At 43.2% G+C, this 242,597-nt stretch overlaps 2 protein-coding genes across 2 annotated transcripts; one reads left to right on the forward strand and one right to left on the reverse strand.

The window, feature by feature from the left end:
* Positions 1–5,815: 5,815 nt before the first annotated feature.
* On the reverse strand, positions 5,816–58,548 carry MCOLN3 (mucolipin 3). The gene is made up of 13 exons (XM_030206327.1): positions 58,318–58,548; positions 53,194–53,361; positions 38,762–38,915; positions 34,735–34,819; positions 34,557–34,653; positions 32,205–32,304; positions 27,355–27,467; positions 27,097–27,246; positions 21,219–21,320; positions 21,016–21,138; positions 15,006–15,212; positions 9,483–9,613; positions 5,816–6,389 (listed from the first exon to the last, which is right to left on the reverse strand). The coding sequence occupies exons 1-13, from the start codon at positions 58,546–58,548 to the stop codon at positions 6,383–6,385; spliced, it is 1,668 nt and encodes a 555-aa protein (XP_030062187.1). The 3' UTR covers positions 5,816–6,382.
* A 2,271-nt stretch (positions 58,549–60,819) lies between these two features.
* WDR63 (WD repeat domain 63) lies at positions 60,820–213,959 on the forward strand. Its single transcript, XM_030206324.1, has 23 exons — positions 60,820–60,922; positions 92,742–92,866; positions 94,432–94,473; positions 108,205–108,389; positions 112,298–112,402; positions 121,109–121,255; positions 126,646–126,845; positions 143,855–143,971; positions 147,504–147,694; positions 153,732–153,856; positions 160,270–160,359; positions 162,248–162,328; positions 166,634–166,756; positions 175,739–175,812; positions 179,219–179,372; positions 180,619–180,706; positions 182,815–182,945; positions 192,465–192,528; positions 193,844–193,974; positions 196,685–196,889; positions 206,522–206,613; positions 210,418–210,540; positions 213,718–213,959. Exons 2-23 carry the CDS (start codon positions 92,758–92,760, stop codon positions 213,862–213,864), a joined length of 2,724 nt encoding a protein of 907 aa, XP_030062184.1. The 5' UTR covers positions 60,820–60,922; positions 92,742–92,757; the 3' UTR covers positions 213,865–213,959.
* The last annotated feature ends 28,638 nt before the right edge of the window (positions 213,960–242,597 follow it).

The raw sequence follows: 242,597 nt of genomic DNA on the forward strand, positions 1-242,597 counted from the left end.
TCTCATTTTTGTTTTCCATTCCTTTCCTAACAATACCTAACATTGTATTTGCTTTCTTAGCCTCCACACACTGAGCTGAGGGTTTCAATGTGTCATCAATGATGGGATCTAGATCCTTTTTCTGGGCGGTGATTCCTAATCTGGAACCTTGCATCACATAAACTATAGTTTGGGTTCCTGTTTCCCACATGCATCACTTTGCACTCGCTCACATTAAACTAGGGTTACCATATGGCTCCAGAAAAAGGAGGACGGATTGAGCCAGCCGGGTTTTACTTCCATTGCTTTCAATGGAAGTAATTGAGCCAGCCGGGTTTTACTTCCATTGCTTTTAACGGAAAGCAATGGAAGTAAAACCCGGCTGGCTCAATCCGTCCTCCTTTTTCTGGAGCCATATGGTAACCCTACATTAAACGTCATCTGCTAGAATGCCCAGTCTCCAAGTCTTGTAATTTTTCACAATCCTCTTGTGATTTAACAACTTTGAATAACTTTATGTCGTCAGCAAATTTAATTACCTTACTAATTACTTCCATCTCTAGATCATATATAAAAAAGCAGTGGTCCCAGCACAGACACCTGCGGAACCCCACTGTTTACCCTTCTCCATTGAGAATACTGACTATTTAACCCTACTCTCTGTTTTCTTTTAACCAGTTTTTAATCCACAATAGAACACTACGTCCTATCCCATGACTCTCTCATTTCCTCTGGAGTCTTTCATTAGGTACTTTGTCACAGCCTGCATGATCCTCTGAAAGAGGAAGCTTTTAACATTTGATTTTTATGAACATAGATTCTGAGATTCAAAAAAACAATTTTTTTTGAAGGCTTGGCACCTAACATCTTTTAAATATACACAAAAAAATTATTGTACTGCTGGTATTTAGGCCAAGCCCATGAGGTGGATAAACTCAAGGGGAGAATACTAAAAACTTGGTCTCAGTTGCTACAAATGCAGTATGAAAAATGTACAAATTATGGAACACCGTATATATTAGGATGGTGAGAGGTGAAACCTGTTTTGATGTTAATAATACAGGCAGATGTATTTATTGGAATCTACTTCAAGATTGTGTTACCTCATCAAAGAGCTTATACGTATGAATGTGTATGTTAAGGAAATGCTATGGGGACCTGTGTATGGATGGGTGTGGAAAGGTGCTTCTGAAGTGTTTTTACGCGGAGGGAGTATGCTTCTGGGCACTGCCACAAAGAAGTTCGTTTTTCCCTTTGTGGGTGCCAAATTGTCTGGCTCTGGACTCTGCCTGTGTGATGGGGAAATACAGTACAAACTGGTGCTTATATTTAATGTTACTTAGCCAACCCAGTGACCATATTGTATAAACACCTATTTTGATGTTGACTCTGCTGAAACTTTGGTTGAAGTTGCAATTTAGCCGAGCACTGTTGCTACAATGACTGGACTAAAGAACATCTATAAGGGAGATAAAACGGAAGAAAAGAAACTCTACAGAAGAAAAACAAAATCTCTGGGTAATTGCAAATAAAAGACTCATGTCAGGTCTGAGCTCTGGTTCAAAATGAGCTGGAATATGAGGAAACAGGCTGCACAAATTGGAGTAGAGGAGTGGCTTAGTGGTTAGAGCACTGGTCTTGCAATCCTGAGGTGACCAGTTCAAATCCCACTGCTGCTCCTTGTGACCTTGGGCAAGTCACTTAACCCTCCATTGCCTCAGGTACAAACTTAGATTGTGAGCCCTCCTGGGACAGAGAATTATGCAGAGTACCTGAATGTAACTTACCTTGAGCTACTACTGAAAAAGGTGTGAGCAAACCTAAATACATCTTCACCTAACCCCCTTCTCTTAATGATTTTGTTTGTTCTAAGTAATGAATGAACTCTCCAAATCTGTTTCTGGTATTTCTGCTACCAATTTATTCTAATAGTGCTGCCAAGTTTCCCAGCGGCAGGAGGAAGACCTTTTGGCCAGTTCTGGTTTTGAACTGACATCCTAAAGCAGTGTGGTATTTATAATCCCTGATTCTACCCATTAAAATCAATGCTGCAGGCCCCATGTTGCACCACAATGGGGCTATCAGAAGTTTAGGTCTGGCTTAAAATGGCCCTACTGAAACTGGGTAACTTGACAGCTCTGTTCAACTAAGTGTTATGCTTTAGTCACTGCCTTCTCAAAGTGGAGGAACACTCAGTCCCTATGAATGTCAACAAAAGTAGGGTAGGCTGGCTCTTCCAGAAAACAGCAAGGGAGACGCTTGTTCAAAAATACGATCGTTATTAAAAGTCACCAAATGACTCGACACAGCTGCCGTGTTTCGGCGCAGAAGCGCCTGCTTCAGGAGTGTATCAGCCAGCTAGAGCTTTGCAATCTGTTACATTGATGTGCCTTCGTTTCGGGTGGTGAGTTTACAGCAATATAGAGGCTCAATTTTTAAAAAATATATATTATTAGGACCTATTTGTGGAATAAGTTATCCCCAACAATGAGCATGCTTAAATCTTTGAATCAGTTTAAGAAATGCTAAAGAAGCATCTTTTTCAGTGTGCCTTCACAGATTATTTAAATATTTAATGAGAATGAAGAATGTGTCAACTTGTTTAAGCCAGGTTGGTTGTGCGATATTCAGAACTCCAACAGAGGGAGCAGGTATTTGTTTTATGTGTTTAAAAAAAATGTAATTAATGATTTTGCATGCTTTATTGTACAATGCCAAGAATGGTACATTGTGTGGTATAGAAATTTATAAAATAAATAGATACATTCATAGGCCCAACTGCTTATATATTTATCTATTCTATAAAGTGGCATGCAAGAATAGTCAGAACACTCCTGATGTGCCCGTGCCCCTCCCATATTAACACTCCATTTGTGCACGAGAGAAGTTAGGTGCACTATATTTAGAATAGGGGCATAAGCCTATCATGTGCACAATTGTACATTAGTGCCAATTAATGCTTGTTAATTCCAATTATTGGTATTTATTGCCAATTAGTTAATTATGTTATATGCGCAATTGGCCCTATTCTGTAACTGGGCGCCCAATTCCATGCCTAGCTTTGGGCGCCATGTTTTCTTGAGGACGCTCAAGATGTTATAACTTCTTGTTCCACTTTATTAATCACTTTAGGGGAAAAGGGGATAAATTGTTGATTATGAAATACTATTTTCAGAAGAAAAATTTCTGTGGTACAAAAATTTCAGTTTTTCCAGATGTTGCCAGGGCTATGCAGCTCAGATGAAAAGCTTCTTTAGCTTTGAAATATAGAGTTTTAGGCTGGGGGCAACTTTATTCTCAAGAATTCACATAAGTGTTTAAAATTCTTTCAGGGTAAAGAATACATCTTTTTAGGATTTGTTACTTTTGGAATAATTTCTTTAAAGTTATGAGAAGTAACTTTCTTTATGATTTAGAACTAGGGTCCTTTTACAAAGGGTCGGTAAACCTAACACTAGCTTACTGAACGCTACAATGGAACAACCACCAGCCGAACGTGGCTGCTGGTGGTAGTTCCGGATCGAGCATGTGCCATTTCCGGTGCACCAGAAAAAAAAAAGGTTTTCTAGCGCAGCACTAACCTGGTGGTAATCGGGCATCGCCAAGCGCTGCTGTTATCGCAGGAGCCCTTACTGACACCTCAATGGGTGGTGGTAAGTGCTCCCCACCACATGGCCATACAGTAAGAGTTATCTTGCCGCATGGCCATATTTTTGTGGGGCTTATTTATTTATTTGCAGCATTTGTATCCCACATTTTCCCACCTATTTGCAGGCTCAGTGTGGCTTACATTATGCCGTAACGGCGATCGCCATTCCGGAATGAGAAATACAAAATATTATTACATTTAAAGTACAGAAAATATAAAATAAGTTATAAGAAGTAGATATACAGTTCAGTTCAGGCATTAAAGATCAAGGGTAAATGTAAAACATTCAACAGTAATAATGTGAATAAAGTAAACAACTAAAAAGAGTTCAATGTTAACTTATTTTGGTAAAGTTTTGATGTCTGGTCATTTCTTAAGGATCCTTTAGGTAAGTCTCTGAGCAAGTTAGTCTTTAGTAATTTAGGGAAGTCTGTCAATACGTGCATGCATTCCACAGTTGCGTGCTGATGGAGGAGAAGCTAGATGCATAAATTGATTTATATTTAAGTCCTTTGCAACTGGGGTAATGGAGGTTCAAGAAAGTGCGTGATGACCTTTTATACCCGCTGTGGTAAAAAGGGCCCTGGCACAAAGGTAAAATGGCCCGTGCCACTACAACAGGGCCTTTTTTCCCCCGCAGATAAGTAAAAGGACCCCTATTTGTTAAATACCTTATAAGATTGAGGCAGACAGTCTTAATTGTTTCTTCTATCTGATTTCTTTATTATGTGTAATGCTGGTCTCCCTTATCGCGGGCTAGTTGGTTACATTTGGGAATGTATCAACATTTTTATTTGTAGTAATTTCATTTCTGTATCCTTTTCTGAGATTTGGATTTGTTTGAAAACCAAATTTAAAAAAAAAACACATATAAAAAAAAACTTTGAGCAGCATTTATAGACTTTAGGGTTTAGGACTAGATTCTATATATCACACCTAAAAAATTGTTGCAGAAATGAAATTCACCAAGGTGTATTCTATAAAGTGCGCTTAAATTTAGGCGTACTTTATAGAATAAGCCTAAATTTCCTTGTAGTTATAGAACACACGGAGCGCCCATCCGCATCCCTAAATTTACTTGCGGGCAGTTACGTCAAGTAAACGCTGACACCTAAATTACGTGCGGACCAAGTGTATTCTTTAACACTGCACATAGATTTTAGAAACGCCCACAACCCACCCATTCCATGCCTATGACCATACCCCCTTTTCAACTATGTGATTTAGAATTTATGCGCATCACGTGATAGAATACACTTAGTTCTGCGCATAAATTCTAATTAATGCCAATTAGTGTCAATAATTGCTTGTTAAGTGGCAATTATCGGTGCAGATCAGCTTGTTAACACATAAATCCAGAATATGGATGGATTTCTGCGCACATTTTAAGTCACGCTATATAGAATCTGGGAGCTAGTGCTTAAGGTGGTTTAGTAAAAAGGCCCCTATGTTTTATGCTGTACCTCGCCTTAAAGGTTTTTTTTGTTTTGTTTCTGGACAGGAATACATTTTAATAAATAAAGAAGAATAAATTCAATGACTGATGCAACCTGTTTTTCACTTTCTCCCCTGCATTTAATTGTACATCCAGTGATAATGGCAAAACAGTATGAAATAACAGTCAGAAACTGAGAAAAATCCAACCTGCGAAACGGTGACTCTGCTCTGGTCAGAGCTTCTTTTTACACACTGAACCACTACGGAATAGCTCATTTCTCATAAAATATAAAATAACTATATATATATATATCTATCAAATAATTAAGACATTAAGGACTCAATTCTGTAAATAGAAAAATGTGCACTAAGCACTATTCTATATTCTATAAATGATGCCCATCTATAAATGATGGGCGCCATTTATAGAACAGCACTTAGTACTGGGATCCACGGTCAATTTTAGACGCAAGGATTTACACCAACTGAATCCTGGTATACATCCCTGTGCCTAAATTGGGTGTGGATCCACCAAATTCTATAACACTGTGTGCAAATCCTACAAATGCCCCTGACATGCCCAGGCTCCTCCCATGGTAATGCCCCCTTTTCAGATCCACACAGAAAAATTTACATGCGCATCTTTATAGAATAGTGACTATAAAGATGTATGTGTAAATTCCAATTATTGCTAATTACCGCCAATAATTGATTAGCACCCAGTTATCGGTGCTAATTGGCTTGTTAAGCAATTATGTGCACAATTTGGGCATGTGCCCAAATTCGCAGGTGCAATTTTGAGCGCTATATATAGAATTAGGAGATAAGGGGGGAAGTTGATAACTTTCCTCTTAAGTGGGGAAGCTATCAACGTGGGCTACCATTAAGACGGGTATTTTACTATTAATCCCAGTTCATAGTAACTAGGCCTCATCACATAAATTGGGACCTGTGCTAAAATGGCGCAAGTTAGTGGTAAAATAGCATGTTTCAATGGTAGACTAAGTTGATAACTTCCCCCCTAAGGGGATTTTCCCCCATTTTGAGGATCACTTACTAACAGATCACCAACACTGTTAACATGCGTTATTTACCGCAGGATCCAATAAATAAATTAATGTGCATTAATGCTATTAGCTCTTGGTAAACAACTCCCCCTTGTGTCTAGGAGGGAAACTGCTTACTATATAAGGTCCTAAATAATAAATACATCCTTAAAATACAGTGTCCAATCTACTGCTCTCCATCTCTTGAGGCTTAAGAGTTCAGGTATGTGATCTTCGAGGTGTCCTCATGCAGTCTTGCAAGTCTTCCTTCTTATAACCTTAAAGTAAAAAGGATAATTCACTTGCAGCAGAAACAAGCATTTTAGCAGGATGAAACAAATACTAGGTCTACTGATTCAAGATTCATAAACTTTCAGAAACCCCATGCACGTGAAGAACAGCTAACACGCTATAACACTCAAAGTAACAAGATTCACTACTGAAAGCCACAAAAGGAACTGACTGGCATTCCTCATCCCACTGTATAAAAGCAATGCAGAGAACAAATCTAGGAATATTTATGAGACAAATCTTCTAAAGCTAGTATTTAGCGCCTGATTTATTAAAATGTTCCTCCTATGCTGTGTGGGAGGAAAGGTCTTCATGAATCAGGGAGAAGTGTGAAATTCAGTGCAATAGCAGAGGTGTCAGATTTCACTCTGCAATCCCTCTGCAGACTGTAGCACATCCAAGTTAAGGAATATCACACATTGAAAGACAAATTGCAATAAAATTACAATTCACATTAGTTGCACATTTTTATAGGCAGCTTAAAATGATGTGAATATCCACACTTCCTGACTAGAGGTCACAGGCCCAAGTTAAAACCTTAAAATGCCATCTCCATATACCAGCACTTAGGTTGAGTTGGTTCCTCAATCAATTATCATTCTATAAATAAGAAGTGAGCATAATACAATAAAGCTAGCACCCCTTCTGTGTTCGTTGACTGTGTTGGTTTCATATATTTTGTAGAAAGGATTTTTGCTTCAAACCTTTGTATTGACATTTGATTGGGGAATCATTCATCACTTGTGTTGGTTTGACCCCCTTCCATATTGGCATATAATCAGCCTTTTCACAGTTTTCATTTCCACACATGCAGTGCCGTAGCGAGGGCAGCTGACACCCAGGGCGGGTCGCTGCTGCGCACACCCCCCCGGGTGCAGCATGGCACACCCTCCCTCCCCCCTCTGGAGCGCACCCTCCCCCCTCCGGAGCGCACCCCCCCTGGAGTGCGTACTTACATGGGAAAGCGGCGAGGGACGGATAGGAGGGCCGAACCGCCCCGAGTGCATGTCGCTGGGAGCTGCGTCAGCTCCGCTGGTTCCCTGCTCTCTCTGCCCCGGAACATACACCCCCCCAGTGGCATGCACCCGGGGCGGACCGCCCCACTGCTCCCACCTTCCTATGCCACTGCACACATGCAAGAGTTATCATTAGAAGGCATTGAACTCTGGCTACTGACCTCCCTGCACGAAGGGAAAAGTCCATATGATATTTCCTCCACCTCTGTTCTTCAATAATTCTATACTGCATAGACTGGCACAGCTGGACTCCCAGCTGCAGCTACAATGCATCCTTTACATTACAAAAATAAAATTTAGAAACCTCCCCACACCCCTCTGAGTGGGAGTCCTGCAACTGCACTGCTGCCAGTGGGGGGGGGGGGGGGGGGTAGTACTATAATACTGTATTTTCAATCACTAGGGACAGGCAAGTTCCCTGAAGTCCTGCAGAGTAGAGAATGACATGGGGACAAAGTTTGTCCCCATCCCCATGGGTTCTGTTTCCATCCTCACCCCGTCCCCGCAGGCCCTGTCTCCATCCCTGCAGGTTCTGTCTCTGTCCCCATGGGCTCTGTCCTCATCTGCAGAAGCCTCAAACAATTATGATTTTATATTTAAATCTTCTTATTAAAGTATAAAAAGGAACAATATACTGTGTAACTATTGTGTATAAATTATAAATAGAAAACAATAATACCAGCGAGCAGCTATAATAACCCTCCTCACCACCACCCTCTACCCTTCCAACCCCAACAATAGCTGACTTCTACTCCAAGAAATCCTAATCAATCCACCTTGTTAAAATGTCCAGGGGTACAAAATACAACCAGTTCTGTGTGCCCTAGAGGGGAGAAATATGCCTATGAAGCACTGTTATGATTTTTTTAAATCTATGATTTAAGTCATCAACAGTCTCAGGATTCAATCTAGCTCTCCTGTCTTCCGCAGTCCTTCCTGCATAGAAGATGTCTTCTTAGAAGATGTGCTGGTTGCAGGATTTATAGTATCCCCATGCAAATTTTGCTAGTTGTGGCCAGCATGTTTGCTTGTTTTTCCAAAAAAATCAAAATATCGCTGTCTGCATCACTCAAATATAAATAAGAGTCCAGTTCATTAACAGGCTTCAAAGTAGAAAATGACACAGGGACAAAGTTTGTCCCCATCCTTGTGAGCTCTGTCCCCATCCCTGCCCTGTCCCCGTGGGATCTGTGCCCATCCCTGCCCCGTCCCACAAGCTCTGAGGGAACAGTGCCCCATGCCCCAACATTGAGCTATAATGGTCAGCACTTTTAAAGTCACTGCCAGCCACAGCTGAATTAGACATAGATATTTTATGGCAGGGCCTAATCTGAGAACCTGCCTTAAATATCTGGGTGGGTCATGTGTGGCTGCCAACAGTTATCTAAGTGCGGCTCATAGACAGACTGGTGCCTGAATAACTAGGCTGATAAAGTTATGTCAGCCTTTCTGCAGTCCTAACTTTATCCGACCATCTATCTGGTTAGCAGACTGAAAATCACAGATAACCAGGTAAATCCTTGCTCCACCCTGATTCTGGTCTCAGGCTGCCCTGGAACTAAACAGATAGTGTATTGGCAGGTACACCAGATATTTACTTAACTGTCTGGTTAATTAAGCTGAATATTGGTGATAGAACCAGCCAATGCCTTTCCTACCTGGTCAAATCATTTTGAATTATTATTGAAAATACCCAGTTGCTGTATGGGGTGGGTCGGAGGGAGGATTGGGAGGGGACTAAAGAGAGTTGGGAGTGAATCTATTTGTTCACTGGACTTCATGCTTTGCTCACTCAAGGTGGGGAAGTAAGACACCCTATCCCCTCCTCTGAACTTTCCTCACTTCTGACCTATTACTTAATGAAAATGGATAATGAAATAGGTTCCATTGCCAAAGACTGTTTATTTTTAGTTGGTATGTAGTGTTTTAGGACTAATGTTTTATGCAATTGTTTTTCTTTCTAATCCAATAAAAATACTTTTTAAGAAAAATCATTTTGAACATCTACCCTCTCTTGACTAGTACAAACACACAATTTCTACAGTGTAAATTCAGAATACATACTGTTTGCAACAGCAGAAAACTGAAATGGGATCCTCCTCCTCCAGTCGGTACCTGCCAGAGTTTGGGAGGTCCTTGCACTGTGATACAAAGGCATGAAGTTCCGACTCTGGGAAACCATCTTGTTGGTAGTGCTGAAGATTCAGAAATGAATTACAATGCGTATGCTGCACTACTGAGGCTCTGTTTTCATGCATGCCAAATCTGCAAGGTCAGTAGTTGCCAAGAGCTTTTCATTGTTCCCTTCATTTTTTCATTTTAGCCCCAGATTGGGCTTTGGCAAAATACTATGATTCTAAAGCCAGGGTGGGAAACTCAGGGGCCCTTTTACTAAGCTGTGGTAAAAGGGGGCTTGTGCTAGCATCTGCGCATGTTTTAGATGCGCGCTGAGATCCCCTTTTACTGCAGCGTGTAAAAGGCTGTCTTTTTTTTTTCCAAAAGAAATGACCGCGCGGTAAGTGAACCACTTATCGCACAGCCATTTCAGGGGCAAAGCCGTTACTGCCACTCATTGAGATGGCAGTAGGGGCTCCCACGCTAACCCTGCGGTAACTGTGTGATGCCTGATTACTGCCGGTCAGGGCCGCCAAGGGAGGGGCAGGGGGGACAAAATTCCATGGGCCCAGGCCTCTAAGGGGGGGCCCGGCGCCGGGGTCAGGCCACTGGCACTGCAGTCCCTGGTCTCACCTACCTGCCTCCTCAGCTCCAGGCCCCCTGCATTCGAAGCGGCAGTCACAGATCGTCTCCCTTCGGGCCTTCCCTCCCTGTATCCCGCCCTTGTGGAAACCGAAAGTTACATCAGGTGAGGGCGGGACACAGGGACGGAAGGCCAGAAGAGAGGCGATCTGCGACTGCCGCTTCGAATGCAGGGGGCCTGGAGCCGTGGAGGCAGGCAGGTGAGACCGGGGACTGCAGCGACAGGGGGAGCGATGGGGGCGGCAGAGGCGGGGCGGCTTTGCCCCGGGCCCGGCCTAGTCTCTCAGCGGCCCTGCTGCTGGTAAGCCCCAGCGCTACAAAAATAGAAGATATTTTTGTAGCACTGAAATTTCACGCCCTGGGGGTGGGAACTACCGCCGGGCTCCTGCGGTAGTTCCAGATTGGCGCACGGCAAGCCGGTTGCCACGTACCGACCCTTTAGTAAAAGGGCCCCTCATTTCTCAAGAACCTCTAAGAGGTCTGGTTTTTCAGCCAAACAGCCATCAGGTAGCTGTGAACACAATTAATTAGCAAATGCTGAGAATCTTGAAAAGCAGACTTTATGTGACTGTCAAGAACTAGAGTTTTCCACACTTGTTAAACATCTTCTGTGTTCAAATATTTTATTGGTTTTGTTATAAAGAGAGAATAACAACATGTGACAACGAGAAACAATGTTAAACAATGCAAACTATAGCAAACTGCAAATCTTCAGGTACATTAACAGGGGCACATAGAAGAAAAAGGAAGAAGAAAGGGAGGGAAGGAAGGAAAAAAAAAGAAGGCTTTATTAAACATTAGAAAGATGCAGAGGACAGCTGGAGTCAACTAGACTAAGTCCAGGAAATAAAAGGTGAACACCTAACTTGAAAGCTTGCTACAGTATGACCTCCCCCCACCCCCACTCCTTTTTGCCAGTGGACTTAAACCTAATAAGGAAAGGCATTACATTGCAAGAGACAATTATCCACTAATGCAATGCAATGTTTTAATGCCACAGACATTTTTTATTAGATAATGCAATCAGTCACCTAAATGATGATTTTGAAATTGACAGAAATTAAACTTCTCTTCCTGTAGTCCTCAAATAGCAAACAGAGGACTGGACTTCTGATGTACTAACCACATCTATAGTTGCTTTCACAACTGATATGTTTATGTTTATTAAAAATATTTGATATACTGCTGTTTCCATACGAGGATCACAGCAGTTTACAATTAATAAAATAACAATCAACAAAGATAAAAAGAACGCCATTAAATTGCTAGGAAAAAAACATAAAACCAAAACAAGAGGCACAAATAGCTGGAGTTTTCAGCGATCTCAGGCTAACAGCCTGCTTGCAGGGAGACCAAAAGCAATATCTTGATATGAGCAGTTCCATTTAGCTGCAGAGAAGCCAAATGGCTGCAAACTTTAAAACAGCAGTACTAGCAATAAAAATAATAATTAGGGCTTCTGATAATAGGTTCTAACTGATATAACTCTTCCTCTCTACGATTCCCTAATGTGTCTGTACACACAAACCTTATTCTACCTCAACATTACTGTATTTGTTCATATCGGAATTGGCGAACGCCTTTACGGTACTTTGTAAGCCACATTGAGCCTGCAAATAGGTGGGAAAATGTGGGATACAAATAAATAAATAGAACCCAGTAAAACACCCTGATGCAAAAAAATACCTAAATAAAATAGGTTTTTATTGGATAAACACTGGAAAAAAATTAACTTCCCCGGCACTCTCTTGCCTCTCCACTTTATGAAACAAACGTATCGTAAACATTAACACCTGCTCAGGAGCTGGTGTACATGTCTGTGCCTTCATTTCAACCATGATTTATTCAGCTTTTCTGGGACAGTTTTATAAAGACACTAGTAAAAGAGGCCCGTTTCAGAGGAAATGAAACGGGCGCTAGCAAGGTTTTCGTCGCCAACACCCCCCCCCCCTCCCTCCCTCCCTCCCTGGCCAACCCCTTCATTGTTCTGCCATTGCTCCGCCCCCAACGTCATGATGTTTGACGCTAGGGCGGGGCCGGGGCGATTTCCCACCCCACCCCGCCTCTCTGCCACCCTCCCTGCCAACCCCTTCGTTGTTCTGCTATTGCTCCGCCCTCGAGGGCGGGGCCCGGAGCGATTTTGGTGGCTTCCTTTTTGAAGGAAGTCGGGGCTTGGCTTCACTGACGTCAGTGTCCTCAGAACGTTGAGGGTGAGTTTTATTATAGTAGATAATGGTGCCTTTGTGGCTCATTTCAAAGCACTTAGACTTACAAAGTTCCATAGGTTAAATGCACCTCTATGTGTCTTTTATAAAATAAATTACAAATAGGTGCCTACTTGACCTGTTAAAAAGTTATCCTCTTTGTGATGCAAAGAACTTATTCAATGAATATTTTCAACACAATAGAGAAAGCTTTTCAGCACCTTTTTTCATTTTTGATGTTCACCAAAGCAGGGGTGTAGCCAGACCTTGCGGTGGAAGGGGGCCAGAGCCCAAAGTGTGTGTGTGGGGGACATTTTGGTCCGCTGCCCCCCCCCCCCCCCCCCCCGCTGCCTTGATGCCCCCTGCTGCCTTGACGCCCTCTGCTGCCTCAATGCCCCCCCCCCCCGGCCGCTCCCCACCCAATGCCGCAGGAAATACGTTGGCTGGCGGGGGTCCCCAACCTGATCCTCCGCCTGCTGAAGCATTGTCCAGCACCGGTCTCCGGTGCCACCACGTTGCCTGCCCTGCTCTGTCTTCCCCTCATGCCCTGCACACTCCTTTTATTGAAATTGAGCATGCTCAGTTTCACTAAAAGGAGCGTGCTGGATGTGAGAGGAAGACAGAGCAGGGCAGGCATCGTGGCAGCAACAGAGACTGGCGCTGGACAACACTTCAGCTGGCGGGGATTGGGGACCCCCGCCAGCAACACCAGGGACCCAGAAGAAATTTTTTTTGGGGGAACGGCCCATTTGGCTCCACCTAGCTACGCCACCACACCAAAGAGATATAAAATTATATCTATCCCTATATCTCTCTCTCTATATATAATGTCCCCGGGGTCCCAATATGATGAAGAAGGTGAACACATTGCTCCAAAACCACAGGGGCCCAAGTCAGAACAGTGGCAACACAAAGAAGAAAGGAAAATAAAAACTGTTACCTGATGGAATGGCAGCAAGACCCATGGGTAGATGCTGAACAGAGAAACAGCTATGTGCCTCGGGGAAGAGGTAGAAACTCCAACAGAGGCTAGCAGCTCAGCCAGCCTGGGAGGACCTTAAGGATAATGAGAAGAATCCTGGCCCATCCCTCAATAGAAGCACCAGATGAAGTTGACCTACAGTATCAGAGAGGGCATGACCCAGGAGTAGGGCTGTAGAAACTTGTGATCCAGGGTTGGAGTACAAAAGATGCTTCCCCACTGCAGGGAGGAGGATGAGGATGCAGAAGCTCCCAGAGAAACTGAAGTACTTTCAGACCCTGAAGATATGGAGGTAACTTTTGAATTTCTAGAGCCTGAATCAATTGAAGGAATGGAATAAGTGAGCCCTATATAAGCTATCTTCACAGTTTTGTGTTTGTTAGAAGTTTGTTAGAAAGATCATTGGGAGGAACCTGCCAAGCATGACAAGAGGGCAGGACCTTTCTTCTGTCTTATCTAAACCCTAGAAAGGCAAAGGAATATAAGGCAATTTGGAGGATAATTACAAGCGGATTGTATTCTACAGTGTATTTTGTTTGGTGGAACAAAACTGTGGATTATAGAGGGAGAAAAAACTATATGAGATTTTATGACAGTCCTGGTTGGGGGCTGGATATGCTGCAGGCTGGAACTGATTAGCTCAGCAGTGAACTCTAGCAGGTAAAGCTGCAGAAGGGAAATTGTGCTTTTGTTTTCCTTTTTGGTACTTCTCCTGAGTGAGTCAGGGTCCTGGAGGAGGGGGAGGTCAGTTTGGGATGGGATGGGACAGGACAGGCCCCATATATGGAAAGGGAGGGGCTTGGAGGATTCCTAACATTTTACCTCTGCATCAAGGCTGGGAGATGGCATCATGCCTTGGGGGGGGGGAGGGGAATCTAAAGAAGCATCTGAGTTAGGCTGGTGGGCATTAATGCTGTTGTCATGTGAAAGCACCATTCTTATAACCAGAATGAGATGGGATGGCCCCATTTATGGAAGAGGCAGGAATTAGGGGGTTCATAATATTTCTCCCCCTGCACTGGGTCTTGGTTGGGGGGGGGGATAGGCCTGGTGTTAGACTTTCAGGGTCCAGGACAGAAATGAGGGGGCCCCAAAGCCTGATAGCAGGTTATTCTTTCTTCAGCTTGTCAGGCCTAGGGACCTCTGTGGCCAGTGCCCTATTTGCCATCCCCTAATGCGTGCCCTGTGTGTGTGTTGGGGGGGCAATTTTAACACATTCTGGCCTTAATAGCATGTTAAACACCCCAGAGGCGTAGCCAGACAGCAGATTTTGGGTGGGCCTAGTCAAGAAGTGGGTGGGCACCAAGTGTTCTCCTCCCCCTCCCAATGCGATGAGGCCAGTATCAGCAGCTTAGGAAGCTTAGACTGCTGAAATGGAGAGCAGTGTTTGCAGCACCATCAGGGGGAGGTCTTCAGCTGGCGAACTTGGGATCCCCACTAGCTAGCACTAAATATGTGCTGCTGTTGGGTGGGCCTGAGCTCTAAGTGGATGGGCCCCGGCTCACCTAGGCCCACCTGTGGCTACGCCACTGAAACACCCACCTCTAGTTTTCACACATGAATGTCTGGAGAAAATGCTTAGTACAAAAGGCCCTTAAATACTGACACAACAAAGGATTAACCGAATAAGAAATGCACACTTACCTTGATTGTTTCATATGTGTCAGTGATAAGGGCAATGAAAAGACTTAGCACCATGTAGATAAAAAGGCTGATGAAAGAGTAGAGGTAAATCCGACTGAATAACCAGACCAGGTAACTTTTCTGCTGCATCACCGCAAATGTGGCAAACATGTCATCTCCATTTATCAAGGAGAAAAGGCACTCCGAAACCATGTTCAAGGACCGGAACTGTGGAGGAAGAGAACAAGAACTCCAGCACTAAGAAATGTAGACTTATCAGAGTCCATCTTTGGAGATAGTCAGAAATGCAGTGGATATAATAAGGGCCATTACTTAATGCTTAAATATGGGTTTGGAAAGGTTATTTTGTTACCTGCATTGTACAATGGAGTAAGCTTTCCCTAATTCTATCGTGTTTCAGGCTTAGATATAGAGACTGTTATGTATATAAGGGCTCTTATTGACCTATAAGTGCATTCACTCTGCAGCTCCTCAGTACCTCTTCACTCTCATCTCTCCCTACATTCCTCCCCGGGAACTCCGTTCACTGGGGAAATCTCTCTTATCTGCACCCTTTTCCTTCACTGCTAACTCCAGACTCCGTTCCTTTTATCTTGCTGAGCCAGTATGTCAAGCTCCATCTCTGGCCGTCTTCAAATCTAAGCTAAAAACCCACCTTTTTGATGCTGCTTTTAACTCCTAACCCTTATTCACTTGTTCAGAACCCTTATTTTATCATCCTCACTTTAATATTGGGAGCAGGAGGGCGAGGCAAGCATGGCGCGGCAGGGCGCTCCCCAGAGGACGGCGCCCCCCTGCCATGCTTACCTCGCTTACCGCGTTGGCATGGCCCTGCCTCCCTCTCCCTCTCAACATTCCTGGTGACCAGGGCTTTTTTTGAGGGGGTACGTGGGGGTACTGAGTACCGGCACCTTTTCCATTGTCCACTAAAACTGACCCATGGTCCCCAAATTATAATGAAAGAGCTCAGGCTCTACACACCAATTCTGCCTTGTCATGGATTCTGTGACTGGTTGCAGGAGGCCTGGCTATTGAGGGGTGGGTCCCTCAGTGATCACCCCACCCCTGAAGGGTAGCCTGGCATTTGAGTACCGGCACCTTTTTTGCTAGAAAAAATGCACTGCTGGTGACTCATGTCACATGTGGGCCATGGAACACTCACTCATCACCCCACCTACGTAAATAAAGAAAGCAGGAGTGATGCCCCCTCACTCTTGCCTGTGATGTCTCCATCTTGGAAAAATGGTGATGCCTGACCAGTGCAGTATGTTGGAATGTAGCGCTAGGGGTTGGTCTCTCAAAAAAGCATTTCAAAATGGTGGTGGAAGAAGAGGATACAGTGGGACACTTTCCCAGGGCCAAGTGAGTATTATTAGTCAACAGGGGTGCTGCAGCTTTGGGGGCTCTCTGGTTGAGGACATCCTTGTGTTGGAAAGCCCAGTTCAAATCCCACTGTGGCTCCTTGTGATCTTGGGTTAGTCACCCAATGCTTTATTGCCTCAGTTACAAAATTAGATTGTAAGGTCTCTAAGGAAAGAAAATTCCTAATAAACCTGAGTGTTACTCGCCTTAAACTGCTGAGAAAGGTTTGCACTTTATCCAAAATCCCTTTATCTTTTACCTCCTTTCACATCAGTGACTGAGGGCCAGATGCACTAAACTTAACGAGCCAGCAACGTGGTTTTTAAACTGGTTCTAGCCAGTTTAGCGCGCAAGTAGTAAACTGGGACATGCACAAAAGGGTTCTCCAAGCCATTTTCCTGTCACGGTAGCAGCTAATGAAAACGGAATGCAAATGAGCTAATTACTATTATAATGTGAATGCGATGCGATGCGATGCGATGCACTACCGTTTCCGACTCCATGCACAAAAGCAGTCCCTACCTTTACCGTGGAAATTTTAATGGGAGGTGTGGACCTGCCGGTTCTTCATTATTGCAAGTAGGAGAAGGGGAGAAACAAGGCAGGGAAGATGGAGCACAAAAAATGTATACCAGCTTACACGCAGCTTATTTGCGTGCCGTGCCATATGTTTCTTTTTCAAATGACATTTTACTGGCAAGAAATTGGGGGGGGGGGGGGGGGACAGTACTGAAATGTAACGCATAAAAGTAATGGTGACTTACCAAAAATGCAAGGAAGACAAGGGTCCATCAAAGAAACAGTGTCTGTGGGAAAAGGGCTTGGTTCCACCCCCAGCTGTTCCTGCTGCTTCCTTCTATTGGCTGGCTGACATCCTAGAATGCCCATCTTCCTGAAGATAGACTCCCATGGGCTGGCTGCTGTCTCAACTCCTCCTCCCTTCAGGGCTTTCCTGATGACATCACTTTAGAGCTGTGAACTGATCGGATCTGAACTTCCTGGTGTCCCCCTCCACAGAGAGGGGCTAAACCAATTGGACAGCGTCAGCCTGGGATGTCCCGTCCACTCATTATCCAATCAGTTCATAGCTGTAAAGTGATGTCATCAGGGAAGTCCTGCAGGGAGGAGGAGTTGGGACAGCAGCCAGCCAATGAGAGTTCACCTTCAGGGAGATGGGCGTTCTAGGATGTCAGCCAGCCAATAGAAGGAAGCAGCAGGAGCAGCTGGGGGTGGAACCAAGCCCTGATGCTGCTGATTCCTCATAGAAGAGCAGAGAGCAGCAGAGGGGTTTTTCTCACTTTTTCCCAGCAGCGGGAGGCAGGGAGCTGCAATACAGGTATGCCCATCCAAAAAAAAGCGCTTTTGTGTTTGCAAAAAAAAAAAAAAAAAAAGGTAAGTCTACTGCTATCATACACACAGCTTGTATGCGTGTATGAGAACCATCTGTAGTATGCGCAGATCAGCTACGCATAGCAATTGACTGTTCTGCGCATGCTCAGCTCACCCACTTGCTTCCCCATTATCGCATACAAATGAGCTGGGTTGCAAAAGCAACAAGCAGCTCATTTGCATGCAATTTTCTTTGTGAATCCCTCTGTGTTTCTATATCGGTAAATGTTTACCAATTTGGAAACACAGACGGATCCTTAATGGGACCTTTGTGCATCTGGCTCTGAGTCAATCCCTGTTCATGCGCTGATGGCAGAGGAGAAAGAAAAAATAGATTTCTGCCCAACACAGTAAAATCTGGCATTTTATTAGCAAAGTAGTGTATGCTGTTTTTTCTTTCCGTGCACATTTAATGCCAAAGGAGTCTGCATGCCATTAGTTCATTACCTTGTGAGTAAAACATTCATAGCATGTGTTTTAGAAAACTGTTTGCTGAAGCTCAGTATACAGTTCCAACACACAGCTTGCTACATCAAGCCCATAGCAGGAAAAGGTAATTCATCTTCTTGTTTCCTGGATCAGTGTCCAGTTCTTTTACATCTTTCGATATTTGTTATTGATTTTTTGTTTTCTAAACCGCTTTGATAGATTTTCTCTTAGGCGGTATATCAAGACTGATAATAAAGCTTAAGTGATGAAGCTGGCTAAAGAATATCTGGAAAGAAACAAACAAACGAGAGACAGCCCCCACAACAAAATCACCATAGAATAAAAGAAGAGCAGGGGGGTACAAAAAAAAAGTCAACGGTCGATATTTAAACAATGTGGGGTCAATATTCAAAGGGGTTTAACTGGGCAAGAGAGGCTCCTGCCCAGTCAAACCCTGCTTAGGTTGCTGGCCATCAATATTTAGCAGCTCTTAACTGGGTAGTGCCGCTAACTATCACCATTAACCGGCCATTCTCTAACCAGCGGTAAGCCAAAAAATGACCTGTGCTGGTGTAGACGCGTGCATTCGGCACTCGCAGGACCATTTTTCAGCGCACCTGCAAAAAGGGCCCTTTTTTGGGGGGTGAAAATGGACGTGCGGCAAAATTGGCGCACATCCATTTTGGGCCTGAGACCTTACCGCCACCCACTGACTTAGTGGTAAGGTCTCATGTGTTAACTGGACGGTAATTGTCAGCGTGCGTACAATGCTGATTACAGCCCGGTTAGTGCCGAGCTCAGGAAAATTTCCAGCATGCCTACTGAATGAGTGTACAAAATGAAATTACCACCAGGGTCATGCGGTAGCCGGGTGGTAATTCCAAACTGGCATGCGTTGGGTGCACGTAGGTGCCTATGCGGCTTAGTAAAAGAGCCCCTCGGTTAGGGGCAGTTTGGGGGTGGATGTAGGGTGGCAGAGCAACAACTTAGCTAGATAGTAGTGATATTCAGTCTGCTGGCCAGTTAAGTAAGCTCATAAAATTAGGACAACAAAACAGCTGTCCTAGCTTTCCCTCCATTTACTAAGCCCCACTAGCGGCTGCCGTGCGGCAATACCGAAACAGCCCATTCCAAGTGAATGGGCTGTGTTGGCATTAGCGTACGGCAGCTGCTAGTGCAGCTTAGTAAACAGGGGGGGGGGGTTATGAGTGAACCAGGCACCTGTCTGAACATTGGCCGGTGTCCAGTTAACTTCCGGGTCAGCAGTCATATCTGGATATTCAATGCTGGGAGCCTCGCATGCCTCAGTACTGAATATCTAGGGTTAGATTATAAGCCACTTACCAGGATGGGCTGAATATTATCCCCTCTGATTGCATTTTTTTTAAACAGCAGCTGTGGCACTTACATTGGGATTGTATATTCCGTGCTGAGGCTGGATATACATGAAGGGTGGTGAGCAGTTGCACTACCTGCATGCCAGTCCCCTGCCCCCCCCCCCCCCCCCCCCGACATCAACTTTCAGTTCCAGGGCAGGGGACCAGAAAAGCCGACAGACGCATGCCTATAGAATGCAAATCCTTGACTGCTTGATGCACCCCTATACTGCTTGGAAGCGGAGGGGGGAGTAAAGGCAGAGAATGAGATGCAAACCTCTTCCCTGAAGAAGGACCACGAAACCTGGCCATGTTGGCAGGGGTTTGACTCTTGAAAATCGCTGCCAAAGCTAAGTATTATGCAATACCATGCGGGATTAAATTGCATCTCAAATTGTACCTTAAAGATTATGAAGATATGTTATTTTAAGGATTGATATATATAAAAAGGTTTTGAAAAAGATAAAATCTGGTTGAGCTATGAAGATTTATACAGCGGCACAATACATGGGACACTGTTCCCAGATGGGATTTGCTGTTATTTATTCTGATGATCCCCGTCAATGTACATAAAAATACATATATATAAAAAAGAAAAAAATGAAAAAAGATGTTGCAGTTGTCAGCCTGGACTGTGTGAGATATATAATATGTGAGTGTTTGAGATTATACAGATGATTTGTCAGGATTCTAATAAAGCACATGTGAACAGCAAAAAGGAAGACAGCCACTTAAGGGTGCTTCAAGAAAGTGTGCCAAAAATTAGAAACAAAAAATGTAAGTGCTAAGCATCAATTCTATATGGCAACTGCACGTGAAATTGCTGCTATAGAGTATAAGTCGGCATTTCAAAGGCAGGTATAAATGGTTGCACCTGAAACTGGCAGTTGTGCATGTAAGTCATAGTATTCTATAACTTGCTTGTGCAACTAAAAGACACGCCCCTGACCCTCCCATGTACATACCCCCTTTGTAGTTGTGCACTATAGAATTTAGGTGCTAAATTTATAGAATAGTGCCTACGTGCAGTTATGCATGAAACTATAAATTATAGTACCAATTAACACTACTTAAGGGCTATTATTAGTATTTAAGGCCAACTGGCACTTTATGTAACAATTAAATTAGGTGCATAACTGCTCTCCAGATAACTATCAGGATAACTTTAGGGCTGCAAAGAGGCTGTGCTCAATTTATCCGGACAGCTACCCAGATAGCAGTCTCAGTATCGCTGCTGTTTGGATATTGACAGTGCTCGCTGCTATATCCGGATATTCAGCAATCCAGATAGTGGCACTGAATATCCAAATTATCTTTAAAGGCCACAGCTGGAATTTAGAAAAATCACCAAACGCAGTGTCTAAAAATCGACCCAATAATTTCTAGATCAGGGAGACTCAGAAATAAGCATTTGCAACACCAGTGTACACAGTCCATATGGGCGTTCGAAGTACCTTAATGTGGTAAGGTCCTAACACAATCCAGCCACAGAAGCAGTAGCCCAGATAGATCATAGCAGCACAACAGCAAAAACGGATCACGTTGGGCAATGCTGCCCTCAGCGTCAGGATAAGAAGCTGCAAAGATCAGTGTTAACAATTAGACTTCGACATTACAAAGACAACTCAATAAATAGTAGAACTCAGGAATTCCTTACATTGTACTTCTGAAAGAAGCCAAGGTATCGAATGACACCAAGCCATACAAGCATGGTTGAGGATCCCAGAAGGATGCTGCAGACATCGTAACTTGTGAGGCTCTGTTTAAACAGAAGTTATGGATGCATTATACACACGGATTTAATAACGGATTACAAAATGGCCATAATGTGTCCTGTACAAAGACATCACAGAAATCCCTCACTTCAGGAGAAAGAATGTCAGTTTAGAGCTGGTGCTTTCCTGTTTCCCACACTGTACAGATTTCTCAACTGCAGATTCTCTAGTGAAGGCACAGTTTGGGTCTTTTTCATCAGATTTTGCCTATGCACACAAAACTGGAGAAAGACTATTTATGAATCAGATTGCACCCCCTTCTGATCTGTGCCTGGGGCAGGTGCTCTGCTAAGTCCCACTTGAAATTCTCATTATATATTTCTCTGTCATCAACATATACTACCTTAGCTTTTGAAAGTATTTTGGGAATTTTGACAATAAAAATAGCCAGCAGTCCTTCCCCAGGCCTTTGTACCTTCACCACTGACTCAAATTTATTCCCCAAATGCACCATAAGAAAAACTTGCTCATTGGCCTTCACTCTCACTCTTTGGGATGGGACACCATATGCATCTCTATGTGCCTGTCTACCTTCTTTCAGCATTGCTTCCCTTTGTGTCTCTCCCCCCCACCCCCCACTTTCAGCATTGCCTCCTTCTGTGTCCCTATCCCCCCTTTCAGCATTGCCCTCCCTCTATGTCCCTATGCCCCCCCTTTCTGCATTGCCCTCCCTCTGTGTCCTGTTTCCCCCCATACTTTCAGCATTGCTCTCTGTATGTCGCTATTCTCCCACACTTTCAGCATTGCCCTTCCTATCTCCCTATTCCCCCTCCTACTTTTAGCATTGCCCTTCCTCTGTATTCCATATCTCCCCACATTCAGCATTGCTCTCCCTCTGTGTCCCTATTCCTCCTCTCCCCACTTTAAGCCCTCTGCCCTCCTTCTGTATCCCTATCTCCCCCCCCCCCCACTTTCAGTTTTGCCCTCCTTCTTGTCCTTAACTCCTCCCCTTTCAGCATTGCCTCCCTCGGTGTCCCTATCTCGCCCTGTTCAGCATTGCCTTCCTCGATATCTCTATCTCCCCTCCCCCTTTTCAGCTTTGCCCCCTCCTGTGTCCCTGTCTACACTCCCTTTTTCAGCACTGCCCTCTCCCATGTCCTTATCTACTCTCCCCTTTTTCTGCATCATTCCCTTCTGTGTCCCTATCTACCCCCTTTCAGTATCACCCCCTTCTGTGTCCCTAACTACCTCCCTTTCAGTATCATCCTCTTCTGTGTCCCTATTTCCCCTGACCCCTTCAGCATTACCTGCTCTGCATCCCTATCCTTGTAGTTCCTGCCTGCTTCTTCTCTGTGTCCCTGTTTAACCCTATGTTCAGCTTATCCCCTCTCTTGTTCATGCACCCTGTAGCCAGCATCTTTTCACCCCCCACCCCCCCCCCCCCCCCCGGTATGGCATCTTTCCAACCCACCCCCCCCCCCCCCCCCCCCCCCCCCTTTACTGGCTTCCCTGGGTCTCAGCTCACTATTTTAACCTGGATGAACTTGTCTATCCTGAAAGAAGCTTGGTAAAGTGGAATACAATCTAAGGGCTAAATAATAAGCCAGCATCAAAGAAGCCATAGCTCAGAGCGCATCTCCTGGATTTCCCAAGATTCTTTCCAAGAATCCAGGTATGCAATATAATTAGTGACAATTTGCTTTGTGAGAGGAAACATACCCTATGAACTAGAATGTTATTTCATCAGCAGGAGAAAAAAATTCCTTTAACAAATCTGATCATCTCTGGAAATTTAATTTGATATTCACTAATTTCCTAGGAAAAATAAATGTTTTTTAAAATTATTATTTTTGTTTTTGTTTGCTTGGAAAACAAGGTTTTAGATTTTTTTCACCAGTTGGGGAAACCAAATACACTCAAAATTGTTTCATACCTCTGTTTCCTAATATTATCTATAGATAGACAGCTTGGCACTTTTTTCCTGATCATTTGGTTTTCAGCTCAATCGGAATCTGTCCCAGCTAGGTCTACAGCACTGTAAGTTTTTGTTCACAGTTACCTGCTGGTAGACAGGAGAAAGAGGGAGGGAAAAGGCCAGACCTTCATTTTTAATATGTTTTCTAGCAGAGGCCACAGATCCCTCTCCCCTCCTCCTGACCCTCCTTCAATGCAGCCCTCCATATTTTCATCAGGTCTCTGAGATGCCTATTATATCTATCTCTTCATTTAGTACTATATACTCTAACTCTCCCATCTTATTTTTTAGGCTTCTAATGTTTATATACAGACACTTAAAATTGTGCTTTTTCCCCTGCATCTACAAGCTGTTTAGAATTTGACGGGGATAATGTGCATCCTTTACAGTGCTCTCCCCTTAAACATCCCCGGCTTTCTTTCACCATTGTTGAAACCTCTCTATTGGGATTCCCTAAATGTTCTGTTTCAATAGTGTCCTTCAAGGATACTCCACACTGAACCATGAGCCCCTGGGCGTCTTTCAGCTTTCTCCCCCATTTCAGTTTAAAAGCTACTCTATCTCCTTTTTAAATGTTAGTGCCAGCAGCCTGTTTCCATCATGGTTAAGGTGGAGTCCATCCTTTCGGAATAGGCTTCCCCTTTCCCAGAATGTTGTCCTGTTCCTAACAAATCTAAATCCCTCATCCTTGCACCATTGTCTCAACCACGCATTGAGACTTCGGAGCTCTGCCTTCCTCTTGGGTCCTGCACACGGAACAGGAAGTATTTCCGAAAATGCTATCCTGGACAATCTGGATTTCAGCTTTCTACCTATGAGCCTAAATTTGGTTTCCAGAACCTTCCTCCCACATTTTTCTACATCATTGCTACCCACATGTACCAAGACAGCTGGCTTCTCCCTCTAAAATCCTATCTAGGTGATGAGTGAGGTCTGCCACTTTCATACCAGGCAGGCAAGTGACCAGGCAATCCTCACATCCACCAGCCACTCAGCTATCTATATGCCTAATGATCAAATCACCAACTAAAACAGCTGTCCGAACCCTTCCAACCTGGGCAGAAGTTCCTGGAGACACATCCTCAGTACAAGAGGATATTGCATCCCCTGATGTGCAGGTCCTGATTACAGGATTACTTTCTACTCTATTTTAGGAGGCCTCCCTCCTCCAAGGTAGCACAGAGGCTGCCAGACTGGAGGTGGGACTTCTCTCCAATTCTCTGCAGGTCTCCTCTATGTACTTCTCTATCTCCCTCAGCATCTCCAAGTGTGCTACTCTAGCCTCAAGAGAACGAACTGAACTAGGCCCTGCTGTGCCTTCCAGAGGCTATTTGTTAGTGCTGTAGGCTGTGGCAAAAAGTTTAAATTTAAAACTGCGGGGAAAAGGGTTTTATACTACTGAAAATAGCTAATAAAGCTTGCTTTTAAAATTCAAACTGTCTTTATCAATAAAACTACAATTCTTCTTGTATCCCCAATCTTTAAATCACCAAAGCACAGAGTAAAATAATGTTCACTTACCCAGTGAAATGTCCTCTTCTCTCAGAACTTCTAAAAGACCTTTCCTCTTTATATAATTTTGATCTAAGGGGACTGCTTCAAACAGACCCTTTGAAAGTTAACACAGGAATCAGATTGCCCTAGTGATCTTTGCATACAGTACCTTAATTAGCACCTAATTCAGGTCAGTAGCACTGCTACCTCTGTTCCGTGCAAAGAACAGAAAATAATTTTTCTTTTAAGACAAAGTTTGGGCCCTGCTCTGCTACTATCCTTTTTGATGCTCTAGGTTGTTACAGTTAAGTTTTTACCTCTGGCAGAAAGTTTCTGTTCAAAACTATCAGAAAAAGGATTGTACTCTATAGAAACTAGTTAATAAAGTTTGCTTCTTTTTTTTTTTTCAATGAAGACTGAACTAGGCCCTGCTGTGCCTTCTAGAAGCTATCTGTTAATGCTGTAGGCTGTGACAAATATCCTCTTTTCTCAGAACTTCTCCAGGTTTTTTAATTTTTAGAAAGATATTCTCCTTCTTTTACATGCCTATGACTAATACACCTACCCACATGATGAGAGAAACCATCTCTGGCCTTTAAATCAGTCTGGACACATGAGGGGTGCTGATCTCCTCTCTGTTTCCCTTCTGGTTGAATCTGTCAATGGAAGTTTGTTTGTGCAGCATGACTTTAAGCATATGTCATGCAAAGACTTTTGCACGTATCTCAGAAACTAGCCAAAGTTGTTGAGGGATATCTGTTCTTCTGATAAGTATACCTGGGCTCAGACTCAGTCAAACTCAAATCTGGAAGTTTTTGAAAAATAGATTATTGACTACTGCTGTACTGTAAGTCAGTTACTGTTTGATGTGTGTTCATTAACTAAAAGCCATTTACATATTTGCTATGATTAAATATTTCTTTAGCAACCATTTTTATTTTTTCTGTCCTCTTTTTTGTCTCCACAAATATGGTTTATGGTTTATTGTGCTTATTATACCTCTGACAAGCAGGTCTAAGCGATTTACAATAAAATAGAATAGACTACAATTACAGAAAGGAACTCCATGGTCAGGATAGGAAAGAACCTATACAATCAAGAGCAGACACACTCAAAAACATATCCTTCAGTAGATGGTCAAACATTCAGGCTGAGTGCTGTGTCCCAAAGGCCTGTTGGAAAAAGTGAGTCTAAAGAAGGACTTTCAACTTTTGGAACAATTGTTCTGCTCGCAAAATTAGAGGAAGGTTTTTCCAAAGCCTATGGGCCACAAAATAAAAAGCAGAATGCCTGGTAGACTCAAACCAGGCCTGCTTAGGGCCTGAGAGAACCAGACAACGGGAATCGATGGATCTCAGGGTCCTAACAGAACTGAATAGGAATGCAAGAAGGGACATCTAGGTAGTAGGCTTTATGTTTAAGGCAGAGCAGTTTGAAGAAAATCTGATATAGGATAAGAAGCCAATACAACTGAATAAAAAGTGAGGTAACGTGATCAAATTTAGTGCAGCTGCAATGAAGCCTTGCTGCTGTATTGTGAAGTGTCTGAAGATGTTGAAGAAGGAATCTAGCAATACCTGCATAGACCATGTTGCAATAATCAAGACGAGATGTTAAAAGAGCTTGAATCAGTATCTGGAATTTAGATTTTTCAAGGAAACTACACAGAAAGAGTAGGTTACGGAGGATGGCAAAACCCAGCTTTTATTACCGTTGAAACCTGAGACTGAAAAGATAGAGAGGAATCAAAAAGCACCCAGGAAGAGATAACAAGTGAGACGGGAATATTAAACAAAGTAAGTACCGGTGTAGGCTGGGGCAGGGAACCAGTAAATCCAGCAGGCTATGGTTTTCTGAGGATTAAGTACTAGTTTATGTTGGCAGAGCCAAGCGTCCAGGGCGGATAGGCAGTTTTTTAAATCAATAGACAATGGGATGACGGGGAGAAGGGATAGATAAGGAGGATATCATCTGCATAGAAGTAGAAGCTTATATTGTAGGATTGGAGGAGGGTAGCCAGTAGGCTTAAGAAAATATTAAAAAGCAAAGGAGACATGACAGAACCAGGAGCATATGTTAACCCTATCATTGCATAAAATAGGACCTGTGGTAAAATAGCACAAGTTAGTGGTAAATAACATGTGTTAACAGTAGTCCATGTTGATAACTATACCACTAAGTCGTATTCTTTTCAGTATAGCTTAACTGAAAGGCCTCCCGTGCTTTGAGAGTGATGAAAACCCTGTGACCTATTTCTCTTAGGGTGCCAGACAAGAAATCGCCCAGAAAGAAACAGCTGTAACTAGAGGACAACTTTGGATAAAAGCAGAGCGTCAAATTTTTTCTCTCACCTTGGCTTGTATTTCCATTTTGAGAATCGATCCAATTATAGAAAAGACATCACTAACAATAATCAATATGTACCATCCATTGACAAATTCCATCTGATCATTCCAGCACACAGTTTTCTTGAAATGTTGCTGAAAAAAGTTCACAACTTCCTAACCAAAAGGAAAAAAACAAAAAAGATACAGGTGAACTAATTTAAACATTTAAATTAAAAAAAAAAACTTTGAGCAAAGAAATGTGCAAGTAAGAGGTATACCCACTCTCTGAAGCTTTATTCCTTTAACCACGGATCGTGTGCAGAGCATTAATGAAGACAAGCAAGTCAAGATGACAAATGCATCAAAGATCATCATGTAATGAGTATTCTTCTGTACTAAAAGAAAGGAAATTGTTTATTGCCAGTATTTCAAGTTAAAAACAACCACCTTAGATAACTTTGAGGCTTTTCTGCTAAAAGCCCCAATGTGACATTTTACAAAGCACTTCTTAAATTCCAGGCTATTACTTCAGCCACTTAAAAAGCACTTTCGGACTGAGGATATAATTTATCCCCATGATATTGAGCCTGCGATGGTCAGCCACTTTAAAGCTGCTGAAATGCAACATCTCAAAATCCTATCACTTATAGTTACAGAAAATCAGACTCATAACTTACAAAGAAACAGAACAACAATTCAATCCAAAAACAAAACCCTATTGATATTTTGTAGTTCCTTTCTTACTCTATTGAATTATAAAACTGCCCAGACGGCTTGCCCTATGGTGGTATATGAAATATATATTCCTTAGCGTCTCCCTGGACTGGCCCAGAATGACTGGTGGGTTGTGTATGCCTTCCAGCAGGTGGAGACTGAGAAAATTGATTCTTGGGAAAGCCAATAAAAGCCCAGCTCAGCCCTTGCAAGCCTTGGTATTCTCAGTCTCCAGCAGGTGAAAGACATGGTGAGCCTTTTCGTCTCATACTTTGCCTATCTTTCTTATTAGAAAAAAAAACAAGTTTATAGTTGAGTAGCTTAGTGGTTTGGGTGGTGGACTTTGGTCCTGGGGAACTGAGGAACTGAGTTTGATTCCCACTTCAGGCACAGGCAGCTCCTTGTGACTCTGGGCAAGTCACTTAACCCTCCATTGCCCCAGATACAAATAAGTACCTGTATATGTAAGCCGCATTGAGCCTGCCATGAGTGCGAAAGCGCAGGGTACAAATGTAACAAAAATAAAATAGATACTATTGGAGATTCTACATGGAATGTTGCTACTATTGGAGATTCTACATGGAATGTTGCTAGTGTCCAACATTCCATGTAGAAGACTGCGCAGGCTTCTGTTTCTGTGAGTCTGACGTCCTGCACATACGTGCAGGACGTCAGACTCACAGAAGCAGAAGCCTGCATGGCCACATTGGTGATCTGCAAGGGCCGACTTCTACATGGAATGTTGCTAGTGGAATAGCAACATTCCATGTAGAATCTCAAATCGTAGCAACAGTGGAGGAGTGGCCTAGTGGTTAGGGTGGTGGACTTTGGTCCTGAGGAACTGAGTTTGATTCCCAGTTCAGGCACAGGCAGCTCCTTGTGACTCTGGGCAAGTCACTTAACCCTCCATTGTCCCAGGTACAAATAAGTACTTGTATACAATATGTAAGCCGCATTGAGCCTGCCATGAGTGGGAAAGTGTGGGGTACAAATGTAACAAAAATAAAATAAATCAATAAAAATCTGTTCTCTGCTAGGTTGTTATATGTTGGCAGAGGCTGAGACCCACAGGGGGTTTTCTGGCGCTTCAGGGGTGCACATGCTTGCCCTAGGGTGGTATATGAAACATATAATAAACTTGAACCTTGAATGCCGGCCATATTCAGTTCTTGAACTAGGCATAGACAGGACTGCTTTTTTGTGGTCTAATCTGTCCAATTAGGTATGCGGGCACCAGTACTGCATAACTGCTGGCTCTAACAAGTTTAGCACTAACAGTCAATAGGAGGTAGTAAAAATCAAGAAAGGTACATTCTTTCTGCGTGTTTTTATCTTGGATAAAAAGTTAATGAAAGAAAAAATAAGCCCCCTAAATCAGTCTATTAGCAAACTTACTGCATCACTTCCCAATGAATGTTTACAAGTTAACACCCATAAATGCACATTTATGCGCACTGATGTGATTTAACACAAGTTAAATAAAACGAGCCCTGTTATTCTCAGTGGGGCTTATTTGCTAACTGTGCACTTAACTCAAATTAGAGCACGCTAATGTGCCATATCACATATTAACTGCTTAATGCACATTAGCAAATGAGGCCCTTTGTTTTATGTTTTTCCAAATCTAAACCAGAACAAAAACACTTTAACCTAAAAGTTACTGTCTGAACTTTCAGGTGAATCGATGTAATAAAAATGCACTTAATGCTGTAGAATTTGCTGCCTATGTTTATTTCAGTTTTTATTCACTGGATCACTTACTACTCCTGTCAGGTTGCAACAGTTAAACATGAGAAATACAAACAAAAAATAAGTAAATTTAAAAGTGTGTGTGAGGGACCTTGATCAGAGGGATGGTCTTGATGGGGGAGGTGGATTATCCCCTGGGCCATAGCCAGGCTACTTGAGTGATGGTACGATAGCTACCCTTAACACCAACTCCTTTCTTATATAGTAATATGTTAATTTAGAACAAACCTCTTCCTCTGTTCATAACTGTATCTTTTGTAACATAATGTAAGCCACATTGAGCCTGCAAATAGGTGGGAAAATGTGGGGTACAAATGTAGCAAATAAATAAACTCCTATCTGCATTAATCACCAGTTTTGACAGCTGCCATTTAGCAATGTCCTGTGTGCCAGCTGTCCCTGCCTGCCACACCTTATCTCCACCCATCCCCCACCATGCTAAGCAGATAGGGGGTAATTCTAAAAGAAGTCACCTAATTTTAGGCCACAAGATCACACGTAAATGCATATGTGTGTAAATGACTATTTTCTGGCTAAGCGGTATTCTCAAAGTACAGGCCATGATGCAACGGCATGTACTTTGTGGGTGGGCAATCGTTTGGGTGGAGTTTGGAAGTAGTGTGGGTAGGGTACTAAAATCATACGTGTAGATTATAAAATCTTACAATCTAGGCACACATATGTACACCAGGAACTGCACCTGGCAGGTTAAATGGTACTTAACCAGCTATCCACCGATATTCAGCAAGAAACAGCCGGCAGTCTCCCGCTGAATATTCCCAGTTAGTACTTAGCGGATAGCCAGTTATATCACGCAATATAACCGGCTACCTGCCAATTTTCAGTGCATTACCAGCTAAGTTTGGCAGCCAAATCTGACCACGTCAATAGCAGGTGTATCTTTGGCCACTATGAACTTGTCTGGCCAGTACTGATTATTACCTTGGCCAGCTATGTTCTTAGCGGCCAAAAATAAACCGGATATTCAATGCCGGTCACTGGAAATGACCTGTAACTGAATATCCGGGTTCAGCGCTGATCACAGGAATATCAGGCCCTCAGAATTTAGTGCGTGCTAATGTCCGTAAGTGGGCAGTAAGCTTTAGTAAAAGGGCCCCTAAATTAGCAAATACTGAAGATCCAATCTTATGATCTATATTATACATATTATATTATTTCATATTTATAGAATCTTATTGTTCGGCAAGTCTCTATCCCTCCGTTGCCTCGGGTACAAAGTTAGATTGGAGCCCTCCATGGACAGGGAAATACCCACCTCCTGATGTCAAAAACCATTTAACCTGCCAGGAACAGCTCCTCGCCGGTTAAAGGGCACTTAACCAGCTATTTGGCGATATTCAGCAAGGGATAGCTGGTTATCACCCACTGAATATTTCCAGTTAGTGCCTAGGAGGTACATTGGGCCGCTTAAATAGCTGGAATATCTTAGCCAGTTTAAAGTTAACCAGCAATCTCGGAATATCGACTTAGCCGGTTAACCTGAAACCGGCTAAAAATAAACTTGATATTCAATGCCGGTCAGCGAAAACGGCACATCTTTGAATATCCTGGCTGACTGCAGGAGTTAGCTGGGCTCCCTCCCACAGTCTGAATATCGCCCCCCCCCCCCCACCCCAGTGCTCCTGAATGTAACTGTGCTTCTACTGACAAAGGAGTGAGCTAAATTCAAATTAAGAATAATACCTTAATAGTAATAATAATAATAATAGTTGCTTGTTTGTCTATCAGATGCACTAATCATAAGCTAGGTTTTATTTCAAAACATATGAGAGCACTCCAAGAGTAAGAGTTACAGCCAGCATCCCTCACACATCAGAGATGAACCAACAGAATAGAAAACTGAAGAAGACCTGACCCAGCAAAAAATAATGGATGCTCAGGCTCCCTCACAAACAAGGAAGCGCAACGCTGGATACCGCGCCACGTGTGCACTTAGCAGCATCTTAAGCACGCTGCAGTGCACTCTGCTCCTGGTAATAGCCTCAAACCATGACGTAAGTTGAAATTCCAGGGCCCCAAAGAAAATTATGCTGAGAGTCCCTAGAGGAGGTGGTAAAACTAGCAGTGGTAGATAAAGCTTTAATTGTCTTGTGAGACTGGTGGGGGGAGGTGAGTGTGGCAAGCAGTGGATTTACCTCCAGCTGTGCTGAGGGTGCCACTGAAGATCACCTTCTTCAAATACCTGATGTGGCTCTGCAGCAGAAGCACGTATGTGCATTTTCAATTGCCGCCACGGTGCCTGGTCTCGTGGTAACAGTCCCAAAAATTATGTGTCTCGGACCACGAGGTAACGCCCAGTGGCAGCAGCAGATGTGCTTAACTGCATCTCCTGCTGCAGCCCCACATCAGGTAATTCATGGAGGTCAGGAGGTGGCAAGGCAATATTGGTAGAAAGATGTACAGTGTGTGCCATGTTCCACCTCTGCTTTGCTTCGCTCCCTCCTCTGCTTTGTGGATCACTGGGCCCTCTGCACCTTGGAAACTGCTGGGGCAGGATTTACACCACTGGCCTCAAATGTCCGCAGCATACAATCACAGAAGTAATTCTGAGGCTTACATATGAATAATAGGTACACATGCAGGCAGGCCTAGGGGGTGTGAGGCTGAGGTAAGTGTGTCAGAACAGGGGGTTCTCTTACAGTACTTACTGGATCCAGACACGTGCCAGTCTCGGCACTCTCTTATGGCAATATCATTGTCTAAGCTTATTTTAATTCTTCCACTGTGTGCTTTGTTGTCAAATGTGATCTGCAAGATTAAAGAGATATATGAGTTGTACTAACTAAAGGGAAGACATGGCTACCAAATGGTGATGACAAGACTGAATAACTGACAGGCTGATGCTCAAAGGTTCACTGTTGAATCAAATTCTACCGCAGACCTAGCACAGCAAAATTGCTGCAGCATGCTCAGAATAATTAGCATGCAAATTAATGGCACATAAAAAATGCAGTATTAATTAGCTGCTCATTATTCTGCCTAATTTTCCTCTCAGTGCTTGAGTGCTGATTGGCTCAGGAACTGACAGGAACGTTCACTTTCTTTAAAAAAAAAATGATGCAGTGTCCCTTACCCTAACCCAGGGGTAGGCAACTCCGGTCCTCGAGAGCCGCAGGCAGGTCAGGTTTCAGGATATCCACAATGAATATGCAGGAGATAGATTTGCAAGCACTGCCTCCATGGTATGCAAATCTATCTCATGCATATTCATTGTGGATATCCTGAAAACCTGATCTGCCTGTGGCTCTCGAGGACTGGAATTGCCTACCCCTGCCCTAACCTCTTCTCTATTAATACATTTTTTTTAAAACCTGACCAGGCCCAGCCTGTGCCATGACCCCCCCCCCCCCCATTGCATTCTTGCCTGCCGTGTGCACGCCGCTGGAGGGGGGTGTCGATTCCGCTGGTTCCCTGCTCCCTCTGCCCTGGAACAGGAACCTGTTCCAGGGCAAAGGGAGCAGGGAACCAGCAGAGCTGACACTTCCCCAGCGGTGTGCACCCGAGGCGGACCGCCCCCACCGCCCCGCCCTTGCTACGCCACTGCATATGCCTTCTTAATAGAATTAGACAGTGTGGAGTTGAAAGGGGGATTATAGGAGCTCCACAGGGGAAAACCTACAGTCTTAAAAAAAAAAAAAAAAACCCCAAGTGGTTCATGAAAGCAGAGAACTGTACAACAACAGTGTGGTGCAAAAATTATTCACTTTCCAGCTCTGAACCACAGTGTTGCCACACACAGTCCCCCAGATTTTATATAGCGCGCCCAGAGATCAGTGCCAAAATCCAAGCATATTTTATAAGTTAGGCGCCGGGATGATCTGTGCTAAGCACGTATTCTGTAAAAGGCGCTCTGCATGGAGCATCCTTTACTGAATACTAGCTTAGGGTTCCTTTTACTAAGCCATGTGTCTACTCGCGCCCAAAGTGTGAAAAAATGGAGTTACCGCCCAGTTACTGCGTGCCTGTTCTGGTAATTTCATTTTTGGCTCGCGTCCGATACGCGCATCTGAAAACACGCATATTGGGCGTGCACCAACTGGCATTTGACACTCGTAGGTCATTACCACCTGGTTACAGCATGTGTCTTTACCGCTAGGTCAATGGCTGGTGGTAAGGACTAAGACCCAAAATGGACGCGTGGCAATTTTCATTTTGCCGCACGTCCATTTTTGGCAAAAATTTTTAAAAGGCAGTTTTCGCAGGTGCGCTGAAAAATGATTCTGCGCGCACCCAGAACATGTGTCTACACTACTGCAGGCTGTTTTTCAGCGCACCTTAGTAAAATGACCCTTTAATGCGTATTTCACGCCTGCTAGTGGTTAGGCACACAAATGCAGGTATCCTATAACATCACACCTAATTTCTGGGAACGCCCCTGACCCACCCATGGCCCTGCCATGGTCACGCCCCCTTTGGAATTGTGTGCTATGAAATTTAGGCTCAAATGTTATAGAATAAGGAACTAGGGCAGATCTGCGTGTAATTCCTAATTACAGCCAATTAAGTGCTTGTTAATCCAATAATTGATTGTTAGTGCCTAAATGATTTACTAGTTTACACACGGATCTGGGATCCACGGCCATATTTGCGTGACCTACACAGAATCCAGGCATAAATGCATAAGTCTGCTGCTATTAAGATAGTGACAGTGAAAATTACTAGCTGTTTTGGCCATAGGGCTGGCGTTAGGAGGGAGTTGCAAACAGGGCAATTGCTCTGAGTCCCCATACTACAGGGGGCCCCTAAGCCTGCTTAAAGCTGAAGAAGATGCAGCCTGCTGGTGTGTCCCAGAATGTTTAACACAGGCCCTGTGGCTAGCCTACCTACATGCATTGTTTTAAATACCACCGGCAGTCTTTAAAAAATTAAATTAAAAATGCAGTCACCATTGGGTCTCAATATTGACCTGCCTGTTTGTTCAGTCACTAGTTGGATGAACCAAAAGAACTAAGAGCAATACAGCTGACATTCAGGTAACTGAGAACTGAACTCATCCTTACCATCACAGTGAAATCGTAACAGTCTGGGAGCTCATGGTGACGCACCGTCTGAAGATTGATGGCCTTCAGCTTGAACACTATCTGCACTATTATGAGTCTAGAAAGGAAATAGGATTAGCTATCTTTACGGTTAAAATTTTGTTTATATACACCCCAAAAAGATATAAATTCATCTCACCTATAAAAGTCGAAAGTTAAGTTTAACTTGTTTTCACCAAAAGTTGGGTTGTCCAAGGGCACAGGTGGTTCAATGTAGAGGCAATCTGATGTATGACGACACAGGTAAAGACATCAAGTTTACTGAACAAATTCCATGTTTCACAAAGCACTTAATAGTCTGAGCAAGTACAAAATAAAATACGATTTAGGAAACAAATGAGATGATTTCTTCTTCTGCAATATTGACGTCGCTTTTAGATTAAAAAGCTCAACAGAAGCCTGCATCCAAGAGGGAGTGATGACTTCTTATGGCCTCTTCATCTGAGAGGGCACCTGCTAGGAAGCGCATCTACATTTTATAATTGATGGAAAAACTAAAATGGCAATTCTATAAGTGGACGTGTCTTTGTAGGCACCCTGATGTTGCGGGAAGAGCACCTACGCTATAACGGCATCTGGATGCCCACATTTTCATTATAGAATACCAGCATAACTGGCATTGGTGTGTCTTATATTTAGGGATGCATAGTTATATCAGCCTTGGAGCTGGCGTAATTAAGCACACCTAAATGCGGCAAGGGACCGTATAACTTATAACATTCTATAAGTTGCATGCATAGCTGGGGGACACACCCACAGAACCCGCCTATGCTCCACCCACATGCACATGCCCTTGCATTTGCACTCTATAGCACTGACACACACCTTTATAGAATGACACTCAGGGCACTTACACACTTAAGTGCTATATTTTGGCACATATACACGTGCAAATGGGCACCTACCGTCAAGCGCATAGTTAGAGAATTGCCCTTTTACAGTTTGCATGATGAAAACCTCAGTTTACAACTTTTCAAAAAACTGCACAGCAACAAATTTCATCCCAAATTGGGTAATATTTTCTTAAAATATAGTAATTACTTATTAATGAAAACTATCTACAATATGGTGCTGTCCCATAATTTTAAAATAAAACCATGCTGAAAGGTGCATTTAAAGAATTATTGTTATTACTATTATGCATGCAATGAGAGAAGTGGCTTTAATATACTGCTCTTCAAGCCAGTAACAGCTGTAAGGGGAATATTTTAACATGATACAAAAACTTGTTGAAAAATGCACCTATTTGAGGTGCATACCCAGAAGTCCATTTTGTGGGGACCCAAAGGTGGACTGAGGGGGGGCAGGTATTCTTTCCACCTCTCCTCCCCCATCGCCCCTGTCAACACCCCTGCCATATTAAAGTATACCTTTGCTGGCGGGGATGCCAAGCCCTGCCCAGCCAAAAGAGGTCTCCCGCGTGAGTCCCACTTGTACTGCTAAAGCAGCGCTCAAGTCGGCGGGACTCTTCGTCTGCCATTGGCATTCCCGCACATGCTCAGTTCAGTCGCACAGGAGACCCCTTTGGCTGGTGGGGCTTGGTATCCCCACCAGCCATTAAAGCAGAGGGGGCCCAAGCCAAAGGTGAGTGGGCCCAGGCCCCCGAGGCCCCCAATGGAAATGCCACTGGTTTATGTTTACTTTATAAAGGCCACACATCAGGAAAAAGGATTTCAATACATCTATAATTTTTGTGTAGTGGCCTTCAGACAGGAGGAATATCTAAATATTCTACAATCCTTCTATGTAATTATAATCATCGGTTCTTATAAACACTTCCTGTTATATGAAGATCTACTAAATATAAAAATATATCATTTTGATATATTATTGTAAAAATAATTGCTTGGCTGGTAACTGTGTTTTTGTAAATCTGCCCAGACCATTCTGGAAGGATTCTGAGTTGTTATTTAGTTTATAAAGGCAACAGAAAGCACCCATTTGCCTTTCTAAAATAAGCAGACAGAACAGATGCAAAAGCTCTGAAGCAGGCATAAATGTGTAACCCTTATGTGCTGAAAATGTATGTAAATGATTAGAATAATGGCCTAGACGTGTGTATGTGAGCACATACATAAATAAATACTAAAATTCCGCCTAAGCACTATTCTGTCAATAGATGTATATCGTACACAGCATTTATTTCATAGGGTGGGCCTCAAATTAGCGCACGTAACTTATAGATTTTATATGTTATGAACATATCTCTGGCACTTACACCAGAGCTAAGGCTGGCAATGTACTTGTACCAGTGGCGTACCAAGGGGGGCGGTGGGGGCGGTCCGCCCCGGGTGCACGCCGCTGGGGGGTGCCGCGGCACGCGCCTGCTCCGAGTTCGCTAAACTTCGTCGCTCATTCGCTGCAGCTCCCTCTGCCCCGGAACAGGTTACTTCCTGTTCCGGGGCAGAGTGAGCTGCAGTGAAGCGAAGTTTAGCGAACTCGGAGCAGGTGCGTGCCGCGGCACCCCCCAGCGGCGTGCACCCGGCGGGATGCACCCGAGGGGGGGGTCATTTCACCAGAGGGGGGGCAAAGGTGTCATTTAGCAGGGAGGGGGGGGCGCGCTGCACCTGGGAGGGGGGGTGCATCAGGTGCCATCCAGGCCAGAAACGCCACTGACTTGTACCTATAATATATGCAAATATATACCTGGTTATGCTAGTATTCTATAAGGGAAAGTAGGTGCCTACTTTCCTTTACAGAACAGACACTCTGTAGACACCTAAATATAGGTGCACTGTTACAGAATTGCCCTCTATGTCTGCACGTGTGTATTTTTTAAAGTGTATGCATATACTGCAAAACTGCCCTAAATCCACCTACATGTATCATGCATACATGAGTGTTCTTATTATCAATGTGTGTTCTTATAGACACATATATACAGCCATGCAATTTCAGATAAGTCCCTTTACCATATATATGTTTAAATATTTTTTTATTGAAGTTTGCAAACCTACCAACGTATACATTCAGTGCAAGGAATTTCAACAGTTGAAGCATAAATACAGTAACTGACCCCCCTCCCTTAGGAACCTTCCCCCACCCCTCACAATATCCTTCTTCCCTATCCCCACCCTCCGTAAGTAACCTCTAATTCAATGATACAAAATCCACAACAGGCCTTGACTCTTACAGCCTCCAGAGACATTATCCCACCCTTTACCATATGTAAAAGAAGCTTTATACAGGGAAAAACACTTTCTAAATGCCCTCCTTTTTGTTCCAGCAAGCAGCCACATGCACTGCTTTCCACTGATATTGCTGCAGACTACTGCTTGAGGTCACTGGCATCTTTTTGGATGATGGTGGCAACCCGGGCGCAGCAAAGGGTGATTGCTGCTGCCTGGGATCCCATTACAACCAATGCTGACCCACAGGTAAGTCCCAGGGAGGATCAGGGGATGGAAGGAGGCTTGGGCTCAGGGGGACGGGGACGGGGGGGGGGGGGGGGGGGGGGCAAGGTTTTTGCAAGGACTTGGTGATCCTATTGGGGAATGCAAGGGAACATGGTAATCCACTTGGGTGGTGTGAGGTCATGTTGGGTGGGATCGGGGGAATAAGCCACTGCACCACCACTCACAGCACACTGTACTACCAGACTACACTTACCAACTCTTCTTGAGGTGGTGGTATGTTTGGCTATGCTATCGGCAGTCGAGACAGCTAGTGTATGACAAAGACCTGTGTGTACCTGTCACAACCGGCCACATCTCTGTCCGCCTCTACAACACTCAGACCCAAAACATTCCCATGTTAGGCAATGAATACCGGGTTTTTAAAGCAAAGGCGCTCAGTTTAGCACAGTAGACAGTAGTGTAGGCCTGCGCTTCTGTCTACCATGCTAAAACCCCACGTTAGCTGCTTAAAGCAGCTTACTAGAAGGGCCCCTAAATTCCAGTGCATTAACTCAATATCTAAATAAACTACAGTCTGTGTTTTCTTGCTAAGGGCTGTTGCCTTTATGAACCAGATGGAAGGCAGTTGAGGCTTAATAATATGGGAAAAAGCAGAAAGAATGATTTGTGGTGCCAAAGCTCGCTAGAGATTGGTTCCAACTGAGACAGAAACTCATGGAACCCGCTAGACAATCAGAAAAAATGGGTTAGGCTGAGGAGAATTTCACCACCACCCCCCCCCCCCCCCCCCCCCCAAAAAAAAAGAGTTACCAGTTTCAATTTCTGGGTCGATATCAAAAGTATCATTGCCAGGGAAGATGCTTCCTTGCTTGTAGAACTGCTGGCACACTTTCATAGCAGTCTGCTCAGCTCCTTTTGTTTCATAAGCATGGTTCCCGACAGATATGTTACGCAGCTGCAGGTACTGAAAAACAAAGTAAGAGCTCAGCCGTTGCACAAGATGCACCCACCCAACGGTGCCAATGTCTGGGATCCAGCATGTATATTAGGAAGAGGTTTACCCATGCTGTAGTCATGCCAAGTATCCTTCAATGCTTTCTTTATTTCCAGTCACATTACTGAATTATGAAACACTTGACTGGATTCAGCCATTTAAAACAGGAAAATCATGAAATATGCAGACTGTTTAGGAGGCATTCATGGTTTGCTGTAATTAGCCTTCTCTGTCTCTTAGAAGCTGCAGAAAGCCACAAATTTTCGATCAAGACCATTCAAAGGGGCCCTTTACCCAACTGCAGTAAAAAGTGGCCTTCACATGTGCTTACATGGGTCACTTGTACACTAAAGCCATTTTCCGCAGGGATATAATGACTGAAATTCCAATTTTTTCTATTAATTTTTCCATTAGCATGTGAGCCCCTACCATCAGTGGTGTAGCCAGATCCTGTATTTTGGATGGGCCCAGAGCTAACTTAGATGGGCCCTTCCACTGCACGGCACTCCACAGCCCTCCCCCCCCCCCCCCCCCCCCCCCAGGAGATATAAATAAAAATTATAGATTTTTTTCACCTACCGCACTGGCCCACCCATTCTTGGCTCAGGCCCACCCAGTGGCAGTACCCCACATCAACAATTCTCCTCCGACGAGGTGTCCCAGCATCTGCCCACCCGTCGCTGAACCTCGTCCCTCCCTCATGTACCTTACAGGTGTCCCTGGCACCTGCACTGATTCAATTATTGCTGCCTGCGCCAGCCCTGCAGGCTTCCATTGGCCAGGTCCCGCCAGAAAAGAAATGATGAAAGCGAGGTTGGGACCTGGCCAATGGAAGCCTGTAGGGGTTCAGCGACAGGCGGACAGATGCCAGGACACTGCGGAGGAAGAGAGTCGTTGATGTGGGGTGCTGCCACTGGGTGGGCCTGTGCCCAACCAGGCCCACCCATAGCTATGCCACTGCCTACTACTACCTATTTTGTAGGCAGTAAGGGCTACACTTGCTAACCACGCACTAATTGGTTAGCATGCGCAATGTAGCTGCAGTAACTGACAATCACAGAACACGCCTACTCTCTCTAGTTTTTAGTACATGGGTAGCAAGCGCCAATGCCAAAATTACCATGGGATGTCTGAGCGCACCCAGAGGTAAGCATTTTAAGCTGTGGTAAGCATCTATTAGTGCTTACCACAGCTTAGTAAAAGGACCCCACAGGAAGTTGCTTCAGTCAAACCCTTCACTGCATGACTGGTCAGTTTCCTCCACTGTTCCCTGTAAGGTGAGCGGGAGTCCAGTGGGAGGTGCTGCTTCACTATCACATTTTTAATAGTGAGGGACAGGCAAGCTCTGCAAGATTCCCAGAAGCCCGCCTGTCTCTAGCCATTGAAAACACAATATTGAGGCACCGCCTTCCCCCCCCCCCCCCCCCCCCCCCCACCCCCCCCCCCCCCCCCCCCCCACCGGCGGCAATGCAGTCGGAGGACTCCTGCTCAGCTTAGAGGGAACAGTGATTTCAGCATTTACAACCACCATAACCCATCACTTCCTTGCTAGAGATATGCACAAACCAAATATATTTGGTCATTTTTAGTTCATTTGGCTTTTTTCCCTCCATTTTTGGGTGTTACATCACTTCATTTCATACCAGGGGCTATCTGTAATGGGCCACGGGGCCAAGGCCCCCATAGATTTGGCCCTGGAGCACCCCTACTGCGGCCCTCACCCCCCCTCCCGCCGCCAACCTGCCGTCACCTACCTGTGCTGGCGGGGGACCCCAACCCCGCCAGCCAAAGCCGTCATCCTTCGTTCGTTTGTTTTCTTCTTTCTGAGTCTGACTCGTCTCTGATGTTCTGCATGTACACAACGTGCAGGACGTGTGCAGGATGTCAGAGTCAGACTCAGAAAGAAGAAACAAATGAACGAAGGACGACGACTTTCGACTGATGGGGGTTGGGGTCCCCCGCCAGCACAGGTAAGTGACAGCAGGCGGGGGGTCGAGAGGGACGTCGGGCGGGGCGACAGTTGGAGGTGGTTCTGTTCTGGCAGCGGCGGCGGGGGGAGGGGTGGCGGTGCGGGGGTGGGGGCTAAATGTGCCCCTTCCACCTCGGCTCTGGACCCCCCTACCAGCGAAGTCCAGATACGCACCCTGTTTCATACATTCTTAATTTGTTTAAACTCATTATTTAGCTTAATGGGCAGCACACAGATCATGTAAAAAAAAAAAAGCAATATAAATAAAAGAAAAAACTCCTTGACATGCAAGTTAGGCTAAGCTTTTAATAACCATTTTGTTCATAGGGACTTTCAATATTTACCCAACCTATTATGAACATCAGTTTTCCCCCTGATGTGTGCAAGACAGAAGCGATCCTGCCACCTTTGAGAGCCAATAGTTAGGGACAGGGATGGTTTCCAAAAAGTGGCAGTAGTCACATGGACTAGATGACCTGTCATTCCTGGTCCTTCCATGGAGATCTACATCCCTCCAAAACCCAACAGACAGAACAACAGGGATGGAATTTTTGTTTATGTATGCTATAGCTGCTAGTGTGTTTTAATTGACCTAGGGGTCTTTTTACTAAGCTGTGTTAGGTGCTAACACGTGTCTAATGCAGCAAAAAAAATGGCCAATGTGGTACACACTAAAGTGGTATCAATTTATTATTTTAATTGATATTTTGCTGGCTTTTATATTTGGCTAATGGTAATTCCAATGTTCCTCCTCTATATTTCTAAATTATATTAGTTTCTTTTTCTATTGTTTGTCTAGGTTTATCATTACAAGTTATATTATTCTGCACCTATATTTTGTGATTTCCAACTGTAAGGTTAGTTCTTTTACAATATTCTCATTTCATTTAATTGATCATTTTTCAATGTCTTAACATTTTTAATTGCATATTGTTTTGATACTTTTTCTTTTTTATGCTTATTTTGATTGTTTGTTTCCCATTCAAGTCCTTCTGCTCATTTTTATTTGTTTTTGGATGTTGTTCATGTATTTGATCTTAATGTTTATATATTTTTATATATTTTTTAAATATTTGGTGTCTGACCCCTGAAGCAAACGGTTGTTCCATCAAAACACGGCCCCGTGTCGGGTCACATACACATGTGGTGCTAAATAAATGTTATTTCTTGGTCCACCCCTACTTCTTGGACTTCATATAACCACTAAAGTGTCACAGATTAGTTTTTTGCATTGGCATACAGTGTAGTAATTTATTTTTGGGAGGGGAGGGGGGGAATGAAGAGCACTTTTCCAAAACTCAGTCCATTTTTTGTCAGTTTTGAGCTATGTGATTAATTTTGTTCATCAAGGCAAGATTCATTTACTGTAGCTTATTCCTGTGCCAAACTCATGGTCTTAGTGAGTTTTGGCACAGGAATAAGATACAGTAAATGAATCTTGTCTTGATGAACAAAATTAATCACATAGCTCAAAAACTGACAAAAAATGGACTGAGTTTTGGAAAAGTGCTCTTCAATTATATTTTGAGGGGGTGTATTAGGGGAGGAGAGGGGGCATTCCTGTGTTCTATCAGCGCATCTACGACCCCTTTTACCCAAGCCAAGGCAAAAGGGGGCATGAACGGGCATCAGGCCAAGGCCCCTGTTACCGCCAGCGGATAAAAGCTAGGTCTTTTTTTTTTTCAGGAAATGGCCTTGTGGCAGGGAAGCACTTGTAACATGATTATTTTTTTAGGAGGGGGAGCCCTTACCACAACCCACTGAGGTGGCAGTAAGGGCTCCGGGTACACACCGGCGCTACAAAATAAAAATATTTTTCTAGTGCCAAATATGACACACGCTGGGAGTGGGAATTATCACCGGGCTGCTGCAGTAGCCCGGTGGTACTTCCTTTTTAATTTATTTATTTTATTTATTTTATTGCATTTGTATCCCACATTTTCCCACCTATTTGCAGGCTCAATGTGGCTTACAGAGTTTGGTTATGACATAGTCATTCCATGATGTCAGATACAATTAGTAATGATCAAAGATTAGGTAAGGGAAGAGAGAAGGAAGGTATTAAGCAGGATAGAGGTGGACTGTAATGATTGTGTGGATTGGTGAGGTAGTTTTGTAGGCTATGAGTTCTCTTTTAACAAGTGGTAAGTCCGCATTGACCTTACCAGTGCTTTGTAAAGGGGCCCTACATGTGGGTCGACGTCCACTCAGCCCGGGAATCGGCAATTTTACAAGAAAAAAATTTTAAAAGTTTGCCAGAACCTTCTGGCGCGTGAACCATGCGCACCGCACATGCGCGGATGACTTCCCCCCGTCACGCAAGCGTTCTCACTCAGTTTAATCAAAAAGCAAATGATAAACAAACAACAACTCCAAAGGGGAAGTGGGCGGGTTTGTGAGAACAATCAGCCTGCTGTCCTCGGAGAATACCTGCTACAGGTATGTATCTTCGCCTTCTCTGAGGACAAGCAGGCTGCTTGTTCTCACATGAGGGGTATCCCTAGCAACCAGGCTCACTCAAAACAATGAACATTGGTCAATTGGGCCTTGCAATGGTGAGGACATAGAGATTGACCTGAAACCATAAACAACTAACTGAAAGTGCAGCCTGGAACAGAACAAAAATGGGTCTGGGGGGGTGGAGTTGGATTCGAAACCCCGAACACATTCTGCAGCACCGACTGCCCAAACCGACTGTCGCGTCGGGTATCCTGCTGGAGGCAGTAGTGAGACGTGAATGTGTGGACTGATGACCAGCTTGGTAAAAGGACCCTTTAGTGAGGTAATTCTATAAAAAGGGGCCTATTTGACCCTATTCTATAAAAGACAGTAGCACAGAGCTGGTGTAAACGCTCACTGCTATAAAGCGCATGTAAAGCTAAGGGGTCTTTTATAAAGGCACGGTAGTGTTATTAGTGCAAGCTAAACATGTCATGTCCCCTGCCTCAACGCAAGTGGCGTCCTCGGGCTTCGTGGGGCCCCGTCGACATGCACACTTGACTGGCACTGCCTGAGCTATGTGTGTGTAGTCCTCTCTGGGTTTGTTCAGAGAGCGGTGGTTGCAGGCTCTTTAATTGCTTTGCTTTCATGCACCTCTTTCTGATGCCTTCTCTGTCTGGCTTCCCCGCCATTGCCGACTTTGCCCCCCTCCCACTGCCAACCTGGTAATATGTAACCTGTCGTTAAAATCATCCATAGTATCTGAAGATCGGAGCATGGCCAATGTGACACTGATTTTTAAAAAGGGTTCCAGAGGTGATCCGGGAAATTACCGACCGGTAAGCCCGACGTCAGTGTTGGGCAAAATAGTGGAAACTATTATAAAGAGTAGAAGTAAATAGATTTTTTTCACTTATTCCAAAAGTACAAAGAATAAGGGACACTCAAGGAAGTTACATGGAAATACTTTTAAAACAAATAGGAGGAAATATTTTTTCACTCAATGATTAGTTAAGCTCTGGAACTCTTTGCCGGAGGATGTATTTATTTATTTATTGCATTTGTATCCCACATTATCCCACCTTTTTGCGGGCTCAATGTGGCTTACAATTCATTGTGGATATGGGAAATAGAGGGGAACATACATTTATTATAACAGATAGTTTTGGATTAAATGATAGTAATAAAGCAAAAGATAGTATAAAACCTTTCTGGATAAGTCAGAGGCTGTATAGTTACATGTGTTGCTCTTTGTTGTATATCTTGTTGAAGAGATAGGTTTTCAATTGTTTGCGGAAGTTTGTCAGTTCATAGACAGTTCTCAAGTTGCGTGGCAATGCGTTCCAGAGCTGCGTGCTCATATAGGAGAAGGTAGATGCGTGCATTAATTTGTATTTCAGGCCTTTGCAATTTGGTGGGTGAAGGTTGAGGAAAGTGCGAGAAGATTTTTTTGCATTCCTGGGTGGAAGTTCTATTAGGTCTGACATAGGCTGGGGCGTCACCATGGATGATTTTATGGACTAAAGTACAGAGTTTTAAACGTGATGCGTTCTTTGAGTGGGAGCCAGTGTAGTTTTTCTCGTAAGGGTTTTGCACTTTCGTATTTTGATTTGCCGAATATTAGTCTGGCTGCCGTGTTTTGAGCTGTCTGGAGTTTTTTGAGTATTTGCTCTTTACAGCTGGCGTAGAGTGAATTACAGTAGTCCAAGTGACTGAGTACCAATGATTGTACCAGGTTGCGGAAGATGTTCCTTGGAAAAAATGGTCTTATTCTTTTTAGTTTCCACATTGAATGGAACATCTTTTTGGTTATGTTGTTCGCATGATTCTCAAGTGTTAGGTGTCGGTCAATGGTAACTCCAAGAATTTTTAGGGTATCCGAAACTGGTAGACTTAGTTTGGGTGTGTTGATGGTGGTAAATTTATTCTTATTGTATTGCGAGGTGAGTATTAGGCATTGGGTTTTTTCTGCATTTAGTTTCAGCTGGAATGCATCTGCCCATGAATTCATGATATGTAGGCTTTGGTTGATTTCATTAGAGATTTCCCTTAGGTTTTGTTTGAATGGAATAAAGATCGTTACATCATCAGCGTATATGTAAGGGTTTAGATTCTGATTCGATAGTAGTTTGGCCAATGGTGTCATCATTAGGTTGAATATGGTCGGTGAGAGGGGGGATCCCTGTGGGACTCCGCATTCAGGTGTCCATGTGGCTGATGTAGTCGAATTTGATGTCACTTGATATGAGCGTTTAGTTAGGAACCCCCTAAACCATTTGAGAACGTTGCCTCCGATTCCAAAGTATTCGAGGATGTGTAATAGAATTTCATGGTCAACCATGTCAAATGCGCTTGACATGTCGAATTGTAGCAGTAGTATATTGTTGCCGTTTGCTATCAGTTGTTTGAATCTGGTCATGTGCGTAACTAGTACGGTTTCTGTACTGTGATTAGAACGGAATCCTGACTGGGAATCATGTAATATTGAGAATTTGTTTAGATACTCCGTGAGTTGTTTGGTCACCATTCCTTCTGTTATTTTGGTGATCAAGGGAATGGATGCTACTGGTCTGTAATTCGTTAGTTCGCTAGCATTTTTCCTCATATCCTTGGGTATGGGGGTGAGTAAAATGTTACCCTTTTCCCTAGGGAAGAGTCCATTTTGTAGCATGAAGTTCACGTGGTTTGTTAAGTCTGTTATGAATTGTTTGGGGGCCGACTTCATGAGGTTGTTTGAGCATATATCTAGTTTGCAGTGAGATTTGGCGAATCTTTTAAGTGTTTGTGAAATAAGATCTTCCGGTAGTATTGCGAATTCAGTCCAGATCCTATCTGCTGGGTAGACTCCAGGGTCCGGGTCTAGGCACTCCAGGAGTGTAGTGTAATCGGTTGGACTGACAGGTATTTTGAGTCGCAGTTGTATGATTTTCTCCTTGAAGTATTTCGCCAAATCATCGGCTCCTGGTGTGTCTGTGCTGTTATTGGTGACTGGGGTTGTGTCTAATAGTTTATTCACGAGTTGGAAGAGTTTGTGTGTGTCCTTGTAATTTGGTCCGATTTCAGTTTTGTAGTATTGTCTTTTGGTTTGTTTTATGGTATATTTATACTTCCTTCGGAGTTGTTTCCAGGCGTTGAGATTGGTATCGTCTTTCTTTTTGTTCCACGCACGTTCTAGTTTCCTAACTTGTGTTTTGAGTGTTTTCAGTTCTTCGTTGAACCATGGTGTTGAGTTCTTTCTGTGCGAGGTTCTGGTTTGGATCGGGGCGATGGTATCTAGTATTGATTTGCATCTATTGTCCCATATTGAGAGGAATTGGATTGTGTCTGTTTTAGTTGTCCATTCGTCAGTGTAAATCTGTTGCCAGAATTCAACCGGATCTATTTTTCCTCTTGTGGTGTAAGTTTTTCGTGCTTGTTTGTTTGGTGAGTCTTTTATTCTCCATTTGAGGGTGATGTGTGCTTTGTAATGGTCTGACCACAATGTAGGTGACCATTTAGTGTTCATTGGTATAAAGTTTGCAACGTGGTCAAATTTGTGTGTTATGATGTCCAGTAACAGCAGTTAGCGTATCTGGTTTTAAAAAAGGTTTGGCCAAGTTCCTGGAGGAAAAGTCCATAGTCTGCTATTGAGAACAGACATGGAAGAAACTGCTTACCCTGGGATTGGTAGCATGGAATGTTGCCATGATTTGGGTTTTCTGCCAGGTACTTGTGACTTGGCTTGGCTACTGTTGGAAATAGGATACTAGGCTAGATGGACCATTGGTCTGACCCAGTATGTCTACTCTTTTGGAGTGGAGTGAGGCATGGCATGGAGTGGAGGAGTAGCCCAGTGGTTAGTGGCAGCAGACTTTGATCCTGGGGAGTTGGGTTTGATTCCCACTGCAGCTCCTTGTGACTCTGGGCAAGTCACCTAACCCTCCATTGCCCAGGTACAAATAAGTATCTGTATATAGTATGTAAACCACTTGAATGTAGTTGCAAAAAAAACACAGAAACGCAGTATATCAAGTCCCGTTCCCCTTCCCTTATGTACTATCATGATACTACTGCCAAATGTCCTTACAGACCACATTGGCACCAGGCAGTGTGGGCAGAGCAGCAAATTATCTGGACTACAGCAATATTGGGACTGCTATCCAGATAAAGTTAGGATTCACACTGACCAACTGTTTTTTTCCAGTTTCTGAATTTGCCGCAACAATTTGCCACTCGGGTTGAGCTAAAACCGAAACTGATCCCGCCCTCACAGCACAGCAGCGTACTCCCTCTCCCTCCTCCTCCTCACCCCCTGAACAAAGGTAGCCCCCCCCCCCTCCGTTGCCTGAACAAATAAGATACATTATATAGTACAATACTATCGATTACAAAAATGTTTTAGCTTCCTCCTTATATAGCTTCTTCATATTATAAATTGTTTGAAATGGAAATTTTGTAAATATTCCATATGTACACAAAAAGTACGGGAAAAAGAATTAATATAGCTTTAATAGAAAAACTGGGAGAACCTCTAGCTATATCTCTCAATCTTCCACACTCTGTCTCTGTTACCAGTGATATTTTTTATACCATTGAGCATTATGAATGTCTATTAAATCTCATAAATGTGGTTTCTTAGCTGATAACCTTGTTGGTCTTGTCAAAAAAAAACTCCTAATGTTAAAAAAAAACCCTCAAAAATTGTTGATATTTTACACATACAGGAAAATCTATCAGCTACCCATATAATTTGGAAATCACTTGCATTATCCTCAAACTTTTGTGATATAAACTTTTATTTGACTTCCTAAACTCTATAGCCCTGAAACTAATCTATTACCGACTGGAAAGATACAGTAGAGCACCAATAGTACTTGGGAGTCAAACACCTTGGAACCGTGTACTATCAGTGCACATTTAAGTGAATCTGCCTCCGGAGTTGTCTTACCAAATGTCGCTAAAGAAGCCTCGCACAACCAGGTTTTTCGACTGCCTCCTTCCTGCCTCCAGAGTTCTCTTGCACAAGTCTCCAAAAGGCTCTCACAAACCAGGTTTTTTGGCTGCTTCCAGTGTTCTCTTACAAAAGTTGGCAAAAAATCATTCACTAGCATCAAGGACCTACTGTGTTGTACAAACGAGCTCCCACGTTCGAAGTTTGCATCATTGGGAAGCATGATGTCGCGCATAATCCAGACCCGCACGTTAATGGTGTGCATACAGGTGGTGTTTCACTGTAATTCTAATTTAAATATTATTATTTTGTAGAAATATGAATGGATTCTGGAACACAATTATTCTATACATAGCCGTTTTGTTGAGGGCTGGAGAACACTAGATGGCTAGTTGACTGGATGGTGCCATGTCTTGCAGATGATTCTGCTGATTTGTTGCTATGGGGCTCATTTTCAAAGCATTTAGAATTGGAAACAAAACGTGAGCTGGGCAGACTTCTACGGTCTACGCCCTGATCGTGACTAAATAGATAGGGATGGGCTGGAGTGTAAATTTTAAGAAGCTTCAATGTTAGCTTCAGAACTTAGTACACTTTGCATTTCTTCGCATTAAAATTCAATGCGAAGAAATGCAAAGTGATGCACTTAGGGAATAGAAATCCACGGGAGACGTATGTGTTAGGCGGGGAGAGTCTGATAGTTACGGACGGAGAGAGGGATCTTGGGGTGATAGTATCTGAGGATTTGAAGGCGACAAAACAGTGTGACAAGGCGGTGGCCGTAGCTAGAAGGTTGTTAGGCTGTATAGAGAGAGGTGTGACCAGCAGAAGAAAGGGGGTGCTGATGCCCCTGTGTAAGTCGTTGGTGAGGCCCCACCTGGAGTATTGTGTTCAGTTTTGGAGGCTGTATCTTGTAAAGGATGTAAAAAGAATTGAAGAGGTGCAAAGAAAAGCTACGAGAATGGTATGGGATTTGCGTTACAAGACGTATGAGGAGAGACTTGCTGAAACTAAACATGTATACTGTGGAGAAAGGAGAAACAGGGGTGATATGATACAGACGTTCAAATATTTGAAAAGGTATTAATCCTCAAACGAACCTTTTCTGGAGATGGGAAGGTGGTAGAATAGGAGGACATGAAATGAGATTGAGGGGGGGCAGACTCAAGAAAAATGTTAGGAAGTATTTTTTTCACGGAGAGAGTAGTGGATGCTTGGAATGCTCTCCGCCGCGGGAGGTGGTGGAAATGAAAACGGGTAACGGAATTCAAATGTGCGTGGGATAAGCATAAAGGAATCCTGTGCAGAAGGAATGGATCCTCAGGAGCTTAGTCAAGATCGGGAGGCAGGGCTGGTGGTTGGGAGGCAGGGATAGTGCTGGGCAGACTTATACGGTCTGTGCCAGAGCCGGTGGTGGGGAGCAGGACTGGTGGGTGGGAGGCAGGGATAGTGCTGGGCAGACTTATACGGTCTGTGCCAGAGCCGGTGGAGGGAGGCAGGGATAGTGCTGGGCAGACTTATACGGTCTGTGCCAGAGCCGGTGGTGGGAGGCGGGGCTGGTGTTGGGAGGCGGGGATAGTGCTGGGCAGACTTATACGGTCTGTGCCAGAGCCGGTGGTTGGGAGGCGGGGCTGGTGGTTGGGAGGCGGCGATAGTGCTGGGCAGACTTATACGGTCTGTGCCCTGAAGAGCACAAGTACAAATCAAAGTAGGGTATACACAAAAAGTAGCACATATGAGTTATCTTGTTGGGCAGACTGGATGAATCGTGCAGGTCTTTTTCTGCCATCATCTACTATGTTACTATGTTACTATGTTACTAAGAACAGTACTGGGCAGACTTCTACGGTCTGTACCCTGAGAAAGGCAAGGACAAATCAAACTCGGGTATACATATAAAGCTCTGCCCCCACAAACCCACCATCAGCCACCATCAACCCTCTCCCTCCTTCTCCTCTGAACAGAGGAAGCCCTCTGGGCCTACCTGAGATTCACAACAGCCATTTTGATTTTGAAAATGGCATGGGCAGGAATGATTGGGGATTGCTCTTGTCAGAAGAGGAAGTCAAGCACGCTCAGAGGACAGGGAGTGGAGGAATGAAGGAGCAAGATTAGCCCACTGTTGTGTGTGGAGCAGGATGGGGGGAGAGAAAGGGAGGGAAGGAGTGAGAGAACGAGGAAAGGAAGGAGCTGAGTCCACTCCTGTTAAAGAGGAGGGGAGAGCATGCACTGTGGGTAAAGAGTAAGTTTCTGTTTCAGTCGTAAAATACCACAAAACCAAAACAAGACCAAATAAAATTTTCAGGCCCATTTTGCGCCATAGCCAAACCAAAACCAGAATTCAGGTGGCCTGTAGTTAGGATACAAAAAGAGCTATTCATACCTTTATCTGGATAGCAGTCTCAATATCACTTTATGTGGATAGCTCTGGAGTAACTCACCCGACCTAGCTATTCAGCAGCCCTCAATATTCAGACAGCAGTATCTAATATCAGTGTTTTATTCAACCACCACAGCCAGTCATACACAGAATGCTGACCATGCCGGCTGAATATTACCTGGAAGGTCTTAATTTTCACTGGCTTTAAACACCAAATAAACACGGAATCTTATTGAAATTTCCTCCACGTCACATTAAAGGCATTACTATTATCAGACAGTCTACAGCTCTCAACACTCATTTCATTACCTTTTAATTCAATACACTCACTAATATTTTTCTTGATGTTAATATGTTTTGGTTCTATTTAATAGAAAGGATCTATCAGCCATAATTGTTTTGCTGTCGTGTGGTAATGCTTCAATGCGGTTGTGGTGTCTGAGCAATTTAAAGATCATCTCTATGTCAAAGCTCAGGGACCTCTTTCAAAGCTATTCTTCAAAATGATTTGTCTTTCATTCCATGGTACCTTTGAAGTAATTAAATATGACTTTCAGTTTGAAAAGCTACCATTTTTCTTCTGTGCTGGAGGAATGCCAAACGTCAGCTCTGCTCGAAGGAGGAAGTGTACTGTAAGACTCTTCTCATTGAGAGCCATGCTGGTTTTCTTATGGAGAAATTTTCCACAAAAAGTTACAAATCAAGTATGCAGAATTTTAATATATTGGAGAGATGTAGCGATGGTGGTGGTGGTGGTGGTGGGGGCCTTGGTGGCCTGGGCCTTCCCCTTTCAACAGTTGTAAAAAATGTAATACTGTACACAAATTCTGGGCAAAGTATAAACCTGTAAAAGAATAAATATTATTCACTTTTAAACAGTGACCTCTGCTGGACGATTAAATAAATGGTTCAACCAGGGTCCTGAAAGAGCTCAAATGTGAAATTGGTAACTTGTTACTAGTAATCTATAACTTATGACTCAAAGGGGCCATGACATTTGAAGATTACAGGGGAGCTGATGTAATGCCAGTTTTTAAAAATATGCTCCTGGGGTAATCTGGGAAACTATAGACCTGTGAGCCTGATGTTGGTATTGGGCAAAATGGTTGAGGCTCTACTAAACAAAATTCCAGACCATATAAATACAGCATAATGGAAACAAGTCAGCACAGGTTCAGCAAAGTCTTACCTTACCAATTTATTAGCTGGCCATTTACAAGGGATATCCGGCGACACTGTCCGGTAAAGTGCTGATGAATATCCACAGCTAGCCCCAGACAAGCGATTTAAACGGTCAGGAGCCTTTCCTGGCCATTTAAATCACTTTGAATATCAGGCCCTAATTTTTTTGGTTTGGAAGGCATAAACAAACATGTGGAAACTGGTGAGTCGGTTGATGTGGAGGTAGATTTTAGAATGTACAAATCGGAATTGAGACATCTGGGTTGGGTGTACTAAAATTCCGGTAGTATTTTAGAAAAGGATCTGTCTTTTCTAAATACATGCTGGAATGAATATGTATATGTTGTCTACATGTAGCAATAACAGCCATTTTACAACTGTCAATGATATAATTCATCAACAGAAGCAACATGGCAACATACATGTCTATGTGTGTGAGGTATTCTGAATCCTAGATGTGTACTGTAAGGGCCTACATGTCTATATTCTCCCAATTAGGTACAGAACCTGCAATCATTTGGCACTATCAAGTTTTCATTTTGGGGGGGCCACTGGGGGTTTCAGGGAGCAGCCTCTTGGCAATATATGAAGCTGAACTAAAAAGCACAAAACCAAAACAATTTTTAAGAAAAAATGTGGTCTGACCCCTGTTTTGTACATATTTTCCCTCCCCTGCGGCTCCCTCTCTTTTTGAGTAGCTTACAGTGGAGGATGGAACCACTAAGCTGGTTGTATCAGAGCCAAATTACAATAACAGTGCTACTGGTCCATGAACCAAAGTCCTGTATGTGGCTGGCCACCTCTTTCTATACTAAGAAACTTACAGCTAAAGTTACTAACATGTGCTGCCCTTTTAGAGAAGTGGTAGGGCAGTTGTGGGAAGGGGTGGGGCAGTTGCAGGGGGTCAGTTTGGGGGGATACAGGAGTAGTTGAAGGGGGTGGTATTTTGGGAGGGAGTGGGGAGAACAGAGAACAGGAGTGAACCAGTTTGAAAGGAAGAATTCACTAGCTGCTATGTTTCACTGTATGTAAATTTCTATGCTGCAAAAGCTGGAACTATTTCCCCACAGATATGTACTGGGTCCCTTTTGGGGGGGGAGGGGGGGTTATATCTCTGCAACCCCCACCCTGGTCTGGCCCATTTTTGAACTTGTATCTTTTTACCAGTTTTACCCTGTGCAAAGTTTCATTCTATTCTGCTAAATTTTCAGTTATTTTGCTGCTAGACAGACAACCCGTTTTGTATAATTCTTTCCTACTTCCACTGGGTTGGAAAGAATAAAAAGTCTCTAAATTGACACAAGTGTGCCTGTAAAACTCACTTGCATTTGAAAAGCATTCTCGTTACCTGGTTTACTGCAAATGAGAGATGGTCGTAGACTTCTGTTTGTCTGTAGACTGCGTATGTCTCATGCTTTTTGTCCATATATCCCTTCAGAAAGAGGTGCTTAAAGGCCACAGTGTTCTCCTCCTTAAAAGCAACCACCATCTGATTGCTTAGTCCAAATAGAACCAACTAAACAAAAACAAAGCAGATTTTCAATATTTAATTCTTTTCCAAGATTATGAGAGCGCTCAGAAAACAATCTATAGAAACATGCTTTGAGAAGGTAAGAGGAAAAACATCATGAGATGTTTCCTGGCAGTCTGTATGCTCCTTTACCCATAATGAATCAGAAAAATAGGCATGTCAACCTAGATCAACAAATTGGCAAAGGAATTCCAAACACCATTTCATCATATTCAAGGAGATTTAAGTGGGCAGGAGAGAATCCTACCCGCTTAAATCACACTCTGTGGGCTGGCCACCAATATTCAGTAACACTTAACCAGGCACTGAATATCGGCCGACATCTGCATAGCTTCCAGGTGGCAACTGACCTTGTTGGATGTGCATCACCTCTTTCCCGCTCCCCCCCCCCCCCCCCCCCCGGCGATTAGACTCCCCTCTTGAACCCTGACCTAATCGGAAGCCTACACAGAAAGAGACGCTGACCTCCATATATCGAAGTCTGACCTCTAGCAACAGTGCTGAGAGATGACTGCTAAAGCTTGCAAGAGCCATTTTAAGTAAGAGTAGCCATACTGGGTCAGACCAATGGTCCATCCAGCCCAGTATCTTGCTTTCCAAGCAGTGACCAAACCAGGTCACAAGTACCTGGCAGAAACCCAAATCGTGGCAACACTCCATACTACAAATCCCAGGGCAAGCAGTTGATTCCCATGACTGTCTCAATAGCAGACTATGGATTTTTTTTCCTCCAGGAATTTGTCCAAACCTTTTTTGAACCCAGATACGCTAACCACTGTTACCACCTCCTCCGGCAAAGAGTTTCAGAGCGTAACTATTCGTTTAGTGAAAGTACTTGAAGCTGCTAGGAGGAACAGCAAGTGGGGATAACTGCTGCCTGGATATCCCCACTGAACCACTAGGGATGTAGGTAGTCCCCTGGGAAGGGATCTGAATCCGTGTTGGGGGGGGGGGGGGGTATGAGGAGTCTGATTTGGTGGGAAGGATTGTTCTGAGGGATCTGAATTGGCAGGGGAGAGCAGGAGATAAAGAAACTGATGGAAGCCCTTATGTGGGTCCCAGCCAATATTCAGCCAGACTCGCATAAGTGAGAGTAACCAGCAGCAGTCTGGTCAGACCCAGATATTCAATACCTGTTCCCAGACATGCCTGGCATTGAATATCCAGGTCTAACTTAGCCAGTGATGGTCAGCATTTAAAAACATGCTGACCACCGCTGGCTGAATGTTCACTAGACAATGCTCAACTGCACCAAGATGCCACACAGAAGGAAAGAGTGGAGCCTCCGAATCAGTGCACACTCACAGGCCTCTATCTGTCACACAGTTTTTTGATCTCATAGGAAGCACATGCAGGAGAGGGTGGGGTGTGTGAATGTGTGCTGGCTCAAGGCTCCACACTGATTATAGCTAGTTATGCAGGTGGGATAAGATGCCTTGTCCTGCTTTTTGAAACCTAATCCACTGAGATACTGACCCCTTTTGGGACTATAACCTGCAGTTTCAGAACACATATAGACACTGGATGTAAAATAATAATGGGGCAATTTTTATTCTTGAGCTAGGACCTGCAAGCACCTTTCTAATGGAAAACCTCACAATGGGGGGGGGGGGGGGGGGGGGGGGGGGGGGGGGGGGAGTAGAAAAGTGGACAGCATGTCCAATGCCAAATTATATGAATAATAGCTAAAGTGGCCACCACTTATATGTATATTCAGCAGTTCTCCTTAAACGGTGCTCAGAAATGAGTGCCGGAAAAGATTAGCATGAAGTATGTTTCTATAAAGGGTGAGCACTCTTTACAGAATCATGCTTACTGCCTATTTCCACGCTCTAACTCTGGGCGCCAGACTTTCGCCTGCTGAAACCTGGTATAAATGCTGGCGCCCAAGTTGGGTGCCCTGACCCCTTATTCAATAACAACACATGCAACTTTTCAGAATGCCCTGACGCACCCATGCCTCTCCCATGGTAAAACTACCTTTTAAGTTGTACACTATGGAATTTGGGCACCCGGCATTATAGAATAGTGCGCAGCCAAATGCATACGGAAATCCCAATTGGTGTCAATTAATGTTAATTGGTTGTTAGCATCCAATTATTGCTCGTTAATGGCTCGTTAACCAATTAAGAGGTGTGTGCATCTCGGCAGCATGGGAGTACTCCTGTTTAGCGAGTAGCGAGTAGCATGCCCAAATTTGGGCACTCAAATCTGAGCATCATATATAGAATCTAGGAGATAGTGTCACTGGTTCCCTCTAAGCTGAGCAGGAGTCCTCCACCTACAGTCCTACCAGTGGGGGGTGCTGTTTCATTATCATATTTTCAATAGAGAGGGACAGGCAAGCTCTGCAGGACTCCTGGGAACCTGCCTGTCCCTAGTGACTGAAATCACAATATTGAAGCACCAGCCCCTCCACTGGCAGCAATGCAGTTGGAGGACTCTCGCTCAGCTTAAAGGGAACAGTGCAATATGTATACAGTTAAGCACTGGGGCTGGCACTTAACTTTACACAGTGGCCTCATAAGTTGAAAAGCTGGTCCTAGAATTCTACACTCTACTGTCCCTTGTTCTTATTATATGAAGAATTTAAAAAGTGTTGTTTGGTTTTACCATTTCTTCTAATTTGTGCTTAAAGATGTGATAGAGTCGGCTGTTCCAAACCTGTTGTGGTCATTCCACATCCAATTAGATTTTAGGATACTCACAAGGAACATGTGCAACCAGGGCTTTTTTTGAGGGGGTACTTGGGGGTACTGAGTACCGGCACCTTTTTCATTGTCTGCTAAAATTGACCCATGGATTGCAAGTTTTAATGAAAGAGCTCAGGCTCTATACACCAATTTTTCCTTCTCATAGATTCTGTGACTAGTTGCAGGGGCCCTGGCTATTGTGGGGTGAGTCCTTCAGTGATCACCCCACCCCTGAAGGGTGGCCTAGCATTTGAGTACCGGCATCTTTTTTGCTATATAAAATGCACTGTGTGTAACACCCACAGATTTACTTAAAGAAATTAATGCCTTTACAGTACATTGCCAGTGTTCTCCCCAGAAACTTTTGCCAGACGAGTGGCATGAAGGAGTAGCTGGGTGGGGGCAGAGGAGTACTGTGCAGTATTCTAAGATTTTCTGTTAAGTTAGCCGGGTAGTCAGTAAAATTAGATGGATACCATGCGCAATCAAAAGGACTTAGGGAGAGCCCTGGTTCCGCTCCCCTCATGGGTGATATTCTATATCTATTCAGAAGAAAAACGGCTGATTTTAGCTGGCTCTTCTACCTGTGAGAGAAGAATGAAGAGTTACATATCTACCCAGCATGTCATCACGTGGAAGGTTCTGTAAGGGTTTTTAGTATGTAACTCCATAACTTCGTAAATAGATTCCACATACAGAATGCTGTATGTGACCCACCTGTAACCAGATTGACAGAGGAAGAAACTGAAAAACCTCATACTCGAAATGCTCTAGCCAAGGAGTGAAAGAGTGCTAGACATGGCTGGGCATGGTGAGCAACTATTTCATTCCACAAGGGGGAATGTCCTTATGGATTGGGGGAAAAATTGAAACAGGGCTAGATTCAGTAATTGGTGTTCAAAAATCAGCATTCAGTGCTATTCTATAATGGACATCCAAAGATGAGCACCCATTATAGAATTGCATTGAGTGCAGTGCCCAAATTTGGGCGCCAGGACTTACACATGCTGAAACCAGGCGTAATTCCAAGCGCCCAATTTGGGTGCACATCCCTGGTATTCTATAACCCTGTGCACAAATCTTAGGAACACCCCTGACCCGTCCACGTGCCTCCTATGGCCACACCCTCTTTTGGGTTGCACACTATGGGATTTGGGCACACATTGTTATAGAATAGCATGTAGCAAGATATCTGCACAAATTCATATTGGTGCCAATTAGCACTCAATTATTGCCACTACTTGGCTCACTAGCCAATTTAATTCAGTGCGCATCTTGGATCGGTACCCAGTTTTGGGTGCCACATATAGAATCTGAGGGTATAGACCTATAAGACAATGGGCCCCTTTTACAAAGCAGTGGTAAGCCCAATGCAAGCTTACTACTCGCTAAACAGGAGTACTCCCAGGCTACCGCAGAAGCCCGGCAGTACTTCCCACCCCCAGCATGTCATCATATCCAGCGCTAGAAAAATATATTTTTGTAGTGCTGGGGTGTACCCGGCTGTAATCGGGCAGTGTGGTAAGGGCTCCCCTCTGAAATAGACCAACACGTCCACGCTACCAACAGTCTTTTTGAAGACTATTGTGCAACTTTGAAGATTTCTCTTCATCATTTTTCAGAAACATCCTGCGTAAGAGACTCCTGATGCAGGCCTAACGGCCGAAACACAACGTTGTGTCGAGTCTTCATACTTCAAATAAACTTTCTTATTAATGTACATCTTCCTGTCTTTGGCTTCCTTGGTCGCTCTCCCACTTTTTTTGTTGTACTGTTTATGAAAGCATCATTTTGCGTTACAATGTGTTTGGCTCAGAACCTGATAAAACACACCAGTTACATATAGAAGAGATTATTTTGCATAAACAATATACTGGTTCTCCGGTGTATGCAAATTAATGTCCTATATATTCAATGAGGATACCATGGTTATGGGGTCATCAGCTCAGGTTTGGGAAGATCTAGGATAGAGTATGCACCATATAAAAAAAAGTAAAAAAAAAAATAAATTCAAAGAGAACAGAAATTCAGAGAGTGCTTTACTTAACTAATCCTGTGCAAGTCCCTTATCTCACTGCAAAAGTAAAGATATCAAACAAAGACAAATGATGCAAAAGAATCCTGCTGCAGTTTTCTCCAGATGCTTGTTGCTTATAATTTAAGTAGGAAGAACTTCAGAAAAACAAGATAAGTGCAAAAGATCACAATTAAAAACAAAACCGGAGTTTATTTAGAAAAACCTACTGACCTGAATAGTAACCATTGCTATTTTTAGAATCTGCAAAATAAGTTTCCAGGGTTTTCGGCCCCGAGCCCGGAATTTCTCACAGGGGTTCATGAAAAAAAATTTAAGTTTTCTTCTAAGATGATCTTCCATGAGCAGCTGATGAGTCATGGTGGAGCAGCCCTTGTAAGAATATGGATTTTCATTATCATTCTGAGAACTGCAGCTGTTTATAAGCACTTCAGGAGTTTCCATGTCTATGGTGAGGAGGGAGAAGAGAGAAACATGATGTTGCAAGGATTTGCCAACCACAGCAATGTTTCTTAAACAAGCAACTGAATCTTTTGCTACATAACAATTCCTTTTGCAAATGCCGTCATGCTCAAGCACAAGGAGGTGACCTACAGTTAAATATAGGACTTCTATTCTTAGGTGTTTATAAATTATAAATTTAGGTTTTTATTTTCCAGCTAATTAGGGATTCAAGGGTACAAACAATTGGTGCTTAATGGTGTTTTCACGCCACAGGTACTATTCTGCGTACCTTTACTGGTGAAATCAAATATGTACGTTTGTGTCATTTAGGAATTAGTGCAGAAAAGGTACAACAACTAAGTGGAAGATGGAAGGGGTGAAAGAGTAGCAGAGAAAATGGTGTTTTCCCACTGTGTATCCAGTAAACACCTATTTATGGGTTTTTGCATGCGGGAATTTTATTGTTGTTTATTGGTTAAAAGCAAAAATCAGAAGCCCTAGTTATAAGCCACATGACTAAATTGAGTCAACCAAGAGTAGGACAAATCAGTTAGGAATATTTTTCCTCTCCCTATATATGTGATATTTTTAATGCCTCTTCACATAAATTAAACAGTATTATCTGCTCTATAACTTTTTGTTTTCCAACATTTAAATGTACAGCCATCTACTCAGACTACCAATTTAGTGATGTACAAAATGTAGTAGATATCCAAAAATCCAGTAAAGCATTAGCAATTGTCACCCCCCTATTGATTCTCTCCCAAAGTTTCCATCCAGTTTATTATTAAACATGCTGAGACACATATCCATGTGAAAAGTGAATCAACTTCCTCACCTTGTCATGTAGTATAATACTGCATCAGAGAGATTGCCTTCATTGCATCTGTGTGACTAGTTCAATAGGGATTCTGAACAATCTATTACACAAAATCCTGACTGGTACGAAAACTGCTATTCTTATGTCAAGACGTTCAGATATTATCTACCCCTACAAGGATGGCAAAGAAGATTATTGATCTCATGGGGGAATGAGGGCTTATTTTGGGACTGTTATGAAGGACAGTGAAATTTCACTGAACACGATTTATTTTCTAAGAGAAATTATAGATAGATAGATAGATAGATAGATACTTGAAAGACTGGACATTCCCCACCCGAGCATTTCACTATTGCTCTGTACTGAGAAGAAGGTATTTGATGAAACTAGATACGACTCTTGTCGGCCTGACGTTGCTTCTGTAAGGACAGAAATAAAAGATGCATCCTCCTGCAGTGTCTATTCTCCCTCTCCCTTGTCTGCGACACGCTGCAGCAGAAAAAATCTACCTTCAAAGAGGAGAGGGGAAAAGTAATTTAATTTGTCACGCTCGTTCGGCATTTTAGTGCATCGCTGCTTCGCCTGATCCTGACAATCCGATAGCAACCGATGCATCTCGTCCACTACAAACACACCTGCAGCAGCCTCAGCTGCGTCTCGCAGTTGCACAGGAATCTGGAGCTGTCAATTTTCGTCACTATTTCACATCTGCGTCTTCAGCCCAGACAATAAACATTCTCATTCCCTCGCCGAGATAGCCGAGGTTGCACCGACATCAAGAAGACAGCTACAGTCAGCCGTCAGCATATAAGCACCCGGCCGGCAGGAGCACGTGATGCAAGGGACCAGCTTGGACCAGAGGCAGCGGCAGGCTGCAGGCTGCAGAGAGGATCTAAAAGTCCCGCCTCCCCCTCTGTGATTGGCTCCTGATTTTCCACCTGAGATGCTCGAGAGTCTTTAGCGCTGCTTATAGAGCTACCAAGGTTGACAGTCTGGTGGCACCTTAGGTCCTCGAAAGCTCATACCTCAATATATTGGTAGGTAGATATATTAACCAATACATTGAGGCATGAGCTTTCGAGGACCAAAGTTCACTTCTTCAGATGCATTTGAGTCTGAAGAACGGGACGCTAGTCCTCCAAAGCTCATGCCTCAGTATAAGTAGCCACCTGCCGCTGTCAATGTTGCTGCACCAGACTAACGCAGCTACCCTTGTAAAATTTTTGTTCATGCTAATGTAACCCGTATTGGATACACTGACGTAGAAAAAAACAAGAACATGAGGGAAACCAAACCCCGCCCGCATCTCTTGCTACGTCTTTGACAAGGCGGGGACGGTTGTAAGCTAAGAGCAGATTGGCCAGGCCACTTGCGCTTCCACTCTTACCCCGCGAACGTTTCCGTAGCAACCGTTGAAGCCCAACAAGCTTTTGCAGGATCTGCAGCTGAAGGTCGGCCTGGAGCTTGCAAAGTTTTTTTTAGTTTAAAGCATTACGGCACGTAGACGAAAAGCAGAAATACACACTCCGACAGAGCACAAACAACGTTGAAAAGGTGAGGGGACGGTTGGATATTTTCTGTGTCCTTTAAGAACTTGACTGACCATGGTGGTGTGAATGTTGATTGATGCAGATGACGAGTTTTCTTTGCAGAATAGACTTTCAGCAGCAGCAGCAGCTTTTCTGCAAGCTTTACTGTAGATATTTGCCTCCTTAGCTCTGCAGAACTGGAACGGAACAGTCTCTTTTCTCTCAACCTAATGGTGCTGGGCCAATGTCAGACTCTAAATATCGCCCATCATCTCCTTGCTCCTTGACCAACCAAATTTCGGTTTTGGTTTTGGCGCTGAAACCGTCCTGAAATCCAGATTCGGCCAAGCTTCGGTTTTGGAAACCGAAATTCCCCACCCTCGCCCCTACAACAACTCTGTGCTACCCTCTCACCACTTGTAGGCCCTCTTAGGGCCAACTTTCGAAGCCCTGGTGGTCTAGTCTAGTGGCAGGAGCAATCCCTGGTCGCTCCTGTCCTAGGAGGTTAGATTGAGAACAGGATACAGACGAGGCTATCTAGCCCATTATATGGGCTGAAGTTCACCCAAAACAATAGCAAATACTATTGAAAGCAATAGTAAAAGATTACGCAGTGCCTTAAAAGGTGGAGGACAAAAGATTATTTTTTAAATTGTATGTACTTATTTCACAGCTTTTTAATTTAAGTACATATATAAGTACATAAGTATTGCCATACTGAGAAAGACCAAAGGTCCATCAAGCCCAGCATCCTGTTTCCAACAGTGGCCAATCCAGGTTACAAATACCTGGCAAGATCCCAAAAAAGTACAAAACATTTTATACTGCTTATCCCAGAAATAGTGGATTTTCCCCAAGTCCATTTAATAATGGTCTATGGACTTTTCCTTTAGGAAGCTGCCCAAACCTTTTTAAACTCTGCTAAGCTAACCGCCTTTACCACATTCTCTGGCAACGAATTCCAGAGTGTAATTACACGTTGAGTGAAGAAAAATTTTCTCCGATTCGTTTTAAATTTACTACATTGTAGCTTCATCGCATGCCCCCTAGTCCTAGTATTTTTGGAAAGTGTAAACAGACACTTCACATCTACCCGTACAACTCCATTCATTATTTTATAGACCTCTATCATATTTCCCCTCAGCCGCCTTTTCTCCAAGCTGAAGATCCCTAGCCGCTTTAGCCTTTCCTCATAGGGAAGTTGTCCCATCCCTTTTATCATTTTCGTCGCCCTTCTCTGCACCTTTTCTAATTCCACTATATCTTTTTTGAGATGCGGCGACCAGAATTTAATATTTCAGGTGCGGTCACACCATGGAGCGATACAAAGGCATATTAAAACAGCCTCATTTTTGTTTTCCATTCCTTTCCTAATAATACCTAACATTCTATTTGCTTTATTAGCCGTAGCAGCACACTGAGCAGAAGGTTTCAACGTATCATCATATATAGAATCTGGCCCTATGTGCAATTCTGTAAAGGATGTGCGCCCTATACATAATCACGCTTAGCACCAATTCCCATGCCCAGACTTTAAGAGCCATACTTACGCCTGCTAAAACCTGGTGTAAATGCCAGCACCCAAGTTAGATTCACTGAAGCAGTATTCTGTAACAATGCATGTAAGTTTGTTTATTTATTTATTGGGATTTATTAGCCACCTTTATGAAGAGATTCACCCAAGGCGGTGTATAGCAAGTACAGTTTAACATAAAACTTACAATTTTGTTAATAGCATAACAATAGTAAAATAACCAAGAATAAACATCAATACAACAAATGAGGTAAACTTGAAAACAGTACATTGAAACCTAATAATAGAACTACAATGAAACAGTATTAAAAAATGTACACATTTAACAGAACTGGAATTCAAATACCAGAGATATAATACAATGTTAGCATAACACTAACATAGGTATGATACTAAAGATTTTCTACAATATGGCTTACTCTCTGTACTAGGTCAGAATATATATCTGGGTCAGAACCACCCCAGTTATCCCCAGCATGTTTACCCCAACCATGTCTTGGGACAAACACCAACAACCAGTTCAGTCTGAGTCACAAAAGAAAAGTATAAACAAGAGAATCTTCTCACATTAGTAAAGTTTTATCCTTACACAAAATTAGGAAAAATAAGATTTTTTTGTAGCAGATAAAAGCAGGGGTGGGAAATACAATCAGGGAAAAATAGCCAGCACTCAGAGAGGCATATTTAATCATTAGCTTCCTAGTAATCAGAGGTGTAAGCCGTAAGTTATTGGAATGCCCCGATATGCCCCCTTTTGGGTTACACAATATGGGCATTAGGCATGTTGGCTTATAGAATAGCATTCTACCAGATTCACATACAAATTCTAGTGGGTGCCAATTAACATCAAGTAATTGGTAGTTGGCACCCAATTATTGATGGTTATGAGCTCATTATTCAATTAATTTCTATGCCTATCTTGGAGTGCGCCTAAATTTGGGTGAGCAAATCTGGGCACCATATTTACAATCCAGGGGCTGATGGGTAGGAGCATAGGGATGGAGTATTGTCTGTTAAATACTGAGATTCAGTTGCATCCAATGGCATCAGTTTGATCTGGACCCTCTTGTTCAATAGGTAGCCAGTGCAGCTAGTTCAGTAGTTCAGTCACAGGCTCAGTTTTTTTCTACAATAAAACCAATTTTGCCACCATATTCTACACTAACTGCAGTCATTTGAGGTTGATGCCCATCAAGTTCTAATAGAATACATTTATTAATTGATACCAGTGAGGACCAGCAAATAAGAGCCCCAAAGGAGGATTTTGTAACATAACCAATCTGCTGGTCCATTGTTAATTGATCGCCCAAACCTACTCCCAATGATGTCATAAGAAGGCACTTATGTCTACTGAGTCACAACTGCTTCCTTTTATCTAGATTAAACCTAAGCTTTAGGCCCCCGTTTACAAAGCCAAATGGCAATGCCAACACGGCCCATTCAAAGTGAATGGACTGTGTCGGCATTACCGCACTGATAGCCGCTAGTGTGGCTTTCTAAAAGAGGGGTTAGTTCTTTCAGCTCCAAAGCAAAACAACTCATACAGTAGTTAAGATTCTGGTTAATTAATAGCCAGCTGGTTATTGGAGTATGTCCAAGAATTTAAAAATGTGGGGAACCATTTACTGGAAATCAGGGCAACTTCAGCAAAACAGGATTTCTTTGATCAATTTTACAGATTAATTGACTTTAGTCTAAAAGGCTTTCTTGACTTTAGCACCATAAAGTCCACTAGAATCACAAATTGCTAGGCGGCACAAAATGACAACTGGTTCATTAAACTTTTAGAAAAACAGTGTGACTAATTTGCAGCCAAACTGAACCATATGAGCTGTGTTTTTGCATTATTCAGTTGACTATGATTTATTGTAACTTGGAAAGTCTGAATCAGACTTCTGAAAAACACAGAGTTGTCAGATGATCAAAAATGCATTAATTCTTGTATTGCTGGCAATTTAAAACATTTCCCTGGATAGATCCCACTTACTGGATCATCATCATCATCACCTCAGCACTCTGAGTAATTCTGTAACAGTTTGCTTAGGCGAAATTTGATATTTACATTCAGATGTGCAAACATGGACACATATAGGCCATTATTCTAAACATTTTTGCATAAATGATAGCACCCACTTTATAGAATTATTTTCTATCTAGGTAGTGCCAAGGCAATCAATGATCAAAGCTAAGGCAGAGCCAGAAGCTGTGTGGTACTGCTGATATTCAGATCTGGTACCTGAACATAAGAAGAGCCATACTGGGTCAGACCAATGGTCCATCTAGCCCTGTATCCTGCTTCAAGCAGTGGCCAATTCAGGTCACAAGTACCTGACAGATTCACCAATAATAGCAAAGTTCATGCTACTGATCTGAGGGACAAGCAAACTATGGCCTTTTCCTCCAGGAACTTGTCCAGACCATTTTTAAACCCAGATACACTACCGCTGATACCAAATCCTCTGGCAATCAGTTCCAGAGCTTAACTAATAGTTGAGTGAAAAAATACTTCCTCCTGCTTGCTTCTCCCCTCTGAGCTCCCCCTCTCCCATCTGAGCCCCCCCCCAATGAGAGCCGACAGAGCCCTCCTCCTGCCACCACCCTGCCTTTTAAAAAAAAATCCACACAGCGATGCAGGCAGCGCCTCGCGTCCAGTGTTGCCAGGTGGAAAATTTTTTCCCACCCAATCCAGCACAAAAACCGCCCAAAACCCGCCCAAACTCAAACCCCGCCCCTGACACCCCCCCCCCCCCGCGTCATCACCCCCGCCCCCGCCGTCATCAACCCCGCCCCCGCCGTCACCGGCCCCGCCTCCCCCATCACCGGCCCCACCTTCCCCGTCATCGGCCCCGCCTCCTACGTCACTAACCCCGCCCAAAAACATCACTAACCCCGCCCCCCGTGGCCGAAAAAGCCGCCCAAAAAACCGCCCTGAAGCCCAAAAAGCAGCCCAAAAAACCGCAACCCGCCGAGGGCAAAAATTTCCCGCGGCGGGTCGCGGAAAACCGCCCAATTGGGCGGTAAAACCGCCCACCTGGCAACACTGCTCGCGTCTGCCCTGCGTGTGCTGTGAAAGGGAAAATTGCCTCGCTGGCGTCGGGCCTTCCCTCGCTGTGTCCCGCCCTCTTCTGAGGTAACTTCCTATTTCCTCAAGGGCGGGACTCAGCAAGGGAAGGCCCAACACCAGCGAGGCGATTTTCCCTTTCACAGCACATGCAGGGCAGACGCGAGGTGCTGCCTGCGTCACTGCATGGATTTTTTTTTTAAAAGGCAGGGTGGTGGCAGAAGACGAGAGCTGTTGGCTCTCGACGGAGCACCCCCACCCGCTGGCACCCGGGGCGGACCGCCCCCACTACCCCGCCCTTGCTACGCCACTGCAAAATGAAGAATGTTAACCTCTTAAGCCTTTCCTCATTTGAGAGGAGTTCCATCCCCTTAATAATTTTGGTTGCCCTTCTATGAAACTTTTCTAATTCTGCTATATCTTTTTAAGATACGGTGACCAGAATTGATCGCAATACACAAAGTGAGGTAGTACCATGGAGCAATACAGAGGCATTATATTATTCTTGGTCTTATTTTCTATCCCTTTCCTAATAATTCCTAGCTTTCCGTTGGCTTTTTTGGCTACCACAACACAATTGGTAGAAGAATTCAGCATGTTGACTACATTTTTACCTGAACCTTTTTCTTGGGTGCTGACTACAAAGGTGGACCTTAGCATCTGCATAGCTGTTTGAGTAAGTTAGGTCAGCTTCCGGCAGCCACGGAATACCCAGATAGTGCTGGTACCCGGGCACGGCCTGGCGCTGAGTATCTGGGTGTAGACAAAATAGTGGTGGCAAGCATCTTAAAAAACACTGATCGCTGTGGGCTTAATATTACCCCCTCAGTTTATAATCTGTATGACAGGGCTTGCCAAACCGTTCTGGGGACCCCCACAGTCAGCTGGATTTTCAAGACATCTACAATAAATATGCAAGAGATAAATTTGTATATAATGGAGCCAATGCATGCAGATCTATCTCATGCATATTCATGACTAGCTATGGGGTACTATGGGGTACTCAGGGCAGATTCAGGAAGACCTGCTTCATGATATCATGAACTCCTTCTGTGATCATTCCCAATGGAGACAGCCTGCTACCAAACTCACTCCCACTTACACTGCAGTGCAAATGCTATGGCACTTTGTACCCCTGCATCACAATAATGCATAGCAGACTATCAGCAATGAAATCAGCACGTGGCACCTGTATCAGTCACCGGGGCATTTTATGACAAGCATCACAATCTCTTGCAGATCCATGGAAACATTATCCATTCAGGAATTATGATTTCCTATTGTGGTATCGTTGATCATGTCCCTCTTTTATCTTTTCATTTTTTTGTATAAAATATTTAAGGAGTGATATCTGACAAGCAGTCATATGTTATAGCTGGCAGGAGGGTTATCACTTTGGCAGCATAGACAGAAATAACTGAGCAGATTGGATAGGTGATTGCTGTTTTTGAGTTGTCATCTACAATGTTACTATCAGGCTCATTTTCGAAAGAGAAGGACGACCATCTTTCGACACAAATCGGAAGATGGGCGTCCTTCTCCCAAGGTCACCCAAATCGGTATAATCAAAAGCTGATTTTGGACGTCCCCAACTGCTTTCCATCGTGGGGACGACCAAAGTTCACGGGGGCGTGTCGGAGGCGTAGTGAAGGCGGGTCTTGGGCGTGCCTAACACATGGGCGTCCTTGACCCATAATGGAAAAAAGGGCATCCTTGACAAGCACTTGGACGACTTTACCTGGTCCTGTTTTTCGTATGACCAAAGCACAAAAAGGTCCCCAAACTGATCAGATGACCACCGGAGAGAATTGTGGATCACCTCCCCTTACTCCCCCAGTGGTCACTAACCCCCTCCTACCCTAAAAAAAATCTGTAAAAATATTTTGTGCCAGCCTCTATGCCAGCCTCAAATGTCATACTCAGGTCCATCACAGCAGTATGCAGGTCCCTTGAGCAGTTTTAGTGGGTGCAGTGCACTTCAGGCAGGCGGACCCAGGCCCACCCCCCCACCTGTTACACTTGTGGTGGTAAATGTAAGCCCTCCAAAACCCACCAGAAACCCACTGTGCCCACATCTAGGTGCCCCCCTTCACCCATAAGGGCTATGGTAGTGGTGTTCAGTTGTGGGTAGTGGGTTTTGGGGGGCTCAGCACACAAGGTAAGGGAGCTATGTACCTGGGAGCAATTTGTGAAGTCCACTGTAGTGCCCCCTAGGGTGCCCGGTTGGTGTCCTGGCATGTCAGGGGGACCAGTGCACTATGAATGCTGGCTCCTTCCATGACCAAAGGGCTTGCATTTGGTTGTTTCTGAGATGGGCGTCCTTGGTTTCCATTATTGCCGAAAATCAGAAACGACCAAGTCTAGGGACAACCATCTCTAAAGATGACCTAAATGTCAAGATTTGGGCGTCCCTGACCGTATTATCAAAATGAAAGATGGACGTCCATCTTGTTTCGGTAATACAGGTTTCCCCGCCCCTCCACCGGGACGTTTTGCAAGGACGTCCTCAGCAAAACTTGGGTGTACCTTTCGATTATGCCCCTCCACGTATAACAAAGATTTAATTCAGTATATTATTATCAGCATAGTACAATATTATCTTGGACCTTAGAGCATGAGTGCTCAGGAAGTGGTTTCCCTAGAAATAATATCCATATGACCAGTTTCACACATGTCAGCATATTCATGTGACCCTTATAAGGTCTATAATGATTCAGAAAGTTGAAGTGATTACAAACATTAATGCTGAACCTATTTTTGTGGCTAGGAAAAAAGTCAGCAATGATTTTTCTTTACGTTTTAAGATCTCAGTAGCTCTGTATACTGTGTGAGTCCAGTCTTGCAGACCCAGGAACCAGTGGGATGGTAACTTCCTATTGCATTTTTCAAGCAACACAGTGAAAGTTGTACCAGAAAAGGACACTTAATTCTTCCTCCTCAACTACCTAAGACACTCTGTTACTCTTGAACTTCAACGCAACTACCACTATGTATTTCTTACACCGGAATTGGCACTCGCCATCACGTTACTATGTAAGCCACATTGAGCCTGCAAATAGGTGGGAAAATGTGGGATACAAATGCAACAAATAAATAAATAAATTGGGAATGTTGTTTGCAGTGGACATGGGTACTTTGCCCATGTGCATGTGTAATTAATTTTCAAAAAGAACTCACCCTCATTAGGGCCCTGTTTACTAAGCTGTGCTATAGGCGCGCTAGCGTTTTTAGCGCACACTAAAAATTAGCACAAGCTAATGCTAGAGACACCCATAGGAATATATGCTAGCACACCTTAGTAAACAGAGCCCTTAGTGGTCACATTACAGAGATGCTAAGTTTCACTCATTAGAAATGTGTCACACTCATTTGAAGGTTCTCTCACTCTCACAGTCTTTGAGCCCTTTCTCTCACTCATTCAACAGAAGCCAGAGGATCTCAGCGAAACCAAGAATTCTTTTGGTTAAAAATCCAAACAATGTTATTAATTAATTTGATATACAACCCAACATAGTCATGTTTTTAATATCTTCATCCGGTGGCGTAGCCACAGGTGGGCTTGGGTGGGCCCTGCTCAGGTCCACTTAACAGTAGCACATGTTTAGTGGTAACTGGTGGGAATCCCAAGCTCTGCCAGCTGAAGATGTCCCCCTGATGGTAATGAACATGCTACTCTCCACAACACCGGCACCTGTGCATGCTCAGTTTTCAGTGCATGCTTGCTGCCAAGATGGAAAGAAGCGTTTTCCCACCAGCTGAGATAATTATTATTTTTTTTTTGGGGGGGGGGGGGGGGGGGGGGGAAGAACAGTTGGTGGCCACCCAATTCTTGCCCAGGTCCACCCAAAATCTGTTGTCTGGCTACGCCTCTGTCTTCATCAGGGATTTTACAAACTTCTAAGGACGTACCCCAGATTCTGTATAGTTCACCCAAAGTTGGGTGCATAAATTTGGGCACAGATCCCAGATTTGCATGTAGAATAATTAGTTAATGAGCCGTTAATAATTGATGTTAGTTGGCAGTCATTTGGGTTAATGCGTGGATCTGCCCCGTGCCCCATTCTATAAAATATGTGCTTAAATTTTAAAGTGTGTAAGTCAGAAGGGAGTGTAACCATGGGAGGGGAATAAACAGGTCAGGGGCATTTCCAGAAATTAGGTACGATGTTATAGAATAGGATCATTTAGGTGCCCAACTTTCATTAGTTGTGAGCCAGCATTTACAGCAATTTTCAGCAGGAGTATATGCCACGCCCAAAGTTAGGCACGAGATCCGCGCTAAGCTACTATTCTGTAAAGGGTGCTTCATGCAGAGTGTCCTTTACAGAATACTAGTTTAGCATGGATCTTCCTAGCACCTAACTTTGGGTGCCATTTATAGAATCCCCCCCTCAATATGCTTAACAAACACACAAACTAAAAAAAAAAAAAAAAAAAACCTTTTATGACTTCAGATCAAAGTAAGAACCCATGGTTAATGATAGCACAGGTTAAAAAAAAAAAAAAAAAGCATCTCCACCACTCCTTTTACCTGACCTCACTGCCAGTACAGTGATCTTGATCACTGTTTTCATGAGAGGCAAGCCCAATAGAAAGAAAGCTAAGTTGCCTTGTCAGCAGGAAGAAATCTGAGCACACCTTCCTCTGTATTTTGCCTCCCTTTGCCTGATCCCTTATCTGTACACCTACCAGTACACATGACATACGGAAAAACCTGTTACATAGCTTTAGCTACTGAGTGAAAGGCAATTTTCAGCTCAGAGAATTTTCCCAGGTAACTACTTAGTTACCTCAACAAATTTTGTTGAAAATTCTCTTGTACTGCCCAACAATCAAATGTCCCAAAACATTTCATGGAAATCCTTCTTAGACAATACCTTCATGAGGTTATACTCAGGCCATTCTGTTCCAGGCTAGGTCTCTCCCCACAGTTTCCATCAGGCTAGGCTTAGTCACATTCCTAACTTCTTGCCTTCCTTTTAGGGAATACTTGACTCTAGTCCAGATTGTACTTTGTGAGCCTAGGTAGCTGGCTTACTCACTTGCTGGCCAGCTCTTAGTGAGTTCCCTCTTTCCTCTGATCCCGTTTGTCTGCAAAATCCTTTTGTTGAGCTGAGGGCTACCAGGTGCTTCTAGAACCCCACCCTTCTCCTGTCTCAGGGAGATGATATCATCAGGCCTCTTACTTTCTAAGGGGCATAGGTCTAGACTACAGTTCCCAGAAGACCTAGCCTTGCTCCCTGGGCTCTAGCTACTGTGGAAGAAGCCTGTTCGCCCCTCTCCAGTTGATCATAGACATACAGCTTTCTCCTATTGCTTGAACATTCCCTAGCTGCTGTCTCAGGCAGGACTCCTCGTACCTAGGCTATAGCCAGGCTGACCCCACTCTCCTTTCACCTCATGTCCAGTCCGGTGACCCATTATGTGTCACAGCATGGGGTGCAGTGGCAGAGAGGTGCCACATCATCAGCATACAGGATCCAGTACTTCCTGCAAGGAGAAGGGAGATGATCATGCTGGGCAGGGAGTGGGAGCAGGAACAAGCATCTTATTATGTTCTTGTAAAAAAACTGTCTAAAATCCATTTAAAAGCCATTAAGGATCATTAATGTAATGTCTAATGTAGAAAGATGTCAGAGAATTTGTAACTCTTTCAAATTTGTGTCCATTTGCAGTATGGAAGAAAACAGATAATCAAAGTGTCCTAATAGAAAGATATTAATTATTTTACTATTAGTGGTACAGTCGAAGCTAGGTGAAGGGCAACTACTGTTATTTTCCTCAGTATAAAAGGAAAAAAAGAACCACTTGTATACATTGGGTTTTGTGTCAGAGCAGCAGGAAGAAATCATTTTAATATCTTATTTCAAATGTTTTACAGATCTAAATAGTTCTTTAATACTGAAGTTCTAAAAATTGTCTATTTTAAAGTTTCATCCTTGAATAGTATTTTTACGTGTGTTTCTCATCTTAATGACTTCCAACTATACAAACAGTAATGTACATAAAAAATACTCAGCAAATCACAAAACAAAGGCTGCCCATGTCAAAGAGGGTGAGAACAGAGACAGAAAATAGATGAACAAATCTCGGTAGCCATTTACAAATAGAAGAATGAGTGGAGGTGGCCAAAGTGGAGACACAAAAGAAACCTTTTATCAGGGATACCAATTTTATTGTTCACAATCTCAAAATCAGTCATGGAACTTCCACCAGAAGACCCAACATAGCCATGTTTCAGCAATGTGCCTTCATCAGGGATCCAAGGAAACCAACAGTTTTAGGGCTGGATAAATTTTACACAGAGTCCAGTAATGCAAAAAACATATGTTACCTGATATTCAAAGTGATTTACCTGGATAGAAGAACCTACATAAGTGTCTTATGCAGCTCCCAGCTGGATATCAGCTGGGATTTATATAAGCCCTGGTTGTTTCCTTATCCTGAATTAGCCCTGGATATGCAGTGCCAATGCTCAGGACTAATTCTGTCCATGGCAGTCAATGTTTAAAAAAATGCTGATGGCCACTTGTTGAATAGCTCTTTAATGTAGATGTTATACACAGTTTGACATGCCGTGAACAATAAAATTGGTTTCCCTGATGGATATCTAAAAGGTGTTTTTCTTGGATCCTCCCCTTCGGCCATCTCTGCGCACTCGTCTATTTATAAAGAGGGCAAGAACAGCAGTGAAGAAACTGTGACTGGCCTCTGGTCAGAATGCCTGTTTAAGGTGCCATGTTTGATTATTTTTCCTTGTGCAAAAAAGAAAAAGAGAAAAATTCATGAAGGCCTTTCACAGTATAGCTTTAAGAGAAGCCCTTCATTTCTGTATACGCACATTCAAAATTGTTCACCAGGTGAAGATAGCATTTTAAATCTGATCATCATAATTAAGTCATGTAGTCCCCCTCTTAGGTGGTAGGTAGGCAGGCACACTGAGATCGAAGTGTCCTTTTTGGAAAGGGATTCTCCACTTCAAGGCCCAAGGTGGACTACGAGTCCAGTCTACAAAATAACATTATTTTACCAAGTAAATATTTTTCTATCATAAACAATAAGTGGCAGTAATTTCAGACAGGTACACAACACTTTCAATACATAATTCCGAACAAGGGGTTAGATTCCTCTTTCCACACACTTTAGGGCATAGATGGCAAATATTTGGGCTGAAGGGCTACAATTAAGAGCCTTGACTGGGAATGGAAGATGATGAGATCAGAGAAGAAGGGATGGGGAGGAGGTCAGTTACAGCTATATTTGCTAAAACTTTTTTTTTTTTTTATTTGCTAAAACTTGTTGACGTTTTAATGTGCATTAACATACATTAACATGTATTTGTAAGCCTAGTCCTTAGTGTTGATGGGCCAGTTTTGGTGATGAGGGGCGAACTAGTAAACATGGAGTAGGTCAGTTTTGGCCAACAGACAGTAATTTGCCCATCCCTTTTTTATCAGAACTGGCAAGTTACCCAGTTCCAGGAAGGAGATTTTAAGTCAGTCCTGGATTTCTGACAACCATATTCTGGTGCATTAAGAGACCCATAGTACCTATTTCAGTGGGTAGACTCAGGGACTATAAATACCACGATGCTTTGGGATACAACTTTACAATCAGGACTGTCCAAAAAGTCTCCCTCTTGGAGCTGGGTAACATGGCAGTTCTGCTTACAGGATTCTCTCCTTCCCTTATTTTGGACTTCGGCTCCCCCTAGGATCCCTGCCTCCAAGGACCTAATTGGTACCTTACACTTCAAGTATTTCATCTCTCCCCTGAAGACTTCTGTGGAATTCACTGGACTAATAGATTAAGGGGGTCTTTTATTAAAGATTAGCTCGCGTTATCTGCAGCAAGGCCATTGGAATAAAATGGGCCCTGCTGCAGATAACACTGCTTTGGGTGCTCCTTAATTGCTGGTTCTGGAGCTTGCTAAAGCCACAACATCATTTATTCATTTTATTACAATAGAAAACAGCCCCCAAATAGTTCACTAATATTTTGCCCTGGCTGAACTGACAAAAGTTGATTAGACAGAAGAAAGATAATGATCTAGCATATTGGACTGGAATCACAATATACTGAGGATGTATTTTCAGAAACTTCTTTGTTCTAGAAGAAAGAATTTAGCTAATAGTGCCAGTATCATTCATTTTTTTTCTTTTAATCTTCTATGGATTTGTAATTAGTCTTTGAAGTTTTAGATTAAAAATATCAGGGACTGGGTTTTAGACATTACTGAAGCACCAACCCTTTCAGTATGTTGCACAATTGACAATACTAGGCTGTGTTTGAAGGAACTTATTTAAGAGAATGTTAGGAATAATTTAATTCAACTATCTTAGAATTAGGGGATAAAATGAAGGCGTACTAGTAATTTTGTAAATTAAAGACTACTAGGCTACTTTGAAATAGTCTGGATTATTAAGGAAGGCTGACCAACATTTCCAGTTAAAAAAAAAAAAAGATTTCAAAGAGACTTTATTTCTGGGAATTAAGTCTGCATCATATTAATTTTGCCTTTATTTTTAGACTGTTGCAAAGTTATTATGTGTTTACATAGATCAGAAATGTAGGGTCTTTTCTAGTTTTTGGTACTTTTTATTGTTGGTCTAGGGTAAATTTTATGAATTTTCAGTTTTGGTCTGGAAGTAGCTTGATGAAACAATTCAGTAGAGAAGACAAGAATGTGGCATTCATTGAAAACATTACCTGCTGAGCAAAAAAGTGCCAAAAGTGGAGTTACAAATAACAGAGATAAAGACTATAAAAGTTTGGAGGGACAACTTTCATTTTTCAAAGTTTTGGCACTCATTTTCAAAAGAGAAAAACATCTCAAAAAGATGGACATTTTTCTCACAAAAACATCTAAGTTGCGATTTTCAAAACTAAGAATTGTGACGTTTTGCTCCACAGTTCGTCTACATCACAAGCGGGTGTATTGGAGGCAGGGCCGATGAGGAGGGAGGGCAAGATTCCCCTGGGCCCGGCACCAGAAGGTTCTGTTCCCTCAGTCTGTCTCTTTCCTACTCCTGTGTGTTGGGACCCAGGTGATTTTGTTACGTGATGACCCGAGTCCCGGCACACAGGAGCAGGAGAGTGACAGACCAAAGGAGGAGCAGATGCAGGAAGGTAAGGGGGCGGGTGGCAGCGGCCTGAATGGGGGTGTGTAGTGATGGTTGCCCGAGTGGGCAGAGGTGTGCCTTGGGTGGGACTTGCATGGGCTTAAAATCTGGAAAATTTTCAGCAATAATAGAAAAATTGTCCTAGTCAAAAAAGCCCAAAGAGGGTACTGCACAGACTGGAATGCTGCATCTTTCTGGTTGTCTAGGCCTTCTGTGTTAGGTTTATTCATTTACAAGCTAAACCAAAGGGCAAAGTAAAATGCAGATCAAAGGAGATTTGCGAAGAGATTTTCTTTTAGAGTCCAATGGCAAAGGGGTCCATAAGCACATAAGTATTGCCATACTGGGACGGACCGAAGGTCCATCAAACCCAGCATCCTGTTTCAACAGTGGCCAATCCAGGTCACAAGTACCTGGCAAGATCCCAAAATAGTTCAATACATTTTATACTGCTTATTTTTTTTTTGTTACATTTGTACCCCGCGCTTTCCCACTCATGGCAGGCTCAATGCGGCTTACATGGGGCAATGGAGGGTTAAGTGATTTGCCCAGAGTCACAAGGAGCTGCCTGTGCCTGAAGTGGGAATTGAACTCAGTTCCTCAGGACCAAAGTCCACCACCCTAACCACTAGGCCACTCCTAAGCAGTGGACTTTCCCCAAGTGCATTTTAATAATGGTCTATGGACTTTTCCTTTAGGAATCCATCCAACATTATCTGGCAACAAATTCCAGAGAATAATTACACATTGAATGAAGAAATATTTTCTCTGATTCATTTAAAATTTACTACTTTGTAGCTTCATTGCTTGCCCTCTAGTCCTAGCATTTTTGGAAAGAGTAAACAAGCAATGCATGTCTACCTGTTCCACTCCACTCATTATTTTAGAGACCTCTATCATATCTCCCCTCAGCCTTCCTTTCTCCAAGCTGAAGAGCCCTAGCCATTTCAGCCTTTCCTGGTAGGGAAGTCATCCCATCCCCTTTATCTTTTTCGTTGCCCTTCTCTGTACATTTTCTAATTCCACTATATCTTTTTTGAGATGCGCTGACCAGAATTGAACACAATATTCGAGGTGTAGTCGCACCATGGAGCGATACAAAGGCATTATAATGTCCCTTCTTTTTGTTTTCCATTCCTTTCCTAATAATACCTAACATTCTATTTGCTTTCTTAGCCGCCGCCACACACTGAGTAGTAGAGGGTTTCAACATATCATCAATGATGACGCCTAGATCCCTTTCCTGGTCAGTGACTCCTAATGTGGAACCTTGCATTACATGACTATAATTTGGGTTTCTCCTTCCCATATGCATCACTTTGCACTTGCTCACATTAAATGTCATCTGCCATTTAGACGCCCAGTCTTTCAGTCTCGTAAGGTCCTCTTGTAATTTTTCACAGTCCTCTTGAGATTTAACAATGTTGAATAACTTTGTGTCATCAGCAAATTTAATTACCTCACCAGCTACTCCCATCTCTAGATCATTTAAAAATATGTTAAAAAGCAGTGGTCCCAGCACAGACCCCTGGGGAACCCCACTATCTACCCTTCTCCATTGAGAATACTGACCATTTAACCCTACTCTCTATCTTTTAACCAGTTTGTAATCCACAATAGGACACTACCTCCCATCCCATGACTCATAAGGTACTTTGTCAAATTCCTTTTGAAAATCCAGATACACAATATTGACTGGCTCACCTTTATCCACGTTTGTTCACCCCTTCAAAGAAATGTAATAGATTAGTGAGGCAATATTTCCCTTCACAAAATCCATGTTGGCTTAATCTCATTAATCCATGCTTTTGAATATGTTCAGTAATTTTGTTCTTTATAATAGTGTCAACCATTTTGCCTGGCACCAATGTCAGGCTCACTGGTCTATAATTTCCCAGATCTCCTCTGGAACCTTTTTAAAAAATTGATGTGACATTGGCCACCCTCCAATCTTCTGGAACCATGCTTGATTTTAAAGATAAATTACATATTACTAACAATAGTTCTGCAAGTTCATTTTTCAATTCTATTAGTACTCAGGGATGAATACCATCCGGTCTAGGAGATTTGCTACTCTTCAGTTTGTCAAATTGCGCCATTACATCCTCCAGGTTTATAGAGATTTCATTCAGTTTCTCTGACTCTTCAGTTTTGAATACCATTTCTGGCACCGGTATCTCTCCCAAATCTTCCTTGCTGAAGACCAAAGCAAAGAATTCATTTAATCTCTCCGCTATGGCTTTGTCTTCCGAGTGCCCCTTTTACCCCTCTGTCATCTAGCAGTCCAACTGATTCTTTTGTCAGCTATTTGCTTTTAATACACCATCTTTTGACATAAATCAGAACATGGACATCCATCTCCCAGAGGCGTCCAAATCGGTATAATCGAAACCCGATTTAGGACATCTCCAACTGCAGTCTGTTGCAAGGATGTCCAAATTTCAAGGGGGCATGTTGGAGACTTACTGAAGGCGGGACTTGGGCGTCCCTAACACTTGGACGTCTTTGACCCATAATCGAAAAAAGCAAGGATGTCCATGACGAATACTTGGACGTTTTCACCCGGACATGTTTTTTTTATGAATAAGGTACAAAAAGGTGCCCAAAATGACCAGATGACCACCGGAGGGACTCAGGGATGACCTCCTGTTACTCCCCTAGTGGTCAGTAACCCCCTCCCACCCTCAAAAAACAAGTTTAAAAATATTTCGTGCCAGCCTCTATGCCAGCCTCAGATGTCATTCTCAGGTCCATGACAGCGCATGAAGGTCCCAGGAGCAGTTTTACTGGGTACTGCAGTGCACTTCAGACAGGCGGACCCAGGCCCATACCCCCCCCCCCCCCCACCTGTTACATTTGAGGAGGAAATAGTGAGCTCTCCAAAACCACCACAAACCCACTGTACCCACATATAGGTGGGTCAGCTTTTTGAAATGTGCATCTGTGATATTTTGCATGTAAATTTCAATTTTTCTGGTATTGCTGCATGCTGAGTCTGACTTCTTGAGTTAACTTTCCAGTTCAGTATTTTGCCTTCATACTTTTTTATTTCTAGTTCCTTGTGTCATGTCTGTTGTGTCATGTGTTTTTCATGTGTGATTAAGGTGCAGTATTCTGCTAGCGTGTAGTATTTGCAGCCCTTTTTGTTTTGCTTTTTTTCACGAGGTAGTGTATTGGTGTTTTAGAGCCTGGTGTAATTACAGTTCTGCCTTTTCACGCATAAGGTTGTAGCTTGTCCTGTCCTTGGAATTAGTGCTGTTATGGTTTAGTAAGGATATGACTGTGTTTTTGCACAAGTTTGTGTATAGCGTTTTGCAGTAGAGAGATTGTGTGTTGGCCTTACTAAGGTGGCACCAAAACATCAGAAAGGGTGTAGAGCCTAAATCATGACACACTACCTCTTCAAGGATCTACATATAGAGCCTATGCATTTCTAAGGTCAACACTGGTATGGTATGGTATGGGAAAGGAGTTGGGGAAATACTACTGGAGATGAAGAGGGATTGCTGGGTAAGGAGGAAAGAAGGAAGGAAGGGAGAAAGAGCTGGCTTGATATCTCATACATATTCATTATAGTTATTCCCCAAAAAAGCCAGCTCTTTTTTCCTTCCTTCCTCCATATTAGCATATTCATTTGCATATATATATATATGCAAGTGAATATGCTAATATGCTCCACCCCATCCTTTGCCCCCCCAAATGAAACAGTCAAACTACGCCCATGGTATTCATTATGAGCGGGGTCACCACATATGGCTCCACCTCTATGATAGCCACACCCACATTAGCCACACCCCTTATACTAGCTATGGCGCATATAAACAGACATCATTGAAAATATTATACTAGTATAGGAGAAAAAAATAACGTGATTTTTTTCCATCAGAAATAATTTCTGTAAGCTGTTACAGCTCCAGTATACCCAGTGCAAAATAAGACAGCAGATGTAAATTTTCAAATTGGACATATTTCAAACACTAAAATGAAAATAAAATGATTTTTTCTACCTTTGTTGTCTGGTGACTTAGTTTTTCTATCCATATTGGTCCCAGTCTATGATTCTGCTGCTCTCTATCTGTTCCCTTAACTCCGTTTCTGGAGCTTCCTTTCCATTTATTTCTTTACTTTCCTCCTTTCTTCTTCATTTCTTGCCATACATCCATAAGTAAAAGCTGGGTTGTCCTCCATGGAATTGACTGGAGGAGGTATAACGTGGATCCACATTTTCCCTATTTTCTCCATCCATGTGCAGTTTTTCTCCTTTCTTCTCTTTCCCTCATCTCCAACCATGTGCCTTCCTTTTTCTTTCCATCCCTCCATCCATGTCCAGCACTTCTCCTCCCTCATACCCTCCATCCATGTCCAGCATTTCTCCTCTCTTCCCTCCCCTGTATCCATATAAAGCAATAATTCTCTCTCCCTACAGCCCCTATGTTTAACAGGTCTGGGCTTTTGACAGTGTGTCAAAACAAGTGCAGGATTGTGCCTGAGCAATCCTTCCACACTTTTACCCTTATGATCCGAACTAATAGCGTGCCTAAATTTGAATGCTATTAGCTCTGATCATAAGGGCGTTATAACCCCACACTGTTTCAGTGCTATTTTTGGAACAGTGCTTCCCCAGTTAAAATGAGGTTCTGGCCTTGCACAAGAGGTTAGATGAAGAGGGAGAAAGGTCACAAAACTGCAACGTACTGAAAATTAAGACACAAGCTGAGGACAGATTAAGGGCACTGTTTACAACAGCACAATAGCTTTTCAGCACACACTAACCATGTAGATACCCATAGTATTCTTATGGGCATCTACATGGTTAGCACGTGTTAATTTTTAGCATGCACTAAAAACACTAGCGTGCCTTTGTAAACAAGGTCCTAAGAAAACACATCCCCTGAGCTCCACAGAAGTCTCTGACCTGATCCCGCACAACAGAAGCAGGAAGGCACCTGCAAGCAATGACCAGTTAGACTCCACTGGATAGCATCACCCATAAGTCAAAATTACTGCACCTGCCTCTTTTTGAAAGACCCTAGCGTCCCTAAAATAGTAGCAAGAACCTCTACCTCTACCTCACTATCATATAGTGGTTATGTATGTATGATTCATTAGACAACAGCAAAGCAAAGCACAAAAAGTCCACCTTAAAAAAAAGCAGGCAATAAAATGAACTACACATGACACGGTGACAGTAAGGCACACAGGAAGAGATGGGAGAGGAAAGTAGATAGGCATAAATAAAAAGGGCAAAGAAGTCAGATATAAGATGCTACTGGCCCATTTTAATACACAAGCTACATATAAGACTGTGGATAGCAGCTTAAACATTTAGGATAGTACGGCCAAACTCTTCACAAAGGATGCTATACAGATTACAGAAAATAAAGTAAACCCCAGTGAAGACTCCACACGATTCCCCGTCTCCAGCTTCTTTATTAATCAGCACACCACAGATGATCCCACTCTTCGATTACAAAACAAAACATTATCTCCTCGCCACCCCATGCGTTCTTCCCTCGGGCACTCACGTATCAAGCCGAATCTTCTTGAGTGCCACCACCTCCCCAGTGACTATTTTTAGCTTTATACACCACCCCCTAGGTGCCCTCGCCAATTTTCTCCACCTTCTGGAAGTTCTCCATGGCAGAGAGGCACAATCCTGGGGGGGGGGGGGGGGGCAGGGTGCACGCGCGCTTTCACCATTGGTCCGTTCGCTTTTCCCGCCTTATGGCGCAAGCTCCCACTCCACACTCTGCTATTGGATGACCCAAACCTCCTTGGGTTGACCCAAGCTCCGCGCGATCTGTTCATTCTCGCGCTTCGCCTTGCTTACGTCATCCATCGAGGACTGAGCTCTGAGAGGAAGTGCAGGACTCACTGGGGGGTTGCTGGGGGGCAACAAAAAGGTGCCAGTACGCCGTACTGTTGCGTACCAGCACAAAAAAAGCACTGGGTAAAAGTCAAAATACTTTTATTTATGTACATATAAGGAGAATAATCAGCCCTGTTTCCTCACAGTGACTTCATAGTAAGAATCCTGAAAGGTAACTTTAAAACAATACAGGAATGTAAGATCTTTGAAGTCAGAATGATTGAATATTTTGACACCCAACAGACAGGACTTAACAACGATCTGGGTTTTCTAGCCCATTATAAACCATAAAGTTGTATTGCTATGTTTATCACCCTCCTCTCACCTATCCACCCCCATCCTTTTAGACTATCTCTGAAATGCTTTGATGTTCCCATGCATACCTCCTACCCATCCCCACCCTGTTAGACTGTCAATAAAATGCTTGGATGTTTTACTTATATATACTGTTATCTACCACATTTGCTTATTTCTGATCTGACAAAGAAGGGCAACCTTCGAAAGCTAATCAAGAAATATATTAAGTTATGTCCAATAAAAAAGGTATCATCTTATTTTCTTTTCCATGTTTTATTTTGTTCGATTTCTATTGATTACCTTTAAAAGTGGACTAACACGGCTACCACACCACTCTACTCACAGGATTGGTACTTCCAATTCAAGTCTCTCAAATACAGTCCTAATTCCAGTAGCCTGCCCCTGGCTTTGCTACATTCTTCAAATATGCAATAACTTCCTTTATCATAACCACAGTTCTAGTAGCCAAGGGATAATTAGCCTATCTTGGCAGTCTTCACACAAACCTGGAATCCCTGGAGGCATAGATTAAGACTTCTTATCACACAGAAATGCAAAGATCTGAGCTAGGGCTACTCCTCTTTCCTAGAGCTCCCCTCAGGTACTGCAGCCAAGCTAGAATTCTTTGGAAGGATCCTTGCTCAGTGCTCCTCCTGGAGACCTCCTCCCTCAGGGCCTCTCTGATCCACTCTGTTCCAGGGCATTTAACCCCTTGTGGCCTGGGCCCCACCCCCCTGCTGTAAGGTGGCTAAACTGCAACCTCAGTGAGAGGTGAAATTCTTAGATGTACTAAATGACTGGTTCTTGGAGCAACTGGTCCAAGAATCGACAAGAGGGGGGAGTTATTTTAGATCGAGTCCTTAGTGGAATGCAGGGCATGGTACAAGAGGTAATGGTGTTGAATTCGCTAGGAAACAGTGATCATAACATGATCAAATTTAAGCTGATATCTGGAGTGAAGTCACTAAAGAAATCTACTGTAACAGCATTTAACTTTCGAAAGGGTGACTATAACAAAATGAGGAAAATAGTTAAAAAGAAGCTGAAAGGATTGGCCGCAAAGGTTAGGACTTTAAATCAGGCACGGACATTGTTTAAAAATATCATCGTGGAAGCCCAGACCAGATGTATTCCACATATTAACAAAGGTAGAAAGAAGAGCAAATGACAACTAGCATGGTTAATAGGTGAAATGAAAGAGGCTATTAGAGCCAAAGGAGCATTCTTCAAAGAATGGAAAAAGGATCTGAATGAAGAAAATAAGAAGCAACACAAGCAGTTTCCAGCTAGATGCAAGAGATTGATGAAGAAGGCTAAAAGAGAATATGAAGAGAAACTGGCCTTGGAGACTAAAACTTATAGTGACACCTTTTTCAGGTAAATAAGAAGCAGAAAGCCTGTGAGGAAATCTGTGGGACTATTAGATCATGAAGGAGCATAAGGGGCACTCAGGCAGAATGAGGCCATAGCGGAGAGATTGAATGGATTCTTTTCTTCAATCTTTATGGAAAAAGATGTAAGAGATCTACCTGTACCGGAAATGGTTTTCAAGGGTGACAATGCAAATGAACTGAAAGAAATCTTGGTGAACCTGGAAGACTTACTGAGCCAAATTGACAAATTAGAGTGTGATAAATCACCTGGACCAGATGTCATACACCCAAGGGTACTGAAAAAACTCAAACAACAAATTGCTGATATGTTGTTAGTGATCTGTACACAAGCAGAAAAAAAGAGGGAACCAAGTACACCAAAAAGACAAAATAGAACAAAAAACACAAGTGGACCTCCAGAAACAGGACAATGGGAGATTCTTTGTTGAAAAGACCGACACAGGCCATGTTTTGGCATCCAAGCACCTGCATCAGGTGTCACAACAAACTGCAGAATTCCTTATAGGGGAGAACACACAAATCCACCTCAAAATAGCACAAAAACAGTGCAATCTCGCTTCTTGTCGGGAAGTTGAACACTCGTGTGAACAATGTGGATCCCTCTTATTCTGTAATTACACAAACCGCTGTGAGAAAAGACCGCCTAGGATGGGGGTCATCCAGGTCTGGGGGGGGGGGGGGTTCTTCTGGGGTCTGGGAGGGTCTTCAAGCAGGAACGATGTTCAGTCGCTCCTGCCCTGTCCAGTGCCGCCTCTCACAATGGTGTCCCTAGCTATAGTATCTCGCTACTACCACTAGGGGTCATATTTCATATAAGGAAATTAGCGAGATACCTCTAGGGTGCCATTCTGAGAGGTGGTGCTGGACAGGGCAGGAGCAAGTGGGCATCACTCCTGCCCGAAGACCCCGAACCCCGGATGACTATCAGATGAGGGGCTTTGACCTGGGGGGGCCTTGGAGTGTGGAGGATTGGAGTGGGAAGAGGACCCTCAGCTAGTGGCCCAGGAGTATTGGGCCACTGTTTTACAGGCCCAATGCTCCTGGGCTGCTGGAATAATGCTGCTTGTGATGTGGCTTGCAAGCAGTGTAGTTCCATTGCCCAGGATTCAGCAACCTGTGGGGAAGGGATCCTGCAGGATGCTGACTCCCTTAACAAACTATTGGCTACATTTACTAAAAGGTCATATCATATTACTGGGTACTAACATGCATTAATACAGATAATTGACTACAGGTCTCTTTTTATGCAATGGGATCATTTATTGATAATATATGCCATACTTTAGTACATCTAGCTATATATTTGTTAAACAGGTAAAGAAAGAAAAACAACTCTAGAGAAGAACTGTTCTGCATTTTATCAAATATAGGCTTGTTAGTTGTGTTCTGTGCAGTTTCCAAATCCTAGTTTAATTCTATTTATCCTCTCAAAATGAATTGCTTCTTGGCCTTTTGACTTAAGATTATGTGTGAGATCGTGTATATAGTAAAATGGAAGGAAGCAGCTATTAGATGTAATATTTCATGCTTTCCACAAGATGGTGCTTGTGAAACAGATTTGCCTTCTCTTTCTTCATAAGCCTGTCTTACTGAAAGAAGAGGGAAAAGTCAAATCAGTCTGTTTTATCCTTATAACTCAAACATAAAGTGTGGGGGGGAGGGGGAGGGAAAATTTTCTCCATGTGTTAAACAAGTTTTATTAATGAAAAGACCTTTTATAAAATTGTGCAGCTGTATACACAAGCAAAAAGTACAAACACCAAAAGATTTTGTGTATTTATACAGACTGCATGAAGGTGTTTCCAGGGCCAGGGTTGTGGTTTGGATATAGAGGTAGTGGAGATGCGATATAAGGGTGTATTTTATAAAATATGCATATACATACATAAAGATCATGCACATAAATTTGTGCTTGTGATTGGGACTGGCTGTGAGGGCCTACTGTTTAAAGGTTTTCTTTGTAAAATAAACTTAAAAAGGTGGGGTTTTTTTGGACTTTTGAACTATGCACCCTGTTATAAAATTAGCCCTGTTTTGTTTCTCTCTCTCTCTCTCTCTAAATATGTATATATATAGATAGGCATACAGATAGGCATTTTTATGTACTGTCCACCCGATATTCAAAGGAATTTAGGCAGGCAGGAGAAGCTCCTGCCTGCTTAAATCATTTGGGGCCACCCATCCGCTGATATTCAGCAGCACTTAACCAAGCAGGGCCACTGAATATCAACTCTGATGTGCGATCTTTTGAAGTGGGAAGCTCAGGGGCGTTACCATATGGCTTTCAATGGAAGCAAAACCCGGACTGGATCAATGTGTCCTTCTTTTTCTGGAGCCATATGGTAACCACCGGGGCAGAGTTGGATAGGAACCAACAGTTATGTGGGTGCTGGCAATATTCAGTGCCAGCACCTGCATAGCTAATCAAGCAAATTTAAGACACCCAGTATGAGTGTCACGCCCCTCACCTGTTTCCAGACATCCTCAATGGTCCAGCAGCATCATGTTGCCAGATGGAAAATACGCCCAAAGCCAGCCCAAAACCGCACAAAGTCAATTTGCATGTGAATGACATCATTAATAAATATTAATGAGGTCATTTGCATACAAATGACATCATTAAGCCCGTTTCCATGGGGCTTCTACTGGCCGCAGGAAAACCAGCCAACCCACGGCTGGTAGCAAGGGGAAAAAACCCGCGGTGGGCAAAAAAAAACGCCGGCGGGCCATAAAAAAGCCGCCCAAAATCTCGCAACCTGCATGCGGCGTGAAAAAGCTGCAACAGCTCACGGAAAGGAGTCCAATTGGGCGAGAAACCCACAACCCTGGCAAAACACCATGCCTGAGGAATTTTTTCCTGCTTCCTGAAACTCTGCAGTTCCATTTTATAGCCCTGCAAGTTAGTACTGCACTAACTGATTACATCACATCCTGCTTGGATATTTAAGGAAGTTCTTTACTCTCAACCAAGGAGGTTTGATTGAGAACAGGAGCCGGCATGTCATCAAAAAGTTGAAGCCACTTAGTCTGTGTTTCCCCTTCCCCACGCAGCCGTCGTTCTGTGTCCACTCAAAACAAAACAAACAAACCTATGAGCTGCTGCTGCACCCACATTGTTGCTCTTTATTGCTGGCCTCCCACTTAGTCACCTCTCCCCTCTCCAGTCGGTTCAAAACTCTGCTGCCCGTCTCATCTTCCGCCAGGGTCGCTTTACTCATACTACCCCTCTCCTCAAGACCCTTCACTGGCTCCCTATCCGTTTTCGCATCCTGTTCAAACTTCTTCTACTAACCTATAAATGTACTCACTCTGCTGCTCCCCAGTATCTCTCCACACTCGTCCTTCCCTACACCCCTTCCCGTGCACTCCGCTCCATGGATAAATCCTTCTTATCTGTTCCCTTCTCCACTACTGCCAACTCCAGACTTCGCGCCTTCTGTCTCGCTGCACCCTACGCTTGGAATAAACTTCCTGAGCCCCTACGTCTTGCCCCATCCTTGGCCACCTTTAAATCTAGACTGAAAGCCCACCTCTTTAACATTGCTTTTGACTCGTAACCACTTGTAACCACTCGCCTCCACCTACCCTCCTCTCTTCCTTCCCGTTCACATTAATTGATTTGATTTGCTTACTTTATTTATTTTTTGTCTATTAGATTGTAAGCTCTTTGAGCAGGGACTGTCTTTCTTCTATGTTTGTGCAGCGCTGAGTATGCCTTGTAGCGCTATAGAAATGCTAAATAGTAGTAGTAGTAGTAGTAGCATTTTTATTTAATTTCACTTATATTTTCAAATAATGCCAACTTGTGCAGCTTACGGATGGACACAGAAAAGTATAATAACAAAGTATCTTTTCATTGGTAGAGTAGTAATTTGTTATAAATCGTAATCAGTGTATCATTTGGAGGGGCTGGTTATAGGGACACCCTAGCATGTGTTATACTTGTTCAGAGATTTTTTTTTCTCATGGTAAAGGGCCACTAAAACAGATATCATGTTAACCAGGTGCTCAACATTCAGAGTTTCTATCTAGTTATTTATTTATGGCAGTTATATCCCACATTAAACATGAATTAGGTTGAAACCTGGGAGCATTTAAAATCTTTTTTTTCCCCTGTGCCTAGATCAAAAGAGAAAGACAATTTGTGGGAACTTGTTCCTTTTGTCTTGTGGAATGCAGTGGTATATTACAAAAATGCACTTAATAGTGTTTATTGCTACAATTTAAAAGAAAGATATTAAATAATGAGGGCAGAGCTACCTTCTTACAGAAGTCCAGAGTCAGTCTAAATGTGCCAACATTTTTCAGTTCTGTGATATATATTTATTTCTTCTTCAAGTCAATTTTCGACAGCATTTTCTCAGTTATTACACAAATGCGAACACAGTTATAATGTTAATTATTAAGTTTTGGATGTTACTGAATTCTATTATTCTGTCTCATTGTATTTCCAGTTTTGGCACAGTAGAAGTCATCACAAGGACAAAATATAAGAAAACCAATGGACTGCATTAGGGGCTTATAGCCCATTTAGTTAAATGAGAGATCTGCATGAAAGAAAGTATTTATTTGTATTATTTTGACTAATGAAAACCACTTGCCCCTGAAACATGCTCAAAATAGAATAATCCATTTGTACAAAAGAGATGAGGTGAAGATGTGATTCCATGTACCCCAATGAAAGGAGAGTTTAATTTTACATCCAATCTTTATAAAACTAGGCTTGCAGATTACAACAGTTAAGATGAACCAATCAGTAAACAGGAAATCCTCACTGAAATTTGGCCATATATTACTGTACTCTACTGTATAGTAAAAGACTATTAGAAATAATAGATTGTCTATGCGTGGTCTATCTGTAAAAAGTCAAAAGCTGTTCTAGTTGGATAGGCAGTGCCTTAAAAGGCGGAGGACAATTTTTTTTTATTTTTACTTATTTGACAGCTTTTTAATTTATTTGAAAGCATCCCATATGCAGATATAAATATCATGAAATCAAAACTGAATATTACTAAAACAGCTTCAAAAATAATTGTAGCTGGTGGAAATGAAGAGAGGCTGAGAAGGCTAGGGCTTTTCAGCTTGGAGAAGAGACGGCTGAGGGGAGATATGATAGAAGTGTATAAAATAATGAGTGGAATGGATCGGGTGGATGTGAAGCGACTGTTCACGCTATCCAAAAATACTAGGACTAGAGGGCATGAGTTGAAGCTACAGTGTGGTAAATTTAAAACGAATCGGAGAAAATTTTTCTTCACCCAACGTGTAATTAGACTCTGGAATTCGTTGCCGGAGAACGTGGTACGGGCGGTTAGCTTGACGGAGTTTAAAAAGGGGTTAGATAGATTCCTAAAGGACAAGTCCATAGACCGCTATTAAATGGACTTGGAAAAATTCCGCATTTTTAGGTATAACTTGTCTGGAATGTTTTTACATTTGGGGAGCGTGCCAGAGGCCCTTGACCTGGATTGGCCACTGTCGGTGACAGGATGCTGGGCTAGATGGACCTTTGGTCTTTCCCAGTATGGCACTACTTATGTACTTATGTAAAGGGCGTATTTTGTGCTCATTGTTCTACACTGTTCTATACAAAAGCTGTGAAAACAATCTATGATTACTTGAACTTCAGGAAATCACTAAAAACCAACCTCTTCAAAAAGGCCTACCCCAACGACCCCATCTAACCCTCTTCACCTACCAACACAGCATGAGTGGTGGGGAGGCGGGGAATAGTGCTGGGCAGACTTATACGGTCTGTGCCAGAGCCGGTGGTGGGAGGTGGGGCTGGTGGTTGGGAGGCGGGGATAGTGCTGGGCAGACTTATACGGTCTGTGCCCTGAAAAAGACAGGTACAAATCAAGGTAAGGTATACACATATGAGTTTATCTTGTTGGGCAGACTGGATGGACCGTGCAGGTCTTTTTCTGCCGTCATCTACTATGTATGTTACTATGACTATGACCGAACAGGACAACACGCAACCTTCATCTATTCTGGCCCTCCACTTATACCTCATATGATCACTATACAGCTTTGTATTTGTTAACCACTGACTGGGCATACGCCTTTGACGGTACTATGTAAGCCACATTGAGCCTGCAAATAGGTGGGAAAATGTGGGGTACAAATGCGACAAATAAATAAAAATATAGTAATACATGAACAGTGTTTTGATTTTATGATATTTATATCTACATATGGGATGCTTTCAAAAAAATTTAAAAAGTTGTCAAATATGTAAAAATTAAAAAAAATCTTTTGTCCTCCACCTTTTAAGGCACTGCCTATCCAACTGGAACAGCTTTTGACTTTTTACAGGTGGACCATACAAGGTAGACCATTATTTCTAATAACCTTTTACTATTGCTTTCAATAGTGTTTGCTATTGTTTTGGGGTGTACTTGTGACTCTGCCTACTGCCAGCAAGCTACGCCTACTGACTTCAATCCATATAATGGGCTAGATAGCCTTGTACCATCTCCTGTTCTCAATCTAACCTCCTTGCTCTCAACCAGTGCCTTGACAACAGGCTTCCTGGTGTCCTGCTGACTTCAGTGTTTCTGCTTGCCTAGTCCTGCCCTGCCTTGTTCCAGTGTTCCTGCCAGCCAGTTCCTGCCTTGCCTTGCTCCAGTGCTCCTGTCCTGCCTTGTTCCAGCACTCCTGCCTGTCTGTTTCTGACTTTGCTTTGAGCCTGCTGATCTCTGCCCTTTTCCAGACCTTGTTCCCCAGCTGTTGGGTTTGACCTTTGTCACTACTAGCTTGGTTCCACTACTGTGTCCTAGACTTTGTCAAGCGTCTGCATCAGCAGCCGTCACCAAGGACCTGTGATGTGCTTGTGTCACACAGGTGGAGCCAATCTTGCCACGACCCAAGGGCTCACTTTCCTCATACCATGACAGTGAGTAGATAACATGAACAGTTACCTATAAAAATTAGAAGTTTGTGCTAGGCAATTAAGCTTTAATGCAGAGAAATGCAGAGTGATGCATTTTGAGTACAGAAATCCAAAGGAGGAGAAGAGAAGAGAGGCTGATGTGCATGGACCAGGATGGGGACTTAGAGTGATAATGTCTGAGGATCTCAGGTAATGAAAGAATGTAACAAGATAGTGGCCAAAACCTGAAGAATGCTAGGCTGCATAGAGAGGGGCATAGCCAGCAGAAGAATTAATGCCCCTGTAGAAATCGTCAGTGAGGCCCCACTTGGAATATTTTGTTCAGTTTGGGAGACTTTATCTTGCTAAGGATATAAAAAGACTTTAAGAAGTTCAAAGGAAGGCAACCAAAATGATATTGGGTCTGTGCCAGAAGATGTATGAGGAGAGACTTCAAGACCTGAATATGTATACCCTAGAGGAGAGGAGATATGATACAGACATGTAAGTGCTCAAAAGGTATGATGTGGAAGTTGCAGAACTAGAAGACTTGAAATGAAGCTACAAAGAGAAAAACTTAAAAGCAACATCAGGAAATACTTTTTCATGGAAAAAGTAGTGGATGCCTGGAATGCTGTCCCGGTGGAGGTGGTGGGGGCAAAATCAATGATAGAATTCAAAAAGACATGGGATAAATACAGAGGACCCCTATGTAGCAAGACGATGGAATTAAGGCAAACAAATTACTTTAACACTTTTAAAATGCATACAGGGATGTAAGTTGCATGGAGTGTCACGTACAACCTAAACAAAGCACAGAGAAGGTAATCTGCATGTTCTACATGGAGCTGCAGATACAGTTCTAGTCACCTTACTGGGCAGACTACATGCTTACCAACCCAGCAATATTTAAGGAGATGTATATTTTGAGAGGGTCCTTAGGTATTGTTCTGTCTCTAAGGGCATTCATTAAATTTGTAGTTTGCTCTGCATTTTTTAAAAATACACATGTTATGTAACTTATGATATTTTTTTGTGGAATGAAGGTTTTATGTGCAGATTATGTTCCATGGTCCTAGCAGGTTTAGATTATGACTATGGGTAGACGATTAAAAAATAATCATGGTATTTTAAATTTTAATTACACCTCTGGGCTGGATGGCGTGGTACTAGTAAATTTCCACTGCACAGACTGTATGGAAATGTTTTAAAACTGCTGGATATAATGAAATATTGAATACAAATACTTCCTTCCTACAGCACATTGCCCCCCTCCCCTCATACCTACCTTCCTCCTCTCCTGCTACAACCTTCCCCATATATACACCCAAGTGCCTCCCCTTCTGCTGCTAAACCTGTTACCCTGACACACAGGCACCCATTTCTCTCCTGCTGCTGCTGCTGCCTCGCAGCACACAGGTCCAGCATCTCTCCCCCCCCCCCCTCGCATTTATCTTAATATTTATCTGGCTTTTCATAGGGTCTCTTGCAGTGATTCCCAAATGCTACTTGCAACTGACGTTGATGCCTTCCCTCTGCTATGTTATGCCAAAGTGAAATAGGATAAGCAAGGGAGAGAATATAATGCTGGACAACAGAGGAGAGTTAAAATTATGAGGATTAAAAATGTAATCCTAGTTAAAAAAATTAATTGAATTAATAGTGAACTAAGTGCTCACCATAAGTACATAAGTATTGCCATACTGAGAAAGACCAAAGGTCCATCAAGTCCAACATCCTGTTTCCAACAGTGGCCAATCCAGGTCACAAATACCTGGCAAGATCCCCAAAAAGTACAAAACATTTTATACTGCTTATCCCAGAAATAGTGGATTTTCCCCAAGTCCATTTAATAATGGTCTATGGACTTTTCCTTTAGGAAGCCGTCCAAACCCTTTTAAAACTCCGCTAAGCTAACTGCCTTCACCACATTCTCTGGCAACGAATTCCAGAGTTTAATTACATGTTGAGTAAAGAAATATTTTCTCAGATCCATTCTAAACCTACTATATTGCAGCTTCATTGCATGCCCCCTAATCCTAGTATTTTTGGAAAGCGTAAACAGACGCTTCACATCTACCTGTTCAACTCCACTCATTATTTTATAGACCTGTATCATATCTCCCCTCAACCACCTTTTCTCCAAGCTGAAGAGCCCTAGCTGCTTTAGCCTTTCCTCATAGGGAAGTCATCCCATCCCATTTATTATTTCCATCGCCCTTCTCTGCACCTTTTCTAATTCCACTATATCTTTTTTGAGATGCGGTGACCAGAATTGAACACAATATTCGAGGTGCGATCGCACCATGGAGCGATACAAAGGCATTATAACATCCTCATTTTTGTTTTCCATTCCTTTCCTAATAATGCCTAACATTCTATTTGCTTTCTTAGCCGCAGCAGCACACTGAGCAGAAGGTTTCAACGTATCATCAACGACGACACCTAGATCCCTTTCTTGGTCCGTGACTCCTAACGTGGAACCTTGCATGACGTAGCTATAATTCGGGTTCCTCTTTCCCACATGCATCACTTTTGCACTTGCTCACATTAAACATCATCTGCCATTTAGACACCCAGACTCCCAGTCTCGTAAGTTCCTCTTGTAATTTTTCACAATCCTCCCGCGATTTAATGACTTTGAATAACTTTGTGTCATCAGCAAATTTAATTACCTCACTAGTTACTCCCATCTCTAGGTCATTTATAAATATGTTAAAAAGCAGCGGTCCCAGCCCAGACCCCTGGGGAACCCCACTAACTACCCTTCTCCATTGAGAATACTGACCATTTAACCCTACTCTCTGTTTTCTATCTTTTAACCAGTTTTTAATCCACAATAGAAAACTACCTCCTATCCCATGACTCTCCAATTACCTCTGGAGACTTTCATGAGGTAGTTTGTCAAATGCCTTCTGAAAATCCAGATACACAATATCAACCGGCTCACCTTTATCCACATGTTTGTTCACCCCTTCAATTATGACTGCTCAATTCTTTTAAGACCGCCTTATTCATCAGGTAAAATCCTATGCCTGGCAGAGAATGCTGCAGCCATTGTAATTAGGGATTGCTGGTACTACGAAGGATATACACCACACCTGAAGACTGTGCGCACTGGCTTCCTTTAGTTAGTTGGGTAAAGTTCAAGGTGCTGGCTTTGATTTGTAAAGTGATATGTGGTTGATGCCTGTTTAATTAAAGGACTTTGTATACTCTAGGTAGTTCCCTGTGATCTGAGGCTAGACTGACTTTCTAGTACAAAATCTTGGCCATTTTCAGATGTTGGCTTGCATGTTTATTGTCCATGTTACCATTTTTGTTTTATTTGTTAACTGCTGATGTTCCAAATTTAATATTACAGTCAACCAAAAGAAGTGGTTTTCCCCTGGATTGTCAGACTCAAATTTTCTGTAAATGAACTCATTTAGATATGCTGATTGATTAATCCTTGATACGGGGACCTGGCTTTCAAAAGGATTTCTCTCATTCTAGATCTATGTAAAACTTGTTATATTACATTGATCTATATAAACTCTGTAGATTATATTACAACCTACAGATTTTATAGATCAATGAGATTTAAAAGAACTGAGGCTATTTGCCTTGAATCTTTTGTATATTGGTACAGAACCTGGAAACAGTGTAACAGTTTGACAACGCTCTGTAAATCCTTTAAATCTTTTCTTGCAGGTTGAAATTTGAAGAAATGTCTAGTGGTCGAGGGTCTTCTAGGTCCCGCTCTCCAGGATCTAAGGGGTCAGCAAAGAAACCAAAGGGTAAACGCTCGAAAAGCCCAGGAAGCGGCAAGAAAAAGGGTCAGTATAATATTGGGCATGTCAGTAGAATGTGAAATGGTGCTATTACCTAGTACAAGCAATGCTTTATCTCCTCTAAAGACAGATATTTGAGAAAATTCAGTGTACAGTCTAGATAATTTTCAGAAGTAGCTGCATAAATGTACAAACATGCTTTCCCTTTGAAAATTGCTCTTGGAAAAAGTATTTGCAGACCTTTGTGTCTGCATTTTCTGTGTTCAGTTTTCACTTTCAGAACAAGACGTGCAGATTTGAAAAAAACATTTTATTCTGGTAAATGGCTTCTGAAAACTGCTCAGTTGTTCTTTTTTGTTTGTTTGAGATTTTTGTTTGTGGCTCAGAAGTTGTGTCCTCTTTCTGGATTTTCAGATAAACTGGAACTGAATTCAATCACCCAGGCTTTCTCTGTTTACCTTCTCCCATCACCCAAGCAGCATCTCCTTTCTCACCCCATCTGCCAGTAGCATCCGCTCTCTCCCACCCCCTGTTCAACAGCATCCCTCCTCTCTCTCTTTCCTTATCAAACAGCAAATCCTCTCTCTTCCTTTGCCAAGAAGCATTTCCTCTCTCCCCCCACCTTCTAGCAGCATCTTCTCTCTCCCCCACCCTCTACTCAGCAGCATCCCTTTCCCTTCTCTTCTCACCAAGCAGCACCTCTGCAAAATTTAATATGGAACAAATAGGACAGTTAAGGGGAGCATAAGAATTGAAACTATTGCCCTAATTTGATATTTAATTTAATTACTGGCTTTTTCAACCACCTTCTCACTCAGTTGAACCTACAAGGTGATTTATGACACAAGTAATATGAGAAATTGAAAAAGGCAAAAATGTGAAATTAACTATGCTATGACAAAATGACAACCTCCTCCTTCCCCCCACCTCCCCCAGTAACACCACTTGTTCTTTCTTACTCCTTTCTCAGAGCATTTATCTTATACCAAGTTACCAATTGGGTAGTACTTTAAGAGCTATGCCCCTGTTGAAGACTGGATGTGACTGGCTTCATACAAGTAGGCCTGCATTCTCCATGTTTTCCACTCCTGATATTTTTTTTATCCCTACTTCCCTGTCAAGATAGCTGGAGTTTTCTTCTTACTGGTGCTTTCCTGTTGAGATGTTTAGAGTTTCTTTCCTTTTTCCATTTTAATTTACTTATAAACCACTTTGACTTTTTTGCAATGAAAGACAGTATAGCAAATTCAAATAAACACATAAACACGCATGAAAGCATACAATGGGTACATGAAGAATTCCCAGACAAGGTGTGAAGGGACCAACACTCAGAACTTCAATAATAAAAGCCATTTTATCCTGCTTTTGCACTTAAAATGCGTAGGGAAACTTTTTTTTAATCCTTCTGCTCCTTTAAGCTCCTGTTTGCTATGTTTGTGATGAGTAGTACTTCCATTTTATCAGTGCAATCTACCAGCCACTCAAATTCAAGCCTATCAAAGCATATTGCAATAGGATATTAGCTCACAAAGAGCATTTAATACTTGGTTAATTATGGTAATTTGAATTGGGGCAAGTCTCTATTTTAATGTGACTTTATTATATTTCAGGTAAAAGAGGTGATGACTCTCTAGACGCTCCAATCAGCTCAGGTAAGTTAGTGTACTGCACAGGATTATAAGTTTCACAGCTTTGGGGGTCTAAAATTCAACATTCACATCTAAGAATTAATTTTTTTTCATGTTCTGTTTAAATAATTTTATTATCTTTTAAAATTAATGATATGGAGCTGTTATGGACTGGCTTAGGTTATTGCTGTCTAGAAGGATACACAGGTTTGCTGAAATAACTAAAAATAAATCAATGTGTCCAAATCAATAAACAAAACAAAACCTGTATATCCATAATCCTTCTGGATTCTTAGCAGGGAAGGCTCAAGGGATTGTGGCACCCTGAACCAACTCTTCCTTCTTCACACCCCCCACCTTTCCTCACATCCCTTCTAACCAGCCCACCCAAATTGGCTCCCAACTAGCCAGCTGCCTCCCCTCCACAGCCTGTATCATCTACCTTCCAGCCAGTCCCCCCCTCCCCATTCACCCACATATCCTTACTCACCCGAGGGGTTCCTGGGGTAAACAAGGACAGGAGCAATCTCTACTTGCTCCATCCTGACGACTTCATTCTTCAAAAAAGCATTGCTGACCTCTAGCAGCTTCACGGTACTACTACTAGTAGGGTTCAAGCTGTCATAAAAATGAAGAAGTGCCAATATGGCAGCTTAAAGCCATAATGGTAGTACCATGTGACTACTACTTGCAGTCAGTGACACCAGTTTGAAGAAGGGAGCCACTGGGACAGGAGCAGGTGGGGGAATCGCATCTGCCCCATCATCTCTGGGATCCTGGGATGACTTGGGGTTCAGAATATAGATATCAGGGTGATGTAGGGGTGGGGAGGAGGAAAAGGGGCAGGGTTTGGAAAGGAGAAGGTCTTTGAGGGGGGGTTGCCTAAGACCCGTTTGACCACTAGGGATTTGAGGTCCCCCCAAGGGAATGGATTCTGGGGGACCTTAGATTCCTCATGCTGCCACCAAGATCATTGCAGGTTTAAACACAAGAACAGGACGTGCCAAGAGGCGAGCACATCAGCCAGAGCAAAACAGCATGCTCTGGCCTCTGAAGGGTCAACTTTGTAGAGGCAGGTTTGTAGCACCCTTGACCTTTGGTGCCCTGTGCCACTGCCTCACCTGGCCCATGCCTTAAACCAGCCCTATATCCCAGAGTACTTTTAGTGAGTATAAATCCAATTTTTTGAGTAATGGTATCATATAAATATGACTACAGTAGGTGCATTATCTGTATGGGATGCTTCAACTCAAGATGAGAAAAATTACCACTAAATTAATGTCCATATTTTATTGTAAAATAAAAAATAAAAACGCACCGTTTTGCACATAAACCTGACACAGTTTATTTTTTGGTACAGCCTGCCTACATCAGAAGTGTTTGTAATCTTTGAGTTTTCACATGGGGGTATTGTTGAACACAGTTACCTTTTATTGGGGTCCTTTTACAAAGGTGAGGGGCGGGTCTTTCCAATGCGCTAGGATCATTTCTTCCTGCAGTCAGAAAATGACTGATTTCTTATTTCTGCCATTAATGGCCACATGCTGATTTTGCATTAATATGTGACCATTAAAACAGGCTAGCACATGAATCCTTACTGCCACCTATTTTGTAGGTGATAAGGGCTCGCTGAGTCCTTCTTCCTCAAGCTGCCTTCTGGGATCCGGCGGGAGCCATGCCCCGCTGACGGGACCGGTAAGGAATGGCAGGAACTGTGTCACCCTGCCAGCTACTTCAAGGGAGTGCTGCTGCTAGGTGGGCCTGAGCCCAACGTAGGTGGACTCCAGCCCACCCAGGCCCACCTATGGCTACTCCTGTGCCCATAATGCATCAGAATAGGATTATTAGAAACCTAGGACTGCTATAAATCTCCCCTCTGGAACTCATTAACTTGACAACTATGAAACTGTGGCATGCTAGGGCTCAGACTTTCTGTTAACATTCAAGTCTAATCTCAAAGCTTAGAACCCACAATAAAGCAATGGGGAGCAAGGCCTAGGATTCATCGGTCTGCAGCTAGAGCTGGCAGCAGAGGACTGATTTGCAATGAAAAGTGGAATGTGTGGCCTTGTGTGCATGATGTGGAGGGGCATTTTCGATATGACATCTAAATCCAATTGTGGATGTTTTACTGAAACCATCTAAAAATCAAGTGTCGAATATGGCCATTTTCAAACCTGAAAAATGTCTATCTTTTTGTTTTAAAATAGTCATTTCCTAGACGTTTACAGATGGTTTGTGCTCAGTGGATTTTCTTTTTGATTACTTAAGAAATAAAAGTCCAAGGGAAAAATGCACAAAAACAAGCCATTGGGATGTATTGCGGGGGGGCAGCATTCTTAGTAGACAGGTCAAACCGATGTCCCAGCAGAGCAGTGGGGCACTCTAGGGCGTGCTTCAGTGGACTTCACTTAAAAGGTCCCAGGTACTCAGCTCACCGTTTCCCTTTTAATTGTGTGGGGAGCCCTCCAAAACCCAGCAAGAACCTACTGTACTCCACTACATATATATGGGTACAGTAGGTTTTTGCTGGGTTTTGGAGGGCTCACACTTTCCACCACAAGTGTGTCAGAGTGAGATATGGGCCTGGGTCCCCTTCTCTATAGTGCACTGCATCGACCACTAGGCTATTCCAGGGACCTGCTTGCTGCTCTAAGAAGATAGGCCATAACATCTGATGCTGTAATAGAGGCTGGTATGTGCTCTTTTTTCACATCTTTGGGTGGTGGGAGGGAGTCCATGACCCTGGGTGAGTAAAGGGGGGGGGGGGGGGGTCATGTCGTAATCCCTCCGTTGGTCATCTGGTCATTTAGGGCACCTTTTTATGACTTAGTTATGATTGAAACAGGTCTAGATTAAAACTTCCAACTTTTAGCCCTGGACGTTTTTGCTTTGTTCCATTATGGCAAAAAACCGTCCAAGTTATGGGATCACCAAAATCCCATCCCTAGCACACCCCCGACATGCCCCTTGTGATCTGGATGCACAGCAGACGAACTGCATAGAAAAATGTCTTATAAATGTGTTTCAAAAATAGTAATTTGGATGTTTTTGCGAGAAAAGTGTCCATCTGCTGCTTTATGCCACTTTTTGGATGTTTTTCTTTTTCAAAAATGAGCCCCTTAATGAATAAAACTTTTTGGCACTTAGAAATATGGCATGTCTTCTTGGTTTTTCTTATATTCAGAACTAACTCAGGACACACTTATTTCTAGTCTAATGGGATCATCAGGAGGTGTGTCCCACTGCAACAGATTTCCATCCTCAGCTCTCAAGGGACTCAGTTTTGATCCTTGTTGACCTTGACAGTACCTAGTGTTTGGCAACACAATGTACATAACAAATGTAAGGCTGGCAAAGTTGGGCCCTGAGATGCCCGGAAGACAAACTTGATCACCTTTGAGAAGATAGCTGAAGTATCATAGCCTAACCCAGTTAGCTCTGTATCTACCTGGAGAAGCTGAAGATGCCTACTGGACATTGGTTAGAGAAGTTATAAAAGAATATAAAGTAGCCAATCTGAACTAGCTAGGAATTACAGAAAACTAATACAAACAACCTTAGACCCAGAGTTGCCATAACAAAGGCCATTGCTAGTGTAACTGGCACCTTACAAAGGTTAAGGGAAGGGAGTGTCTCCTTTCAAACTTCTGGACAGCTGTTTGAAGAAGGATCTTACAATGATGAATCCCCTGGCTCTCTCTCATAACGTAACCACTTTGGCAGCAACAACAGCATAGTGCACGTCATGGAGGTCGAAATCCTGAGTGGTCATTTGTTTCTCCTGTTCTTTCCAACTACCCTGGTTATGAGATCAGTGTTGGTACTGGCTGGATCTGGAAGGATGTTTAAGAGAGGAAATAGTTGAGTAAATTGCAGTGGAGCAATTTCTTACAAATCCAGTCCAATCTGACATTGTATCCTGCCTTTTTCAATCTGAAAATCAAAGCAGGTCACAAAATTAAAACCAATATCTATACAGTATGATAAATATAGGACATGCCTCCACAGGACCTAGCCACCAGAGGGAGTTCTTATGGTGGAGGACTGTTGTAATGACTTGAAGGGATCCATTAAAGGGTGCTCAGGAGTAGAAGAAGCCTGCTTAGATGGGTAGTGACCACTAGAGGGCATTTTAATGGTGGAGGCCCTTGTATTTTGTAGAGGCCACAAAGGGGAGCTCTGCCTCAATGATAGCCCAAACACAGATAGCTGGGGAGGGGGAGGAGCAGAGGTTATCCTTGTGCTAAGTTGAAAGGGAGGGCCTGTGGCAGAAGGAAGGAATACTTTTTTTCAGGAGGCAAGCCCACTGGAGAAGGTTCTGTACCTTTTTCAGAATATAGGAGGAGCCCAGGAAGGATGAGGTTGGTGGGAAGCAGCCCTTTAAAACTGCCTTTTCCTAAAAGGAAAAGGAACCCTCCAAGAAGAGTGAAGGATGCCAAACAATTGATGACTGGACACCAAAGGAAAGATCCATAAAGATGGGACGGAAACTCCGTGGCTTGGGCCCCAAAGGAGGATTCCTAATGAAAGGCAAGGTACTTACCTGAAGTTCAGAATAATGAGAAGGATAAGAAACTTTGATTTGACCACAGTGTGAAAGGAACACTGTGGGCCTCGAAATAAGACTCTTACCCTTAATTGTCCTGTCTGTTTACCTGTCTTCTAGATTATAAGCTCTTTGAGCAGGGACTGTCTTCTGTGTATGGTGTACGCTGCGTATGCCTTGTAGCGCTATAGAAATGATAAGTAGATAGATAGAAGACTCTAATATCATCAGCCGGGGGTGGAGGACAGGATTTTAAAGTTGAAGTAAAGTTCTGTCCAAGGGGTGGTGGCTGTTTTTATCTGAAACCCTCATCTCCCAGTAGAGGGCTCAGATGAAGAGAGTGTAATCAATTGTCTATTGAAAGAAGAGTAACACCTACAGAGTGGTTAGCAGAAGCTAATTGGAGTGGATTTGTATTTAGGATGGTTAATTTGCATATCCTGGGAAGCCGGCTAACCGAGTATTGTATAACTGACCCACACATTCTCCCAGTGGAGGGCACAGTTCAAGAGTATTTGCTAAAGTGTTTGGTGCAAGAAGAATACTCCTTCAGAGTAATTAAAGTAAAGTCTGTGAGAGAAGATTTGCCTTCTGAGTGGTTAATTTGCATATCCTGCAAGGAAGAAGAGGACCTCGGCTGGCGGGGGTTGGGGTCCCCACCAGCAAAGGTAGGTGACGGCGACGGCGGGTTGGCGGCGGGAGGGGGGTCGAGAGGGTCATCGGCAGGGGGGTCCAGGGCCAAATCTACAGGGGCCCAGGCCCCCGTGGCCCCATGTAGCTACACCCCTGCTTGAAAAAGATCTTTCCTATGGTTTCTTGTGGAAGAGTTCAGGCTTCCTAGTGTTTCCTGTTGAGAAGGAGGGCATACTTATGTTCACTTCTTGTTAAAAGGGAGGAAGAGCCTATTGGAGATTCTATCACCTTTTCCTGGATGAGGAAATTGTTGGTGGGAGAAACTCAAGACATCACTTCCTGTTGAAAGGGATGATCATTTCAAAAGTCCAGTAACCATCGTGGACCTCATTTAGGAGTTCTTGCATCCAAAAAAGAAAACAGATGTGAAGATTAAAAAAAAATGAAAATGAGTATTATCAAACAAATTTACATGGGAACTTTAACTGAAATCTAGCCCCCAAAGGTAAGGCTTCCTTCTTCATAAAAACTTCTTTCTTCTCTCCTGTGTCCATCTGGAGACATCAGGAAAAATCTGATTTTTTTTCTCCCATAAAAGTAATTGAGGTGGTCCAACACAAATATAATCAAGTAAAGCCTCCTTGTCTTGAAGAAATACAAATGAGATCAGGAGGGTGGCTCAAAAGGCCACCTCCTCCTGTGAACTCTCCAACAATGCTGAAACATTCAAGCTGTCTGAAGATAATTCAGCTGCTATTAGGCCTTCAGGTTTTGCTTCTGAAGTAGGGGAAACAGGTAAATAATAATGTTTTTGTATAGCTGCAAGACTGCTTCTGGATATTTGAAAGCTTCTCTTAAGAACTTATGAAACATGTCCCACGGGGAGCTAAATTAAAAAGATGGAAAATTTAACAATCTTAGATTTAAAGATCTAGCTCCATTTTCTAAGTTTGCCCATTTTCAATGAACAATATTTGCACCTTGTAGCAGTTTAAATTCCACCTCCTCTACCTGGGATAAAGAAGTCTCAAAGTATTTAAATTGATTCTGCTGATGAGCCAGTTGAAACTGAAATGTCTCAATCATTGAAGCATTAGTCTTAGAATTGGAGACAAAAGTGTGACAGACCTTGTGCAGGGACTCCATAGCCATCCATATGGACTCCAGCATAATCTTCAGTGGTCTAACAAGTGGTTATAGAGCAGCATCAGGTTTAAGCCGGTCTCCTTCTAAAACCACTCCAATCGTACCAGGCATATTCAAAACAGCTGCTGAAGTAGCTGGGAGGCTCAGTTCTACAGGGGAACCACCCTCTAGGTGCACATTCATACTGGGAGATGACCCTCCAATTCTGCATCAGAGACCCTGATTTCTAAGGATCCAGCAGCAGCTCCTCCCGACATGCTTACCGCATCCCGAGCCTGCAATGTTAGACTTCATGGGCTGAGCGAAATCTCTCTCTCCAGGCCTGGGCTCCTCTCCGCACTAGCCATAGAAACACCCTGAGGTGTTGCAGGAGTTGCGAATGCTGTCATGAAAATCTGCCGAAGCACTGGAGTCGCAGAGGGTGAGTAGGGAATTCCCCTGATTTTCCCCTTCCTCTTTGGCATTTCAAATATCTAGGAAATCAGGCTCAAAGGAAACAAAATATTGAGAGCAGAACAAAATGCATCTTGAAATCTTTTTAATAAGACTCCTTTAACTGTAAGAAAGCCCAAACTAAGTGTAGAACAAACTTGAGAAGTAGATCTGAAATAAGGAATAGAAAATTATTGAATGTGAGAGCTTGGGCATAGGCTGTAGATAATTTAAAAAAAACAAAAGTACACGCAACCTTAAACTCTACACATGGGTCCACTGGCAGCCAATGCAAATCTTTAAGTAATAGCGTAGCATGATCAAACTTCTTAGCCTCGTAGTTCAATTTTGCAGCAGTATTCTGCATCAAATGCAGTCTATTTAATAGTTTCCTATTAATCCTATCATACAAAATGTTACAATAGACCTACTGAGACAAGACTATTGCCTGAACTAATACTTGAAAATGTTTGGGGAAGAATAAAAATCTAATGGCTCTCAGCTGATGTAATTTGAAAGAAATCTTTTTACTCAAGCTTCTTAATTGATGTTCCATTTTCAGCTGAAAATCCAATATAATACCTAAAACTCTTCCTGAAGTTTCAAAATGTAATTGTTCCCCTGACTTTAAAGTAATAGCTTTAGGGATATTCAATAAAGTTGGGCTAAAGTATAATAATTTTGTTTTAGCAGTATTTAAGTTTAGCAAATTTTCTGTTGCCCAACAATGAGTCTTTTACAATCCGCAATTAATTTTTGACCAGCCTTATAACTTAATTCTAAGGGTACTAAATTAAAGATGTTATTAGCATAAGAAGAAATAGCAAATACTGAAGATTCTAATAGAGATTCCAAAGTACTCATAAAAAAATTAAACGATAGCGGAGACAGTGATGACCACTGAGCGACCCCACAATCAGGAGACCGACATTTCAAAAAATTACCCATCTTTTTTGCTATCCTAGAACATACAGGAATGGGTTTGATGCCAGAGAACTGGTGGATTAAAATGGGAAATCCAGAGTGTAAAACAGGTCATGGACATGGATTAATCATATACAACCTACAATCTAGCTAGGTGGATCACAGAGGGTAAAACAGTGTTTTCTAGATCCAAGAAAGGTTATCCTCTAAGAGGAGGAACTTGAACATAGTATGTAATATCAATACAAAAGAAAGTTTAAAGAAAAGGGTTTTGTGGACCCAGTGAGCTGCCAGGTGCTGGTGAGAGCTGGTCTTGTTAATCCTAAGGAAGGGAAAGATTAGCAACTAGTCAGATCAATACAAACATGGGGAGGAGGTGGTGGTGGTGAAAGGGGGGGGGGTCATTTGGCACTTATGAGAAATGGAGTGGTTTTGAAATTACTATTTCAGGTTATGCTCACAGAAATTGGTAGTGTTTTGATGAACTGGTACAACTTTCATGATAGGTCACTTCCAGCTGTTCTCAAAGGCCTTCGGCCCAAAAAAAAAGAGGTGAGGCACTTATGTGCAATGGAGCAATTTAAAAGTTAGTAATGTTTGCCATGCTATGTCTCCACCAGCAGAGTGCAAGGTTACTGTGCCCCTTTGATGAATGGTCTACCCCCTCCCCTCCTCCTTGCTTCAGGGGCTGCTTGGGCAGAATTTACTTCACTGTTCCACATGGAAATACTTTGCAGTATCTATGAGAGTCTGGGCTGGCTAGATTGCTTCTTTTTTTTATTATGCTTAGGTAAACCTGACTTAAAGGGGCATTCCAAAGCCTTAATATAATAGGCATATCCACACTGGTGACCCACGTATGGTTTATCTCTCTTTAGGAGACTTAATAATGCTGCAACATGCACTTTAGTCCACACTTTTCCATTCTGTTACTTTCTGGACATAAGCAGGATAATATCAGGCTTATTTTCGAAAGAGAAGGGCGCCCATCTTTCGACACAAATTGGGAGATAGGCGTCCTTCTCCCAGGGTTGCCGAAATTGGCATAATCGAAAGCGTCCTCAACTGTTTTCTGTCGCGGGGATGACCAAAGTTAACGGGGGCGTGTTGGAAGCATAGCAAAGGCGGGACTGGGGCGTGCCTAACACATGGGCGTCCTCGACCGATAATGGAAAAAAAGAAGGGCGTCCCAGGCGAGCACTGGGTTGCTTTACTTGGTCCATTTTTTGTTACGACCAAGCCTCAAAAAGGTGCCCAAACTGACCAGATGACCACTGGAGGGAATCAGGGATGATCTCCCATTACTCCCCCAGTGGTCACCAACCCACTCCCACCCTAAAAAAAAAAAAAACTTTCAAAATATTTTTTGCCAGCCTCAAATGTCATACCCAGCTCCATGACAGCAGTATGCAGGTCCCTGGAGCAGTTTTAGTGGGTGCAGTGCACTTCAGGAAGGCGGACCTAGGCCTATACCCACTCTACCTGTTACACTTGTGGTGGTAAATGTGAGCCCTTCAAACCCCACCATAAACCCACTGTACCCACATGTAGGTGCCCCCCTTCACCCCTTAGGGCTATGGTAGTGTTGCACAGTTGTGGGGAGTGGGTTTTGGGGGGCTCAGCACACAAGGTAAGGGAGATTTGCACCTGGGAACAATTTGTGAAGTCCACTGCAGTGCCCCCAAGGGTGCCCAGTTGGTGTCCTGGCATGTCAGGGGGACCAGTGCACTATGAATGCTGGCTTCTCCCACGACCAAATAGCTTGGATTTGGTCGTTTCTGAGATGAGCATCCTCGGTTTCCATTATCATTGAAAATCGGGGACGACCATCTCTAAGGACGACCATCTCTAAGGTCGACCTAAATTTTGCGATTTGGGCGTCCCCGACCGTATTATCAAAACTAAAGATGGACGCCCATCTTGTTTCGATAATAAGGATTTCCCCACCCCTTCGCTGGGACGTCCTGTGAGGACGTACTCAGGAAAACTTGGGTGCCCCTCTCGATTATGCCCCTCCAAGTGTGTTGGGAAGTTTTCGTAGGACTTAACTACATTTCACTTTAGCATTTCAAGGTGTCACTTATTTACATTAATGTGAATAAGATCTGAATTGTGCACTTTTATTTTCTACAGAACCGCAATACTTTCATCAATAAAATATTAGTAAAACATATTCTCGATGTACAAATTTACTGTGTTTGTCATGGTTACTTCTTCTGTAGTAATGGACAGATTCTATTCCAGGGTTTGGAAATTCACAAAAGTTCAGAAAGTATTGTGTGAGGCCCTCTTTTAATGCTTTTTTATACATCCTTCCTGTGTTATTTCTTGACCTCCTGTTTGGGTAACTGATTATAGTTTGTTTGCTTACAAGTATTTATTTGGCTTTAAAAGCTTTCCAGAAGTGGTCGACATGATTTCTGGCTTGAGGTTTAAAGATAGCTAGACCATGATTGCCAGTCTGACATATTTCAGCTCCACACAAACATTTAGTCTGAAGTTTGGCATTCGTATTTTTGTTTTCAAGAATAGTACAATAAATAGCTTTATTTCTCTAGAAACTGGAGTTGGTTATTACAGGCAATGTTATGGAGGAAGAGTAGTAACATTTTGGTATAAGAGTGGGAATCCAGGAAGCTTCAGCCTCTGTCTGATGCTATTTTTTTTTGTGGTTGTAATCTAGATTCATATAATAACCTTTCATGCTGTGGAATCTATAATTTTCTAAATTTAGAATGGAGTTATTTGATTTGTGCAATGCTTTACTATAGAGACCAAAGTCAATAAAGAAAAACTGTTTTAGGTGAAGTGTTTCTGGGAGATGTGACTGGGAAACACAGAATTTTAAAATAGACTGTGTAATCCATCCCTTCTAAAAGTGTGAGCTCTAATTAACAAGTGATAATTTACTCAAATTTATAGCTGCAGCATGCCAGTTGCTACTGGAAATCATAGTCTTTGACCTCATGCTTTTATTTCTTATACACTTGCCTTTTTTATAATTCCTGCTGATTGTATCAGTACTTTTTTGATTGTATCTCTCCTTGAATGTCCATTTGAGGGAGTTGACATGCAATAAGTCTTTTATAACATAACAAAAAATTACATTACATTACAATAGGCACTTATACCCTGCAGAGTCCCATTAGAGCTCTATACGGTTTACAACAAGAGATGACCTGGGCATTCCCAGAGAGCTAACAAAATTAGATTCTAAAATTCAGCAAAATTACAAATTAACCCTGACAAAACAATTGAAAAAGTTATGTTTTAAGAGCTTTCTTAAACTGCATAAATTGAGCTATTTTCCTAATATTTGGCAGAAGCGTATTCCACCACTTAGCTGATTGAAAAGAAAATGAGCCATTAAAAACAGACTTATAAATGACCCCTGTAAGACTTGGATATTGTAATATCAGTGGTAACCTATTGATTTCCTCTGGTCAGAAGTGAAAGAAGAAGTTTCTATGGCGTATTTCATAAGTGATTAGCAAAAATAAACCCTTATAGCTAACCCCCCCCCCCCCCCAGTATATATTCTGTTTCTGCAATAAAATTATTTTAGGGAATTATACCTCATCTATTTGGCTTCTGAAATTTTTCCTTCCCCAGTTCTCCTTGGCAATACCCTGTTACCCAGGTACACAATATCCCAGGTTGTACAATGTTCTTTTTACAAACTTCGCTTGATTAGATCTATCCAATCTTTGTTACATCCCCCTTCATTAAATATTCTGATACATTCTGTAGTGATTAGCCAGTTGGATTATTGCAATTCCCTATACATGGGCCTCCAGATCAAAGATTGTCATAGGCTACAGATAGTACAAAATACGGCAATCAAAATCATTAACTGTCTCAAAAATATGACCATGTAACACCTTCTCTTAAAAATGCTCACTGGCTACCAATTTCACACCAAGTCATCTATAAGATACTACTGCTAGAATTCAAGCATCTCATCCTAGAAGAACCTGACTATCTTTCCCATTATATAGTTCCTTATTGCCCCTCAATGGCTCTCAGATCAGCATATCAAAACCATCTCAACATGCCAACTTACAAGCAAACCATTCATGAGCACAGTACACATGCCATATTCTCGGTACAGGGTCCTAAACTTTGGAACTCCCTACCACAACACTTGCGACAGCATTTATCTCTAGCCAAATAAAAGGCTGACCTCAAAACTTTCCTGTTTCAAGATGCTTATTTCTAAACTCTACTGCCCTTAAAACTCTCCTGTTTCAAAATGGTCGTGCTTAAACTCTACTCTTCACTTCACTCACTGGTGAGCTGACTGCAGAGTTTTGGAACATAAGAACACTAGCTTTCTGTCCTCCCCTCCCCCCCCCAAAACTATCACATGAGAGAGAGAGAATAAGTGAAGGCACGGGGGGGGGGGGGGGGGGGGTGGCACATAGAGAGAAAGGGAGAATGGGTGAAGTCCCCTCCAAAGCTACATTACCTGTTCAATGGCTGGTGGAGTAGCTGAAGCCCCACCAGTTGAAGAAATCCGCTGCCTAACAGGCTTATTTTTGAAAGTGATTGCCGGCCATCTTCCGACATAAATCGGGAGATGGCCGGCGAGCTCTCAAAAGCGGCGAAATCGGTATAATCGAAAGCGGCTTTTTTGACACCATCGCCGCTTTCCTGTCGCCACGCCGGCAAAAGTTCAAGGGGGCGTGTTGGCGGTGTAGCGAAGGCGGGACATGGGCGGGCATGGGCATGGCTACCAGATGGCCGGCTTTCGCGGATAATGGGAAAAAAAAGCGGCATTAAGCAGTATTTCACCGGGTTTATTTGGTCCTTTTATTTTCACGACCAAGCCTCACAAAGGTGCCCCAACTGACCAGATGACCACCGGAGGGAATGGGGGATGACCTCCCCGTGGTCCCCCACCTCCTCCCACACTAAAAAAATAAAAATAAAAACCTATTTTCACCAGCCTGTATGCCAGCCTCAAATGTCATACCCAGCTCCCTGACAGCAGTATGCAAGTCCCTGGAGCAGTTTTTAATTGGTGCAGTGCACTTCAGGCAGGCAGACCCAGGTACATCCCCCACCCCCCCACCTGTTACACTTGTGGTGCTAAGTGTTGAGCCCTCCAACCCCCCCCCCCCAAACCCACTGTACCCACATGTAGGTGCCCTCTTTCACCCATAAGGGCTATGGTAATGGTGTAGAGTTGTGGGGAGTGGGTTTGGGAGGGATTTGGGGGGGGCCCAGCACCCAAGGTGAGGGAGCTATGCACCTGGGAGCTATTTGTGTATTTTTAAAACATTTTTAGAAGTGTCCCCTAGGGTGCCCGGTTGGTGTCCTGGCATGTCAGGGGGACCAGTGCACTACAAATGCTGGCTCCTCCCATGACCAAATGCCTTGGATTTCACCGGGTTTGAGGTGGCCGGCATTTTTTTCCATTATCGCTGAAAAACAAAACTGGCGATCTCAAACCCGGCGAACTCTGGCATTTGGCCAGGCTAAACCATATTTTCGAAAAAAAAGATGGCCGGCCATTTTTTTCGATAATACAGTTCTAGCTAGCTGTTGCGCCGCCGCCAAAATAGATCGCCGGTGAAGTTCGATTATGTCCCTCTAAGTCAACCCCTTCCTCTTCATGCTGCCTTAAGAGCGAGGAAGTCAGCAGGGTGCCTCCAGCCACCAACGCTTGCTCCCACATACTTGGAGTGCCGGCATTGGCAGCTGGAGGCACCCTGCTGATTTCTCACTCCTGAGGCAGCACAAGGTGAAAGGGGGATGCTTTGGTAGTGGATTTCTTTGACTGGTTTTGGCATCCCCACTAGCAAAGGTATGATATCTAATGTGGGGAGAAGGAAATGTGTGCCCCTCCAGTCCATCCCTATGCCCACCCACCATGAACAGCTAGCTATGCCCTGACTTTAATTGCATGATTACATTTTTAATCATGTGTTTGATTGTGATTCAAATTTTTAAATGACATTCAGCCCTGTTTTTAAAATTCTAGCTGTTAAAGGAAGTAATAGCTTTAAGTAATTGGACAGTGTTCTAATCAGCTTTCTTAATTATTTTTTTCACTGTCAATCTTCCAGGTCACCCGGAATATATCGTTCCTCTTGTTTTGACTACACATACACAGCAGATTTTTCAGTGTCAACCTGATGAAGAATTCACAATGGAAAATCCATTTAAACTCATAAAGAAAGCAGACATACTTAATGACTTAAAGACAAGAGCAGCAATATCTGATTTCTCTCCAGTTAAAAAGCTAGTTGCAGTAGGTATCTTATTTCTTTATGGCTTCAAGTTCAACCCATTTATTGCACACATGCCAGCAAGTACACAGCAAAACCCATCTGTGGTAGCTGGCCATTTTTCCCCAGTTTTTAGGTAAGAATTAAGTTTTCCAGGGTAATGATGGGAAAGGGAAATAGGACTTGATATACCGCCTTTCTGAGGTTTCTGCAACTACCTTCAGAGTGGTTTACATATATTCAGGTACTTATTTTGTACCAGGGGCAATGGAGGGTTAAGTGACTTGCCCAGAGTCACAAGGAGCTGCAGTGAGAATTGAACTCAGTTCCCCCGGATCAAGGTCGACTGCACTAACCACTAGGCTACTCCTCCACTCCTAATGATAATGGGACAGATGTAAGAAGGTAGCACGTCAGGGGCGTATCTGAGGTTCAGCGGTAGGGGGGGCAGGGGCTAGAGTGAGGGGCACTTTATAGCCCCCCCCGGCCGCCGCTGACCCCCCCCCCCCACTGCCGTCAACCCCCCCCCCCGCCCGCCCTCAACCCTCCCCCGCCGTCGCCTACCCCCGCCGAGGTCCACTTCCTCCTGCCTGCCGGTGCCTTTTACTTCAGCTGGCGGGGGACCCCAACCCCCGCCAGCCCAGCCGAGGTCTTGTTTAAGTTTTTTTCCTCGTGGTGTGCTATGCTGTTAAAAGCTGCATCCCTTCCCTTCCAGCTTCGGACGGAGTCTGACGTCACAGCACGTTGTACGTGCAGGACGTCAATGTGCTGCGATGTCAGACTCCGTTCGAAACTGCAGGCAGGCAGGAGGAAGCGGACCTCGGCGGGGGTAGGTGACGGCGGGGGAGGGTTGACGGCGGTAGGGGGGTCCAGGGCAAAATCTGCGGGGGCCCAGGCCCCTGTGGCACCACGCAGATATGCCCCTGGTCTCATATAGTAAAAGCTACAAAGCACCAAGGCACTTTCACTTTCTGTATCCAAACGTTTGGATACAGAAAGTGAAAGTGCCTTGGTGCTTTGTAGCTTTTACTATATGAGACGTGGGGGTAAGGAATAATATATTGTAGAGGAATATATTCGAGTTATTTCCCAAGTTTTCCACGTCATCACTGTGACCCTTGATGCAGGTGCTAGTCACCGAAACACGGCCTGTGTCGGGTCTTTTTGTCAAGGCTCATTCATTAAAGAACTGTGTTCCATTTTTAAAGGCCCGTGGTGCTGTTTTTTTGTTTGGACTTTAGTTTGTACTTCGTTCCCTCTCTTTTGTTATATCCAGCTACTGGAGTTGCCATCGAAGCCCTTTCCAGCCCATTACTAAACCGGATTGCCATATACAGGACATGGACTGTACAAGTCTGCCCGGCACTGGCCTTAGTTCTTTACATTCAGAGTCGCCATCTAAGCCCCACTCAACAAATCCACACACATGCAGCCATTTACGTTTTTACCATCCATTTTCTAATTAGAGATCATCTGTGTTCATGCCACACATTTTTTAATTCTGTCACCGTTTTTGTCTCTACCACCTCCCTCGGGAAGGCATTTCAGGCATTGACCACCCTCTCTGTGAAAAAGAATTTCCTGATATTACTCCTAAATCTACCACCCAGCAACCTCAATTCATGTCCTGTAGTTTTACCATTTCCCCTTCTCTGGAAAAGATTTGTTTCTATATTAATGCCTTTAAAGTATTTAAATGTCTGTATCATATTTCTCCTATCCCTCTTCTCGGACATCTTTTGACATAAGCCCCATATCATTTTTGTTGCCTTCATCTGAACCGTTTCAAGTCTTTTTACATCCTTAACAAGATATGGCCTTCAAAACTGAATGCAATACTCAAGACATCAATGACTTGTACAGGGGCATCAGTACCTCCTTTCTTCTGCTGGTTACGCCTCTCTATAAAGCGTAGCATCCTTCTGACTACAGCCACCACCTTGTCATATTGTTTTGTCACCTTCAGATCCTTGGATGCAATCACCCCAAGGTCTCTCTTCCTGACATTAAACCATTCTTCTAACTTTTGCAGATCCTTTTTTGTGTTTTTCACATCTAGGCACACCAACTTACGCCTGCCATTGACATAGCGTTACACCCAAACAAGGGCTTGCCAGCGCCAACTTGATCTTGTATTCTATAATGAAATCTTAGCACCAAGATGCTGTTATAGAATTGCCATTATAGTGAAAGGCATTGAGGTGCCTGAACCATGGCACTGATTTATAGAATTACCGTGTATGTTTAGCATACATACAGTGGGGGAAATAAGTATTTGATCCCTTGCTGATTTTGTAAGTGTGCCCACTGACAAAGACATGAGCAGCCCATAATTGAAGGGTAGGTTATTGGTAACAGTGAGAGATAGCACATCACAAATTAAATCCGGAAAATCACATTGTGGAAAGTATATGAATTTATTTGCATTCTGCAGAGGGAAATAAGTATTTGATCCCTCTGGCAAACAAGACCTAATACTTGGTGGCAAAACCCTTGTTGGCAAGCACAGCGGTCAGACGTCTTCTGTAGTTGATGATGAGGTTTGCACACATGTCAGGAGGAATTTTGGTCCACTCCTCTTTGCAGATCATCTCTAAATCATTAAGAGTTCTGGGCTGTCGCTTGGCAACTCGCAGCTTCAGCTCCCTCCATAAGTTTTCAATGGGATTAAGGTCTGGTGACTGGCTAGGCCACTCCATGACCCTAATGTGCTTCTTCCTGAGCCACTCCTTTGTTGCCTTGGCTGTATGTTTTGGGTCATTGTCGTGCTGGAAGACCCAGCCACGACCCATTTTTAAGGCCCTGGCGGAGGGAAGGAGGTTGTCACTCAGAATTGTACGGTACATGGCCCCATCCATTCTCCCATTGATGCGGTGAAGTAGTCCTGTGCCCTTAGCAGAGAAACACCCCCAAAACATAACATTTCCACCTCCATGCTTGACAGTGGGGACGGTGTTCTTTGGGTCATAGGCAGCATTTCTCTTCCTCCAAACACGGCGAGTTGAGTTCATGCCAAAGAGCTCAATTTTTGTCTCATCTGACCACAGCACCTTCTCCCAATCACTCTCGGCATCATCCAGGTGTTCACTGGCAAACTTCAGACGGGCCGTCACATGTGCCTTCCGGAGCAGGGGGACCTTGCGGGCACTGCAGGATTGCAATCCGTTATGTCGTAATGTGTTACCAATGGTTTTCGTGGTGACAGTGGTCCCAGCTGCCTTGAGATCATTGACAAGTTCCCCCCTTGTAGTTGTAGGCTGATTTCTAACCTTCCTCATGATCAAGGATACCCCACGAGGTGAGATTTTGCGTGGAGCCCCAGATCTTTGTCGATTGACAGTCATTTTGTACTTCTTCCATTTTCTTACTATGGCACCAACAGTTGTCTCCTTCTCGCCCAGCGTCTTACTGATGGTTTTGTAGCCCATTCCAGCCTTGTGCAGGTGTATGATCTTGTCCCTGACATCCTTAGACAGCTCCTTGCTCTTGGCCATTTTGTAGAGGTTAGAGTCTGACTGATTCACTGAGTCTGTGGACAGGTGTCTTTCATACAGGTGACCATTGCCGACAGCTGTCTGTCATGCAGGTAACGAGTTGATTTGGAGCATCTACCTGGTCTGTAGGGGCCAGATCTCTTACTGGTTGGTGGGGGATCAAATACTTATTTCCCTCTGCAGAATGCAAATAAATTCATATACTTTCCACAATGTGATTTTCCGGATTTAATTTGTGATGTGCTATCTCTCACTGTTACCAATAACCTACCCTTCAATTATGGGCTGCTCATGTCTTTGTCAGTGGGCACACTTACAAAATCAGCAAGGGATCAAATACTTATTTCCCCCACTGTACATCTTAATTTAATAGGTATAATCGGATAACAGATATATTTCTATCTGTGATACATGTTTACTAATTTTTTTTCTTGCAGGATTATCCTGGAGAAGAACTTCTACTTGTTTTTGACAAAGATTTCAAGTATGGACAGAACTTCTATCTTGTTACAACAGAAGAAGCTAAAGAAAATATTCTTCATGTAAGATTCCTTAATATAAGGGGGTAAGAGTAATAGGATTTGATGCAGATATTTAATAAATACAAATATTTTTAAATGATACAGTAAAAGTTGGAACAATTTTTGACAGACTGATCTCTTGATAGCAATGAGTTATTCTTGGCTTTAAAATATCTTTTATCAGTGCTTTTTTTGTAGAAAAAAAGGTGCCGGTACTCATTATGGGTGGGGTCACCACATATGGCTCCACCCCTATGATAGCCACACCCACATTAACCACACCCCCTATACCAGCCATGGCGCATATAAACAGACATCATTGAAAATATTACAGTACTATAGGAGAAAAAAATAACGTGATTTGCTAAGTAGTAGTAGTAGTATACCCAGTGCAAAATAAGACAGCCAATGTAAATTCTCAAATTGGACATATTACAAACACTAAAATGAAAATAAAATGATTTTTTTCTACCTTTGTTGTCTGGTGACTGTTTTTCTTTCCATATTGGTCCCAGTCTGTGATTCTCCTTTCCTTTGTTTTTGCTTAACTCTTCTGTGCCATTTGTCATTTTTGTTTCCTTTTTCTTTGCTTTCTTCAATATTTTTCAGGCTCTCTCTCTGTCCAGATTTAATTCATTCTTACTATCCATTCTTTAATTTCCTTCATCTACCTGTGGCTTTTCATCTTTTCCTCACCCTTGTTCTCCCCATGCCCCTTCCTCTTATTCTCCAGTCTTTCTCTATTCCCCTTTTCCATCCAGCAGCTCTGCTTTCTCTCCCCATCCTTCCAGTGTCTCCCCTATTTCTTTCTGCATTCTTCCATCCAGCGTCTTCCCTCTTTCTCTCCCTATCCTTCCATTTTCCCTCTCTCTCTCCCCATCCTTCCATCTGTTTTTCCCTCTCTCTCTCTTTCCCCATCCTTCCATCTGTTTTCCCCCTCTCTCTCCCCATCCTTCCATCTGTTTTCTCTCTCTCTTTCCCCATCCTTCCATCTGTTTTTCCCTCTCTCCCCAATCCTTCCATCTGTGTTTTTCCCTCTCTCTCCCCATCCTTCCATCTGTTTTTCCCCTCTCTCCCCATCCTTCCATCTGTTTTCCCCTCTCTCTCCCCAATCCTTCCCTCTGTTGTTTTCCCTCTTTCTCTCTCTCCCCAATCCTTCCCTCTGTTGTTTTCCCTCTTTCTCTCTCTCCCCAATCCTTCCCTCTGTTGTTTTCCCTCTCTCTCTCCCCAATCCTTTCCTCTGTTGGTTTCCCTCTTTCTCTCTCTCCCCAATCCTTCCCTCTGTTGGTTTCCCTCTTTCTCTCTCTCCCCAATCCTTCCCTCTGTTGTTTTCCCTCTTTCTCTCTCTCCCCAATCCTTCCCTCTGTTGTTTTCCCTCTTTCTCTCTCTCCCCAATCCTTCCCTCTGTTGTTTTTCCTCTTTCTTTCTCTCTCTCCCCATCCTTCCATCTGTTTTCCCTCTCTCTCCCCAATCCTTCCCTCTGTTGTTTTCCCTCTTTCTCTCTCTCCCCAATCCTTCCCTCTGTTGTTTTCCCTCTTTCTCTCTCTCCCCAATCCTTCCCTCTATTGTTTTCCCTCTTTCTCTCTCTCCCCAATCCTTCCCTCTGTTGTTTTCCCTCTTTCTCTCTCTCCCCATCCTTCCATCTGGTTTCCCTCTCTCTCCCCAATCCTTCCCTCTGTTGTTTTCCCTCTTTCTCTCTCTCCCCATTCTTCCATCTGTTTTCCCTCTCTCTCCCCAATCCTTCCCTCTGTTGTTTTCCCTCTTTCTCTCTCTCCCCAATCCTTCCCTCTGTTGGTTTCCCTCTTTCTCTCTCTCCCCAATCCTTCCCTCTGTTGTTTTCCCTCTTTCTCTCTCTCCCCAATCCTTCCCTCTGTTGTTTTCCCTCTCTCTCTCCCCAATCCTTCCCTATGTTGGTTTCCCTCTTTCTCTCTCTCCCCAATCCTTCCCTCTGTTGTTTTCCCTCTTTCTCTCTCTCCCAATCCTTCCCATCTGTTTTCCCTCTCTCTCCCCAATCCTTCCCTCTGTTGTTTTCCCTCTTTCTCTCTCTCCCCAATCCTTCCCTCTGTTGGTTTCCCCCTTTCTCTCTCTCCCCAATCCTTCCCTCTGTTGTTTTCCCTCTTTCTCTCTCTCCCCAATCCTTCCCTCTGTTGGTTTCCCTCTCTCTCTCTCTCCCCAATCCTTCCCTCTGTTGTTTTCCCTCTTTCTCTCTCTCCCCAATCCTTCCCTCTGTTGTTTTCCCTCTTTCTCTCTCTCCCCAATCCTTCCCTCTGTTGTTTTCCCTCTTTCTCTCTCTCCCCAATCCTTCCCTCTGTTGTTTTCCCTCTTTCTCGCTCTCCCCAATCCTTCCCTCTGTTGTTTTCCCTCTTTCTCTCTCTTCCCAATCCTTCCCTCTGTTGTTTTCCCTCTCTCTCTCCCCAATCCTTCCCTCTGTTGGTTTCCCTCTTTCTCTCTCTCCCCAATCCTTCCCTCTCTTGGTTTCCCTCTCCCTGCCAAGTTTCCCGCGAACGGCGCGAAGTTGCGACGCACGCGGCACCAGCCCCTATTTCCGGCCGCTTCTGCTTCTCCTGTTGAGCAGCAGCGGCCGCTACACAAAGAAAAAGAAGATTTAAAAAAAAAATTGAAACCTGGCTGAAACGCGGCACCCCGGCACTGTAGACAGCCATTAGGCATTGGCTGTTGCCCCGCAGCCGCTCCTCCTCTTGCCTCTACGTCACTGCCCCTGGAGGAAGACCCCGGAGGAGCACAGTGACGTAGAGGCAAGAGGAGGAGCGGCTGCGGGGCAACAGCCAATGCCTAATGGCTGTCTACAGTGCCGGGGTGCCACGTTTCAGCTAGGTTTGAAGTTTTTTTTAAATCTTTTTCTTTGTGTAGCGGCCGCTGCTGCTCAACAGGAGAAGCAGCAGAGGCCGGAAATGGGGGCTGGCACTGCATCCGTCACGGGGCGGGGGAGCAAAAAAAAAAGGTGCCGGTACGCTGTACCGTTGCGTACCGGCACAAAAAAGCACTGTCTTTTATACAATTTCAGTAAAACAAGTCATAAAAACTTACTACTACGTATCATTTCTATAGCATTACTAGATGTACGCAGCACTGTACACTTGAACTTGAAGAGACAGTCCCTGCTCGATAGAGCTTACAATCTAATTAAGATAGACAGTCCCTGCTCGATAGAGCTTACAATCTAATTAGGACAGACAAACAGGACAAATAAGGGAGTTACTAAGGTGGGAATGATAAAACTTGGGTACTAAACAAGTGAGTAAAGGTTAGGAGTTAAAAGCAGCATCAAAAAGGTGGGCTTTTAGCCTAGACTGAAGATGGTCAGAGATGGAGCTTGACTTAGCTGCTCAGGAAGTGTGTTCCAGGCATATGGTGCAGAAAGATAAAAGGAACAGTGTCTGGAGTTAGCGGTAGAGGAGAAGGGTGCAGATAAGAGAGATTTAACCAGTGAACAGAGTTCCTGGGGAAGAGTGTAGGGAGAGATAAGAGTGGAGAGGTACTGAAGAGCTGTACAGTGAATGCACTTGTAAGTCAATAAAAGGAGTTTGAACTGTATGCGGAAACAGAAGTGACTTGAGGAGAGGGCTAATATGAGCATAGCAACACTGGCGGAATATAAGTCGTGCAGCAGAATTTTGAACAGATTGAAGGGGAGAGAGATGGCTTAGTGGGAGACCTGTGAGAAGCAAGTTGCAATAGTCTAAGTGAGAAGTGATAAGAGTGTGGATAAGGGTTCTAGTAGTGTGCTCAGAAAGGAAAGGACACATTTTGGTGATATTATAGAGAAAGAAATGACAGGTTTTAGCAATCTGTTGAATATGTGCAGAGAAGGAGCGGGAGGAGTCGAAGATGACCCCAAGGTTACGAGCTGATGAGACAAGGAGGATGAGAATGTTATTCACAGAGATAGAGAATGGGGGAAGAGGAGAGGTTGGTTTAGGAAGAACGGTAAGAAGCTCAGTCTTGGTCATGTTTAGTTTCAGATGGCAGTGAGACATCCATGCAGTGATGTCAGACAGGCAAGCTGATACTTGGGCCTGTATTCCTGCATAAAATTGCTGGTGTGGTGAGGTAGATCTGGGAGGCATCAGCATAAAGGTGATACTGAAAACCATGGGATGAGATCAGAGTACCAAGGGAATAAGTATAGATGGAGAAAAGAAGAGGTCCCAGGACAGATCCCTGAGGTACACCAAGAGGCTTATTTTCAAAGCACTTAGCCTCCCAAAGTTCCATAGAAACATATGGAACTTAGCCTCCCAAAGTGCTTTGAAAATATGCCTCCAACTGTTAGTGGGATATAAGTGAAGGAGGATCCACCAGAGTAGAGACTAAAAGTACGATGGGAGAGATAAGAAGAAAACCAGGAAAGAACATATCCCTGAAATCCAAGCGAGGACAGCATATCAAGGAGTAGGCAGTGATCAACAGTGTCAAAAGCAGCAGATAGACCGAGAAGAATGAGGATAGAATATAGACCTTTGGATCTGGCCAGAAACAGGTCATTGGAGACTTTAGCAAGCTCTGTTTCAGTTGAATGAAGAGGGAGAGAGCCAGATTGAAGTGGATCAAGAATAGCTTGAAATGAAAGAAAGTCTACGTATCTTGGATAGGAAAGGGAGGAGGGAGATGGGGCAATAGTTGGAAGGACAGGTAGGGTCCAATGAAGGTTTTTTGAGTAGTGGTGTGATTACGGCATGTTCGAAAGCAACAGGAACAGTCGCAGAGGAAAGTGAAAGATTGAGCATCTGACAGATAAAAGGGATGACAGTAGGAGAGATAGTGCTAAGTAGATGGGTGAGAATAAGATCAGAGGAACAGGTAGCTAGTTTTGAGGAGGAAAGAAAATGTGCGGTTTCCTCTTCATTGATTTCAGAAAAGGAAGAAAAGGAGCCAGGGGTTGAAGGAGGGAAGGAGAGGTGGAGATGACTTGGTTGAGAATTCAAGTTTAATCTTGTGAAGCTTATCATGAAAGTACTCAGCCAGAGTCTTGGGAGAAAGTGAAGGGGAAGTTGGAGGTGAAGGCACTTTGAGGAGAGAGTTCAGTGTTGCAAAGAGACGTTGAGGGTTTGAACCAAGAGAATTTGTCAACTGGATGTAGTAGTCCTGTTTGGCAAGTGAAAGAGCAGATTGGAAGGAGGTCAGCAAGAATTTGAAATGTATGAAGTCAGCATGGGCACGGAATTTCAGCCAAAGACATTCGGCAGAGCGGACACAGGAATGTAGATAGCAGATTCTAGAGGTCAGCCAAGGCTGATGTTTGGTATGCCTTACAGAACAGGGAATGGGAGCAGCGAGAGTATCCAGAGCAGAGGAGAGAGTAGTATTATAGGAGAGACAGCTTCATTGACAGACTTGGATAACATAGTGGTTGAGAACGGATTTGAAACACTGGAGGACAGAGTGAAAGCCATGAGTCAAATTCAGTGAGAAAGGAAGAAAGGGACATCAAGGGGTCAATAAATGACTGCTACTCGGAGAGACAGAGGAGTGGAGAGGACTTTGAAAGAAGAAAAGCAGTGAGACTGAGGTGGAATGAGAGGTTGAAGTCTACAGGAGGGTGACAGTAGTAGCCCAACACCACCTCCGCAGCCAACCGGGCGAGGAGTATGGGAGAAAAGGTAACCTCCATGACACAGGGCTGGAGATGAAGGTTCAAGAAAGAAGGAAAGCCAGGAGTCAAATTCAGTGAGAAAGGAAGAAAGGGACTTATTAGGGGGTCAATAAATGACTGCTACTCGGAGAGGCAGAGGAGTGAATAGACAGATGGAATGGACTTTGAAGGAAGAAAAGCAGTGAGACTGAGGTGGAAGAAGAGGTTGAAGTCTACAGGAGGGTGAAAGTAGTAGCCCAACACCACCTCGCCCAACCGGGTGAGGAGTATGGGAGAAAAGGTAACTTCCATGACACAGGGTCATGGCTGAAGCAGAGTCTTCAAGGTAGAGCCAAGTCTCAGTTACGGCAAGCAGATGGAGAGTACGAGAGATAAAAGAGGCCATGGATGTAGGAAAGTTTGTTGCAGACAGAGCAGGCATTCCACAGAGCACATGAGAAAGGCAGGGAAGAAGGGAGGAGGAGAGGAACAGAAATTAGATTGGAGACATCACAGTGTGACCTGCACTTGGGCTCAATTTCAAAAAGGTAGATGAGCCTAAATGAAAGTTGTGTTAACGTTCTGATTTAATACTTTCCTTTTATAGCTTTTAGCGGTTCACATTTCTCCTTTGCAGTTATGTAACTGATGAAATTAAAATGTCTACAAAATGTCAGCTGATTGGCATCATATTACTGTACTATGCACCCACAAAAAGAAGGCATCCTCTAGAAGCTTCCAGCACAAATACAAATAAGGAAAGCTAGAGTATAGACAGTACCTAATGCTCTAGAGTGGGAGTGGGCAACCTCAGTCCCCAAGGGCTGCAACAGTCACATTTTCAGGATTTTCCCAATGAATATGCATGACTCCATTATATGCAATTATATCTCATGCATATTCAAAATACCAGTTAATTCATTTTTAGAAAATACCTTTATTATTTATTTGCTTACAAAACCTAATACCTTAACATATCATTCTTTCATACACACTCATGCACACTCACTTACAAATGCACACTCATACACATTTCACAATAAAACCTTAATGGAGCAAACCCACTAATACATGTTATATCCTAACTGTTCAAAATGCCCAGTAACCTCAGCAGGATATTTGTTCAAAAAGTTCCTCTGATGCTAGTACTGCACTACCCCCACAGGGTGTGCCTGTTGCTTTAATCTTCCATACTGGTCACAGCACTGCACAGCAAGTTCAAAAAGTTCATCTGATTTTAGTGCTGCACTACCCCCTAGGGTGTGCTTGTTGCTTTAAACTCCCATCATAGTCACAGCACTACACAAAATCCAATCCTTTTCATATGTGCTGGGTCCCAGGAATTCCAAATGAAAATGCAAACATTTGCTTAGAGTTCTCCACTCCTATGGTCAATCCACTTCCACTCATGCGATGTGCTTTAAACTCTTACAGTCATCCGATGTACCCCAGACTCTACACAGCCTGTGTTTCGCTATATCCGCGTCATCAGGAGTCGGGTCCTACACAAACAAACACATGCAAAAGTGCTCACAACTCTATCCTAAACCCCTCTCAATAACTTATACTAATACATTAACATTTTACTCACAACCTGGCAGAAACCCAAATTGTGGCAATACTCCATACCACAAATCCAAGGGAGAGCAGTTGCTTCCCATGTCTGTCTCAATAGCAGACTATAGACTTTTCCTCCAGGAATTTGTCCAAACCTTTTTTAAACCCATATACGCTAACCACTGTTACCACATCCTCTGGCATTATAAGAATCAGTCTCTAACTTGACTGACACTATGGTGCTCATTTTCAAAGCAGATGATGTCTTGAAATGCCTTTAAAAAAGGTCCATCTGCTAAAAACATCCAAATCCTGATTTTGGAAAGTCAGAATTTGGATGTTTTCACACTGCAGTTCATCCAAATAGCAAGGGGGCATGTTGTGAGTGTGCTTTGGGTGGGACTAGGGAAGGTGGAAAAGTAGGACGTCCAACAGGAATTTTCAAATGGGAAGAAAGTCCATGTTTAAAAAGAAGGATATCTTTTTCTAGACCTGTTTCAGTCGCGTCAAAGTTACAAAAGGTTGCTCTAACTGAGCAGCTGACCACTGGAGGAATTAAAGCATGACCCTTCCTTAAGATTGCCCCCCTCCACCTTGCGCCGCCGCTCCCTCCTGCCTGTCCGCCCCCTTACCTTTCTGTCTTTACCTGTGTTTATATCTGTCTTTAAACAGCACAAGGGATTTACAAGCCCAACTGAAGTTGAGAATCCTGAGGCAGGCGCACTGCGCCTTGAAACGCAGGACTGCATCAAGTCTTGATATCATTTTTATAGATCCCTGTGGACTGTATGTTTGTTTTAGTTGATTTTTATTTATGACCTTTTTATTAAATATCCCTTGGTTGGCGTTTCTTTGGTGGTTCCCCTTTTCGTTTTGCTTTTCCTCAAGTACATGGCTGTCCAGGACTTAATTGTGCTTTTCACTTTTAACAGATAAGGGAATGTGTGGGCTTGCTAACATGATTTCCTTAGACATTTGTACAAACAGATGGCCAAATAAATAACAAGAGAGCAAGACTAAATACGTTCATGACAGTTATTTAAAGGGAAAAATTAAGAACAATGGGGCCGATATTCAGACCATGGGAGGCAGCCTGGCTAGCTCCCATGGTCGGCAATGAGGATGGTGACTGGCATTGAACATCCAGTTTATGTTTGGCTGGTTTAAACACAACTGGCCAAGCCAATGTTCAGCACTGGTCAGTTAAGTTTATAGCAGCGAAAGATAGGCCTCCTATTTGTGCAGCCCGATTTGGCTGCCAAATTTAGCTGGCAATGCGCTGAGTGCCAGCTATATTGTACGATATAGCTAGTTAGCTGCTATGTGTTGGCCGCAAATATTCACATGGAGATAGCCAGCTATCTCCCGCTGTATATTTGTGGATAGCCAGTTCTGTTTAACTGGCCAGGAGCCATTCTTGGTCGGTTAAATAGTGCTGAATATCAGGGGAATTAACTTGGATAGTCCTTTACACTATAAGGTGTCCATAAGATACAGATTTTGTTTTATGTATAGTTCTAATTACACAATATATTTATAACAAATAATCCACATTTAGCCTGTATTTCCTATTTTAGCCTCCAGAAACCTTGGAGAAAGAAGGAGATTTAAGAACAGGAATATCAGACGAATATATCTATAAGCCTCCAGTTCAAAAAGAGTGGGTTTCTTTGGGTAGTGAAAAGGAAGTTGAGGAAGAAGCCGTGAAGGAATCTGTAGATAAGGTCAGATACATTTTTTTGTTTCTCAAACTGCATTACAGACGAAAGAGTCATTTACAGTAATCAAAACCTTTGCATTGGCTGAGGTTCAAGATTTTTTGGTTTATTTCAGTGTGTGTCTCTAGGATTTTCATCCTCCTCCTGATGTCTATGAAAATAAAATTGCATTTATTCATTGGACTTAATTTCATGCTTAGTTAAATCTGCACTTAAAATGGTACATCATTTTATTGCCCAATATTCAAAGTAAGCTGAGCTCCTAAATTTATACTCCTTAGTTAGGCTCCTAAATTTGTGCAATTTATTTTCAGCCAAACATAGAGGCCCTTTCCCTAAACCGTGTTAAGAGCTAACATGCACTTAACGTGGGAAAAAAGGTTTACCACAAAATGCGTTAATTCGTTTTGCAGTAATTTTCCTATCAGCGTGTGCTAATCATGTATTATTTAATTTGTAAAAAAAAAAAAAGTCAGGAGGGGTGTGTCAAAGGCAGAAAATAGGTGTGAAAGCGTTGTCCAGCTAATGCGTTTGTATTAGTGCATGCTAACTGATTAACACTGACTCAACATCGGAGCATTTAGCACCTCCTAAATAAGAGGCGGTAAGTGCTCCTGTGTTAAATTTCTTTTGCAGTCCTATGTGCTAATGACCCACAAAAAAAAAGAATATTTCAAATGGGTCTCAATACTGCTGCATTAAAAATGGGCTTAGCATATGGGAAAGTCCCTTGTTAGCATGCGCTAAGCCCAGATTTTCCTGCACGTTAGTACAAAGGGCCCCTTAAGCACCTAAGGGGTCCTTTTACTAAGCCATGGTAAAAAGTGACCTGCGGTAGTGTGGGTGCATGTGTCGGGCACACGCTGGGCCTTTATTTTACCATGGGTAGAAAAAAGGGCTTTTTTTAATGGGCCAGGAAATGGGCATCGCTGAAATTAAAACTAGCGTGCACCTTTTTACGACCTGAGTCCTTACCGCCATCCATTGACCTAGCGGTAAGAGCTCACGCTCTACCCATGCGGTAACCATGCAGCACATGCCAACTGCTGACTACTGCCGGGAACTGCAGTAGAAAATAGAAAATTATTTTCTACCGCGGGATTCGGCAAGCGCCAAACTCAGAATCACCACCAGGCGCATGTGCTAGCCCAGTGATAGTGCCAATTTGGTGCGCGCTACCCACATGTTAATCCTCCTGTGCCTTAGTAAAAGGGCCCCTAAGTGTTTAACTGAAAATTCATCTTAATTTATGAGCTTAAGTCATGCTTATAAATTTAGGACTGCTATTCATCTGCCTAGGTTTATGAGCTAATGTTCCAGGAGCCTTTTGTAAAATACACTGCCAATTATGAACATTGCAACTGGTGTGTCCTTTTTTATGATCTAGGTGACCTGTATAAAACTGGGTTTTTTATGGGGCCCTTTTACGAAGGCACACTAAAAGGTGGTCGGTGGTAGCTGTAGTGCATGTTTTTCCTGTGCGCTCAGGCCACCTCTTAGCGCGGCTGCAAAAAAAGCTGATTTTCCATTTACAGCAATAATGGCCAGATTTTAATTTCCTAATTTGTGCCTGGTCGTTTACCACATGAGTCCCTACCACCTCCTATTTAGAAGGCGGTAAGGACTCATGCGCTAACCCAGCGGTAATCGGGCAGGACGTGCTGCTTATTACCGCCAAGAATGTCCCCCGTGCTAGGAAATTGAAAATTATTTTCTACCACAGAAAACAGCATGTGCCAAAATCAGAACTACCGCTGGGTGCCTGGGAGCGCCTGATGGTAGTGCTGTTTCGGCATGTGCTACCCACATGGTAGCCCGACTGCTCCTTCGTAAAAGTGCCCCTATGTGTGCAAGTACAGTGTGCCCTTGTAAATTGCCAGGGATATATGTACATAAAAGTAGGTGCCCAATAAAAATAGCACCTACTTTTAGGTGAGATGTGTGTATGTGTTCCTGGGAGTGGAGAATGGATGTGTCAGAAGCAAGACTAATACTTATGCACATATTTTATCAACGGCAAATATATGTGCCAGTTCTTAATGGCACATAATTATTCCTGCAGGAGCAGGTGCAACTTTGTGCAGGAACTTTCTGGGAGGCTAGTTAATGAAGCCACATACAGTAAGTAAACTTGTTATCTTTATAAAGTAGGTGCATCGTATGTGCCTTTTCTTCCGAGGTGCCCTGTTATAAAATTACCTTCTACATCATAAGACGAGGGAGGCAGAGGGTAGGTGCTAGTCAGGGGGTGGAGACACAACTATTGGGGGTGGGGATCCCTAATATGAATCTCAGATGACATTCAGCCAGGACACACATGTCTTAGGCGTGTCCTGCCTGAATATTGGCCAGCAGCGAAGCACGTGTCCGGATAGGTATGGCTATTCACTGCTGCTGCCCATACATGGCCCAGCCTTGAATATCCAAGCCTAATTCAGCCACTGATGGTCAGTGCTTAAAAAAATGGTGTCCACCACCAGCTGAATATTGACTGGTATATCTTCGAGCATCAGCCACTTGTGCCAGAAGTGTCATTATTCGGCAGCAGTGTTGACTATGTCCGGGGTGAATCTTCAGGAACAGTTCACAGTTTTCAAAAATATCTTATGAGAAATTAATCTAATATAATAAAACGCACCGTGAACGTTCTAATGAGGACAACGTTCTGAAGCCATCTGACGTCACTCCCTGAGTCCCTGGCTGTAGGGTTCGTGGTGTTCGTGGCGTTCGTGGTGTTCGTGGTGTTCGTGGTGTGAAGCCATCCAGCCGTCTCTGCCCCGCCCTCGCGTCTAAACAAACAAATCCGGAAGCGAAGCGTCAGGGAAGGAGGCGGCGCTCCCGACGTCTACCCTTCCCTTCGCTGTGTTCCGCCTTCAAAACAAGGCGGAACACAGCGAAGGGAAAGCTAGACGTCGGGAGCGCCGCCTCCTTCCCTGACGCTTCGCTGCACAAACCGCCACGGAGGTAAAGTTAAAAAGAATAAAAAAAAAAAAAAAAAGGGATGCATGGATGCGAAGGGGTGGGGGAGCATGGATGCGAAGGGGGGGGGCATGGATGCGAAGGGGGGGCATGGATGCGAAGGGGGGGGGCATGGATGCGAGGCATGGATGCGAAGGGGGGGGCATGGATGCGAAGGGGGGGGGAGAAGAGGGCGGGCCAGGCTGGGACATGGCAGAGAGAGTAGCATGGATGCGAGGGGGGGTCATGGAAGGGCGAGAGGGGACTTGCTGGAAAAGGATGAATGGAGGCGGCAGGGGACAGAGGAGCATGGATGGGTATGGATTAGGAGGGCAGGGCACAGGGAGAGAGGGGAATTACTGGAAATGGATGAATGGAGGGGCCAGGTGACAGATGAGCATGGATGGGCATGGATTGGAAGGGCAGGACTCAGGGAGAGGGGAATTGCTGGATAGGGATGAATGGAGGGGACAGATGGGCATGGATGGATATGGATTGCAGAGCAGGCCTCAGGCAGAGAGGGCAAATGCTGGATAGGGAAAAATGGAGGGGCCAGGTGACAGAGGAGCATGGATGGGCATGGATTGGAAGGGCAGGACTCAGGGAGAGGGGAATTGCTGGATAGGGATGAATGGAGGGGACAGATGGGCATGGATGGATATGGATTGCAGAGCAGGCCTCAGGCAGAGAGGGGAAATGCTGGATAGGGAAAAATGGAGGGGCCAGGTGACAGATGAGCATGGATGGGCATGGATTGGAAGGGCAGGACTCAGGGAGAGGGGAATTGCTGGATAGGGATGAATGGAGGGGACAGATGGGCATGGATGGATATGGATTGCAGAGCAGGCCTCAGGCAGAGAGGGGAAATGCTGGATAGGGAAAAATGGAGGGGCCAGGTGACAGAGGAGCATGGATGGGCATGGATTGGAAGGGCAGGACTCAGGGAGAGGGGAATTGCTGCATAGGGATGAATGGAGGGGACAGATGGCCATGGATGGATATGGATTGCAGGGCAGGCCTCAGGCAGAGAGGGGAAATGCTGGATAGGGATGAATGGAGGGGGCAGGTGACAGACAAACATGGATGGCCATGGATTGGGAGGGCAGGGCTCAGGGACAGAGTGGAATTGCTGGAAAAGGATGAATGGAGGGGGCAGGGGACAGATGGCCATGGATTGGGAGGGCACGGCTCACACTCTCTCTCTCATATATAATGTCTTTCTGACTCTCACTCTCACACACTCTGTCTCACACAGTATCACATTCACTCTCTATGTGCCACACAGTCACTCACACACTCGCTTGGTGTCATACACTCACTCTCACAGAGAATCTGTGTCTCACACACACTCTCTCTCTTGCCCACACACACACTCTCTCTCTCACACTGTGTCTCACATACACACACTCTCATTCTCACACACACTCTCTCACAAACACACTCACACCCAGACTCACTCTCTCTCTCACACACTCACACTTTCACTCTGACTCTCAAACAATCACTCTCACATACTCTCCCAAACATACACACTCCAAGGAAAACCTTGCTAGCGCCCGTTTCATTTGTGTCAGAAACGGGCCTTTTTTACTAGTTTATATATATTTCTGTGGTTGAATGCACTAACCTACATTTATCACAACCTTTCAATTAGGATATTCTTTCAGTGTTTTGCTAGTATCTTTTGACACGTTGGAGTGGAGGTGGAGGTGTAACCTAAAGGTTAGAGCAGTGGGCTGCAAACCACAGAAACGAGGGTTCAAATTCCAGTGACATTTGTTGTGATATGTCTAGGGTTACCATATTTGCTCCCCCCCAAAAGACACATGCCCTGCCCCTGTCACATACTGCCTCATCCCTTTCACCCCACCCCCACCCCCGTGTCACACACTCCCTAAGGGTGTCCTATCCTCCCCTTACCTTACTGTACTGCCCTGGTGGTCTAGTGACCTCTTCGGGACAGGAAAGAGCCCCCTCTTTCCTGCCTAGTCCGGTCCCGGTGCCTATTCAAAATGGCCAGCTTTGTAAATGGGCCCATTAATGATTTAATGACCAACTGCCATGGCCTCCTAATCCTTCCTTCTTAGGCATGTAGCTCTGCAGACAAGTCTTTAGTGCAAGAAGCCAGATCACTTCCTGCCACTCTTCCAGATGACCTTTCTTCTCCAAAGCAGCACAGGGACTGCAAATTGGAGATAGGGTTGCTCTGCTGCTTTCCAGGAATAGTATAAGCAGAATGCACAGCATTGTTACATTAGATATGGGGTTAAAGCATGCATTTCTTTCTTGAGGGAATGTGTTTTTTCATCCTGTTTTGTAGCTTAGTCATTCATAAGGCAAAAGAGTACTACTCTCAGTCATGAGCAGTGAAAATGAAACCTTTATCTAAAGCCCCCCATTATTTCATATGTTTATATTTTATTCTGAATCTATTGCAGATTAAGTATATGGTTTCACGAATTCGCAGACATTTTGGTGCTCCAGTTTTCTTTGATGACCACAATGCTTCAGATGTGAAAGATGGCTATATTGAATGCACATCATATGAGGATAAACGTTTCGTTATTAAACGTATTGAAAAAAACATCGGCATACAAGTTGTGCCAAACTTAAGGGACTGCAGCACTCAGACAAAGTGGTATGTGTGAACTTGACAATTGAGCTTTATGAAACTTGTAATTTATGGGAATCTTTAAGAGGATAATTTTGTAACAGCAAAAGAAAAAAGAGATAAGCCTAGTGGTTAGTGCAGCAGCCTGAGAATCTGGGGAACTGGGTTTGATTCCCACTGCAGGTCCTTGTGACTCTGGGTGAATCAATTAACCCTCCATTGCCCCAGGTACAAAATAAGTACCTGTATATAATATGTAAACTGCTTTGATTGTAACCACAGAAAGGTGGTATATCAAATCCATTTCCTTTTCATAGAAAGGTGAGAAAAAAAAAAGAACAGAGCTCTGTGTTAAAAAAAAGTGTGTTTAAATACGCTGTGGCATTTCTTAATTTTTAAACGTCAGAGATCAGCTTAACTGATATTTGCTTCTCTTGTTCAACATTTACCTCTGATGCAACCTGATAGCGAAACATGTTGGGTTCTATGTGATCATCCAAAGTCCATATAAATCTACCAGTCGATAGTCTAAATGATTTAAGAAGGCTAGAGAGGCTCCTAACCGCTTAAACTGTGCTGTGCAGGGTGGCCCCTGATATTCATTTGCACTTACAGACAAAAAAAAAAGCAACAGTGGGCCTTCAAGACTGGGACAATTGAAGTTCTTTATTAATGACCCGACACGGGCCGTGTTTCGGCGTTAGACAACGCCTGCTTCAGGGGTCAAAGAGAAACACTGTAAAATGCACGTGGTGTAGATTCAGTGCCCCAATATGTAATATAAATAATCACTGTTTGCTGCACTTGCGAAAATAAAGCTCTGTGAGGAGCCTTCTCTTGCGCATAAAAGCACTTAACCAGGCAGTGCCACTGAATATTGTCTCTCACTGGCTATTTTTTAAATGGACCAGAAACGGGTGTTTACAGTGCAGATTCAAGGAGTTGCTTCAGATATGGGAGTGCTGGCAATATTCATTGCCAATGGCCTTTAACTAAGCAACCAAATAGGACCATTTAAAGCCTCCTCCCCCCCCCAAAGGACATCTGATCCCCCCTCCCTTTAGCCCCAGAGGGCTCAGACAGGGCTGCCGAGAGGGGGGCAGTATTCCCCAGGCCCTGCCTCCAAGGGGGGCCCGGTGCCATGGTCTGTCTCTGTCCTGCTCCTGACGAGACCCGGGTGATACATTCTGACAGGAGCAGGAGAGAGAAAACTCAGTGCCAGGTCCCCCTTAGAGGCTGGGGAGGAGCAGACATATGACTTTGGGACCTCTGATTTGGCTGGCAGAGGTCCCCAAGCCCCGCCAGCAGAAGCCTTCCTCCAGTTCTGTTCTCCGCCGCATTGCCTTCCCTGCGGCTGCTTTTCACCTCACATCACGCATGTGCGACGTGAGGGGAAAAGCAGCCGCAGGGCAGGCAATGCGGTGGAGAATAGCGCTAGAGGAAGGCTTCTGCTGGAGGGGCTTGGAGACCCCTGCCAGCCAAGGTATGTGGAGTTGCGGAGGAGGGCACTTTGGGCTCTGGTCCACCCCCACCCTCCAATATTTGTGGTCTGGCTATGTGGCATTCTGGGGTGGGGGGGGGGAAGCGATTTTTAAAAAAGGTTCCAGAGGAGATCCGGGAAATTATAGACTGGTGAGTCTGACGTCGGTGCCGGGCAAAATGGTTGAGACTATTATTAAGAACAAAATCACAGAGCATATTCAAAAGCATGGATTAATGAGACAAAGTCAACATGGATTTAGTGAAGGGAAATCTTGTCTCACCAATTTACTACATTTCTTTGAAGGGGTGAAAAAACATGTGGGTAAAGGTGAGCCGGTTGATATTCCAGCTTATAATCGAACGAGAAAAACGCCCAAGTTCCGACCTAAATCGGGAGATGGGCGTTTATCTCACAAAAACGAATAAAGCGGTATAATCGAAAGCCGATTTTGGACGTTTTCAACTGCACTCCGTCGCGGATGCGGACAAAGTTGATGGGGGCGTGTCAGAGGTGTGGCGAAGGTGGAACTGGGGCGTGGTTATCTGCCGAACAGAGATGGGCGCATTTCACAGATAATGGGACAAAAGTATGCGTTTTTAGCTAGAATTTAGGGCACTTTTCCTGGACCCTGTTTTTTCACGAATAAGGCCCCAAAAAGTGCCCTAAATGACCAGATGACCACTGGAGGGAATCGGGGATGACCTCCCCTGACTCCCCCAGTGGTCATAAACCCCCTCCCACCACAAAAAATGATGTTTCACAACTTTTTATTTTGACCCTCAAATGTCATACCCACCTCCCTGGCAGCAGTATGCAGGTCCCTGGAGCAGTTGTTAGGGGGTGCAGTGGACTTCAGGCAGGTGGACCCAGGCCCATCCCCCCCCTACCTGTTACAATTGTGCTGCTTAATGTTTAATCGTCCAACCCCCCCCGAACCCACTGTACCCACATGTAGGTGCCCCCCTTCACTCCTTAGGGCTATAGTAATGGTGTAGACTTGTGGGCAGTGGGTTTTGAGGGGGATTTGGGGGGCTCTACACACAAGGGAAGGGTGCTATGCACCTGGGAGCTCTTTTACCTTTTGTTCTGTTTTTGTAAAAGTGCCCCCTAGGGTGCCTGGTTGGTGTCCTGGCATGTTAGGGGGACCAGTGCACTACGACTCCTGGCCCCTCCCACGAACAAATGCCTTGGATTTATTCGTTTTTGAGCTGGGCGATTTCATTGTCCATTATCGCTGAAAAGCAAAAACGCCCAGCTCACAACTTGGCGAATAAAACATGGACGTCTAATTTTTTCGAAAATACGCTTGGGTCCGCCCCTTCACGGACCCGTTCTCGGAGATAAACGCCCATGGAGATAGGCGTTTCTGTTCGATTATGCCCCTCATTGTGTATCTGGATTTTCAGAAGGCGTTTGACAAAGTACCGCATGAAAGACTCCAGAGGAAATTGGAGAGTCATGGGATAGGAAGTAGTGTTCTATTGTGGATTAAAAACTGGTTAAAAGATAGAAAACAGAGAGTAGGGTTAAATGGTCAGTATTCTCAGCGGAGAAGGGTACTTAGTGGGGTTCCACAGGGGTCTGTGCTGGGACCTCTGCTTTTTAACATATTTATAAATGACCTAGAGATGGGAGTAACTAGTGAGGTAATTAAATTTGCTGACAACACAAAGTTATTCAAAGTCGTTAAATCGCGGGAGGATTGTGAAAAATTACAAGAGGACCTTACGAGACTGGGAAACTGGGTTTTCTAAATGGCAGATGACGTTTAATGTGAGCAAGTGCAAAGTGATGTATGTGGGAAAGAGGAACCCGAATTATAGCTACGTCATGCAAGGTTCCACATTAGGAGTCAAGGACCAAGAAAGGGATCTAGTTGTTGTCGTTGATGATACATTGAAACCTTCTGCTCAGTGTGCTGCTGCAGCAGCTAAGAAAGCAAATAGAATGTTAGGTATTATTAGGAAAGGAATGGAAAACAAAAATGAGGATATTATAATGCCTTTGTATCGCTCCATGGTGCGACCGCACCTCGAATATTGTGTTCAAGTCTGGTCACCACATCTCAAAAAAGATATAGTGGAATTAGAAAAGGTGCAGAGAAGGGCGACAAAAATGATAAAGGGGATGGGACGACTTCCCTATGAGTAAAGGCTAAAGCGGCTAGGGCTCTTCAGCTTGGCTGAGGGGAGGAGATATGATAGAGGTCTATAAAATAATGAGTGGAGTTGAACGGGTAGATGTGAAGCGTCTGTTTACGCTTTCCAAAATACTAGGACTAGGGGGCATGTGATGAAGCTACAATGTAGTAAATTTAAAACGAATCGGAGAAAGGTTTTCTTCACTCAACGTGTAATTAAACTCTGGAATTCATTGCCATAGAATGTGGTAAAGGCGGTTAGCTTAGAGGAGTTTTAAAAAGGTTTGGACGACTTCCTAAAGGAAAAGTCCATAGACCATTATTAAATGGACTTTGGGAAAATCCACTATTTCTGGGATAAGCCGTATAAAATGTTTTGTACTTTTTTGGGATCTTGCCAGGTATTTGTGACCTGGATTGGCCACTGTTGGAAACAGGATGCTGGGCTTGATGGACCTTTGGTCTTTCCCAGTATGGCAATACTTATGTACTTATGAGTGCCAGCAGCGGTGGTCCGGGGAGAGACCCAGCAATGGTGGCTTTGCCCCAAGCCCTGCTTATTCTCTCGGTGGCCCTGGGTTCAGAAGGGTTTACTTACTGTCTGTGGTGTTGTAGGGGTCCTTGGGACAGGAGCAAACCCTATTTGTTCCTGCCCCTTGCAGTTCCTCCTTGAAAATGGCTGCCCAGTGTTAGTCATGGGCTGAATATTGACCAGCCATTTTTTTAACACAGAGCTCTATCTTCTTATTTTTTCAGTTCACACTTATTTTTTTTTCTAATTTTATAACAGGCCTTCTAACTTGTGCAGTAGTCATGTGTTGCTACAATTTTCACATCTGCTTTTTTCCACATACCAATTTCACATTTTTGCACATATATGCATAAGTCCCAACCTCACCTTCATGAACAGCTCTGCCTAGATTAGATAAATTTATGCGTATATAGGGTATTTGTATATAAGTTCAAGTGCATATACCTCTGCAACTTTGTAAAAGACTATTTCTGTTCATAAAATGCTATTTTTTCTGAGCAGGATACTGATAGTCTCACATGTGAGTCTACTTGTGGGTGACATCATTCGATGGAGCCCTCATTCACCAGCTTGTTTGCCAGAGCTTTTGAGAATCATGCACTGTGCATGTGCACACCTTTGTGCCTGCTACTATTATATGGTACCTAGCTAGGCATCATTTCTTTACAGAGTGGTACAATCACACTGAGCTAGCACTCTCAGTTGACATCAAATTGCATTGTGTAATAGGTATGGTACAACCAACACCAGGTGAGGACTCAATTCACAGGTAGGACAAAAGAATCTATAGAGTTGGAGCTGTTTGGTGGACAGAATATGTTAGGATATGCAACCTCACGAGTAGTCTTTGAATGAGATCATAGCCCAGAAGATCTTTCAAGAGTAGAGCACCCCCTCGATAGACTTTTTGCCACTCATTACAACAAGAAAGTCTCTCAGTTCTGCTTCAGGCTTGAATCACATGGCAGACTAGCCTCAGATGCCTTCCTCCTCCATTGGGGGGATGGTCTTCCTTATACATTTCCTTCAGTGTCTCTCATAGTGAAAACTCTTCTGAAACTCAAGCAGGATTGAGGGACCATGATTCTGATTGTGCCTTACTGGCTGAGGCAGATATGGTTCCTTCTTTTTCTGGGGCTTTCCTCCAGAGATCCATAGAGACTGGAATGTTTTTCAAAACTGATAATGCAGGATTGGAGATTCCTACTACATCCCAAACTTCAGTCCCTAGCCTCATGGCTTGGATGTTGTGAAGGTAGTACTGGATTCCTTCAACTCACCTGTATTTCAGGTTATTTTGGCTTCCAGAAGAATTTCCACTAGGAGGTCTTATGGTTTTAAGTGGAAGAGGTTTGCCATCTGGTGTGAGGACAAGGCCCTAGATTTTTTTCCTCTCCTATACAAAAACTTCTTGAATACCTTCTATATCTATCAGAGTCAGGTCTTAAGGCAACCTATGTTAACATTCACCTTAGTGCAATTGACACCTATCATTACTAAGTAGAAAGTAAAAACATGTCTGTTCAGCCTCTAGGTGTTTGCTTTATGCAGGTCTTGCTTCTATTGCATCCTTCTATCAAGGCTCCTGCAGTGTCATGAGATAACATAATTTAGCTGATGAAAGCTCCTTTCGAGCCCCTAGATACCTGCCATCTGAAGTACCTTACCTGGAAGGTCTTATGTTTGGTGGTGGTCACTTCAGGGTCACTGACCTTCAGGCCTTAGTAGCTGATTCATCTTACACAAAGTTTTTCAACAATAGAATAGTCCTGCACACACATCCTAAGTTCCTTTCTAAGGTTGTGTCAGAATTCCATCTCTATCAATTGTTCTTCCAACATTTTTTTTTAATTATCATGCTCAAAAAGGTGAAAATCACATGGCACACTTTGGACTGCAAGAAAGTCTTGGCCTTCTATCTAGAGCAGACTAAAGTTCATAGAAAGCTCACACAGTTTTTTGTTTCTTTTGACCCAAACAGCATTGGAACTGCAGTCAGCAAATACACTCTTTCCAATTCGCTAGCAGACTGCATATCTTTCACTTATATCCAGGATGGACTGACTCTAGAGTATCATGTCATGGCTCATAATGTCAGAGCTATGGCTGTATCAGTAGCCCATGAGATCAGCCTCTATAGAGATTTGTAGAACTGCAAAGTGGTCTTTGGTTCACACATTCACATCTCATTATTGTTTAGAACAAGACTCCCGATACAACAGTCCATTTGGCTAAACAGTCCTCCAGAATTTATTTGGGATTTAGAATCCAACTCCTTCCCCCTAGGCCCATTTATTTTTTGTTTCAGACTGCCTTCCAAAAAAAAAATTATGTTGCAAGATTTTTCACTTGTGATTACTGTTGCAGGGTCTTCATACGTGTTTTCTTTTTTCTGTTGAACGTAATCTGTAGCTAGGGATTTGAGACTCTCGGTATCCTCCTTGGCCTCAGATAAATTAAATATACTTACCTGTAGCAGGTGTTCTCTGAGGATAGCAGGGTACATGGAGGTTTTTTTTCAAAAGAATATTCAAATCAGATTTGGGACATCCTGCTTATAACATCCCAAAAAAAAAAATCCATCTCACAGCCACTTTCGAATAGGAAAAAGGTTGGGCTTTCTTCTTCAAAAATACATGAGAAGGATGTTCATGCATTGAAAGCATCCAAAATGAACAGCTGCTTTCTAAATTGAAAAGTCTATACAGACATTCCTGCAGAGCAGAGGGGCAGCCTAGTGGTCAGTGCAGTGAACTTTAAACAATGGGACCCAGGTACTAATCCTACCTTAACTTCCCTCCAGGAACAGATAAAAGCCTACTGTACCTACAGGTACACCACTACAATAGCCATTCACTTTTTAGTGGATGAGAGGGGGGTCAGTAACCACTGGGAGATTAAGGAGGAGTCATGTCTTCATCCATCCTATGGTCAGCTTCTCGATCAGGGCACCTTTTTGTAACCTGGACATGTTTGAAACAGGTCTAAATAAAAATGTCCTTTTTTGCCTTGGACCTTTCTTTCCGTTCCATTATCACTGAAAGATATCCTAATATCCTTAGTTCCACCCGAAACATGCCTCCTACATGGCCACTTGCTATTTGAATAAACTGCAGTGGAAAATGTCCAAATTCTGCCTTTCAAAAATCACGAGTTGGACATTTTCATCAGATGGACCTTTTTTTTGGCCATTTTGAGATCTTCATCTTCAAAAATAAGCACCATGGAGGGGCATAATCGAACGGCGCTGGCCATCGCTATGGCCGGCGCCACGAACGGAGGAGCAAACCACATTTTCAAAACGAGATGGCCAGCCATAGACATACCATTATTGCGGTTGAACCCAGCCAAATTAGATCCGGCCAAAGCATAGCAAAAAGGCCTCCATTAAACATTCAATTATTGCGGTTCAAAGCGGCCAAAGTATACGAAGAATACGGTAGTTGTGAGAAATACGTTATTATGCTTGATACTTTTCACTGTTCCTTAAATGTTCCCTGTATCTGGATGTCCACAACTACATGTACTGTACTTGCGGAACATGCAGCTACTGGAAATATATTGTGTATGAAGTTCGCATATTTGATAATCGATCCATATAAGGGAAACTGCACATGTAGGCCCCGCACGCGTGACGGCCATGCGTAATAGCCGGCCATGTGTGGAGCCATTATACACGGCAAGACGTGCATGTACTGACGTATCCATATATGGAGCCTTGCGTGTAAGGGCGGCCATCACGCATGGCCGGCCATATAAGGCGAGGCACGTTTTACATAAGTACATAAGTACATAAGTACATAAGTAGTGCCATACTGGGAAAGACCAAAGGTCCATCTAGCCCAGCATCCTGTCACCGACAGTGGCCAATCCAGGTCAAGGGCACCTGGCACGCTCCCCAAACGTAAAAACATTCCAGACAAGTTATACCTAAAAATGAGGAATTTTTCCAGTCCATTTAATAGCGGTCTATGGACTTGTCCTTTAGGAATCTATCTAACCCCTTTTTAAACTCCGTCAAGCTAACCGCCCGTACCACGTTCTCCGGCAATGAATTCCAGAGTCTAATTACACGTTGGGTGAAGAAAAATTTTCTCCGATTCGTTTTAAATTTACCACACTGTAGCTTCAACTCATGCCCTCTAGTCCTAGTATTTTTGGATAGCGTGAACAGTCGCTTCACATCCACCCGATCCATTCCACTCATTATTTTATACACTTCTATCATATCTCCCCTCAGCCGTCTCTTCTCCAAGCTGAAAAGCCCTAGCCTTCTCAGCCTCTCTTCATAGGAAAGTCGTCCCATCCCCACTATCATTTTCGTCGCCCTTCGCTGTACCTTTTCCAATTCTACTATATCTTTTTTGAGATACGGAGACCAGTACTGAACACAATACTCCAGCTGCGGTCGCACCATGGAGCGATACAACGGCATTATAACATCCGCACACCTGGACTCCATACCCTTCCTAATAACACCCAACATTCTATTCGCTTTCCTAGCCGCAGCAGCACACTGAGCAGAAGGTTTCAGCGTATCATCGACGACGACACCCAGATCCCTTTCTTGATCCGTAACTCCTAACGCGGAACCTTGCAAGACGTAGCTATAATTCGGGTTCCTCTTACCCACATGCATCACTTTGCACTTGTCAACATTGAACTTCATCTGCCACTTGCACGCCCATTCTCCCAGTCTCGCAAGGTCCTCCTGTAATCGTTCACATTCCTCCTGCGACTTGACGACCCTGAATAATTTTGTGTCATCGGCGAATTTAATTACCTCACTAGTTATTCCCATCTCTAGGTCATTTATAAATACATTAAAAAGCAACGGACCCAGCACAGACCCCTGCGGGACCCCACTAACTACCCTCCTCCACTGAGAATACTGGCCACGCAATCCTACTCTCTGCTTCCTATCTTTCAACCAGTTCTTAATCCATAATAATACCCTACCTCCGATTCCATGACTCTGCAATTTCTTCAGGAGTCTTTCGTGCGGCACTTTGTCAAACGCCTTCCGTTCTTCAATTAGAAATATGGCGATGAGAAGGGAGCCCAACTTCTCTGTGGCTGAGAACCTGATGCTAGTACACCTGTGCTTGAAGCACAGGCGTATACTCTTTCCTTACCACCACCACCTGCCCCCCAAGGCTCGCTGCATCCGAACCTGGGGTGAGATCAGGGACAGGCTACAGAGGTAAGTGTTTCACCCCCCCCCCCCCCCCCCCCCCCCCCGTAGCTACACATTTAAGAGCTCCCTCAGCATTGTAAGCACAAACTGTAGTCTGCATTCAAGGGTAATCAGTGATATGTGTACATGCACATTCATTAATATAATCTAGGTACTAGAAAAAAACATTCCCACATCCCTACAATACTGCACACAAATGGTTCTCTCTTTCCTCACGTCCCCCACCCCCCCAATCAGTGTTCTGAATCTCTTCTAGTTGATTTACAAATGAATTTGTGTGCTGAAGGCAAGAAGGGCCATCCCCTGACTCCTGGTGTACAAACTTATATCTTGCAGAAGATTTGGTATCAGGAGGGACCTAGAGTCCCTCCGGCGGAGGTACCGGCGCATCCGGTTACAGAGCCCTCACATGATCAGGGCAGTGAGAAGGCGTCTCAGGGATCAACGTAAGTATTATAAACAGGGCACCTTTACTCATTTGTAAATGTATTTCATAATGCAAATGTCCTCTACAATATCAGTTTCCATGTGACTAATAAGCAACTAGTTAAGTCATAACACCTCTGTCCCAGATCAAGGCCTGAGGTATGGCTGCTACTTCCAAATACCCTCCTGTGAGATGAATGAGATGGCATGCCTCATTTCTGTATCCCCCTTTCTGGGGTGGATACCGTTTCATGGTATTCCTGCCTGAGGTCCCACTCTTAGTGGATGTCAGTGCCTCATAGTACAGTTATGTGCTTCCAACCCCCCCCCCCCCCCCAAAAAAAAAAAAACCACAACCTACAAACCCAAAATAGTCAGCCAACCATAGTCACAAATCATAATGCAAACATGCTGCTGAGCACTGAGTGTGGTCTGCCTGTGTACTCTGAGTCACACCAGCATCCAGGGTTCCCTGTCATCTCATCTCATGCATCTCACACCCCATCCCCCGCCTCAGGCCAGCCACCTCCTGCACTATGTAAGCTATGTTGGATGTGCTGATGGCAAAAACAATCCTGTTACATACACAGGGCACCAGCGGCACCAGGAGGAGGCCCAGCTGGAGGAAGAGGAGGAGGAGGAGGCCCAGCTGCAGGAAGAGGGCCAGCTGCAGGAGGAGGAGCCCCAGCTGCAGGAGGAGGAGGAGGAGGCCCAGCTGGAGGAAGAGGAGGAGGCCTGGGCAGACATGCCTCCCCTTGAGGGGGATGATGAAGGGCCCACACCCCCCGCCCTCTCCACCCCATCCCCACCCCCATCCCCTGCCCCAGCACTGCGCCTCCTACAGCAACTGGTTGATGGGCAAAACCAGTTGCTCAATACCCAAAATCAGTTGCTGCAGGAGGTGTCAGCAATGAGGCAGGAGATGGGGGCAATGTGGCAGGAGATGGGGGCAATGTGGCAGGCTAATGAGCAGCACCATAGGGCAGTGAGGCTGCTCCTGGTGCTGCTCATTAGCCTGGTGTACATGGCCATTCAGAGAGGACATGACCATCATTGAGGGACATTTGGGGGGGAGGGGGGGGAAATTGGACAGTATAAAATGTTTTGTACATATTTGGGATCTTGCCGGGTATTCTGACCTGGATTGGCCACTGTTGGAAACAGGATGCTGGGCTCGATGGACCTTTGGTCTTTCCCAGTATGGCAATATTTATGTACCACGTTATAGTTTGTGAGTTCTGAAATAGAAGGTTAATATTTTTCATATAACAGGGTGTGTGTCTCTACTTTGTGCACTACATATTATCAAATGCTTGGGTTGATGTGAAAGGAGGCAGCAATATGGATTGCATGACAGGTGAACTGTGACAAATAAACTTTGGTACATATGTGTGATGAGTGGCCATGCAGAAGGCCACCTGTTCCATCCAAACTGCATGGCTGTATGGCAAGGGGGGAGGCTGGGTGGGTGTTTCTGTTGAGGAACACAAATGCCCATCCAGGCTCTCCCCCCCCCTCCTTATCATACAGCCCCACAGCACAGAGTTGTGTAAATAATAGGTATGTTGTCTAGCACTAGTGAGCTGCCAAGTGCAGAGTTGCAGATAAGCATAGGTAGCGGCTAGACGATGTTTGCTCTCTGATCACCAGACACACTTACCCACAACCAAACCACATTGATGGGGGCCACAAAGGAGCTACAAACAGCTGGGTCATCTTTTCACATTGAGCACTGGTATATAGTGGTGAGGAGAAAAGGGAAAGCAATGGTAAAAGCATTAGATGGATATTTACTTCATCACAATTACAATATAATACAACAGGTACAGAAGGGCACAGGTTAGGGGACATAAATATATATTTTTGTATTTATTTGGGTTGTGCTCACAGCTTTTTCAGTAGTAGTTCAAGGTGAGTTACATTCAGGTACTCTGGAGAGCTCTAAGTTAGCACCTGAGGCAATGGAGGGTTAAGTGACTTGACTAAGGTCACAAGAAGCAGCATTGGGATTTAAACTGGCAACCTCTGGATTCCAAGACTGGTGCTCTAACCACTAGGCCACTGCAGCCACAAGGCTGTAGCCACCTGCAGGTAACTTGAATTAGGAACTGTAACCAGAAACCCTCTCTTTCACTATGACTTAAGGGCTCAGTACCTGTGGCCACCTTGAAAATAGTTTGCAGACTAGAATTTAGAAATGTTGTTGTTGCATAACTATGGAGGAATGTAGGATTGTGTTGAATAATATGGAAAAGAAATTCAGTGCATATATACTCCCCCCTCCCCACCCCAACAACCTTGACAATGGGTGGGCACTTCTTAAAAGGGGACTGGGATTCACCACAAAAAGGAGCATGGAACCTAGCGGGGAGACACATGAGGTGGAAAGCGGGAACAAACTACCTGCTGTGGGATACCCGTGAACCTGGTGAAAATAGAGGTAAGATTTAAATCCAAAGAACAGAGACAGAATGGGGAGCCCTTGCCCATGAGGGATGCACACACACAAGAGGGGCCTCTTCCCGTCCCTCACCCCACAGGCAGCCACAACCGAACATGTCCAATACAGAACATGACATCTGTACAATGAATTGGGTAGAACCAATCATGGCTCTCAGAGTCCAGTGTATTACAGTCCACTGCTGTCTCTTGCATTCCTCTTGACCAGCTATCCTGCAAGATGCAAGAAGTGTTTGTTTAGCACCTACATAGCGGAAGGGGCAGTGGCATAGCCAGACCTGATATATTGGCTGGGCCCAGAGCTAATATGTGTGGGCACTATATATATATATATATATATATATATATATATATATATATATATATATATATATATATAGTCCCACCCATATTACCCAAGGCAATGAGGAGCCTGTCCCCACCCAGAAATTCCCCAGCAATAAATTTTAATAGTGACCACCAGCCCCAGGCAGGCAGCAGGCCCCAGCTAGCTCAATTTAAAATAAATTACACAGCACATGTCACACAATGTTAAAAATTATGATTAAAAAAAAGTACTTAAATTTTTATTACTGGCTCCTATTGCTGCTGCTGCTCGCCTCGAAATAATGTCAAATCATGGAGAAGAACCTTCCAGGGCCAGGCTCGTGCTCTTCACCTCCGCTCCGCAACCCTCCTGTAAAACATGCACTGCATGGCGTGCACATGATGGTGGTGGGCTGGACTGGAGTCCTGGACTGGCAGCTGAGCGGGTGCCCTTCCCTCTTTCTCTCCTACCCTTCCATCCAGTGTCATCCCTCTTTCTTTCTCTCTCCATCCATCCACCCATTGCCCTCTCCCAATCCTTCCATCCATTGTCTCCCTCTCCTTACATCCATTGTCTCCCTCTATCTCCCCTTCCTTCTAGACAGTTATCTCTCTACCCTTTTCCATTCAGCATGCCCTCTCTCTCCCCCCCCCCACCCTACCAGTGGCTTTCCTCTTTCTCTTCCTACCCTTCCATCCAGCGTCTTCCCTCTTTCTGCTCCCTCCTTCCAGCATTTTCCCTCTTTCTCCCTCCTTTCATCCAGCATTTCTCCAATTGACAAGCTAAGGTCTCCCCCAGTTTCTCTCCAGCAGCTGCTCTCTCTTTGTCCTGCCATTTTCCATGTCCCCTCCTTCTCTCCCCCATCTTGCTACTCATCTGTCTCTCTCTCTGTACCCCTCTTCCATCTAGCATCTTCCCTCTTTCTGCCCCTTCTTCTAGCATTTTTCCTCTTTCACCCTCCTTTTATTCAGCATTTCTCCTCTTTTGTCTCTTCATCTGACCAGTCAGGGTATCCCCTTTGTTCACCTTCCTTTTTCCTAGCAGCCTGTCTCTCCCCTGCTCTTTTCCATGCCCCCTCTTTCTCTCCCCATCTCTCTTTTGCTCTCCCCTGCTCTTTTCCATGTTCCCTCTTTCTCTGGCTCTCCCCTGTTGTTTCCATGTCCCTTCTCTCCCCATCTCTCTCTGGCTCTCCCCTCTTTCTCTCCCCTGCTCTTTTCCATGTCCCCTCTCTCCCCATCTTTCTCTGTACTCTCCAGCGTCATCTTCTTTTTTTCTCTCCCCTCTGCTCTCTCGGACACCCTTCCCCTACCAACCACGTTTCCTCTCTCACTCTCTGGCCCTCTGAAACAGGAGCAGCAGCAGCGTCATCAACACAAGAAGAAAAACAAGCGCGGGGCCGCCCGCAGCAGCCTTCAGTCATGCGCTGTCGGCTCTCCCATCCTCTGCCCCCACTGACGTCAATTTCCCGTTCTGGGGGCAGAGGACAGGCAGAGCATGCCTGCAGCGGCGCGGCCCCGCGCTTGTTTTTCTTATGCCGGCTGAAGCTGAACTGAAGTGGCGGCTCGGTAAAGCGCCTGTTTTTGTTCCTGCCGCGGCTCAGGAGCAGCGTGACTATGACCGGCGTCGTCGAGCGAGGCGAACTGAGCGCAGCGCTGCTTCAAATTTCAGCGCTCCAGAACGAAGGTGGAGATGTGGGATCATGGATGGGTGGGCCTGGAGGAAAAGTGGCTGGGCCCGGGCCCGCCCAGGCCCACCCGTGGCTACGCCCCTGGGAAGGGGAAGAGGTGGGTGAGAGGTATGAACTTACCTTGAACTTGTGCTGCAAGAATCTGTTGGCTCCAAGGGACCAGAAGCTGCCTGCTTCAACAAAGGAGAAAGAGAATTGGGGGCAGTGAGGGAGCACATCACACACAACAATGAACTCCTGGAGGGTAGAGAATGGAGAGCTGATTGCAAGTAGAAAATGCAGAGTATATGCTAAGCTACCAGCTAACATCCAGTCTGAAACCAAACCCACACACCAGTTATCTTTCAAGAATTGGCAAAACAGTTCTCCCCCCCCAACACAAACAAAAACCAAAACCACTAACAAACAAGTGTACACAAGCATACAGTGGGAAAAACAAGGTTTACTATAACTGGAGCGCAAACGCTTTCAAATGCCACCCCATAATGTAAAGAAATACCTCTGAAGTGCAACACAGAGTAAGCTGTTTTAAAGAGGTGCCAATAAAGCAAGTGCAAGCAGCTGCGGACGTTTATCATTATCACCCTTAATTGAAGTGAGGACACCCAAAACAGAGGATCACCCATATTTCCCACACCTATAATCGAAATTAAGCCGGCCATCTTTGTTTCGATAATACGGTCAGGCCGGCCAAATCTCAGCATTTTGGCCAGTTTTAGATATGGCCGGCATTGATTTCCGCCGATAATGGAAACTACTGCCGGCGATCTCAAACCCAGCCAAATGCAAGATATTTGGTCGTGAGAGGATCCAGCATTTGTTGTGCACTCGTTCCCCTGACATGCCAGGACACCAACTGGGCACCCTAGGGGGCACTTCTAAAAAGTAAGAAACAAATTACAATACCTTCCAGGTGCATGGCTCCCTTCCCTTGGGTGCTGAGCCCCCCCAAAACCCACTCCCCACAATTCTACACCATTACCATAGCCCTTTGACATTTGAGGCTGGCATAGAGGCTGGCAAAAAAGTGCTTTATTTTTAGTTTTTTAGTGTGGGAGGGGGTTGGTGACCACTGGGGGAGTATTGGGAGGTCATCCGCCATTCCCTCCGGTGGTCATCTGGTCGATTGGGGCACCTTTTTGAGGCTTGGTCGTGAAAAAAAAGGGTCCAAAAAAGTTCCCTAATTGCTCGCTAAAAACGGCTATTTGTTTTTCGATTATCGGCGAAAGCCGGCCATTTCTGTTCGCCCGATAACCACGCACCTGTCCCACCTTCACCACGCCTCCAACACGCCCCCGTCAACTTTGGCCGTTTCCACGACAGAGTGCAGTTGAAGGCGGCCAAAATCGGCTTTCGATTATACCGATTTGGCCGCTTTTGTGAGATCGCCGGTCATCTCCTGATTTATGTCAGGAAATGGCCGGTGATCACTTTTGAAAATAAGCTGGATAGTCTCACATACCCTCCCTCCTCCAATTTGGAGTTGTATCCTTTAAGCTACACACCTAACTGGCTAGATCCTGTGCAACAGTGGCAGGTGGGATAGCACACGCATGCGGGGTGCATAGTTCTCAAAAGCTGTGGTAATCAAGTTGGAAAGTGGTTCCTACATAATGGCTCACATGAAGAATCAAATGTGAGACCACGTATCCTATTTGTTCTTAGAAAACACCTGCTATAGGTGAGTGTTTTACCTACAGAAATGCCTTTTAAAATTACCCTAAGGAATCATCCCTTCAATTAAGCTCAACTACTTGTAATAATTTAATTCACCAAAGATAAGTTCTCACATAGAGTCCTATTTACTAAGCATTTTTCCCTATGGACAAAGAGCAAATTTTCAGAAAGCTATATAGGTGCATAAAGCAGTGTTTTATGCATGGAAATAGTTATTCATAAAATTGTGCATGCCACATGCATATAATGTTATACAGCCTGAATATGCATAACTGTACCTGAACTAAGCAGAGGTGTTCCTGGGTCAGGAATGAGAAGATTTTTGCATTTTTATGCATACTTTAGAAAACATGTATATATGAGAATAAACAGGCCCAGAAAATTTGTGCATGGTAAAGTGCAATGCATAAATTCCCTGGGGTGAGTATGCACATACTTTTGAAAATTCACCAATATTCGCTAGTCCTCAGGCCCCATGGTTATTGCAGAATTTTATGCTTGCATTATTCCTTTTTGTTAAGTATTAGTATGTAGATGAGCCTTTCTTTGACTATACCAGTAGAAAAATGTCTAAATCTGGCACATAAATATAATTGAAGAGGCTCATAAAGAGAAAATATCGAACATTTTGGAGCAAATATTCATGATGTTCAGTAATTGAAAACACTCATTATTATTATTATTATTATTATTATTATTATTATTATTATGTTGCCAAATTTGTTAGGTTCTCTAATTTTTCTTAGCATCATCTGTCTTCAGCTATGGATTTCATTCCACCAAAAGAGGGGATAACAGCCACAAGAACTCCATTGGCTATTTATAATATTTTCATGAGAAATCAACCTTAAAAAATGGTGCTTAGGGGATGGATTGTTGGAGTTGGATTCTACGCCTTTAAAGTCTGGAAGACAAACTAGCCCAACCTACTGTTGCACTGACTGTCATTGTTTAATCAGCAATAGGAAATAAATGTGTGGAATATTGACATTGCATGATGATGAAGGAAATGTAGCTGCAGAATTCTAATCAGAAATGTACTGTTAGTCTAGTAAACAAAAGTATCACCTACAACAGTTTTCATTTCTGATGAACTAATTTTTATTTAAATTTGTTTCATAATCTAGGACTTATCCAAAAAATGCCTGTACACAGTACCTACCTAGAGAGTTTTCAGACGAAGAGAAAAAACAGCTTCTGTCTTCTAAAAAACTGAACAAGTTTATAAACTCTGCATGTCTAAGGTAAAGAGAAGTGTGTGTACAGAATGCTATCTGTGTAGAAGGTCTGGTTTGGGAGGCATTCTTAGATTTGAAATTCATGGTGCTGCAGTAGTTCATGTACATTAAAATGATGAAGCACAGTTGGAGGGAGAGATGTATGTGATGGTACAAGTTAAGGGCAGAGTAGGGAGGATATATCAGGCTTTAAGGGGTACCCTCATGATGGGGGGGGTGGCTCTAGATGCATTAGTGGCCTGGGGTAGGGAACTGGGGGAGAACTGCAATGAAGAGGCCCGGGGGGGGGGGGGGGGTCAGATTTAGGTGAATTATGGAAGGTGTTCCCTGTCAGTTCACATTGTAGGACAGCAGTATAAAATTCATACTAAAGGATATACGACCCCTGTCAAGTTAAAGGCAATGGGGTATGCTACTCGTAATGGGTGTTTGAGGGAGTGCGGGCAAAACGGCATGTTGTCTCATATTCTGGGTCCTATCCAATCATTCAGAAGTTCTGAGAGTGCATACAAGAAGAAGTTGGTTCTGTATATCTGCATGTAATCCCCTAGTAAACTGAGTTTAGAAATTTCCCCAGGGGATTACTAAAACTGATATAGAGAACTCTCTAGATTCTCAGGGGGGGGGGGGAGGGTTGGTGTGTAATGGTGGGTAGAGAACCAAGGCCAAGGGAGTGGTTTGTAGGGAACTTGCAGTGGGAAATCTTTCTGGTTGTTGAATGACAGGGGATGTCATAGGGGGGCGGTGTTAAGAGTTAATAACAACTGTTATCTTAATGAGCACATGGTCTTTGGCTGTCTTCACCCCCCCCCCCCCACCCTCGCCAAGACCCCTGAGGAGAGGGGGTATCCTGGACTGGCCCAATAACCTAAAGCTGAATTAAAGCATTAACTGGAGTGTGAAGTGTGCTCTGGGTGAGTAGAAATGGTTAACCCAGCCAAGAGAAGACTAGGAAGAGCCTGTTGAGTTCCAGAGGCAGCAGCTTGTGGAAGTGAATCTCTGGAGGAAGGACAGATAGGGAGGTCTGATCCTGAGTGAGGGGGATAGCTTGCTGCAGAAAGCAGAGAACCACAGCCTTGGATTGCTCTGCCATGAAGGATGGGTATTGGTGGACTGGTGGATACTGTAAATATGTAAATACTGTAAGATTTACAAGAGACTTCTAAACTTTACACCAAAAGTCTTAAATTTGGCACTAAGGGGGTCTTTTACTAAACCACGGTAGCGTTTTTAGTGCACGCTAGTGATTAGCACGTCCTAAACACTAGAGATGCCCATAGGAATAGCGTGTGCTAATCATTAGTGCTCGCTAAAAAATCTCAGTCTATTAAAGAAAGGAATAAAAGTGTGGTTTAAAACCCTACAGCCTACCAGGATCATCCCAGTCCCAGCCTGCACCCAGCTCAGTAAAAATAAAACTTTTGTTTGTGGCCCTGGTTCGGGTACCTAACCCAAAGAGCTAGCTGGTGCCCAGAACTACTTGGTGAGACCAGGGTTACATGCAGATATGAAACCTGCCAGTCTGGAAAAACAACTTATGCTGACAGGGAGCCCCATTGCCCCAAGTGAAGGGAAGTGGTGGGCTGAAGTCAAGTATATGATGGAAGTAGAGATGTTAACAGCGAAGTTGCAAGGGAAAGAGAAAAGGTGAGAGAGCAGTGGAACCCTGTTTGGAAGAGGTTGTGTGACTGAGTGCTTGCAGACTGGAGATAGCAGGATTTGGGAGGGAGGCACTGGGGAAGGGAAAGTAGGGTAGGGGGAGATTGTACTGTTGAAAAGGTTAGTTGGAATAAAAATCTATAAAAGTGTAGTAAGCTGATGACAGCTTATGTTTCTTGAAGTGTTAGCTTGTTTTGCTGAAGTTTGGTTCTGTATGAAAATTAATAAAAATTAAGTGGCTCTTTTACCAAACTGTGGTAAAAAGTGGCCTTAGCGCCCCCTTACCTGGATCATTCCCGCAGGCTAAGGCCATTTTTACCACAGGGGTAAAATGGTCGATTTCCCTTATTGATGGTAATGCACGTATTTTCCCGTTAGCATGTGAGCCCCTACCACCACCTGTTATGTAGATGGCAAGGGCTCAAGCACTACCGTAAGCAATGCATGGCAATGCAGCTATGATGATTAGCCCCTAGATCCACCCCTGCAGTAAGGCATTTTTTTGCTGTAGTAAGCATGTGATAGTGGTAAAAGGGCCCCTAAATTACACAAAAATATGAAGCACAAAACACTCTCTGAGATGGTAACATGCATTTTGACATTGACAAGAAAAGATTTCAACACCTCAGTTTCAGTTGATTTACTTCAAGTGATGCCTCCTACTTACAATTCCATGCATGAGATGAACATTTTTATAAGTGATATTGCTGAAAGTCTGTCTGGTAAGGTTTGCCTCTTTGCAGATGATACTAAATCTGCAATAAGGTAGACACTCCAGATGGTGTGGATAACATGAGGATGGACTTAGTGAAGCTAGAGCAATGGTCTGGAATTTGGCAGCTTAATCTAAAAAATGCAGGGTCATGCATTTATGCTGCAAAAACCCAAGGGAATGGTACAGTTTAGGGGATGAAGAACTTTTGTGCACGAAAGAGGAGCGGGACTTGGGTGTGATCGTATGTTATGATCTTAAGGTGATCAAGCAGGTAGAAAAGATGATGATGAAAGCTTAGTTGCATAGAGAGAGAAATGATCACTAGGAAAAATGATAATGCCTCTGTATAAGACTCTAGTGAGACCTCATGTAGAATATTGTGTATAATTCTGGAGACTTTACCTTCAAAAAGATATAAACAGGATGGAGTCGGTCCAGAGGGCAGCTCCTAAAATAGTCACTGGTCTTTGTCATAAAGCGTATGGGGACAGACTTAAAGATCTCAATATGTATACTTTGGAAGAAAGGCGAGAGATATGATAGAGACATTTAAATACCTCTGTGGCATAAATGCACAGAAGGCAAATCTCTTTCAATTGAAAGGAAGCTCTGGAATGAGAGGGCATAGGATGAAGATGAAAGGGGATAGAATCAGAAGTAACCTGAGGAAATACTTCTTCACAGAAAGGGTGGTGAATTCATGGAACGGCCTCACGATGGAAGTGGTGGAGACAAAAATAGTATCTGAATTCAAGAGAGCTTGAGACAAGTACTTAGGATCTCTAAGGGAGTGACAGGGAGAGCAGATGGCCTGGATGGCCTGAGTGGATAGGCCATATGGTCTTTATCTGCCTACATTTTTCTCTGTTTCATGGAAAATAAGATTTTTATGCATAGAAGGCAAGTGAAACTATTTTATAAATTTTCACGTAGCTATGCCTTGATGTGTAATTTTATAACAGTACATTTTAATCTGCCTCTAGGTCACAGGATGCTCAAAAGCGTATTCCTCAAAATGAAGAATATGTTTGTAGTTCTCACAGTGTTATGCTTCATGTAGAAAAATATGTTCATGATGAACATTTATTAAAGTATATAATTATACTAAAATATGACTCCTGATTGTTCAATAGTTAAATCATTTTGTTTCCCTTCACAAAACAGGTTAGAACTGGCATTGCAGCAAAATGAAATTATTAATGCATTTTTTGATGACTGGAAAGCATTAGCAGAAGATGAAAGCTTATATGGGAGCAAGTCTGATACTCAGTTTAAGGAATACCAGTCTTTTACAGACTTGCATTATAGCAAGGAGAAAACCATAAGCTGTATTAAGTGGCACCCAACTATTTATGGTAATGTTTGCAGACAAAAAATGTCATTCTTTTTTTTGTCACACAATTCCTAATTTTCTGCCTATCTTTTATAAATATGTTAACAAAGCCATTGGAGTTTTCTGTACCATGCAAGAATTTGAAAATATGCTTCTTAACAAAAATTAGCAACAAAATATTGCATTGGAAAAATTATCTGACTGATAGACATAATGGCATGCCCCTAACACCTGGACTTAGATATAAATAACCAGGAAATCATAAGTAACTGCATGGTGGACAGGAAAGTCTAATTTAAGACCTATGTTGGCACTGTATTTTATTGTGATGTTGTGATTCAGGCTAACTGCTGCTACCTTTACACTTCAGAGTAAGTTTTCCTGCAGAGTGAAAGTTGTAACTTGTATTTAGAGCATTTTTTACAAAGCCGCGCTACCAGTTACCGGTGTGGCAAATGAGAGGAAGCCTGTTCGATTCCTATGGACTTCCTCTCATTTGCTGCATGGTAATCACTAGTGTGGATTTGTAAAAGAAGCCCTTAGTTAATTAGGCTTTGCTTTCTGTAGGAGTACCTTTCCAGTGAATTGCATAAAGCAGCTTACAATAATATACAAGCTTCTATCAATAGCTGTAACATCCACACAATTAAATACCGCCTAAAACATTAGAACATACAAACCAAGAAGTATAAATAATCCAACATAAACAACCTATATGAAACACATTCATTCATTCTTTATATATATATATATATATATATATATATATACACACACACACATAATAATTTGCTCCTGCAACATTCCAATGTATCTCACTGGGATCGTAACCATCTCCTGACGTCACTCTCCCGCAGTAGAAGCCTGCATGCCTGACATCAGGAGATGGTTAATAACGCAGTGAGAGACATTGGAATGGAGCCACTTTAGCTCTCGATCCCCCCCCCCAAGGTCGCCGCAGCCACTGCTCCCCCTCCACCCCCCCGAGTTTGCTGCCGCCGCTCCCCCCTCCATCCGCCACCTCCCTCCCTCCCTCCCAGTTCCAGGGTCGTCATCCTTCCCTTCCTACCTCCCTCCCTCCCTTCCAGATCCATGCCCCCTCCCTCTGAATTGTAAAAGTCACTTGACTTACCTCTTCGGGGTTACGGCGGCCGGCAGCAGCAGTACAAAGTGTGCAAGCTCGGCCCTTCTCTGTCTCTCTCAGCTCTGGTCCCACCCTCGCGGAAACAGGAAATGAAGGCGGGACCAGAGCTGAGAGGGAAAGAAGGGCCGAGCCTGCATGCTTTCTACCGCTGCTGCTGGCCGCGGCTATGGAGGAAAAATAAGACGCCATCTGCTCAGCAGTATTGTAAACAACAGCAATTTTATGTATCCCAACTTAAAGTGGCTAAGAGAATTTATTATTCTAAACAAATTTGTGAGGCCTCTAACTTGAATAAGAAATTATTTTGTCTATTTACTACTTTTACTTTTTCTGCCTCAGATCAAGAAAAGCAATTTACACCTACTGCAGATTCTCTGGCACAATTTTTTGTTAACAAGATTTCTACCTTGCACTTCTCTTTAGTTTATTCTGTTACAAATAATCAACAAAGTTTTCTTCAGGTACTACCTCAACAGACTTCTTGTGTTCTTCTACTGTCTCGTCCTCGCAATGGTCTTCTTTTAACCTTCCTTCACTTTCTTTGCTTAAAAATACGTAATTGGTATGAATATCACCACTTGCCAATTAGATCCTCTCCCTTTTTCTTGGTTTAAAGTTCTATTTCTGAATCTTCTTCCTGTGGCTCAACAACTTATTTCAAAAGTGTTTGCAGGATGGTTATATACCAAATGTACTTAAGACTGCAATAAGTGGACCAATCATTAAAAGCATAGCCCTGATCCTGAGGACCAGTGCGTTATCGTCCTATCTCGAATCTACCATTTTTGGCTAAATTGATGGAAAATATTGCTTTTCTTCAATTACATGCTAACTCTACACCCAGACAGTCTGGGTTTAGAATTGGCTTCAGTGCTGAAATAATTATGGCTTCCCTGTTGAGTGAACTACATCAAAAATTTGATGAAGGTTTGGTTGCTTTGTCTGTGTCATTGGATTTATCGGCAGCCTTTGATGTCGTTGATCCCAGTCTTCTCTTAAAACATCTTTCAGCTATTGGATTAGGTCGTCTTGTGTTAAAATGCTTTACTTCAGTTCTTCAGAGTTGTTCCTTTAAAGTTTTTTGATCTGATATTCAAATAGGTCTGTATTTTTTGCGATATGGAATCCCTCAAGGCTCTATCCTCTCCCCTATTTTATTTAATATTTATTTAAGTCCTCTTGTTTCCTTAATTCAATTCTTTGGTTTAAGTACTTATGTTTGTGCATATGATATTCTCATTCTTCATTATACTTCTAGTAGTTCTCCGGATTTGTCTCTGCTTCTGTCATGTTTAGATAATGTTTTCCATTGGTTCATTGGTTGAATGAGCATCATCTTATGCTGAACCCAAATAAGACTATTGCTTTGTGGATTACTGGACAAGCATCTCCACCATCCATGATTCTTGTACAGTTCGTAGTATTCTTGTCTTTAATTCAGTGCATACTTTGTTTCATGCCTTCATTGGTTCAAAATTGAATTATTGTAATGTTAGATATGCCAACCTACCCAATGGACCTTAGGCGTGAAATACACAGCCAGGACATTCAAGGGAGATCTGCAAATGGGCAGGGGTGAGGACATATATGCAGGGAGGGAAAATAGACTCCCAGCATCCCAACTAAAACAGAGGGCCACAAAGACCATGAGAGGTGAGTTCTTCTATGGGTTTCTCCTTATGCGCATCCTGTGCCTCCCTTAAGGCATTAGCCTATTCCTATTTTTCTGGGCCTCCTTCTCCCTAGTTCCCATCTCAATGTATTTCCCTCGAATCACCACTTTCATGGCCTCCAAAAGTACAATCTCTCCCACATCTCCTGTGTCATTAAGTGCTTCCTTATGCTGTGTAATTCTATCCTGCTTATAATCGAAAGAGAAAAACGCCTATATTGTGACCCAAATCGGGAGATGGGCGTCTTTCTCCCGTGGGCACCCAAATCGGTATAATCGAAAGTCGATTTTGGGTGTTTCGAACTGCAATCCGTCGCGGAAACGGGTAAAGTTGACGGGGGCGTGTCAGAGGCGTGGTGAAGGCAGAACTGGGGAGTGGTTATCGGCCGAGGAGAGATGGCCGTCTTTAGCTGATAATCGAAAAAAAAAGGCGTTTTTACCGCGATTTTGGATCACTTTTTGTGGACCCTTTTTTTTTCACGAACAAGTCCCAAAAAAGTGCCCCAACTGACCAGATGACCACTGGAGGGAATCAGGACTGACCTCCCCTGACTCCCCCAGTGGTCAATAACCCCCTCCCACCAAAACAAAACCCCATGTTAAAAACTTTTTTTTCAGCCTCTATGCCAGCCTCAAATGCCGTACCCATCTCCATGACAGCAGAATGTGTTCTATCCTGTGACAGCCTTTCCCTGGTTCTGATGTGGCTCTCGGGTGAGTGTGACATCTTTTCTGTTATGTGCACTGCAGAGTCACATCAGCAATGCATTGTGGTTGGTGTAGGGTATTGGGCTCCGTGATTCCACTAGCTTGTGGCAAATGCTCACGATGTTGGTAGTTGGTAGGCTCTACTTCCATGGTGCTTTTCCCCCTGCTTACTGGATCAGAGTGTGCCCTATTTTGTTTCCGGTAGTCCATGAGGTAGTGGCCATTTTTGTAAACCAGTTTTAGATCCCTTTCACGTGTTAGCCACGTTACAGAACTTAGTTCTTACCTTGAATGTTGCTGACAGAGAGCATTGTACACCATTCTGCCAGCTCTGACCTACTGCTAATCTCAGTACCAGGAAAACTCTTTGCCAGTGGGGCACAACCTCTGATCTGCAGTTAAATGTGAGTAAGCGTGCTTATTCCAATAAAGGATGTTTTCAGAGAGATTAGTCTTCAGGTGTCAACTGGTGTGCCAATGTTATATAGCAGCAACAAGTCCTAGAGGCCTGCGTGTATGCAGGTCCCTGGAGCACTTTTAGTGGATACCGCAGTGCACTTCAGCCAGGTGGACCCAGGCCCATCCCCCCTACCTGTAACACTTGTGCTGGTAAATGGGAGGTCTCCAAAACCCACTGTACCCACATGTAGGTGCCCCCTTCACCCCTAAGAGCTATGGTAGTGTTGTACATTTGTGGGTAGTGGGTTTTGGGGGAGGAGGGTTGGGTGCTCAGCACCCGTGGTAAGGGAGCTATGCATGTGGGAGCGTTGTCTGAAGTCCACCGCACTGACCTCTAGGGTGCCCAGTTGGTGTCCTGGCATGTCAGGGGGGCGAGTGTACTACGAATCGTGGCCCCTGCCATGACCAAATGGCTCGGATTAGGACGTTCTTTCGAAAATATGGTCTGTCCCGCCTCTTCACGTACCCGTTTTCGGACATATACGCCCATGGAGATAGGCGTTCGCGGTCGATTATGCCCCTCCACGTGTATTAAGGCATGGTCCAAGCTAATGATTAAGCAAATTTCACATGTTTTAATGTCTCTCTCCAGACTGTAGTCTATCAGGAAGTAATGTATTCTGGAATAGGAGTTATAGCTGGAGGAGTAGCAGGTGTAGTCTCGGGTGTTAGGGTGTATTTGTCTGTAAATGTCTTTAAGGTTGTACTCTCAGCATATCTCTTTTATCTGGGGACCCACATCATGGTGGTGTCCCATCCTGCTAGATCTGTCTATTCCTGTGTCCATAACCAGGTTGAGGTCACCTGCTATGATTATGGGTAATAGTGTCACCCTTAGGAAGTTTAGTGCAACTTCTCGCTAGCTGCACTTCACCAGAAGTTGATTAAGCAAATTTTCAGAAACATAAACAACATAAGAAACTGGTCTAAGTTACAGTGTGTGTAGCAAGCTAGTCCCGGTGTAGAGTGGTGTATAGTCAGTCACCCTATGTATTAAAGGCTTGGGAGAAGAGCCAGGCTTTCACCTGCTTCCTGATGTAGAGGTAGTCTCAAGTTAGATGTAGCCCCTCTGGGAGTAAAATTTATATATAGTTGTAATAATATAAAAAAAGGAAGCCAAACATGATTACAATGAAGGATTTCCATATAAATGAAAATCACATAGTCCAGTAGAATGTTAAAGTTAGTGTTTTCCAAAATCACCAATCCAATAATGCTATTATATGTTACTTATTTTGAAACCACTGTATTGTGGAACGCTATGGGCAGAGCTGGTTAAGTATCTGTTTCAGAGCTGAACTCAGAGAAACTCATGCTGTAAGAGCATACAGGTACCTTTAAAAGAGGAGTGCTACACAGTGGCATATTTATTCAAGGTGCATGTGTTACATACACACCCCCTGTCAGAGCTGGCTCCCTGCCCATTCCTTAAAATCATCTCCGCTCCAGTCTTTGTCCGGTCAGCGGCACTCCTAGGCTGCCTGTGGCCTACACCGGGACTTTCTTTCAAAATCGTCCCGCCCATTCTGTTGCAGCTTCCTGTTTTGTGATGAGCGGGATGTTCAGAGAGCAAGTCCTGATGCAGGCCGCAGGTAGCCTATGTTTGCTGCTGCCACTGCCCGGGCGAAGACTGGAGCGGAGATGATTTTAAGGTACTGGGGGGAACACAGGAGATGCACCCCCTGATAAACATTCCTGGCTACACCACTGTTACTACAGATTATAGCAGAGTATTATTGTACATGAATATTTCTCCTAATGATAGAAGGCTATAATTTGGGACACAGTACCTTGTTTTAAAAATTAGTTCTACTTTTTATGGTGTTTAATGAGGCTTCTTGGTGGGAGGGAAGGAGGAGTCATGCTTAAGTGCTCCAGTAGGGAGAGCCTCACTTCTAATGTTACTCCAAGCCAAGCAGACAACTCCTACAGTGACGTTAACATATCATTGCAAAATTACTTTCTTTAAAGCATTTTTAGTGAATGTATAGCTTGGAGGATATGGAACTTCAAAATATAGATTGACAGACATAAGTTTTACTCCTGAAACCTAAACTAATATTTTTCTTTTCTCAGGGTTAGTGGCAGTGGCAGTGACAGAATGCCTTACCTTTGAAGATCGAATAAACATGTCAGCTAAATTGCGCTTGACGCCATCACTGATTCTTATCTGGAGCTTTACTGACCCCATACACCCTCAGGTATCTCAGTCTGCTGGGAGTTATTATTGCACAAAGTATTAGGAAAAAGCTCCACAGCTTAGAACTAGGTTGGAATGTTATGACTGACAAATTTAATGAAAACCTGAAACAAGAAACAACCACATTGAGGTGATCCTGACAAGAAGAATGTTTTATACAAAGAACAGTTGACTGTACCACATATTTTCTGTCCCTCTTGCAAGTTTTAAAACAAAGATGCTTGGGTTTCAGTAGGAACTCACTCCTTCATGTGCCAACTTTTACTTCCACTTGGACCTGAACAAAGAAAATCATAATTATAGGACTGTTTTTAGACCATAGTCTTTATCCTAGCACAAGAACTTTTAGAAGTTATACATTTCAAGGCCAACTCAAGCAGTAGAAGAATGAGTATACCAAGAGGACAATTCTATACCAGTGTGCCTTTTTTTAGACACCTAGAAGATGCCTATGTGGTGCCTACTGTATAAAGAAAAGTAACAGTTAAATACACACCTATAATTCAGGTGTGAGCACTTATACCAGCCATAGATTTGGTGTAATGCTCACGCCTGAATTGCTAAAAGATGCACATAAATTTTATTATTCTATAATTTATGTACATAACTGTGCACCTCGCTTACACTCTGCCCAGACTTCACCCATGTGTATGCCCACCTTCAAACTACAGGCTGTCACATTTATAGAATAGTGTGCAGCTAGAATATTGACTTTTACATGTGTATGTACACATTTGTGTAGGAGTAGTAGCCTAATGGTGGAGGAATAGCTTAATGGTTAGTTCGTTGAGCTGACAGCCTGGGGAACTGGGCTCAGTTCCCACTACAACAAAGTCATAGGATTGAAGATATATTTGCACCAGGGATTCTTCCAAACAGAGAGTATTTCTGAATTGAATAACTCAATCCTTCAGATCAGGAGAGCTGTGCCTAGTTGCTGAAAAACTGGTAAATAGATGTGGGTGGGTAAGTCTGTATATCTAAATGAATGTGTATGTGACAATATGTATGGTAAAAAGCAAGGAGGAGAAGATAAGCTCACTGGCAGGACCGAGGTAAAAAAAGGCATCTTCCTTCTTTCCTCACAGTACTCAAAAGGAAGGCATAAACAGAAACAAAGGGTCAGAGGCCAGGAGCACTGGTCTGAATATTGGCTGGTGTGGCCTGAAGTGTCACCAACCCTCCCTCCCACCTATCACAGAAGTACATCATCCCCCAATTCTGATCCCTCTTCTTTTCATCCCCCAATGAGGCATGATCCCCACTCCCAACTCCACCAATCCATACCCATTTCTCCCACCCACTGACAACAGCCTCCCCCCGGGACTACCAAAAATCTCTGGTGGTCCAGTGGGGATCTGCCCCTAAAAACTGCCTCTGGAAAATGGCTGCTGCGACTTCTAATAGCAGCCTTGCAGTACTTTAGTAGGGGGATTGGAAAGGGGGGGAATCTGGGGGAGGAGGGTTGGAGGGAGGGAGGGAGGGCAGATTGGAGGGGAGGATGTTCCAGGTGATGGGAGGGAGGGGGGATTGAAATTGGTAGCGAGAGGGCACCTGCATCCCTTATGTGGGTCCCTACCAATATTCAGTTGAGGCCTGCATAAGTGTTCCCCACCGTGCCCAGCAGATAGATAAAAAATCCAGATTGCACCGACACTGGAGAAGTGTTTGCATCAGTTGCACAACGTGGGGTTGGAGATCCAGCTGAGGAGTTGCTGTCGGATGAATCAACTGGTGGCCATTTGGAGGCCCCCATGGTGGTAACTCTGGAGTCCATTTGGACTGCTCTGCAAACTGTGAACTCTATTGTGATGAAGACATCAACGGAGGAGGTAACAACCTTGGCTGGGAAATTTGATTCCTTAAGTAAGACAGTGGAAACATTGAAAACTGATTTTTTTTGGGTCAAGTTGAACAAATTCGTTCAGAGGTTAAAAGTCTGCAAGAATTTAAGAATGCTGTGGCTGTGAATAGGAAGATTGAGTCTTTGGAAAACTATAATAGGAGGCTCAATTTACAAATTTTGAATTTTCCAAAAGCTCTGGCCACTTCTTCCTTGGATATCTTCAAAAAGTATTTAGTTAAAATATTGAAGTTTTCCCCTGATGCTTTGCCTCCAGTAAATAAGATTTATTATCTTCCAGTTTCTTTAAAAAAATGTCCAAGGTGAAATAGTTGGTTCGGAGCCTGAACCATCACTGAATTTGAAAAATATTTCTGCTATTTTAGAGGAGTGTATCATTGAATCCACAGTGTCTATGTTTTTTTAACAAGATGTTAATTCTGTAATGAAACAATAGATACTCTTAAGATCTTTTCTATGGTCAGAAGATAAGAATCTACCTGGATGTTGCTAAAATTACCCAAAAGAGGAGGAAAGCTTTCCTCTCAATGAGACTTGGAGGGGCATTTTCAAAAGGGACGTCCACGTTTCAATTTGGACATCCTTGCAAAACATCCCAATCCAGGGACGGGGAAACCCGTATTTTCAGAACAAGATGGAGGTCCATCTTTCATTTTGAAAATAACATCAGGGACGTCCAAATCCTTAAATTTGGTCATCCTTAGAGATGGACGTCCCTAGACATGGACATTTCTGATTTTCAGTGATTTTTGAAACCAAGAACGTCCATCTCAGAAATGACCAAATGCAAGCCATTTGGTCGTGGGAGGAGCCAGCATTTGTAGTGCACTGGTCCCCCTGACATGCCAGGACACCAACTGGGCACCCTAGGGGGCACTGCAGTGGACTTCATAAAATGCTCCCAGGTACATAGCTCCCTTACCTTGTGTGCTGAGCCCCCCAAAACCCACTACCCCAACTGTACACCACTACCATAGCCCTTACGGTTGAAGGGGGGCACCTAGATGTGGGCGCAGTGGGTTTGTGGTGGGTTTTGGGGGGCTTGCTGTTTCCTCCACAAACATAACAGGTGGGGGGGGGATGGGGCAGGGTCCGCCTGACTGAAGTGCACTCGCCCACTAAAACTGCTCCACGGACCTGCATACTGCTGTCATGGAAAAACAAAAGAGCAGATCAATAAGAGAGAAATATCAATTTATTATATGACAAAAATATTCAGAATCAGCCCGACACTGAATATTTTTGTCATATAATAAATTGATATTTCTCTCTTATTGATCTGCTCTTTTGTTTTTCCATTTTGGAGATTGCAGACCGGTTGTACTGCTGTCATGGACCTGAGTATGACATTTGAAGCTGGCAAAGAGGCTGGCATAAAATATTTTTAAAGATGTTTTTTGAGGGTGGGAGGGGGTTAGTGACCACTGGGGGAGTAATGGGAGGTCATCCTCGATTCTCTCCAGTGGTCATGTGGTAATTTTGGGTACATTTTTATGCCTTAGTCGTAATAAAAACAGGTCCAGGTGAAAACGTCCAAGTGTTCATCAGGGACATCCTTCTTTTTTTTGATTATGGGTCAAGGACATCCAAGTGTTAGGCACGCCAAAGTCCTGCCTTCTCTACGCCTCTGACACGCCCCCTTGAACTTTTGCAGTCCCTGCAACGGAGTGCAGTTGGAGATGTCCAAAATCGTCTTTCGATTATACCGATTTGGACATTTCTGTGAGAAGGACATCCATCTTCCGATTTATGTCGAAAATAGGGCGTCCTTCTCTTTCGAAGATGAGCCCAAAGAGGTCAAGGATTTGGGGTGTACTTTCCTATTGACTTTTCCCTGCAAATTAGGATCAGATATGCTCAATCTGAGTATGTAGTTTTTTTTTCCAGAGCAGTTACGCTTCTTTTTGAACTTGAAGTTATAGTGGATACAATAACTAATCCTGTGTATTAGTATATGATCTTGAGATTGTACCTGTTAAGCCTTGTGTTAAGCTATTGTTATCTTCTGTTTATCTCCTATATATTTTGACTGTCTCCTTCCCCTATTTCCTTTTTGTGGTCTAAGGAGGGATTTATTTTTATATGAAATATTGTTTTGCTGTATTCAATTATTGCCTGTATTTCTATTTCCAAGAGTTGTCTTGATAATTGTCTATAAATGAATAAATATAAAATAAAAAAAATCACAGGTCAGGAATCTTGGGATACTGCTAGATTCATCACTCACTCTGATCCCGCAAATTCAAACAACCATTGAAAATTGTCTCTATCACCTATGGCAGCTGTGAAATCTCTCTCCATATATTGAAAAGACAAGTCTGACCACAGTGGTCAATGCCATGATAACATCATGACTAGACTACTGTAATGCCCTGTACACTGGCCAAACCAAAAAGTTTGTGTCAGCTCCAACTAATTCAGAATGCTGCAGCACAACTGATAGAAGGCTGCAAGTGGTGTAACCACATCACACCCTTCCTGCAAAAGCTACCCTTGCTACCAGTACCTTACAGGGCTAAATTTAAAACTCTGTGTTTGATATTCAATGTCCTCAGACAAAAAGAATAAGTTAGCCCTTTACACACCTTTAAGACCTCTGAGGTCCTCTCAAGAATCATCACTATCTGTACCCTCGTCAAAAGAAATTGTACGATGTGTTACCCACCAGCGAGCCTTCTCAGGAGTAGCTCTCACAAACTGGAATTTACTCCCAGAGGGGCTACGTATAACTCGAGACTACCTCTACTTCAGGAAGCAGGTGAAAGCCCGGCTCTTCTCCCAAGCTTTTAATACATACAGCGACTGACTATACACTCATTCTGCACCTGGACTAGTTCCTTATCTCTTGCTTAACTATACAAAAAACTTGCCTTGAGTTTAGCTAAACATTAAATTATCCCAACTGACTCTGTACCACGCATCTTGTTCCCATCACGTATTTGCTGTTGGTCCCTCAGCTATATGGTAAACCGTATTGTAGAAAATCTGTTGTTGAATGTTCTAATGCATGCTTATTAGGTGTATCATTAATATTATGCTAACATCATATTATATCTCTGGTATTTGAATTCCAGTGCTGTTAAGTGTGTACTGTTTCACAGTAGTTCTATTATTAGGTTTCAGTTTACTGTTTTAAAGTTTGCCTCATTTATTGTATTTATTTATTCTTGGTTATTTTACTATTGTTGTTCTGTTAACAAAATTGTAAGTTTTATGTTACCTGCTGTACACTGTGGAAAACAAACCAGCAGATCAGTATAATATCCAAAAAGACTTTATTGAGGATACCGTGTATGAAACAAATGCCCGACACAGGCCGTGTTTCACCCAACAATAGGGCTGCGTCAGGGGCTAGTCTGTATCTTTCTTAAATAATAAAGATACAGACTAGCAGGCTATTCATTGTCTATCTGGCGTCATCCAGGATATCCTATTTTATGCTGCTCATGCTGGTTTTTTATGAAGAAGATTCCTTATATTCTTGTTTTGACATATAATTTGATACCGATCTTATTTAAGAAAGATACAGACTAGCCCCTGACGCAGCCCTATTGTTGGGCGAAACACGGCCTGTGTCGGGCATTTGTTTCATACACGGTATCCTCAATAAAGTCTTTTTGGATATCATACTGATCTGCTGGTTTGTTTTCCACGTTGGATTTTGCAGATCGTTTGCCTTGTTGCTTTCTGAGACCTGCTGTACACTGCCTTGGGTGAATCTCTTCATAAAGGCAGTTAACAAATAATAATAAATAAATAAATAAGAACAATGAGAAAAGATCTACAGCACTTCTAAGTCTGATCCATCCACATCAGCATCAGAGGCATCAGTCTCTAGGGTCCAGGTGCTGCACTTGATACTAGAGTATTTTTCCTGCCCTCTCCCTCCTTCAACAGCCCAGCATTTCTCCTTCCCCACCCATAGTCCATCATTTGTCTCCCCCCCCCCCCCCCCCCCATGGACCAGCATTTCTCCTTCCTCCCCCTCCATGGTCCAGCATTTGTTCTTCCCGCACCCTCCATGGACCAGCATTTGTCCTTCTCCTCCCTCCCCAGCTGGTCATCCAGCATCTCCCCTTGCCTCTCAGCGCCCCCCCCCCCCCCCCCCAGCTCAGTAAAATGACCCCAGAATCATTGAAGCTAAAAGGCCGGTATTTCAAATTAGGTGATGGGATGGATTCTGCAGGAGGGCTCGTTTTATTAAGTTAGGAGGATGTGTCTTTCTTTGTTTTGCAGTTTGATTTCTTGCATTTCTAGTTTCTCTGGCACGCTGCTTCCATATTGTTGGGGACTTGGAATTACATAGAATGCATTGTTTTTTTCTGGGTTACTTAAATAAGTGTTTGTATTTGGTGTTGTATTTAATAGTTCAATAAATATAAAGTAAAAAGAAGACATTTGTTCAACTATAAAACCAATGAAAAGAAAACACAGAGGTAAAAAGAAGCATGTTATGTTGCACACAACAGATCTGTAGTGCTCCATGCTTGTGCTATATTATCAGGCTGAAGGACTGATTGTTCTCATATAATTGTTTTTCCTTTCTGCAGTTGATACTTGAATGTCCTGACGACATTTTCTGCTTTCAGTTTTGTCCAAGTGATCCCAATATCATAGCTGGAGGCTGTATAAATGGACAGGTACTGCTTTTTCTTTCATTTGTCTGCATTTTTCTAGTTTTATTCAGAGCTCTTTTTTGATTTTTGTATCTTGCATTGTGAGGTAATTTTATAAAAGATTTATCACATGTAAGGGCTTCGTTATGTACATAAAAGGGGTTTTCTAACATTTCCCCAGGGGTTACATGTGTGAAAGTATATGCGGTGCCAAGAAGGTACATACTTTTGTACATCCTGCATTGTAGGCATGTTAAGGAGCAGGATTTAGGCAGAGCACAGGCAGAGTGGCAATTTACATGCACTGTTTATAAAATACTGTGTTATCTTAGGATATGCAATTAATCTTTATGAATATCACTCTGATTCATCCCCAAAAAATGTGTTGGATCATGAACCTCAGTTGTACCGCACTGCATCCATCAACTCACATGCAGAGACTTATGTACTCCAATCGTCATCGGCTCAATATCCTCCACCTCCTTTTAATAAATTTCCTTATATCTTTACTTTTAAATGTTTCATCAGATCGTTTTTAATTTTAACATATATTCAATACTCATCTTAAAGAAGAAACTCTTATCAGCTATAGGGGCACTCTTCTTCCAACACTGCATGTGTTTCGCTAGACGCTTTATCAAGGAAGGTCCCCTAGAAGAAAGAGTTATCTTGTCCATCTTGTTTCGATAATATGGGTTTCCCCGCCCCTCCATCAGGACGTTTCGCAAGGACATCCTCCACAAAACGTAGGTGTCTCTTTTGATTATGCCCTTCTAAGTGATCCAGCACTAACTCAACTGTTATCCAATTAGCGCACATTACCTAGAACCTGCTAGCAGGATAATGTTTCCAAGCCCCTGCCATGTCCATGCCACACCTCTCAGAAAACAATCCCTAACGTGCAGGCTCACTAACATGTTAGCGAGGCTGCCATAAGATGTCGTAGCAGCCATTTTGAAGATGCTGCCTCTAGGGGCAGGAGCGAGTGGGCTTCACACCTGCCCCATCACCCCTTACTGGACCACCAGGGATCTAAGATAGACCCGGGGGGCCTATCCAGACCAGGGGGTGGGGTTTGAAGGGACTTTCCATGGGGAAGAGGTTTTTAAATGTTACAGGCTGGGTGAGGGGGAAGGAAAGGAGGGTGACTGTTTTGGAGGGCAGGTGGGGGCTCAGAACCCCACAAATCTTTTAAATCCGAATATGAATTCTCTACACTTGACTGCTTAATCTACTCTGTCACTTATGAACTTTAATGCAATACCTTTTTGTATTTCTCATTCCGGAAATGGCGATCGTCATTACAGAATAATGTAAGCCACATTGAATCTGCAAATAGGTGGGAAAATGTGGGATACAAATGCAACAAATAATAATAATAAATAGTTATGGGGGTCATGACTGGTATTCAGCCGGGGCCCACATAACTATTATGCAGCCCCAGCTGAATATCGATCTGGTCTTGCTTAAGCTCTGAGGACTAGCAGTGGGATAGTTAGCCCTGGATATTCTGTGCGGGCCCATACATGAATATGTACTGAATATCCAGGGCTAATTTAGCCAGCCACAGTTAGTGTTTTAAAAAAAAATAATAAAGCTGACCGCTGCAAGCTGAATATTACCCCTATGTTTAAAGTATCAAGATGAATGATTTTTTTTTTGTTGTTGTTTTGTTAAAATACAGCAGGATATTTCTAAAAAGCATTAATAAATAGTCCCCACTGAGATTGATGGGGCCTTTCAATAAACAATAGGTGTTAACCCAGCCTATAGTTACTTTTAAAATCTTAGGCCTCCAAGCCATGAAGTATTTGTATTGTGATTTGCTATTGTGTATGTTATAAAAGTTATGCTTTACACTTTTAATTTAAAGCATGAAATATTCTTCATTTACTGCTTCTTTTCTCTTTAGGTTGTGTTATGGGATATTTCTGAGTATGAAGAAAGATTACACAGTACCAAACCATCTAGAAGCAAGAACGTAACCACTGTGGTTAGTTGTGTGTAAACAATAAAGGAAAAAAGAAATGTAAAGTTAGAATGTACACAAATAAATTTACTTTAGTTTGGAGTTATATGCCGTTTGAGGGCAATGTTCCAAGGTGTTTACCTGGATAGTAAGGAATTTGCCTGGGTAAATTTTATTTATTTAGATTTTGCTCACACCTTTTTCAGTAGTAGCTCAAGGTGAGTTACATTCAGGTACTCTGGATATTTTTCTGTCCCAGGAGGGCTCACAATCTAATTTTATACTTGAGGCAATGGAGGATTAAGTGACTTGCCCACAATCACAAAGAGCAGTAGTGGGTCTTGAACTGTCCACCTCTGGATTGCAAGACTGGTGCTCTAACCATTAGGCCACTCCTCCACTCTGATTAGCCGTTTTAAAACTGCCCTCATTTAGGGAGGCCCTTTTACTGAAGGGTGTTTTGCACTTAGGGCTAGATTCTATATATGGTGACCAGTGGCGTAGCAAGGGGGGCTGCCACCCGGGGCGGGGCAGTTCGCCGTTGCACCCCCCCCCCCGGGTGCAGCACGATGACACCCCCCCTCGGCGCATCGACACCCCCCCTCCCAACCCACTGCCTACCCTCCTCCGTGCAACCAGCTCCCTACCTTTAAAAAAAATATCGGAATCTGAGGCAAGGCGCAGCGCCTCGCGCCTGCACGTAAAAGAAATGTGGACCATCTCATCGGACCTTCTCTCGCTCTCTCTGTCCCGCCCTTGCGGAAATAGGAAGTTGCGTCAGCGGAGGGCGGGACAGATAGAGCGAGGGAAGGCCCGATGAGATGGACCACATTTCTTTTATGTGCAGGTGTGAGGCGCTGCGCCTCGCCTCGGATTCCAATATTTTTTTTAAAGGTAGGGAGCTGGTTGCACGGAGGAGGGTAGGCATTGGGTCGGGGGGGGTGTCATCGTGCTGCACCCGGGGGGGGGGGGGAGATGGCAGGGAGCACCCCCCCTGAGCTGACACCCGGGGTGGACCACCCCTCCCGCCCCCCTTGCTACGCCACTGATGCTGACTAAAATATAGGCGTGTCCGATTTACATGCCTAGCTGTATTCTATAAACTATGTCTACATTCAGATGCAGTTTATAGAATAGCACATAGGCCAAGTGGACACGCCTAGATTTAGGTGCAGCCATTTAGGCCAGTGAAAAGCTGGTGTAAATGCCTGTGCTTAAATCTGGGCACAGTCCCCTGAATTCTATAACCATGAGCATAGGTTATAGGGGTTGATTGCCCTGACACTTCCACAATCCTCCCATTGCTTAGGAGGTGCTAAGTGTTTCCACATTAACCGGGGAAATATACCGCACGTAAATCTGAATGTTAATGTACAACTCCTTCTTGATGCAGCATTAGTTTTGGGCTTGCTGCACATTAAAATTCTGCATTGCACGTTAAGTCCAAATCTTAACACATTTTTGCAGAAGAGCCTCTTAATGTAGCTAAAAATACACCCAGGGTTCCACAGCTACTGCAGGGTCTTATTTACTAGGTAATTTTAGTAAATAGGCCTTGTAATTTTAGCCAGCTTGAGAGCAGACATGGGGTGGGCCACTGAGGTATTGGATCAGCCAGCCTGTTGCTCTGCATGGCAACAACTATTAAGTAGCGCTGGGAGGGGGTTGGGATATGAAGGTTTATTTTGAAGTTCAGAGCCAAAAAGATTTTATATAGTATTTTCAAATCTATATGCATTATTTCCCATACAATGTTTTCCTGCAGAAAAACAGGTGCAAAGTTGCTTAGTATTTTGTTCCTGTGGTAATGTTCAAATGGAAAGTACATGTGTACTCTCTAACTATATACCTATATATAGGTTGACATTTGAAAAGCTCACCTGTAGATGTATGTTTGAGTTACAGTGCATTGTGTTTCTATGACAGTATTTCTTTCTTTCTTTCTTTCTTTCTTTCTTTCTTTCTTTCTTTCTTTCTTTCTTTCTTTCTTTCTTTCTTTCTTTCTTTCTTTCTTTCTTTCTTTCTTTCTTTCTTTCTTTCTTCATTTATTGGGATTTATTAACTGCCTTTATGAAGAGAGTCACTTAATAAAAATCTAAAAGGGTAATATACAGCCAGCAGTGTTCAGCAATTCCTAAAAACTGTTCCACCAGCAGCTAAATTAGAGCCAGATATTCAGTTCCAGCCTCTGTCCCACAAATGACAAGATGGATTTGAATAGGCTTTGACGGCAACTCCTGTAGTTGGAATATAAGGATACAGCCGGATGGACTTCTATGGTCTATGTCCCTGAAACAACAAAGAAAGATCATGATCACGTGTATAATATCACATTCATTGTTGATTGAATCTAGAATTGAGAATGAATGAGACTGTTAGGCAGACTGGATAGACCGTTCAGGTCTTATCTGCAGTCACTTATTATGTTACTACTGACACTGAATGCCCGAGTCTGGGGCAGCCACCGGGAGTTACCTGGGTGCAGGGCCGTGCCAACGCGGTAAGCGAGGTAAGCGAGGTAAGCGTGTCAGGGGGGCGCCGTCCTCTGGGGGGCGCCCCGCCGTGCCACGCTTGCCTCGCCCTCCCGCTCCCGTGTCGCAACTGCCCGCCCTCTTCTCCCCCCAACAAATATCTTTTAAATTTACCTCGTCCGGCTGGCAGGGCAGCGAACAGCGCAGCGTCAGTGAAGGAGGCGGCGCTCCGACGTCTCTACTGGTCTTCCCTTCGCTCAATGTCCCGCCTTCTTCTGATGTCAAGGAAATGACGTCAGAAGAAGGCAGGACATTGAGCAAAGGGAAGACCAGTAGAGTCGTCGGGAGCGCCGCCTCCTTCACTGACGCTGCGCCGTTCGCTGCCCTGCCAGCCGGACGAGGTAAATTTAAAAGAGATTTTGTTGGGGGGAGAAGAGAGCGGGCAGTTGGGACATGGGAGCGGGAGGGCAGGGGAGAGAGGACAGTGATCATCTTCACAGGGGGGGCGGCACCCGATCCCCTGCGGGGGGGGGGGGGGCGCCACCCGATCCCTTGCAGGGGGGCGCCACCCGATCCCTTGCAGGGGGGCGCCACCCGATCCCTTGCAGGGGGGCGCCACAGACCCTTGGCACGGCCCTGCCTGGGTGTCACTGATATTCAGTGGCGGTTCACGGATAACTACCCGGTAAACTCGGGAAAGCCTTTTTTCTGTCCTAAGTTTACTGAATAGTCATCTGGGTACTGCGCTGAATATCAGCAGTGCCGAGGTAATGCCTGGCTTCAGCCTGACTCTGTCCTCGGACCACTCCAGCACTGCCTGGATAATACCATGACAGTTACAACTGATACACTGCCTGGCCTGGTCAGTACTAGGTAATCAGGTAGGAGCACTGAATAATAACCAAAATCAAACATTAGCCATTAGTCTCAGATAGGTCTATTGGAAAACATATCCTAAACACAAAACATTACATTAAAATCTCTTGTATACCGCGCATAACTTTGATAATTCGGTGTGCTTTAACAATAAGATAAGCCAGATATACCTGGGAATTTACAGTTATTAAAAACAATTTGTTTCATATTGTTCAAGTGCTCTTTATTGTTTTATGTCAGTTTTGCTATAGGTTTTATTTTCAGATTTATTTATTTATTTGGCTTTATTAACCGCTTTTATGAAGAGATTCAGATTGTAGAAAAGGTGTGATACAATAATATGGTATATAGCAGGCTTGTTCAACCAACGCCCGTGGGCCAAACTCTGGCCCACCAAGTGCTTTTTTCTGGCCCTCAGAGGCTTAGCAATCCTTGTGGTGCTTACAGCAAAATTCCTGCTTCAGAGCCATGACTTGGTGCCCTGTAAGCTTGAGCCACATGGTGCCAAACATTCAGGTTAGTCTTGTGGTTTCAAGTCTTATGAGACTTGAAACCATGAAACCAAACCGAATTTCCACAACCATGCAGCCCAAGCTTGCGCTGTGTCTTCTGCAGCTGAAGCCATGTGAGGGGAAAAACACTGGGTGAAGACCATTGGGGGGGGGGGGGGAACATGAGAGAGAGTGAGACTGGGTGGAGTCTGGGGAGGGGACAACGCTCTATTGTATTTTGCCACTACTTGATGAAATGTGGCAAAATACGATGGTTTTTGTTTTGGCCCTCCAAATGATACAAGATATGAAATGTGGCCCTCGATAGGAAAAAGTTGGAGAAGCCTGGTATATAGAATGGTTATTATGGCAGACTGGCAGTGCAGAATATTGGATGAAAATAAAATTCAGATATTGCTCTTTTTTTGTTTCCTTTTAAACTGCATTCAGAATATAGCATTTTCAGTTATTATCTTTTACAAATCTTTTAGAGAGGATTAGAAGCAAAAACTACAGCTGCAGCACAATTTGTGAGATACTGTGCGTTGTCTTCCATAGAATTTGGGCATAAAGCACTGATAACAGATCTCCACTGGCTACCAGACCTCTTTGAGGTAAATGTTTAATATTACTTCTTACATTTCTAAAAATAATAATAATAATAATAATAATAATAATAATATTAAAGCATTTGAAGCACTTAGGGGGCATTTCTATTGAACAGGCACTAACATTTATGTGCCGATTATGTGTGTAGATGTTTAGAATAATGGTATAGGCACACTTATGTGTGTACATACTACTACTACTTATCATTTCTATAGCGCTACTAGACGTACGCAGCACTGAACACTAGAACATGAAGAGACAGTCCCTGCTCAACATAGGCACATGAATGCCAAAATTCTGCACATCACTGTTCTGTAAATATGTGCATATCTTACTTAGCATGCTGGGCAGTGTCTGAGTGGAATGTGGGCAGAATTCACACTTACACGCATAACTTATAGACTACTGTAAGTTACACATGTATCTTTGGCATTTAGGCATGTACACCAGCTCATGACTGGCATAAGTTCTTGTGCCTATCTAGCAAACACATGTATATATCTGGTTATGCTAGTGTTCTATAAAGGAAAAGTAAATGCCTACTATCCTTTAAAGAATAGTCACCACATAGGCACCCTTGGGCCCCTAAACATAGTCATGCTGTTATAAAATTATCCCCCAAATATATTATCTAGAATAAGGAGACAGTTCCAGTTATCAAATAGTTTTTGCCAATAGAATCTAAAATAATTTGTAAGCACTTGAAGATGAAAATTGTTACTTTTTGATCTATAAATGCATTTGATATTTATGTAATGTCTGTTGAAATAAATTGCATAGTCTCTATAGACAACTGATAAAAAGATTAGAAAAAATAGAAAGAAATATTCAATGGAACTTAATTTATCTTCATTATTTTTGGCTTCTTGAGAGTGAATGGTGAAAACAATTTGAGTTGCAAATCTTTGGAAGGTATTATATTTTTAAAAAGTGGGGAAAGTATGCAGAGCATGACTCATGGAATTCTTTCCAATCCCTCTGCATGTGTTGTGTGTGTACATATGTGTGCATGACATGGCAGTTGGAGGTGCTGGTTTTTGAGGGTATGACAGTTGGAAGCATCATGAGGCAGTTGCCAGGAGTGTAGGTTTTGTGATTGGAGCAGTTTGTGGGGTGCTGGGGCAGTTGTGGGTGTGGGTGCAGTTTGTGGGATGGTGGGATAGTTGTGGAGAAGAGTGGGGAAGTCTATATAGTGCCAGTGGCAGCTGCAGTGGATAGTTTTTGGGATTAGGGGAGCTAGTGGGGTACTGGAGCAGGTTTTATTTATTTATTTATGTGTGGCATTTATACCCTGCTCTTTCCCGCTCGATAGCAGGTTCAGTGCGGCTTACAAAGTATGGTACAAAGTATCACAGAGATGATACAAAGTATGGAACAAGGTGTCGCAGAGATGACATAATTACATAGAGTAGGGCAATAATAAGAGATGTGGGGAAGGGATTGTAGTGTGGGTAATACTAATGGTGTGGAATTATGTTTGAGAATTAGGACGGGTCTTTTGGGTAGGCTTGTTTGAAGAGGTAAGTCTTCAGCAGTTTTCGGAAGGGTAGGTGTTCAGTGGTTTTTCGGATGTGTCGAGGTATGGCATTCCAGAGTTGGCTGCCTATGACAGAGAAGTTGGATGCGTAGTAGGTTTTGTATTTGAGACCTTTGCAGTTAGGAAGATGAAGATTGAGATATGTTCTAGAAGTTCTGGTCCAGTTCCTGGCTGGAAGATCGATCAGGTTGGACATGTAGCTTGGAGATTCGCCATTGAGGATCTGTGGATCATTGTGTGGGCTTTGAAGTTTATACATCCTTGATTGGGAGCCATTGAAGTTTTTCACAAAGTGGTGTTGCACTTTTGAATCGTGATTTGCCAAAATGAGTCTAGCTGCTGTGTTTTGGGCGGTTTGGAGTTTTTCATGATTTGGGCTTGGCATCCAATGTAGATGCTGTTGCAATAGTCGGCATGGGTGAGCACTGTGGATTGTACTAGATTTCGGAAAGTTTTCTGTGGAAGGTATGGCTTCAAGGGGATAGCTGTTGGGTCATTATTTTTGAGGTTGGGGCAGTTTGTAGGGTCATGGAACAGTTGCAGGGGTATTTTGGGGGGTGGAAAAGTTGCAGGGAAAGGGTTATTCTGGGGTTGTGAAGGCCATTTACAGGATTGGGAGAGTAGAGAATGGGGAGATGTCAGTTTGAAAGGAGGAATTTCCTAACCACTATGTTTCACTGGTTTCGCTGTATATTTTATTATTTATTTATTTATTTTTTGTTACATTTGTACCCCGCGCTTTCCCACTCATGGCAGGCTCAATGCGGCTTACATGGGGCAATGGAGGGTTAAGTGACTTGCCCAGAGTCACAAAGAGCTGCCTGTGCCGGGAATCAAACTCAGTTCCTCAGTTCCCCAGGACCAAAGTCCACCATCCTAACCACTAGGCCACTGTATATCAGGGGCATAGCTAAGGTTGGGCCTGGGTGGGCCCGGGCCCACCCAATTTGGGCCCAGGCCCACCCAATCACAAACATCGTGAGTTCGCGACAGCAGCAGCATGGCAGGGACGGCACCCGCATGGCGCACCCGCTAGCTGATCTCGGGCTCCGACGGACAGAGTCTCCAGCCGCACGGCAGCCCGATTCATCTCACTCAGGCCCGCCGGTCTCGCCCACACCACCCAAGCAGACACACGCATCGCGGCCTAGCGCTCAGCTGATCAGGCTCACTGCAACATCAGCCCGGCCCGCCTACTAGGCGCCCTACCTTCGGGAGTGCAATGCAGCGCGCCAGTACCACTCACTGACTGGAGGAATCTGGACATCGCTGTGCGCGGCCTTGCTCTCGCCTCTCCTTCCGCTCGTGGTCATGGCATCTGAGGGTACACAGGGCAGGCAGGCTAAAAAAAAAATTGCTGCACGTGCACGCACGCACGTAGGTGCGAGGCGAGCCTCAGCTGGTCCTACCTGCATGTGGGGGAAAGAAAAGTTCAGAAGATCATTCCAGAAGGCAAGGCAGAAAGTCCCAGTGTCTCCTCCTCCTCTCTTACTGCCAGTGCCAAGAGGTAAGCAGCAGCCCAGCCCAGCCCAGCCCAGCAGGAGCAGGTAATAAAATTGTAAATGCTTTCTTTTTCATCATAAAAATCATCATGTATATTTTTTTAAATTAAGCTGGGGCCTTGCCTGGGCACTATTAAAATTTATTGTTGTGGAATTTCTGGGTGGGGTAACCACTTCACTGCCTAGGGCAAAAAATGTATATATTTAATGATTAAAATATACCTTTTTTGCCCTGCAGTGAAGAGCCCACCCCGAAGCCCACCACCATGACCTGCCAGCATTTTGATTATTCTTTGTAATCAAATGATGGCTGTGGTCTGGTAGTGGGCTTCTGGATTGGGGGGGGTAGACATTTCACTGCCGGTGCCTAGGGCAATGAGGAGCCCATCTCCACCCAAAAATTCCCCAACAATAAATTTTAATAGTGCCAAGCTAGCTTATTTTAAAAAGTTGTCTTCTCTCATTTTGGTGGGTTTTTGGGTGGGATGGTCTCTGCAGTGCCTAGTTTAAAATTAAAATTAAAAAAAAGTGTAGGCATCGGCGGTTTTTCTCTGGGTGGACCAGTGCGTGCAGAAAAATTCCATAGGGGGTGGGTAGGAGTAGGACAGGGCTGATGCTAGGCTACAGGGAGGAGTGGGGTGAAGGATAGAGCTGATGTTTCGCTATGGGATGGATGGTGGGGAAGGGAAGGATTGATACTGGGCTACAGGGATGGATGGGGAGCGGGGGTAAGGTAGAGAAGGGAAGGGCTGATGCTGAGCTATGGGGATAGATAGAGATTATTGAAGGAATGCTGATGCCAGGCTGCCTGGGATGAATCTGGTAGGGTAGGGAAGGTCTTTATGTTTTTGTAATATGTTTTAAAATTAATGTGTGTTGAATTGTGATCTGTTTAGTACTGCAGAGATAATGTGGCATAAAAATTTAGTAACTAAATCAATAAATTTATAATTTTTGCTCCTTTATTCTGTAATTGATGAGGGTTGGTCTGTGGTCTGCATGTGACCATGAGCAGATGAGAGTTTCTGCTGGCATGTGGCTTTTTCCCACTCATGGCAGGCTCAATGCGGCAGGCAATGGAGGGTTAAGTGACTTGCCCAGAGTCACAAGGAGCTGTGCCTGAAGTGGAGTCTGGCTTTTCCAATGGGATGTGTATTGCTGTTGTGTTTGTTGTGTATATTCACTGCTGCCTTTTTAAAGGTACTGTTATTGGAACTGGTGCTATCGTTTGCAATATAGGCTCTAAGAAAGCCTCTTTGCAGGATCACAAAGTACTTGGCAACAAAGTGATTTTGTGTTACTATTATGAGGTGCTACTACAATTGTGAATACATTGTTCAGGATTGTGGGTGTGCTAAGTTTTAGTAAAAGGGCCACTTTATTATGCTTCTGCTACCTATGTTGTTGGATGTGTTATTATTATTGTTACATTTGTATCCCACAGTTTTGCAGGCTCAATGTGGCTTACATGTAACCGTCAATGGTGTTAACCAATTCTGGTCTGAACAAATACATGGTATGAATGAATACAAAGTGATACTGTTGTAGAATGAGATGCATCTATGGTAGGTACAATTGGGAGAACTTAGAGAGGGAAGGGGGAAGAAGAGTCAGGTAATGTCTGTTTACGGTCTTTGGTTACATTGTGTTGCAAGTGTCCAGTATTTTTATGTTGGGTCGGTGGGGTATGCTCTTCTGAACAGGTCTGTCTTTAGTGCTTTCTGAAAATTTAGGTGTGGTCGAGCGTAGTTTTACTGCTTTGGCAATGCGTTCCATAGTTGTGCGCTTAGGTAGGAAAAGCTGGATGCATATGTGGATTTGTATTTGAGTCCTTTATGTAATGTAAACTCAGAAGATCCTTATCACAAAACTACTGAAGTTATTATGATTTTAGCTTCGAGGAGAGAAAATCCCGGAAGTGTTCCAGAGATAAATATATTCCTGATAGTGTTCCTTATTCTGCCCCCATGGCAAAACAGAGTTCATTACTAAACTACTTCAAAAAACCACGTATAGAGGAGCATGGTGAGGATGCAGATAGAATTGAAAAACCACATCTAGAGGAGCATGGTGAGGATGCTGTTCCCTCAACAAGTTCTACTTTATGCTCACAGATCAGTAAACCTGGTGTGCAACCGATGGAATTACTTTCAGATTTATCTGACATTGATGAACCACCAAAACAGCCAAAGTTACAGGCTTTCCCAGTTTGTACAATTAGTGGCAAGTCCCGAAGTTTTCATCTCACTGGTATGATAAATTTTGCTGGCTGGAATACAGTGCAAGCCAGGATGCAGTGTTTTGCAAAGCGTGCAGACATTTTTCTGATACCCGGGCTGAAGAAACTTTCACAAGAACTGGCTTTAGAGATTGGAAGCACATGAATCAGAGCTGCTCAAAACATGAATCCAGCAAGGCACACTGTCTTGCACTAGGAAAATTTGAAGACTACAGACAAAGTCACTTACCAGGAGGTCGGGGAAACATTTTCAATCAACTAAACCAAGATGCCATGAACTTTTCTTTAGTTGAAAGGAATTGTGAACACATCAAAGTAGTACTTGATATTGTGATATTCTGTGCCATTAAGCGGACACAGAGAGACAGAAGAAGCCTTAAATAAAGGAACTTTTTGGAAATGTTCAAACTCCTTAGCAAATATGACGACAGTATCAAAAGTCGCCTTGAAAAACTTCCAAAGAATGCAACTCTAATGAGCCCAGATATTCAGAATGAACTGTTAGAATCTGCCACTATACTACTGTTACGCAAAATCAAATCCGAAATACATGAAACCGATAATACATACTATGCAATCCTGGGTGATGAATGCAAAGATCTCTCTAAATGTGAGCTTGTTGCAGTATGTGTCAGGTACCTACACAAAGGGATAATAAAGGAAAGGGCAGTTGGATTTCTTGATACTGCAGACATGACAGCAAATGGGATTTCTGATAAAATCATAAAAGTGATTGAAGTGCTTGAATTAGATCCAGAGTTATGTGTTGGCTTCAGCTTTGATGGAGCATCTGTGAAGTCTGGAAACAAAGGAGGTGTTCATGTCATTTTGAAACGCACGTTTCGGCGGGCTGTTTATGTGCACTGTAATTCTCATCGCCTCAATCTGGTTCTCTGCACAGCATCTAAAGCATGTCCCTCTGTTAGCACATTTTTTGAAATTCTGAACTCCTTGCATAGTTTTATGACAGGTACATATAGGCATGCTCGATTTTTGGAAGTACAGAAACAACTGCATCCTGATAGACCATGTCTTGAACTTGAACGATCAACAGACACAAGGTGGAGCTCAAAATCTGGCTCTGTGAAAAAATTATTGATACTTTTTGATGTTATTCTTGAAGTACTTGCTGAATTTTCAAATGCTGCTGGACAGACAAAACTAGATTCCTTATCACTTCTACAGCATATAGAGACAAAGAAATTCTTATTTCTGGCAGTTACATTTGGGAAATTATTTGAAAGCAGTGATTTTGCCACAAAAGGACTACAGAGTGCCACGTTGTCTGTTACAGATTGCATAAATCTTATAGAGTGTCTAAAAGAAACTTTTGTTCAGTTTAGGGAGAACACATCAAATGACTTTGATAAAGTTCTTAAATTAACAGAGGATCACATGGAGAAAAATGATATTGAAAAGTGGGATGTTTCTTCCTCTCGAAAGACAAAGCTACCTATAAAGTTTGGTGATTCATTGGTTTTTTCCACTTTGGGTAAATCTTCTTCTGTGCAAAGCAATGAAGATTTGAGACATCTGTGGAATGAGATTATTGACTGCCAGCTAAGTGAACTGAATAATCGTTTTCAAGATGATGCTTATGGAATGATGACTGCTTCTGCTGCCTGTATGCCAACATCTGAGGCCTTTGGCCGAAGAGAGAGTCTATTGCCCCCGTGTACATTATATGGCATTACCAAAGAGGAGGCTGAATTAACAGTGTTTGTTCAGCATCTAAAACGCAAAGTAGTAGAAGGTATAAATTTTCCATCTTTAATTGAAGTACTAGACAGCTGCAATGTGGACATTTTCCCAAATGTCAGTGCCCTTTTAAGAGTACTTATCACTCTGCCGATGTCAACTTGCACTGTGGAACGATTGTTTTCAACTGTAAACAGGATCAAAATGGCATCAAGAGCCTCAATGCTTACCAGTCGCCTCCATAATCTGTCACTGTTATCATTTGAAAGAGAACTGTGTGATTCATTGGACTATGACAGAATTATTGATATATTCAACACCAAAAGACGGCGCCTCATTCTTTAGTGAGCATAGTTTCATTCTTTAGTGAGCATAGGTTCTCAACTTAATTTGCTACATACTATTATACAGCTTTGGAATTGTACATTTATGCACTTACTGTTTTTATATTAAAGCACACTACACTGTTCTATTTAAATAGTTACACTTCTTGAATATATATAACCACACCTGTACTTTGTTCTTGGTTTTTATTTTAAACTGTTTGTTTTTACAAATGTCCCTAGCCTTCAGGCGAAACATGGTCATGTTGGATCATTTTCAATAAAGTATTTTTGGTTTGTTCTTCGTCTGTGATTCGTTCTGTCCTTTGATATACATTTCTTTTATAAAGCAAAGTTGAAGGATATGTGCCAAACTGGCAATTTTATTTTGTCAGCATCAGAATAGAGAGAGAAAGCAGTAGAGCCAAAGGAAGGGAAAAAGTCTTCCAAGGTTTTCTTCCTGTTTTGCTTAATCAGGCATTTACATTTGTTAAGCAAAGTATATGCCATTGCTGTGATTATACTGTTATGTGTGTTGACATATTTGCCATTATAGTAGACATATCTGATCAACTTTGATATGGCATAATGTAACTATATTTAAAACTATTGTTTTTTTTCCCCACATTAAGTAAGTGGTTTATGTTGATGCAGGGCAGCTGTTGGGCAGAATACTTAGAAATCCATCATCAAGTGCATTCTAAGGCATTATTTTGTAGTATCCCAAGAAACATTACTCATGTCTCTCTCTATATATATATTTATCTATATCTATCTATCTATCTATCTATCCATCTATAGTGCCCACCCATATTAGCTCTGGGCCCACCCAAAATCTCAGGTCTGGCTACGCCACTGCTGTATATAAAGTTTCTATGCTACAGAAGCATAACTTAAGGAAGTATTTAAAAAAAAAAAAAAGAGAGAGAGAGAAGCTGATGCATGAAACAATAACAAAGTTAGCTGGTGGAGTAAAAATCATATCATAATTGAAATGGCATGGGACAGATACAGAGTTCCAAAAAAATCAGTAGGTAGGGTAAATACACAAATTAGCTAGGCCTAATGATCTTTCTTTGTCAGCAGTATTCCTTTTTTTCTATAATGACTTTGTGCTTATTTATAGCAACATCAAGCACTGATTTCCATGACCAATAAAAATCATCTTTGCACCTAAGTTTATTTAACTATTTATGGGGCCCTTTTACTAAGCCGCGTAAGTGTCTATGCGCATCCAATGTGTACTAGAATGGAGTTACTGCCCAACTACTGTGTGGCTCTTGCGGTAATTTCATTTTTGGTGCATCCAAAAAATAAGTTTTATTTTCAGACGCGTGTATTGGACGCATGCCAAGTGGCATTTGACATGCGTAGGTCATTACCACCCGGTTACCGCATGAGACTTTACCGCTAGGTCAATGGCTGGAGGTAAGGTCTCAGGCCCAAAATGGACACAGTCCAATTTTGATTTTGCCGTACGTCCATTTTTGGCAAAAATTTTAAAAAGGCATTTTTTGCCAGCGCGCTGAGAAATGGATCTGTTTGCGCCCAAAACACGCACCTACACTACCGCAGGCCATTTTTCAGTGTACCTTAGTAAAAGGACCCCTATATTTGTTAATATGTCATAAATATGTAGCTTATGACTATTCCTTTGTTTGTATTTTCTGTTTTTTTTTTTTGTTAAGGTGGACCAAATGGGCTATCCACATGAAAATGAGAATGGCGTTTGTGTACAGCTTGTAACATGTTCTCCTGACTGGTATTATTTCTTTAGTATCACTGATCATTGCACTTGAAATTTCTGCTGTTGATACTCAGTAGTTTTAAACTTAAGTCTTACAAGCAGTTGGTGGTTCAGCTGTTTGGGGAGGCTAAGGTGGGGTAGGGTTAGAGCAAGACTAAGGTAGGATGGGGCTAGGATGGAGTGAGTAGGTTATGGTGGGACAAGGTAAAATCTTTAGGGTAGGGGAACAACACCTACATCAGCAGTAAAGGGACAGTAGGCACATTTTTGAACACAGCTGTGAAAGACCCTTTATTGTGCCTTTGGATCAGATGCACCAGCTGTCTCCCCCTGTTACCTCTGTTATTGATGGTATTATGCACACTGAATACACTCCAAGGAATTATGTACCAAAACAAAAATCAAAATAATACACACCTACATACAACATGTTGAACAGAGCAGTATCTGCTGTAGTCTGGAAATATATGCACGTACTTGAACATTGGCTCCCAGTCAGCCCTAGTTCCCCAGTCCATCATTTTTCTGTTGACCATTTGATCCATGGTATTCAGCAGCACTGTAACAGAAATCCTGTGGTTAATGGCAGCCATAAAATGATTTTTTTTTGGTATGTTGCCAAACAGCTACCAGGCCTCTAGTTTACTGTTGAGGTACCAAACATGTTTCGAATATGTATTATCTGTATTTGCAGTTTAGAGCAGCACACTGAGAACCAGGAAAGCCAAGGTTCCAATCCCACTGCTGCTTCTTGAGATCTTGGACAAGTCCCTTAACATTCTGTTGCCACAGGTACAAACTTAGGGGTTGATGCACAAAGCATTAGCTCAGCTTTAACCCAGTTTTACTGCGGGTTTTACCAGCCGAGCTAGGCTCAAATGGTTTCAGCAGGAGTGTTAACTCATGGTGAAACCATTACTGCAGACCGCATTTAAATGCACATTAATGCAGTTATTAATTACCCCACAGTAATGCTAAAATAAAGTTTCTCACATACATTTAGCATGGGAAACATTTTTCTCCGGGACCAGGGCAGTGTATAAGGGTTGGTTGAGAGGAGTGGGTGTCTAGTAGCACCCTATCTCTTCCTCCAACCAGACTACCCTGCCCTGAACTGCTTCCTACATCGGCCCCAACCTACCCAAACACCCCCCTGGCCCGGCCCAATAATAAATTGAAAAATTCCCAGGTGGTCTAATGGCCCCCACGTCCACCCCCTCACACACAAATCCTTGGTAGTCTCCCTCCTCTTCAGTCCCACACAAAACTCCCTAGTAGGCTAGTGCCCTCCCACCCTGTGACTCCCAACTCCATACCTGGAACGAGGCAGGAACATTGTCCACTCGCTCCTGCCATCTGCAAAATGATGGTATCCCACCCATGCGGTGCATCCTGGATGCACCAGATGGGGTGGAGCACTTACATTTTGCAGATGGTGGTACCTGGGGGCAGGAGCAAGTTGGCATCACTCCTGTCTCATTCCAGGTACGGGGTTGGGGTCACTGGGTGGGAGGTGGGGGGCACTAGACTAATTTAAAATATATATTTTGATTAGTTTTCAGAGGCTAAAAGCTTTCTTGGGTCAGGACAGTATACTCTTATTATGGTGTACTGCCTTGACCTGAGGAAGGTGGTTTGGGCCTCTGAAAGCTAGTCAAAAATGTATTGTCAGTCCAATAGAAAGGTATAATGTTATTTTCTATTTTTGGTTTTATTTTAATTTATTAACCTTTAGAGTGGAATAACATGGTTACCACTCTACTTTATCCTAAATTAAAAATAGAAATATTTTATCACCCTTATTGTCTGACCATTTAATTTTTTAAATCATGTTGGTCCCAGTCTCTGGTTTCTGCTTTCCTCTACCTTCTCTAAACTCTTTTCTTTACTTCATCTACTACATCCATTTCCAACATTCATTTTTTCTTTTCTGCTTTCTTCCATTTATTTTTCTGCATCTGTGTCCATAATTCATTGATTCTTATTATCCAGGCTTCAATTTCCCTCTTTTTATTGCATTTCCCTATGGCTTTGTATCTCTTTCCCTTAACCTGGCCCTCCTGTTCTCCAGTCTTTCAGTAACTCTCTCCCACTTCAATCCTGCATCTCCCCTTTCTCTGCACCCCCTTCTATTCAGCATCTCTCACCCCTTCTCTCCTCCATGCCCATCCAGAATCCCCCCTCTCTCTCCCACTTCCATCCAGCATCTCAGCTCTCTCTCTCTCTCTCTCTCTCTCTCTTGTTCCTTCTTTCCAGCATCTCTTTTCTCTCCTCTCTCTCCCCTCCTTCCTTCCAACATATTTCATCCCTCACTCTCCCTCTAGCATCTCTCCTCTCTCCCTTCCACCATCTCTTCTATCTCTCCCTGTACTTCTATCTACCATCTCTCCTCTCTCCCCTTCCTTCCATACATCATCTCTTCTTTCTGTCCCCACTTTCATTCAGCATCTCTCCCCCCCTCTCTCTTTCTCTCTCTCTTCCATTCAGCATCACTCCTTTCTCTCCCTCTCTCTCCCTTCTGTCTAGCATCTTTTCCTTCCTCCTTCCATCCATCCTGCATCTGTTTTCTTTCTCTCTCTTCCATCCAGCACCTCATCTCTCGCTTTCACCTCTTCCATCCAGCATCTCCCTATTTTCTCACCTTCTGCATCCAGTATCTCTTCTCTCTCCTCACCTCTCCTATTACCCCTAACTTCTTCTTCCCCCCCCCCCCCCCCAGCACCTCAGCCACTGGTGCTTCCCGGGACTAGCTGTGGCATTAATTAAGAGAACATTCAGAGAGCCACAACCTCTATTCTTGTGGTTGCCAGCTCTCTCAGTCCCATCTCATCTGAAACGGGGCATTGATGTCAGAGGGGGCAGTTATAACTGAATATCTGAAGCCCTAAGCATAAAGTATCTTATGCATACCAGTAGTTCTTGCTGGATCAGGCCTGCAGCTATCAGGGCTATTGTAGTGGTGTACAGTTGGGTACAGTAAATTTTTGGTAGGTTTTGGAGGGCTCATAATAAAGTATAAGGGGGTAAAGGTGAGATGTGTACCTGGGACCTTTTTATGTGAAGTCCACTACAGTACCTCCTAGAGTGCTCTGCTGTTCTGCTGGGATGTCTGTGTGGCCAGTTTACTAAGAATGCTGGCTTCTCCTACATCCCAGTGGCTTGATTTTGTGTGTTTTTCATTTGGACATTTTTTTTTAATGGTCCAAAAGATAAATGCACCGAGTACAGCAAAGTCTAGAAAAAAGCCATTTTCGAAACAAAGAGATGTTTTTCATTTTCAAAAATCATTTACCACTTTGAATTGTAGACGTTTTGAGCAAAACATCCAAAGTCGGATTTAAATGTCATATTGAAAATGCCTCTCTGTATCTCCTACAATCAGAGTGATATGCTTCTTCATAATACATTTTTTTGCTTGCAGCTCAGTAATGTTTTGGGATATTCGACCACCCAAAACGGCTACTAACCTGCCAGTGCCAGCGAAGAAAATGAATGAAGAAAAGTTCCCTGATGGGCCTCAAGAAATACCCACTACATTTATAAACTTAGATCTTGCTTGGAAGCCTTTAATTAAGGTACCACATTCAATTTATGAATCTACAGTATATTGGGAGCAGTTATTTAAAAAATGATTTACATAATCAGCTTTCTGAAACTTAGCCATTTTGAGAGGAGGGGTTCTGGTGGGGGGAGGGGGATTAGGTTGGGGGAAGGGGAAAATAAATGCTTCCTTATCATCTGCTCCAGACCCTTCCCGGCGAGTTGGTAATATGCACTCCTACCAACAGAAGGAGACTGAGAATTATTGAGTAATAACACCTGTATAAGGGGCTGTGCAACCCTGACCTACTCAGTATTTCTCAATCTCCCAGCAGAGGTAGGTGAGTTTGTGCATCCCTGCTCTTCTTTGGTTGGGTGTAGCCTCTAGCCTAAAATCTTTGTTCTAGTAATTTTGCTTGATTTTTTTAAAATCTTGTAAAGAAGAACAAACTCTTCGAATGCAGAGAAATTGACTAACTGGTAGGTTATATTTGAGGCTGAATGGATGATAACTTCCAAATTGTGGCAGTGTATTTTAGCACAGCAATAAATTGGCTATATTTGCATTTTGTCCCGTAATGGCCACACACTAATTTCTTAATTAATTCATGGTCATCACCATAGGAGCCCTTACTGTCACCTATCTACTAGGTGGTAAGGGCTCCTGTACTAATTCCACGCTAATCGGGCAGCATGCGGCAATGTACCCACACTCCCCAATTAGCGCAGGGCATGCCTACTCTCTGCCCATAGCCATGCCTCCCACACTAAAAAATAGGAAGTATTTTTAGCATGGGATTAGCATGTGCTAATCTGCACACTGCCACCAAACACCTCATCGCATCTTGCAGGAATGCTTTTTGGCACCTAGTAGGTATGCGCTAGTGTCTACCACAGCTTAGTAAAAGGGCCCCATCATTTTCTAAATATATTGTCTGTAGAATTACAAATGCACAACAGCAAAAAAGTTATTAATTCTCTGTTCTTAGAATTTAAAGAAAGGGATTCTTCTGTGCTGTGAGCTTTTCTCCAGAAGAATTTATGTTTATAATTTAGTATGAAAATGGCAATTGATGGCAAGAAACTCTAATCTTAAAGCTTTTTCATGTGCTTTCCGGCATGGGAGTCTGAAATGAAATAGGTAATATAATGTACTTCTTGTGCATGATAATCCTTTGCCTTTATAGAGCATAAAGTTATGTACCAGTTTGAAAATGATCTAAGTCTGTACCTTTGGGATATTAGACATTGTGTTTTGACACTATTCATTCTCATAAACAGGTAACTATATCTAGGATCGACACAGGTGGAGAATACAGTCCTATTAAAATTAGCCTGGGAGAAGAGCATTACAGTACCAAAATACAAGGTAATAATGGCATAATATTCATTTCCAGGAAACATTATTAAGATGGTTTTAAGTACTGTTGATAGTGTTATAAACAATAACAAAACACAGTTAAGCATCTCAAGATAACAAAACAGTAAAAATGTTTACATGGGCATGAAATGACTCTGCAACTTCGCAGAGCAAACATTACCTGGTCACTGTATATGCATGTTATAAATCTCTTGTGAGAAAAGATTAAGGAACACATTGACAACCCCCCCCCCCCCCCAAAAAAAAAAACCAAAAAAAAACAGATATTTGAAAATTAAAAAGTTTGCTATTATTTTCACATTAAAAACCAAGAGCACACAACAAATTAGCAATTACGAACTACAGACCAACTTTTGACAAAGCATAATAATGATGATTGGATTAGCTTGTTTTGCTGATAATATCCAATCCAATTGCTATATATTGTCCATTTTTATCGTAAAGGCAATAACTTTTGCTTTGAGACCCTATTTACTAAGCTGTATTAACTGCTTAAAACTGGTTTTAGCACACATTAACAAAGTGGTGTTGCACTATCAGAGAAGTGTATTAGAATTAGCACATGCTAAATGCTGAGTTAAACAGCTAACATTGAAAATTCAATATTGGGGTGGGGAATGGGTGAACACATTGCCTTAAAGTTAACACAGAGGTCATTACTTAGTCTTCATTTTTTCTGTAGAGCAAGTAAGACATACTCATTGTTCTCTCTCTCTCTCTCTCTCTCTTATCTAGTAAAATGTTTTTCTTTTCAGAAGCATTTTGTCACACATGGACTTCTCTATTTTTCTCTTCTAGTATCTGTAGTTAGGACTTTTGTTCTTTCTTTTTGCATTCTCCTTCTGTCACTCCCTTTTGAGGTGCTTTGTAATTCATTTTTGGCGTGTGTCTGAGATGTGCATCCAAACTTTTTTTTTTCCGGGCACACGTAAGGACGCACACCAAATGGCATTTGACGTGCGTAGGTCATTACCGCCCAGTTACCGCATGAGTCTTTACCGCTAGGTCAATGGCTGGTGGTAAGGTATCAGACCCAAAATGGACGCTCAGCAATTTTGATTTTGCTGCATGTCCATTTTCAGCAAAAATTTTAAAAAAGGCATTTTTTACAGGTGTGCTGAAAAATGATTCTGCGCGCACTCAAAACCCGCGCCTACACTACCACAAGCCATGTTTCTGCGCACTTTAGTAAAAGGACCCCTCAACATGTAATTAAACTCTGGAATTTGTTGCCAAAGAATATAGTAAAAGCAGTTAACTTAGCAGGGTTTATTTTATTTTAATAACGTTTTTTATTGGAACTTTAGTAGTTATAACAGCTTCACAACTCCAACTAAAAATTCAACAACAACGTACTAGACTACATTCGTCTATTACCATACATATGTATATCCAGAGTTCCAATATTTTCTCAAATTTATATCCACCAGTCCCATTACCCACCCATCCCCTTTCCCCTCCCCCTGTCCCTCCCCTTCCTCCCTCCCTTCCTGCTTGCATGTAGTCAAATGCTGAATAGACTGCCATGGGGACAAGTGGAAAGAAAACTTAGCAGGGTTTAAAAGAAAAGTCTATAAGCCATTATTAAGATGGACTTGGAAATATCCACTGATTGTTCTGGGATAAGCAGCATAAAATCTGTTTTACTCTTTTGGGATCTTGCCAGATACTTATGACCTGGATTGGCCACTTTTGGAAACAGGATACCGAGCTGGATGGACCTTCAGTCTATCCCAGTATGGCAACACTTATATTCTTATTTTCCCATCCCCAGAAATGCCTCTGGTCAATGTGGAAAAGTTTACCCATGTTGCAGAAAAGTGTGGTTAATCTTTCTTGCATTTAGGGTTGGCAATAATCAAAACCCCCATTTCAATAAGTAAAACCCTGCTTTGCTTATAGAAATGCCTTTAATTTTTGCCCTCCCTAACAGCACGGTCCAAACCTAACATTTTAGCAAAAACGGAAGCAAAGGGAAATCACTTTTACTGCTAGATTGTATCCTTCTGTGACTTAAGTCAAACTGAATATAATTTACAATGTATTTGTGAACTACATGTGTGTATTACAAATTAATTTTATGTCAACTTTTTAAGATAAATTTCAAGTTGAGGTCAAAAAGGAAAAAAATGAAGGAAATGTTGATTACAGTAACTTAACATCTGCCTCAACAAAAAATCTTAAACCACTTGACAACATCAACACCAACTTTTTTATTGGAAGTGAAGTAAGTTTAACAAATAATATTGTTATGTTTAAAATGTCTACCTGAAAGCATTTGAAATTTAAGCTTGCAGATAACAGCAAGACCAGTTTGTAAATGTGATTAAAAAGTAGTGGGACAATTTTCAATTTGCCTTGAACAGCTCAGAGACCCATGGATACCTTTTGCCCACAGGGTTGTAAATTCATTTTCAAAAGACCGTCTCTGCCACAGACAAGGAATGGGTCTCTGCTGAAGAGCTTTCATTCCCTGATTCCATCCAGAGGATGCTTAAGACCTTCCCTTGTGAGCTGCAGGTCGAGAGTAGGCCAGGGCACTTTTTCTGTGCTCTCTCAAATACCTGGATTCTGCTAAGAAGCTGGTGGCTGTACCATCCTCTCTTTCAGAGTGGATGTAGGAGCTCCAGACACTATCCCCTAGATTCTGTATAGTACGTTTTGAGTTGCGTTTGCAAATCCGGTCGTATTTTGGATTTGCGCATGCAACTTAATTGGCTTAATAAGCCATTCAGCACCAGTAATTGCCACTTAACAAGCAATTATTTACACTAATTGGCTTTAATTAGAATTTATGCGCACAACTTGCTAAGTGTATTCTATAAAGTGGTGTGTGTAAATTCTACCACACAGATCTCAAAAGTGAGCATGGTCATGGGAGGAGCATGGGCAGGTCGCGGGCATTCCTAACATGTATGCGCAGTGTTATAGAATATACCCACTCTGTGCCTAAATTAGGTGTGGAAATTTACACCAAGTTTTACATGGTATAAATGGCCATGCTTACATTTAGTCACCACTAAGTGTATTGTATAAACCATGCCAAAAAAAATATTCCTAGATGTATTCTATAAACTATGCCTAAAGGTAGGCATGCTTTATAGAGTACACCTAGGCATATATGTTTTTGGCGCCAATTTTTTAGGCATGATATATAGAATCTAGCCCTATAGGGGCAATTCTATAACTTGGCACCAATTCTATAATGACACATGGAGGGGCATAATCGAACGGTACCAGCCATCTCCGTGGTCGGCTCCGTAAATGGGCGGAGCCAACCGTATTTTCGAAAAAGATGGCCGGCCATCTTTTTTTCGATAATACAGTTGGGGCCGCCCAAATATCAAAGATGGCCGGGTTTGAGATGGTCGGCCTTGGGTTTTGCCCATAATGGAAACTGAAGCCGGCCATCTCAAACCCGGTCAAATCCAAGGCATTTGGTTGTGGGAGGGGTCAGCATTTGTAGTGCACTGTACATAAGTACATAAGTACATAAGTAGTGCCATACTGGGAAAGACCAAAGGTCCATCTAGCCCAGCATCCTGTCACCGACAGTGGCCAATCCAGGTCAAGGGCACCTGGCACGCTCCCCAAACGTAAAAACATTCCAGACAAGTTATACCTAAAAATGCGGAATTTTTCCAAGTCCATTTAATAGCGGTCTATGGACTTGTCCTTTAGGAATCTATCTAACCCCTTTTTAAACTCCGTCAAGCTAACCGCCCGTACCACGTTCTCCGGCAACGAATTCCAGAGTCTAATTACACGTTGGGTGAAGAAAAATTTTCTCCGATTCGTTTTAAATTTACCACACTGTAGCTTCAACTCATGCCCTCTAGTCCTAGTATTTTTGGATAGCGTGAACAGTCGCTTCACATCCACCCGATCCATTCCACTCATTATTTATACACTTCTATCATATCTCCCCTCAGCCGTCTCTTCTCCAAGCTGAAAAGCCCTAGCCTTCTCAGCCTCTCTTCGTAGGAAAGTCGTCCCATCCCCACTATCATTTTCGTCGCCCTTCGCTGTACCTTTTCCAATTCTACTATATCTTTTTTGAGATACGGAGACCAGTACTGAACACAATACTCCAGGTGCGGTCGCACCATGGAGCGATACAACGGCATTATAACATCCGCACACCTGGACTCCATACCCTTCCTAATAACACCCAACATTCTATTCGCTTTCCTAGCCGCAGCAGCACACTGAGCAGAAGGTTTCAGCGTATCATCGACGACGACACCCAGATCCCTTTCTTGATCCGTAACTCCTAACGCGGAACCTTGCAAGACGTAGCTATAATTCGGGTTCCTCTTACCCACATGCATCACTTTGCACTTGTCAACATTGAACTTCATCTGCCACTTGCACGCCCATTCTCCCAGTCTCGCAAGGTCCTCCTGTAATCGTTCACATTCCTCCTGCGACTTGACGACCCTGAATAATTTTGTGTCATCGGCGAATTTAATTACCTCACTAGTTATTCCCATCTCTAGGTCATTTATAAATACATTAAAAAGCAACGGACCCAGCACAAACCCGTGCGGGACCCCACTAACTACCCTCCTCCACTGAGAATACTGGCCACGCAATCCTACTCTCTGCTTCCTATCTTTCAACCAGTTCTTAATCCATAATAATACCCTACCTCCGATTCCATGACTCTGCAATTTCTTCAGGAGTCTTTCGTGCGGCACTTTGTCAAACGCCTTCTGAAAATCCAGATATACAATATCAACCGGCTCCCCATTGTCCACATGTTTGCTTACCCCCTCAAAAAAATGCATTAGATTGGTGAGGCAAGACTTCCCTTCACTAAATCCGTGCTGACTTTGTCTCATCAGTCCATGTTTTTGTATATGCTCTGCAATTTTATTCTTAATAATAGCCTCCACCATCTTGCCCGGCACCGACGTCAGACTCACCGGTCTATAATTTCCCGGATCTCCTCTGGAACCCTTCTTAAAAATCGGAGTAACATTGGCTACCCTCCAGTCTTCCGGTACTACACTCGATTTTAGGGACAGATTGCATATTTCTAACAGTAGCTCCGCAAGTTCATTTTTTAGTTCTATTAATACTCTGGGATGAATACCATCAGGTCCCGGTGATTTACTACTCTTCAGCTTGCTGAACTGACCCATTACATCCTCCAAGGTTACAGAGAATTTGTTTAGTTTCTCCGACTCCCCTGCTTCAAATATTCTTTCCGGCACCGGTGTCCCCCCCAAATCCTCCTCGGTGAAGACCGAAGCAAAGAATTCATTTAATTTCTCCGCTACGGCTTTGTCCTCCTTGATCGCCCCTTTAACACCATTTTCGTCCAGCGGCCCAACCGACTCTTTGGCCGGTTTCCTGCTTTTAATGTATCTAAAAAAATTTTACTATGTATTTTTGCTTCCAACGCTAATTTCTTCTCAAAGTCCTTTTTTGCCCTCCTTATCTCCGCTTTGCATTTGGCTTGGCATTCCTTATGATCTATCCTGTTACTTTCAGTTGGTTCTCTTCTCCACTTTCTGAAGGATTGTTTTTTGGCTCTAATGATTTCCTTTATCTTACTGTTTAGCCACGCCGGCTGACGTTTAGTCTTTTTTCCCTTTTTTCTAATACGTGGAATATATTTGTCCTGAACCTCCAGGATGGTGTTTTTAAACAGCATCCACGCCTGATGCAAGTTTTTTACTCTGCGAGCTGCTCCTTTCAGTCTTTTTTTCACCATTTTTCTCATTTTGTCGTAATCACCTTTTCTATAGTTAAACGCTAGCGTACTTGATTTCCTAGTTTCACTTCCTTCAATGCCAGGACACCAACTGAGCACCCTAGGGGGCACTGCATTGGACTTCAAACATTGCTCCCAGATGCATACCTCCCTTACCTTGGGTGCTGAGCCCCCCCAAATCCCCCCCAAAACCCACTTCCCACAATTGTACACCATTACCATAGCCCTTATTGGTAAAGGGGGGCACCTACATGTGGGTACAGTGGGTTTGGGGTTTTTTTGGAGGGCTTAACATTTACCACCACAAGTGTAACAGGTAGGGGGGGGATGGGCCTGGGTCCACCTGCCTGAAGTGCACTACACCCAATACTGCTCCAGGGACCTGCATACTGTTGTCAGGGAGCTGGGTATGACATTTGAGGCTGGCATAGAGGCTGGAAAAAAAGTTTTTAAAAAAATTTTTGGGGGGTGGGAAGGGGTTGATGACCACTGGGGGAGTCAGGGGAGGTGATCCCCGATTCCCTCCGGTGGTCATCTGATCAGCTTGGGCACTTTTTTGGGACTTGGACCTGAAAAAAAGGGACCAAGTAAAGTCGGCCAAATGCTCGTCAAGGCCGGCTTTCTTTTTTCCATTATCGGGCGAAGCCAGCCATCTCAAACCACGCCCCTGTCCCACCTTCGCTACCCTACCGAAATGCCCCCTTGAACTTTCATCGGCCCCGCGACGGAAAGCAGTTGAAGCCGGCCAAAATCGGCTTTCGATTATACCGATTTGGCCGACTTCAGGAGATCGCCGGCCATGTCCTGATTTGTGTCGGAAGATGGCCAGCGATCTCTTTCGAAAATAAGCTGGTTAGTGTGCCTAAGTCCTTACAGAATACTAACGCAAACCTGCTTTGGCATGCCAAAAGTTAGACAGGATCACTTGTGCAAGGTCAATGGCTGCTGTAAATGAGTGTGCCTAGGTATACGTTATGCACATTGTTTGGTTACACATCCACTGCCACCTATGATATGTCTGTGTGTACACCCTCTTGCAATTATAAACCTTACAGAATAATGCCTAGTGAATATACATATATCACTGCTGATTATCAGCGCCAGTGATGCACTTAGGTGGCATGTATTTCTAGGTGCCCATTTATAGAATTACCCCAGATATTCCTTGTTGGTAAGAAGGCAGGTATGAAATTTTTGAGTCCAGGTGGCTGAGGGTTGTCCATGTGGCTGAATCTGCCCTTAAAAGAGCCAAGAAGTCTGTAACCCATGAATTGCTAACTCCTGGACATTATTCAAAGTTGTTAAATCAAGGATTATGAAAAATTGCAAGAAGACTTTATGAGACTGAGAGACTGGGCATCCGAATGGCAGATGACGTTTAATATGAGCAAGTACAAAGTGATGCATGTGGAAAGAGGAACTCAAACTATAGTTACATGATGCAAAGTTCCACATTAGGAGTCACTGCCCAGGAAAAGGATCTAGTTGTTATTGTTGATACGTTGAAACCCTCTGCTCAGTGTGCAGTGGCAGCTAAGAAAGGAAATAGAATGTTAGGAATTATTAGGAAAGAAATGGAAAACATAAATGAAAATGTTATGATGTCTTTGTATCGCTCCATGAAGCGACCTCACCTTGAATACTGTGTGCAATTTTGGTCATTGCATCTCAAAAAAGATATAGGAGAATTTAAAAAGGTACAGAGAAGGGTGACGAAAATGATAAAGGGGATGGGATGATTCCCTATAATGAAAGGCTAAAGCGGCTAGGGCTCTTCAGCTTGGAGAAGAAACAGCTAAGGGGAGATATGATAGAGGTCTATAAAATACTGAGTGGAGTGGAATGGGTAAAAGTGAATCACTTCTTTACTCTTTCCAAAAAGTACTAGGACTAGGGGCCACACAATGAAGCTACTAAGTAGTAAATTTAAAATAAACTGGAGAAAATATTTCATATTTCTTCACTCGACGTACAATTAAACTTTGGAATTTGTTGCCAGAGAATGTGATAAAAGCAGTTAGCTTAACAAGTTTTAAAAAAGGTTTGGATAATTTCCTAAAAGAAAATTCAATATGGTATTATTAAGGTGGACTTAGGAAAATCCACTGCATATTTCTAGGATAAGCAGCATAAAATCTGTTTTACTCTTTTGGGATCTTGCCAGGTACTTGTGACATGGATTGGCCACTGTTAGAAATGGAATATTGGGCTTGAAGGACCTTCAGTCTGTCCCAGTATGGCATTGTTTGTGTGCTTATATGCTCAGTCTATGGATCATTTCAAGATGAAACATTATCAGAACTTGGTGTTAAAATCCTACATAGCTTCTTCCCAGATCAACATGAAGCAGTTCTTGCATACAGTCTTGAAAGGGACACAGGAATTCACCCAATTCTTTGTCAAGAGAAACAAGTAGAGTTCTGTCACCTAATGGAGACCAGTGAATAGAATAAACACCATCCCAGGGTATGCCAGTGCAGGATCAAAGCAGAAATTAGAATAATATTCTCCTTTTCTCAGGCCAAAGACCCTTTCTTCTCTAGTTTCCCAACTCCCAGTCCTCTAAATAGCATTCAGCCATTCAAAATAATAATATATTAAGGCTGATAACAAAAGTTCTTTGATTGGTGACAAGTGTAATTTTTCGAGGAGGGGTTTTGCTCTTTCGAATTGTGTTTTTCCATAGATTAGCCTAGCTGCCATGTTCTGAGCGGTTTGAAGTTTCCTTAAGATTTGATCTTTGCATCCTGCGTATGTTCCGTTGCAGTAATCGATGTGGGCTAGTACCATTGTTTGGATCATGTTACGAAATATGTCCCTCAGGAATAATTGTTTTATGTGTTTGAGTTTCCACATTGTGTGGAACATTTTCTTGTTAATGGCTTTGGCTTGGTTCTCTAGTGTTAAGTGACGACCAATGGTAGTGCCAAGGATTTTCAGGTTGTCAGATATTGGGAGAGTAGAGCCCAGGGTACTGATGGTCATGGGGTGTTCTGTGCAGTGTTGGGATGAAAGAATGAGACAGTGTTCTTTGTTGAGTTTTAGTTTGAATGCAGAAGCCCAGGAATCCATGATGCTCGTGCTTTTCGCGATTTCTGATGGTTCTTTTTGAAAGGTATATATATTGTGACATCATCCGCATAAAGAAAAGGGTTGAAGTTTTGATGGGATAAGGATTTGGCTAATGGGGTCATCATTAGGTTGAATAAGATGGGTGAGAGAGGTGATCCCTGTGGTACTCCGCATTCTGCTTTCCAAGCTGATGAAATATTTGAATTTGATTTTACTTGATATGATCTTGTGGTTAGGAATTCTTGATCCATTTAAGTACATTCCCTCCAATTCCTATTTTATCAAGTATTCTTAGTAGTGTGTGGTGGTCTACCATATCAAAAGCACTTGACATGTCGATTCCTGTTTGAATTTAGCCAGGGGAGTGACTAGTGCAGTTTCTGTACCATGGTGTGATCTGAAGCCTGATTGAGATTCATGTAGTAATGAGAATTCATTGATATATTCTGTTAGTTGTTTGGCCACTATGCCTTCCATCAATTTGGTTGTCAGCGGTATGGATGCTATTGGTCTGTAGTTTGGTCTGTATATTAAATCTATAAGATCCTCTTTCAACTTTGTCACTGTTGATGGGCAATAATTCACTGCAATACCTAAATGAAAATGAAGCCCAAGCTTAACCAACAAGGTTTCACTCCTTTCTAGATACTAAATGGACCAAGAAGGTACCAAGCTGCCTCCCGAAGTCAGCACTGAACCCAGCTATTCAATCCCAGGCTGTTTCTAGTGACTGGCATTGATTATCCGGTTTATTTTTGGCCGGTTTCAACTTAACAAGCCAAGCCAATACTCAGCGCTGGCCGGTTAAGTTGGAACCGGCCAAAGATATTTCAGGTATTGATGCAGCCATATTTAGCTGCCAAGCTTAGCTGGGAACGTGCTGAAAATCAGTGTTAACCCGCGATATTCAGTGAGAGACAGCCAGCTATCTCTCACTGAGTATCAGCGGATAGCCAGCTAAGTACCATTTAACCAGCAAGGTGCCATTCCTGGCTTGTTAAATGGTTTTAAATATCGGCCAGATAATCTTTAACAATAATGCTGACTCCACCGTCTTCCTTCCAGTCATACAGTAGACTCATCATAACATAGACTTCTGGTAATACTGTTGCAAGAGCTGGGCCCTCTAGATCTGTAATCCATGTTTCTGTATCACAAATAATATCTGGTGAAGACCTAACACAAAATCATGAATGATGATGGCATTATTCACTAATGAGCTTGTATTAAAGTAACCAATTTGATTGTATTGCTAATACCCCTGGCATTCACAGTTTGAAAATTCATGCATAAAAATTTTATTTATGATACGTCTTACTTTCCACAAAAACAATTACATCATGGCAATATATTTCATAAGAGCAACTGAAATTTGTTTACACACTGGTCTTGTTATGTCAAAGTTGGCCATTTATTTTGTTTTCTTATATCTTCTCTTTGTTTTGTACTATTGATGTCTAATTCCTGTGTTTTCCCCAGAAGATTTGCTTCTGGGAGTCAAAGCAAGACTTTTCATTCAGAATACACATTACCTGTTTCTCTTTCTGTTCATGAGCTGATTGCAACACAAAACATTGGAACTATAAATAAACTGGCCGATATACAAAGTGATTTAAGGGGGCAGGAACCTCTCCTGCCCACTTAAATCACTTACCACTGCCTAACCAGCGATATTCAGCAGCACTAAAGTGGGCAGTACCACTGAATATCACTTCTGACTGGCCCCACAAAAAGTGGGCAGGTCAGGGGTGGTACAGGGGACGGTGTTAGGGAGGAGCTGGGGGGTTATGTGTGTGCTGACAATATTCAGTGCTGGGACCTGCATAACTTAGCAGGTTAATTTAAGACAGCTCAAAACCTGTCCCAAATGAACCCACTTAGTTATGTGGGCCCAGCACTGAATATCATCCAAGATCCACATAACTCTTTCTTTTAAAACCTCCCCAATCCTCTCCCAGGCCTCAAAAATAGCCACCCTCCCTTCTACCCCCACCCCCAGCTCACAGGCATCAAAGGCCCTCCTCTCCATCCCCTGAATGAGACCTTCCTGAAGTCTAGGTAGGTCCCTACAGGCCTACCTCATGTCCCGTGGGGTCATTGGGGACAGGAGTGAAAGGTCATGGCAGCCATTTGCAAAGGTCAGTCGCAAGGGGCAGGAGCAAGGGGGCTTTGCTCCTGCCCCCAACGACCCCCACAGACCACCAGGGACAAGGCAGGGAGAGAAGGGCCTTTGATGCCTGCGGAATGGGGTGAGGGGGTAGGAGAGAGGGCTATTTTGGACCCCCACAGACCACCAGGGACATCAGGTAGGCCCAGGGAGGCCTACTTAGATTTCAGGGGGTTGAGGGTGGGGGCTTGTTCAAGGCAAGGAGAGGAGGGCCTTTGATGCCTGCAGGATGGGGTGAGGGGGTAGGAGAGGGGGCTATTTTGGAGGCCTGGGAAAGGATCAGGGGATGCTGTAAATGGAAAAGAGAGTTATACGGGTCCTGGCCGATATTCAGCCAGGGCCACATAACTGTCTTATGCAGGCTCTGGCTGAATGTTGACTGGGACTCACATAAGCTCTGGTGGCCAACCTCATCATATTTAACCCCCAGTATTCAGTGCCGGTGCCCGGACATGGTCCGGCGCTGAATATTGAATGCTAATCTTGCTAGCAACAGTCAGCATTAACAAAAATATTGACCGCCGCCAGCTGAATATCAGGGGATCAGTTTCTTTATCTGGGGTGAGGGATATCATCTTGTTTCTGACCTACCCTGGAAAACCTTTGTCTTGCTTTGCTTGTTGAACCTCAGTTGTAATTTACTCTGTGAATGTATCACTTTCAGAAAAAAAAACCCCACTACAATTAAGAAATACAGGATTAAAGTCTTTAGGATGTGATCTTGTCTTAGTTAAGGTAATATAATTACTTGAGATGTATTATATTTATACTGTTTAATGTTTTAGGATGGTGAACTTATATATTCAGACTGGAAGATGGAAAAAGAAACTGAATCTGAAAGACTTGTCTGTATGTATAAGCTATGAGGTCAATTTTCAAGAGTTACAGACGTGGAGGGGCATTTTCGAAAGAACGTCCAAGTCATAATTGAGAAGTTCTGCTCATAATGTCCAAGAAAAAGTCCATCTTACAGCCATTTTCAAACAGAAAAAACATCAGGATTTCCTGTTTGAAAATATGTGAGAAGGATGTTCTTGTGCTGAAAACGTCCAGAATGAATAGCCATTTTCCAAAATGAAACATCCAAAATACAAATGCCAATAAATCAGGCACAAAATCATCTGTGTGGCATCATTTGTATAAAAATAGCCACACATACATCCCTACAATACAGAGGGGCAGCCTAGTGGTCAGTACAGTGGATTTTAAACAACAGGACTCAGGTACAAATTCCACCTTAATTTATTAATCTGTTATTGTGAGCTCTCCAGAAACAGATAAAAACCTACCGTACCTAAAGGTACATCACTACAGTTGCTATCACAATTGCAGGTATCTTATAACATCAAGTACAGTAGGTATTTATGTTCCAAGAGGGCTCACATATTTGAACAACGGGACCCAGGTGTAACTCCTACTTTAACTCTTATTTCTGTACAAAGTCCACTGCACTGACCTCAAGGCTTCTCTTCCAGGGGCGTAGCCACGGGTGGGCCTGGACGGGCCCAGGCCCAGCCACTTTTGCTCCAGGCCCGCCCACCCTAACTAGCCCCAACCCAACCAGTGGCGTAGCTCTCCCAAGCGAGGCTCCAATCTTTTCCTGCCTCTTCTGCCCGCTCTCTCCATCCACATGGTTTTCTGGTATTCTAGCAGGGACCACATAGTAAGCTGTATGTTAAGTGCTTTTTATGCTAGGAGGTTGGGCTTGGGCAGAGAATGGACATAGAAGCATTATCCAGGTACTATGCTGCACCAGGGGCGTAGCCAGACTTCGGCGGGAGATGGGTCCAGCGCCCGAGGTGAGGGGCACATTTTATCCCCCCCCGGCGCCGCTGACCCCCCACGCCATTGCCGACAACCCCCCACCATTGCCGACCCCCCCCCCCACCAACTTTGACCCTCCCCTGCTGACAACCCTCTCGACCCCCCTCCCGCCATCAAACCTCCGCCGCCGTCACCTACCTTTGCTGACGGGGACCCCAACCTCCGCTAGCCGAGGTCCTCTTCTTCCTTTGCTCTGTTTCTGAGTCTGACGTCCTGGAACATGTTGTTTTCCTGTTACCTATTAAGCTGCAGTACTTCAAATTTTACAGCAGTTTAGTAAAAGAGCCTCTATATCACTGAAAAGGGTTAATCATTAAAATAATTATTTTTATGTAAATAGGTTCAAAAGCACTTTATACATACACAGTCCATGATGGTATTGTCCATACTGTACAGAGATCGCCCTTCTTTAAAGACATCGTTCTTACAGTTGGTGGCTGGAACTTTGCTATATGGAAAGAAGGTGGCATTGTAAGTTACTTTGGAATGTTAATTAAACATAAGTTTAAAACTGGATAACATATAAAAATGTTTTTGAAAATTACTTGTTTGCAACTTTTAAAACCTTATGTACTGCCAAAGTTAGCCATAACCATTCAGCTTGGTTTACAGTAATATAAAATTAACAACCATAAAAAAATTCTGAACAGTCTGTAAACGACCTGCATCATCCAAATAAATTGGGTCTTTACTGCTCCATCACAATTCAACCATACCCTCAGGGATCTCTGTTTCATTCAAGGTGAGAGAGTGCCAGCCATGAAGATGCTAATTCTACAACTTGGGCGCCGAAAGTGCCCATAAATGATCAGATACAGATGCACAAATGCATGCAAATGTGTGTGTAAATGCCAAAATTTCACCTAAGAGCTATTGTTTCAGTATGCACATATCTTACATAGCATATGTTTTACATATAGGTACACACATAGGCAGAGTCTGAGCAGGACTGACATTTAATGAGCATAATTTAGCTCTATGGCTGGCGTCAGTGTTCATGCCTAAATTATAGGCACGTATGTCACCTGCTCCACTAGTATTCTATAAAAGAAATTAGGCATTTATTGTACTTAACAAAATAGGTGCCCATTAAGTGCCCTCTTGGCACCTAAATATAAGCACCCTGTTATAGAATTATCTGCCGTAGGTCTAACATTTGCTGCATTCTAGTCAAAATCTCCCAAACAGACATTCAAGTCTTATCACATTCAGAACCAACCCACTCTGTTCTATGCATCTCTAGACACATATCAGCTGTGCAGTCTTCCAATGTAGACCCTTCCTCAACAGGACCACCAACTGGCTATCATCCACATATGTGAAAATTTCCAGCCCAAAGGACAGTACTAATTCCCCCAAAGGTTGTAGAAAGATATTGGATAGCAAAGATTATAGAAGTGAGCCCTGCTGGACACCCCATTTTAGCTCCCTACCTTCTGAGGGAAATGGCAGTTTGACATGTAGCAGTAGTACTGCAACATTATCGCTAGGAGTAATAGGTGCCATTTTGAACCCAGGACTTTGACAGAATAGGAGCAACTAGGGATCACCTTTGCTCCTACTAGATACCAAGGACCCACATAGGAGCTAGGAGTGGGGGATGGAGGGTCTTCGTCTGTGTGGGATCAGAAGAGGTATTGATGTATGTAGGGGTATTGGAAAAAGGGAAAATTGATGGGGAGATTAGAGGAAAGGTGTATTGATGTGTAGAAGGGGAATCTAAAGAAAGGGGTACTTATGTGTGGGGGATTGAAAGAGGGGGTTTCTCTCAGCCTTTGCATCTGCCCTTCAAGCAGACAGTTATGCATGCCTCAGGATGAGTGTAAATGTTATCATATACATTTGTTCATATCTTCATGTAGTCCCTTTGTAAAATGGAGAATACATGTTGGTGCGCTAAGCCTGCCCAAAACCTTCCCACTCCATGCCCTCACACACCCCTTGCTATGTAGACATGATGTGGATTACCACTTGTAAATATTTATTTATAAAAAGTTATATGCCTTCTTTTTGGTTAAAAAATACCAATCAAGATTATGTACAAAATAGAACATTAAGAATACATAAAAAAAACAGCATAAGATTATGGAAAGAGAAAATCTTTCTAAAATCCTTATTTGCATGTGTAGGTGATCTATATGTTTAAAGCCACCATTTACACATGTGGGTGTTTCTAAAATAAAATTTAAGCACCTAACAATTTATAGACATGCCAGTATGCACTGCTGTAGCGGCAGTGTTCACACCCCCCATCCCCAATGGAGTGAGGTAACACCTATTGACCAGAGGCAGGGCCCACGATTGCAGAATTCTGGAGATGCCCTTGAGTATGGCTCCTAACCCATAACCACAACTGCAATGACCAGAATAAGGGGCCCGTTTACTGAGCTGCAGTAAGTACAAATGCCTGTTTAACACAGGCTAAAAGGGTGCACTCAGGTGTCTGGTGGTAGTTTTGTGTTCGGTGCATGCTATCCACGTGCTAAAAAATAGAAAATATTTTTTTAGCACTGGGGCGGGTCTGAGGCAGACAGTAGGCGTGCCCAGCGCTAATCAGTTAGTGCAGCTACATCACCACGAACTAACCAATTAGCACGTGGTTAGCACAGGAGCCCGTACTGTCTAAAAAATAGCTCATGCACTAATGACCTTGTGCTACTGGGGAAATTAGCGTGAGGCCAGTAACAGACAAAATGGAAAATGGGGCCATGTTACTGCTGCACTAAAAGTGGCCTCAGCGCACAGGAAAGGTCCACACTGGGGCTACCACAGACCACTTTTTAGTGCAGCTTAGTAAAAGGGCCCCTAAGTATGTTGGAGAGAGGTGATGTAAAATAGGGGAATCAATCCACAAGTAGTTGTAAAGGAAGACTCGTGGAGCCAAATCCCAGCCCTGGTTTTGACTGAGCTGGAGGAAACTGTTAAATCCAAAAGAAAAAGATATGCTAACCTAAAATGATGCAATACTCACCCTGTTAAATCTTGCTGCTTATTTCTTAGAAGGAGAATGACCAGATTTATTTTAGGTAAAATTTCTCTAGAATAGGAATGCTCAATTGCACAATAGTAATGCCATGTCATTCTGTGGCATCTGTGTGTTTTCTTTAATCTAACAAAATGGTCCAAATAAAACAATGTTATATTTATAGCTTAATGAACAAAATTATCATTTTCTTTTAAGGGTGGTCCAATCCTTAAGTCGTGCTGTTCCACTAAAAGACTCACAGCTGGACACTGGTCTTTATCACGAGCTGGAGTTTTCTTCATTGGCAAGGAAGATGGAAATGTTGATATTTGGGATCTACTGGAGAAAACTCATGAGCCATCCCAAACACAGAACATCTCCTCAGTGCTCATCACCTGTATTAAACCCTGGATTGTCTCCTGTATGTTCACATTTGCCATAAGTGATGAAAGTTTTTAATGACAAAAAAGTTTTTTTTAGTTCTTCTACCAATAACATCTTGGAAAAACAGCATTTTTCTTTCCTGGAAGTGCTTATACTCATGAAGGAATGGTTCTGTTACTCTGTACATTTGCTTCCACCTGTATGCAAATAAGATTTATGTATATTTTGGTATAACACAAACATTTTCCTTCTCACTTTTTATACCATCCATTACATGTTTTTTCTGAGGACAAGCAGGTTGAACAGACATGCACATGCGTAACATCACCCAGTAGCACCAACCCAGATCATCTCCCAGCCTTTTCAGCCCTTTTGATGACAGATAGGGCCCAATGCACAAAGATTACCATGTGTGCAATGTTTGCTTTAGACTGGTTGTAGCTGGTCTAAAGCAAATGTTATTTAGTGTCTAATGCACAAATGGATTCTGCAACCCTTTTACCGGTCACCGTAGCAGCTACCAATAGCCCTATGCAAATGTATTGCAACAAATTCATCAGTATTACAATGAGCATTCCAAGCGATGCATAGACATTTATCTGCACTGAGCGCCTATCTTTAATGTGCAAAACTTTATGGCAGGTCTGGAGCTGTCATGGGGAGCAGACTGGACCCCCAACTCCCAAAACTTTAAGGTATCCCTGGTGGTCCAGCGGTCCCCTCTCCCACCACAAGCAAAAAATTCCTTGTAGTCCAGTGGAGCCCCCTCAAGCCCTCCCAAACCAAAAGATCCCTGGTGGTCCAGTGACCCCCACCCCTCTATGTACCTTGAGAGTTGAAGGCAGGAGGGCAGGAGCAATGCCTACTCCCTCCTGTCTCTGGGCCTGCTCTTCTCAAAATGACGGTGCCCAGCCTCTGTCCAGTGCCTACTGGGGTGCACTGGAATGGGCTAAGCACCATATAAGGAGTTTTTTCCCTTATATGGTACTTAGCACCTCCCAGTGCATCCCAGGATGCACCGGGCAGGGGCTGGTCACTGCCATTTTGAGAAGAGTGGGCCCTATTGAAGGTATGTGGAGGGGTGGGGGGTCACTAGACCACCAGGTAGGTTTTTGAGTTGCAGGAGGCTCGAGAGGGGGTCCACTGGACTACCAGGGATTTTTTCATTCGGAGGGGTTCACTGGACCACCAGGAAAGATTTAAAGATTTTGAGGGGTGGTCGGGATCCGCTGTACCACCAGAGAATTTTAAAGCTCTGTGTGTGGTCAGGGTCCACTGGACCACCAGGGAGTTATAAAGCTTAAGGGGGTTGAGAGGGGTCCGATCATCATTGGACATATGCACAAGAGCTGGGCCTACTTCACAGCTTTTGTGGGCATGCACCAGGAATGTGCAGACTCTTTTACCAACCAATACTCAAAACTAACAGTGTGCATATAATTTGCATGCTGTTAGTGCTGAGCATTGGTCAGTAATTCTGACTCAGTGTTGAGCCAATGTTTTTCTGGCACTGTTCTCTATAGCACCAGAGTTTTGTGCATTGGACCCGTAGTCTTTTTCTTCTGTGCATTTCACGTTGAGAAAAAAATTTCATAATCTGCTTTGGTTATCCTGGTATCCTGGGAGAGCACATATTATTTATTTTATTTATGTGTTCTTGTATCCCACTATTATCCAAAAACAAGTTTCGGTTCAAGGTGACTTACAATTTACATTTTGGTGGAGTTACAATAGTGTTGTGCAATGTGGAGAGGGCATCTATAGTTCGTGTGGGTATTCATAGTGTTTTTGAGGAGATAGATTTGAAGAGGAAAAGGTAGTGGTAGCTTTTGTGTTCAGTTGTAGAGGTTTGGTGATATTCATATGGTTTTTGAAGAGGTAGATTTGAAAGGAAGGCAATGATATCTTTGTGATTAGCTGTAGAATTTTTTGGTTTTCATTTCTTTTCTCAATTGGAGGAGATTTGTGATGCTTCTTATGGTTTTTGGTATCGAGATCCATCATTTGGAACCCAGGTAATTGAATTCTGATGTTTAGATAGTTTTGTAGATGGTGTTTTTGCAGTTAGGTAGATGAAGGAGTATGTAGTTTCTGTTTCTGGGCTTGCATTTCTTGAGGATAGTTCAATCATGTTAAGCATATATTCGGGTGCCATTCTGAATAATATCTTGAAGATTAGGGTGCTCGCTTTGAAAAATATTCTTGCTTTGACTGTTAGCCAATGTAGTGTTTCAAGCAGTGGGGTTGCTTTTTCATATTTCGATTTCTTGAAAATCAGACTTGCTGCCATGTTTTGGACTGTTTGCAGGGATCTTAGTGTATTTTCCTTGCACCCTATGTATACTGCATTGCAGTAGTCTAGTTGCGATAGTATCATTGATTGGACCAGTATCCGGAAAGATTGTCTAGGGAAGTAGTGTCTTATTCTTCTCAGTTTCCATAGTGTTCTGAAGCATTTTGATGTTACTGCTGATATTTGATTGTCCAGTGTTAGATTTGTCAAGAATGATTCATAGTATTTTAAGTTTTATTTCGATGTGGTATGTTTGTTGGTTGATTGTGAATTTGTGGTAGGATGTGGGGTTGTGTGGGCTGGATAGTTCTAGGAATTTGGTTTTGTCTCCGTTCAGTCCAATCCTTTTTTACAATTTTGTCCTGTATGTGTTTGATATTGTTTCAGAAAGGTATGAAGATGATGACATCGTCTGCATATATAAATGGGTTGAAACCCATTAATTTCAGTTTTTTCCGAGCGGTGTCATCATTACATTTAACAGTATTGGTGATATTTGTGATCCCTGTGGTACTCCCCACTCAGAGATCCATGTGGTTGATGTTTGGTTGGACACCTTTACAATGTAGGATCTAGTCTTTAGGAAGCCATTGAACCATGTTGCCACTGCACCGCTGATTCCTATGCTGTCAAGCAGTGTCATTAGTGTGGTGTGGTCTACTAGGTCAAATGCACTTGACATGTCAAATTGTAGTAGTAATACGTTTTTTCCTTGACATATTATGCTTCTGAATATTGTTATCAGGGTGGTTATGACCATTTCAGTGCTGTGTTGTAGTCTGAAACCTGATTAGGATTTATGAAGAATAGAGAATTTTGTCAAGTATTCCGTTAGTTGCTGTGTTACTACACCTTCCATCATTTTGGTCAGTAGTGGTATTGAGGCTACTGGTCTGTAATTTGTGATATCGCTGATCTTGCTGTGTTTTGGGGGATAGGTGTGAGTACTATGTCGCCTTTGTCTGTTGGAAACTGACCTCTTTCAAACATGTATGTGATGTGTTTGGTGAGGTACTCAGTGAACCAGTCTGGTGGGTTTTTCATCTTGTAATTGGGGCATTTGTCAAGTAGGCAGTATGCATGTATGTATTTTGTCAATAGTGTCTTTACTGTGTTTAGGTCGAGGTTCGTATATGTACTGTAGTGTTCTGCTTTCGCTTTCTTTATGCTGTTTGTGTATGTTCTTATGGCTTTTCTCCATATGGTTTTGTTTGCATCTGTTTTGTTTTTGGCCCATGCTCTTTCAAGTTTCCTACAGAGTTTCTTCATGTGTAGTAGTTTGTCATTAAACCAGGGACATGGTTGTTTTGTGATTTTTGTTTTTGTTTTAAATGGTGCTATTTTGTTTAGTATGTTTTCACTTTTGTCCCAATTTCTCATGTTTATTCTCGGGTGGTATGTCGTTGAGTTCATTTATCGTTGTTGTCCAGAATGTGTGGTTGTCTACTTTTCCTCTGGTTGTGAATGTGTATTGGGTTCTTGGCTTTCTTTTCTTGCTGTTTTCTTTCCATTGTAGTGTGAAAGTGAACTTGCTGTGGTGGACTGACCATGGTACCTCTTCCCATCTGTGGTTTGTGAATATGTGGTTGTTACTCATTGAGAATCTGTGGGCTAGTATGTCTAATTGGTGTCCTTTTGTGTGTGATGAGACTCCTTGTGCTGTTGTGACGTTACGTTGGTTTATGAAGTTCATTAGTGTTCTGATGTTTGTGTCATTTTGTTTTTCTAGGTACAGGTTTATGTCACCTATTATTAGGATATTTGAGTGATTGGTGCAGATGTTTGATACGAAGTCCGTGAAATAATCTTGGGCGTTTGTCCAGCTTCCTGGAGGGTGGTAGAATAATGTGATGCATAGTTGGTCAGTTAGTATTTTGTCGGTGATTTTCCATGCCAGGATTTTGATTGTTGAGGATGTGTGTTTAGCACATGCAACTTTGTATTTCATCTGGATGTACAAGAATTATAATTGTATGCACATTATCTGCTAAACATTGGTGATTAACATTTTGAGCTAGATTTAACCAATATAGGGTCCAAAAAAAGGCAGAGGCAGATTGCTGTTTTATTTTAAATTGATTATCTAGTAACTTATTTAACTCTAATCAAGGTAGATTGCAGCAAAATGTATAAATAAAAACATGAAAAAAATGATTAATCAAAACATATAACCAACTAAGACAGCATTTCCCAAACTGTGCGCCGCAGCACCCTGGTGCGCCTTAACCACCCACAATCCAGCATCGTTCCAGAGGCCACTACTCCATCCTCATCCTCCTGGATCTATCCGCCGCTTTTGACACTGTCAATCATGACTTACTTCTTGCCACACTGTCCTCATTTGGGTTCCAGGGCTCTGTCCTCTCCTGGTTCTCCTCCTATCTCTCCCACCGCACCTTCAAAGTTCACTCTCATGGATCTTCCTCCACCCCCATCCCCTTATCTGTTGGTGTTCCCCAGGGATCGGTCCTTGGACCCCTTCTCTTCTCAATCTACACCTCTTCCCTGGGCTCCCTGATCTCATCTCATGGTTTCCAATATCATCTCTATGCTGATGACACCCAACTGTATCTCTCCACACCAGACATCACCGCGGAGACCAAGGCAAAGGTATCGGCCTGCTTATCCGACATTGCTGCCTGGATGTCCAACCGCCACCTGAAACTGAACATGTCCAAGACCGAGCTTATCGTCTTTCCACCAAAACCCACTTCTCCTCTTCCTCCACTTTCTATCTCAGTTGATAACACCCTCATCCTCCCCGTCTCATCTGCCCGCAACCTCGGAGTCATCTTTGACTCCTCTCTCTCCTTCTCTGCGCATATCCAGCAGATAGCCAAGACCTGTCGCTTCTTCCTCTTTAACATCAGCAAAATTCGCCCTTTCCTCTCTGAACACACCACCCGAACTCTCGTCCACGCTCTCATTACCTCTCGCCTGGACTACTGCAACTTACTCCTCACCGGCCTCCCACTTAGCCATCTATCCCCCCTTCAGTCTGTTCAGAACTCTGCTGCACGTCTCATATTCCGCCAGAACCGATATACTCATATCACCCCTCTCCTCAGGTCACTTCACTGGCTTCCGATCGGATACCGCATTCAATTCAAGCTTCTCCTTCTTACCTACAAATGCACTCAGTCTGCTGCCCCTCACTACCTCTCTACCCTCATCTCCCCTTACGTTCCCGCCCGTAACCTCCGTTCACAGGATAAATCCCTCCTCTCAGTGCCCTTCTCCACCACCGCCAACTCCAGGCTCCGCTCATTCTGCCTCGCCTCACCCTATGCTTGGAACAACCTTCCTGAACCCTTACGCCAAGCCCCCTCCCTGCCCGTCTTCAAGTCTTTGCTTAAAGCCCACCTCTTCAATGCTGCGTTCGGCACCTAACCCTTACCGTTCAGTGAATCCAGACTGCCCCAATTTGACTGCCCCTATCGGACCGACCGTTCACTTGTCTATTAGATTGTAAGCTCTTTGAGCAGGGACTGTCTCTCTTTGTTAAATTGTACAGCGCTGCGTAACCCTAGTAGCGCTCTAGAAATGTTAAGTAGTAGTAGTAGTAGTAGTTCCCTACTTTCTCCTCCTGCAGATCGGGAATCTGCCACTTCCTGGATCTTCCCCCGCCACCACTGCAGTGCTTGCAGCTTACATTTTCAGGCCGTCCACGGTTCACACAGGCACTACGGGGATTTCCCTTTGCTGCATGCGGCACCCATAACAGGAAGTTGCATCACAGAGGGCTGGACGCAACAGAGGGAAGAACCTGCAGTGTCTGTGTGAATTGCGGATGGCCCAAAAATTTAAGCTGCCCGCACTGTAGCAGCGGCGGGGGAAGGAGAAAGAAGTGGCAGTGATCCTGGACTTGCAAGAAGGAAGGTAGCTAGTGATGCTGGATTTGGTGAAGGCAGAGGTGTGCTGGATTTATGGGAGGAGAGAGGCTGCAGGGAATGGTGTGCTGGGCTTTCTGGAAAGAGGGGGCTGCAGGGAAAGGGAGACCTATGTGGCTGGGGATGTGGGGGGGGGGGGGGGTGCGGAGACCCATGAGGCCCGGGGGGTGGGGAGTACAGTGAAAAATTGCTTGGACACTAAGGGTGCCATGAACCGAAAACGTTTGGGAACTCCTGAACTAAGAGGTCATATTGATTACAACATTGTATTCAAGTACAAAATGTATTTCCATTGCATGTGAGAGCAGCCATCTAATCATAATATTGTGTGTCTGCCGAGCATCACATCCCCATTCAGGGCCCATCATAGACATGCTGGGGCCCAGGGCATACTGTGAATTTAGGAGAGGGTCCTAAAGCTACCAGCAGGTTGTGTGTTCTTCAGCTTTGGGCAGGCATGAGACCCAGGACAATTGACCTGGTTAAAGCTCCTATAATGCTGGCCGTTCCCCAATCCTGTGATGTATGTTCTCATACTTGTTCTGTCTACTTGATAGTTTCTCAGCAATTACTTTTTTCAGCTGCTCCTGGATCTTAGCGCAAATTTATTTTGTCTGCCAGGTACAGTTCCTACCTCCCAAGGTCATTGTTTTTCAATCTTCCTGTACCAAATATACATTATAAACAGCTGTAAAGACTGATGATGTGCAAGTCCAATACTACTGCTCTTGAATACCACAAATTGAAGAACAGTAGGTGCCACAGTTTTGGCAAGGGTACTGTGTCATTTCTACTTTGTAGAAGAATGCCTGAAAGCAACAAATACATTATAAATGCAAATCAAACACAAAACAGAGGTAATCACTTAAATCATAAAACCCATCATGACAGACTGAAACAAAATATATAATTAAAATACAAATTAAGACCTTTGGTGTATCATCTTGCTTCCTAAAGGCCTCCACCTTCTAAATTATTCCAACCACAGCAGCCAAGTTGTAGGTGATACACAAGTCACATTTCTGTGCTCCAACCACAGAAGAGACACATACCCCTCCCCTATCTAAGAGAGTATTGGAAAAGAAACTTTCTCAAGTAGTAAGTTATAAAAGTTATACTGTATTAATTATTGGGCCTGGGTTTCAGAGTTCACTGTGTGAAAAATAAGATTGTTTTCTGCTGATGTAAAATTTGCTATTTTTCTGCTGACTCCAGGCTCTAGCAACCTAGAAGCAGGGTCTCTGGTTGCACTGTCCTGCTGTGAATCTAAAGGGAAAGAGTAGAAGCAGAAGGAGTTCTTTGCAATGCAGGCTGCTAGTGGTTGACATTTGTGTGCTATTCAAATTCAAATCAGTTCTTGTTTACTGCTAATATCCCCTTTTCAGGATTCAGGGTGGTTTACAAATTCTTGATGTAACAGCAGCAAAAACTGTTAAAGTATATGCATGAGATAAAAGGACATTTTAGGACATTCTATTGGATGATATGAGTAGGTAGGCGTCAAGAAGGACTGTTATGAAACAGTCTTTGGGAGGAGGAAGGTTTTTAGTCTCTTCCGGAAGCTAAGGCAGGGGCGTAGCCAGACACCCAATTTTGAGTGGGCCTGGGCCCAAGATGAGGGCAGAAGAACTCTGCCCTGTCCCACAAGTGATTTGGTCTCTCCCTCTCTCGCCTGCATGCCATATGGTCTCTCAAACATCCCCCTCCCCCCATACCTTTTAAATAGCAGATTTTCACTGGCAGCAAGCAGCAAATAATACACACTGTTCATGTTGGCTCCACAGCCTTCCCTCTGATGCAACTTCCTGTCTCTGCATAGGCAGGAATACATCAGAGGGAAGGCTGGTATGCAGGAAGGACAAGAATTTTCGGCTGGTGGGGCTTGGGAATCCCTGCCAGACATTTCATAGGTGTGCTGCTACTGGGTGGGCCTGAGCCCAAAGTAGGTGGGCCTGGGCCCACCCAGGCCCACCCTTGGCTACGCCACTGAGCTAAGGTAGCTCTTATATGTTCTGATGTCAATAGCCATGATGTAACTCCAAGTACAGGGGATAGTGAGTTGAAGATCTTCTGATATCGGATTGCTTTATGAAATGGTGTCGCTAGCATCAGGTTTGTTTTTTTTAATCAGTTTGTTAGACTGGGCCAAGCATAGTGAAGCAGTTCTAATTAGCAGTTCAGATGTAAAACCCTGTAAGATTTGATAAACTAAACAAGCAGCTTGGATATGCCTGTTTTACCCTCATTCAACCATCTGCAAAGAGCAGGTGCAAAGTACAAATGTCCTCTGTATATCTTTTATGCCAGCTAATTTTCAAAAATAAACATACACACGTATTTTGGAACTGCATGGTCTACTAAAAATTGCCTCCATACTACAAAAGTTAATATTTAAATGTTAATATTTTGTTTAAACATTTTGGGACCCTTTTCTAAAGGCATGTAAGGGCCTAAGCATGTCCAGTGCGCGCCAAATCGGTATTACCGCCCAGCTACCACGAGCCCCAAGCAGTAATTCTGAATTTGGTGCATGCCAAAAACACACGGTAGAAAATATTTTCTATTTTCTACCGTGTGGCGCTTACATGGCAGTAAACGGTAGTGGACATGCATTGCATGCCTACAGCCCAGGAAGCATGTGAGACCTTAATGCTAAGTCAATGGGTGGCGGTATAGTCTCAGGTCAAAAATGGATGCGTGCTGATTTTTATTTTGACACATGTCTATTTTCCAGCCTGCTACCAGAACCCTTATCCACACCCTCTCGCTTGGACTATTGCAATTTACTTCTCACTGGTCTTCCGCTCAGCCATCTCTCTCCTCTCCAATCTGTCCAAAATTCTGCGGCACGACTTATTTTCCGCCAGAATCGTTATACCCACACTAGCCCACTCCTCAAGTCACTTCACTGGCTCCCTGTCCGATTCCGCATACAGTTTAAACTTCTCGTACTGACCTTTAAATGCATCCACTCTACAGCCCCCCATTACCTCTCCACTCTCATCTCTCCCTACATTCCTCCCCGTGAACTCCACTCACCGGACAAATCTCTCTTGTCATCCCCCTTCTCCTCCACTGCTAACTCCAGGCTTCGTTCCTTTTCTCTCACAGCACCGTATGCCTGGAATAGACTTCCTGGACCTATACGTCTAGCCCCATCTCTATCTATTTTCAAATCTATGTTGAAAACCCATCTTTTCACTGCTGCTTTTGGCTTCTAGCCACTACTCATTTACCCTCCCCTTGTTCCTTTCCTCCTTCTCACCAAGTACTTCCCTCACCCATAACTGTCTTGTCTGTCTGTATTACTTAGATTGTAAGCTCTATTAAGCAGGGACTGTCTCTTTGTGTCAGGTGTTCAGCGCTTAGTGCGTCTGGTAGCACTATACAAATGCTAATAATAATAATAAATGTTTATAACTTTGCACTGCAAATTGTAAATTATTCTGCGTGACTAACAATAGTAATTTGGTTTATATTTAACAGCAAAGCAGCACTTTTTAGCAGTTTCAGATGAGTATGGAACATTGTATATTTTAGAGATCCCCTGGACATTGCGAAGTCTCTCAAGCAATGAGGTTAGTAAAACTTTGCATCAATGATTTATATAAGCAGGCAGGCTAGCGTATTCATGAAATGTAAGTAGTTAGAAACATTCAGCTGTTTATTCAAGAGATTTGGCTTGATTTCAAAAGCAAGTGCTGACTTTACTGTTGTTAGAGTTCTTTTTTTTTTTTTACCAATGTTTTATGAGAGGAATATCAAGGTTTCTTAACCCAACAGCATTGGCATACTGTGGGTCTCTAGTGCCAGGGACACTGATGTTTGTACTTGTGCTTCCTTCTCCTCCCCCCCCCACACACACACATAAACATCACCTTTGTTCCTTACCTCCCTTCCTAATTCCCTCTCCTCCAACGCACACACATACACACATACATACACTGTGCCACATAAATTCCAACTTACAGCAGGAGATTTATTTATGTATTTGTTGCATTTGTATCCCACCTTATCCCACCTCTTTGCAGGCTCAAAGTGGCTAGTGGCACAAAAGGCCCAAAACCAAAGCTCCAAACACAACATTTCACCCCCTTGTGAGGTCCCCTGTGGTTAAGCTGTAAAATCTACCCTTTGAAATTTCTTGACAGTGTAAAATATATTATTGCATTTGGTGCTATTTTATTATTCTTTCCAAACTAAAGAATGTTTGGAAACTGTCCCCTCCCCTCCTCACATACTGAGACAACACAGATATGCCACACTTACTTATGCAAAGGGTTTGGAAAGAATTCTATGAGCCATCCACCATATGGTTTCCGCTCTTATTATTTTTATTATTTTCTTCAAAATTCCTGCTTTTCCACTATCACCTATCAATCACTTTGTACCTCAGAAAATGAGAAATTAAGTCATAAAAATAGAACAATATCATAATACTAGTAATATGCTGGTGATGGAGTCTCACTTCAGTTACAAAGTATGAGTTTTCAGCAGCTTCTTTTGACTAAATGTATTTGTGTCCATTGATGTGATATGAGTCCAATTCGTAACCTGTAAATGAGACCTCAGACTATTCATTTGATAAAGTTGTGAATTTGGTCTTTTCTCTTCTTGTTCTGTATTTAAGTTCACTTGGCTTCCAAGCGCAGATGGGCAAGTGACAGACCAAACCCTGTCCAAGTCCATGGCCCCCAAAATAAAGTCTACCTTGCAGATTTTATAGTTGTACTTGATGATGTCTTTCAGTCTGAAGCATGGTCTTCTCTGTGAGCTTATGCCCACAGCTCACAGAAAATACATTTGGTAATTCTGATGTCCTCCATTTTTATGACATGAAGCTGAGTTTTCACTAACATTTCTTCCACACTAGAAATGTGGCATAATTTAAGGAATTCTCCAACAGACATTAAGGGTCCCTTTTACTAAGCCACGTAGGCGCCTACACGCGTCCAACGCATGCCAAATTGGAGTTACCGCCCGGTTACCGCATGGTGCGTGTGGTGCTTTCAATTTTGGCGTGTGTCCGCTACATGCGTCTGAAAAATTTATTTTCTGGCACACATAGCGGAAATGCGCCAAGTGGTATCTGACGCGCTTAGGTCATTACCACCCAAATTCTTTACCACTAGGTTTATGGCTGGTGGTAAGCAGGCTTATTTTCGAAAGTGATCGCCGGCCATCTTCCGACATAAATCAGGAGATGGCCGGTGATCTCTCAAAAGTGGCCAAATTGGTATAAGCAAAAGCGTTTTTTTACAGCATCGCCGCTTTCCCGTCGCCTCACCAGCGAAAGTTCAAGGGGGCGTGTTGGCGGCGTAGCAAACGCAGGACATGGGTGGGCATGGGCGTGGCTACCAGATGGCCGGCTTTCGCGGATAATGGAAAAAAAAAGCGGCGTTCATCAGTATTTCGCTGGCTTTACTTGGTCCTTTTATTTTCACGACCAAGCCTCAAAAAGGTGCCCCGAATGACCAGATGACCACTGGAAGGAATCGGGGATGACCTCCCCGTACTCCCCCAGTGGTCACCAACCCCCTCCCATACTATAAAAATAAAACTAAAAACCTTTTTTGACAGCCTGTATGCCAGCCTCAAATGCCATACCCACCTCCATGACAGCAGAATGTGTTCTATCCTCTGACAACCTTTCCCTGGTTGTGATGTGGCTCTCGGGTGAGTGTGACACCTTTTCTGTTAGGTGCACTGCAGAGTCACATCAGCAATGCATTGTGGTGGGTGTAGGGTAGTGGGCTCTACTCCCATGGTGCTTTTCCCCCTGCTAACTGGGTCAGAGTGTGTCCAGTTTTGTTTCCGGTAGTCCATGAGGTAGTGGCCATTTTAGATCCCTTTCATGTGTTACCCACGTTAGAGAACTTAGTTTTTACCTTGAATGTTGCTGAAAGAGGGCATTGTACACCATTCTGCCAGCTCTGACCTACTGCTAATCTCAGTACCAGGGAGACTCTTTGCCAGTGGGGCACAACCTCTGATCTGCAGTTAACTGTGAGTAAACTTGCTTATTCAAATAAAGGACTTTTTCAAAGAGATTAGTCTTCAGGTCTCAACTGGTGTGCCAAGGTTATACAGCAGCAACATGTCCTAGAGGCCTGTGTGTATGCAGGTCCCTAGAGCACTTTTAGTGGATACCGCAGTGCACTTAAGGCAGGCGGACCCAGGTCCATCCCCCCCCCCTACCTGTAACACTTGTGCTGGTAAATGGGAGCCCTCCAAAACCCACTGTACCCACATGTAGTTGCCCCCTTCACCCCTAAGAGCTACGTTAGTGTTGTACATTTGTGGGTAGTGGGGTTGGGGGGGTTGGGGGGGTTGGGGGGCTCAGCACCCAAAGTAAGGGAGCTATGCATGTGGGAGCTTTTTCTGAAGTCCACCACACTGACCCCTAGGGTGCCCAGTTGGTGTCCTGGCATGTGAGGGGGACCAGTGCACTACAAATGCTGGCTCCTCCCATGACCAAATGCCTGGGATTTCGCTGGGTTGGGGATGGCTGGCATTTTTTTCCATTATCGCTGAAAAACAAAACTGGCGATCTCAAACCCGGCGAACTCTGGCATTTGGCCGGGCTAAACCGTATTATCAAAAAAAGAAGGCTGGCCATTTTTTTCGATAATACGGTTCTGGCCAGCTGTTGCGCCGCCGCCAAAATAGATCGCCGGTGATCTATTTCGCTGGCGACATTCGATTATGCTCCTCAAGGTCTCAGACCCAAAATGTACGCACTGCAATTTTGATTTTGCTGCACGTCCATTTTTGGTAAAAAAAAAAGAGGCATTTTTTGCAGGTGCACTGAAAAATAGATTGGTGTGTGCCCAAAACCCACGCCTACACTACCACAAGCCATTTTTCAGCACACCTTTATAAAAGGACCTCTAAATTGCCTGTAACACTTTGGACACTATACAGCAGATACCTCAGCCAACTTGGAGCTCAGGGAGTACTGATGAAACTTTTCATCTGCCATATACAATGGCAAAATGTAGATAGAAGATAGATGTTATATTTGAAATGTGAACAACCGTTTCAGTAATCCCCTTTGTAAAGGAATAAAACTATCATGAATTTCCCTGCAAAGTGAAAAAAAAAACAAGTGCACTATTGTGTATTATTTATAAATATCTTGTAACTTGGCTGCTGATTGTTTAGCTTCATACACATAAATGGAGATAAAAATGTTCAGCGTTTGCAGATGATTTACAGTTACTACATAACTGATTGTTCATACACTGATTGTAATCCTGGAATTGTACACCTATGCAATATTCCCAAGGATAAGTTTCAAATTAAAGCAAGTAGCAATTCAAAAAGTTTAATGTTGAGATTCAGTATGACCATTAACATCTTTCTCATCTCAATGTTGGCAGACTTCCCTTGTTCAGAATTACTTTGAGAGAGAAGTAAAACATCTGGATTACCTGCAACAACGTAAAATCTTCCGAGCCAAAGAAAAAAAGGAAGCAGAGCTGCAAGAAGAAATGAAGAAGTTGGTGAGTGAAAAGCAAGAGCATGAGAGCATTGCACTCAACCATTTCAAAGATGGGTTTGAGGCAGCTTTGTGTTATTTGTGTGTACTGTCAGCCTGTGCATAGGAAGTGTGACCAATAACCTTTCTTCATTTTCAGTGCTATGTAATCCTAGCGCTAGTCTCTGGAATCAAAATAGTGAAATTATTAGGTCCCAAAAGAAAGTAAAGCAAAATGAAACCTCTTTGGCTGCAGGCCACAGTTTAACAGAAAGCATGTGCAAATATGTTACTGACCTAATCAACGTGGAGGGGCATAATTGAACGTCGCCAGCGAAATAGATCACCGGCGATCTATTTTGGTGGCGGCGCAACAGCTGGCCGGAACCGTATTATCGAAAAAGATGGCCGTCCATCTTTTTTTTCGATAATACGGTTTAGCCTGGCCAAATGCCAGAGTTTGCCGGGTTTGAGATCGCCGGTTTTGTTTTTCAGCGATAATGGAAAAAAATGCCGGCCATCTCAAACCCGGCGAAATCCAAGGCATTTGGTCGTGGGAGGAGCCAGCATTTGTAATGCACTGGTCCCCCTCACATGCCAGGGCACCCTAGGGGGCACTTCTAAAAATGTTTTAAAAAATATTTAAAAAGCTGCCAGGTACATAGCTCCCTTACCTTGGGTGCTGAGCCCCCCAAATCCCCCCCAAACCCACTCCCCACACCTCTACTCCATTACCATAGCCCTTATGGGTGAAGGGGGGCACTTACATGTGGGTACAGTGAGTGTTGGGGAGGTTTGGAGGGCTCAACACTTAGCACCACAAGTGTAACAGGTGGGGGGGGGGGTGGACATGGGTCTGCTTGCCTGAAGTGCACTGCACCCATTAAAAACTGCTCCAGGGACTTGCATACTGCTGTCAGGGAGCTGGGTATGGCATTTGAGGCTGACATACAGGCTGGCAAAAAAGTGCTTTATTTTTATTTTTTTTTGTGTGGGAGGGGGTTGGTGACCACTGGGGGACAATGGAGAGGTCATCCCCCATTCCCTCCAGTGGTCATCTGGTCAGTTGGGGCACCTTTTTGAGGCTTGGCTGTGAAAATAAAAGAACCAAGTAAAGCCGGCAAAATACTGCTTAACGCTGCTTTTTTTTTTCCATTATCCGCGAAAGCCGGCCATCTGGTAGCCACGCCTATGCCTGCCCATGTCCTGCCTTCGCTTCACCGGTGACACGCCCCTTTGAACTTTCACTGGCGAGGCGACTGGAAAGCGGCGATGCTGTCAAAAAAGCAGCTGTCGTTTATACCGATTTGGCCGCTTTTGAGAGATCGCCGGCCATCTCCCGATTTATGTCGGAAGATGGCCGGCGATCACTTTCGAAAATAAGCAGGATAGTGCGGAAAGAGTACTGTGCATCTCCCCCCTCCCCCCCAACCTCCCACAGGGGTGGCTTGCCCAGTGCTTTGATAAGCAGTACCAACACTTTTTTTTCCTGCCTTACAAAATCATCCTATCAACCCCTTTATATTTCTCACTCAAAATCTCCCAGCTTGCTTTTTTGTCCCATTGGTGCACTAGGCAGCTTTGAACCTGTGACCCTCAGATTCAGAGTTAGCCACCTTCTAGGTAGAGCTATTCTGGGTTACATGGCTGTGTACACCATACTGGATGGAAAAAAAAATCTTGGGAAGGACTAGCTGATCAGTTGCAACCAGTGATTCACAAACCTGGTCATGGAGGCAACCCAGCCAGTCAGGTTTTCAGGATATCCACAATAAATATTCATGAGAGAGATTTGCATGCACTGCCTCCACTGCATGCAAATCTATCTTATGAATATTCATTGTGGGTTTCCTGAAAACCTGACTGGCTAGGGTGCCTCCAGGACCTGGTTTGGGAACCACTGGTTGCAACAACAGTTAAAGGCTTGGTAGAAGAACTTTGTGATGTTAAGCTAGTCTTGAATTAGGCGTAGCCCCTCTGGGATGAGTTCCTGAGTGTAGTGCTTACTCCTGAGAAGGCTCGCTGCTGAGCATTATATCACATGATTTCCTTTGACGAAGCCTGAAAGGTGTGGCTAACCTTTTCTATTGTATATATGAAGAATAAAGGGTGAAATTGTGAAACACACCTCAGTCACATGATGTTGACTAAGCTCCTAAAAGGGAATTGGTAGTCATTTCACTGGGTTCAATGTACTGTTAGTTTTTATGTAAAGGAAAGTATGAAGAATCCATTAAGAACAAGCTAGAACACTAAAGAAGGCATAAAGTAGCATACAATTTGATGATAAATGTTGGTGAAACCATTGGATATTCACCGCCTTCAGTCAGAAATCTCAACCTATGATGTCTGCATTGTATGGGCGTTTTCAGGAACATGCTTGTGCAAGTTTTTCAAACCGTGACATATACCAAGAGCTGAGCGTTATCCTGTTAACATGACTGCATTAAGACAATCAATTTTGCATTAGAAGTTATTTTTTGTTGATTGGAAAGGAAATGCCAGGTAAAGTTGCTATTCTTCTAAGAATGACAGAGAACAACAAAAGATGGAAAACCATCTTAGGCAACTGTACTTCTATAATGTTTACTTTGTGGTTGTTAAACCTTCCAAGCAACAAAATGTCATGTATATTGGCTAAAGTTTATTTATTTTTTTTTTTTTTTTGTATTTTACCAGAAGCTTTTGCATCTGGATTTGTATTGGCTTTTTTGGCAACTTGAACTCAGTTGTAATTCCGTTCTTCTCTAAATATGTGTTATACATAAAATTGACATATGTATAGATCTGCATAGATTGGAGACTGTTCCAAAATCTACTTTAACTCCATACTTAATTGTAATGCATCAGTGTAATTTACCTAATAATCCTGTTTAAAAAAATTATCACAGCAATTCAGTGCTCTGACTGAGACTTGCCAAAGCTACTCAAGTATATAATAGTCTTAAGTAGATCATCATACATGAAATACCGAGGAAAACTTCTACGATCCTTTATTAACATTAAACTGTAATTACTAGAGTCTTGGCCTGTCTAAGCTGATCCTTTCTCTCTGCTTTGCCTCTTCATTTTGACTTTGCCTGTTATGACCAGTACAGATAAATGCCCATTTTGGATCAGTATTTATTTTTTGGATTGAACCCACATCTTTTTCAGTTGTAGCTAAAGATGTGATTTACCTTTTTGCTACCATTTTTTTTAGGAGGGAAGTCCACCACACAAGTCCAAAGATGAAATTGAAGAAGAGCTAAGTAAGGAGTATGAGAATTTTTTGGCTACAGAGAAGAGGATCCTGGTAGAACTTGGGCTCCGTTTACCTGAACAAGAAAAAAATATTAGTTTTATGTAATAAAAAGCACTGTCTTCTCTAACACTACCCTAGTAATGACATGCTTTTTGTTTTTTACTGGACTGTCCTTTTTTGAAGAGTAAGGGCCCTGTTTACTAACGTGCGCTAGCATTTTTAGCGTGTGCTAAAAATTAGCAAGCACTAGTGTTAGAGACATAGGTGTCTCTAACGTTAGCGCGTGCTAATTTTTAGCATGTGCTAGAAATATTGGTGTGCCTATAGTGCAGCTTATTAAATAGGGCCCTAAATGTTGTAGGATTCAAGTCTTCTAGTTGTCCTCTTTCCCTACCCCACCAAGGAAATAAAATTATGCACTTTGACTAATAATTTCTGTAGTGCCCTTTGGCTACCCTTTACCGACTTATTTGAAGTTATTGCTTGTCCTTAAAATAAGTCTTATTCTGTATGTTAAATCATTGACTGAAAGTTGTGACAATCAAACTGCTGCATTTAGAGAATACTTGTTACAAGTAAGTAGCTTTTAGGAGGCACTGCCTGACAACAGCTCAATTGGCAGACTTCAATTTTGGGGCAAACATCACCCCCCCATACCACTACGGCCACTCACTGAATCATACTTTTGCTGGCAGAGATGCTGAAGCCCCACCAGTTGAAGAGATTCTCATATCTTCAAATTTCTATGCTCCTAAAAGAATCCAGGCAGTGGAGTTTTGTAATAGCTACAGTTGCTTGAATATTCCCTTATTGAGACCCTAATAACACAATTGCAGTAATCAATCCTGTTCATCTTCAATGTCTGGACTGCACATTTTAGATCGGTAAACAACAGAGAAGACTGAAGCTGTTGTACAGCACGAAGGTGGCTAAATATAGTTTTAATAATTGCTGATATTTAGGAGGCCATTTTTAATTGTGCTTATAAATAGACTTCCAAATTGCAGATTGCCGCCTTCTGATATAAATCCACCTCATCTAGTCAAGGTCAGTTCACTAATGAGATGTTAGTTCTCATTCAGAACAATTTGGCTTTTAAAGTGCCACCCATGACCTCAACAAGGCAAGCATTTATTCCATTGCTTGACTCTGACTGTCTTCTATATTTACTAAAAGCTATGGGGTCTTTTTACCAAACTGTGGGGAAAAGGGCCTTGCGGTAGCGGCGGGGGCTTTTTTCCCGCGCTCCAGGACCCTTTTTACTGCAGCAGGTAAAACCCCCCAAAACAAAATGGCCACGCTAACCATTCCCCTGGAAATGGCACGTGCTCGACCCAGAACTACTGCCAGTGGCCATGTTAGGTCGGTGGTAGTCCCGGAATAGTGAGAAGTAAGCCCGTGTTGGGCTTATTGCCGCTCTGTAAAAGGGGCCCTATACGCCTTCTGCAAAAACAATAAACTTTACTTTTTATAACAAATTAACTAAATGACATATATATAGTTTGGAAAATAGTGGGAATAATAGTGAACTCTGAGCTTGATCACAGCCAAGGGGCCTTGAATTTGAACAGCCATTGTCCCATCTAACTGTATGTGACTGTTCTGATAGTAAAGATACAATCCATTTAATCACCTGCACTTTTATTGTAGTTACCCTTCTAAGTCAAGATATCTCAGCATCTCTGCAATTCCATCCCTACCTCTTCAGCCAAAATGGATCCATCTAACAAAATAAAAATATACATTTTAAATAAATAATAAGTAAAATATAACTATGCTCTATCATTGATGACATACCACCTTTCTTACTTTTAACATCTGTATCTCCCCCATGCTATTTATTACAGATCAAACTCTTTTCTTGTATCTGGGGTTAGTGACAACTCCAACATGTTTTGAGGAGTATTATTAATCTTATAGTAAAATAGTTCACTAATCTCTCATATGCAAAGTTTGGCTGTAAGGGGCAGTTTTCTGCTGTCTCAAGTAATTCCAATAAATAACCCTTTTTAGCCAGTTCCAGTTGAAGTGCTTTTCAACAGGAAGTTGCCTTAGCTTTGTAAGACCCTTTAACTCTGATCAGTTCTTGACCCATCATCTTTCATGATGTCATGCCTAGCATTTCAGAAGTCTTAATTTCCCATTAAACCAATGCAGATGTTTAGCAAAATTTACATACTATTTCCTAACTGGTTCTGATTGATCACATGCTCCTTGACTATACCACTAGATCGCCAGGGATTTTAAAGTAGGCCTGGGAGAAGGGGGGCTACTTTTTGCATTCCCTTTTTTTTTTTGTACTACAATTACAAATATTGAAGTTATGATCTTGCGCAATAGTTGATATGGTAAATAGAGTGCTCCAAATGCTTTTGATGCACAATTTTGGCAGGAATTTAACCCTGTAAATTTGGGATGGAATTAGCCTCTTTATGGAGTTATGACATCAGCTGTCACTCCAGGTATGGTGCAGATTCAGCCACTGTAAAAGCACTGTGGCTTTTACTTTCAGGTTACATTAGCTGCAGTCCGTGAGTGTGGAGGATATTTTGCTTAGAAGTAAAATATGGTCTTTCATTATTTAAATTATTATATTGGATACTGTGGGTTTAGCAGAGGGATGCAGACTGCAAGCTTTGACAAGCCCCAGCGGTCCTCACTGGTTCACATTCACATGACCAAACTTGAGTTTTCGGTTTCAGTTTCAGATGAAACTAGGTGAATTTCGGCTACAGTTTTGGTTTCAATTTCAGTCAGCCACTACCTGCCAAGAATCAAGCTGCCACACTTTTACAGCATATTAAATTGCATTTTAAAAAGGTAATTCTATAACTGAGCATCCACATTTATGCACCACTTGCATGCGTAAATATGCAGAATAGCACTGCTTTCATGGGAAGTGTACACTTATATCTGTAAGCAGCAGCAAAGCAACTATGTATAAGCACACTTAAGTGACATAGCACATAAATGCAAGGGGGAGCGTATACATGGACAGATCATGGGAGGGGCTTGAGCAGTGTTGCCTCTTGCACAACTTACAGAGTACTGCCCTTGGCATATTGAGGCGCCCACCATTACATCAGTTTTATGTCTGGTGTAACTGCAGATGCCTGAATTTTAGGTGCACCAATGCCAGATTTCTCTAACATTCTATAACAGAATCTGGGCACCTAGATGCTGTTTATAAAATAGGCTCTCGCTCCTAAAAGGAGACCCCCATACTTCTAGAATTGTCCCCTAAATGCTTAGCGCAATTGGCAGTGAAATGGGGTGGGCCATTGGGGCCATAGTCCTACCAATAGTTTCCCCAGCACTGAAGCTAGACAGCTTGGGTTTGGGGGCTGGAGATTGGTTTGTTTGGTCTCTCCAACCAAAAAGATATTCTGCTGTCCCTGCTTAGCTCAGCTTCGTAAAAAAACTTGTTATTTCTCTGATTTGTAAAATTCATTGTGATAGTTCTGTATTGCCCCATGTACAAAATAAGTACCTCTGTAAACCACTTTGATTGTAACCACAGAAAGGTGATATATTTTAAAAAGCAGGTCCTTTTAACATAGAAACTCAGTCTAAAATTACATATAAAAGATTGAGCTGATTTACATGCAGCTGCTTTAATTCAACATTTGAATGTACTCAAGGTTTAGGTATGAACGCTTTATTGGCAAATAATATGATCTGCCTATGGTTACCTGATTTTTTATCTTGTATTGTTCCTGCTGAACATTTTTGAGATGAAAAAGAAAAGAAATCCCTCTCTGTCTCACCTGGAGTGAGAGAAATCACCTGCAGACATCTCTCCCTTATTTTATTTTTTTACAGCTCCTCTGTATTACTGGGATAGCTTTAAATCCCCAGTGTACAAACATGTTTTGTCCATGGTACTAAATTCATATGATAACAAACAAGGCCGAATGCATCAACAAAGGAGAGGAGTTATGGATTTATAGATAAATTTATCTCTTCGTAGATAAATTACAAACCAAAGAACAGAATGGGTCCCAGATGAAGGTCACACAGCAAAGCTTTATTAAAAATAACCTGACGTGGTCACGTTTCACCTGAAGAGTACATCAGGGGTAATGCAACAAACATGCAAATTAATCAATACATAGAAAATAAATATATCAACTAAACCATAAAACAAAAATAATACAATGAAGATATGTATATTTTGATAAAGCTTATCATAGTCAAAAAGATTCAGGATATATATCTAAATTTGAAGACATGCAATCAAAGATTAAAAAAAGATGAATAGTGAAACATAACACATCAAGATTATCAGTGAGCTGTGCAGTACATAGCAATAGAGTACTAATACCGAAGTCAGTGAGTGCAAACACTGTGTATGGTACAAACAGGAAAATATCGTCTATCATGAGGACAGTGTATAAGATGCAGACAGGAAAGCAGTAACAAATTTTAAAACATCAAAAGGGAACACATACCTAATAGGGATTACACACAAATTTCTCTATTAGCCAAATTAAAATTCACAGAGCCTGACAAGAGTAAAGATATTTAAACTTAAACATTAGTCACAAATGCAATCAAACTGGCTCAGAAATTAGAGGATAAAAGAGCAGTTACTTACAAAGAAGCAGAGCTCCTTTAGAATGAAGAGCATCCACCTGCCAGTACTTATACTCCAAACAAAGTCAGAGGTCACATATTTCAAAAGAACTCTTTAAAAAGGCTCTTTTATAATAAAAATGTATTAAAAAAAAAAAAACACAAAACCATATTGAGAGAGAAAATGGCCAGGATAGACACAACTGTTACAAAAACAAACACAGCAACAGAGTGTATATAAAAACTCAATTTTACAAAAAATTAAAACACTAAAATTTGAGGGTGAATACTAATATAAAATATCCAGAACCTCAAAATGCTACTTTTTACCAAAAAAACATTGCCAAAGTGTTTGGGAAACACTTGAAAAAGTTAAGAAACTTTGGGGTCCTTTTACCAAGCTGCGACAAAAAGGGCCCTGCGCTAGCAGAAGAGGCTATTTTTGCCACACGCTGAGGCCCTTTTTACCTCAGCAGGTAAAAAAGGCTGAAAGTAGCTATGGTCATACAAGGTGGTGGTAAGGGCTCCCATGTCAACCCAGTGGTAACCAGGTAGCACCCGGTTAGTACATACGGGCTGATTTTCCTTAGTGTGGGAAATGGCACACACCGAGGCTGAAACTACTGCCGATGCCCATGTTGGGCTGGCGGTAGCTGTAGATTAGCATGCGGTAAGCCAACTTCAGCAGATTACGGAAACCCTTCATAAGTTCTGTACTCAACTTGCAGTGATGCAAACCTCAGGCCCTCCGGTTCTGAACCCGCCTCCAGGATCCACTCCAGTGGTACCGCCTCTGACTTACCCGGTGTCTCAGCCTCAGCTGTTGGCACCATCGTGCTTTGATGGGAACCCCCAAGGCTTGTCGAGGATTTATTAACCAGTGTTTGATGAATCTTGAACTACAGCACTCTAGCTTTCCTTTGGAATGAGTCAAGATTACCTTTATTGTCTCTTTCCTTTCTAGGCAAGTGCTGGCTTGGGCCTCTCTCCTATCTGCTTATGTCCAACTTGGTTGCCTTCCTCACATTCTTCTGGCAGGTATTGGATGAGCCAGGGTGTCTTTCCTCAGTAGATTCCAAGCTTCTACGCCTATGACAAGGGGCTCTAACTGGGGGCCAGTATGACATTCAATTCCGGATCTTGGGTTCAAGCCTATTCTCAGTCTTGCTTAATGACTGCTCAACCTCAGCTAACCTTGCTCAAGATGGATTCACCCCAAAGCAAAACTTCCATCTAGGAATCCCAATCCAACTTGGAGCCTGCAAAGATTCTTGCTGTCTCCCAGATCATTGTACCCCTGTAGGGAACTCTGCACCCCAAGCAGTTAAGGAAGTGAACGTTGCATGGAACATTCAACTTCAAGTCTACAGATTACTCAGGATATTCTAGACATGAGAAGGATAAGGAGGATAATACATGGAAAGCTACTATCAGTGTTCATGACCCTGCACTTAAAAGACATGGAGGGACATTTTCGAAAGGGACGTCCAAGTTGTGATTTGGTCATCTTTGCAAAACAGCAAAATCCAGGGGCGGGGAAACCTGTATTTTCGAAACACGATGGACGTCCATCTTTCGTTTCGAAAATACTATCAGAGATGTCCAAATCATTAAATTTGGACGTATCTAGATTTGGTCATCCCTAGAAATGGACATTTCTGACTTTCGGCGATTTTCGAATCCAAAGACGTCCATGTCAAAAACATCCAAATTCCAGCGATTTGGACATGGGAGGAGCCAGCATTTGTAGTGCACTGGTCCCCCTGACATGCCAGGACACCAACCGGGCACCCTAGGGGGCACTGCAGTGGACTTCATAAATTGCACCCAGGAACATAGCTCCCTTACCTTGTGTGCTGAGCCCCCCAAACCCACTACCCACAACTGTACACAACTACCATAGCCCTTAAGTGTGAAGGGGGGCACCTAGATGTGGGTACAATGGGTTTGTGGTGGGTTTTGGAGGGCTCGCTGTTCCCTCCACAAATGTAACAGGTAGGGGGGTATGGGCCTGGGTCTGCCTGTCTGAAGTGCACTGCAATACCCACTAAAACTGCTCCAGGGACCTGCATGCGCTGTCATGGACCTGAATATGACATCTGAGGCTGGCATAGAGGCTGGCACGACATATTTTGAAAGATGTTTTTTGAGGATGGGAGGGGGTTAGTGACCACTGGGGTAGTAACGGGAGGTCATCCCTGATTCCCTTCGCTAGTCATCTGGTCATTTCGGGCACATTTTTGTGCCTTAGTCATAAGAACGACAGACACAAAAGAGAGGGTAAAACAGCATACAAAATAATACAGAAACAAAAAAGCAACACTGGGCCTTCAGGATTGAGATGATCAAAGTCTCTTGTTTATTAATTGACGGCTAGACCCGACACGGGCCGTGTTTCGGCGCACTGGCGCCTGCCTCAGGGGTCAGCTAATCCTGATCAAAAAATTGTAGGTGGTACTGTCACAGTGTAGCACCTTTGATGTGGAATGGAGTCTCAATTGCTCCGAGAGCCTAATTAGCATGGACAACGCTGTCAGTCTAAAAAAAACGCCAAAAACAAGAGGCTTTGATCATCTCAATTCTGAAGGCCAAGTGTTGCTTTTTTGTTTCCTTAGTCATAAGAAAAACAGGTCCGGGTGAAAACGTCCAAGTGTTCGTCAGGGATGTCCTTGTTGTTTTTGATTATGGGTCAAAGACGTCCAAGTGTTAGACACGCCCAAGTCCCACCTTCGCTATGCCTCTGACACGCCCCCTTGAACTTTGGCCGTCCTTGAGATGGAGTACAGTTGGAGACATCCTAAATCGGGTTTTGATTATACCAATTTAGACATCCCTGGGAGAAGGACGTCCATCTTCCGATTTATGTCGAAAGATGGATGTTCTTCTCTTTCGAAAATGAGCCAGATAGTCATCATTTTTATTCCCTCAAACCACAGGTCTGGGGAGGGGGCTTCAGAGAGTGTTACTGTCATGCTCCTCATCTGCTCTCTGTGGTCTCCAGCAGCATTCTGTGCCAAGAAGGATCTGTTTACTTCCAGGAAACCCAGCACTTCCTTCATAGCCCTGCAAGAGGGTGCTGGCTGATGTCATCGCTTCCTGCCTAGTAGTATATAAGGAAGTTCCTGACTCCCAGCCAGTGCCTTTGCAACATGTCTCCTAGAGTTGTCTGGTGTGTGTTGCAGCCTTGTTCCAGTTTGTCTTCTGTTCCTACCTTTGTCTTGTTCTAGTCGTGCTCCATGTTCCTTCTTTGTTCCAGCCTTGTTTCCTGCCTTGTTCCAACCCTGTCCTCAAGCTTCAGCCCTTATTCAAGCTCCTGCCTTGTCTTCAGTCCAGCCTTGTCTGGTTGTCTCCCCTACCAGCAGTCAGTACCCAGCCATTCCTTGGGTTGACTAGGTAGTGTCAACTCGGCTGCAGCCCAAGGGCTCACCCCGAGTAATGACAATCTGGGACTCCGTCCAATACATCAACAAATACAAAATATCAAAATCCCCCAACAACGAGGAGGGTGGGTCCTCAAGTCCTTCAGGAGTATTGAAGAGGAGCAGACTTTGTGTCTCTCATTTGAAGTGCCATCCCAGAAGCAAGGTAGCTCAAAGGCAGGACCAAACCCTCTGGTCCCATAACATGATATTGAACAGTCCTGGTAAAGTTTAAATTGCATAGCAGGGGCAAGAAGAATCTCTAATCCTCAGTGGAGCTAAAGGAATAATTGATTTGTGTGAACACACTCTCAGCATCATGACTACAACCTTAATTGGGCTCCTCTCCAATCTTAAATGAGTCTCATGGGCTGCAGCGAGGGAAAGCAGGCTGCTTGTGTTGCTTGTTAGTTCTGGGTACATTCTGCAGCTGTATTCAGCTTCTCGTAGTTGTAGGCCTGAGATCTCCAAATCCAGTCCTGGGTTTTAGAATTTCCACAATGAAAATGCATGAGTTATCCACAGCATGCAAATAAATCCCTTACATATTCATTAGACAATCCTAAACAAAAGTCTGGCTTGTAGCCCTTAAGGACCAGATCTGAAAAACTCTGCTATAGATAGAATGAAACTGAGGCAGAAGTAAGCATGCTCTCTGTACACGAAGAAAAACTGTGCATGAGTTTGGAAATGTCTCCACCTAGGGAAAAAGAGGACAACCCATGGTCTAGGTTATTCTGAATAAAAAAATCTCCACTAATCAACTGAGAGTTCCAGTAAGATCTGTCTGTCTGGAGAAGCTTGTTGAAGGTGGAATGAAACAAGGCGTTAGCTGCTAGTTTGTGGCCAATCTAGGGTAAAGTTTCTCAACTTTGGCTTAAAACTTCAACTCCAGAGCAAGTATCAACTGCCAATAAATAAACTGTCCATCAAGACATGAATAATTGTGTAATTTATGGGGGAGAAATCCATGACCTCTGCATTAAAACTAAAAGGCAATTGTCTCTACTAGAAGCTAATGTACAGGACAACAGCTTTAACATTAAGCAGCGTAAGTAATACCTGATTAATATTAAAGTCAGGAAGACGGTACCTCATGCAGTTCCCTTCCTGTTGGCACAGATCAGGTGGCCTACAATCAAGTCAGACTTGTCAAGTGGAAATGAAATATATCAGAGAAGGGCACATTAAACTCTATATAGCTGAATTCACTCTTTCCATGACTCACAGCAGAGCAAGTACCCATCTGGTCACCAGAGAAGCCACAATGGAAATGAAAACTGGTACAGAGGAGACTGTACCAACAGCAACTTTTTCTATGCAAGTAACAACAAACTACCTGTGTTAGAAATGTGCCTTTTTTGCAGTAAAAGGAGGAACATTTTGTGTCTTTACTCAAAGTAATGAAGGGGTAGTCTATTTGGTGAAAATCCCCAGTGGTAGGTATGTCTTAGAAACTGAAGAGAAGTATAGAACTGGAAGTAGGGAGCTGTGCGGGGCCTTCCTGCCTTTAAGGGAGTCCAGTAAAGATACAGGAGGAGAAGCAGTGGGCTTTCTGCCCAGGGGCCAATGAAGGACCTTGGTCCTCTAAATCAGAGACTATGGGAAAGGAGGAGAAGGGAAAGGTTAAGAGTGGGGCTGTTTCCCATAGCAGAGGAGTGCAGACAAAAGGAGTTTAAGCCAAAGCCACAATTAATTTATTAGAATTTATAACCAACTTTATGAAGATATTCACCCAAGATGGTGTACAGCTTTACATAAAACTTATTAACAGCATAACAATAGTAAAATGACCAAATACAAGCATATGGAATCCTCTAATTCTATATAGTGCACCACAATTAGGCACCAATTTGGGGCATAACTTTTGGTGCTCAAATGGAAGTTAAGTGCCAAAATGGCGTTAAGCAGCAGGAGTGGCCTAGTGGTTAGAGCACCAGTCTTGAAATCCAAAGGTGGCCAGTTCAAATCCCACTACTGTTCCTTGTGATCTTGGGCAAGTCACTTAACCCTCCATTGCCTCAGGTACAAACTTAGATTGTGAGCCCTCCTGGGACACAGAAATATCCAGAGTACCTGAATGCAACTCACCTTGATCTACTACTGAAAAAGTGAGCAAAATCCAAATAAATAACTGCATTTAGGGGGGGAATTCATCAAGCAGAGTTATGGCCTCAATGTGCGTTAAGGGAATTAGTGCACGCTAAAAGCCCATAGGTATAGAATGGGCTTTTAGCATTTAGTGATGATTAATTCCTTTACTACTACTACTACTTGACATTTCTAAAGCGCTACTAGGGTTACACAGCGCTGATTAATTCCTTTAACGAGCGTTAAGGTCATAATGCTGCTTAATGAATTTCCCCCTTTGGCTTTATTTTATAAGGTAGCACCTAAGAACTTTAGTGTGCAATTGCAAGGGGGCGCACATGCCTGAAACATGCCTGAAAATGATAGAATACTGTAAGTTGCGTGCATAAGTGTCAAAATTTAGGCGCTAACATTTACAGCTGCTTTTAACATGGTGTAAATGATAGTGCCTAAATGTTGGCATGCAAATGCCAACTTACGCTCAGTTCTATAACAGAACCTGGGGTGCCCAAATGCTGTTACATAATACTATCAGAGCATACAAATTTTTGGCACCTAATTCTTAGCGTCCTTTATAGAATTGTGCCTATAGTGCCAAGGGAAGGAGAAAGGAGGGGGATCAGCGGAGTGAATCTCAAAAGAGCAAAGGTCAGGAGAGTGAGGCCTCTGCTGGTTCCATATCCAGAATGGGGAGAAGGATTGGAGCTCAGAAGATGTGAAAGTACATGCAGAAGACCAAGTGAGAGAGGAACTGGGATCCAAGTCCTTTGTGCACCTTGCTTGTCTTAGTCCAGTGAGATTGGGCATGGATTCAGCTAAAAGGAGATATGAGAAGGGTCTTGCCTTATGTAGAAAGACTGCACAGAAAGAAGAAGGAACATGAGAAGAGGTTAGGGTATATCTCCTGCCCTCAGGGCCAGTGCCCATCAGTTCGCCCTCCAGGATTTTGAGAATTAAACTCTATCATGATCAGGTTACAACAGTTTTATAAAACACAAAATTGGGCATTATGCTGATGGTTCTTTGAATTTGTATAAGTGCTGGTGGTTCTTTGAGTTTGTGTGGGTGCTAATTGTTCTTTTAGTTTGTGTGGGGGCTGGTGGTTCTTTGAGTTTGTGTGGGTGCTAATTGTTCTTTTAGTTTGTGTGGGGGCTGGTGGTTCTTTGAGCTTGTGTGGATGGATGCTGATGGTTTCTTGAGTTTGTGTGGGTGTGGATGGCTCTTTGAGGTTGTGTGGATACTGATGGTTCTTTGAATTTGTGCGGGTGCTGATGGTTCTTTGGTTGCTGATGGTTCTTTGAGTTTGTGTGGAAGCTGATGATTCTTTGAGGTTGTGTGGCAGCTGATGGTTTTTTAAGTTTGTGTGGCTGTCAGGACTTACTGTTTTTCTCTGACTGCAGCTGCTTTTACTTCTTCACTAGAAGCTGCTGCCTTAGGTGACTCCTTGTCTTGCCTAATAGTTTTTAATTTTATCAGGCGTCTCTCATGAGAAACTTTGTCAAAAGCTTTCTGAAAATCTAGATACATTGGCTACCCTCCAATCGATTTTAACAACAGGTTACAGATCACTAACAGCAGATCAGCAATTTCATGTTTGAGTTTTTTCAGTACCGTTGGATGCATGCCATCCGGTCCAGGTAATTTTCTACTCTTTAATTCGTCAATTTTGCTCACTATCACGTCTTCCAGTTCACCAAGATTTCTTTCAGTTCCTCTGCATCATCACCCTTGAAAACCATTTCTGGTACAGGTAGATCTCTTACAACTTCTTCCATAAAGACTGAAGCAAAGAATTCATTCAATCTCTCTGCTATAGCCTTGTCCTCCCTGAGTGCCCCTTCTGCTTCTTCATGAACAGTCCCATGGATTGCCTCGCAGGCTTTTTGCTTCTGATGTACCTGAAAAAGTTGCTACTGTGAGTTTTTGCCTTTGTGACAAGTTTCTCTTCATATTCTCTTTTAGCCTTCTTTATCAATGCTTTGTATCTAACTTGCCAGTGCTTATGTTGCTTCTTATTTTCTTAATTTGGGTCCTTTTTCCATTCTTTGAAGGTCGTTCTTTTGGCTCTAATAGCCTCTTTCACTTCACCTTTTAACCATGCTGGCTGTCATTTTCTGTTCTTTCCATCTTTGTAAATGTGTGGAATGCATCTAGTCTGGGCTTCCAAGATGGTATTTTTAAACAACATCCATGCCTGATGTAGGGGTTCTTTTACTAAGCTGCAGGAAAAGGGGCCCTGCGGTAGCAGCAGGAGCCATTTTTCCGTGCACCAGGGCCCTTTTTATTGTGGCAGTTAAAAAGCCCCCCCAGAAATGGCCATGAGGCAAAATAACTCTTACCGCATGACCATACGGTGGGGAGCACTTACTGCCATCCATTGAGGTGGTGGTAAGAGCACCCTTGGTTAACTGGGCAGCACACGGTGATGCCTGATTACCATCGGGTTAATGCCATGCTATAAAAAACTTTTCGGCATGCCAGAAATAGCGCGCACTCAAGCCAGAATTACTGCCGGCGGCCATGTTTGGCCGGCAGTAGTCTCTAGTTAGTGTGTGGTAAGCCCACATTGGGCTTACCGACGCTTTGTAAAAGGGCCCCTTAATGTCCTAACCTTTGCAGCCAAACCTTTTAGCTTCTTTTTAACCATTTTTCTCATTTTAACATTGTCACCCTTTCGAAAATTAAATGCTGCTACAGTAGATTTCCTTTGTGGCTTCACTTCAGATAGTAGCTCAAACTTGATCATGTTATGATCACTGTTTTCCAGCAGATCCAACACCTTTACCTCTCGTACTATGCCCTGCATTCCACTAATGACTCAATCTAAAATGTCTCCACTAGAGAGTTGCACGGGGACAGAAATCCAACCTGTCCCCGCCCGTCCCCGCAGGAATCTAACCCGTCCCCACCTGTCCCAGCCTCAAGTAATCTCCTCCATCCCAGCTCCCGACCCACCCAGCCCCTGCAGCACTGCAGTCACCTTGCTCCCCCCCCCCCCCCCAAGAAAGAGTTCTGCATGAAATATTTATTTTTATTATTTTGACTTATGAAATCGCTTGTCCCTGAAACATGCTCTAAATAGAATAATCCATTTGTACAAAAGAAATGAGGTGAAGATGTGATTTCATGTGCCCCAATAAAAGGAGAGTTTAATTTTACTTCCAATCTTTATAATACCAGGCTTCCCAAGGCAGATTACAACAGTTAAGATGAACCCATCAGTAAAAAGGGTATCCTCACTCAAATTTGGCCATGTATTACTGTATTGTAGATAGCCTCGTACCATCTGCTGTTCTCAATCTAACTCCTTGCCCCATTTTTCCCCTCCTCCCTGCACCCACACTCTGCATCCACCTCCCCTCCAGCCCTGGGTGCCCTCCCTGCACATACCTGATGGATCAGCAGCAGGCAGGCAGGAAAGAGTGAGGATCTTTCCTGCCCTGAAGCAAGCCACTAGACCACCAGGGTGACTTCAGGAGGGAAAGCATAGGTCGGTTCAATTGTGTGGTTCCACTGAAACCCCACAGGACCTGGGTCCAACCCCATGGGATCCTCGTGGGCCTCGGTCCATCCGTATGGACCCTGAGGGGATCCCCATGGGATTCCCACTGTCCCCGCTCCCATGCTGCTCTCTAGTCTCCACCTCTTGTCAGTTCCTGGACCAGTTGCTCCAAGAAGCAGTCATTTATTACATCTAGGACTTTTATCTCCCTGGCACTCCCTGATGTAACATTTATTCAGTCAATATTGAGATAAATGAAATCACCTATTGTTATAATGTTGCTCAGTTTGCCAGCTTTCCTAATTTCTGTAAACATTTCTTCATCTGTCTGTTCATTCTTTCTTTCCTGGCGGATGGTAGTACAGCCCTTCAAAAATATTCCTTCCCTTCACACATGGAATTTTTATCCATAATGATTCCACGCTGCTATCTGCTTCATGTGGAATGTTTATTTTGTTTGACTCAATTCCCTCTCTAACATATAGCACACTCTCCCTCCAGTTTGATCACCTCTTTCATTGTGATATAATTTGTACCCTGTTAACACAGTGTCCCATTGATTATCCTCCTTCCACCAAGTCTTTGACATGCCTTTTATATCTACCTCATCATTTAGTGCTATAAACTCTAACTCTCCCATCTTATTTTGTAGGCTTCTAGCATTTGTATACAAGTACTTCAAAATTGTCTTTTTTCCGTGCATCTACAAGCTGCTTAGAAGTTGACGTGGATATTGTGCATCCTTTGCCCTGCTCTTTCCTTAAACACTCCTGGATTTCTTTCACCATTGTTGAAACCTCTCAGTTGGGATTCCCTAGATGCCCTGTTTCAATAGTATCCTTTAAGGATACTCCACACCAAACCATGTACTCCTGGGTGACTGTCAGCTTCCCCCCCCCCCCCCCCCCCCCCATTTTAGTTTAAAAGCTGCTCTATCTCCTTTTTAAAAGTTAGCGCCAGCAGCCTGATTCTATCCCAGTTAAGGTGGAGTCCATCCTTTCAGAATAGGCTCCCCCTTTTCCCAGAATGTTGCCCGGTTCCTAACAATATTAAACTAGGCCCTGCTGTGCCTTCTAGAAGCTGTTAATGCTACAGGCTGTGGCAGAATGTTACAGTTTTAAAGGGTTTTTATACTATGGACACTAAGCTGTGCTGCAAACTAAAATTAAAACTCTAAACTGGGGTTTCCTGTGACTACCAGCTCTGCTCTACACTGATGCTATGTAAACTCTAGAATAATCTCTTAACTGCTAGCGTATGGAACTGTAATAGAGATTTAAATTCTAAGCAAAGAAAACTCTATTCATTAAACTGCCTTTGCTAAATAAGTAGAGTAACTTAAAAATAAAGACTCTGAGATAACCTATTTAACTCTACGTCTACCTTTCCCAAGTTTAAAAGCAAATTTGCAGCAAATAACTAACCAATGAAGTTCTCTCCTGCTCTGGAAGTCCTCACAGCACCACAGCTATGGATGCCTCTTTATCAACAATTAGTTGCCTGACTAAAGACTGAACACAGTTCAGGGCAACTAGAGGGTTGCCATAAGTCAATACCAACTTGGTAGCACTTAACTACAACAACAACACTAGAGGCCAACTGAATTTTGATTTTGGTTTCGGCACTGACACTGTAACAACCTCATTTCGGTTTTGTCCAAAAATGCTAGTGCATTTTTGGCTGAAACCAAAACTTGGGGTTGTGTCCCTCTCCCTGGAAGAGCTGTGTCCATCCCTCTGTCTCTCCATCCCTCTCAGAACAGGAAGAGCCACCCCTCCTTTCCCCCTCCCCCCAGTGACCAAATAGTGCACCTCTGATGGACCCAACCATGAGCATCCCCTCCATGGGCCTACCTTAAACCCTGGTGGTCTATTGGCCTAACCGGGGCAGGAGTGATCCCCAGTCACTCCTGCCTGTACTGGTTTCAATCTTAAAATGGCTGCCATCTAGTCCCACTCTTTCTGCTTATCAACATGGCAGGTTTTGATTAGGCCACAAGTCCGTGATTTGGAAGAAACTGGTCACCCAAGCATGGACAATAAAAAAAGAAATGTGAACAAAAACCCCTTAAGAGTCCTTTAGACTGGTTTCCAAAATAAAGAAAGCAGGTGCTGGGCTGCAGTGGTGTAAATCACAGTTCACTATTCATATAGCACTTGTGCATTGTTCTCCTTTCTCCTCTTCAGGCAATTCGGAAAGTTAAAGAGACTGCTCTAGAGAAAAAGGAATCACTGCCCAAGGGGATTAGGAAAGCTTAAAGCACATTACAACTTTTAGATCATCTTTAAAGGGAGTGCAGAAAACACAAGAACCGTTGGATTAATTACTGAAGTTGAATTGAAACAACAGTGCTGCTGAAAGGGAGAAATGCTGTACCTTTCTTAACATTCCCACTCATTCTGCTCCCAAGCGCAACCCGGATGCTGTAGTGTGTATATCACAAGTCAGTCATGCAAAATGATTGGGTATTACATTTAGAGAAAGAGAAAACTCAAGCTAAAATGTGTACGAATGACTCTGATTAAGTCAGTCTTGCAGAATGTGACAAGAATTATGTCATGGGCAAATTAGCATGTCTGAAAGTATCTAGATGGTCGCTTGAGGTACTTGCTAGTTTGGTCAAAAGATGTTCAAAACTTACAATTTGTGTAATCCATTATTAACTAAGGGGCCCTTTAACTAAGCTGCATTAGGCGCTAGCGCTTGCTGGAGTGGTTCTCAACCCAGTCCTCGGGGAACACCCAGCCAGTTGGGTTTTCAGGATATCCATAATGAATATGCATGAGTTAGATTTGCATGCACTGCTTCCTTTGCATACAGATCTCTCTCCTGCATATATATTGTGGATCTTCTAAATTCCTGACTGGCTAGTTGTGCCCCAGGGACTGGTTTGAGAACTATAAGATCGACCTTGTTATTTAACAAATCCTAAACATGTTTAGGATTTGGTAAATAACTGCTATTGAGCAGCACTTACTGGAGGGAATAGGGAAGGTTGCCCTTTAAACCCCAATGATTTTGTCTCCCACCAATAGCCAGACTAGCTCTGTGTCAGTGCTGGGAAAATACACATTTATTTTTACTAAATAGCAAAGATAAATGACTATGTGCTGGATCTCAACCCGTTGACATTTTTGACAGTTTATTAAAATCTAAAATGTCCATTTTCCCGTATTTTAGAACAGCCTCTATGTCAGCAGATTCTGTTCTAAAATACTAGTGAAATTTAAGACGTACTGACCTGGACATATCAATTCTGACTTCTGCATGCTATCTGAGTAAAATCTGATTTATGTGTGTATGTGTTGATTTATTTAGTTAGTTAAGGTAACCCTTTGTAATTTGCTTACAAGGCAGCAGGGATGCCGAGACACTGAGCCAGGCCTGGGGCAGGGCCACCACTGCCGCCCCCCCCCCCCCCCCAGGATAGCCAAACTACAAATAAATTGGGGGATAACAGAGCCCAAAGTGGGGGTGCACATTTTGCCCCACCTCCCTGCCCCCGCCGCAACTCCACATACCTTGGCTGGTGGGGGTTCCCAAGCCCCTCCAGCAGAAGCCTTCCTCCAGTGCTGTTCTCCACCGCAGTGCCTGCCCTTCGGCTGCTTTTCCCCTCACGTTGCGCATGCTGGAGGATGACTTCTGCAGGTGAGGCTTGGAGACCCCCACCAGCCAAACCAGAGGTTCCAAAGCCTTGTGTCTGCTCCTTCCCAGCATCTAAGTGGGGGCCCGGCTCTGGAGTTTTCTCTCTCCTGCTCCTGTTGGGATGTGATCACCCAGGTCCTGTCAGGAGCAGGAGAAAGACAGACCTTGGTGCCAGGCCCCCCTGGGAGGCCGGGCCTGGGGGAATCTTGCCCCCCCCCTCTCAATAGCCCTGCAAAACAACACAGAAGTAGCCTAATAGTTACAGCAGTGGACTGAGAACCAGGGATGCACTGTTCAAATCCCACTGTGGCACTTAACCCTCTATTGCCTGAGGTATAAACATACCCATCCTTTTACAAAGCTCCGCAGTAATGCTGACACAGGCCATTCACTTTATTGTTTATTGTAGATTTGAAATACTGCCTTTGCTCACAGGAGGTCAAAGCGGTGTACAATATCCAAATTAAAAACAGAAAGGAACTCCAAAAAAGATAGTAAAGATTCATTCACACATTACCAGATAGAGCAGGGAGAAGGAGGGGGACAAGTGCAGGGTCTCTGCTTTTCCCACAAGGGCTAGCACTTAATTGGGGGCAAAGCTGGAGGCCTCTTGGAAAAAAATGAGTTTTGAGTTTAATTTTAAATTTAGTCAAGGAGATTTCCAATCTAATGTCTGCCGGTAAGCTGTTCCAAAAAAAGAGGCTAAGAAAAAAAATCTAGTTTCATAGTGGGCTTTCCTAGGAGAGGGCAACACTACGTGATCAGCCTCCAGAGATCTAAGAGCATGAGAGGCATAGGCGCCCGGTATAAGAGGCTTGGACAGGCTAAGCCTCCCCTGCTGTGCTCTGAGGGGTTTAAATTGTTGATTTACCTCCATCCTCACAGCAGGAGCTGCAGTGAAAGCCCTCTAGCCTTTTGTAAGCAGTTGTAGAAATTGGTTTATGGTTTGTTTACCTTATTGCTGGGAGAGCGGAGGGGGGGGGGGGGGGGGTTGGCTGGAGGTGTCCTGTGTTGCCAGGGAGATATTTAATTAGGATGACTTCCTGCACTGAGGACAGATAGCAACAGAATCGGATACTGGGCCAGCATGATCATAAAAAGTCACCAGACAACAAAGGTAGATAAAATCATTTTATTTTCATTATAGTGTTTGGAATATGTCCACTTTGAGAATCAGGTGCTCAACATTAAATGTTTATATTTATTTATTTACTTATGTATGGCATTTTATCCCACATTAAACATGAATTAGGATGTTCTGTGGCTCTACATGAGAATTGTGATATTATGATCCTTGTTTCATATTGTTGATGGTCTGCATTTTCTGTATGGGTGGTATATTGGTGTATTAGGTTCTGCCCAGTGTAATATTTATGGTACAGTAAGGTTCTGAGTGTGTTTTTGCACAAAGTTGTGCATAGTGTTTTGCAGTTGAGCGATTGTGCTTAGAATATGCTTTGAGCAACCACTTTATTCTTTGACATATGATACATATCTAATATATAAATTTAATAAAAGGTATTAATTGTGACTTCTATTTTTATTTATTTTTTCTGTGTGTTATCAGACAATTATGGATTTAAGCTCCACCCCTGGCCCCACCCCTTACCCCACCCCCTTTAGCCTCCCCAAACAGCTGGGCCACCGACCGCCTATGATGAGAGGGGGTATATAGAAGATCAATGAGGACAAGTAAGCAGGTGCCTATCAAGTACCCTTATAAAATAAGCTTCATTGGTCCCAATTTTCTAATAATATTTAAATATGTAGCAAGAAACATCTTTTGACACCTTATCTGAAAATATACCAAAGATAACCATCCATCCTCTTACATGATATGTTTTCAGATAAGGTGTCAAAAGATGTTTCTTGCTACATATTTAAATATTATAAAAACAATTGGGACCAATGAAGAAGTTCACCAATACTGTTTCAGGGAGAATGGTCTCCCTATCATGGATTCACTAAAGCTTACTCTTAGTCCCATCCATATTAATGGATAATCCAGAAAGGTGAGATTCCTAGAGTGCTTTTACCTGTGATGAGCCAAACAAAACTAAGCAAAACATATGTTTAAAAGTTCATGTTGTAGGGTGAGTGTTCGTTTTTGTGGGTCTCAGCAATTATACACCCTTCAGATTAAAATATAGTAGCCATTGATTTTTGACAATTTATAAAATAGGCATCATTTTTGGACGTTACACATAGGTGCCCCATTATACAATAACCCCATAAAGGCCTGTGTTACAGCTAAATAGACCCCTTAATATACAAAATATTATCTGAAAAAAAACCTAAAAATAGTAGGGGTAAGGTTTTTCTTTTTTGCTATAACCCTTGCAACCTAAAACACACATATATTTTTTTTTCTTACATTTGTACCCCGCACTTTCCCACTCATGGCAGGCTCAATGCGGCTTACATGGGGCAATGGAGGGTTAAGTGACTTGCCCAGAGTCACAAGGAGCTGCCTGTGCCTGAAGTGGGAATCAAACTCAGTTCCCCAGGACCAAAGTCCTCCACCCTAACCACTAGGCCACTCCTCCACTGTTGCTACTACTTCAGATTCTACATGGAATGTTCCAACATTCCATGTAGAAGTCGGCCCTTGCAGATCACCAATGTGGCCGCGCAGGCTTCTGCTTCTGTGAGTCTGACATCCTGCACGTACGTGCAGGACGTCAGACTCACAGAAACAGAAGCCTGCGCAAAATGTTGCTAGTGGAATAGCAACATTCCATGTAGAATCTCCAATAGTAGCAACATTCCATGTAGAATCTCCAATAGTATCTATTTTATTTTTGTTACACTTGTACCCTGCGCTTTCCCACTCATGGCAGGCTCAATGCGGCTTACATGGGGCAATGGAGGGCTAAGTGACTTGCCCAGAGTCACAAGGAGCTGCCTGTGCCTGAAGTGGGAATCGAACTCAGTTCACAAAATGCAATAGATGCATTTGAGCAATGTTTGAATTTTCAGCACTACAATGACTAATCGGCCATTTCCGAATCAGTTGCACGACTTTAAAAAATGCTATGGTGGAATAGGGATGGGCTGTCATTTGCAACCCATGTCACTGACAAAAGCAAAGAAACAGAAAAACACATGTTGTGGGGTTTTTCTGTGTGCTGACAACAATGCGCATGATTTGCAAAGAGGGTGTGCTCTTTCCCGATAGTGTGCACATGTGCAAACCAATGTACAGCATAAATTAGTGCACACATGTATACCAGAGTTTGCACTCATTGCAGTATTTGCAAAGAGGTAACACTCTTAACAACGTTGTTCCCATAGAGGTATGTTTACTAAGGTGCATTAGCGTTTTTAACGCGCCTGTAAATTTAAGGTGTGTTAAACGCTAATGCGCCTATACATTGCTATGGGCGCATTAGCGTTTAAGACGCGTAAACCATTTACGTGCATTAAAAATACTAACGCACCCATAGCGCCGCTTAGTAAACCAAGCCCATAATGACAAAATGGCCAAAAAAATTCACATAAAACAAAAATTCACAAAATTGACGTGGGAAACAACACAAAATGAACATTTTCTGGCTGCCTAATATGGTTAGTGCAGTGGGCTGGGAATTTGGGAGACTGGGTTCAATTCCCACTGAAGCTCCTTGTGTGCCTGGGCAAATTGCTTAACCCTCCATTGCCCCCCGGTACAAAATTAGATTGTGAGCCTACTGGGGCAGAGAAAGTACCTGCATATAATTTATATTAACCGCTTTGGTTGTACCACAGAAAAGTGGTATTTATTTATTTATATCAACTCCATGATCCTTGATCTTTTACTGCGAAGTAGAATATTTCAAAGAAAGACAATATGAAAACTACAGTTTTAAAATGGAACAGAAGTAGAAAAATAGCAGTATGGGCAGTTTACTATCCTGTTCAAAGGAATTCCTCTAGTGATGACATGAAAATTTAAGGCACACTGATTACTGCATTAAGCCAGTTCTCAACAAAAAAAGATCAGAACGTGAATCCGAGACAAATTAGTCTAACTCTACAGCATTGATAACTTGCTGCCATCTGCAAACCTGAATGCAGACAATCTGCCCTCACTGGCATATCAGCAGCAGTCAAGCTATTCACACTTTAAAAGCATGAAATCTTTCAAAAGGTCATTGAATTTCATGAACCTCGTTATTGCTTTTTTGTATAGCATATGTCCACAGCCAGCAAGAGACAGACATATGCTGTATGTCATAACACAATTGCCAGCAATGGGAAGTGTGCAGCACAATGCAGTTGGGGGTGCTCACAGCAGCTGCACACTGCTGAATGAGGCCATGAAAGAGTTAAGAATGGCATTAGTAGATCCACATTAAACAAGGCTTAGAAGTCTGCATGCTCCAGGTATGACCTGTTTGCTAGTATCCTCAACACTGTAACACAGTAACACAGAAAATGTCAGCAGATAAAGACCCGCACAGTCCATCCAGTTTGACCAACAAGGCGACGCAAGCTGCTCCTGCCATTCTGTGCAAACAGGAGAATAGACGTTTGCTACGTATGATTAATATGTTTTGCATGTTTTTATGTAATTAATTTTTATGTTATTTGGTACACCGATTAGAATGGTAGATTGTGCAGTAAAGTTTCTGAAAGAAATAAATAAAGGCCTAAACACTGGTTGGTAATTTGCCATCATGTCAACCACCTACAGGCAGTAAACCATGATGCAGTCTTGGGACAATATATTTTATAAATACTGTTAGCAATACTTTTAGTTAACTTGCTAGTTTCAGCATTAAGATGTCTTCCCCCTCTTCCTTGAGATGCACAGCACCCTCATTCGTAGCATATGATAATAATGTGATATACAATACGCAGGCTTGATCTTCCATCTGTCTTTTGCCATCTGCGGGACACTGATTGTAGAAGTCTGCAATGGTATCACCTGTGACATCACAGCCTAATCAATGCGATCCAGCTGGATCAAGGTGATAAGTCATGCCGTATTCATAGTACAGAAATGTATACATGTATTCTCCATAGATGAGCAGGATGACCTATGAAAGGTGCCAATGAGCACTTTCACATGACATCACCCACTTGTGGGCTGATTAACCTGCTGTCCATGGAGAACTCCTGTTAGAGGTAAGCCTTTTCATTTTCCTCTGCAGAGAGTCTTACGGTAAAATGGAACAAAAACAAACTGAACTTTAAAAGTCAGCGATGCAAAAATATCTGAAGGAACCTATGTGATCTCAGCAGCTCCAGCTCATATGCCAGCACCATGTCTGGCATCACAGAATGGAAAGGGTTCGATTTACTCCAGGGTCAGTATAATATGCAAGAAGTCTGAATTACAATGAAAAAGAAAATGGATTTGACCATAGTAGAACTATAACTACAACCCCAATGTAAAAGATTCTGTAGCAGACTTTCAAAAAAAGAACAAGGTAAGGAGATTAGATCAGGAGTTATCAATAAGTTGGTTCCTTTTACCAAGCTCATTTCACATTTGTTCCAGTCCACTGGCTTCATCAGATCACATCTAAAGGGACCCAGCTGGTGCTCAAAGCTGACAACATCTCCTCTGGCTCATTTTTACGCCGGCCTTATGAAAGGTTATCACAGTCAGCCAACATCTGAGATTTCTCCAGTATAAAAGGCAACTCAAGTTTTATTTCTGTTAAAGCAGTTAAAAATACAGACAGATGAAAGTACTTCACATTCCCCTAAAAACATCTTAACATATGACAAAACCCTATTTGCTCGTTCAATAAACAGGAATGAAGGGTTGAGATAATTTGCTTAGGTGGGATTTCTGCTTATGAGCTCATCGGGGTTTCTCTTTATCATAGGAAAATCTGCCCCAGCACTTACATACCAGAATTAATAACTTATATAAGCACAGGGGCAGCAGCCAAAGCATTGTAGACTATTTCAGTGGCATGAAAAGGTTACCTGCCTGATTCAACAAATGGCATAACATTCATTTGGAGGTCCTGTCAAACCAGCAATCTTTAAGCACCACAGCTCAGTGTTTTCAACACTTTATTTCTTGGGCCTCTAATGATCTTTTTTGAACTGGTGGAATTCAAGTTTCACAGCAAATGATGAGTGATAGGATGGGTGTCCAAAATCACATCTTTTTGATCTCTGTAGCAGCTTGGCAATAAGGATTGGTCCATTTTTTCTTGAAGTTCCAGGGTTGTTTTTAGACAAAAGAAAGTTTAGCCAGAAAAGTTGGGAGATGAAAACTATGCAGAAGAGAGCAGAGCTGGGCACAGGGTCAAGGGATGGAAAACAACCAAGAAAGAAGATCGAATGCCATACTTGCATTGCATGTCTTAATAGTTGAAATGTCACAGGTGATGTGCCTTACAGTAAACCTCACGGTTAATGTAAAAATTACCCTTGTATGAAAACATACTACCAGCACAACCTTTTCACATACTTCTCACAGTATCGTGATTCCAATTCCTTTCTGGTACTTTTGTAGTTTGCAAAACGTTTGCATAAGTACATAAGTAATGCCACACTGGGAAAAGACCAAGGGTCCATCGAGCCCAGCATCCTGTCCACGACAGCGGACAATCCGCTGGCCAAGGGCACCTGGCGAGCTTCCCAAACGTACAAACATTCTATACATGTTATTCCTGGAATTGTGGATTTTTCCCAAGTCCATTTAGTAGCGGTTTATGGACTTGTCCTTTAGGAAACCGTCCAACCCCTTTTTAAACTCTGCTAAGCTAACCGCCTTCACCACTTTCTCCGGCAACGAATTCCAGAGTTTAATTATACATTGGGTGAAGAAATATTTTCTCCGATTTGTTTTAAATTTACTACACTGTAGTTTCATCGCATGCCCCCTAGTCCTAGTATTTTTGGAAAGCGTGAACAGACGCTTCACATCCACCTGTTCCACTCCACTCATTATTTTATATACCTCTATCATGTCTCAGGGAGAGCACTTACCGCCACCCATTGAGGTGGTGGTAAGGGTTCCCACGCTCACCCGGCGGCAACCAGGCGGCACATGGCACTGCCCGATTACCGCCGGGTACATACCGACACTACAAAATTGAAATAATTTTGCAGCGACAGAAATAGCACGTGCTGGAGGAGGGAACTACCGCCAGGCTGCTGCAGTAGCTGGGCGGTACTTCCTTTTTTGTCGAGTGGAAAGCTCATGTTGGGCTTACCGCCGCTTCGTAAAAGGGCCTCCAAAAAAGGCTTACTGCAGGGTGCACTAAAGCATCCTGTGGTAATTTCCCTGTTTGTGTATATTAATTGTGCACTTTTTAAAAAAACAAATTAATTATTGGGAGTCCATGGATGGGGCACAGGCGTGGAAGTGGTAACCAGCTAATTAACACTTAAGCGGAGATGTCATGTGTGCATTTGGGTGCCACCATGTGCACCAACGACAATGTGGTGCAGATACCTGTGCCTAAATTGATGTGTGGAGCATCCATATTCTGTAATTACATGCGTAACTCATGATGACTCCACTAGCCAAAACCTTATCCACCCAAGGCCTTAACCCATTTATCTACGCTGATGACGTTACATTATACATCCCCTAGATAAAAAACAACAAAGCAGTGGAATCAAATGCATTTATTGGAACAATACCCGACGTGGCCACGTTTCACCCTCAGGCTGCGTCAGGGGTATAAACTATCAAGTGTATGTAAATATATCATACACACTAGTAGTTCCAAAAATCTAGTTCCATTTATCTGCTACTTCCAACTGTGTAAATTGGAGCTGTGTAAATTGGAGCTGTGCCTAAAATTTGTGCATGCAATTTATGGTGACCACTATAGGAGGCAATGTTCTGTTCTGGATTAGGAATTGGTTATTGGACAGAAAACAGAGGGTAGGGTTAACTTATCTATCTATATGTTCCATCTTTGCGTATACCTGAAGAATAGGATGATCTTCCTCACATCTCCAAGGACTATCACTAACCACACCCTTTTCAAAAGACATTACATGATGTGATACCCGCAAGCGAGCCTTCTCTGGAGAAGCCCCCACACTCTGGAATGCATTGCCTGAAAGGCTCCGCTTAACACAAGACTATCTCTACTTCAGGAAGCAGGTGAAAGCTTGGCTCTACAACCAGGCCTTTAATGGAAGAAGTAACTAAATTGTTAGTCTCACTCACACGCACAAGGAGCGACGACATGGACTGCAGCAGGATATGTTTACCCACTTCTACCCTAGCTGAGATAATATTTAACCATCTCTCTGACCTCATGTGCAACTTTGTTTACATTAGTCACCTTATTTTCTAACAACTCTTACTCTCTTACCTATCTATATGTTCCATCTTTGCTTATAGCAGTGGTTCCCAAACTTTTTTTGGTTCACGGCACCCTTAGTATTTGAGCAATTTTTCGTGGCACCCCTCAGCCACATAGGTCTTGACACCCCACCCCCTTGCCATATAGGTCTCCCTTTCCCTGCAGCCCCCTCGTCTCACTCCAGCACACCTCTCCTCCATGAAAGTACAGCACAGGGTTAGCATATCTGGGTTTTAAAAAGGTTTGGACAAATTCCTGAGATAGACATAGGAAGCAACTGCATGCCCTGGGATTTGTAATATGGAGTGTTGCCATGATTGGGGTTTCTGTCAGGTAATTGTGACCCGGCTTGGCCACTGTTTGGAAAACAGGATACTGGGCTAGATGGACCATTGGTCTGAACCAGTATGGCTACTCTTATGTTATGTTCCCTGCAGACCCCCACCTCCCAGAAACTCCAGCACACCTCTCCCTTCCCACATAAGCACCGCCATATTGGGAAAAGACCAATGGTCCATCAAGCCCAGCATCCTGTCTCTGACAGCGGCCAATCCAGGCTTGAAGAACCCGGCAACCCCCCCCCCCCCCCAAATTATTTTTTAATAATGTTCAATGGACTTTTCCCTCAGGAATCTGTCCAAACCCCCTTTAAACTTCCCTATAGCCCCCTTCTCCCATAAAGTCCAGCATACCATTGCCTGCAGTCCCTCTCCTCCCATGTCCAGTACACCTCTCCATTCCATGCAGCCCCCTTCCGCCCATAAGTCCAGCACCTATCCCTTCCCCAAATTCAGTATCACTCGCTACCTTCCTTCCCGCAGGTCCAGGATTGCTGCTGCTTCCTTCTTCCCCTGCCACTGCTGCAGTGCTTGCATCTTAACATACATTTTCAGGCTGTCCACGATTTACGTAGGCACTGCAGGGACTTCTCTCTGCCGTGTCCAGCCCTCTCTGACACAGCTTTCTGTTGCAAGGGTCAGGCATGGCAGAGGGAAGTCCCCGCAGTGCCTGTGTGAATCATGGAGGCCCAAAAATGTAGGCTGCAAGCGCTGCAGCGGCGGCAGGGGAAGGAGGAAGCAGCAGATTCTGGACCTGCGAGAGGGGAAAGTAGGGAGTGATGCTGGTTTGTGGGTGGCAGGAGGTCAGGATTTGCCACGACACCCCTAAGAGTTCATTGCTGTGCACAGTTTGGGAACCGCTGGCTTATACCCTACACTGTCAATCAAAATGTTCTATTACGTATTGTGTTGACATTGTAATGTGATATACTACACCATATTTATATTGTTGTTTGAATATTTTTACTGCTGTAATTGTGTATCGCTTATGTTTTGATTTATTCTTGCTGTACACCGCCTCAAGTAAATTCCTTCAAAAAGGCGGTAAACAAATCCTAATAAATAGCATGTTCACATTAGTGCATGCTAACTGGTTAACATGGGAGTCCTTCGCACCTCATAAAGAGGATGTGGCAAGTGCTTCTGTGTTAATTAGTTGCAGTTGCCGTGCACTATTGACAACAGTAGTGTACGACCTGCAAATCAAAAAATGGAAATGCCCTATTTCCCCACCACAGTAAAAACAGGCTTAGTGCACAGGAAAGTCGTGTATGAGGATGCACTAAAGCCATTTTTTTTTTTTTTACTTCAACTTAATAAAAGGACTCCTAAAACCCTAAATACCATCCTTCTTATCCTGGTGTGGTGGAGGGAACTGCCCTTCCTACATTTTTGTTGGCTTTAGCTTGATTTTTTTTCTCCCACATTTCCTTCCCAGTACACTTGCACTTTTCTTCTTCCCATCATCTCTATTCATAAGCCTTTTCTTGTGATACCTTTGAAATCCTAGCAAAAAAGTACAGGATTTTTAATACACTATTATCTAACCTAGCTCAAACCAATGGGGGAGGGATGGCCTCCTACTGAGTGAGACCAAGGGTCCATATAGAACTGTGTCCTCTTTCCAAGAGTAGCCAATCCAGGTTAGAAGTACCTGGCAGAGTCCCAAAAAGTGGCAAGATCCCATGCGACTTAACCCCAGGGATACCAGTGGTTTCCCCAACTCTACCTTAAGGGTTTTATGGACTTTTCCTCCAGGAATTTGTCCAAACCTTTTTAAAATTCAGCTACATTAACTCCTTTTAGTACTTGCTCCAGCAAAGAGGTCCAGTGCTTAACTATACACAGAGTGAAAAAAAAAAATTTCTCCTATTTGTTTTAAATGTATTACTATGTAACTTCATGGAGTATCCCCTAGTCTTGTACTTGTTGAAAGAGGAAACAACCTATTCACATTTACCTGTTCTCAATGTGTTTTTTTTTCTAGTTAAAAAAAGGTGCCAGTACTCAAATGCCAGGCCATCCCTTCAGGGGTGGGGTGATCATGGAAGCACCTACCCCACAATAATCAGGCTTCCTGCAATCAGTCACAGAATCTATGACAAGGCTGCATTAGTGTGCAGATCCTGGGCTCTTTCTTTAATAATTTGGGACTATGGGTCAATTTTAGCATGCAATGGGAAAGGTGCCAGTATTCAGTATCCCCGAGTACCCAGTGAAAAAAAAAAAGCCCACTTGTTCCATTCCACTCAGGAATTTATAGACCTCAGTCATATGTGCCCTCAGCTGTCTTCTCCAAGTTGAATAGCTTGTAACTCTGGGTAAGTCACTTAACCCTCCATTGCCCCAGGTACAAATAAGTACCTGTATATACAATAGAAACCGCTTTGACTGTAGTTGCAAAAACCACAGAAAGGCGGGTATCAATTCCCATTCCCTTAATCTCTTTAGCCTTTATACTAAAGGAAGAAACTTGTGAATATCTTGTAGGTACTTTGTTTTAAGCAGTGGGTAGAATAGATGTAGGGTGGAGCATTATTTCATTTTTATTAACTATGGTTTTATTTTTATTCTCATAATCCACTGTAACTGCCTTACAGGTTATAGGCAGAACACTCAAGTTACCCGATTACTGTGTTTTAAAGTAAAAAAAAAAGATGCATATATCATTGGAACAAACAGTTAAGATATACAAATTACAATTCAGAAAATACACTTTGCAAGACAGATTTCCAAGTTACTGCAAGGAAATTCACATCAATATTAGCATAAATGAACACATTCACATTATATATTGTAAACAAATATATTTTATTTAAAAAATGTACCTTTGTTTTATTTATTTTTTAACCAGATAATGTGTACTGCATTACCTTTTAATACTACTTCAAAATATATTTACAAAGCCAGGATATTTGTTGATATGTTACAGACCAAAACTTCAAAAGAGTTTCACATACATCAAGAACTCCTCGCAAAAATATGGATTAAAACT

Source organism: Microcaecilia unicolor, chromosome 6 (genome assembly GCF_901765095.1).
Source record: "Microcaecilia unicolor chromosome 6, aMicUni1.1, whole genome shotgun sequence".
Taxonomy (NCBI): domain Eukaryota; kingdom Metazoa; phylum Chordata; class Amphibia; order Gymnophiona; family Siphonopidae; genus Microcaecilia; species Microcaecilia unicolor.

What these genes read in the sequence shown, in the direction of transcription:
- MCOLN3 (XM_030206327.1), bottom strand. Translation starts at nt 58,548, where the DNA reads ATGGAAACTCCTGAAGTGCTTATAAACAGCTGCAGTTCTCAGAATGAT. An exon ending in TAGCAATGGTTACTATTCAG is followed by an intron (nt 53,362 to 58,317) that starts GTCAGTAGGTTT and finishes GTTTTTGTTTAG; the next exon opens with TTGGTTCTATTTGGACTAAG. An exon ending in ACACATATGAAACAATCAAG is followed by an intron (nt 9,614 to 15,005) that starts GTAAGTGTGCAT and finishes CTGAATCTTCAG; the next exon opens with CACTACCAACAAGATGGTTT.
- WDR63 (XM_030206324.1), top strand. Translation starts at nt 92,758, where the DNA reads ATGTCTAGTGGTCGAGGGTCTTCTAGGTCCCGCTCTCCAGGATCTAAG. An exon ending in AGGAAGCGGCAAGAAAAAGG is followed by an intron (nt 92,867 to 94,431) that starts GTCAGTATAATA and finishes ATTATATTTCAG; the next exon opens with GTAAAAGAGGTGATGACTCT. An exon ending in TGCAGCACTCAGACAAAGTG is followed by an intron (nt 126,846 to 143,854) that starts GTATGTGTGAAC and finishes TTCATAATCTAG; the next exon opens with GACTTATCCAAAAAATGCCT.